The 288,358-nt window shown below is 40.1% G+C and overlaps 4 protein-coding genes and 2 long non-coding RNA genes across 6 annotated transcripts; 2 read left to right on the forward strand and 4 right to left on the reverse strand.

Moving 5' to 3' along the window:
- Positions 1 to 1,949: 1,949 nt before the first annotated feature.
- Positions 1,950 to 44,325, reverse strand: LOC121462692 (ubiquitin carboxyl-terminal hydrolase CYLD-like). The gene is made up of 15 exons (XM_041674511.1): positions 44,264 to 44,325; positions 31,394 to 31,696; positions 29,122 to 29,227; positions 19,005 to 19,121; positions 17,283 to 17,662; positions 16,306 to 16,471; positions 15,344 to 15,485; positions 14,104 to 14,226; positions 12,171 to 12,262; positions 11,247 to 11,313; positions 6,702 to 6,834; positions 5,809 to 5,917; positions 4,943 to 5,061; positions 4,500 to 4,716; positions 1,950 to 3,150 (listed from the first exon to the last, which is right to left on the reverse strand). The coding sequence occupies exons 1-15, from the start codon at positions 44,279 to 44,281 to the stop codon at positions 2,966 to 2,968; spliced, it is 2,277 nt and encodes a 758-aa protein (XP_041530445.1). The 5' UTR covers positions 44,282 to 44,325; the 3' UTR covers positions 1,950 to 2,965.
- Positions 6,854 to 16,472, forward strand: LOC121462698. Its single transcript, XR_005976361.1, has 3 exons — positions 6,854 to 6,964; positions 15,842 to 15,964; positions 16,342 to 16,472. It is a non-coding gene; the product is annotated as an uncharacterized LOC121462698 (long non-coding RNA).
- Positions 44,326 to 46,129: 1,804 nt separating the features above from the next.
- On the reverse strand, positions 46,130 to 167,966 carry LOC121462693 (serine/threonine-protein kinase Nek1-like). Its single transcript, XM_041674512.1, is given in 24 exon segments — positions 46,130 to 46,265; positions 46,598 to 46,994; positions 68,755 to 68,894; positions 84,582 to 84,802; positions 85,644 to 85,732; positions 86,966 to 87,086; positions 90,690 to 90,854; positions 92,860 to 93,012; positions 101,118 to 101,346; positions 101,419 to 101,484; positions 104,167 to 104,295; positions 112,711 to 112,806; positions 113,413 to 113,490; positions 113,888 to 113,971; positions 127,613 to 127,715; positions 135,345 to 135,508; positions 147,133 to 147,207; positions 147,363 to 147,410; positions 147,496 to 147,555; positions 148,028 to 148,087; positions 155,901 to 156,051; positions 157,048 to 157,144; positions 157,548 to 157,695; positions 167,442 to 167,966. Coding segments are annotated over 19 exon segments (2,169 nt in total). The 5' UTR covers positions 148,064 to 148,087; positions 155,901 to 156,051; positions 157,048 to 157,144; positions 157,548 to 157,695; positions 167,442 to 167,966; the 3' UTR covers positions 46,130 to 46,265; positions 46,598 to 46,882.
- A 37,871-nt stretch (positions 167,967 to 205,837) lies between these two features.
- On the reverse strand, positions 205,838 to 252,255 carry LOC121462694 (ubiquitin carboxyl-terminal hydrolase CYLD-like). The gene is made up of 16 exons (XM_041674513.1): positions 251,951 to 252,255; positions 250,248 to 250,550; positions 247,979 to 248,084; positions 238,097 to 238,195; positions 222,099 to 222,215; positions 220,377 to 220,756; positions 219,400 to 219,565; positions 218,436 to 218,577; positions 217,196 to 217,318; positions 215,264 to 215,355; positions 214,357 to 214,423; positions 209,791 to 209,923; positions 208,884 to 208,992; positions 208,020 to 208,138; positions 207,579 to 207,795; positions 205,838 to 206,228 (listed from the first exon to the last, which is right to left on the reverse strand). Exons 2-16 carry the CDS (start codon positions 250,386 to 250,388, stop codon positions 206,044 to 206,046), a joined length of 2,196 nt encoding a protein of 731 aa, XP_041530447.1. The 5' UTR covers positions 250,389 to 250,550; positions 251,951 to 252,255; the 3' UTR covers positions 205,838 to 206,043.
- LOC121462697 lies at positions 209,825 to 219,595 on the forward strand. The gene is made up of 3 exons (XR_005976360.1): positions 209,825 to 210,053; positions 218,936 to 219,058; positions 219,436 to 219,595. It is a non-coding gene; the product is annotated as an uncharacterized LOC121462697 (long non-coding RNA).
- LOC121462695 (phosphoglycerate mutase 1-like) lies at positions 234,125 to 235,759 on the reverse strand. The gene has a single exon (XM_041674514.1). The coding sequence runs from the start codon at positions 235,757 to 235,759 to the stop codon at positions 234,995 to 234,997; it is 765 nt and encodes a 254-aa protein (XP_041530448.1). The 3' UTR covers positions 234,125 to 234,994.
- Positions 252,256 to 288,358: the final 36,103 nt, after the last annotated feature.

Consider the following 288,358-nt stretch of genomic DNA (forward strand, 5'->3'; position numbering starts at 1 on the left):
TACTCTTGTTCCTTGATCTTCTCTTCCCATTTCTCTTCCTATTTACTCTCTCTCTGCCTTCCAGCCCCACGTATCCTTTCTCTTTCCTTGCTATTGGCCCGTTCAGTTCTTTATTAGACAATCAGGTGTTTCAGGCAGGCACAGTAACACAGCTTCACAGAGTGAAACAAACACAGTGTAAAAGAATGCAACATATCTTTGCATCATTAAACAAATGCTCCACAGCACAAACAAATGTAACACATCTTCACCTAATATTCCATAACACCCATCAATATACTTCAGAGCAAAGTCCCAGTCCATGAGGAGTCACTGAATTGCCTGTAGATGTCACATGCCTTCATCTGGGCAGTTAAGTCTCATTCTTGATTTTTTTTAAAGTGTCTAGACCAAGTAATTTTGTAGAAGCTGTGTTGAAAATATTATTTATTATTTCCGCATTTTTGAACAAAGCCAACAAGAGAGAGCCCTCGTCTGGGACAGGGAAGCATGGTCAAGGGACAACAGCAGCCCACTCTCTATGTTTCTCTTGCCTGCCCTGTGGCCCTGCGCCTTCTCCATCACATTATCAGACTCTGGTTCTTTGTGCGGTTTTTGAGCCTTCAGAAACTTGTTGGGTCTTCATCTGTGTGCGGGCATTCTTACATGTCAGCCGACCTGCCCTTCCTGCTTTCCTCCTCACCTCCTATTTGTTAATTTAGATCTTTATTTTCTCTTCCAATATTTTGCTTGTTTAATTTTGGTGGTGTTATAACTCTTTAAATTGAATTTTATTTTTCTCTATATTCTTTTAAAAAATAAAACATTTAAGGCTCTGAGTTCCCAATAGGGATAATTTAAGGCTATGAATTTCCAATAAGGATAAAGCATCGCATATGTTTTGTATGGAGTTTCCTCCATTATTGCTTTCTGTGAGGTTGGTAATTTTAGGTTCATTTACATTTTAGTAAAAGACTGCTTTGTATCATTCCTTGTAATTTCCAAGTAATTAAATGGCTTTGAATGGAGTCTCTTTTTACTGTTTGTTTCTCCCATCCCCCTTCTTCTATCATAAGCTATGATCAGGAAATATGCCCTAGAAAATTTCCACTTTTATAAATTGTCCTAGAATGTCCTTTGAAAACACAGACTGGATTAATTTTTTGTATGTGTTCTACTAAAAAGCAAAAGAAATCTAGAACTTGGGGCAAATGTAATCACAGCACCAGGAAGACTAAAAAGCAGGCAGTTTCTTCAAGTTCAAGGCTAGCCTGGGCTACATAGACCTGTCTCAGGGAAGGGGGGCAGTATAAGATGGACTATTCCATGTATGTTTTAGATCAAATTTGTAAATTTCATGTGTATTTCTTCTCTATTTCTATCTATACATTTTATCTGTTGAGTTTTCTAAGTGTAAGCAATGTGTACATCCTATTATAATTGTATTTTTACTTCATCCTCCTCCTAGATTCTGCTTTGTACAGTTAGGTCCTTCTGAAAATGATGCATACGACCAGTGTGTGTGTTGTACCCACATTTCCCCCTTCTCCTTCTGACATAATAGTTTTCACCCCGTTTTGGGAGCTCACCAAGTCTAGCTGGACTGGGACTGAAAAAGCATGGGATAAAAGCTGACTCTCTGAATATGGCGGACAATGAGGGCTGCTGAGAAGCCAAGGACAATGACACTGGGTTTTGATCCTACTTCATGTTCTGGCTTTGTGGGAGCCTAGCCAGTTTGGATGTTCACCTTCCTAGACCAGGATGGAGGGGGGAGGACTTTGGACTTTCCGCAGGGCAGGGAACCCTGACTGCTCTTTGTACTGGAGAGGGAGGGGGAAAGGAGTGGGGGGAGGGGGAGAGGAGGGGGAGGGAAATGGGAGGCTGGGAGGAGGCGGAAATTTTTTTTCAAAGAGAAAGAACCATAAAACTGCGTTTTACTGATACAGAAATAGTAATGGTACATTTATTTCCATAGCAGCACCTCAATCGTCTCTAACAAAATTAAGGCTACATTGGAGCATTCGGACAGAAAGGGACTGTTTTATACAATGTTATTCATGTTTTCATAAACAAAACAATATTCTTCAGGCAAAAAAATTTTAACAAGATACCAGTAAAGGAAATGGAATACAAAATGTGTTTCTTTGGGTCAGCCTGATAATAGCCACACACCCCCTAGGGAGTATCAGGGGATTTTTTTTAATGAATACTTTGAGTATGAGGGCGACTCTCCAGAGTTAACATCCCACAATACAAGGCTATTTCATAATATAAAAGCAAAGACAGTTGCATCTCCTGCATAATCCCTTTAGAATGAATAATTAGTGAACATAAACAGTATTTAAAAGCACAAGAGAACTGTGCAGAGTCCTACGGTGCCTGGAAGGACCATCTCTACACCAACAGCCCTTCTCCCTCAAATCCGTTGGGAAGAAAAGGAGAACTCAATTCTGATGACATTAAACTGTCAGCACTGCCAGGAGAGTGGCCAGGACCCTGCGGTACTCTTGAGGATAAAGTTATGCCATTTAAGGCCACCCACCAGCAGACTCAGTAAAACCATATTATTTCTTCCTCAAGGCACTCAAAAAAGAAAAACGATTTAATATCCTTGGTCCATAAGAAGAAATATTTACTTACATCCTCAATGGACTAAAAGATTTTAGACGTAACAATTAAAATTGTATCTTTCCAAAAATATTATATTATCAATGCAATAAACTCAATAAACTTAAAAAAAAACAAAACTTAATTTAAACTAAACTTCATTAAAATTTTTAAAAAACCAACAAAACATACTTCCTAGAGTGCAAAATGCTTATTAAATACTTCAAGAACACAAAAATAATTTGTTTAAAAACACAGGAATCCTTTGCTAAAGGACCATCAACAAAAAAGACACCCATTGCCCGCAATGGGTGCCAGCTGGAAGACACATGGTGTTAAGCTTTGTGCTTGGCCTCTGCCCCTTTCAGATGACATGTTATTTGTACAAGCTCATGGTTGGACTCTGGTACATGCACATGTATGCATCACAAAGAAGTCTGCGTGCACAGCCTCGAATCCTTCTGGAATCCAAGGAGTGCAGCTCCTCCAGAGACATCTTCAAGTACTCTCCCACTTCAGGGCAGGGTGTCACTTGTGGAATGTTGAAGCCATTCTGACCCCCTAGGGAGAGAGAGAGAGCTCTCATTAGGGCAGCAAACTTCTAAGTCCTCTTGGCAGCCTGTCCCACCAGAACAATTTTACTATCCTAGAATTTAGTGAAGACTGACTCCCAGAATCAAAAACAAAACAAAACAAAACAAACAACAAAACTTTGTTTGACTTTCAGTTTCTAGAATTACGGTCTCCTTTTATTGGCTTCTGAGAGGGTTCAAGCAGAGAAAAGTGAAAAAAAAAAAAACCTGGAAAAGGACATGCACTTAGGAAAAGCTGCAGTCCCGATTTGCAGGCTGCTGCTCTAGGCCCCTCAGACTTTTCTGTCCTTCCCAGACACTAGCAGCCTGACACTTTTCCACAAGAAGCCAATTGTGAGCGCTACTGTTTCCTTATGTTTTAAGAACATACTTGCATACCTCTAGCACGGCTGTTTTAGATACTAATCATCAGAACGCGCATGTGCTCTGATGATCAGATTTGCTCTAAAAGGTGCGTTCCCAAAAGTTATGCTGCTAATGCTGAGTGAAGCGCACACAGGGGTGGGCTGTGCCCTCAGGCATCAGAGCTATGCAGAAATGAAGAACTGTTGGTCTACAGCTTGGGCCTCTGGTCAAGAAGCCATCACTCGGTGCCTCTGGTTATTAAAGTGTCACACCTGAAGACCTGGGGAACTAGGGCTTGGAAGAAGAGCTGTAGAGTAAAGGGGGTATGGACAGGTACTGTGACAAGTACCTTACTACCAAGACCCCTGTCACTCAAGTGTGTACTAAGTAATGACTAAGCTTCCTAAAAACATCTCAATGAGAAAAGGTTTCTTCCTGAAATAAAACGCATGAGATCAGGAAGACTGAGGTAAATACAAACCATGCAACCTTCACCACCTTTAACGTTAGCTTAGACAATAGAAAAACAGGCATGATTTCCATGACCTAAGTATTCCCACAGAGTTTGGCATTTCTGTCCTCAATAAATGGCTACTCTACTGTATATAAAAATGCAAGGAAGAAGATGGTAAAATCAGCTCTAAATAAATTTTAGGATCTTTGTTTTCTTTTGAGGTTGGACAAATTGAAACAGGTTCTCACTATGCAATACAAACTGACCTCTGATTCACAATCCTCTACTTCCCAAGTCTGGGATTATGGCTAGGATTCTTTAACAAATCCATGTAAGGACCAAGATGGCACAACATTATTGCTCCTTAGTTTGAGGAGCAGAATTAGTAATACCCTTTGAAGATTGAAGTCTGTCCCACTGTGGTATCCTTTCAAGAATCTGCTCACAAAATACCCTATTACCACAAACACGTGCTCTCACTAGGAAGCATCTCCCTCCAAAAGACAAGTTTTAAATACCATCTCGATCAGCCATGCTGTCAAAGAAGAGCCAGGCTGAATCATCCTTCCCATACTTCACAAAAGCAACATAGTGGCTCGTTTCTATGCAGAGAACAGCAAATAACTCCATCTTCTGGCAGGGGATGCAGCCGTGTCTCCAGTCCCAGTCAGGCAAGTTTTTGGGAAGTGATACTGGGTGATAGGTATGATTCATTCTCTTCGGATGGAGGTGAACCTAAAATGGACCATGAAGAAAATACCACAAGTGAGCTAAATGCCATGTTTCAAGGGCAGACTCTAATCACTTTCATTGACCAGCCCAGCCAAGTTCTACACACACACACACACACACACACACACACACACACACACACACCGGCAGAAGAGACATGAGCAATAACATTTACTGTGAATGTTTAAAATGCCCTTTGACTCTGACTGGTGCAGTGAGTGTGGATTACCTGAGTGCAGCAGGTCTTACAGAACTGCTTGATCTTCCCTGCTGTGATGTCGGGGTCTTCATAGCAATCTCTACACTCAAACATCGCAAGTCCTCCACAGATGCGACACTCCCTGGGAGCTAAGCAAAGAGGGAAGGAAGAAGCCTTTTTAAAAACGACATTCTGTCCTTAAAAATAAAAGCTATACTTTGAAAACAAGAATGCTTGGGGGTTGGGGAGAAGAAAGGCCTAGTCCTCTCTGACCCTCTTAAAATTTCATTTGGATTTTTTTTTGTATCTGAAGTATTTTTAAGGACTTTTTTTTCATATAACCATTTTTGTTAACCTATTCTAGAATTGTTTTTCTGGTCATGAAATGTTCAAAGATATAAAGTAAGTATTGAAGACTAATAGCACATATGATCTTATGTCAGTAAGTAACAATCACTGCCATTATGAACTTTCTGTAACAATTTTACGTCTGAATATTTATATAAGTATGTGCACCCAGGTACACGTGTGTCTCAAGCTTCTCTCATCTAGCCTCTCGATGCTTTCCCTTCCACTATAACTACCACACACTGTTTTCACGTAGGTCTATTGTTTAGACATATAATCCAATTAACCACTTCCCCCTTATTAACATTTCTTGTCTCTAATTTCTTGTCAGATAGTAAGTAAATTTGCATTTAAATTATTTATTTTTACCTCTTTTTTTTTTAGAATAAATTGTAGCAGTCAAATTATTAAGTTAGTATGTCTAAGCTCTTCAACTACTGAATTACCTGTCAGAAGTACTATACTCATAACTAATGAAAAGTCCAGGCCAACTATTTCTAAAACAAAACAAAACAAAACAAAAATCAAAGAACGGACTATATACTTACTGTCTTCAAGCAAATCCGTTATATTTAATTCTAGAGAAGGGAAAATTTTTTCGAACATTTTGAAGTCTTTTCCAAACCGAGGCATCTGAATAATCAAGCATGATGGTGCCTAAAAAAAAAGACACATAGTTTTAGAAACCAAAGTCCTAAGGAGCTGGGGACTTAGCTCAATATAGCGCTTACTTAGCATGTCCAAAGCCTTGAGTCCTAACCCCTGTACTAACGAGTTTCCCTATGAAACTGAAATAGTCATAACTGTCAAACCCAGTAGTGGTTTCAGCAGGGCTGTTGGCCCATGAAGCAGAGCCCACTTGTGAATGTGCAGTGTGGATGCAGAGCAGCAATAAGCTACAGATTTTCCAGACTTCCCCGGAGATGAACATGATAAAACAGACCACGGCATGCACTGCAGAGATCACACATTCTGACAGTCAAAGAGAAGATTAGCAAACCCATACACAAGAATTTATTGGTATTTTATCTCTTAGCAGAGGGAGAAAAAATAACATTACCTTTGACATGTTTAGATACTATGCATGGGAAAAATGACAACTGAAAACATAAACATGTATGCACACATATCTTTGCATTAAGCTACTTTAAACTTAAAAATTAGCTTTTGTTCCCTTTGCAACCCAAATCTAAAACATTCCAACTTAAGCTAAGCGCAGCTATCTTTAAAAAAACAAAGTTAGAATAACTTTTTTTTTTTTAAAAAAAAGTGTCTTCTTAACTATTTCTTCAAACTATTCTTGGTTAAAGCACAGTGACAGCTAGGTGTGGTTCAGTGGGGCAGCACTTGGGGCAGTGTGTACAAAAGGCCTGAGTTTAATATCTAGCATTGATAAGAAACAAAATAAAGTAGCAGTACAAGTCCAGTTAGAATCACTAACCTCTGCAAATTTCAGGTTGCTGTTGATAAAAGACCATTCTAGTAACTGTTGAATTGTAGGAACTCCAAATTTCTCATTTTTTTCCACAAAGATCTGATAGAAGTCGCAGTCTTGGACTTTCTGACCTGCTGACCTGGGAGCACACAGGAAGAAATGCATATAAGCCATTTACCAAATGCCTGAATCGAGTATGAAGCATCTGACAGACCTGAGGACACAGCATCATAATGCTCGTGTCCAGCTTTGGATTGTCCACACACCAGGTGAAAGACAATGATTCGGATGAGATAGTTAAGTGTGCTTATGCAGAAGACCTCATAAATTAGTTCTTCTGCCTTCTTTATAAATTATTCAAAAGTTCTCTTGCCATCACAAGAAAAATGTAGAATAATATTCCAGACAAGAAACACTATATGAACAATACTCAGTTCTTCTCCCTCCAAATCTAGAAAGTAGCAGCTACTTTTTTTAAAAAAAATAATTTTTATTTTATGTACACTGGTGTTTTACCACGGATGTCAGGTCACCAGGAACTGATGTTACAGACAGTTGTGAGCACCGCTTTTACTGACTAGAACAAATGCTACAATGCCTCAGTGACGGACTCTTAGACCTTCTAAATCAAACTTCTTTACTTCCTAAAATAAAAGCCCTGGGAGGGAGGAGGGAGGGAGGGAGGGAGGGAGGGAGGGAGGGAGGGAAGATACTTTCCTAGCAAGTCAAAACAGGGCAAGGTGTGACTCCCAGGAACCCTAACAACTATCCTCTAGGCTTTCAGCTACCAGCAGCTCTTTAGATGCTCACCCACCAACTTGACAAACACCAGGTAAATGGTCACGGTGAAACATGAGGGTCCAACATCTCCCTTCCCTTACCAGCTTACTAGTAACCATTAAAACTAACTCTACGGAGAACATTGTTTTTCATCTTTCAGCTTACCGCTTATCTTTTTTAGCCAAGTGTCTGGGTTTAGAATCAGATTATTTAAATGTATGTCTAGATTTCAAGAGTTTTAGAAAAAAAAAAAACTGTCAGCAGTTTTTAATCACAAAACTTCTGTGATTCAGGGAGCAGCCTATTGTGATCTTCAGCTGCCCCAAGCAAATTATGTCCTGAATTTACAAAACATAAAATCTGGTAACTAGCTACAGCACTCTTGAGAACTCAAAGCTAATAAGAACAGATTATAATTCAAGAAACTAGCAGTTATTCTAGAATAATATTTTAATTGGTTGTTGATGACTACAAAAAATCATAGAACTAGTCATAGAAAAAAATCATAGAAAAAAATTCATAGTTAAAAATAGCATAGAAGAGAAAACAAAAATAATGGAGGTAAAAAAAAAATCACACCCAGAAAAATCAAGGATGGCCAGGAGGAGGCATGGCAGCTAGTTAATGGAGGAAGAGATACATAGTGTCCTAACACTGTAGCAGAAAACTGGGAGGAACAACAGCCACTCAAACCTCACTTCCAGGGCCAGGCATGGTGGTGCACACTTTTAATCCCAGCACTCAGGAGACAGAGGCAGGTGGATCTCTGTAAGTTTGAGGCCAGCCTGGTCTACAAAGCAAGTTTCAGGACAGTCAGGGCTATATAGAGAAACCTGTCTCAAAAAATCAAACCAAACCTAAAACGAAAAACAAAACAACAAAAATCACTCCTCAAATCATATGCACAGGGGAGTCCTTTTAACCATAAAGAAACAAAGTCTGTCAGTCATAAAAAATGGATACAACTGGAAATAAACATACTAAACAAATTAAATCAGTCCCATAAAGAGAAACAATGTATGTTTTCTCTCATTTATGGTTCCTTGATCTTCTACAGAGAGACAAAAAGCATTAATTTGTATATGACATGAAAGTAGACGTGATGCTGCCTAAGGAACAAAGGAACTATGAGGAGGGAGACATGGAAAGGGACAGAGGGATGGAGGTACAGGGGAAACATACTCAATATACAATATGGGGATTATGAAAATTTTAGGCAATGATAAAAATAATGAAATAACCCCACGGCTAGTGTTTTAGAAGTTTGGAAACCTACAGAATCATAACCAAGTTGTGAAACTGCACCAAGCCATGCTAGTTGGGTTGTATTTTCCACCATGGACAATCCAAGGGCACAAGAATACAAATTTGGTAAATTTTAAAAAGTGGATATTGACATTTTACAAACATGAATATAAAAACATTCATGGATTGGTGTGGTTTGGACCATAATAGGTGAGTCCTGAGGTCCTATACTCATTCCAAAATCCGGCAGCTCCATGATGAGTGTGTGCAGCTTGTGACGTCACTGCCCAGCCACAAGGAGCCGGGGTCGCCCTGCCTTGATGCTCTGTGACTCTTGCTGTGGTCTGGCCTTTCTTTGCTTGCTCTGCCCCCAACTCCTTCCTTTTGGGATGAGAACCAACCCTGTGCCACTGTAAGCTGGAAGTACAAAACTTGTTTATTGGTTTTTCAGGAACTCATGGTTAAAAAGACTATTTTTGAACAGTGTTGGAACATTAAAAATTATGGAAACTTCTGAAGTTAGAATGAATGTATTCTGCATTAAAGATGACCAAGAACCTATCGGGACAAAGAGTAGAAAGTAATAGCTTGAAAATCATATGTTTAAGTCGGGTGTGGTGAAGCATGCACTTAATCTGAGCACTCAGGAGACAGAGGCAAGCGGATCTCTGTGAGTTTGAAGTCAGTCTGGTCTACAAAGTGAATTCCAGGACAGCTAGTAGCCAAGACTGTTACACAAAGAAATCCTGTCTCAAAAAACTTGGGGCCTAAGAGAGAGAGAGAGTTCAGCCATTAAAAAAAAAAATTAAGGCTCATAACCAAAAGTGGTAGGAAATGTCTCAGCTATCAAGAGGTTAAGACAGCACACTGCCCTTACAGAGGACCAAAGCTCAGTCCCCAGAACCCACAACAGGTAGTTCACAACTGCCTGTAACTCCAGCTTAAGGAAATCTGACATCCTCTTCTGGCTTCTGTTGGCACTGAACTCATACACACAATTAAAAATAAAATTAAATGTATTTTTAAATGATATATTTGGGTATCAAGTTGACAATAAGTGGTCTTGTGATGTTAATATTGTTAACTTGACAGGATCTGGAATCATCTATGCGATAAACCTCTAAACATAACTGTAAAAAAGTTTTCTGATTGGGTTGAGGTGAGAAGATCCACCCTAAATGTGGGCAGCACAATTTCACAAGTTTGGGCCCCAGAATGAGAAGGAGAAAGTGAGCTGAGCACCTGCATTGATCTCCATCTGCTTCCCTTGCAGAAGCAGGGACACCGGCTGAGGTACAGTCCCACTACAACTGTACCAAGATGGACCGCACCTCACACTCTGAGCCTCATGTTTGCTTTATATCCATGTTTGCTTTATATCCATGGGAGGCCTGCCCTCTTCTGAATAGAAATGAAGGAGGAGAGGATGGGGGGAGAGGGAGAAGGTGGGAGGGAAGGACTAGGAAGAGAGGAAGGAGGGGAAACTGTAGTTGGAATGTAAAAATCATTAAAAGAATAAAACAAACCAAAAAATTCACATATTTAATTATTTACTCTTTCTCACTAATTAATCAAATCTGCCTTGTAGCTCAGTGTAAATCTTTTTTTAACACTATCTTTGAAAACAATGATTGCTTATTTTTCTTTCCTAAAACATAAAATATTCCTTTTTCTATATGCTTGAAGGAATAAAAAAATGTTGTTGATTTTCCATGATTAATTTTTACATGGCTAGACTATAATAAATTCTTTTCTTAAATCTTTGTAGATAATTCTCTGGATTTTCTAGGTACATAGAAAGCGATTACCAACTTGGACTTGCTAATAAGTATGTACACCCCATGATTATGCATCATGCCAGTTCACTAGTTAGAGATTTCTGAAGAGAACCAAACTTTAACTGTGATACTTTCCTTGTTCCAAAATCAGTTTAACCCTGGTTCAAACTGCATTGCTTAGACACAAGAGGAAAGAGAACTCATCAGTGTGGGTTCTTAAGAAGGTAGGCAGCACACTCCTAAGATTTTCACCAGAGAAACCAAGACTGAAATCAAGAGGGGCCCACCATTCAAATGACCTGGGAAGAGCAGACATTTCAAACATCCCACTAAGAACTGTATCGCAGTAAACTCAGGTATTCTTTCAACATGGGGGGAAGGAAGATCTAAACTGAGAATGAAAGAGCTAACTTAAGGCTAACTGTAAGTTATGGGAAGCCAAAATCAATGCTCTCACTGTTTTTTTTTTCTTTTTTTAAATTCAATTAGAATAAGATTCCTTTTAAAAGTTCACTAACTGAACTTTCAAAAATATTAACATGCAATTTCATAAGTAATTGAATTGTGGGCACATCTGTCATTAGGGCAAAAGAACAGGTTCACTTGTGCCCTGGAAGTTAAGTGTAGCTCAGAGAGAGGACAGCAGCTAGTGAAACCCACATCTATGCTAGCAACATTTAGCTACTGGGCAATGGCAGTGTAAAAGAAGGTCTGCTTCTGAAATGCTTCTAGACAGCTTGAGACCTACCTTATTTTTAACAATGGCTCAACCCTTAAAATATCATGAAACAGGATATTTAGAAATTCTTCAGGATCTAGGAGAAAATAAAACATCAACAACAAAAAACCTAAGTGAATCACAGAGAAAATTTAAAAACCATTCTATTCTTTAAGAGAGACATATTAATTAAAAGTTTAGTTATTTCAGGTTCTCCTGACAAGGGAAAACTTATAATAAAACATTACTTATAATAAAACATTACTTTTCCATTTGTTGTCATGATGCCCTATTTAACAGAATATACTCATTCACACACAGTGAAATCATTTTTATGTCTTTTGGGAGGTTCAGTAGAATATACCTGGTATATGCCCTATTTTTTCTTCTATTTTAGTAATAGCCATGTGTATAAATGCCACAGCTGGTTATAGTATACTGTTAACAAACTAATTCAGGAGTTGAATCTGAGCAAATTCTTCAGTTGTGAGCAGACAGAAGTGCCGGCCAACTGCTCCACAGCCCCTTTCAACAGGGAGCACAGTGAGAAACTGAGTGCTGGGGACTCTCCCTATCACAGGAAGAGAAGCAGCTCCGAACAGCCCTGCTGGGGACAAGGACAGCTCTTTACTTGGTCATCTTCTGTAGAGCCAGCCGGCTGGCCTCTTAAAGACTTCTTCCACATCACATCACTTCAGAAGAATCACAAAATCAGGAGAAATATGCATGTCACATAGAAAAGAAACTTTTCATATTTTTGCAGTGCTGGGAATCAAACCCAAGGCCTCTTACATACTCCACCACTGAGTATACTCCTAGCCCTCTCAAATGAATCTAACTTAAATTTAATCCTCTAAACTAAATTGGTATATTTCAGGAAATAATTTAGCATATTACTAGATGATAAACTTTCAAGTTATTTTCAATGCATATATTATAAATTAAAAGGGTCACCTTTTTCTTCAGATGTAAATCCTGATGCAGCAGGAACTTTTTCAAGTATTTTCCTCAGTTTCATAGTTTTTGTGGCACACACATATCCATATCTGTTGATAAAAGTGAATTAACTGACACTGGCACAGTGAGTCATATGGCACATCTTAATAATCAAGTACTTTTCATACAATTGTAACATGTTAAAAAAAACAAGAGACAAGGCATTTATTTTTAAGAAACAACTGTAGGCTTCTTACAGAAGTTTGAAAAGTGAAAGTCTGAGAATCAGAATTGTTTCCAGATACTATTAAACACCTTAAAAATAACTACCATGTACTAATACAATTCTGAACTTTTTATGAAGCCTGGGTGAAGCAATTTTTAAATGGCATTTGCTTATTATATTAAAATACTTATTTTATAAAATAGGATATCCAAATTTGAGAGAGCCCTTCTATTACACAGGATAAGAGACATGGAAAAGGGAACTGATGAGATACTAAAAATCTAAAGTCTGAAATCAAACAGTCAACATAATTATGACATTCTCTTTGTTTGACTATAGGAGACCATGGGCTTACAAGAACAAGTCAGAGACAGCTAATCATACTGTGTACCCGCTTTTTAGAGCGACCATCCACCTACTTGGTAGCTCTTTGCAGTCAGCAAACACTAAACACCTACCACTTGTGTAATGCTATATGTAGGGCACCAAAAATACAAAAGGAGATTAAAGAAACCTAACAACAACAAAAAACCAAATAAACAAAACAGGATCTCTACCTGTGGGTGCTTCCATTACATAATGCGAAACCTCTGTCCAAACAACAGATATGACATTTGCAGACACAAGAAATATATCTCAAATTTCTGAACTACTGATCTTGCCTTAGCCTCTTGAGCTATCAAGTGCTGGGATTACAGGTATATCCCACCATGCCTGACAAGACGCACCTTGGTCTCATAGGCCATGCAACAAGTGTTTTCTATAGACTGGTGACAAAATTAGAATAACTATGATTCTGGACTAGTTGGGCAATCGTATGCAAAAAACGTTTACTGATGGATTGACAGTATTTTAAAAAGAAGGAAGGTTGTGATAATATGCCTTGTAGTTAAGATTTGACCTGTGCTGTTCTAGTGTCATTTACATAGGGAAAGAAAAATCTGAGAGTTTAAAATTTGTGTAAGACAAAATAATTAATATTAAAATCAAAGCACATAATTAAAGGATAAGATGATTAGAAAAGTAAGGCAAACAAGTATCTAGAGAAATTTGTTTCACTTTTAATTTACTTTCTTAGCTATGTGACACAGTACGTCGTTTGGAATACTCCTTATAGTTTCATATTTTGTTATTTTTAAATATATTACGTTAATTTTTATTTTCACTGTTAAGAAAAGTGTACCACAAAGTTTAAATTGATCACAGTTGGACTTTAAATTGCATAGTTTGTTCTCTATGTCCCTGAGCTATCTGTTTCCTGATCACTGGATAATCTAACTCTTCATCACATAAACGCCTTGTGAAGTCATCACACATCAGCATCATGTATCAAAGTCTTCTTACATGGTCTTCTGCACATTTACAACTACCTTAGTAAAGGAGTAAAAGAAGACCTAAAGAAATTCTTTTAAATAAACAAAACACCATGTCACTTTAATATACCTCACTTGTTTCTAGTGCAATGTCATGTACTAGACAAAGAGGCAAAGGGATAAATTTGTAGTGCATGACTCCAAATGAGTCCCATCATTTTACAGAATGCACTGCCCAGACTAAAACACACATAAACAGAGGACAAAAAACAAAGGTTTTAAAAAGTCAGTATTTCATGAGAACTAACTTCTTTTTTTTTTACTACATGAGTACAGAGCATAAATTAATTACTATACAAGAAAACAGTAAACAGAACACCAACTAAAGACAAAACACATGTCTTCTACTTACATTCTCAGAGGATTGACTATTGCTGTCCTCAGTAGCTCCTGGGTCTCACTATAATACTCCACATCATTCTTTTCCTTGGGTCTGAGCAACACAGTATCCAGGACAGAACTAAAAGCAAATAAGCTGCAAAATAAAAGAATATTTTCCTCATGTTATAAAAAGAATAAAATTTGAGAAAGATTCTTAAAGGAGTAGGAAGAGGCAAAGGGATAAAGTGTAGGGAACCACTGGCCTAAGAACTCATGGACAGACCACACAGGCCCTGTGCTCAGTACCCGGAGACCCTGCAGATCCGGACCAGAAACACCAAGACTGCACCATACACGTGAAGGTTGAAAACACGCCAGAGAACATTATGAAAGAAGCTTGTTTACATAAACCAAGAGAGGCCTAGAAATCGGTCACACACACACAGACAACATAGGGAGAAAGTCAGAGACTGGTCAAGACCAGATCAGACTAGTCAGGACAACTTCATTTCATTATCATCAGATAGGCATTTCCTTATAATAACTTGTGAGTGATTAGCAATAAAAATTTGCTGGTATCAAAGAAAATAAATTTAGTTAAAATAAATTTTTATCAGCAAATCTAAGGAATATTATAGTAATGCTTGCTTGTTTGTTTAATCAAAAGTATTCCAGCAACGACAAGACCCACCTTTATTGTGCTCTCTCCTTTAAAATTCTAACTTCCACACTAACTTCCTAACTCTTGTGGCACAGCCTACCGAGTGGCAGATCCACTTCACTGGCAGTGCACAACCCTTACGGCTATAGATGCAATCTTCATAGCCTAATGATCCTTGCTGTTCAACTTGATCCACTTTAGGGAAAACTACACAAAGGAGGGCAACAGTGATCCCATGGAAAGTAATTTTTAATATTAAGAATTTTTATGATCATCTCGAGATTCCAGAACCCACGCAGCACGCAATGCCAATAGCTTGCTGCAGGTTACTTGGCACACGTGCCATCATCTACACTGGAGGCAGATGTCCTCAGAGTATCTGTTCACTCATTATTCACTGCAGTATTTTTATATTAGTGCTTTGGATCTAGGAATAGGATATGAAATTCTTTAGTCACTAAGGACCAAATCTCATGATCTTTCCTAACTCTGTCAGTTTCTCTACTCAAAGGCAACTGGCACCTTCTTCCATATACACACACACACATACCTGTCTCCCCTCTCCCCCACACAGCACTATTTACACTTACTGCAGAAAATAGGAACTTACCTGAATAAAGTTGAGTCCAAGTAACAAGAATTGTAATAGCCCTGGATGCCTTTCTTCTTTCCAATCATTATCTCTAAACCTTCTTTTTCCGTCTTTGGTGGAGTATTTTCTTCTACTACTTCACTTAAGTAGCCTCCAAATACTGAAAAGATAAAAAATAAAAATAATCTTTTAAATCATGACAGTATATATTCATATGCATGTATATATATATATCATTTAAAGTATATTTTGGCATCTTCTGCATTTTTTTACTTTAGTTTACTGATATTTATCTGGACTTATAAAAATTCAATTATTCACTTTCAACATCATTCCTGTCATATAGAGTTTAGAAAATTAAGTCAATTAAGCATCTGTCAAAGAATATTTTGTTACTTGTCCAAAATGTTTCATTTTCAAGTATAAAAAGAAACAAGTTTCCAAAATACTCTTCAACATTAAGAAAAATGTTTTTCATAAAGATGTTTTCCCTATTTCCCCCTGCTTGACTCTCAGTATTGTTAAGGGAAAGGCCAGCATCAGCAAGCTAGTGACAATGAGAAGAATTGTCCTCCATCTGTCAAGCCAACTGCATCCCCAGACTGTATCAGATTTCTTCATAAGGACATCCGAAATGAGGTACTTAAAAAGATGCGGATGGGGAAGTTATTGCTAAAGGGACCACATTTTCATTTCTACCACCCACACTGCCAAAAATTTAATGTCTATAATCAATAAAAGAGAAGAAAAAACACCACCTTTCAGTCTTTAGACCCTAAACACTTTTCCTAACTCTTCTTTCAACATATCTCCTCTTAGGACAACTCTCTTATGCACCAAGTAAGAATCTTTACCAACTTCGAAACTTGATGAACACTGGCAAGTAAATAAAACATTTAAACACTGTCACCCTCAGATGCTAAAATGTAGCAAGAAACAGTCATTCCAGATGGGTAAATAAATTAAAAGTATCCAATTACCTAAAGAATTACACCTTTCAATCTGATTATAAACAGGCTCCAGAAACTCAAACCTAGAGTCCGGTCTGCAGCTCTTCAATTTCACAAACAGAGCCTTCTTCACGTCGCAGGTGAAATAGCGCGTGCCCCTGAACGTGCCATCTGTACAGCCCGCACATTCATCCTCCTGAAAAAGAAAGGTTTTGGTATGTGTTACACCGGGAAGAGCTATGGAGTTTTCACTTTTTCTGAATTTCTCTTTCAAATCTTTTCTGAACAGATCAGCAAGAAGGAAAAGGGACTGACTAACTGGTGCTTTGGCCCTCAGCTGGTGGTTTAAGAAAATAATTCTTTAGCCCTCCGGGAAGTATTTGATGCATTTCCTTTCAAAATACATGCTTAGAACTTCCTTGGTTTACTGAGTTTCCCTGAGCCATTTCAAAAGTATTAAAATCAAGGGGCAGGAGTAGATAAATTACCTAGTTCCTCAACAGCAAGAAGACAAGTAAAAAAAAGTTAAAAACTATATTTAGGCAATAGCTAAATTTATTCAAATTCTCCCTCCTGGTTATGAAATATCACACAATATACTTTTTTTAGAGCCAAAAATAAAACCTTCCCCTCTCCCAAAGACTCCAAACATGATTAATTTTAAAGTCAGTCACATCCCTGAACTGACTGCAATGGGAGGAGGCTAAAGAATAAGAAGGAGAACTGGTCACTGAACTGCTTTCTTTGCTGCATTCTGTTTGTATGTGGAGACTACATGTTCTAGCCTAAAAATCAATCTATTCCTTGATCACAAACAAACATGAGGAATAAGTGGGTGAGAAGCCTTAGCGATGGCAAAGGGTGAAGGTAAGCACTACTATATTTCCTCTACTACTGAATTTTTTTTTTGAGAAAAAAATAACTTCCCAAGAAATTATCTAATAGAGGAAAACCTAGTTTTAAAACCCATGAAGAAAAGTTGTAGATTTCAAGCCAAAATAAATTACCAGTTCCAGCCCAGCTAGCACGTGACGGAGCCCAGGCGGCTGGCCAATCCAACGGATAACCCCATAGAATGGGGGATTCTTTTTCACTTCAGCCAGTGAGCCCACCTCTAGGCCGTATGCATTACCAGAAGAGATGGGCAAAGGTGGACTCTCCTGGACAGGCGTGCTGTTCAGCTCGCCCGTCACAGACTGCACTGACAGTGACAGTGGGCTGTGAGCAATGCGGCCCTTAGTATTGGGCATCTTGGTCAGGCTGAACGGTAGAGAGTGCAATCTGTTCTCGCTGGATAAGGAGTTCATGGAAGGAGGTTGTGGTGGAGGTGATGAATGTCCAAAGTCTGGAGACAGCTCTGTTAGTGATTTTGCAGGGTCTTCTGCAACTATGAAAAATTGTCCTTAATTAGAAAAGGCTGTTCAAGAACATTAAATATGAATGCATCTTCTAAAAACAATACAAAGTTCTAGTCTAACTGATCACATGATCCCTTTGCAAGCCTGCTTGAAAGCACTGTAAACTCATTGGCTCTGAATAATGTTCTTGCTCCTCTTCTCGACCTCCACAGTTTCCTGTCTCAGTAATCTGGCATTGGTCATCTAAGTCTAGTCAGTATCACATGGATTATATTCTTTCCCATAATATGATTAAGTTAGAAATTAGTATGAAGAGATATAAAAATTAAATAATAATTCTAAATAACCTCTGGAAGAACAGTCAGTGCTCTTAATCTCTAGCCATCTCTCCGGCCCAGGATGAATTCTTGAGAGAGGCAGGTCATTTTGCCTATGCTCACAAAACCCCACTCAGTGCGAGAATCAGATGTGGCAAATACCCACTCAGGTCACTTTCTGTGTGAGTATATATGTAACCTATAGTATGCAACTGTAGATTGTACTGTGTGTTTTAGCTTATAACTGAATCCATGTCATAAGCAGTCATCCTAGAGACTTAGAACACTATATTTTCATTTAGTTTACTGAATCTACTGAATACAAAGCACTGTAGAAGCACTAGGAACTTATAGAAAATACAGGCAAAAAACCAAAACCACTTCAGGGACACTTAACCTAACCTAAGAGAGTGAGTGAGTACAGCGGGAGGAAAGGTTTCAGTTTAAGAGGTGAAGAGCAGTCAGCCAGACCATTGAACTGGAGGAACTAGAAGGATTTCCAGGTAATTAACCTACACAGATGAAGGAAATAAATCCATGAAAGGAGAATGATATCTAGGAAACAAGGAAGGTAGTGTGTTTTAAAGAAAATAAGATAGGCAAGTCTTTAAATGAGTCACTTCATTTCTAAAAACAGTTGATCCTAAGCAGATGTATTAAGAGATAAGAACAAACTGCTGGGCATAGTGGTGTACACTTTTAATCTCAACACTCAGGAACCAGAAGCAGGTGAGTCTCTGTGAGTTCGAGGCCGGTCTGGTCAACAGAGCAAGTTCTAGGACAGCAAGGACTTTTTATACAGAGAAACCCTGTCTCGGGTAAAAAAAAAACAAAGCAAAACAAAACCCAGACTACTAACATATTTCAAATGTATCCTCAACCCTAATAACAGTGTAGTTCAAACTATGTTTAATATTTTAGTTCAGCAATATTGTCATATTAGCTATGATCTATTCACTGTTTCCAAAATTAACAAATATTGATGAAAAAGTCATTTCCCCTTACATATTAAACAGAGGGTACCATTATAAAGAGGACTAAAATTATAGATTACCTTCATCAATATCGCATGAATTTTTGGATTTGGTTTGTGGTTGTGAGTCAACAGATGACCCATTTAAGGTATAAAATAATTCAGATCTGCTTTTACTTCCAGGGTCTGAGGTAGATCCTATGGAACAAGAAAAGTTCCTTTTTAAAAAAGCCAATATGTTACAAAAAGAAGTTTTATAATTAAATTAACATATGCACGGTATAACAACTGCTCACACAACTAATATACATATACATAGTATTGTATTGTCTTCGGCTTTAAAAGTTTGGTAATTAGTCAACACAGAAGAGAGTAGGAGTTATAAAATTAATATAAAAGTTAGTCATTTATATTAAAGTTCTAAGAAACCATTCTGGTGGTCAGTGGTGACACGAGCCTTTAATCCCAGCACTTAGTAGAGGCAGGCATATCTGAGTTTGAGGCCATCCTTTTCTATTGAGCAAGTTCCAGGACACTACAGACTATCTAAAGAAATCTGGACAAAAAAAAAATCATTCCATGTAGTCTATTTTTCAATGTCACCTCTACTTTGATGAAATTACTGGCTCACGAATTTCACCTCTATCATTCATACCATATAACAGTGGTTTTCCACCTTCCTAATTCTGCCACCCTTTAATACAATACCTCAAACTGTGGCAAACCCCAACCAGAAAATTGTTTTCGTTGTTACTTTATAACTGCAATTTTGCCACTGTTATGAATTGTAATATAAATATCTTTGTTTTCCAATGGTCTTAAACGACCCCAATAAAAGGGTCATTCAAACCCCGAAGGGGCCACAATCCACAGGATGAAACCCCATTGCAGTCAACAAAAGAACATCCAGCAGTGTTATAGAGCCTAGACATACACAAAGTTCTTTTACCAAGGTTTGTGAAGTGCATTCTATGATGGTCACATGATGTGGGATTCTCCTCCACATGCTGTGAATACCATTGATTAATAAAGAAATTGGCTTGGCCTGATAGAGTAGAACAGAGCTAGGTGGGAAAAACTGAATGCTGGGAGAAAGAAGGGCAGAGTCAGAGAGAAGCCATACAGCCCCACAGGAGATGCCGGAACTTTACCTGGTAAGCCACAGCCTTGTGGCAATACACAGATTAATGGAGATGGGTTAATTTAAGATGAGTTAGCCAGAAATATGCTTAAGCTATTGGCCAAACAGTATTGCAAATAATATGGTTTCTGTGTGATTATTTTTTGGCTGAGCAGCTGGGAACAAACAAGATTTCTCATCAAAAAGTCACACAAAAAAACAAACTGCCAAATGATGCACTTCTCAGAACTTATCCCATTAATAAGTGGCTCATGATTATAATTTCCCTTCATAAACTTCAAATGTGATAATACAAGCTGATGAACAAATTAAGTTAAAAAACATTCAGGTTTTGGGTGGGTATATGGCTCAGGAGTAGAGTCCTATATTAGTTTGTGTAAGATGCCAGATTTGATGCAAGCACCAAAAAAATCAAAAAGTAATATCAGTGTCTGGAACAATACCTGAGTAAAAAAGTACTTACCTAGCTTATAAGGTTCTGCTGACTTTGATCCCCAACATTACAAAAGAAATAATTTATTTTTTTAGATTTACAATATAAACATCTTAGAATTTTATTAACACAATTTCTTGTTCTTTGTAGTTTAGGAGGATGGACCTCCGAGGCTCTGTGCTCTCGTTAGCGATGTGGTGGAATATTCGGTCTGTGCCTGTCAATGACCTGAAAATGCAGCCCACGACCCATATGACCAGTGGTACTTTCCTCCTTTCAGGAGAAGGCCATGATCAGCTCAAGCACCAAGACTAGGAAGCCTGATGACCACAAGAAGACAGATGACTTGGAGTCTAGCATCTCTCATGCACTGCTTGAGCTGGAGATGAACTCAAGATCTCAAGGCACAGCTTGGAAACTCAGTATCACCCACCACAGGCAAGGAAACTGAAGCTGGTGATGGTCAGAAAGCAATCCTTATTTTAGCACCAGTTTCTCAGCAGAAATCTTTCCAGAAAATCCAAGTCTGGCTGGTTCATGAATTAGAGAAAAAGTTTAGTGGCAAGCATGCAGTCTTTACTGCTCAAAGAAGATTCTGCCCAAGCCAACTCAGAAAAGCTGTACAAAAAAATAAGCAAAAGCACCAAAAGCTGCACCCTGGCAGCTGTACATGACACCATCCTTGGGGACTTTTCTTCCCAAGTGAAACTGTGGATACTCCATGTGAATGCATGGCAGTCAGCTCCTAAAGGTTCATTTAGACAAAGCTCAGCAGAACAAGCAGAGCACAGGTCGAAACTTTTTCTGGTGTGTATTAGAAGCTCCCTCCCTCTCTCCCTCCCTCTCTCTCTCTCCCTCTCTCTCTCTCTCTCTCCCCTCTAGGGTTTTTTGCTGGAACTTGCTCTGTCAACCAGGCTGGCCTCGAACACAGAGATCCACCTGCCTTTGCCTCCTGAGAGCTGGGATTGAAGGCGTGTAACACCTTTCCGGTGTCATGCTCTCTGAAATAGTAAACATACTTTTTAAATATATATGGAAGAAACATAGTTTAGCATAAAAAACAAAGAAATCCTTTCCAACAAAAAAGCACAATCTTTATAGTCTTACAGATTCTCTTTAAAGACTCCACAGTACTGAAAAGTAATTTCTCAGGTGAAAAAAAATCAACACTGTACTTAAAAATATAATTTCTGTAAGAAAATATAATCATCAGTTATCAAAATGCTTTAATTTTTTAAAAGTTAGTCAGATGCAGCCAATTTTATTTGAAGTTTTAAAAAGCTTTAAAGAAAATCTTATTCATAATTTTTGTTACATTTTCCAGGTCAGCATGCCCAGCACAACCCTACACATTACAGTGTTTTACACTCAAGCGTTTATGGAGGGTGCCAAGATAAACATGGACAATTTGTTTACTCTAAAAACCGGAGCCTTTACATGCCCACGTGCCTGGATAACCTCTAACCAATGTGATGTACTAAACTGACTTGATAAAACATTCTCAGCCACCCAAGTATGCTGGATTACTGTATTTCACAGAACACAGCTTGATAAAAACCTGGGTCGGAGACAAATCAGAGTTAGGAATACACACACACACGCACACACACACACACACACACACACACACACACGCACAAACACGCACAAACACTTCTCTTGCTGTTTGTCTGCATCTCTGCACTCCTGTCTCTCATCCCTGGCATGTGATCTGGTCATGCTGGGATTCTCCCTGCCACGGATCCATTTCCCCTGCCCTACTACTCTGATTTGCATAGGTGTTCTGTCCTATGTTGGGTTTCTGTTCTCCCTTACAGCATCTGCTGATCTAGCCCTCGATGGGACCACCTGTGTGCTCGCCTGGCTCCCGCAGCCTACTCCAGATTTTTAAGTTGGTCAGCTGACACAGTTTCCTGGAAAAATTTTGTTCATCTATTAATAAATACATGTAAATAATGTGGTCACAGTATGCTTGCTTTATGCCTGTGTGTGTTTGTGTGCATGTTTTAAAATCTGTAAAACTTGTAACTCCAGATTACAACTGCTCTGAAAAAGTACAAGCGCATAGATAACCACCATTTTGGTTAAGTTCAAAACCTCAGTCCCATCCTTATTAAGGCTACCCACATGCGCTGGTCCCACCAAGGAAATATTCCCCTCCCATATGCTTTGACTTACAATGTATTTCTGTATAATTCCTGTCCTGTTCATAAAAAAACAAGGTTTATAACAACACAGATTTACTGAGATATTAAGGCTGCACCTCTACATTCATGTACAAGAACACATGTTGCTAGCAGTCAGATTTTTTATTTTTATTTTTTTAAAGATTTATTTATTTATTTATTATGTATAGTGCTCTATCTGTCTGTATGTTTGCTGGGCAGAAGAGGGCACCAGATATTACAAATGGTTGTGAGCCACCATGTGGATGCTGGGAATTGAACTCAGGACATCTGGAAGAGCAGTCAGTGCTCTTAACCTCTGAGCCATCTCTCCAGCCACCGGCAGTGAGATTTTTTTAACTTAAGAGTAAACCCCTTGATATTGATTTAAAACACTAAATTGTTTACAATGTTAAAACTTGGTTCTGCCTTCTACAGATCAGGATTATACTCTCTGTCTGAGAACCACAGCTAAAAAAAAAACTAGATATTCCTTCTAATCTTCTTGCCTCTACTAACATTGGTAAGCTGTAACTGTTTGGGTAAACTATATGTCCAAATTTGACTTATATATGTCTAATTTAGATATCCCTGACAGGTAAAGGTACCCTGATCCTCAGGTGCCTTTACAGATCTGAGAATATGCTGCTTAGGATGTGGATAAACTGGGTCATTCATATATTTCCAGTGGTTATATGACACCATACAATCATGCTGTAAAACAGTGTAGCTATTTCTCTAAAATCTTACTGTAAATAGTGGTACCCTGTGTGGGTAGATCAAGTTGCTTTCAGAAGCCACAGTCTCAGCTGGTGGTGGGGTTTCATACCTACTCGCCACTCCCTACAGGCTGGGATTTTCTCTGGACTGAAGCTGCACAGCTTGTGAACACATCATCACAATTCCTGTAAGATTATATATACAACTGCCCTGCTGCATCCAGAAAATTCTGTTTTCTTGAAGTTGGCCTCTACCTCTGGCTCTTAAGAACTTTCTGCCCTCTCTTCTGCAAAGTCCCTGACCCTTGGTGGGAGGAGTGCAAATGTACGTGCCCACTTAAGGCTGCAGACTCCACAGTCTCTTATTCTTTGCACCTGAACCAGTTGAAGGTCTCTGTGTTGACATCTTCTGCAGGAAGAAGCTTTTCTTAGGGTTGAGATGTACTGGTCTATGGCTATATTATCAATTATATCAATTATATTGCTACAAAACTGTTACCTTTTTTAAAGGTTATAAACTATGAAGACATGCAACACAAAGAAAAAAGTGATCGGGACGGATGCAAAAAGAAATTATGCGTTTGGGATCAGCCTCAGGAGGAAAGGGTCCCACTAAGTGACTTCCTTTTCGAATTTCTGTGAATGTGCACATACTGTGTAGTCTGAGTTGTTGTTGATAGTTGCATTATACTCTTAAGCTTCACAATGACAGACACAGCTCAATGCATTACTTTAAATGCATGACTCAAAGAAATGCATGCTTTGGGAGTGTCACAAATTGGCATACTTCATCACAACTTTACAAACCTAGATGTGCTGTCTCAGCAGCTTTAATGCTTTGGACTATCAGAAACAGCAGTGCAAAGAGGGACACTTTAACAGCGGGGTGAAGCAAACGTTTCCAGATACCAACAGGAAGAAATATTTCACTGGGGAGAATTCTTCCCAAATCTCACCAACTGTTCAGCTGCTCCAAAAACAATCTTTCCTACGTGCTAGAAATGTTAATATTGTCCCACAAATGGATGTAATTGGGCAAGAAAAAAATAAATAAACTAAGGAACTAAAGGAGACACTGTCACGCTTTTTCCCCTCAAGAAAAGAATGTTAATGATACAAAATATAGATGAAGGCTTATTCAAATGTACCAAATTAATTTTCATTTAAATAATTTTACTTTTTAAAAGTCTATTTGCAAGCTTAATTTTGTTGGCAAATACGTGTAATTTATGTGTATAAAAGCAGTATCGTTCTCAATTATCTACTATTCAAGGTTTATGAATATCAATAGCTATGAATGAGAAAAAGCATTCTCTTCCTTTCTTACCACTGCTCTAAACCAGCAATAACATCAAGGACAAGCAGGAATCTTGAAGATCTTGACAAGGGACTCCCAAGTCATGAAACTCATGTTTTGTTTTGTTTTTTGTTATTTTAATTCTATACCAGTGTTGAAATTATTAAGATATTTATAAGGTGGGTACTGCTAAAAAAAGTTTCCTTAAAAGATTACAGTCCAATTCCAAAACAGTTTTACTTTTCTTTTTTCTATTTATTATGTGCTACTGCAGAATCTAAGACAATTTAAAGTTCAAACAAATTTAGAGTTGGAATATAAATATATATTAGTCACATAAATACATATATAAAGAAAGAAAGCTGGGAACACATCAATCTTTAATTTACAGAAGACTGAAAACACACAACCAAATCTGCATCCCTGAGCTTCACAGCTCAGGAATCTTCTTCCTTCTTATTAAATATTTTATTTATTTATTATGTATACAATATTCTGTCTGTGTGTTTGCCTGCAGGCCAGAAGAGAGCATCAGATCTCAGTTTTGATGGTTGTGAGCCACCATGTGGTTGTTGGGAATTGAAATCAGGACCTTTAGAAGAGTAGGCAGTGCTCTTAACCACTGAGCCATCTCTCCAGCCCCTCTTCTTCCTTCTTGCATGGTTATACTAACAATGATTTTCCCAATCCCACAACATACTTCATTCAGCTATAAAATGCAATACCCAAAACAATGCAATTAAGATATCTAAAAATTGACAATTACATTCACACAAAAATGTCGCACGTTTTAAGGTTTCAAAAGCACCATTGGACAGTTCCCTGAAAAGAAATCCTTTAAAAAAATCCAAATATACTTGTTTGCTAACTAAAGTGGAATTTGTGGGATATTGTGAAATCAGTGAGATATTACTATAGAAAAGCAGTATTACCCTGAATTGGCTCCTGTGAAAAAAACTCATAAATAAAAGAAAGAATTTCCAGAGCTTCTTCCCAGCCATTCAGCAAGTTAGTATTATAAAATCAGCATAACTCTCCAACTTTTTGAAAAGGCCTTCTTAATTCAGCTCCCAAATAATTTCTTGTGTGTGCTGCTCAAATGTCTCCTGCAGAGGTCTGTGGGAGCACATGAATGTGACAGGGCAGCCCCCCATCTTCTTTACCCCTTGTTTGACCATTCTCCGGCTTCATCACCATCTTACTGGCCACAGATTCTGTTCATTTAATATATATCTCAACTAATTAAATGAAAGTTCTACATAGGAATTACTTTACTTTAAAAATTTTTAGTTAATTTATCACTCTGTGTGTGTGTGTGTCCGCACACGCACCCATGTGCCATAGCATGCATGCATAGATCAGATGATAATCTGCAGGAGTCATTCTCTCCTCCTACCACCTGAGTTCCAGGAATCAGTCTTGAGGGCAAGTGCCCTTACCCACTGAGCCATCTTGCTAGCCCTAATCATCACTTTTGTTCAGTGCTGAGACTGGAACTTACAGCTTCACTCAAGTACTCTAACCATGGAGCTACCGTCTCAACCCCAAGAATGCTTATGTGCTTTGCCTCCTAAATATCCACATCTAAAGAAGTCTACGTGAGAACTTTCTACTATCTGAATGAATGGTGCTTTTACACTGCTGTATTTTAAACAATAAGCACTATTGTAACATTAAAAAAAAGCATTTTAATTCACAAACATCCCAAACTGTGCTGTCTATAAAGCATGGATGAAAAGTAAACACAACTAATTAAAATAAGGACACATATGTTTTCCCTGAATATAAACAATTTATTTCCAAAAAGTAAGAAAGGGAATTAGAAGTGGGAGACCCAGGAGGAGTTGGGGGGTAATATAATCAAAATACAATATATGCATGTATGAAAATTCTCAATAACAAATATATCTTAAAAGAAATCAAAAGTAAAGTGTGTCAGACTTTCTCAGAGCAGAACTGAAGTAAAGCTGACATATGAACCTCATGCCTCCTGCTACAAAACTAAAAGCTGCATGGGAAGCATGTTCAAACTGTAGAACAGTTTATGATTTGACACCAACAGGCAGACAGGAAGGGTAGAATGCAGTTAGGAGCCTTCAGTTCCTGTTTTTATGAAATAAGGAATTCAGAGCCTAAAATAAGCTATAGAAATAAATTCAAAAGCATTCTGTTGTCAACCTTACCAATAATGGGAAAACACTAGAAGAGAAAATACAGTGTGTTGCTCACTTATAATTCTTGTTACGGTAAAATCATCTTTTATAGAACCAGAAACGAAATACATCTCCATCTCCATGGAAATAATATTCCCCAGTATGTGACACTAAGAAATAGAGGATTATGCAGATGTTCACAATGCAAGAGTACTCGTAGGATATGGGATTTGTTGGGGACTAAAGAGAACACAGGGTCATAATCAGATGAGTTTTGGACTTTGGTTCTGCCACTCACTTTCATCATAGATAATTTAAGCCCCAGGATTTTTATTTTGTTTTGCTTTTGTTGCTTTTGTTGTTTATTCTGCTTTATATGTTCTTAATATTTATTTATTTATTTTATGTATATGACTGTTCTATCTGCATGTATGACTTTATGCCAAAAGAGGGCATCAGATCCCACTACAGATGGCTGTAAGTTACCATGAGAATTGGACTTAGGACCTCTGGAAAAGCAATCAGTGTCATAACTACTGAGCAATCTCTCCAACATCCCTGTTTTGTATTTTTAATCAGCAATATATATATTAAGACCTATCTTATAAATCTGTTCAGGACATAGAGATAGCATAAACCATCTAATTCCAGGCCCGGCACATCCCTGGTTATGGCTTGTGGACAGCCCTATTTCTGAATGCCTCCATTGACTTCAATGCACTAGCCTATCACTGGGAATTCTAACAGCAGTGGTTGGTGTTACTACCATTGTCAATCACCTCTTAGCAGCCAAAGAAAATATTATTTGAGGCAAAACAAAAGGTTCTTAAGGTTTTTTTTTGGGGGGGGGGGGGTGTTTTTTGTTTTTCATTTTTGGGTGGTGTTTTCATTTCATTTGTTTTTTAAGTTCAGGGGCTGTGCTGTAGCTCAATGGTAAAGTGTTTTACCACTGTACCAATTATACCAATGGAAAACACTCTGTGTTACATACCCAGCAGTGTGTGTGTGTGTGTGTGTGTGTGTGCAAGTGCCTTTACCCACTGAGCCATCTTGTTTGCCCTAATTATTATTTTGTAATAAATAATATATGTAGTAAAATACTAAGAATAACAGATATAATAAAACTATGTAATAGTTTCTGACTACAGTTATGAAGCATGATCTACCATAATACCATCTTAAAACAAAAAGAACTTGGAGGGGGAGAATGATGAAAGAGTTGTCTCGATGAGGGTGCACTTCGGGGTCAGGAAGAAACCTCATGTCAGCTAAATTCAAGGAATTCACTAGGATGATCCCAGAGAAGACTCCTAGCAACAGTAGAGAGGGTCCCTGAACTGGACATTTCTTATATTCAGATTGATGACTACCTTAATTGTCATTAGAGCGTCTTCATCCAGTAACTGATGGAAACAGATGCAGAGAACCATACCAAAGCACTGGGTCAAACTCCAAGTATCCTGTTGAAGAAAGGGAGGAACCCACAGAAACAACTAACCTGGGCTCATAGGAGCTCACAGACTCTGGACCAATAGTGAAGGATCCTGCATGGACTGACCTAAGCCCTCTTCATATGTGTGACAGTTGTGTAGCTTGATCTACTTGTGGGACTCCTAACACTGGGATCCTTAACTCTTAAGCTAAGTTTTGGGAACCTATTCATCATATTGGATTGCCTTGCCCAGTCTTAATAGAAAGGGAGGAGCTTAGTCCTACCTCAACTTGATATGCCATACTCTAACACCCATGGGAGGCCTGCCCCTCTCTGAACAGAAACAAAGGGGAGGCAACCAGGGCCAGGGGCGGGGGGGAACAAGAGGAGAGGAGGGAGGGGAAACTGAGATCAGGATGTAAAATAAATGAAAAAAATAATTAAAAACAACAAAAAAGGAACTTCAGCCATTATTTAATACGAATCCTGAATCCTCTGTGGAGTTTAAATGAGATAATAAATTTTTTTAAAAGCTTCTAGCTTCATCTCTTACTCCAAGAAACAGCATTTATTTTTTTTGTATTTTTGAACCTTCCAATTACAAGACAGGATTTCTTTCTCTATTAGAATGTCTAGGAGAAGACAATGTAAGAGATACTGTATAAACTTCACTATACTTACATACTTTTAGAAATAACCTTTATTGCCTTGTTTCGGGAGAAAAGAAAGGTTAGTCTATATAACGACAATTCTACAATATAAAGCCAACTTCAAAAGATCCATCTTTAGTATATATTTGCATTCTCATGACAAAATACATGTTAAAAACTATCTTCTGAATACATAAAGGAGACATACCTGGAATGATATCATTGATGTGCAGAAGAATTGTACTTTCAACACTTGCAAAGCTACAAAGTTGTACTCCATCAAACCTTCCATCCCAGTTACCAATAGGGTTATCCTTGAAATGCCAAAAAAGTAAACCTTTATATACCTTTGTCAATAAATATAAATGTGAACACCAACATTTCTTTCAAAAGTATTATCTAAGATATCTTTCATAGAAAAATGTTAACTTTTGCACAAAAGAAAGGCTGTATTAGAAATATCTGCTAAAGTAACAACGTTTTACAATAAAAATAATAACAATCAACTTACAGCAAACACACAAAATAATGAATCAAAAGCCTTTTTCATACTTTAGTCTGCAGTAATAACACCAGCTGAGGTTTAAAGAGACATTGTCTGCAAAAGAAAATTTACTAGGATTGCATTATTTTACCCAGAAACCTACCCTTAAAGTTAATCACACATCTGCATCCCCTGGGCACTTTGCTCACTGTATTACTGTGTGTCTTTTTATAAACAGAAGAGCAGTTAACTTCAGAATTCTCTTGTTATCTGTGGGTATACAAGACTTTCCTCAAAAAATGGGGAAAGTCTTGATTTTCTAAGTTATTCTCTACTGTGTCACCAGCACAGGAGTTATTCGTGAGGCACAAGCAGATGGTCATGAAACAACTGCCCTGAGAACCAGTGAGGAATGTTAGCTTGTCCCTGGAAGCAGACAGCCATGAGTAAAGTTAGGATCGACGAACTTTCTTATCAAGAAGTCTAACGGGACTGTTTGGAACTGATGCTCGCATAAATCAAACAATGGACAGAACTTGTGTGGAGCTGGCAGGCAAGTCTCAAGACAGCCTGCCTGGGCTAAATAAGATGACCTCCTAGGTCACCATTAAGAAGGGAGAGGACCCAAACAGTTCCTGTAACATCTAAAGCCTGGCCCAAGAAACCTATAGCAAGGAAAGACTAAGTCCAAAAACTAATGGCCTTCTTTCTCCAACATTCTCTCTACCCAGTCTACAACTCCTCTGAAACACTAAACTCTCATTTAGAGAATTCTTGTTCTTAATTAATAACGATTCTGAGAGACCAACGGGTCTTACTCTGGCTCTAATTTCACATAGCGAGAGTCTGGCAAATTCTTATTTTGTACCTAACTAATGAGCCATCTTACACAATTTCTAAGTACAAGGCAACAGAAACACACTGGAACATTCATACCCAACCATCTCTGTAGAGCATTTATGAATAAATAAAAATGATTATTAAAAATATTCACTGTGTGAGTCTGCTGCTCATAATCCTCTCCCAACACACCCTGGTAAGAACAATTATGAAGGCATCTCCTTTATCCATAATGAACTTTTGACTATACTTTCAGTCTATGATAAAAATGTTCTCAACTTCTTTCTCCTCATTCTCTTAGGGCCACGTTAATTCACTATGTGCACTGGAATGCATCCATTGGTATCAAGTATGGTTATTCAGTAATAAAATGAGTGACACAAACAAAAGGAGTCAAATTATACCATATGACCTCACTTCTCAGGTACCTACAGCAGGCAAACACCCAGTCTGTAGTTACCAGGCATGGGCAAACTGGGCAGAATTTATTTAATAGAAACAGAGCACACAGCACAGGATGATGAAAAAGTTCTGTAGACAGACAGTGGAGAGGCCATGATGAGAATATGCCAAATGATTTGAACTGTTAGTGTAACCATGGTTACACTGGAACCTTTCTTATACACAGTTTGCCGCAATAAGAAACCAGTTTTTAGACAGTGAAAATCCTGTGGGAATACTCTGTCAACTCAAAAAGCAGTATGGTTCTTTTCCGGAGTATTTTCTATTAATAACTTTCTATATTCATTATTATGAGAAAATTAATTAAACTTTAGCAAATATACAAAAAAGTATCAAAAGTATTTTTAAATTAAAGAAAAATACAGTATCATACAATATATTTGGACTTAGAGAAATGTCAGTTTGTTTTATTGTTTTGGTTTGATTTTTGGTTTTGTCTACTGGTCAGTTAAAATAAGGAGAATTTAAAGACTGAGAGTATTAGCCCAGTTTATTAAAACACGAAAAAAATGTGGGAAACATTGTTTCTGCTCACATTCCTAATGTAATGTTCCTGTACCAAAGACAAACTGGAATAAGTTCTTTAAAATACTGTAAATTAGTCCATTTTAAGAATACAAAGTGTTCAATTTATTCCTAAATTGATAATAAAATTAACATATATTTACAATAATAAAACTCAAAAAATCCTTACCATGTCCACACCAACAAAATATCCTAGACTCTCTTTTTCTGGCAAAACATCACAGAATATTATTGTTCCAGATTCTACACTTTCTCCGACCTTCAGCGATACTCTGGAGTTTATTTCCAAAGGGGGAGGTTCAGCCTGCATTGTATCCATCGGGACTACAAAATCACTTTCCAATCCATTGTCATCGTCGTCTATGGGCTCCAGCTTGTCCAATGCCACACACACGCCACAATCTTCATCACACTGAAAAATCTGTTTCCCTTGATATACCCCATCAGTGAAACCTTGGCCACAAGGTTCTTCCTAGTTTTCAAAGTTTTTTTAAAAAAGAGATATGAAAAGATTATCCATTAAAGGGATTTCAGGAAATTACTTTGGAAAAACTCTAAATTCTATCCATAATATGAAATATGACTAGAGCTGCTGTTGGGTTTAGGGTGTTTAAAGAATAAAGAAGCTGTATCTGATGATGAAACTAACTCATAATTTCAGATCATAATTCTTTTGAGAAAGAGTGAGGATTAAATTTACAACATAGTTCTACCACGACTTTTGTCATGAACAGGCATTCAACTTTAACCAAACAGCAGCATCAGCTCCATTTACTGAGAACAAACTGTAACCATCTACAGCTATCCACCATACAACTACTATAAGTCATGTGTGCTCTAAGCACTTCACAGATGAGGAACAGGTCAGGAGAACTTGATGTAGGTTAAGTAGCTGGCAACCCTGCTAGTACATACCATAGCTGGCAGTCACAGCCTAATTATTTCACTACTTGAAAAGCCAAATCAAGAAGCAAGTAAAGCACGACCTCTCTCTACTCCTGAGAGTGTCCAAATGTGAACCAATAGTCAGTTTGGAATATAGAATTCTTAGATCTGTTGCCAAGGCACATAAGTTCCAAGGCAGTTTATACATTCCGGGGATAAGCATGAGCAAACTGAAATTGCTGCAACACACTTCAAAAATTTTACCTCTAAACTGTTATACTTAGTAGCATACACTAAGAACTGGGAATCTGGTGGGCACTATCACAAGAGAGTTCACAATTTTTTAAGTGTTTATAATTACAATTGGCAGTGTTAACTTTTAATATAGGTAACTTAAAAGCTTCTAAAATATGAAGTCCAGAATAATGACTTGTAAGTTTCTACCGTAAGAGATAATTTTTTAAAGTTTTCAAGAATTGTCTTTATATCCTCTCAATTTATCATTAAATAAATTTGGGGGCTGAACTATAGCTCAGAGGCAGAGGGTCCTGAGGTCCATTCTGAGAACTGTACTAAAAACAAACAAACAGAAAACACGAATCTTATAAAGGGGAAAATATGTGCTCGTGGTCTCTTGCTCACGTGCACACTCTTTCTCATACGCTCTCTGTCTCTCCTTCTCTCTCAAATGTCCTATCAAACTAACCAGCAATTCTACTCTAAAGAAAATCCCCGAAACTGTCCTATCCGCTAATAATGGTCCTCTGAAGTGCACAACTCCTGGAAATTTCTCTTCCCCAGATCGCAGCTGTACTTTCACCGGGCTGCCCACATCTACCTGGAGACCTTTAGTTAGTTAAATTCTGTTTCTAAATAGGCTGAGCCTCTCCTCACAGTTGGTAATTGCCAACAGTAACTCTGTAAATTTCTCAGTAATGTGATTAGAGAAGGAAGGGAGTAAAACAAAAGAGACTTTGGAGCCTAAGAATGATTGTGTGTGGTTCCTGAGTTTTGGCTGTTTACCTGGCCCCTGGAGGAGTCCGGCCAAGCTGGAGTACCCGTGTAGAGGTGCAGGATCAAGTGTTACAGGGATTGAATGCCATGTTCAGGAAAACGGATGGTTTGGGAATATGGTAAAAGACAGGCAACCTGAGCCCTTTAGGCCAGCTTCCATTTAAGATGTAATTAGATTGTCCATGGCTGCTCACATCAGGCTCGCTCATTCATAATGTACCCTCCATGTTCAGATCCAAAGTGTCTGGGTCAAGTGGAAATCAAACTAGTCTCTGAAAATTGAGATAGGACCTGTGTAATAGGCCAATCAATGCAATAAATTCTGCTCAAATCCAGACATCTTGGGTTTCAGAAGAACTCCTTCAAAGCTTGAGATTTCCCATTTGTCCTGTCTTTACTCATCTTATCTAAAGCAAACCAAACCAAACAAAACGAAGATACAGTCTAGTGCATAGAGGTGTTGGCATTGCCATTCTACCCTAAGCAACAAGCTTAGAGATGTGGAGTCACAGGCAAACCAGCACCCCAAGTTAGAGAAAGTGAGGAGAATGCCCAAGCTCTTATCTCTGCCGGAACCAGGACAGGGAAACCTGAGCTATAACTGGTAAATTGCCAGGAGTTCTATGTGAACAAATCAGAGAGTGAAAACTTAGGTCAGCACCTCACAGGCCAGAGAAAAAGCCCCTCTGCTTCTGCAGGGCAAGGGAAAGAATATTCAAAAATAATCCCAAGTGCCGCACTCTTCTTAGCAAGGCCTGCCTTGGGAGGAATGTCTGGTGAGAGCTCGGCCAGCTGGGGTTTTCTTACAGCCTGATTAGACTGGAAAAGGGAAACGCTAGCCATCTTGTTCTGCCCAAGGGTGAGGAGAGCTCAGAAGTAAACTCTGTGATGTGTTCACTGTGAAGTCCTCTGTCACAAGACTGGGTCACATCACAGAACTGTAGAACCCTTCCCATCTGCTCACCACACTACCTCATGACCAGTGACTGACAGTAGTTGCTTTTACCCATACAGTGATTAAAAAAACTTCCAAGAGCCGGGCGGTGGTGGCACATGCCTTTAATCCCAGCACTTGGGAGGCAGAGGCAGGTGGATCTCTGTGAGTTCGAGACCAGCCTGGTCTACAAGAGCTAGTTCCAGGACAGGCTCCAAAACCACAGAGAAACCCTGTCTCGAAAAACCAAAAAAAAAAAAAAAAAAAAAAAAAAAAAGAAAACAACTCTGTTCAAGAGGACAAAACAACAGCCTACAGAATGGGAAAAGATCTTTACCAACCCCATATCAGACAGAGGTCTGATCTCCAAAATATATAAAGAACTCCAGAAATTAGACATCAAAATTCTAAATAACCCAATTAAAAAATGGGTTACGAAACTAAATGGAGAATTCTCAACAGAAGAATCTAAAATGGCTGAAAGACACTTAAGGAAATGATCAACATCCTCAGTCATCAGAGAAATGTAAATCAAAACAACTCTGAGATTCCATCTTACACCTGTAAGAATGGCCAAGATCAAAAACACTGAAGACAACTTATGCTGGAGAGGTTGTGGGGAAAAGGGAATACTTCTGCATTGCTGGAGGGAATGCAAGCTGGTACAACCCCTTTGGATATCTGTATGGCGATTTCTCAGAAAATTAGGAAACAACCTTCTCCAAGACCCAGCAATAAGACTTTGGAGTATATATATACAAAGGATGCTCAACCATGTCACAAGGACATGTGCTCAACTATGTTCATAGCAGCATTGTTTGTCATAGCCAGAACCTGAAAACAGCCTAAATGCCCCTCGACTGAAGAATGGATAAGGAAAATGTGGTACATTTACACAATGAAGTACTACACAGCAGAAAAAATAAAGACATCTTGAAATTTGCAGGCAAATGGATGGAGCTAGAAAACATTATATTGAGTCATGTAACCCAGACCCAGAAAGACAATTATCATATGTACTTACTCATAAGTGGTTTTTAAACATAAAGCAAAGAAAATCAGCCCACAAATCACAATCCCAGAGAACCTAGACAACAATGAGGACACTAAGAGAGACATACATAGATCTAATCTACATGGAAAGTAGAAAAAGACAAGATTGCCTGAGTAAATTGGGAGCATGGGGACCTTGGGAGAGGGTTGAAGGGGAGGGGAGAGGATGGAAGGGAAGCAGAGAAAAATGTAGAGCTCTATAAAATCAATTAAAAAATTCTAAGAAATATGAAACGGCAAAAGCACATTACGACCAAGCAAAGCAAGCATGAGTGAGAATCAGCTTCAAATAAGCATGAACAATAAAGTTATCAGACTGAGAATTTAAAACAAACACAAATAAACTGCCTGTGATGGCCCCTAGCTTTAAGGCCAGAACTTGGCCGGCTGAGGCAGGGAAAGCACAGTGAGCTGGGCTAGCTTGGGCTACATAGTGCCTTCAAGGCCAGCCTGGACTATAGAGTAAGACTCAGTCTCAAGAGAAAAGACAATAGTTACATAAATAAGCCGTTTAACAATAGGCTAAGGAACATAATAGACAAAGTAGACTCTGTGGAAATCAATGGGCAATTTAGGCAGAGGTGAGACTCCTAAGAACCAAATAAGTACTAGAAATCAAAAACATTGTAACGTGCTAAGAATGCCTTTGATGGGTTCATTAGTAGACTGAACATAGAAGGGAGAATCTCCATGCTGAAGGGCATCTCAGTTGAAAGATCCCAAGCTGAAGAGCGAATGAGGGAAGGGGAGTACGCCAGAGAAACCCAGAGCAGAACATCCAAGTGCAGATGGGACACTTCAAAGGCTGGGGTGCACATGCGCCAAGAACACAGGGAGACTCATGAAAGGATCTGAGGGTGTAGCTGAGCAGTTAGGACCGAGGAATTCCCCCAAATTAGCATCACACAGAAAACTACAGGTCTGGAAAGCTTACAAAGCAGGAAGTGGCTAAACCAGGATAAGCAGAAAAATGACACCTGGGCATAGCGTTTAGAGTTTAGAATCAATGAAATTATTACTCTTTAATTCTTCAAAATGCGGCAAAGTGAAAGCAACGTTCTATTTACAGAGGAGAAAAGACTAGAATTATACCTATGTCTCCTCAGAAATCATGAAATCAAGAAAAGAGTTGGGCAATAAAATGTTGAAGGTGTTGGTTGAAACAGTCTGGGGTACAATTCTCTATGTGGTGAGCCACTCCAAAAGTAAAAGTGAAAGCTAGGCATGGTGGTGCTCACTTTTAATCCCACGAGCTCAGGAGGTAGAGGTATGTAACATGAGGGCTTGCTTGTTGGGGTTTCCACAGCCAGTAAGCCCCCAAAGAAAATCACTCAGAGAGTCTACATTAGGTTATAAACTGATCAGCCCCTTGGCTCGGGCTTCTTATCTTATTAGCTCTTGTAGCTTATATTAACCCATTATTCTTATCTATGTTAGCCACATGGCTCAGTAGCTTTTTTAGTAGGGTATGTCACATTCTGCTTCTTCAGGGGTCTGGGCAGGACTGGTAGGAATGGGCTTCCTTATTCCTAGAATTCTCCTGTTCTCAGTAGAGGTAGGCAGAACTCTGTGAGTTTAAGGCAAGCCTGGTCTACATGGTGAGTTCCAGGACAGCTAGAACCACACAGTAAGATTTTGTCTCAGAAATTCAAAAATAAAATAAATAAATTAAATTAAAAAAATAAAATCCATGAAATAAAAATAAAAAATTAGAGAGATAGCTGGTGTGGAGATGCATGCCTGTGATCACAGGGCTTGGAGGATAAGCTCATTCTTGACTACACAGTGAGCTGAAGGCCAACCTGGGCTACATAATGAATGTCAGGACAGTCAAGCTATAAAGGGAGACTCTCTAAAAAACTCAAAAATGAATAAAATTAGAAAAACCAAGGAGAAAGTTGGTGGTGTGATGTGTGCCTGTGACCATAGCGCTTGAACAATAAGGTGAGGTTAAGGCCAGCATGGGCTATGTGAGATCTAGCTTCAAATCTTTTGAAGAAATTCATTCATGGGCAGCACTGTTACTTTATAAGACGTGTCAAAGAAGTTCTACACACACACACACACACACACACACACACCTATACAGTGAAAGAAAGGGGTTAGAGAGAAGGCCCAGTGATTAAAAACACTTGCTGCTCTTTCAGAGATGCAGAGGACCTGGGTTCGATTCCTAGCACCCACAAACATGGCTCACAACCATCTGTAACTCCAGTTCTAGGGGTTCCTGACCCCTCTTCTGGCCTCTGTGGGAACCAGACCTACACATGGCGCATGCACATTCACGCAGGTAAAATTCTCTCTCTCTCTCTCTCTCTCTCTCTCTCTCTCTCTCATATGCATGCATTCACACACATACACACATGCACACACACACACATGCACGAAAGAATAGAAGAGTGCTAAAATGGAAAAATAAATAAAGATCAAATCAAAGTTCTTTACTGTTCTACTTACTTGATATCACAGACAGCTGTGGAAATTTTAATGGTGAAGTTTTATTTCATTTATAGATGTGTAGTTGTACTTAGAGGGAAGTGAAATGAAGAACCAGGAGGAGGGTTTATGACCACCTTGCACTCCTCATGAGTTAGAATTATTTAAGAATGGGCGTGGATTCATTTTAAGTGCATATTGCAAACTCAAGGGTAGCCAAATGTAAAACAAAACCACATTTTTTTTTAAAAAAAGCATAATATATGTTAAGGAAAAGGATAAAATGAAATGATACTAAATGATCAATTAGGACCACAAAAGGCAGAAGAGGAAGACAAAATGGGGATAATGAGCAAGGACACCAATGAAAACCCAGTAAATGTGGGGAGGCACACTAAGTCCAACACATCAACTAAACAATTAACACTAATGACCTAATTATGACAGTTCAAAACAGAGATCAACAAAGAATCAAAAAAGATGCAAATACGTGTTTTCTATAAGCAAGCAATTAAAGGCAGAGGCTGAGCGGCGCGGCGGCTAGACGCGCAGAGGCGGAGCGGCGTGGCGGCCAGACGCGCAGAGGCGGAGCGGCGCGGCGGCCAGACACGGCAGAGCAACACCACATACAGGAAGAGGCTTTCGGGGACCAGCACAGCAGCAGACCCAAGCGGCAGGGACAGGCGTGCAATAAGGAGAGCAGTTCGCCCTACTACAATTGAATCAAAGAGGTAGGCTTTTGGTTGGCCAGGTCACTGGCACAAGGGGAGCCTGGTCCTGTCCTGAAGATCCTTCGGAGGGGTGAGAGGGTTCTTGGCCTGCAGCAGGAACCACGAAAGAGAGTGAGGGCATTTTGTAAGCGGAGCCCTTGGCCAGCAGGGAAACCTGATCCGGTTTTTAAAGGACCCATTGGATAGGATCAATAGGAGGAAATGGGCAGGCGCCAAGGCAAGAATTCACCCAATAATCCGAAAAACAACATGAAAACATCAGAACCCAATGATCTTACAACAGAAGTATTTGAACAACCTAACACAGAAGAAGTGGAAAAAATCGACTTTATGAAGATAATAGAGTCCCTTAAACAACATGTAAAAAATGCCCTTATAGAAATGGATGAGAAGTATAACAAAAAGTTTGAAGAAATGAGTAAATACGTACATGATACCCTGGGAAACCAAGAAAAAACCATCAAGCAGGTAATGGAAACAGTTCAAGAATTGAAAACTGAAATGAAGGCAAAGAAGAAAATACAAACTGAGGACCAGCTGGATATGGAAAATCTAGGCCAACGAGCAGAGTCTACAGAAACAAGCATAATCAATAGAATACAAGAGCTAGAAGACTCTCAGATGCTGAGGACACCATAGAGAAAATAAATGAACAGATCAAAGAAAACAGCAAAGCCAACAAATTCTCAACACAAAACATTCAGGAACTATGGGACACAATAAAAAAACCAAACCTAAGAATAATAGGAATAGAAGAAGGAGAAGAGTCACAGCTCAAAGGCCCAGAAAATATTTTCAACAAAATTATGGAAGAAAACTTTCCCAACTTAAAGAAAGATATTCATTTAAATATTCAAGAAGCATACAGAACACCAAACAGACTGGATCAAAGAAAAACATCTCCTCGCCATATAATAATCAAAACACAAAATATACAGGTTAAAGAAAGAATATTAAGAGCTGCAAAAGAAAAAGGGCAAGTAACTTATAAAGGTAAACCGATCAGACTTACACCTGACTTCTCGATGGAAACTATGAAAGCCAGAAGGTCCTGGATAGAGGTTCTGCAGAAGCTAAGAGACCATGGATGCAAACCCAAACTACTATACCCAGCCAAGCTATCGTTCATTATCAATGGAGAAAACAAGACATTCCAGGATAAGAACAAATTTAAACAATATGTAGCCACAAATCCAGCACTACAGAAAGTAATAGAAGGAAAATCGCAACCCAAGGAATCCAACACTGCCAACACTGCCTACAATAACCCAGGCATCTAATGACCCTTCACGAGCACATCTCAAAGAAGGGAGACACACAATCTCTACTACCAAAAGCAATAAGAATAACCGGAGTAAACAACCACTGGTCATTAATATCACTTAATATTAATGGGCTCAATTCACCTATAAAAAGGCACAGGCTAAAAGATTGGATACGAAAACAGGATCCAACATTCTGCTGTTTGCAAGAAACACATCTCAACCACAAAGACAGGCACCTACTCAGAGTAAAGGGTTGGGAAAAGGTCTTTCAAGCAAATGGTCCTAAGAAAAAAGCAGGTGTGGCCATACTAATTTCTAACAAAACTGACTTCAAACTAAAATCAATCAGAAGAGACCGAGACGGTCACTTTATACTCATAACAGGAACAATTCATCAGGAGGACGTCTCAATCCTGAATATATACGCCCCCAATATAAAAGCACCTACTTATGTAAAAGAAATATTACTAGAACTCAAGGCAGACATAAACCACACACACTAGTAGTAGGAGACTTCAACACACCTCTCTCTCCAAGGGACAGGTCAATCAGACAGAAACCTAATAGAGAATTAAGAGAATTATTGGAGGTAATGAAGCAAATGGACTTAACAGACATCTATAGAACATTCCACCCAAATAGGAAAGAATATACCTTCTTCTCTGCAGCTCATGGAACCTTCTCAAAAATTGACCACATACTCGGAAACAAAGGAAACCTCCACAGATACAAAAAAATATCAGTGTCCACCTGTGTCTTATCAGATCATCACGGATTAAAGTTAGAAGGCAACAACCACGCTGCCCCCAAAAAACCGACAAACTCATGGAAACTGAACAGTCAACTACTGAACCACACCTGGGTCAAGGAAGAAATCAAGAAAGAAATTAAAGTCTTCCTTGAATTTAATGAAAATAAAGGGACAACATACTCAAACCTATGGGACACAATGAAAGCAGTGCTAAGAGGAAAGTTCATAGCACTAAGTGCCCACTTAAAGAAAACGGAGAATGCATACATTGGGGACTTAAAAACACACCTGAAAGCTCTAGAAAAAAAAGAAGCAGACGCGCCCAGGAGAAGTAGAAGACTGGAAATAATAAAACTGAGGGCTGAAATCAACAAAATAGAAACACAGAAAACAGTCCAAAGAATCAATGAAACAAAAAGCTGGTTCTTGGAGAAAATCAACAAGATCGACAAACCCCTATCCAAACTAATTAAACGACAGAGAGAGAACACGCAAATAAATAAGATCAGAAATGAAAAGGGGGACATAACCACAGACACAGAGGAAATTCAGAGAATCATTAGATCTTACTACAAAAGCCTGTATGCCACAAAACTGGAAAATACAAAAGAAATGGACATTTTTTTAAATAAGTATCATATACCAAAGCTAAACCAAGACCAGGTGAATGATCTAAATAGACCGGTTTCTCGCGAAGAATTAGAAATGGTTATCAAAAATCTCCCTTCGAAAAAAAGCCCAGGACCAGATGGTTTCAATGCAGAATTCTACCAGAACTTCCAAGAAGAACTAATACCTATACTCCTTAATGTATTTCACAATATAGAATCAGAAGAGTCATTGCCAAATTCCTTTTATGAAGCTACAGTTACCCTGATACCAAAACCACAAAAAGACCCAACCAAGAAAGAGAATTACAGACCGATCTCACTCATGAACATCGACGCAAAAATTTTCAATAAAATACTGGCAAACCGAATCCAAGAACACATAAGAAAAATTATCCATTATGATCAAGTAGCCTTCATCCCAGAGATGCAGGGCTGGTTCAACATACGCAAATCTATCAATGTAATCCACCATATAAATAAACTGAAAGAAAAAAACCATATGATCATTTCACTAGATGCTGAAAAAGCATTCGACAAAATTCAACACCCCTTTATGATAAAGGTCTTGGAGAGAATAGGGATACAAGGGTCCTACCTAAATATAATAAAAGCTATTTACAGCAAGCCAACAGCTAACATTAAATTAAACGGAGAAAAACTCAAAGCCATCCCACTAAAATCAGGAACACGACAAGGATGTCCACTCTCTCCATACCTCTTCAATATAGTGCTTGAAATTCTAGCAATAGCAATAAGACAACATAAGGAGATCAAGGGGATTCGTATTGGAAAGGAAGAAGTTAAGCTTTCATTATTTGCAGATGATATGATAGTGTACATAAGCGACCGCAAAAATTCTACCAAAGAACTCCTACAGCTGATAAACAGCTTTAGTAATGTGGCAGGATACAAGATCAACTCCAAAAAATCAGTTGCGTTCCTATACACTAAGGATAAGGAAGCAGAGAGGGAAATCAGAGAAGCATCACCTTTCACGATAGCCACAAATAGCATAAAATACCTTGGGGTAACCCTGACCAAGGAAGTGAAAGATCTACTTGACAAGAACTATAAGTCTTTGAAGAAAGAAATTGAAGAAGACACCAGAAAATGGAAAGACCTCCCTTGCTCTTGGATTGGGAGGATCAACATAGTAAAAATGGCAATTCTACCAAAAGCAATCTATAGATTCAATGCAATCCCCATCAAAATCCCATCAAAATTCTTCACAGATCTGGAGAAGACAATAATTAACTTTATATGGAAAAACAAAAAACCCAGGATAGCCAAAACAATCTTATACAATAAAGGATTGTCTGGAGGCATTACCATCCCTGACTTCAAACTCTATTACAGAGCTACAGTATTGAAAACAGCTTGGTATTGGCATAAAAACAGAGAAGTCGACCAATGGAATCGAATAGAAGACCCTGACATTAACCCACAAACCTATGAAAACCTGATCTTCGATAAAGGAGCTAAAAGTATACAATGGAAAAAAGAGAGCATCTTCAACAAATGGTGCAGGCAAAACTGGATGTCAATCTGTAGAAGAATGAAAATAGATCCATATCTATCACCATGCACAAAACTCAAATCCAAATGGATTAAAGACCTCAATATCAGTCCGAACACACTGAACCTGATAGAAGAGAAAGTGGGAAGTACTCTACAGCAAATGGGCACAGGAGACCACTTCCTATGTATAACCCCAGCAGCACAGACACTAAGGGCATCATTGAATAAATGGGACTTCCTGAGGCTGAGAAGCTTCTGTAAAGCAAAGGACACTGTCACTAAGACAAAAAGACAACCCACTGACTGGGAGAAGATCTTCACCAACCCTGCAACTGACAAAAGGTTTGATCTCCAAAATATATAAAGAACTCAAGAAACTAGACCGTAAAAGGCTAATCAACCCAATTATAAAATGGGGCACTGAGCTGAACAGAGAATTCTCAACAGAAGAAGTTCAAATGGCCAAAAGATACTTAAGGTCATGCTCAACTTCCTTAGCGATCAGGGAAATGCAAATCAAGACAACTTTAAGATACCACCTTACACCTGTCAGAATGGCTAAAATAAAAAACACCAATGATAGCCTTTGCTGGAGAGGTTGTGGAGAAAGGGGTACAATCACCCATTGCTGGTGGGAATGCAAACTTGTGCAACCACTCTGGAAAGCAGTGTTTCGGTTTCTCAGGAAATTCGGGATCAACCTACCCCAGGATCCAGCAATACCACTCTTGGGAATATACCCAAGAGAGGCCCTATCATACAACAAAAGTATATGCTCAACTATGTTCATGGCAGCATTGTTTGTAATAGCCAGAACCTGGAAACAACCTAGATGCCCTTCAACGGAAGAATGGATGAAGAAAGTATGGAATATATACATATTAGAGTATTACTCAGCAGTAAAAAACAAGGACTTCTTGAATTTTGCATACAAATGGATGGAAATAGAAAACACTATCCTGAGTGAGGTAAGCCAGACCCAAAAAGAGGAACATGGGATGTACTCACTCATATTTGGTTTCTAGCCATAAATAAAGGACATTGAGCTTATAATTCATGTTCCTAGAGAAGCTAAATAAGGCGAATCCAAAGACAAACACATAGGCATCCTCAGGAATATTAACCTTCATCAGGCGATGAAAGGAGACAGAGACAGAGACCCACACGGGAGCACCGGACAGAAATCTCAAGGTCCAAATCAGGAGCAGAAGGAGACGGAGCACGAGCAAGGAACTCAGGACCACAAGGGGTGCACCCACACACTAAGACAATGGGGATGTTCTATTGGGATCTCACCAAGGCCAGCTGGCCTAGGTCTGAAAAAGCATGGGATAAATCCGGACTAGCTGAACATAGCGGACAATGAGGAATACTGAGAATTCAAGAACAATTGCAGTGGGTTTTTGATCCTACTGCACGTACTGGCTTTGTGGGAGCCTAGGCAGTTTGAATGCTCACCTTACGAGACCTGGATAGAGGTGGGCAGTCCTTGGGCTTCCCACAGGTCAGGGAACCCTGATTGCTCTTCGAGCAGATGAGGGAGGGGGACTTGATCGGGGGGAGGGGGAGGGAAATGGGAAGCGGTTGTGGGGACAAGGCAGAAATCCTTAATAAATAAATTTAAAAAAGAAAAAAAAAAGTTTATACCTCAGAGAATTGTTAAAGATTATATGAAATAATTTTGTGATTCACATAGTACCTGACATATCATAAACACTTATTAAATGCTAGCTATTCTTCTAATAATGCATAAATAAAAGAAACATTTACTTAAAAAAAAAAAAGAAAGCAATTAAAATATAAAACACATGTAGAGGTAACGTGGGCATAATGGCACATACCTGTAATTCGGGATTCATGAAGATGAGGTGGGAAGATCTTAATGTCTACATATTGAGACCCTCTTTCAAAAGGAGGAGGTTGGGAAGAAGGAAAGAAGAGAGGATATGAGGGAAAAGGGTAGAAAAGGGCATGGCTTGAACACTAGCCGAATGAAAACAGGAAGAACTATATTAATTCAGATAACGCAGACTTCAAAACCAGGAAGGTTAGCGTGGCATTTTTCTCTCTTGGTAACAAGCTTCCTAACACAGGGTGGGAGTTATTCCAGCTCAGGATTTCAGTGCATTTCTTTTAGGTCTGTGACATGGCAAAGACAACACAGTAGAAGAGGAGGCCAGGAGATGGCATCAGATCCCCTGGTGCTGGAGTTAACAGGCAGCTCTGAGTGCCTGGTGTGGGAGCTGGGAACCAAACGCAGGTGCTCTGAAAGAGCAGTATGTAGTTGATGCTAGGATTAGACCCTTCTTTATTAGAAATAAAAGGGGAAATGTTGTGGGAGCTTGATCCACTTAGCTGAAGACATTTGGGGTGAGTTTGTTTTTCCACTGTACCCCTTAATAAGTTATTAAATAGACTTTTGTGGGCTTTCACTTTAATGCACACTAGGTGCTGGCTAGTTTCATGTCAAGTTGACACAAGCTAGAGCCACCTGAGAGGAGGGAGCCTTAACTGAGAAAATGCCGCTATAACGTTGAACTGTAGATTCGCACACAGGGATTCTCATGCACTGCTGGAGGAAATACAACATGGTACAGCCAAGATAGTCGGGCAATCTCTTACAAAGCTAAAGATGTTCTTACTATACAACCCAGCAGCTGAGCTCCTGGAAATTTACCTAAAGGAGAAAAGAGTCTATTTCCGCACAAAACCTTGCACCTAATAGCCAGCCTTATTCCTGATTGCTATAGCTTATAAGAAATCAAGATGTCTTTCAGCAGCTGAATAGATAAATGAACTCATGCCCATTGTCTGGAAACACCATTTAGCTACTAAAAGAAATGAGCTACCAAATACCCAGAGAATACACATAGGACTCCCCAGAGACTGACTGGAGAGACGGCTCCAAGCCTGAGAGCCTTGACTGCTCTATGGAAGGACCAGAATTGGAATTGCCAGCACCAGCATCAAGTGACTCCAAACCTGTGACACCCACTTCAGGTGCTCCATGGCCACCTTCTCATGTCTGTGGACACCCATAAACACACATGTGTGCCTAAAAACACATACATGAGTATAAGATAACCAAATCTTTAAAATAGATATGCAGAGAAGCCTTAAAAATGCATACCACTAACTGAAGGAGTCAGTCTGAAAAATCCACACCCTGTGTCACTTGAAGTGTGTGACAGTCTGAAAACTGCAAAACTACCAACATTAAGACAGTAAGAAAATTGGCAGTGACCGAGGGCTAGGAGGGTAGAGGGAGAAAGGTGGAGAACGGAGGATAGTTGAAGCAACAAAGCCTCTCGGAGCAATACTATTGCCATGGATAAATGTCATTACAAAATTTCCACAGCCGTTAAACATACCAGCTCTAAGAGAAGTCTGCTGTGAGCTGTGAGTCCTGTGTGGCAATATGTCAATGCAGGCTCTGATTTCCAACAAATATCCCAGTGTGGGGAGAGATGCTAGGAATGGGGAGGAATGCATGAACGAGGGCAGGGACACATGGGAAATCTCTGCGCTTTTCATTCAGTTTTTGTGCGAACCGAAACGTGGCCTAAAAATAAGTCTACTAAAAACAATTTTGGCTAATGAGGGAAACCCCAATTTGAACATATCCACATCTCTCAGCATAAATGCAAATTAGCATTTGAAACTGTTACTTGCCTCGTTTCTTTCATCTGCTAAATGAAGCTAACGGCTCGTGGGGAGCGTTAAATGAGAAGAGGGTGGAGGATAGTCTCTTCGACGTGCTCAACGCCATTCCAGTGCCAGCCACGCGAGTTCGTGGAGGCTAGCAGTGCTCTGCACATTGGGAAAGTGATGTGAAGCACCACACTGGAAAAAGGAAGCAATGTGAAGTCAGCATAATCACAGAAAATGATACCACTACACAACCAACCTCAAAGAAAAAGAAAATCCCACGACTACTGTATTGTGGTAGCAGTTACAAAACAGCCAAACACCAAGGTTTGCTGTGTACTTGGAATCCTCTGAAGAATGTCAAATTAAAGAGGAAAATAATTGATTTAGGAACAATTTGCTGTAAATGAGGTAATGATTTCCAATAAAGCATTGTATTTCACTGTAAAAGTATTTAGAAAAATGACAGTACACACTTACACAAAACACAAGCTAAGATACAAACGTGCACACACACTTTTGCTGACCTTGATGCCACCTGCTTGAGAGGACACGGGCCCTGAAATCCTGAGTCTGAGGTTTGTGAGATTGTCTCTGTGACTTCATCTTGGTTCAAAGCCGCTTGTTTATTTCTGGTTTTAAGACATGCCTTTGGCATAACTCAAATGCTTGAGAATATTTATCATCCTTGTTCATGTTTCCAGAGAGGACAGGATTTGCTGTTCCCTGGAGTCAGAGAAGAAAACAGGCTGGGGGCATCTGTTGCCTGTCCATGCCAGTGACCGCCCATCTGGCGTTCGGAGAGCCATCCCTTAGGGATGATGAGTCTTGGCCACAGAAGGTCCAGCCTGTGGCTCTGTCCGGCAGCCTGGGACTTCCTTGTCATATGACTCCCCCATGTAACGTAATCTTTCTCCTTCATTTCTGGCAGTTGAGAGAGTACAATGTACATGAACTGAATAGGTCCCAGAATCTAAATCGGGAGAACCCATGAGGGAGCGAGCTCCCCAACAGATTCAGTTTTAAGCTTTATTGTAAAATACAGCTTCCTAGAAATCCTCCTTGTTATGTAGAGAGTTTGTGCCCTGTCCCACGGCTGAGCAGTGGGTCTTGGACTGCTTTTCTGTCTCTGAAAGGTCTGGAGGGAAAGAAGAGTAATCCAGGCCTAAACTCGGTCATTTGCCCAATTCATGTGCCTCCAGCTCTACACAGACGATTCAGAAGGGGAGGAGAAAGGTGGAGTTAATATCTAACGGGGGTGGATTTTACTCTGGGAAGGTGGAGAATGCTAATGGTTGCCAACAGTGTGAATGACTGATGGGGTGGTGTTGTGTCTTCTATGTGGCTGCAGTAGTAAATGTTATGCTGTCTACACCAACACCGTGACAGAAAGAGCAAGCCATAGGCAGCAATGTATCTACAGCCAGGTAGAGGAACACAAATAAACCAACACATCAAACCATCCAATCAACAACAAGAAAAACAAGCACACCTAGGAAAAAAAGAACAGGTTTCTAAGAGATAATAATGAGCCAGGTGGTGGTGGCACACGCCTTTAAACCCATTGCTCTGGAGGCAGAAGCAGGAGGATCTCTGTGAATAGTAGAGATAGAGTGTGGATTTAGATAGACCATAGGCACTAGTCTATGAGAATAGTACAATGTCATTAGGAATCATGATAGCACTATTTTTTAAGACCATTGTATTTGGTTTTACTCTAGGTCTCTGGGTTCTTGGTCACCCAACAATGTTGGGTATAGATTCCATCTGTGGAATGGCCCTTAAATCAAAACGGTTATGAGTTGGTTGTTTCCATGAGCTTTGTGTCCCCATTGCTGTAGCACGTCCTGCAGGCAGGACACAAGGAGTTGAGTCTGGCCTGGAGTTACATTTCTCTTTTGGTGGCATGTCCAGGCTCATCTTAAAAAATTATTATTTGAAATTTTATACAAGCACACAAGGTATCTTGATCTCACCCATCCCCTATTCTCTGTTTCAACATCCCTACACCCCAGCATATCTCCTTCCCAATTTCATTCATTTTTCTTCCCATATGTGCATGGGGATGTCCAGTGAGGCACAGGCAATGCACAAGTGAACACAAACCCATAGAAAAGTGCCTCTCCTTCCCTCGCAAAGTAACTAATAGCTCCTCGGCTGGGAGCGGGGCCATGGGCATCGCTCCCTCGCTCATTCTGAAGTTCTTTCATTGTTGTTGTTGATGATGATGCTTTGTTCATTGCTGTTTGAGGTAAGGTCTCACTATGTAGCTCTGACTGGCCTAGAACTCATTCTGTAAACTAAGTTGCCTTCAAACTCAGAGATCTGCCTGTCACTGCCTGGAATGCTGGGATTAAAAATGTGCACCACCACCCCTGCAGAGTTTGAACTGGCTTGATCCCGTGGAGGTCTTGCACATATGACCACAACTGCCGTGAGCTGTGCCACAGCCAAGTCATGTACTGAAGACAGGGATTCCCAACACTTTTCCTGCCCTTAGATTCATCCCAGCCTTCCTCCAAGATGTTCCCTAGGTCTTAGGGGTGGAGGGCTTTAACACTGCCATCTATGGCTAAGCATGCACCACTTAAACTCAGCCCTTTGATCTGACTCCTTCTCATCTGCTAGTTTCTAATTTGTTATTTTTATAGTTATGTATATGTGGGAAGGTGTGTACCTGCGAATACAGGTAGCCCGGGAGGCTGTTGTGCCCCCTGGAGCTAGAATTACAAGCAAGAATGGTGTTCTCCAAACCACTGAGCCATCTAGTGCAGTTTCGCGCACTGTATTTATAAAAGCATCTATAGTCTTCTGGGAAGAAAATGGAATTTAGATGAATGGTACAATGTAAGAACATATTTCCAAACATCAAATGAGGATGGCCTCCAAGTAATGTTATCAGCATCATTAGGATAATTAATGTATTGCCTTCATTTCTTTTTTGTTTAATTGGTTGGCGTTTTTTTATGTTGCTGTTGTTGTTGTTTTATTTCTGTTTTGTTTTCTTTTTTTTTTTTGAGACAAGTTTTCTCTTTGTAGCCCAGGCTGTCCTGGAGCTCACTCTGTAGACCAGGCTGGCCTCGAACTCACAGAGGTCCACTTGCCTCTGCCTCCCGAGTGCCGGCATTAAAGGTGTGTGCCACCACTACCCATTGCATTCGTTTCTTACTTGATTTTATACCAAACACGTGAAAACAGTTTTCTGTTAGGATGCGTGTTCCCAGTGTTCACAGGTGCCTCCTGCCTTTACAGTAAGTAGGTATGATAAACCAAGAGATGAGATTTTGGGTGTTAGAAGTAAGCTGTAATATATACAGACATTATTCATTGAAGGTTGCCATGCCAGGAATTATGCACCATCGGGGAGATACCATCTGTGAGGATGACAACCAAATCCTGCACTCAGGTTGCTTGAGGTCTAGATGACATAAATAAGACACTTTGGATCTGCCCACAGCAACCAGAAGAAGCCTGCAGGAATGGTCTCCAGTCACAGGAGACATCTTACTATTAGCAGCAGTGAGGATAGAGACTGATGAGAGCAGAGCCACCCTCTGGGGACGTCATCGTTTGTGTTCGAAGCCAGCGAGCCTCCAGAGAGTCCATAGTACTCAGCCGGCTCAGTTCTTTTCTCGAAATTGCAGCAACGCTCTTAGATTTTGGCTTCTACAAAGTGATTCCTGATTGTTCCTCAAAGATGGGCTGCTGAGAGTATCCCTGTCTTGCCGATTCTCTCCGCACAAGCACCTAGAGCAGTGGTTCTCAACCTTCCTAACACTGCGACCCTTTAATACAGTTCCTCACGTTGCAGCGACCGTAAACCACTGAAATTATTTTCGTTGCTACTTCACAAGTGTAATTTTGCTACTGTTATGAATTGTAATGTAAATATCTGATATGCGATCACCATGAAAGGGTAGTTCGACCCCAAAGAGGTCACAACCCATAGGTAGAGAACCAGTAAATTAAAAGCTTGACCAGCTGGTCTTGTCAGGATTACTGAGTTCACAAGAAGTCTTCGTGAACAAAGACCCACTCCATGCTGGCCCGGAGCTGGTACCCCACCCAGCAAGCAAGTCACTCCACCACCACTGGTTGCAACTAGAATGCAGCGGGCAGCAGGGCATGCCCCAGGTGCAGCAATGAGCAGCTGGAGTCTAGATCAGTGTCAAGACAAAGGAAGCTTAGAGTCCTGGGGACAAGAGGAACACTAGACACGGAGAGAATTTCCAGCCATTCCAAATCCCCAGAAAGCTCAATGAATCTCACTTGTGGTTCAGGGTTTCATTTAAATCCCACCTTGCCTGTATCCCTCTGTTCTCTCTCATCCTCGTCCTTCCTCCCCAAACACCGACAGCACCTGCTAACAGTTCCCGCGATTGGGCATTTTCTTCTTTTTGCCTGTGGGCGTTTACGCATGTGCACGCCATGGGGCATGTGTGGAGGTCAGAGAATATGTGTGAGAGCTGGTTCTCTCCCACCACGCCAGTCGCAGGGATCGAACGCAAGTCATCAAGCCTGGCAGCGAGCACCTTCGCCAGCTGCGCCATCTCTTCAGCCTGACACTCACTCCTTGCTCAGTTTCCTGACATCAGGACTTGTTTACTTATCTGACAGAAGCAAGCCGATGCCCTCGAATGGAGAATTAACCATAGAGAGCAAGGATGGTATTTTCACCGCTTCACTTGAGATACAATTCATAGCTCGGTTAGCCACTCTTCAGAAATATCCAGCTCTGGTCTAGAGAAAGGGCGCAGGGGTTAAGAACAGCACTGCTGGAAGCTGGAGAGACATGGCCCAGCAGTTAAGAGCATCTGCTGATCTCACAGAGGGCTCAAGTTTGGTCCCCAGCATCCACAAAGGTATCTCACAAAAACCTGTAACCCTTGCTCTAGAGGGTCTCACACCCTTTTCTGGCCCCCACAGACACCTGCACACACAGGGTGCACATACACACATGCATAAAATAAAAGTTAATCTTTGGGGGAGGGGAAGAATTTTTACTGCACTTGCAGGGAAATCAAGTTTGGTTTCCAGCACCGCTCAGGCAGTTCACAAACATCTGTAGCCCTGAGCTCTAGGGGACACTACAACCTTGTCTGGCCTCTGCAGGTGCCAAGCATGCCATGCATGAAGTGTTCTTCCATGTATGCAGGCAAACATGCAGACACATGAAATAAAAAGAAGTAGAATTTTTAAAATGTTTCCAAGAAGAAAGCTTACGAGCCCATGGCATTTAGCAGAGTCTTAGAATTAGAAAACCACTCTCACAATCGTAGACCGTTTTGATGACCCACCCCCAAACTTCACATTCATTCGCAATCATTCCCTATTTGTTCACAGTCTATGCTGAAATGGCACTTCCTCAAACAACATACCAAGAACCTATTACTGACCCGATACTGAAATATGGTCTTTGAAAAATTGGTCAGGTTAAACTATGTTCTATATTGTCAGTCAGATACATGAATTCTGAGAGAAGGCGAAGTGGGGAGATAGTCTTGAACTCATTGACAAAGGAGACAACTTCTTGAACAGAAAGCTGACAGCACAGGAACTGACCACAATCAATAAACGGGACCTCGTGAACCCGAAAAGTGTCTGTAAGGCAAATGACAACATTAGTTGGTCAAAGCAGCAGCCCACAGAAGGGGAAAAGATTTTCCCGAAATACACATCCAATAGATACCTAATATCTAAAATATATACAAAAAACCCCACAAATAACCCATATAGAAACAGAGTACAGATCTAAATAGAATTTTCAAAAGACGAAACACAAATGTCTGAGAAACATTAAAGAAGTGTTCAACATTTTTTGCCATCAGGAAAATGTAAATCAAAACTACTTTGAGACTCCATCGTACACCGGTCAGCAATACTAATATCAATCAAACAAGTGACAGCTCAAGCTGGCGAGGATGTATGGTAAGGGGAAAACGCTTCCATTGCTGGAGGGAATCACAGTGGCATTTCCTCGGGAATCTGGGAATAGATTTACTTCACGATCCACCTGTACCACTCTGGGGAAAATGTCAAAAGATTCGACATCCTTCTATAGAGACACTTGCGTCACTATGCTCATCGCTGCTCTATTCAGAACCTGGAAACAGCTTAGATCTCCATCCGCAAATAACTGGAAAAAGAAAATGTTTATACAACAGAATGCTGCTCACTCTTTAAAAAAAACCCACAAAATTCACAAGTAAATGAATGGAGTTAGAAAAAAAATCATCCTGAGTGAGGTGACTCAGACCCAATAAGATAATTTTGATTGTATTCGCCTATATGTGGATGTTAGTTCTTAAGTCATTGATGGGAAGGCTACAGTGCACATAACCACAGAGATTAGGTATAGAGTAAGTGGTTAGTGGGGACGGAAGGATCTCCTGAGAAAGGGAAAACAGTTATGAGTGGACAGGGATGTGGGAGGGGAAATGAAAGGGGAAGAAGAGAATATATGGGTAAGCGAGGGGATACCAGGAAGGGCAGCGGCAAATGAAGGGTTGTGTGGAAACCTACTACACAAGATATTTCTTAAAACATAAACATATATGAAAGAAATATAAATGGGATCACCAAATAGTAGGGGAAACAAAACCCCAATTAGATATCTCTCTTTACCAAATGAAAACTCCAGAGCCAGGAATTTAGTTAAATATAATTGAGTTTTTGGCCAAAGGTTCCATGGGAACCCCAACAACCCAAGCTATTGACAATGCTTTTGATTAGGCTCCACAAACTGTTGGAAAGATCCAATTGCTGAAGACAATACCTACAAACTCCCTGAACACAGAGAAGTTGATCTTGTGCCTACCCAGAACCTTCATGGCTTCAGACTAGTGTTTACAGTATCTGAAGGTATTTTGCATACTACCAGAGGAAAAAGGTAAACACCAGCCCAGTTATAGCTCTGAGATTTGCAAGTGTGATATGCTTGCAAGATGCGCTGGTGCAATCGTGGCACAAAGCTTTTGGGAGCAACCAATGATTCTGATTTGCCTGAAGACCCATTTCATGAGACGGGACCCATACATAATGCTGCTTAGGTAGCCAAGAACTTGAGACTAGATAGCCCTGGGACTATCTAGGGGAAAACCAAATACTACTGTTCTGATGAAGAAAAATTGAAATAGAATTGACTCATAACAACAGTTTGCTGTACTCATAGACTGATGCCTTCTTCAGTCACCATCAGAGAAGCTTCCTCCTTTAATTGATGGGAACAGATACAGAGACCCACAGCCGGACAATATGCAGAGAGGAGAGACCTTGGAACGCTCAGTTCTAAAAGAGTTACCTTCTTCAAATCATTCCCCTCAGAACTCAGGGAACCCTGTGGAAGATGAGTTAAAAAGATGCTAAGAGCCCGTGCAGATGGGCAACATTAAGGAAACAGAGCCTTCTAGACTCAGCAAAGCTAATGCACATAAGAAACTCAGAGACTGTGGCAGCACACACAGTGCCTACAAAGGGCAAAGCCAGATGGGTCCCAGCGCTGAGAGGGAGCAGTGAACGGAAGCCCCGATTCCCCATCCAGAAGCTGTCACTAACTGACAGCCACACGCGAAGGAAAAGCTAGTTTTCTCCAGTGGGGTCTCTTCTGCTCAGATATCATGTGGGATAGCTATTAGCTGTTCACTTAACTACATCTGGAACTAATTAAAACCCCCAAAACCCCCAAACACAGGGCACACCTGTGAGGGACCTCTGTGCTGAATGTGAAGTGGGAGGTTCCACTTCTAATCTGGATCTTTGAGGTAGGAAGACACACCTTTAATCCAGATCTAATCAGGGCCATGCCTTCTGCTGGGAGCCTAGGTAAGGACCTGGAAAAAGGAAGTGGCTCTTGGCCTGCTCTCTCTCACCTTGCTAGCAAGTCTATTCCTCCGCTGGCATTGGAATCTACTCCTTCAGGATTCCAGCATCTGCTGAAGACCAGCCGAGACATCAGCCTTCTGGACTGAGCAACTTCTGGATTCTTGGACTTTTCATTCATGGGCACCCATTGTTGGATTGTTGGATTAACTGGGCCAAAGTCTGTAAGTCATTCTAATAAACCCCCTTTCTAGACATAGAGAGAGTCATTCTATAGATTCGGTTACCATAGAGAACCCTAACTAATATAATCGTGGTTTCTGTTTGTTTGTTTTTTTAAATATGATTTCTGTGTAAGAGAATATGTATATATCTTGTGCGCTCTCTCTCTCTCTCTCTCTCTCTCTCTCTCTCTCTCTCTCTCCTGTTTTCTAATTAGAGAGAGAAAGAAAAGGTGTGCATTTTGGTGGGTGGGGAGAACCTGGGAGGAGTTGGTGGAAGGGAAACCATGAGCAAGCCCCAGCAGGATCTTTCCTAGACAGTTAAGAGGGAACAAGGTCCTACCTGATTTGGGTTTCAGGTTTCTAACCTCTAAAATGCAGAATTAATTTCCCGTTTTCTGAGATGTCCGGTTTGTGGATCTTTGTTCTGGGAACCCGGGGACATAATGGAAACACCAACAACCCTGCTTTCAACCTAACCCTAGTATTTAACCCTAGTAAACCATTAAATCATTGTTTTTGGCTTTGTAGATAGTGTTTATATGCATATAATTATAGAGTTATAGGTGTTTTGTTACTGGCTTCTTTCACTTTCCATGTTTCTTTTAAGAAAAGGTTTGTTTTATTTTAATTGTGGGGGGGGGGGGGGGCGTGTGCACAGGATGTGCACATGAATGCAGGTACCCATGGAGGCTAAAGGCTTCAGATCTGCCTTGATTTGGATGTAGGCACTAACTGAACTTGGGTCCTTTACAAGAGAAGAGCTAACTAGGAGCCCTCGCTTGTTTTATTTTGAAAGGCAGAACATGTTTGCTGCAGTGCGTGTGAGTGTTTCAGGATTTTTACTGCTGACTAGTATTCCGTGGTATGGGCACACCATATGTAGTTTATGTGCCCATCAGTTGGGAAGCACTTAAACTATTTCTCCTTTGTGTCCTAATGTGGGAATTCTGCTCTGAAGAGTTGTATGTGAGCTTGTGTGAGTGTGCAGTGTGTCTCCAAGCATTTCCATTCCTTTGTGTGCTCCCTAGCAGCTTGAGAAGGTACAAAGTGGCCACCAACACCTCTTATCTTCCCCACTTCTGAGCTAGGGCCCCATTCAGGCTACACAAACACTATTCCAACATTACAGCACTATTTCAAAATAGTTATTTCTTTTACGTCTTAGTTAGGGCTTTATTGCTGTGAAGAGACACCATGACCACAGAAATTCTTTTAAAGGAAAACATTGAATTGCCTGGCTTACAGGTCAGAAATTTAGTCCATGATTGTCAGGTGTGCACGGTAGCATGCAGGCAGACATGGTGCTGGAGAGGTAGCTGAGAGTTCTACATCTGGATCCACAGACAGCAGGAAGAGTGTCTACTAGGCCTGACTTGAGGTTCCGAAACCTCAAAGCCCATCACCCAGTGATACACGTCCTCCAGCAAGGCCACACCTACTCCAACAAGGCCACACCTACACACACACACACACACACACACACACACACACACACACACTCCTATTCTCTTCAAAGCATATAGTCTGTTGCCCAACAGCTCAGTGCTGTTTCTCTCTGTGATGTTTTGATTAGATAAGTGCATATTTCCAATAAATGTTTGTTCCAAATTGCTGCATTTATAACTCAAGCCTTCGTTCCAAGCTTTCTTGTTTATTTTAAAGACTATATTGTGTTTTGTCATGGCCTTTGACTAAAATAATGAGTTCACTGATTCATTTTTGAATTTTAAGTCTCTAAAATCAGCTCTGCACTGGGAAATGATTCCCAGCTAGGAAACAGAGACGATGACATAAGGCATGTGCCCTAAACATTCATGTTGCGTTTGGGGGCCCTTCCACCCCTACCCCAGCTGTGTGTTTGCACCAGGGCATGAAATCTACTGACTTGCTACAGACTTGCTCTCTTGGAGAAACGTTAGGACAACTTAAGAAAGGCTGATCCTTGACAGATTTACCTACATGCAGATGGCATACCAAATTTATTGGGTGATCTTCATAAGTAACGAACCCAGCCTGAGGGCCGCAGCCGAGGCTGAGCGCTGGGGTGTTTCTTTACTGTGAGAGTCTCTGGAATTGAGTCTCCAGCAACAACCCCCTCCCTCTCCTCAGAATAATAATAATAATAATAATAATAATAATAATGATAATGAAAGTTAAGAAAGGAAACCGAATATACAAGGCCCCTTGTAGTTGTGAGTGGCACCCTGTTTGGGGGCAGATTAACGGCTGGGCTGTGACTATTCAGAAAACACTTTGGAGATGTGAAACCAGGGGCCTGGAAGCCAAGCTCGACTTCTGTGTGATGAAGTGATAAGCATTAAGTCTAAGAAGGGCAGCCGTCTTGTGGGGAAGTCCGAGGCAAAGAAGTAGCTTAACTCCAAGGAAGTATTCCAAGTCCATTCTAGCAAAAACTGGACGGCTGCCCCCATCTGTTTTCCTATTTGCAGGTCACTTTTAATTTAAATTGTTTCACGACAACTGTCCCAAGTTTTACTGTTCTAGGAAGCACTTTTGTGCTCTCAAGAAAAAAAATTAAAAAAGGAATAGTACAATTCCCTAGTAAAAAGTCTTTGTGACTTCCCGGGGCCCGGACGCAATCATGGTGACCCGCGGATGCCTCTTTCGGAGACGACCTCTTTCGGAGTGACGTCAGGAAGTTATGCAGGGCATCACCGGAGTCACGGATGGATAACTGCGTTTGGCAGTGCCAGGAGCCGTGACTGCCATAGGGTGCAGTCTGCTGAAGCTTGAGCTGAAACCACGGAAGATAAAGGGAGCTGGGTTTTTTTGAAAATAGTATTGCTTTTCACTCACGAGTTCCTTTTAATCAAGCACTCTCAATAAAGAAAGCCGTTTCCAACTGAAGCTTTAAGTTTCCCTTTCTGGGCGAGAAACATTCTGTGCCAAATGGAAAAGTTATCTGATGAGGCTCAATAACTTTTATTGGCGAGTTTGGAGGAATGTATCATTTTGATTGCTTTTGCCTAATTATTAAAAGACACAAACCTTATACTGAAGATATTTTCTTTTCCAGAATTTCCAAGGCTATAAAGGATTTCTTTATTCATCTAGTTAATGAGCCTTGATCAAATACTTACTATCACCCAGGCACTAGGCCAGATGCTAGAAACGCGAAGTTGAGTAAGACCGTCTATGGGCTAGCTTCACTAAGCCATTAGAGAAGAAATGTCAAATCCAAACTTTCTCAGGGGCTGGAGGGAGTGCTCGCTGCTCTTACACCCACCCATATGTATGCAGCATTACAACAGCCCGCAACTCTAGTTCCAGGGGATGGCATGACCTCTCTCAGCATCTGCAAGCACCTGCATCCATGTGGTGCTCATACATACCTCCGACTCCTGCCACCCAAAGTATATAGAAATAAGTAAAATAAAAAACTAAAACTATCAATAAAAACTTCATGAAATGTAAGAATGGCAAAGTTTACAGTATAGATAAACCATTGAGGGGCCCATAGGAAAAGGGAGCGCCCTCCTGGGTCGTAGAACTTTGAAAACAGAGAGTGTCAAAGCCCAAGTGGCCACATGGTAAGGTGCGGTGTAAAATACGGGAACTTGTAGCTGTTTGTTTGTTTGTTACTCTGGTCCCACGTTGAAACACCAAAATTTTGGTTGTTTTCTACTCTTTACTCTTTGGGGGGGGGGAGCCCCCCCCCAAAAAAAACACATGGAAGCTTATTATTACTTATAAATGCCTGTCCTTAGCTTCTTTTGTTTCTACAGCCAACTTTTCTTAACTTAAATTGTGCCATCTACCTTTGCCTCTGGATTTTTGTCTTTTTATACTCCCACATCTTACTTTCACTCTTGCTCCGTGGCTGACTGGATGAGTGTGTGGTTGGTCCCTGGCACCCTCCTCTCCTTGTTCTCTCCTTCCTCCCTATTCCAGGTTTCTCCTCCTATTTAATCTCTTTGCCTGCCAGCCCCGCCTATCCTTGCTCTCCTGCCTCACTACTGGCCGTTCAGCACTTTATTAGACCATCAGGTGTTTTAGGCAGGCAAAGAATCGCAGCTTCACAGAGTTAAACAAATGCAGCATAAACAAAAACAATATATCTTTACATCATTAAGCAAATGTTCCACAGCATAGACAAAAGTAACATACCTTAAAATAATATTCTACAATAGAAACCATAATGTACCAACCATCAGCCATCTTTACAGTACATCAATAATTTTTTTATTTAGTTGTACATTTATTTATTTTACATCTTGAACACAGACAGTTTCTCCTCCCTCCTCCACTCCCTTCTGCTGTCCCTCTCACACCATTACTTTATACCCTACCTACACATATCATTTATATCACTATTCACTTGAAATTCTTCTTCTTTGTTCGTTGTTGCTTTTGAGACATCTTACCATGTATCCCTGGTGGACCTTAAACTCACAGAGATCCTCCTGCCTCTGCCTCCTGACCAAAGGATTGCACTACCAGCTGTGGCTGACATTATTCTTTAACACAACTAACTCCAAAAGATCAAGTTCAGTTTTCAGTATGCTAATCGTGCTTTTCTAATGACATTTATTCTCTGTGAGAAGTATTCCCTTTCAGAAGACCTTTCTGAGGCTGAGGAGATGGTTCAGTTGACAATGTGTGCTTACTCACAAGCGTGGGCACCTGGGGTTGGCTCCCCAGCACCCATGTAAAACAGCCAAGCATGGCGCTGTGCCTTTGTATCCCTGGTGTTAGGGGCGGGGAGGGGACAGGGACAGGCAGTCAATGAGCCCCTTGTTTATCCCTGCTGCCCGGCTAACTTACACCTGAAATAACCACACAGAAACTGTATTCATTAAAACACTGCTTGGCCCATTAGCTCTAGTTTCTTATTGGCTAATTCTTACATCTTAATTTAACCCATTTCTATTAATCTGGGTATCACCATGTGACTGGGGCTCACCGGCAAGATTATAACCAGCGTCCATCTCAGGCAGGAGATCCATGATGTCTCTCACTCTGTCCTTCTTCCCAGCATTCAGTTCTGTCTTCTCTGCCTACCTAAGTTCTGACCTACCAGGCCCAAAGCAGTTTCTTTATTCATTAACCAATGAAAGCAACACATGAAGAAGAATCTCCTACACCAGTGAGAGACCATGTCTCAAAGTGTAACTTGGAGAGAGACAAAGATGCCTGTAATCCAACTTTGGCCTCCAAATACCTGAGTGTACACCCCTACATACATGTTCACAAACATATACCACACACGTGGAAAACATACTTCTATATGTTGTACATGTGTCCTAGGCTTCTGTCTCCTTTCCCTTTCAACTTTCAACACTGTGACTTCTTTGACCAACTAGCTGCCCTTGAATTAATGGAAATTTATGTTCTGAAGCTGGCGACTAACCAGTCCCTGATAAATATTGGGGTATGGATGCCACCGTCCTTTGCCATGAGTGCGAATAATTTGACAGAGCTTCCCTGGAGATCAGGTTAAAAGGCTACTCCTTCCCAAAACTTACTCTTAGCCTGTCTCTGTCATCCTAAGCCATATTCCTCAACCGGGCACTTTCTTCATAGTCTCTTTCAGAGAAATCCAGAACTGCTGAGGAATTCAATTGGGCAGGCACCAGCACCCTCCACCACACTCCCCAATCATCTGTTTACCACCACCCAAAGGAGAAACTACCCACCCTGTCTTCACAAGGTACCCTGTGCGCCTGCCTCCCTAGCAGCTCTTGGAACATTAATCTGACACCTATATATTTCATTCCATGGAAAAGGAAATTCCTAGGGTTCCAGGCAGACAATTGGTATTCCTTCCAAGGTGAAACATTTAATCCACAGACAGACTCTCCCACTAGGTGCCTTACTTTCTAGCTATTACCAAAGAAATACCTCTCTTGCTTTGTTATCATAATTTTGTTTCTTTGGAGCTTAAATATTTGATTAGGATATGCTCTTCGAAGTGAGGAGCTTTGCATAGAGAGATTCTGGTCATATTTATTCCACTCTCTGCTCTTTCCTATCCCTCTTCTCCTTCCGCAGACCTAGAGGCCTCTGTGACCTTCTGTCCTTCCTCCTCCTGACTCCACGTGTGAGGACACATGTGATATTTGTCTTGGATACATTTTGCTTCACATTATGACCTCCAGTCCCACTCACATTTTTCAAACAATATAATTTCACTTTTCTTTGTGGTTAGCCATTGTCTCTCTGTGCATTTTTCAGTACCTGCTCATCTACTGACCGGCACCTGGGCTGTTCCACAACCAGACCACAGGAAAAGGTGAAGGGACAAATACAGTGTGGAGGTTTCCCTAGGGCGTGGTGACATGGGCTCTTCTGTGTATCAACTCAGGAATAACACAGCTGAACCAGGGAAGTTCTATTTTTAATAGAAGTTCATACTGATGTCCCCATTAGTGGGTCTAATTTATATTACTGCCAAAAGTTTATAAGGGTTTGTTTCCTCCATATCCTTGCTAACATCTGCTGGGGGTTGTTTTGTTTTGTTGTGTTGATAATGATTCTAAATGCAGTAAGATAGGATCTCAGTGTAGTTTGATTTATTTGTATTTTCCTGACAGCTACAGATATTGAATATGTTTCCATTGGCCATTTGTACTTCATTACACAAGTGTTCATTTGTCATCCCATTTATTGATTGTATTGTTTTCTCCCTTGTCAGTTAAGCCTTTGAGGTTTTTGTTATATATTCTGCAGATGAATCCTCTGTTGCATGGATATCTGGGGAAGACTTTCTCCCATTCTGTAGGCTGTCTTTTTACTCCTGTAATTGTTTCTTTGACTGTATAGAAGCTTTTGAATATAACTTAATTCTGTGTTTAATTCTTGCTGATTTTTTTTTTTACTGAGATACTGAGATGCTTTGCTCAAGAACAGTGTTGTGATCTAGTTTTAGAATTCCACAGGTGAGCTGGGCGGTGGGGGCACATGCCTTTAATCCCAGCACTCAGGAGGCAGAGGCAGGCGGATCTCTGTGAGTTCAAGACCAGCCTGGTCTACAAGACCTAGTTCCAGGACAGGCTCCAAAACCACAGAGAAACCCTGTCTCGAAAAAACCAAAAATAAATAAATAAAATAAAATAAAATAAAAAGAATTGCACCCGTGGATAGCCAGCTTACCCAGCATGAAAAAGCTGTTTCCCCGATGTATAGTTTTGAAGCCTTTGTCAAGAATCACACAGCTACATGGGCTTACTTCTAGATATTCTGTTTTATTTTCTTCTGTGCTAATAACATGTTGTATGTGTCAGGATAACTTTGTAGTATTATTTGAAGTCATATATTACCATATCGCCAGCACTATTCTTTTTCTCAAGAGTACTTTGGTTTCTGTGAGTTTGAGGCCAGCCTGGACTATAAGGCTAGTTCCAGGACAGGCTCCAAAGCTACAGCAAAACCCTGTCTTGAAAAACAAAAACAAAAATAAAACTAAAACAAAACAAAATAAAAACGAGTGCTTTGGGTACACAGAATTGTATTTTCCCCCTTTAAAACTTGTTCCATTGCTTTTGATTTATTTTAGTGTGTGTGTGTGTGTGTGTGTGTGTGTGTGTGTGTGTGCAGGTGCCTGCAAAGACCAGAAGAGGAATCCCTTGAAATTGGAGCTTCAGGTGGTTTCAACTGCCTGACATGGGTGCTGAAAACTGAACTTGGATCCTATGCAAAAGCAGCAAGCACTCTTTACAGCTGAGCCATCCTCCAGCCTCAGTCCTGACTTTGATTTTCCTCAATTCTCTCACAAATCTCTTGCCTTCTTTCTCCTTTCCATTAATTTCCTTTTTCTCCTTACTGCTTCATAATATATTATTTGTAAAACCACTGTGGAGAATACAGATTGTAAGAGTAAGAGAATGCACATCTCTTAGAACTGCTGAGTTGGCTCAGTGTGTACGGGCACTTGCCTCCAAACCTGATGACCTGAGTTCTATCCCTAGATAGCCACATCGTGAAAGAAGAAATCCAAGTCTTGGAAATTGTCCTCTGGCCTCCTGACCTCCACAGGAACTCTGATGTATCTGACCCCTGTAACTCTAAATAAAATATAACAAATTTTTTTTCAAAGAAGATACGATTTGAAAAATATGAAAATATGTCACTAATTATCATTTGAATTTCACTAATGCATAATTATATGGAATTTTACTCTTTAGTCCACGGTCTCTTATTTTACTTATTTATGGTCAACCAAGGACTGAAAAATATTAAAAAGAAAATTCCCAAAGTAAATAATTCCTAAGTTTCAAATGTCACATCATTCTGAGTAGCATGATCAAACCTAGTATACCTGTCTCTGTCCTTCCTGGGCCGGGCGTGACTCAGCCTCTGCGCTGTGTCCACCCTATATAAGCTACGGTCACTAGTCACTGCACACTGCGTCCACCCTGTATATGACTGTCACTAGTCACTGCACACTGTGTCCACCCTATATAAGCGACTGTCACTTGTCACTGCACACTGCGTCCACCCTGTATAGGACTGTCACTAGTCACTGCACACTGCGTCCACCCTGTATAGGACTGTCACTAGTCACTGCACACTGCGACCACCCTGTATATGACTGTCACTAGTCACTGCACACTGTGTCCACGCTATAGATGCTACTGTCACTAGTCACTGCACACTGTGTCCACCCTGTATATGACTGTCACTAGTCACTGCACACTGCGTCCACCCTGTATATGACTGTCACTAGTCACTGCACACTGTGTCCACGCTATAGATGCTACTGTCACTAGTCACTTGGGATTGTCTTGGTTACCAAACCATCTTTCAATGTATTGAAATGCTTCTTTAAGTAATAATTACTTTCATAATTATTCCAAGGCACAAGAGTGGGAGGTTTGAATATGCCAAAGAGAAGCCGTGAAGAGCTTCTTCCTTTAATTATTTCTTACAGTAGTGATTATTGAACTTAGGGCATGCTAGACAAGTTGTTTCCCTCTGAGCCATTTCCCTAGCTCAAGTGTTTGCTTGAAATGAAATAGTACAATTTCTTGACTTAATAAAAAGAAAGAAAAAGCTCTCCACTGCAGTTGCTAAGATCTGTGGTCAGAATGAATCTTCTGTCTGTGAAACTGTGAACAAGAAAAACAAATCCATGCTACTTTTGCTATTGTGTCTCAAACTCCAATACTATGCCCACGGAGCTTTCTAAGTGGTTCAGATGAAAAAAAAAAAAAGCATTAAATTTTTGAGTGAGAAACATGAACAGAAAGCATGATTTTATGGACGGCAGTGCTTTGCTCCAGAAAGCACAAAGACTTGCTAAAACAAGGAGTGCCTCGAAATGAGAGGCGTAACTACCTCACTGCAAGGGCCAGTTGTACAAAATTAGGCATACGTTTGGGCTGCAAACCATGAAAACTATTGGAGACACTGCTACAGTGTGGGAAGGCAAGTGGGAAGTGAGATGGAGAGGCTGGTTAACAGACACAAAATTACAGTTGAATAGGAGAAATAAATCTCCGTGTTCTTCAGCACAATGAGGCGACTATAGCTAAAAATAGTATTCCTTATTTCTAAGCAGCTACCTGAGATTCCAAAAGGCCTTAACACGGAACCCCAGATAGAGGTGCAACTGTGAGTGGATTCAATGAGAACTAGAAAGGCCCTCTATTCTTGTAGGGAAAACATAGTTCTACACTTTGTATTAGTTACCTGTCTCATTGCTGTGACCGAATGACAAAGCGTCGTGAAAAGGGAGGGCTCATTTTGGCTCACACCTTAGGGTACAGCCTATCACGGCAGCAGAGGCATGGCAGACAAAAGCTGTGACCCCTGCTTACATTGCACTCACAGTCAGGATGCAGAGGACGGATGTGGCTGTTCAGCTTGCTCTTTTCTTCCTTCGGTCTTTTGGCTCCTTTTCTAGCCCCTGGCAGCTAGAAAGAGTGTATTGACTTTACAGTTTCAGAGGGTGAGTCCATGACCATCCTGGTAGGAGCCATGAAGCCAGTAGGCAGCCATGGCAGGAGCTGAGAGCATACATGTTACGACCACCAGGGGGCAGAGAGAGAGTGTAGCGGTAATGGCATAGGGTCTTGAAACCTCCAAGCCCCAACTGACATACCTCTTCTGACCAGGCCCTGTGTCCTAATTCTTCCCAAACAGTTCTATCAACTGGGCTTGGAGCATTCAGATGGGGTCTGTGGGGGCTGTTCTCATTCAAACCACCATATTTTGTCTAGTACTTTCGGCATCGCTGAATCTAGAAAAGTCTTCGGGTAATGTCCCGAGGTGATTCTAGACCCGGGGGAGGCAGGCAACACTAACCATCACTCCTGGCACAAACAGTAGCCGGAGGGGCTGTATCTTCTGACAAATAAGCTACCACTACATTTCAGCAGAAGAAAAGGAAAGAACACGACCTCACGTAGGTGTTTAATTGTGAGAAAACTGATTTGGGAAGATGTTGGCTATTAAAATCTACGTGCGCATAAACGCAGAGGCAGTGTTGGTCCCATAGTTGTGGGAGAGCAAATTAACTCCCATCCTGTTTGGTGATGCTGCAGAGCATGTGACAGAGCCATGCTCAGTCTATAAATAAAATGGAAAGTTCTAGAAAGGCTTGGTGACAGCCATCTTGCTTATGGAATGGCTCTAATATTTTCTCCAGAAGCTGGGAGAGGAAGGGTTGGAATTACATGTCTGTTAGTGATGGACAATAAACCTACCAACCTGAGTATATTTGTTATGTATACAGTGAGGTGATATTTTTGATGTTTTATTAGCATATATCAATTATAGATCTTTTCTTACATGTGTGCGTTTTGATCATAGTCATTCCCCATTATCCTTTCTTGTGTCTCCCCCACTGCTGTTGATCCTTTTCCTTACTATGCTTCTACTTGTGTGTGTGTGTGTGTGTGTGTGTGCTTGCGTGTGTGCCCCATATGAGTTTAAATAGGTTGTTTACAGGAGCATGTGTAAAGAGTTATTTACAGGTAACTCATCAGTGGCTACAGAGCTGAAGAAAATGTCTTTCCCCAGCAGTCATTATCTGCCGATAGAGCCTCAAGGAGAGTAGGGGTTCATGGGCCCCTCCCAGCTCCTCAAGGAACACTGATAGGCTGTCTTGTGCAGGCTATCACAACTGCTAAGGGTTTAGAGTGCAACGGTCATGTCATGCCAGGAAGACAGTATTCTACAGCACTACAGTCCTTACTCCAGGTCCTGCATCCTTTTCACCCCCTTTCTGGATGTTTCCTCAGTCTTGGAAGAAGTGATACAGACATCCTTTCTATGCTGAGTATTCAGCTGTGACGTATTCTTAGTTCTCTGATAGATTATGTGTCTCCAGATTGACGGCTTGTTATTGTTTGAACGTGCAATGTCCCTCTTAGGCTCGAGTGTTTGAGTACTTGGTCCCCAGCTGGTGGTACTGTTCGGAAAGGTTATGTCTAGAACATTTGGAGTTGGAACCTTTCTGGAGGGCGCATGTCACTGGGAGTGGTATTTCAGGATGTATAGCCTGCCTCTACTTACTGTTCTGTGGTTCCAGACTGCTAATGCACTGTGATTGGGCTGACTGCAAGCTCCCGTCATGCCTTTCTGCCCTTATGGACAGTATCTTCACCTCTGGAACTATGAGCCAAACAAACCCTTTTGCCTTTAAGTTGCTTTTGTTAGGTATTTTAATACAGCAATTAAAACTAAAGACAATTGCCCACTAGGAAAAAAAAAAGCAAAAGCAAGCAGCTTTTCTTAATCAACCTGCCAACAGAACTAATTAATCTCTTGGAGTGAGTTCTGGCACACCCGCATGGTGCTGAGCTGTGTAGTTCTCGGTTCCCTCTTGGTGCTCTCTTATCTTGGTTCAGGTTGGCTGGACTGGGTTCAGTGTGTAGGAGGGAGCAAGTGGAAGTTTTGTATTTTTACTTCCAAATGCCACCCCATTGCTTCAGAACCTTGATCAAGACCACATACAGCCAGCTGGACTATGACTGAAAAAGCATGGGATAAAACCGGACTCTCTGAACATGGCGAACAATGAGGGCTGATGAGAAGCCAAGAACAATGGCAAGGGGTTTTGATCCTACTTCATGTTCTGGCTTTGTGGGAGCCTAGCCAGTTTGGATGTTCACCTTCCTAGGCATGGACGGAGGCGGGAGGACCTTGGACTTTCCACAGGGCAGGGAACACTGACTGCTCTTTGGACTGGAGAGGGAGGGGGAGAGGAGTGGGGGGAGGAGGAGAAAAGTGGGAGGAGGGGTAGGGAAATGGGAGGCTGGGAGGAGGGGGAAACTTTTCTTTTCCTTTTCTCAATAAAAAAATAAAAATAAAAATAATAAATAATAATAAATAAAAAAAGGAAAACAAAAAGACCACATACAGCTACCTGGTATCTGGTCACAGATCAGCATCTGCTGCAGCCTGCAGACAGAATGTCGTGTTGACTACCGCTGGTGCATAACATGCACCGATGCTGTAAAGGAAGGACAGATGCCGGAAACTGCACGTCTGCTAGAAAGACTTAGGGAATGGTTTTAAATGATTTCCTGCGAAGCAATGGAAGCTAGAAAAAGCATCCCTATAGGATACGTTGGTGGAGGATTTGCTCACATTATGGATGAAGAGGAAGGGAGGGCACGGTGAAGGCATTTGCACTTGTAGCAATAAGAGTCAAGGTCTTGTATAGTGTCTGTATAAAGTGAACATAATAGCCAACAGAAACTTCTGTGCATATTCTTGAAAACATTTCTAAACATGTAAGTAGATTTTCCCAAGAATAAATCAACTACCATAATCCTAACAGGAGAATTTTGTCTTCAAAGCAAAAAATTCCTATCTTTATGAGATTTAAAATGTAGAAAAAAAAATTAATTCATATAGTAAGACCTTATATTTATATAGCACATTAGTTTACTAAGCAGTTTCAACCAATTTTTAAATTTTATCCAAATGAAGCTCATGGTAGAGACATGAAAAGTGTAAATCAAAGTATGCCATGGCTCAAAGCCTCAGCAATGCGCAGCAGACAAACCTTGAGCTCTTGTACAGTAACTCAGAAGCATACTCAAGGCTGCTCTCTGAGGACAGAGTTCTGTCAGAGTCTGGATGTGTGAAGGCGTCTGCTGAGGGATCCTAAACACCGGTCTCATCTACTAGAAATGCAATTTAAGTTAGGGATGCTCATGATGACCTCCCCAAAAGTTTACACTCAACTCCCAATACAAACACTAGGTAAGGACCTGAAGACATTTTACATTACTGGAAAGAGAAAACAACCATTTTCACAGAAGTACCTTTATTTGGTACTTAGTACACTGACTAGCCATTGGACTTTGTGGACCTGACTATTGACTAGCAACCCCACCTGTGAGCATGAGTAAATACTGGCCAAGGCATGTTGGAGTCAGTGAGTGAGATTGGCCTGACTGCCACCCTAAGGAAAACCTGAGAAGATTGTATATTTTATGAAATCAGCATTCAAAAACCTGTGTCAGATAATCTGAAATCTGGTCCCAAATTTAGTTTTTAGTTTGCTTTCCCATTATAAAATCTTGATAAATACATGAACCAAAATCAGTTTTCAATGACAAACAACTAGTAAATCTGGAATAGTACTTTAGGAAGAATTCGTTTACAGCTGGCTCAGTTAAAAACTGTTCATTTTAGTTCTATTTGGGAAAAACCCTCCACAAAATCCATTACCTAGCAATTTGCAACCACCCAGGTGCTAAACATTGTGTCCACCAGTGAGCACAATGAAGCATGACGAAAGGGTCCCTCCCAACCATTCACAGGTCTCTATGAGGACTGATGAGAACGGACAGCTTGTTAGGAACTTGCAAAGTACCAATGCCAGGTGCAGAGATCCTGCCTCAAACTGGGCCTCGCCCAAGCTAAGCTCCTCTACCCCAGAGCTACAGCCCTGCATCCCCAGCACTAGACCCTACACGACACTTTTCCTAGCACTTCATGACAGGATACTTAGCTTTTAGCTCCCCCACGTTAGTGATACTTGCCTGACGTGCTTGGAAGGCTAAAACTGAAGAGGTCAAGAATGATTTTTATCAGAGGCTTGGCCAACATTTCCCTTAACTTTCAGAAATATCGTTACACTTCCTTCCTGAGTTCTATAATTCACATGAATCACAAGATAGGAATTTTGTGAAAACAATGAAGTTACACACAACATACACTCTCTCTCTCATGGTTACCCTGCCCCCCACTCCCACATATATCATACAAATAAAATAACTACTCTACCTTACCACTGACACAGCCTAAAATGAAACATGTCCAAGGCAGATATGAAACTTTCAGGCATTTTCCTGAGAAAATGTGGAGCATTTAATACTTCCCAACTTCCCACTTCATTCCTAGTATAATGGAGACTGTAGTCAATTACCCTGTGAAAATTAATTTAATCACTACTTAGTAATCTCTTACTCTAGTCGCATCAGTGTACTAGATGGACGTCAATGGGGAAAAAAGACAGTGAACACAAATATAAATGTTTCATATGCATCAGATGAGGTAGTAATCATTTAGAAGCAGATATCCAGAATCAAGAGGCCGACTGTATTTGACCAAGTTGTAAGAACTTGAAGGGTGATGAGAAGCCAGCTGTAGGCCATGCTCTCTGGACTCTTTAAAGGCTCAGACATCACAGCGGCAATCTCATTTGTTAATGGCTTTGTACTCACGTGTCTTCGGAATCTTTACTGTGCTCATCTTCAAGCTCCTCTATCTCCAGACTGTCCTGTTGAACATCTCCTACAGTGGGAACGTCCATCAGGGTTCTGAACAGCTTGGAAAGATCTGGGAGTGAGCACGTCCTCAGCATCTACAAAGAGGGTGACAGATTGCTTATTAGGAGGAAGAGAATTAAAAACAGAAGGACAAAAATCAGAGATAATATTTAAATTATGTATTTAGATTTAAAGGATTCAAAGGTGACTTGCCTGAGGTTAGAAACTAATTTTCTTAAAATATGGCTCATATAAATAACACTAAATGAACTCAAATACACATATGTATCTGTGTGTGCCAATAATAATAATAAAGAGATCATGAGTTTGGGAAGATGTGGGAGTACACGGGAGGAGCTGGAGAGGGATGGAGGGATGGCAATGATGCAAATTCATAATAAATTGTCAAAAAATTTTAGATTAAAAATTCAGCTTTAGATTATTTTTACAAAGAAAACTAAACTTGTAAGTAATGACTGGGCTTTAGCGCAGAAATCGTGCCGGTCACCTTTTAGAGTGGGAGTGGTTTCTGCGGGACACACATGGCCTGGAAAAGTAAGTCTGCTGGGAATCAGGCGGTGTGAGACATGCCCACTTGTTCTCTCTCACCCATCCTGTAGTTCGCCCACCTTACCGGGTCAACTCTCCCTGTGCAGACTTGCTGAAAGCAGAAGAGAATTTTCTGGACTGTGCTGAGCCACTATCATGTACAATCGGAAACCTGCGCACCACTTGCTCTTAGGAGCTGCTGCTAGCTATGTGGTTTGTTAAACCAGGGACCTTCCATCAGTGTAAAGACAACCCTGACTGCATCCCCCAGAACAGGGCTGAGTAGGGTCAAAGAGACGGCTGTAAGGACAAGCTCTGAGTCATTTATAACAACACTGAGAAGGAACTCAGCCAACTGTGCTAAGAAAAATCACATACAGTGTAGGTGTTGACATTTCGATCAGTGTTGGGCAAGAGCAGGAATACCAGGAAGAGTCTCTACTAGCCAGCCTTTCAACAATGAGAATGTGACAGTCAGGACACGAGACAAGTAACTGTAAACACAAGTCCCTAGAGGAATCTGACAGTGGAATCTGAGTACCAGGCCCTGAAAATAACGAGGTGTTAGAGGGAAGGCTTTGAAGAAAACGCAGTGCTTAACATATTAATGGAAATTTGCATATCTGGTCAATCTTATTAGTGCAACCTTTTCAGAATAACAAAGGATATGTTCCTATTATTTGGACATAGTTCATATATTACAGCAATTAAGGAAAATGGTTATCAGTTACAAACCGGTAAAACTGGCAAAAATGGTTAATAACAACAAAAACAACAAAACAAACCCCACTTGCTAGAGCATGGAGTGACAGCAGCGGTGCTGCTGAGGCACCTCTCCCAGTGCTGAGGCTGGCTGCATCTCACCCACACGCAGCTTCCGACTTCCTGAGATTTGGGATATATAAATAGATATACGTATTATATATACACACACACACACACACACACACACACATATATATATATATAATAAGCCAGAAGATATAAAGTAGGCATCTTGCAAATGATTGCTAATCAACACAAATGAACAGAATAAATTAATTATATGCTTATACTTGAGAATGCCATACATATATTTAGGCTAAGAAAACTTTAGCTTATCCAAAGAAATACATCTCAATTTTAGTTTATACCTTTCAGTAGTTAAAATACCTCCCCAATACTTAGCCCAGGATGTAATCCTTCTGCTTCTGTTGGCCAAATTCTACAGTTCCATGTATGTGCCACTATGCATATTAATATAACTTTATATCCTATCATGAAATAATTCCATCAGGACAGTATTTCAAGGGGCCATGTAATTTGACACCTTAGCTCTTCTCAAGGATAATACTCATTTCCTAGTGTATTTGTAGGACACACCTTTGTGTCGACAGAACTCCTTGTAGGCCTCCTTCACAGACTGCATGCATCTGTGTAGATGCTGTCTGGGCTGGGCTGAAGTTAACAGTCTTCCTGCCTTGCCCTCTGCAGCACGTGGGATTGCAGTTACGTGCTGCCACTGCAGTCTGGGCTTTTAAGTTTTAAATGGATCTTCATCTTTCTCCGCAGGAAAAACATTATATCAGAACATTTCTGTTCTCATCTGCTGGTGCTAAGGCCGTGAGCACGTTAAACCCAGATTAAACCCCTGAAGTATAGTCCTAGATCCCTTCATTTTTCTGTTTTGATTCTCTTGGCTTTTTTATGTTGCTTACAGTATATTCTATTGTCTTAGCTCCAATGGAAAGAAATCCTAAACAGACAGGTGATTCAAAGCACTGCTTGAGCGCTTACTTCAGGTATGGATTTCCCCTCAACTGCTCATACCAGAGTGCATTTGGCACTGTTATAAATTTAAACAAGAGCAACGCTTTAGGGAAGCTTACATTTCAAACGCTATGTTTTATTCACTTTTAGTATTAATTAGCTTTTTCCCCCTAAAAATAAGGGAATCACATAAAGCAGTGAATGAATTAAGTGTCAGTGTTACTACTGACTGCACATCAAATTCTACATCAAAGAATTCTTTTAATCCTTTTAAGTTTTAATATAAACTATGAGTTAGTAATCCTCTAGCTATACTATATAGTAGTTTGCTTCATAAATACTCAACATTGTTCCCTCAGGAACCTTTATTTTTTATAAATAACTGCTGACTTTATTAAAAGAGATGTTTATTATTTAAAAATGGATTTCAAAGTAAAAGATTGACATGTACTCAGGAAAAAGCAGGTCTAACTTAGAGTGTCTTGAAGCTGGAGCTCAAACGGATGAAGCTCATGCTGCATAACCTACGGCTGATTCGAGGGCTGCTCACTGCGGTAGAACCAGGCACTTCTGGCTGTACCAGAAAGAGAACCGATGCTGTGGATGTCATCTGGCTGACTCTTGTGCCTTCTCTCTCTCCCCCAGTCTCTCTCTTGCAATCTTAAGGCTGAGAATTTGAAAAGGAGTTAAGACATAGTTGCCTACTGCACTCCTTTTGTTCTCATGGAATGAATTAACCCTGAAAACATTAGTAATTTAGGGAGGAAATACACCAATAATTTTCCTTAACAGTCATTACAAATACAAAGTTTAGTTTTTTCTCTCTACAAGTTCTTGTAGGCATTGCTGCAATATGAAAGCAGGATTCTTGGGTGAAAACCTCTGGGGAATAGCTCTGGTACCTAATGGCTACAGGAGTTCACTATATGACTGTGGACAAATTGCTCTTGTGTATGTGTGACAACAGGATTGTGAGCATGAGATTGTTATGCTACCGTTGCTAAAACAACACGGAGGAGACTGCACACATGGTTGGCAAAGTTGATTATCTTATATGGATAATTAGTATTATACATTTATTAGCCATCTTCGTAAAATCAAAGTAGGCTGAATTACTCAAGAGATAATGGAAACGGGCTGTTTTCTAATCCTAAATATGCATTTGCTTGAATTTTAGTGAGTTAGACTGTTCTAGTAACAACAGAAAATTAAGAATACTCCATATTACTCCAAAAATATGATCTTTCCCCCCACAAACTAGGCATGGACAAGATCGTAACTGGTACTTCATTCTGTCAGAGAGTAAAGAACAAAACTGTACTAGCTGCCCCGTCACAGTCTAACTGGATGCTGCCCACTGAAGCTCTTTAGTTGTCTCTCTGTTTGCAATTGTGTGTGACAAAGCATTCATAATAACAGTTTATCATAAAGGCATCGAGACTCACACCTGACGCTCTCTGGAAGCACTGCTACTATTTCGAATAGCAAAGGAGGAGACATAAAGTGATTCAAACAGCCCAGGAAACGGCCAGGCCAACTGTGCATGCCAAAAGTATATCTTTCTCAACTCTGTCCAGACACATGGCTACTCTGTGCCTCAAATACTCCATATTGAAGAATTTTTTAGAATGAATGCTCTACAGGTAGAACACAAAATGCTATAAAGAAGTTTGACTAGAAATTCCTCCACCTTCAACAAAGTGACTAGTTACTTGTCCAGGCTAGAGCCTTGGTGAAATTAGTTCATCTCTATCAAAGTATTAACCTTATCATCTCCTTACTTGCTATCTGAGTCAACCACCCACATATCTATGCCCTTGCAGGACACCACAAGCGTAACCACTGTTGTGAGCCACACTGTACAATGGGCCTGTTAGAAAAGCAAGGGCTTTGTTCCTCTGATAATCCAGCAAGATCCTGAGGAAAGTGTAACTTTATTTAGACTTTCTGAAATTTACTGTTGAGACTATCCATTTACTGTTATACCCACATTTTTAAAAACAATCCACTGAACTTAATTACCTTAGGAAATGTGCTTCTCTGTTTGCAGAAGAAACAGACGTGAAGCCATTACTTACTCCTAAATCTAAAGGAGGCAGCAGCTGTGCTGACGCACACCTGTCCTCCGCAAGCACAGACAGACAAGTGGAAAGCTTGCAGCCAGCCTGGGTGGAAAATGAGTCCCGTACAAAGAAGAGAAATCTTTCCAGAGCCAAAACCAGGAAAAGCTTCCCCTAAACAACTCATATTTCCTAGCCTCAGAAATGCAGCACAGTTTATAACTCTCATTTCACTTTGACTATGACATAGATAAATCTTTTACTTAATGTTAGCGACTACTGTAGCAGTTGCTAATGGCTCGCTGATGGATAATACACAGTCTTAACTACAATGTATGCACTTGGGTATAGTCTTCAACTTGTCTGGACCACTGTATAAGGAAATAGTGTGAAAGGCAGAATAGACTTGTGCTTGCTTCAGCCATCACTTACATCCTCACTGATGGACAACGGCCATCAAAGTATTACTCTCCTTACCTGACCTGTCTTACAGTGATCAACTAAATCACTAATTACTATCCGTGTGTGTGCATAACTGTACAATTCAGTTAACTAATACTACATTTGGGCTTTGCAAAACAACCTATTTAAAGTACATTCGATGTATGCCTTAGTATTTCCTGACTCTTAGGCTTCTGAAGATATGTCTATTAAACTGTGCGGCAGAGATAGGAGACGAGCAAGGAGACAGGAATAATCTGAGCCAAAAAACACTTTGATCTCTTCAGAAAGTGTGTTTCTTATTGGAAAAAATACATATACAATCTCCCCCCACCCGTCCCCCCCACAAAGCTCTGACTAAGCCACACATTTGAAAACTATTGATTAGGAACAAAAATGACTGGTAAACTACTTTATTCACACTTTGAGATTTTAACAAAGTTTTGGTTTTTGCTTTTTTAAATGTGTGTGAGTGCTTGCCTGCATGTCAGTCTGTGTAACACATGTGTACAGTAACTGCAAGGCCAGAGGAGACCCCTCGATTCCCTGGGACTGCGGTTACACAGAGTGAGCCACCATGTATGTGGAGACCCCTCGATTCCCTGGGACTGCGGTTACACAGAGTGAGCCACCATGTATGTAGCGACCCCTCGATTCCCTGGGACTGCGGTTACACAGAGTGAGCCACCATGTATGTGGAGACCCCTCGATTCCCTGGGACTGCGGTTATACAGAGTGAGCCACCATGTATGTGGGTTCTGGAAATCAAGCTGAGAAGAGCAGCTAGAGTTCTTAACTGGCAAGTCTCTGCTCCAGCCTCAGCTCCTTCACAGGCCCCAGTACCTCAAGCACACTGTGCTGCTCCATGCCAAGTTGGTTTGCTTTAAATGCTCTTGAAGGTCCAGACCTTTCAAACTTCTGCACCAAACCTTCCTTTCTTAACCCTAATGCAGACGTAAGCATTTCTTCTTTGCTGGCACACTATCCATTTTCATTTCTCCACTGTAGGAACTGTCACAACTGTTTTCCACTTATTCACTCCCTCTCTTGGTTACAAACATCACATCATTATTATAAACATCGCACCTAGCGTACAGTACAGCTTGATGTGCATCTACTGAATGGATGCTAATGATTTACTTAACTCAGTTTACAAACATCGTATCATTACTATAAACAGAGCACCTAGCATACACTACCACTTGATAAGCATCGACTGAATTGATGCTAATGATTCACTTAACCCAGTTTAGGACCATGAAAGACACAGATGTGCCAAACAACATTTGCAATGACATTCTTAAGACGAATACATAAAGTTTTCTGGAGAGTTTCTCACGCTGTGCACAAAGCAAGGCGAGGCCACAAAGGAACATTAGCATAAACTGAAGACAAATCTTTTTGTGCAAATAGATCTTGCATTTAGCAACTATCATAGGTGAATAAATTCCTGATGTGAATATTTCTAGTATACACAATGCCTTTTAGGAACTAACTTTTTTTATATGTACTGGATATTGAAAGATGAAGCACAATCAAGAATGTACTTCAGTTTCTTTTTTTCAGTTTATTTGTTAACTAGTTTTATTTTCTTAAATTGATTTTACTGATACATGAAAACATAAAAATTGTACATATTAACAGGGTACCATGTAATTTTGACTGTACATCCTGTGTAATGTTTAATCATGTTAAATACAACCTGCTTACCCCTCATTACAGTAGAAATGCCAAATGCCTTCCTCAGAGCTTTGAAAAAAATGTATATTATTATCTATAGGAATGTACTTTGAGGTCAATGAAATAAACAAAGCTTACAGTGCACAATTACTGTCTTAGAAACTCCTGCAACTGCTAAGAGTTCCTGTAATTCTCATCCTCCTTGGTGACGGCATCTAACACTTACTGAGTACACAGCTAGAAAAACAAGCAGAACATAAGTGCTTCACTTACTTGGTCTCACTCTTTTAGTATTCTATGGGCAACAAACCATTATTACCCCTACTTTACATATGAGAAACCAAGTAAGGCACTTAAACAACTAAAAGACTTTAGCTAGAATATGAACCAGCAGTCTCACTCATCACTATTTTAATTATGTTCATGTATGTATATACTTAAATTTTTTAATTATATGTTTGTATGTGGGTAGGTACACATTTGTGTGCCATGGTGCACTACTGGAAGTAACAGGATAACTTGCAGGAGTTGTTGGTTTTTTTATTTTTTTAACCATGTGGGTCCTGGGTACTGAACTTGGGTTGTCTGGCTTGGAGGTAATTACATATACTCATTGAATCATTTCATTGGCTCATATGTACATTTTTTAAAGGGAGGGATTATTTATCTTGATGCATAGTTTCAGTCTGCTATGGCAGGGAGGGCCATATGTCTGCTATTCATCCATTTAGTTACCAAATATTTATCTATCATTCATGGCATGGGCTATAACTATGAATATGGGTGTGTATGTGTGTGTGTGTTGGTGTGTGTAAAATTTGTAAGTAAGGTTCTTAGCCTGAAGGAGATAATATTCTAGCGGAAGATAAACAAAAATAAGATGAATTCTATGAATTATAAAATAAATAAAAAGGTAACTTTGGATGGAAATTACTGTGCTCAAGGCTTCTGAAGATAACATTTGAGAAATGATACCTGAAAGTAAAAAATGAGTTAGAATTCATTGGGCTTTGGTGGTACATGCCTTTAATCCCAGCACTCAGGAGGCAAAGACAAAGGCAGGCAGATCTCTGTGAGTTCGAGGCCAGCCTGGTCTACAAGAGCTGGTTCCAGGACAGGCTCCAAAGCTACAGAGAAACACTGGAAAAATGCGTTAGAATTGAAAAGAACAAAGAGAAGCTCAATCTGGGTCAAGGCAAAGTCTCTAACATAGGAAGGGTTTGACTACCAAGGGGAAAGAGGATGAGAGCAACTGGGAGGTGAGTCAGAGAGGTGGTTAATGTCTTGTCAAATTTTACAGACCATGGTGAAGAAGGAATGCAATTTAACAGCAGCAGAAAATGTCAGGTCTTAAGCATAGTACTGGTGTGATATAATAGCTAACATTAAAAATGCTTCAGGTTTGAATTGGGGCAAAGAAAGAGAATGAGGAAGATGAGTTAAAACAACTGGATGACATGGCTAGTGGGTGGACTAAAGACGCAAGTGACAGCAGAAAGATTTGATTCATAAAATGTGTCCCCACTTTAATTAAGGTCAGAGAGTATTTGTGGGCAGTGCCAGCAGAAAGGCTCAAGATATGGCCTTGACAAACTAACATTTATCTACTGAGGACTCCTGTTCTTGCTGTGAAAGACTATCAAGGGCTAGACTTAGCCTCCCACAAAACAACTAGAAAACAGGATAAAACAGATAAAACAACGTAGATACTAAACAACATGCAACTAAGATAGTGATTCTGGGGTGACAGAAACAAATGAGGTGTATCCAGCCATTAAACTGGTCTTCTGTCTGAAAAGGACATACCTGAAGTCTGTGTGAACTTCCTAGACTAACAAAATGAAGATTGAGTTCCACTAGGCAAAAAGGATACAAAACCCTGCAAGGTCTTACATGTACATGTAGAGTGAAACTCTCCACTTGATATGATACCTAACATTAAAAACGGCTCTGGTTTGAATTGGGGCAAAAGGTTACAGATGGAAATGGAGTGAGGAAGACTGGTTAAGAAGGCTGAAGAATTCTCAAGGCTCATGCAGGTAGAGGAGACGACTGCACTTTGACCAGATGTGAGGAGTGTCTTCAATGAGAATCTGGGCATGCTGTGGAGGCCGCAGAAGGTCAGAGGTAACAACTTGAACTAGCTCTATGGTAAATAATTTTATATCTGCTGCAATAAAGCTGAAAAAGCTTGAAAATATAAAATGGACTGAGAGGTAAATGAACTATCTGAAAAAGCCCAACACATGTTAAAAGTATGACAACAGACCCCAGATACTCGCCACGTGATATTTATGATGTCCAGCTTTAAACAATTACAGAACATATGAGGAGCAAGATGAAAAGACCCTAAACTAGTAGGAAAACCAGTAGATAAAAACAGCAACTTGAATGCTAAAGCAATACTTAAATGACTTTTTTTATTGAATGAGAATAGCTTATTACTATAGAAAGGAAGACAGGCAAATTTGAACACATGACAAAATCTACTCCATGGAAAACCAAAATGAATGAAGGTTCAGTAACTTATGACATTGTATCAAGTAGTCTAATATGTATGTAATTGGACTCAGGAAGACAGTAGAAAAGGCACAAAACTAATAGCTAAAGGTTTAAAGACTTGATGACAACTATACCATCAAAAGACTCTGATGGGGGATTCCCCTCTGTATGCTATGAATATACTTTATTATCATTGGCTAATAAAGAAGCTACTTTGGCCTATGGCAGGGCAGAATAGGCAAGGTGGGAATTCCAAGTAGAAATAGAGGAGGAAAGAAGACAAAGGCATGTAGTTGCCAAAGGAGAGAGATGCTGAAACTTTATCAGTAAGTCACAGCCTTGCGGAAATACACAAATTAATAGAAAAAGGTAATTTAAGATGTAAGAGCTAGCTAGGAATATGCCTAAGCTATTGGACAAACAGTGCTGTAATTAATATAGTTTCTGTGTGATTATTTGGGTCAGAGAAGTCAGGAAATGAATAAGCAGTTTCCAAGAAGGATATACATACACCTGTACTCTAAAGTAGTTGAATACTAAAAGGAACACTAAATACAAGGGAATGAGGGTTACTCCCTGACAAACTTGTCAAAAACAAGTGTAACCTTGAAGACCATAACCCTATATCTAGTAGATATATTCTTTAAAACTGAGTATGGAAAAAAGAAAAAAGCTATCAACAGCCTAGACAAGAAATGTTGATTCTCAAAGTTAATGTTGATTCTCAAAGTGGAAGAAAAAAAGTACACAGAGGTAGGCAGAAAGATGGAAGCAGCAGTAACACTGTGAGGTTCTCAATTACACACAGGGTTGTACAATATTACTGGAAGAGAATTTATGAGAAGCTAAAGATTTATTTTGAAAGCAGAATGATCATTTAAGTTTTGAAAAGAAGTATATGAGGAAGCTACTAGTAGAAAGAGTAGATGAAATCCTAAAAACATTGAATCCCAAATAAAGGAAAAAAAATAAAAGCTTTGCTATTTTGTTTCTGTTTTGAACAAAACAAGTAGTCAAGTAGAATCACAGGTGCAAATACAGTCACATTGATGACATCATATGGATGCTTATGTTAAAGAGACTTCATACTGGTTACAAAGTGAGACTTTGGCAGGGTAGATGGCTCAGTTGGTCCAGTGCTTGCTGTTCAAGTGTAAAAAATCTTAGTTTGGATTTCCAGAACCCAGGTTAGGCCAATATGGTTGTACTATTTACAGCCCCTGTGGGAGGGAATAGGAGACTTCCTGGGAGCTTCTGGGCCAGCCAGCTTGGCCTACTATAGTAGCCAACAAGACACTTGTCTCAAGGCCTGAATGACAATGAGCAGAGGAAGTAGTTTCTGGAGAACAGCAACCACCATAGTCAGAGAGAAGTTCAACTCTATATGCTCATATGGGAAAAGAAGAAAGGCTTAAGATTAGCCACCCAAGATTCCACCTTAAGAAGACAGAAAAGGAGCGTGTCCCAAATGACAAATAAATGTTACCAGAGATTGAAAAAAAAATAATACTGCTGAGAAGTAGCAGCATCAAGAAAGGAGAGAACGGGTTCAGGAATGGCAGTGTACTACCAACTGCCGACCTCGACAAGAGCAGGTTAGTCGAAAGCCGTGCAGAATGTACTTGGGAGTGAATGCATGTGTAGAGACTACAGCATATTTAAGATGTGTAGACATGAATAGCAGAGAAACAGATGGTGGGTGAGTAAACAAGACATGTGGTCAAGCCAGGCTTGCATTTTACGATGAGATTTCTTAGGACACTGAAGAAATGATCCACTATAGAAAAGATGGGCCGGAGCAGAAAAGCAATGGAGCAAAGCCCCTGAGAAGGCAAGTGGGTGAGAGAAGACTTTGTTAGAAACAGGACACAAGTAATTTAACTTAATACAAAAAGACCTGATTGAGCAGTGAAAATCGTTGTAAGAAGTTAGGTCACACTATTTTAGTTTAATGGATTACTTATAATTTTTACTTTAATGGTTCAGTTATGAAGTTTTGACTACCATTATCAATCTTACTGTTTACTACACTGGCCCAGTGACGGCTTTCCTGATCTCAGAATGGATGTGAAAACTTTTGTTCTAGTCTGAAACGGCCATGGATTGCTAGGTTTCTTCTGTTTTCCTTCTTGCCTCTTCTCTCACAGAAATCTACATGATATCTGCATTGTGGCTAAAATCTTCCAGAGTAAGCACTTCAAATAGAAGTTTTTAAAGCTCAATTAAAGTTTAAGAGGACACCAATATTCAAAAGCATCACACAATGTGAGTATTAGCCTAGTAAATAGCAATAAATTCAAAAGCTCGGGCTAATGACAGCTACACAGATAGCACATGGGGAGCTGGCGAATGGTTCCGATTAAAGTGCTTGCCAAGCAAACATGAGGACTTGAGTTTGATTCCAGCACCCATGTAAAACGCTTACCATGTGATGTGTGCTTGTAATCCCAGTGCTGAGAGGCAGAGACAGGGATTCCTGGGCATGGTGGTGAGCTAGCCTAGCCTAACTGGGAAGCTCCAGGCCAATGAGAGGCGCTATCTCAAAAACCAAAGTGCACAATGTCTAAGGAACAATGCCTTGAGTTTGACTACTGGTGCCTACAGACACACGTGCACAATAACACATAGAAAGAAAGTACATAAGTAATAATGATAGCGCTTATGTCTGATAACGCCTTTGGGTTTAATGCTGAAGACTATAAAACTATTCTGGTAGTTTATATCTTCTAATGTCTGCTATTTAGAGTAAGCAACAGAATTTAACATTTCTAAGTTTAAGAGAAACATAATTAAATACTTTACCAATAAAAAGGACACTCAACTAGATTGAAAAACAAAATGATGTTATTTTGAAACACAGTTAAAGATTAAAGAATTCTGGCAATTTAATTATATATAGGGGCAAATAGACAAAACAGTCAATTTCAGATATAAAAATATGAATTTAAGCAAACAATTAATTTTTCATTAAAGAGATACTTTTATGTAAATTATAATGGTGCTTTTTAGCACATGGAGAAATGGATATACTTCATTCATTTTTGATGAATTTTAATAGCACAAAACCTATTCTGTGTGTGTGTATGTGTTCATTTGCATGTGCACGTGTGTGTAAACAGGAGGCCTACATTTCTCTCTACCTTATTTTTTGAGTCATGATCTCACCAAACATGGAGCTCACCAATTTGATTAGGTTGGCTCAACAGCAACGCCAGCGATCTTCCTGCACTATGATTTCAGCTGGGTACTACCCTGCCCGGCTCTACGTGGGTGCTGGACGTTCAAACTCAGGTGTTGAAGCTTACACTTTACTAACTGAGCAATTTCTCTAGCCACAAAACTATTTCTTAAATAGAAATAATTCAGCCATTATAAATTTTGGATTTTACTTGCAAAAATTTATTTTATGAAAATAATTATAGGATTAATAGAGGCAGAGGTCCAATAATAGAAATGTACTGCTAAGAATGTGTTACAAGTAATCTAACAGAATTCCCAACACCAGGTCAGGATTCTCCAAGAGACTGACTCCTAAAACATTTTAGCCCTTGACTGTCCTCCCAGTCCCAAGGTGGAGTGTGCCTATTGCTAAAGCACGGCCCAGATGCCTCTCAGCTGGAACTGACCTGAAGAACTGCTCTGATGACTAGCTTTCATAGAACCAGAACGTTTCATGCAAGCTTCCAAAAATAGGGGAAAACCCAACAGTTATACCCAGCTATGATGCCTATGAACAACAATGACCAGCACGGCACGGTAACTTTAAGGGTGCAGTAGTGGCACCACCTTGACGATAACCAGCAACTTGCTAATCAGACTTAAGACCCACTCAACAAGAGGAAAATCTCAGAAGAGATGCCATGCCCCGCTCCCGGGCAGACACACACAATTCAGCTCCGACCCAGAATGGACTTAGGCTAGAATCTTCCCGGTAAGACCGGTGCTCACAGATTATTAGAGATGGGTTGATCGGGATATCAGAATTAGCCAGTAACGGCTAGAGCTAAAGGGCCAAGCAGTGTTTACATGAATACAATTTGTGTGTTGTTATTTCGGGTAAAGCTAGCCGTGGGCCTGCCACTCTTATTACTACATATTATACCTTTCAGTTTTGTGTTTTTTTTTTTGTTTTTGTTTTTTATTGAGAGAAGGAGAAAAAAAAAACAAGTTTCCACCTCCTCCCAGCCTCCCATTTCCCTCCCCCTCCTCCCACCTTTCTCCCCCTCCCCCCACTCCTTTCCCCCTCCCTCTCCAGTCCAAAGAGCAGTCAGGGTTTTCTGCCCTGTGGTAAGACCTAGGACCTCCCACCTCCGTCCATATCTAGGAAGGTGAACATTGAAACTGGCTAGGCTCCCACAAAGCCATCACATTACGTAGGATCAAACCCCTGTGCCATTGTCCTTTGTGTCTCATCAGCCCTCATTGTTCGCCATGTTCAGAGAGTCCAGTTTTATCCCATGCTTTTTCAGTCACAGTCCAGCTGGTCTTGGTGAGCTCTCAATAGATCAGCTCCACTGTCTCAGTGGGTCTGAGCTCACTTCCTCTTCCTCCCAGCATTCTGTTCTGTTTTCTCCACCCACCTGTGTTCTAACCTATGAGGGCCAGCCAAGCAGTTTCTTTATTTTTTTAACCAATGACCTTCCTCCATCAATAATATATACACAAAGAGCATGTATGATAAAAATCAGGGGGGAAAAATAAATAAAAATTAAAGATGTGAAATAGAAACACTTTAAAAAATGAAAAAGTAAAAGTAAAAGAAAGATAAAATCTCTCATGAGACATTAAGAGGCAAATAACCTCCAAAGATGCTATTGTGTTATATGGGATAATCTTCTTGTATACTATAAAGCTATGTCTTTGTCAAGGAACCTTTTGATTGCTTTAATAAAGACTGAATTGCCAACAGCTAGACAGGAGATAGTAGATGGGACTTCCAGGGAGAGAAAGGTATGGTGGAAGAATTTAGGTGCCAGTGAGACCTGGAACATGTTGGACATACAGAATGGAAGATACATAAAAGCCACATGGCACAACATAGATTAATAGAAACAGATTAATTTAAGATGTAAGTATCTAGATCAAAACAAACCTCGGACAAATGCCAAGGTTACATATTTAACAGTAAGTCTCTGTTGTTATTTGGGTACTGGCAGTTCAAGAAATTCTGATGAGAAAGCATAACTATAATTGAGTTTATACCTGCAGTTTCTGATGTCACAGAAATTATGTATCCCCTTGTATACAGAGTTAAATTATTTTATAAATTGAAATATTTTAACCAATATGCAGTAAATTTTAGCAACTAGTCTGTTCTATGGAAAAAAAAAAACAAGAGGAAAATCACACCTGGCACTGGAAACCTAGCCAATTAACCATGGCTAGGGAAGTCATGGATCTTGGAGAAGAACCTACATTCTCCACTTTACTAAACCAGGATAATCCTTAAGTATATTCTAAATGTTTATCTTTATACTCTAAGAGTGTAAGTGCAGTCCTTACTTTTTACCAAGAAAGCTTCTCTTTGCAATAGAATGAGACCAACACAGAAAACAACAAGCAAAAGTGCAGAGTTATGGAGTCCTGCCCCAATGGATACACCTACCAAACAACCCTCAGCTAATGCTCAGAGAACATTGCAGAAGAAGGAACAGGAAGGTGTACGAGCCAGAGGATCAGGGAGTTTGCTATAAGATAGCATCTCTTAGTAATAATGTCAGGAGTTACACCCATGTCTTAGCAGTAAGACTGCTAAAGCATGAGCTGAATAAGAACAACAATAACAGAGATGCCAAAGCAGAAGGAAAGGCCTATTAGGCCTCAGTCTTACACAAAAAAACTACAGGCAACTAAGGAATACTGAGAGTGAGACAAGCAGTCTTCACCAGGGAGCAGCACATCAACTGGTGATTCAATACCATGAGGTTAGCCCTGAAACATACATACAAGTAGCAGACAAGACTGGGCAGGCTATGTTAAGGAATATATATATATATATATATATATATATATATATATATATATATGCATGCTAACAACAATTAATGGGAAAAGAGACTTTAAGTTATACTTATTGTTAATAATATCAAAACAATCAAAACAATATCTGTAATATTGCAATATACACAATAAAAAGAGCTACACAAACAATATACATGACATATTTTGGTAGGTATACATATGTAAAATTACATATAAGTAAAGTAGGCAAATGAATTTACAAATCCAGAGGAGAGCTCTGCAGGGAAGCAGGCGGAGGAGCTAAGAGAATCCAGATGGAAGCTGTATCCACTCTGCACCACACAGTCCTACTTGTAGAATGAAGCTGCCCATAAAAGAGTGAAAACCACAAGAGCCAGAGTGGTGTGCAGGAGTCCAAGGAACTATCAGGAAAGGACTTACACCTCTCCTCTGGCCCGTCTCAACAGAATCACAGGAACATCAAGGTTGCCGAAACAGCCACATCCTTTGGCTGGAGGTATTGGCATTTGCTGTGGGACCTGATGTGTGGTAACATTGAATGGTAGCTGAGAAAACAATTCCTCAGACGAGCAACTCGGAGTGCCTGCTATAAACTCTGTCTTATTCCCCAAGTAGGATATTTACTGAGAGAGAACCAGAGCTCCAAAGCTATTTGTTAGCACCACTAAAAAGAGCCTTAGCCAATATCCAGTAAAGTCGGGACATTCTGTTGCTTTTGTTTGTACTTGTTTGGGTTTTGAATCAATTAAAAGCCAGTACTGGCCATCGGGCAATGCTATCAGTGGAGAGACAGCATCATCCAAATGAGACCACACTTACCTTTGGGTTGTTTGCATCAAATAGACCAGTTGAAAGCCCAATCAGTAAGGAGTTCTTGGTTTTAGTTTTTGGTGGTGAATCAGAGCGAGATCGGAGTGAAACTGGTTCTGACTGAACTACGCTCAAGTACTCAGACTGAGCCACTTTCTGGAAGAATGGTTCTGGCGGTACTGACTTCTCTATGTCACATCTGGACTGCTGAGAATCATCTACTGCAGGCTCTGTGGAATAAAAAGAGATTATATCATAAATTTATAGAATAGCACTTAAAATTCTAAAAATATCAGCAAGTATCATATAATATTTAACACGCATCCCATCCTAAGATCTGCAGAGATGGCTTGGTGCTAAAACACTTGCTGTTCTTGCAGGAGCCCTGGGTGTGGCTCCTAGGACCTCCCATAGCAGCTCGCAACCATCTTTAACTTCAGTTCCAGAGAATCTGACCTGCTATACTCTTCTGGCTTCTGTGGGTACCATGACCAAATGTGGAACAAATACTACTTATATGCAGACAAAACACTCAGCCATATAAAATATTTTTTAATTAAAAATGAATTAAAAAAAACTCATACCAGGAAAACAAAATCAAAGTATACATATAAGTATACTGTATACTATCTTAAAAATAACCATTAAGGAGACATAACATTTTAATTTCATATATATCTTTATTATATTAGAAGTTTTAAAATAAAGAAATCTAAAGAAATGTAAAAATACAGTTTAGAAAATCAATTTTTCTGTTCGTTTTCATAGAGGAGAAAAATTGTTTATATTGTGTTATATTTTGAACAACAGTATTTTAAAAAGATACCAGTTTACTCAGTGTCTTTGGTATATTGCTTTGTTTTAGCAGCAAATTCTTTTCATTTTCAACAATACAACTTACCAAAAAGTTAACTGCTTATATTACCACAATCCCGGGCCAGCTAGTACAGGTTCCTAGTTTCAAGGCCTATTTTAAAATAGAATAATGACGACTTATAATGGTGCCCAAATGAGACAGGCTGGTGTTAAGAAGCCGTCCAGAAAGAGTTAGACTCCTACAGTGGCACTTACCTATATGATTCTCACGAGACTGCTCCACATTCCCTGGAATGCTGCCTTCACAAACCTCACTCTGCTGCTCAACAACCTTATCTTCCAACCTGCCACAGACAGACAAACCAAACAAAATAAATACCACGCAGTTTTATTAGAAATAAAAGCCCTTTTATATAAAGAAAATGAAATCCACATCTACTAGCATCCTGAACTCCCCTGTCCAAATGATTTTCTAATCTTAATATAATACTTCCTCTTTAAGTACAGTGTTTTCTACTTTGAGCAAAGTGAAACTCTTACCAATCACTAATCATTAGTTAATATTCATTCATTCTGAAAGTTTACATTGGTCAAAACTCTAAAGAATGACTAAATTACAAATGCAATTCATCTAAATATCACATCTCTGCTTCAAAAAACCACCTGATTTTGCAAAAATATTTTATGTAAAACATTATTCATTGCAGCATCACAATACATAGCATGAATATTCATCAAGTAGTAAGTTATTGAGTTTTCTTATATCCATATAATAGAATATAAAATAGAGAACTTTCAATTAATGTGAGAAAATTTCCCAGACTACAAACTTTTTAAAAAAGTATTTGTTCTATATGTATGTGTATGTGTGTGTACATCACATGTGCACAGGAATCCTTGAAGGAGGGAAGAGGAATCAGATACCCTGAAACTAGAGTTACAGGGTCTATGAGTTGGCATGTATGTGCTGGGAGCCAATCCCAGGTCCGCAAGAGCAGTAAGCCCTTTTTAACTGCTGACTACCGACTTTATAAACAAAGTGAGCATGGAGTTTGCTCAGTGGTTAAGAGGGAGCACTGACTGTTCTTTCATAAGGACCAGCGTTTGGATCCCAGCACACACACGGATCAGCTCATAAAAACTACAGGTCCAGCGCCAAGGGATTCAGTGTGGCTTCCTGCCTCCATATTTTATCTGTGCACACACATGTGAGCATACACTTTCAAAGACACACAAACACATATTAAAAAACTGAAAAGGTTTTAATAAGCATTGTATATATTAGCAACTGTATTTGAAAAGACTATGTATTTTGTTTATATATAATAAAAATTATCTGCAGAGAAAAATCAGAAATTGGTTGAATGGGAATAAAGGCTGGCAAGACATTTACTGCTTATCTTCATATAGTTTTTTATTTCTGTCCCATGCTAATATCTATTAAGAAATCAAATTACTTTATAGGGGGTACTACAATATGAAGTTATTAAACTACAACATTAGTTAATACAGCATTACTTATTAAAGAGCTTACCAAAGGGACCTGGCTTTGAAAAGTAAAGAAAAAGACAACATACTCAGTTTCCTTAGCTTCTTCTTCCTCACTAATCCACACATCATTAACAGCACGTGGCAAACTCCCATCTGTGTCTGTGCTACTTGGCTCTTGGAGAACTTCTGTCTCCAAATCATCAGGTTCTGCAAAGCAAGATCAGGAGATGTCAGAGTAAAGTTTGCTGAGAATGGGCTGACTAACTTTCTGTAAGTTATTATTTCAGTTAGTTTAACTCAAGAAAATCAACTGTTTAAAGCTTTCTGGGCTAGTTCTGTAGCACAGTCATTCCTAAAATGAAAGACTAGGCCTTTCATTTTTTTTGGTATAACAAAAATACTTGAGTACTGTGCACAATATTCATTATTATGTAAGGTATATGCCGGGCGGTGGTGGTGCACGTCTTTAATCCCAGCACTCGGGAGGCAGAGGCAGGCGGATCTCTATGAGTTCGAGGCCAGCCTGGTCTACAAGAGCTAGTTCCAGGACAGGCTCCAAAGCTACAGAGACACCCTGCCTCAAAAAAAAAAAAAAAAGAAAAAAGAAAAAGAAAAAAGATATAAGCCTTATTAAAACTACAGCAATATGTAAATCAGCATAAAGGAATCAAAACTAAAGACTAAAGATACCTGTTGTTACAAGTATGAGAAAATAGACTGTATTATTAATATTTAGTAAAGAAACTTTAATCTTGGAAATCTTCCAACAACCACAAAAGAAAACCAATATGATTACCTGGACTTTTACAATGGCCTTGAGAAAACTGAAGTATGCTAAATCAATTTTCTTATACCCTCAAATAATTAATAGCTAGGAAACTATTTTTCTGGCCGTCTTTAAAGAGAGTCTATTTGTCCATTTATATGTGCATGTATATGTCTGCATGAATGTATGCACATATGCAAGGTATGTGTAAATATATGTAGAGGCTAGAAAAGAGCCCGATCCCTTCGAGCTGAAGTTATGAGTGCTTGCAGAATGGCAGACATGGGGTGCTGGGATTCACACTCCGGTCTGCATAACTGTGCAGCAAGTGCTTTGCTGCTGAGTCCTCTCTTCAGTCCCACTGAGACTTCTATTTTTCCTGTCTGAGATCATATACTTTCTTCCTTAATTCAACACCATGCACATTTTTTCATGGACTTCAGATATGCTTTTCTTATCTATTTTCAAATTTCTAATGATTTGCCCTATTGTGAAAGACAAGAGACATGCAAATACTAATTTTGATCTGTTGCTCACATGAATGTTTGGGTCATCCATACAAGGTATGTACTAAGATAGAAGAACCTTTTTATTTTGTCTTTTAATGTGTAATTCTGTTCTTGTTAAATGGAGGGAGAAAAGGAGGTGGCAATGGGTTGGTTGTTTCTAGAAAGAAGCTGACACAAGTTTTCCTTTGGGAGAGTTTTATCGGCCTTAAGATAACAGAGACGCAGTCACTCTGAGGCAGGACAGTGCCCTCTAACAGACAACAGGAAGGAGAAGGCCTGATGGAGGAGAGCTTTCCCTTAGAACCCACAAAGGAGTTTTAGTAAGAGGCACAGCTTAAAGAACCAGAGAGACAGCTGTCATGGACAGAATGATGGGAGGGGATCAATTTTAGAGAAATTCTACAAACACAGGAAAATATATGACCTTTATATCCTTCCAGGGGCTGGTATGAAGCTCCATATCACATGATTTTGTTCAACACAGCCCACTGACAGGGAGCACGAAGGAGCCAGCTACAGTGTAGCACTATAAATCAGGGGTGGTAGATCCACAGCACAGATAGCTTCTTAACTCTATGTCCCAGAGAAAGAGCTGAGGGGAGCAAGGCCTGGTTTTTCCAGGCTGTGGGATGGACTTCTTAGAGAGATCAGCTTCTTAAAGGGGTAGGTTCACTATTTAACAATTCCCTAGTGATCTTCAGCTCTATCAAAACTAACATTCTATCCTCTAAACTCAATTTGTGACCATGGTTTCCATAAAGCCTAAAATATTTACTCCACAACTCTGTAGGAAAAGTGAAGCTTGCCAACCTCAAAACTAGGCTATAAACTCTCTACTATATGCACACTCATCCTGCTGGTTAATTTTATCTTTTAAATATTTTATTATTAATTTTTAAGAAGGGTACAACATACTACCTTGTTTGGGATACTATGATAAAGTATCAGACTGGTGACTTGAAGAGAAATTTATTTCTCTTCATTTCAGCAGTCAAGAGAATCTAGCATCAGGATCCCAGCACAGTCAGTTCTGGAGAAAGGTTTTCCTCCAGGTACACTGACAGCCTTTTTCTTCATGTATTTTCAGCATGATATAGAACAAAGGCTGACTTTCCGGCCTTTTCTTAGAAGGAAATTAATGCCATTCATGAGGCCAACATACACATCTTTTGAGGAAGAGACATCATTCTGTACCACATGACTAACTATGCTCTGTGAACGCAATGGGTTACTGTGGTGAACATGCTGCATGGGACACAGTCTCTGACAGTCTCCTTATCTAATGAGCACAATGGAAGTGATGCTATTCCTATTCACGACTGAATGTTTAGGAAACTGGCAGCCTCTGGTTGGTATCTGGAAGTCAAAGCATCATAAAGAAGTTTATTTAGCTCAGAAAAAACCCATGGCAATTTTTTGACACTAAAATATCAATATTATTGTGGAAAGAATGTAGTATTTTTAGTTAATGAGCAGGCTGGTAGGTTAAAGATGGTTGCAGATTCTTTAATGCTCTTCCCTTTGAGAGGCAGGCCTAGCTCCCTACCTTGGGCACACTCTGGGTTTGTGACAGCTCTGACCAATAGAAGTGCTAATGGTCCCAGTTCAGTTCTCTGGTTAACTTTAAAGAACACACACAGCAAAAAAAAAAAAAAAAAAAAAAATCAATCAAACTAACAAAAAACCATACACACCATACACAGCTTTTAATGTAGCACCTGAGATGGCTGTAGGTTCTTTAAGACCTTCTCCTCTCAGAGGTGAATCCTATTTCCCCCACATCGGAACCTCCAGGTCATCAGAGAATAAAATCATATAAGCTATGAAAAACAGGTGCTGGAGAGACTGCTCGACTGTGAAGAGCACTGGGTGTTTTCCCAAGGACCCAAGTGCAATTCCCAGCACCCACGTGGTGACTCACGATCATCTCAGACTTCAGCTGCATCATCATCTTCTGGCTTAGGCAGGCACCAGACATACAAACAGGTAAACCCCCATGTTCATAAAATAATAAAAGCTTTATTTTGAAAGGTAGGAAGAATACAGAATGTGACTGAGGTTCCTCAAAACACAGAGAGGGGCCTGTCACACTCGGCTTCTGAGGTTTACCTTCCAAGACGGCAGAAAAATGATCACGTCGTCTCACTGACAGCTGAGTATCACATCGCTTGGCCTCTTAGGCAAAGACAATGTACTAGGAAAATCACAATCCCAGTCTTGACTCAACCCTGATCCATAAAATAATGGGATAGAATGGTCAGTAACTAGGACGCATGGTCCTATATGCCCGTAGCTCTCACCAGCAGCGAGAGCGGGACTCTGCACTCTAGGAGACCAGCCCGACCCTCCTAACGCAACCCTTGAAAACTCTTGGTCTTCAAAACCAAAAACGGGGGGGGGGGGGGGGAGATAGTTACTAAAATTAGTGAGCCTAATTTGAGATGAATTACTCAAACATACACACAAATTTTGACAATTTCTTCAATGATTCAATACTAATTAAAATTTAGCTCATTTAAATGCATTACAACATACCTTCCACATTTCCTTCTGACGTTGGTGGAGGCACCTCACTAAACTTTGGGCTTTCTGTTTCAACAGAATCAACAGTACCTGATGGATTTATTTCTTTTGAAGTACATTCTGGTTTCTCTTCTCCAACAATTAAGGGCTTGTAGTTTTCGCCTTCAGGATAAATCTCTGTAGAAGCAAAACAACGAAAAGTCTACTGCTCTCAAGAGGTTTTGAAGTTACTTGCAATGATATTTAGAGCCAAAAAAACCAAAAACAAACCCTAGATTGTTGCATCAGGTGAAGCTCTTTTACACACTAGAAACTAATGAGTTAAGAAAATGTGGCAGCCAAATTTCATTTCATAATGACCTTCAAGGTGGATAACACAATTTGAATTCTTCCTTTTGGGGAAAAATTAATACACCTGTATCAGAATTGAATTTTAAAATTACTAACCAACTTTTAAAAGCTATTTGTTTTCATATAGCTTCGTTTTTCACATGTAGTTTTTCATATGATATTTACTTCTAGTTTGCTACAAACTCTGCACACTGTGGCTGTTTCCAGGAAAAGATTGATCATAAAACAACTGACTGTAGTCATTGACTCTCCTCATTCCTGTGTGACTGTTTACAAGCCAGTGCCCCAACTCCCCCAAATCAATGTTGTCATAGGTGGATGATTTTATATATACAATAAATAATCCTGCTAATATGTAAATCTCACAGTTCACTGAACTACCTCACTAACTCAGCTTTTTAATAAATCATATATTAGAAACATTATAAATTATGGCTCCTTAAAAGTTCCAATTTTAGGAATTCCCATATCTAATTTTTAGTGGTGTTTTTTATTCATCTCCCTCTAATATAGCTTTTTTGAATCAGGGTCTCACCATGTAGCCCTTGCTGGCTTGGATTCCCTATGTAGATCATGCTGGCTTTGAACTCAGAGATCTGCCTGCCTCTGCTTCCCAAGTGCTGGGATTAAAGGCATGGACCATCATGCCTGGCACTATTCTAGCTCAGTAAAAATTTCGTTTTTCATGGATTTGAAGCAGAGAGAGGAGGGTATATCGAGAGGGTTAGAAAAAAGGGAGCATGAAATATTATAATCTCAAAAAAGTTTGATTTTGCAAGTACGTTTAATGACTGGTTCTAACATTCCCCATTGTCCATCCCCATTGACATCCTTATAAATGTCATCATTAGAATTATTCCTTTGCATACACTCTCAGCTTGTTGAACACACTTCACTGTACTCAACTGGAAAACCCTGAATTCATTCAATTTCTACACATGCCTGCTTGACATGATTGGAGAACAATAGACATTGTTGTGAAGTGACCTCAATTTTAATGATCTCTTTTGATGGTTTGGATCCCGATAGTCAAGTGTCCCTGCAGGTACTTGTGTCTGCGTGTGGTGATGTTAAAGTGGTAAGACTTTTCAATGGCAAGTCAGTGAGGACACTGTTCATGACCTACGACAAGGAGATTCACCTTTCGTAAGAGCTAACTTTAGCCTGTTAGGAATGTACACAGGCTCTTTCCACAGTCTATTTCTCAGATTCTAGCTGACTCCTACAGAACATGTCAGGATCCTATGTCCTAAGTCAACTTTTCATATGCTTCAGCTATGAGTTCATGCTCAATCTCGAGGAGCAACAGAAAAAAATGCAAAAGGTAACGTGCATGCCTAGGCACTGTTCATGTCTGGACACTGTTCATCCACTCTCTGTCTTGTGAACAAGCTGTCCACTGGGAAGGCTTCTGTATACACAGTTGCTTTTCCTCAGGTGATACTCTAACACCCAAACACCTAAGACTCAGGAATCCAGAATGTCTTCCCTCCTGTCTGTGTCAGCACTCCATCTCAGTTCCAGAATGATGTCACACATACTTACAGACATTTTTTTCTACTCAATTTAACTCCCGAATCTCTTCACAAATACACCATGAATCTTAATAAACTGTTTCAACATTTTCCCTAATGGAAAACATGCTTGGACTTTTCCACCTCCCTCATCCAGATTTCCTATTCTTTAGATTTCATCCAGGTCTGACAAGGGCAGAAACCATTACTATTTAGAACAACCAACCCCCTGAAGGTGGACAGGTAGACTAATTCCACACAAGAAAATGGAAACACCTTAACACATTAATTTTAATAATACTACTTCTTGTGCTTACCACTTTTAAAAGCTGTGTTTTCTAGTAGTTCTGTCTGGGGTTAGAGTTCAGCTTCTCCTAGTATCTTCAGGACAGAATCTGTAGGGCTTTTCCCCCAGACTTTTCTTGGAGAGCCATTAGAATCTAACTTAATTACCTCTCCTACGGTATGTTCTGTGAGAAAAGAAATATAGAGAAACAATTCTCAAAGGTAGAATAATTCATTGTTTGGCAGCTTTAATTTCTACTATCCAACCAACCGTTTCATGCTAAAAGCTAATATAAAAATAAATCACAAGATAAATAAAAATATGGGCTAAAAGGTAAAAAACAGTCTAAGAAAACTTTGCCTTTGAGTTTATATCATAAGCAGACAACTAATACTTCTTTTCTACAAATAATCCTGGATAAAATAATTTAAATAAAATTTAGAAAGGCAAAAAATAATAGTCTCGAGTCATCAGAATATCTGGTAATAAAACATGAGCACAGGGACTAGGGAAATGGCTCAACAATTAAGAGCACTAGTTACCCACCCAAAGAACTTAGGTTCATTCCCCAGCACCTATACAGCGATTCACAAGCATCTGTAACTCTAGCTTCAGATCTCCAGTGAATGTGATGTTTTCTTCTAACCTCTGCAGACACCAGCTACCAAAAGATTCTCAGACATACAGTACATTCAGGCAAAACACCCACACACATAAAATAAAAATAAGATTTATACACTTAAGAGTAATACATATGATATACTACATGGTATATGTTAATATGGCCGTATAACTGTAGCCTACACAAGGTGACTTTAGAAAAACTATGATGTTTAATCTCGGTTGTCAACTGGACCTGGAATCAGCTGAAAGGCAGCTCACAGGGCACAGGTGTGAGATGGCCATCTTTGGAAGACTCTAAGTGTGTCGTGTAAACCAATCTAATAAACCCTCTTGTAATAAAGATTCTCTCTAGAGGTCTGTCCGTCTATAGAACCCTGACCAAGACACCAGCTGAAAGATGCTTTAGGACTCAGGATGCAGCATAAAGGGGAACAGCAAAAGGAGTCCAAGGTATAAAGGCTCATGCAAATCAGCAAGTAATACTCAGTTTTGTACCACCAACACAATTAGCATGACGGACCTAAGGTTCAAAAGCATAGCTAAGGTAAAAGATTCAAGAATCATGAACGAGGATCTAAATCTGTTTTCCTAGTTTTATATTTGTAATGAATTTTTTTTCTAGTGGATAAGTATAAACAAACATAGCTGATAAGTGGAGCGTAAGATCCAATGTGAAGTTCCCCAATTTTAGAATGGCTGTTCTAAAGAAGTTAGTTGAGATGTATAGAGTTTGGGCCTGGCTAATTTTTCTATGTGATGTTTTTTATTTACAAGTTCGTTATAATAAATTTTTAATTTGAAAAGGTTGTTATAAGCTTTAAATCTGGAAACAATATTTCTGCAAAAACACCAAGCCCAGTGCTTAGGGTTTCAAGCACTAATGCTGAAAAACCTTTGTTACAGAGCTACCAAAATCTAGAATCGCTGGCAAAAAAAAAAAAAAAAAAAAAAAAAAAAGTGGTTAAAACAGTATAGATTAAAAGAAACAACAGGAAAAAGACTTGGAACTTAAGGTTACTTGGTATCTGATAAGAAGGGTCAAGAAATACAACAGAAAAGAAAATTTCTGGAACAATGGAAATGGAATGCCCACTTAAAAAAACCATGGGGAGAAAAACTGGCAGGATTTGTAGCCAGTCTGAGCTGAAGAGATGGAACCTGAGTCTGCGGGAAGAAAATGGCTCGCATCTGACGTACAGAGAGAAGTCAGGTCTCACAAAGCTGCGCACGTCACTACTTGAGCACCAGTCTGCACAGCACATGCAAGGAAACGACTGCAGTCTCGAGAGGAGAGCACCCAACAGAAGTGAAGGAGGAAGACCTGGAGTTTACAAAGACCAGAACCAGTTCCTATCTCCACCAGCCTGTAGTTCACAAGCCATTAGGCAGATTGTTCAGAAAGGTTGTGGACTCAGTAAAAGGGGAAGATTAACCATAAACTAAACACTGCTTGATTCCACTTCACAGAACTTAAGAAGAAGGCCTAAAAGGATCAAGATACTCATAACTAACCAAAGTGTATCCCAGAACAAAGGTCAAGAGTAGTTATAGAAATATAAAAACTACATAAACTTCCACAAATTATAATTCAGTGTTTTGTCCCTAAGCAAAAATAATCAAGTATAATATGGTCTACCAACCAAAACCAATGTCCAAATGACAGAGATGATGAGATTACTCACTGGGGAAGGACATTTGTAGTGATTATTATAGCTGGGCTCCCTTGGGTTCAACTAAAGAAGACTGACCATGGGAGGGACAAAATAAGGGAAGCTGGGCTGGTGTGCAGCTCAGTTGCAGAGTACTTGCCCAGCATGAAGAGACTCTGGACTAGAACCTCCTCTACCAAAAGGAGGAGGGGAAAAAAGATTGGTGCTGGACTTGTAGGAGAGAAGTCCAAAAGAACACAGGAAAAATAATGGCAAAGAATTTTCCAATACAAGTGACAGTTATGACTCACAAGTCCAAGAACACTAGCAAAAGGATGTGATAACAAGGAATGTCACCACCAAGCTCACTGAAACCAGGGCTTTGAGAAAAAGCCAGAGCAGCAGCCAGAGGACAATGACATCCAGAGGAACCGCTGAGACTGACTGTTACAGAAGACTTCCCGCTGCAAGCAGTGGAGAAATATTGTTAAAGTAGAATAGAAAAAAGTATCAGCTAATTCCATAGCTCTTAACAAATATTTGTGAAGGCAGGCATAGTAAACTTTTGCAGACATATACAAGTTGAAGGAACCGATCATTAGTGATATTAAAGCATAGCAATTCTTAAAGGGAAGCCAACACGCAGAGGAAACAGAGCCAGACGGTAGAGAGCACTAAAAATGTAAACACAAAGCAGACACATAGGACCATTTCACTTACTGCTTACGTGTCCCTAAGAACTAATAACTAGATTATGAATTTTATAGCAAAAATATAAGCAAAGCAATTACCTCACCCATCCCAATCCTAGCACAAAGGTAGGAAGGAAGAAAGTGCAAGACTGTTATAATGCTGCTTGCTATATATAGGTTAAGCACTGAAGTCATTTGAAAATAGAGTTCATAAAAGTATATACTGTGGACTCTAAATCAAATAGTGAGTTATCAGAGTAATGAACTCTAAGAAAGCAAGAGGAAATAGAGAAAAAATCACAGATAAAGCAAGGTGGTACAGTTAAATTGTGTAGAATGCAAATAGTATAAAAGTATTAGGTGTTAGGAGTGGACTGAAAAAGCAAACACACACTAAATGTAAATGTATAAACAGTTTGAATGCGGGAAAGGGATAGATATCTCAATCTAACATTGAGCAAAAGAATATAAAAATGACTATACCAATAAAACATTCTTTAAAAGAGTTGGTTGGCACACACCTTTAATCCCAGCACTCAGTAGGCAGGCACAGGTGGATCTCTGTAAGTTCAAGGCCAGCCTAGTCTATAAGAGCTAGGTCCAGAACAAGCCCCAAAGCTACAGAGAAACCCTGACTCAAAAAACTAAAAACCAAAACCAAATCAAAATGAAAAAAATCTTTAAAAGAAAAAATTAAAGCTCACAATACAGATGCCTCTCAAAAAGCATATGTCAAAGAAGCCAGAAACAAAAGAACACAAAACTTACATGGCTGGCTTCATGGCATTCTAGAAACAGAATAACTAATATAAGGTGGGGAAATTTCAGACAAAGAGTCTCTGGGAGACAAAAGTCAAAGTCTGATTGAGGAAGGGCTGTGACACTTCCTGGGGTGATGGTAATGCGCTATCTATTATTAGTAATTAATGTTAAATACGTCCACGCATTTGCTGGAACTCAGCAAATGTACAAATCATTATCCTTAAAATAACATAAAAGGAGAAAACCTAAATAAATACTGAATTCTGACGGTGACTCTATGCTGTGAAGTACAGGAAAGTATACCAATGTCTGCGGTTGACTCTGAGTTATGTCAGAAATAAGACTGATGAGTACAGGATAGATACAATGGACAGCACTAATGGTAGAAGGTAAATGGATGATTATAACACCTACTGCAAAATTATTAAATTCTTCTACATGTTTGAAATTTCTCATAATGAAATTCTAGGAATTTAGATATAACACAATGAGATATACAAACATAAAGAGAATTTTAATGTAGTAGTAGTAAAGGTCCATAAAATACACTTAAAAATAAAATCTAGAACAATGCAAATAAAACTGCATATAATCAATAAGGCAATATAAAGGGAGAATTATATATGAACACGCCCCTTCACACATACATGGATATATGTGCATATATGTGTATAGACATACACGTGTATACATTAAATAAATATATCTTTATTTAATCTATATATACACACAAACATGGATAAGCACATATATCTGAATGTACTCAGAAAGATAAACAAGCTAATGTCAGCAAGTACCTGGTAACAGGAAGGATTGCCCTTCATGTTTTAGGAAAGTACTGTTCCAGGCCTAAAGAAGAAGCAGAACTGATCACCCAGTTCTTGTGTTTTTGGTTTATTTGTGATCAGTCTTCCCAGATTCTTAAGAAATAAGAGAAGCTGAGCATGGTGATATATACACCTGGAACCCTAGGACTTAGAAGTTCTGAAGCAGGAACTCAATGAGTTCCATGCCAGACAGGTCTATATAACCCTTTCCAGGAAGCTTATGTATTTCTCACCCTGGCCCGCTACTGACCTTACACAGTGGCAGTGGTCTATTATTACTCCAGAGCAGTGCTTCTCAACCTTCCTAATGCTGCGTGGAGCCTTTTCATACAGTACCTCATGGTGTGGTGACCCCAAATCATAAAATTATTTTTGTTGCTAATTCATAAATGTAATTTTGAATCATAATGTAAGTATCTGTGTTTTCTCAAGGCCACAAAGGGGCCTCGAACCACAGATTGAGAACCTCTGCTCCAGAACCACAGGTTGAGAACTTCTGCTTCAGAACCACAGGCTGAGAACCACAGGTTGAGAACCTCTGCTCCAGAAGCCAAGTCGGCTATAGTCTCCCACCTCAGACGTTTCACAACAGGAGTTGTGTGTCCTTTTATTTATTTATTAACTATTTTCCTGTATAAAATTTGAGTGACACACACACAGAAAGCCCAGAACATGTGGTACATGTCAGACAAGCTTAGCTAAAAAGCTTATATGTTAAAAGGAAACAACATACTTAAGGGAAAAAAAAAACATCTGATTATCAATGAAAATAAATTATGAAACTCCCACAAAAAACTCATTACTTTAAATTCTAAATAAAAACTTAAATGAATGAGGTTTATTATTCATTAAGGGAAGAAAAAGACATATGTATCTGATTATACAGAGAACTATAAAATCAGGCTGTTGAATTTACCAATATGAAGGTCTTCCGTGACTGAGTAGTTGTGTTCACTGATAAGAAAAAGTAAGGTAAGCAAGGACAGGAGAAGAATTAGAATAAAAAACGAACATGTCTTTAAAAGTATGTTATGAAGAGAGCTCTCAGAATCAGACAGCAGGGAGTAAGTATCATCTAAAAATCCTGAGGAGTTGTGGAGACAAAGAGTGCGGCACATCGATAGGTGAGCCATTCACAGTGAGGGCAAAGGAAACGGACAGAGTGCCATGAAGAACTAAGAGGGTGAGCCGAGTCCCCGATCATGAAGGGCTGTGGGCTGTATTCTAGCTGTAATGGAAATCAACAGCTTGAAGACAGCATAGTGACATGATAGATTTTTTCCTCATAATTGGTGAAAATTAATTTCAAGGCAGGTGATGATGACATAGCCTTTAATCCCAGTACTCGGGAGGCAGAGGCAGGTGGATTTCTGTGAGTTCGAGGCCAGCCTAGCCTGGTCTAAAAGAGCTAGTTCCAGGACATATAGGGCTGTTATACAGAGAAACCCTGTCTCGAGAAACAAAACAAAACTAAAATTTAATTTCAAATCTCTTTAGGTTACAATGTCTTTACATCCCTATCTAGTAACACCATCCACCCGTTCCATTTCACTTCCTATAAAACAGATATACTTTTTGTACTTCCTTGCCTTCCATTTACCTTTAAAATGGATTTTATTCCTTTGGTATAGTTATGACACTAATTTCCTCAAGCTCACAATGCCTCTCCTAGGATAAACATTGATAAAATATAGTCCTCAATTTTTCATCTATCTTTCAGAAATATTCTGCTTATCCTTTTGAGCTAAACCATATTCTTCTTCTGTTCTATATATCCCTAACCCTTCTGCATGTGCATGTTAGTGTGCGTGTGTGCACTGCATGTGAAACCCAAGGACAGCCTTGGCTACTGCTTCTCACGTACTGCTATCCAATTTGGTGTGTTGTTGCTGTTGTTTAGAAACAGGGTCTCTTTATTAGCCTGAAACTGGAAAGGAGAAAGAATATTTAAAAAATGTTTGGACACTTAAGAAAGAGTTAGCCCCACCCACGAGGAAGAACTGGGCCTGATGGCCTGGGCATAGGGGAGCTGGCTCTGCCCCCTCACCTGACGGGAGAGGCCCTAGTAGACTGACCCACCCTAACATCTACTCCATCTGGGACCTGCCGGCACTCATGAAAGGACTGGTCCTGTGGGATATCTACAGGATCCCAGAGGAGCTTCAGTGAGAATCCAGTGGATCAGACCAATGACTCTTGCAATGCACATCGGCTAGGAAAGCTGACTGGACAAAAGGGTAACCGGGTGACACCTGCAGATCCTAATGCCACCAGAATGAATAAAGGGGTGCTAGAGAGGTGGGAATGATGGGGGAGTGAAGAGGGTTTTTTGTTTTGTTTTATTTTGTTTACGTTTGCATGTTTTATTTTGATTTTTAAAAATGTTTTTCTTTGGGGGGGTACTGCAGGGGTGAGGGGAAGATATGGGGGGACTGGGAGGTGAGTAGAATTAAGTTTCATGACTTGAAACTTCCAAAGAATCAATAAAGAAATTATGTCAAATAAAAACTAATGTTTGGTGAAGTTTTCCAAATTTGACAAAAGATTTAAGTCTATATATTGAAGAATTTCCTAAGTCCAAGGAGAGGAAACAGGAAGAAAAGTACACTAAGATACTTCACAATCATACTATTCAAAACTAAACATAACGAGGAATAATAATCGATAGGCTGGAGAGGTAGTTCAGCAGAAGAGCACACACATGGCAGTTCACAATGGAACCCTGTTCTAGGGGATTTGACATCTTCGGGTTTCTGTGGCACAAAGCATGCACATGGTGCACAGACACACATGTGGGCAAAACACCCATACACATAAAATCATACCAAATTTCTGAAAAATAAAGAGATAAAATGTCATAGCAATCACACCAAAAAAGTCATGCATGTACAGGGGAACAAAATGAAGGCCATGTTTCCTGTGGGAAGATGGTAAGGAGACAATGAAGGCCGTGATTCCTGTGGGAAGACAGTAAGGAGACAATGAAGGCCGTGATTCCTGTGACAAGATGGTAAGGAGACAATGAAGGCCAAGATTCCTGTGGGAAGATGGTAAGGAGACAATGAAGGCCGTGATTCCTGTGAGAACACAGTGGGTGCTTAGGAATTCTTTCTAGTTAAACCTCCTGAACTCCTCCTAAGGTCTAAGGGGCTCTTCTGAGCTTTCACTGCTCTTGTTTTCATTAGAAACTACTGGTAGAGTTGGGCATGTACTCAGCATTCAGAGGGCAGAGGCAAGAGGATTATGAATTCAAGACCAGCTTGGTATTTATACAATGAGTGATTATCTCATAAAACCAAAAGTGGGGAAGCTGGGAAACACATATCTGTAACTTAAGCACTGAGAAGACAGAGAAAAGAAGACCATGAGTTCAAGGACAGTGCTGGATACATACTGAGACACTGTGTCACCCACCAGGAACCCCTTTCACTACAACAAGAACAAAGAATGTAACAGGTTGACATGGTGTAAAGGGTTCAAACAGTACAATTTAAATACATATCTTTAGTTCTACTCTCACTACACTCTTACAGAAAAATTTTTGCTACTGTAAAAACCAAACCATTTTTCATGTCTTTATATTGTACTGAAAGATACTTCATATGCCCATGAGGGAGTTGCACAGACTTCTTCTACCTCTCTTAACCCATCCACATGCTGGTTCCTTAGGATGGCCAGGACACAAGTTTACGTGAGTGCTAACCCAAGACAGGACATGGACATGTTCATACATACTTTCAGAGGCAGAGAAGGATGTATGCAGTGTCACTTCATCCAGAGGAATCACAAGCTGACCTCCGACCTCCCACTTCTTGCGATCAGAGGAAATGGCATTTTCTTTCTCATACTCCTTGGCATCCTTGTGGCCAGCGACCTCACAAGAATCTGAGTGATGGTGATTCTCCTTTTCATCTTCCTGAGCTTTAAGATTCTCATTTAGCCTACGCAGTATTTCTCGCTTGCTCTGAAATAGTTACACTTTAGTGAACATATCATTAAATAAGAGCCTGACAGAGTCTCTGAAAACTGTACTTACTGAAACAGCATTGCTGCTCTTTTGCATTTCTTCTGAAGTTTCTTGGGTTTCAGTTAAATTTCCATCCTTTAAACACAAGACGGTTGAAGAGTAAGAGAAAACCATTTTAGGACTCTGAAACAGTTGATATTTTTGTTACTTTCAGTTTTTCATTTAACTGAAATTTAACCCCTGTGAACTTTTCTCATTGCTGTGAAATGTTAACACGGCTTCTGTCATTATAAATAATGATGAACATTTAAACATTATCAATCAGTTAATAAGTTAAATGTGTGTTTGTGTGTGTGTGTGTGTGTGTGTGAATTCTCAGTTATTTGTCATGTTTGTGGGTGACTGCTAACAATTATCTCTGTCTTCTTTGGTATCTAACTTTTGATAATTTAAAGTCAATGACAGGCATGAAAAGAAATTCATATACTTTGTTTATTAGAGTTAGGAAAAGGGTTGTCATGTTTTGCTTTTAAAAAAATATGGTTCTTCAGACTAGAGATATGGATCAGTGGTTAAGAGTATTTGCTACTCCTGCAGAGGACCTGGGTATGATTCCCAGAACCCACAAGGTGGCTCACAACCAACTGTTACTCCAATTCTAAAGAACTTAACACCCTCTTCAGGCCTCTTGGGGCACCAGGCATACACACTGTGCACAGAGATATCTGCAGGCAAAACACCCAAATGCATAAAATAATTACGTCTTAAAATGAGCTAGTTCCAGGACAGGCTCCAAAACCACAGAGAAACCCTGTCTAGAAAAACCAAAAAAAAAAAAAAAAGGATCCTGGGGACTGAATGCCTCATGCAAGTGTTTTAGCACCTGAGCTAAAGTCTTAGTCCCAGGGATTGTGTTGGTAGATAAAGGAATTCAGGAGAAGCTGTGTTATTTTGAAAACAAATTTGTTACATACACATTAAGACAAAGCATTAAACACAATTAACAAGTAGCTTTTTTATCTATGGAAAGAAGTAAAAACAGATTCTTAACTTTTCTTCTGATTAGTATAAAGATATTCTTAAAAACTTAATATTTAAGAATATATTAAAAGAAAAAGATTAGTTATTATGAAGGCTATAACAGTGTGACTAAATAATCTTCAAAGTTTTAAATGAGCAGTTTCTATAAACACAACAATAAGAAAAACGATTTAGTCACATGATTACCACAGATTTCTAAGACTTGAAAAACATAAGAGCATAGTGATCAGAATTACAGTAACACATGTAAATGAGACAAGGAGGATTTTACCCAGGAAAGCAGTCAGAGATGACAGGTACTGGAGATGTGAAACTGGGTACCAGGAAGGAAACCACACAAGGAATCTAAAGTTGTAAACAATGCGGCACATGCAAAGTCATTATCAGAAAGAGATAAAAACTACTGGGAGAACAGATTCTTACACGAAGCTCTGAACAGGGACATAGAGCGTTATACTCTGCCTTATTTTCAAGATAAGCACAAAGGCTGCAGAAAATCTCTGTAGTAACCAATAATCTCTGCAGTATGAAAAACATCTAAAGAATTTCAACAAATACAAGTCACAGACAGTAGCTACTGGGAAAGGAAAACAGAGGTTCCTAGGTTGTAGGACTCAGCAGACTGTGTTCAGAGCAGTTTAACCCAGGGAGTCACTCCACATTCGGAGCCATTCCTTTCATCCAGAACGGTCTTTTTAGACAGGTAACCTGGTGCACACTTACAAGTTTAAACTTTTGCTTGTTCGCATATTTTTGTTTGTTTTATTATCTATATAGCTAGCATACAGAGACAGAAGTAGAAGGTAAAAAAAAAATGAATTACATTGAACATCACTTCCCATGTTACAAAATTTCAAATAGGTGTAGAGTTCATTTCTATAGTTATTTACTTTAAGGACTATAAGAGATATTATTCTTTAAAAATTTGCCAATCATGAGGGTTAGGGTACAAAACTGTTTGCCACATTATTTTCAGTATATTGCTTTCAAATGTTTTTACTACATTTAATTAGTGTGTGTGTGTATGTTTGCTGCTGCTGCTACAATTACATGCACATGGAAGTCAGAAGAAAACTTGTAGGAGTTGTTCACTCCTTCTACCATGTGGGTCAGTCTCAGGGATCAAACTCTGATCGCCAGACATCGTGGCAAGCTCCTTTCCCCACAGAGCCATCTTACTAGTTTATCAGAGAGTCATTTCAACACAATGCCCTTTCTATACGCATGCATCTGTGAGACACTGGTTCTAAGATCTCTCTGCTCCCTTGCCAAAATCCACAGGTGCTCAATTCTCATATTTAAAATGGTTAAGTGCATATAGCATATGATATCCTGCACATACCACGAACTGTCTCTAAATTAGTTACAAAACCTAACAGACAGATATGCTATGAAAACAGTTGTGATACGGTTTAACAGCATGAACATCAGCACTACAGAGGCCATCAGTACTGGCCTGGGTAAGCACATCAGCAAAAAACATGACTTTATTTCTCAAACACTTTGGATCTGAAATTGATTAGCTCTGTATATAGGGAATCTTCAAAAGCAGAGTGTTCAAGGCATATTTATCTATAACTGAGTCCTAGATAAAAATCTATGGGCAGAAAAGTTCCAAAATTCAGAGGAAGCCAAAAAAAAAAAAAAATCCAGAAGACAATCTTTTTACTCTAGGAAACAACAAGGAGGCATTAGAAACCAATGTAATCCATTAAATTCATTTTCGCTTAAATTGATCTGTAGTCTTTGAGGAACTCTAAATTTTATGAAATTTACCAGGCCCACTTCTTTCAAAGCCGAAGTCACAGAAATAACAGGTCTCATTTGCTGCTTTGATGGAGAACCCCCCGTTTCTTGATGCTCCAAAGGTAGAGAAATATCTGAGCTCCTTACCTTCACCAGCAACTGCAAGAAACAGAATACACAGCTAAAAACACTGGATTTCATATCCTCATAGAGAAATAAAAGGCCCCAAGATATCTCTAATGCATAGTACAAATAGCTTCCAATTCCTTCATTCCTCACTGGGCTGGACACTATGATACATGCTGGTAGAATGTGAACACAGAAATCCCCAGCTGCATGTGTAAATACAGCCACGTGTCTGACAAGCAGTCCTAAATAAAACTGGCTACCACTGCTCGAGCAATGTCTCATAAAATGATTCCGCCAAAAGTCTTCAAGGGTCATGAGGAATGCTCAGTAGTTAATAGCACTTACTTCTCTTGCAGAGAACCTGTGTTGAATTCCCAGCACCAATACAGTAGCTCACAACCATTGTCAACTCCAGTTCCAGGAGATCCAATGCCCTCTTGGCCTCCATGGGCTCCTGCACACACTTGGTGCGCATAATCTCACAGAAGCATACACACATACCCATAAAAATAATAAACACACACATAAACAATGTGTAAGAGTCATATAAAATATTCATTTATAATACCATTATGTTATTTTAATCTAATACAATGTTTAATGTAAAAGTAGTTTATTAATTTTATATTTCAGAAAGAAATGCTTCATTTTAATCTAATACAATGTTTAATGTAAAAGTAGTTTATTAATTTTATATTTCAGAAAGAAATGCTTCTAAAATTTCTCCCAAATTTTGTAGTTTCCTTAAAGCCTGAAACCCATACTTCGACACAAGTGCACTTTTATCAGGTGCTAGTCATTGGGACTCTAATCAGCATAAATATTGTGAGCTGAAAATTTTACTATTATAGTTTGTATTTGTGCATTTGAGGTGACCCCAGAGGTTCCCCTGAGCTAGCGTTTCAGGAAGTTGAGAGCTGCTTGAAGCAGGTCCTGTGATCTGTACTTGGGTGCTCTGCAAGAACACTCTTGACCCATCTTTCCAGCTCTCAGACAGTAAACTTCTGAAATAAATAGAGGCAGTGGAATTAGCTGTACTGCTGTAGCACAGAGTGAGTTGCTCCCAACTACAAATCTTTCTTGACTACTAAGACTTTCAGTAAGTATATATTTCAGGTAGTTGTTACAGAGTGTAGTGGTCTTAATAATAAAAACCCAGAGTCAATATCGGGGCAAATGCTGGAAGATCAGAGAAGTATTAGGGAGCCAGCCAACAGAGTGACTTGACTGAAGTGAGCAAGTTCCTGTCCCCAAGAATCCTCAGACTGAATGGGCTGAGCTCCTGTTTCTTCCTGCCTTATATTCCTCTCTCCTCCCAGCCATATCCTTTCCTGTCCCCACCTCCCTAGCACTGGCACTAAAGGCATTTGACTCTCAAGTACTGGGATTAAAGGGGAGAGCCATCACCTCCTGGTTCTGTTTCTCTTTTACACTGAATCAATCTCACGGTGGCCTCGAACTCACAGAGATCCATCTGCCTCTGTCTCCCAAGTGCTGGGATTAAAGATGGTGCCACCACTGCTTAGCCTTTATGGCTAATTAGTGGCTAGCTACGCACTCTGATTTTCAGACAAGCTTTATTTCTTAGAATCACAAACAAAATGGCACCACAACTGAGCTATGAATAAAGTGGTAATTCTAATATTTAGACTTCCAATTTTTATTATACCAGTATCTATGTATTTAAACAGTTGCACAACTGATATGGCCAACATTATTAATTATACTGATTTCAAGATGTGAAATAAATTTTTAAAGTATCTAGAACTCATAACAACCAAGTACTCTCACTGTGAAGGAATATGCTAATAATTTGAAACTGTTTTGTTAACATAAGAATGTATATTAAAGGCCTCTCAAATTCTATGGGAATCAGAATAAATTCTAAAATTGTCCTACATAACATCAAAATTTTTAGAATATATTAAAAGTTTTAAGTGATTTCTATAAAAACTGGGGCAGATACCAATAAACCAAAATTAAGAACTGCTGAGAAACACCGTGGTTGTAAATAGTGACATTTCTAGAATCTTGTGCCAATTTTCTTGAAGAAATATTTCCTAGAATTTCAATACATGACTCTAATGTGATTCTTTCTGAGTCAACAAATTCATAGGTCTTGATATCTACTAACAAACTGAGAGTTCCTATCTGTACAAACAATCTAGGTGACGAAGACCATAATGAGTGAGGCAGGGTTCTCTTGAAAAGGCTGCAAACTGCAATGGAAAGGGAAGTAACTGACTGTACTCCTGAGAAACACTACCTGATCTGAACTAGAAGGAAACAGCAGACAAAAACCAAGAACTGAGTGTGTAAGTCAGATGAGGTGCTGAAGACAGCAGCCTCCAAGGCACCCTGAGCCTCAGCAGCCCTTCAGGGTCAAAGTCGGACACTCCTACACCCAAGGTCTCAAACTCACACTTAATACTCTTGTGATTTTTCATTGGACTCTGAGATTCAGTTTCTTCCTCTAACAAAAGAGTGATGTCCTCATTTTCTCTTTTCTGAAGAGATCAAATGAAATAAGTTGTGTGAAGCACACAGCAATTATTGCTTTAACCTTTAACAAATAAATAAGATCATTTGGCATAAGCACCAAAAGCTTAGACTGAATTACTGATGAATTAACTTGCAGAAGCCAAGTTTCTGATCTTAAGAATGCAGAACAAAAACAAAAAGTCATATGTGTATAATCGGAGTTTGAAGTTTAGGCAGTGCACTGGAGGTTTAGAACAGAATTCACAAGAAACAGGGATCCACAAGTCGAATACCTTACCTTATGAAATTCAAAGAAAACTATGATTTAAAAGGATCAAAAAGTAATATAGTTGTATGAATAATTAAGTAGAAGTTACAATAAGTATTGAAACAATTTCACTAAGGAAAATAGCATCAAATGCCCTTCTCAACTTATTCATGAATTTCAAGAATAGCTTTTTCTGTTATTATTGTTTTTATTGAGCTATATTTTTTTCTGCTCCCCTCCCTTTCATTCTCTTCCCCTTCTACCTTCTCCATGGTCCCAGGCTCCCAATTTACTCAGGAGATCTTGTCTTTTCCTACTTCCCATATAGATTAGATCCAGTTATGTCTCTCTAAGGGTCCTCATTGTTGTCTAGGTTCTCTAGGATTGTAAATTGTGTGTGTGTGGGGGGGGGGGTTCTTTGATTTATGTCTAAAATCCACTTATGAGTGAATACATATTATATTTGTCTTTCTGGGTCTGCGTTACCTCAGTTGAGATGATGTTTTCTAGATCCATCCATTTGCCTGCAAAATTCAAGATGTCATTTTTTTCTGCTGTGTAGTACTCCATTGTGTAAAGGTACCACAATATTCTTATCCATTCTTCGATCAAGGAGCATTTAGGTATTTCAAGGTTTTGGCTATGACAAACAATGCTGCTAGGAACATAGTTGAGCATATATCTTTGTGGAACGATTGAGCATCCATTAGATATATACCCAAAAGTGGTATTGCTGGGTCTTGTTAAGGTTGGTTCCTAATTTTTCTAAGAAATCCCCATACTGCTATCCAAAGGGGGTTGTACCAGCTTGCACTCCCACCAGCAAAGCAGGAGTGTTCCCTTTACACCACAACCTCTCCAGCATAAGTTGTCATCAGTGTTTTTTATCTTGGCCATTCTTACAGGTATAAGATGGAATCTCAGAGTTGTTCTGATTTGTATTTCTCTGATGGTTAAGGATGTTAAGCATTTCCTTATATGTCTTAAAGAATATCTTATGGGGCTGGAGGGATGGCTCAGCAGTTAAGAGTACTGCCTGTTCTTCCAAAGGTCCTGAGTTCAATTCCCAGCAACCACATGTTGGCTCACAGCCATCTATAATGAGATCTGATGCCCTCTTCTGGCCTCTCAGGTGTACATGTAGACAGAATACTGTATACATAATAAATAATAAAGAAAACATTAAAAAAAGAATATCTTAAAAGCTATTTTTGAAATTATTGGGCAGTCACCTATTAATAGGAGCATAAAGGAAATTCTTGAAAGAAAGACCAATACTCTCACTGCCTCAACAAATTATACTTAATTTGGTCATAATGATTTTTGTGTATGTATGAAGGCAAAAGATTGATGTCACGTGCCTTCCTCGATCATTCTGCAACTTATTTTGGTAGGTAGGCTCTCTCACTGCGCCGCCTGCAGATTTGTTCTAGATTGGTTGCTCAGTGAATCCAAAGGATCTTTCTGCCTCAGCCTCCCCAGTACTGGAATAATAGGTGTGCACAGCCTTGCCCAGCTTTTATGTCAGTACTGTGGATCTGAATTTAGTCCCTTAGGCTTCCCTAGCAGGAACTTTGCCACTTAAGTTATCCCCCTATCCACATTTACCCATACTTGTTAAAAAGTTCTTTCAAGCTAGGATGTAATTCAATGGTAGACTAGCTGTCTACTATGAGGAAGGACTTGATACTCAGAACTATACAAATTAAGTTTTTCTTATCTACATAATTCCTATATACATAAACATATCCACTGCTGGGAAGTGTGGCCTTGTTGAAGCAGGTGTGGCCTTGTTGGAGGAAGTGTGTCACTGGGGGTGGGCTTTGGGATTTCAGATGATCAAGCCAGGTCCAGTGTCACCCTCTCTCCCTGTTGTCTTGCTGCTCTGAATATGGAACTCTCAACTACTCTCCAGTACCATGTCTCTCTGTGTGCCGCCATGCTTCCCACCATGATGACCATGGACTATAAACCAGTACCAATTAAAAGTTCATCTTTAAAAAAAAAAAAAAAGAACAACAAAACAAACAAACCAAAAATAAAATTTTATATAAGATGAAACCCATGAATGAAGTCTCAAAAATCAAAAAGTCACTTTTTAAAATGAAATTGATCACATGGCCAATGAAACTGATCACAGGGCTAAGTCTAGAATATTTACTTCCTTCTCAGTATAGTTTTAGAAAACTCATTCAATTTTAAATAGAAAACCTTTCAACAGGACTAAAGCATTTACTTGAAAGTTTCACAAGTCAGATTTTTGTATGTGTTTGTATATGTGTGTATATATATATATATGTATATATATATATATATATATATACATACATATATATGTGGATTTGAGAGTGACACGCTGCCTACTGTGTGTATATATGAGTGTGTGTGTGTGTGTGTGTGTGTGTGCATGCGCATGCATGTGCCCAGGCTGGCACATAGACCAGCACAGCCTTCAAAGTGTGTCTCAGGCTCCTAAATGCTGGGAATACAGGCACAAAGTACCATAATGAAGATAAGAAGCTTTTTTTCTTATGGTACTAGGAATCGAACCCAGAGCTTAGGCAGGCTAGGCAAGCCTTGACTGTTGAGCCACATCCCTGACTCTTGGAAGACAGGCTTTAAAATAAATCTATAGAAGCGCACATCCCTGCCATGCCCACACAAGCTTGACAAATTTGAAACATTTTCACATTACTTACACCTCCACAGACTTTCAGTTACCATTACAAGATTTTCTATTTTCTATTTCAATTTCACTATGTGCTGAAAACTTAAATCAGTGGTAGCACCAAAAGACAAAAGTAAAGCTGTAATCAAAAAAAAAAAAAAAAAAAAAAATGGAGGAGCTTTTCAAATGTAAATCACTACGGATTTCTCAAGTCTTAAGTCACAGAAGGGTAGCCATCACTCCACTTCTATATGTGGATTAGGGAGGATGAGTAGGTATGCCAGGACCAGGCCAAAGGGGCCCGACTTCATATCCTGAATATGGAATAATTTTGCATGTACTTCTGTAGCACCTAAGGATACATCACAGCTAAACTTCTGTTGGAAGAACAAATCCAAACTATCAGCTGGCAGAACTGAGACCAAAAGTCAGATGTCTCATTCCAGACACATTTTTCCTCCTATACTAGGCTATAATCAATAAACAAATGTTTCTTGAACAATCCTCTATACAGATTTGAAATAAGCTGAGTCATAAAATTCACAACAAATATATCCGCTTGTTCCTTATCTTCCTTATCATTATCATCATCATCATGACAAAGCTAATCTGACGCTGTGTTTTCTGAGTTACATGAACTTGGGCTGATGAAGGCACAAAATTCTGAGTGAGTAGGGCCTATAGGTCTAGGAAAAACAATATTTGATAATGAGCTATGCCAGTCACAGGATGAACTGAGACACAGACATTCACCCTACCTTGGGGGAACACAGGTAATGAAACAAGCAAGCAGAGGCCTGCTGCTAAAGAGGGCCTGTGTGTGCATATTGATGGGAGCAGTTAAGTAGCTGACCCAGTAGCCAAGACTGTGGGGGAAACAAAAAGTGAAGCTCATGTCAACTATTATCAAACAATTTGATGTTCCATGAGACTTTTGTCTGAACTCAGCATTTTAAAAAAATAAGGCTGAATTGGACCACATATAAGTTCATTATATTTGATGGATACAATACTATTCCACCCACCGTCATGGTTTATGAAAAATGTTAGAATGGATTACTAAGCATTAATTTAAAAAGGAAAAACAATGACCTTAATACTTGCAATTGTGATACTGCACCTGGACACAATGGTAATAAGTTCACCAAGACAAAAACTTAAAACACACACACACACACACATACACACACAGTTTTACACCAACTTGTCCTGATATAATACGAAAGGCAGCATGTACTAGTTGGGCTTTTGCCTCCTGTGCTGAAGACATAATCCTAGAAGACATAATGTAGACTCTGGTTTCCCATCACTGGGTACGTATGCACCAGAAGTAGGCTCACAACTATTTCTGAGGGCAAGGTAAGTTTGGAAGAGATTTGGGCAACACACGAAATGAATGGTTCTATTAAAAGGATGGGATATACTTTTGAAAAATTCTCTTGTTCTTGGGGTAAAAATGTTAACTTATCAGTTATTGCTTCATACCCATTCTATACTAATACTATATCTGAGAGGAAAAACAAGGAACATTATGTTAAGAACATGAGTCGAATACGAAATCTAAACAAAGGCCAGAGGAGCAGGAAATAATTCCTAGGTGTCTGAAAAGATGGGAGTGTATGTACAATAAGTCAAGTCTTATTTGTGCTAAGGCTGAAATCTAGGCCAGAAAAGGGACAAGGTGAAGGTGAGTTCTCCACTGTTTAGTTTTGAAGTTAAAGAGAAAAACATAAATAGCAAAGATTGAAGAACTTAGAAAAGTTATAACCAAAATTATATTGGATATAAATAAAAGAGAATTTATTGAGAAGTTCTTAGTCTTATTTCTGAGCTCTGGAGTTCTGACTCTTCCATTCATAATCTTTGAAAAAAATTGACTGAGTGAGACATAAAACCATTATTTCTTGTTATCACAGCATGCAGTGCTATACTGGACCATTTCTGTTAAGAACAAGAACAAGTCATCCCTATTATTACTTATCATTGTCCAAGGGAGTCTAGCTAATACAACAAGTGACACAATAATAACAAAAGTTGACATTATAGAAAGCAGAGAAAAAATGTGTAAAAATTAAGACTATGGCACCTGGGAACCCAGAGCCAAACCAGTTCTCACTGAAACTGTAAATGTGACTTCATATAAGCATTTTCTCTGCTTTGTAGTCAAAATTAAAGAAAAACAACACATGCACAGTAGTTACAAATGCCTGCATTTGTATAATAAACTGGAGGAGCTGTGGCAGCATATCATGACAAGACTGCATTCTAAGATCCCACGAAGTTAAATGAAAATTACAGACCAGGAAACTTACTATGACCTAAAAATAGGCAAAAATCTACAATTTCTCCAAATACAAGCAATATTCTGTTAGAGATGGAAAACAAAATATATGAAGGATCTTCAAGTCACTTATATAATAAAAATTATGATATAAAATAATGAATAGACACCTAAAATTAACATGTTCCTGGATGAAACTTTATAAACACATCATTTCTTAAATTTAACTTATAGGTTTAATAATGTTATATCTATACAAATTCCAACAGGATTAAAGCAACAAAAATCACCCTAACAAAGAAAAAACAAGCACATGAAGAAAGGAAAAGAACCAGAACTGTGAAAAGGATGGTAAAGCCAAAGGAAGGAAGAGTCCTATGAAGAAACTAAAGTTTATTCTACCCTACAATCACCCATGTGTGAGGTATCAGCAGAACAGGCAGAAGAGCCCAGCAGAGGACACACCCACAGGAAGACAGTTTTTCTGCACATATGCTAGAAGGTCATTTATAAGAATTTAAAAGATTTTGAGGTAGCAGTATAAATCAGTGGCAGATTATCGTTAAATTTGAAAGACAAAGGGTGCTGGGGTGGGGTGGGGCTAAAGGGAAAGGGAAAGGAAAGCTGAGGAGGAGGAAAAGAGAAAGGAAAGTGAGTAAAAATCAGAAAAAAGGGTTGCTATGGCTTGATCATGGCACACTTGACGATCCTCAAAAGAGCCCAAGGACATGAACCAAGGAGCCTTACCTGCTCTTCCCACACCCGCTTTTCTCTCTCATAGGCTTCCTTTCTTTTTCGCTCCAGCTGTTCTTTTAGGACAGCAGCACGGGCATTTGTCTGGGCCTGAAAATGAAAACCATTAACACAATTAGTTATGAGAAGGAAAGCCATGGTATCATCCTCCAACCTGGGTCTAAGCAAAGAAGTATGTGTGTGGTTCCAGAATAAAAACGGACACTCACTCTGTACCCCTCAAACCTTGGACAACAGGGGATCAATGATATTGGCCATAAGTCCAATACACTGGAATGGAAATTAAAATGTAAACACTTAAGACAACTGTTACAAATATCTACAAAAACTTGTAGATTTCATTTGAGACAGTGTCTTGCAATTTATATGTATATATCCCAGCCTGGCCTCGAACTTATGGCTATCCTCCTGCCTCGGCCCACTGAATGCTCACACTATAGGAGTAACCCACTTTAAAGAATTACATGTGTCACAGTTCTATGTATTCACATCATAATCTCACCTACTTGTTCTTCATAAATGTTGTACAAATTTAAAAAGTGCTATTTCGCAGAAATTGTAAGATGACAGATAAATGGGAAATCAAAAGTTAAAGTAAGATAATGATCCATCTATATAAAAAAAAAACTTAATAACAAACTTTTCTCTCTCAGCTTTCAATTTCCTAAAATACTTACTAAGGTATCTAGTGCATACCTTAAGTGACTCCATCTTTTTGAGCCTCAAGTCAGCCTCTTCAATTGCTTCTGGCCCTTTGGTACCATTAGCTTCGCTCTAGAACAATTGTCAACATACCACTTAGCAAACAGCAGCCAGGCTCAGTGCCACCTCTGCCTGGACCAACAACATGTGCAATGAAACCACTGACTGCTGTCAGTTTTCTCCCAGAGCTGCAACTGAACCCCCCAGAGCAAAAAACAAGGAAAGAATGATGCAAGTGGCCTTTAATTCCGTCAGGCACATCAGGTATGTTCTATATTAAAATTCCTATGGAACAAACGATTTACCAATTTGAAATCATGTATTTAAGATTTACTTCATTCCTACATATAGTTTTCTGGTCTTTGACCTTCATTTTCTTTTAACAATTTTAGCTTTTAATATTATGGAAATGGTATGTTTAAAGTTAATCTATTACTGAATTATTTTTGAAAAATTGATTTTTACCTACATTCTCACCACGAAGTTTGGCTTTAATCTGTTGGCGCTCATTGAAATTTTGTAGTCTTATTTGCCTCAGTCTTGCTAGATAAACCTAAAAGAGGAACAACAACAACAAAAATTCACTTAAAAGGAAATCTATGAATATTTTTACTGCTAAAAAAATCTTAATATATAGAAAAGTGTTAATCTGAATACAAAAAACAAAAGTTCTGAAATTTGGTTAATGAAATGAAATATTAGCCTTCAAGTATTTAATTTAAAGCTTTTTTCTGCAAAGAAAGAAATATGTTATAATTAACAAATTTTTAAATTATATCAAAAGAAAAGAAATTGAAACTCAGAAGGCTGAGTTATAACAGTTATGAGGCAAAATTATGACATAGCATGTCAGTCAAAACATATTAACAGGTTCCTATAGACTTACAAAATCTTAAAATAATTGTTAAGCATTTAAACCATGCAAGAAAAGAAGGCGATGAACTAAAAAATGGCTGCATGGCGGAGGCATGAGCATGCGGGAAGCAGACCTCCTCCTCCTTGTTCCTTGGCTTCCCTCCTCTGGAAGAGCTGGGCCTGCCTCCATACAGAGATGCCAGGTTCTGCAGGATTCCCTGTTTGTCATTTAATGTACTAAGTTTAAGGAATGAGTGGGGCTACATTGCCCTTCCACCTAGGCATCCACATGCCATTTCTTTCTTTTGGATAATACTGGCCACTTCTAGGTACTACACTGACAAGCCCTGGCACTTTCTACGACCACGATGGCATGTAAACTCAGTGAGAACTGACGTCTAATTAAGTCCAACTATAATTATTTAAAAACAGAGACTGCAGACAGATTGTTTGAGTCTAGGAACTCTCAAAGTCAGTCTTTGCAATACAGCAAGACCCTGCCTCCAAGAGCAACAACAGATACTCCATTACCTATTCTTTTTCTTTCGAACTACAAAAGTTAGAATTTATTGGAGTAACATTTGAGTAACTACTTAATGTGGAACAAAACTACCTCAAATGCTTCCTGAACTTGACTTTCCCATTCTTTTTACAACATGACCTTATTCTTAGTCCAGTTGATTATGATCAATCACTAGAGTCAACAAACTAGAGTTTATTTTTGCCTACTATCAGCCAAATGCAGATGTTTCCAGTTCTCTTTCCTAGTTATTATTGAGCCCTTCAATTTCTGCCTTATATTAGGTATTTCTTTTGAATTCTGAATCTCCAAAGCAATTTGCTAATTTATACTCCCTGTAGTATTGCATGTATCCCTCGGTTATTTATGTTAGTTATGCTGGCCTTTATGAAGTGGCAAACAAATGTTCTATCAGGAGCTACCTCACCCACCTCCACAAATCTGTTCTTGTGTGTTAGTGAATATGAGAAGGAGCTGAAACTATAACTGTAAGTGAAAACATGAGAATTGTAGAAATGTTCATTTCTATAAAAACATGCTTACAAATAAAAGGCTATTTAGGAGATAATTCCTTTAAAATGTAAGGTTCTCAAAGGTTAGCTTCATAAATGTTTAATGCTTTTCTTTTAATTTTCCATAGTAAACCTCCTACATTTATTAGAGAAATACACATATATATGTAAATGAAGTAGGTTTATTTAGAAGTAATTTTTAAAATGTTAAAAGATTGCACAAAAGGCTCCATTTGTATAATTTCTGACACTGCTGGTGTCTAGAAAAAATTAGATTATACTGGATTTAGAAGCCAGATTTATAGAAGGTTAAAAAATGATTGACAGTCAGGAAAATGGAGATAATGAGTATAAAAGTACATTTACCATACACTGATACAAGATAATAGATGGGGAAAGTGGATTAAGAACTCTTTCAAGTTTGAAGAAACTTTAAACATAATTGTATGTTGAAGGAAGAGAAAGTACATAATTGGATAACTGGTAGTGTTGCTGAAGCGTGTGGATAATTTCTAGTACGATAATCCCACTTTCTCCATCAGCTGTATTTGGGAATGAGTCAGTTTGTGCCCGGGGCTAGTCATTTGTAGGCTTCTTCCAGGGCACACCTGAGAGCAGAGTATGATCTAGGTCGGATAACTAATGTACATCAGAGTCTTTGAAATCAGCAGAGAATATAAAAGTGTGTGTGTGTGAATGTGTAGTATGCACACAGATACCTAGAAATGAATTGGATCTTTTTAAGGGCAAAAAAATTATTATAGTGCTTTGAGTTTTAACTCCATGAATGACTTAAAACTTCTTTAATGACTCAGTTTCTACAGTCGTAAGGCATGAAGTTGGTACCTCCTCTAACCTACTATATACCGTAGTTTATATGTGAGCTAATTTTTTTAAAAAAATACAATTATCCACAGAGTTTAAGGAGAGTCGATGGCTATATAAATGCAGTCCAATACAAAATTACGAAATTATGGGATTTTTTCTGCAATGTTTTGTAAAACAGATTGCATAGCTTTTAAGTATTAGCTTTATATAACAATGTGGTCCAGATAAGTTAAAAGATTAGACATTTACTCTTGCAGTATTTTCTAACACACATGGCCAATACTTAATTCAAAATCTCAGCCACAATCACATGATGCAACCTCTGGAAGCACAAGAGCACTGTGCACTGTGCATGCTGTTACTGTTACTCACTCAACACCCATGATTCCTGAAACTTGGGCTCCAAATTCAGGACTATGAAATGCAGTGCTTTTACTGGATACAACACTTTTCTGCTCTTGTAGACATTTAATGTTTAATTATAGAAAACAAAAAGAGAGGCTCTGCCTTATTAACACAGCAGGTGAGAACCAACTACTCCAAGTTGTCCTCTGATCTGAGTATAGACCTACATTCATACACATACACAAAAATAAAATAAAAAGCCAGTGGAAATATTATTTACATTTTCAAATTATCATAGGTATTAGCATTAATGGAAAGTACTTACTAGGTACAATTTGAAATCGCTGTTGTTAATATATTTTCCTAAAGAATAAAGGTTAACCTTAAACAGTACCAATTATTGTACAGTAGTATATGTAAGCGCAACTGTTAAATAGAGACCTCAGCAGTTGTAATGTTGAACTGAGAGGCGAAAACTGTCACACCAATAAAACATAAATGAAAAACACTATAAACATGCATTAGTGACTACTGTGAAATTAGTCTCCAGAGAGCCCTCTGTCCTTAATGCTCCATCTCTTTACAATCGCATCCAGGTCTCTACTGGACATCCCTCAGAAGTTCAGTGTTCTAAACACCTGATGACACAACGCGAACGTATTTCAAATCCACTGCCAGGGCTGAGGATAGAGTGTGATGGCAGAATACTTGCATTGCATGTGCAAAATCCTAGATTTGGTCTCGAGTACTGCCCTCCACCAGCCAAAAAAACAAACCAACCAAACCCAAAATCTACCCCCCTGAAACAAACCAAAACACTAGCAAACAAAACTAAAGATCTTGCTAAAGATTAAAGTACTTTTTTTATGAAACAATGGCAGTAATATTGGAAAACCATCCAAATCTCATGCAAAATCCTCTACAAATATGATAAATAATGCTAATTTACAGTTAGAAGAATTGATCTGAAGGAACTGCTGGTTATACAGTGGTCCATGTATGAGATTCAAGCTCCCTGGGAAGCCTCCCTCAGGACCAGCCCCCTGTCTACAGAACAAGGCCATTTCACTAAAATGCTACTAATTTACAAACCATTGCTAAACTTATTGCTATTCTTATGGCTATTCTTTTGTGTCTGACAGACTTCTAGTATGGCCAATTTTACTAAGGGATTTTTTAAATATACAAGTTCATAATAACAGTTATAATAATAGTAAAAACTTTCTTTAGGGTTGAGGATGTAGTTGAGCAATATAGCCCTTGGCCTGCATGTGGATAACGCCAAGTTTGAAACCTAGCACTGCAAAACAAACAAAAAAGGACATGTGATTTAAGCCAAAAGGCTGAGAAGAAGCAATTTAAATAAAAAGAAAGAAAAAAGAAACAAGTCAATATAAGTGAATAAATAAATAAATAGGAATTATTTGGACAGAAGGAAAATAAGAAGCTCGTCAAATGCTGGGAAAGTATAGTTCAGTGATAGTGTTGGTTCAGCACATCCAAATTCTTGGGTTCAATACCCAGCCACACACACACACTCCTGGTTGCAAGGGAAAGGGAAAGGAACCACTATTCCCACTTGTCTATTTGCATTTCTGTCACTGTAATAAATACCCTAATGAAAAGGAATGCAATGAGAAAGCTTATTCTAGCTTATAAATTCCAGGGAACAGTCCAGCACTGCACAGAGGTCAGAATGGCAGAAGCCTGAAGAGGCAAGTCACATCACAGCCACAGTCAAGAGCAGAGAGAGAACACTCATGCCCACTTGCTTGTGGCTCATTAAGTGCTAGACTCATAGAGGTCATCATTCCTGACTGGGGAATGATGCTGTCCACAAGGGGTCTTTGCACATCAATTACATAAATTAATCTCCCAGAGACTGCCCACAGGCCAACCCAATACAGACAACATCTCATTGAGAGTCTCTTCCCAGGTGACTCTAAATGTGTCAAGTTGACAACTAAAGTTAACCATCACGCTACTGAATTAACACATAAAACATAATTTATAAATGCACTGTGAAAAATGAAAGTATACATTCTTAGTCACTGAGGCACTCACTACTGAAAGGTTACACAAAGATACAATCAAAATGATATCATTGATTAAAATGGAATATTGCAAGAGAAGCTGAAGAAAAATAGACGAAGCAAACGTAAAATGGTAGAACATAACTAATCCAAACATAAAAATTATACTGCCATTGAATGTTATTAAATAATTATGTAAATAGACCATTAAAAGATAGAGGAGGAGGTGGAGGAGGAGAAGAGGAAGAGGATGAGAAAGAGGAAGAGGAGGAGGAGGAGGAGGAGGAGGAGGAGGAGGAGGAAGAGGAGAGGGAAGGAGGGAAGGAGGGAAGGAAGGAAGGAAGGAAGGAAGGAAGGAAGGAAACAGTTCCAAAAGCCCCAAAGTATTAACATGTAAAGACCAACAATTACATAAAAGGACATGCTAAGAAATTGTAGGCAGAGGAACTCAGGGTAAACCACAGAAAACGCGGAAGAAAGTTCATGTCCAGATGCTGTAAAAAGGCCGGTCAAGTCAGATGACCATCTCAAATGGTTTGTTTGGGCTGGTAATGTCACTCAATGGTCCATCACCTATTTAGCTCATGAGACGTCCTAGGTTCAACCTCCCACACCACAAAGGCAAACAAACGAAATCAATAAGAAAAAAAACATATATAACAGGATAGACGCTAGTGACTTCCTTCAATATAATGATGTAGTGACAAACTGTTTACAGAACTAAAATGAAAGATAAGGAACTAGAAACAAATGGAGCGTCGTACATTTGAAGAGTCTATGACATGCAGACTTAATGATGGGAGAAACAAATATAATTAGAGGTTATAGGAAGGTATGATTAAAGAAGAATTGTTAAAAAGAGACAGGACATAATTAGTATGATAAGGCCCCCAAATAATAACAGTAGGGCACAAAAGATAACAAAATGCTGAAAATACAAATCGTAACAGGTTCAAACACAATCTTCACTGCTTTGATATTCTCCAGTGCTGTCTACAGGTATAATCATAGATATCAACTCAGCTACACATGAGACATGCCAACTCAGAAAGGAAGACAGGTGAGTCAATTACCTGGGCATATTATAACTGAGTAAACTGGATGACCATATTATATTACTAGAAACAACTCAAATGCCACTCTACAGAGGAATGGATACTCAAACTGTGGTATACCCATAGCACAGAATGTAACTCAGGAGTAAAAAAACTAATAAGGATAGATATGGTGGCACACCTTGAACCTCAGCACTTGCGAATACTATATGATTCAGAATTTTAAGTAAATGTCCAAAAAAAAAAAAAGAGTTCCAGAACTATAATGAATGAAAAAAGATCAGCGGTAGGGAAGTGATAAACTAAAGGGACAGAAGGAAACTTGGGAAAAGGTAGAATGTTTGGTGACATGATAAAGCAATATACACATGACTATATGCATGTCAATTACTCATCAGGACATACTTAGTAACTTTTATTATGATTAAATTATATCATATGTCAATCCAAAAAAACTCTTCCATGGAAACCTAGGTAGTATGTTCTTAGATGAAATCCTTGAGAAAGTCAGTACTCACAGGCACCTTCTCTGAAGGCAGTGAAAGTGTTCTGTGTCAATACAAGGTGGTCGCCTGCCATTTTACATCTGTGCAGACCTAACCAAATATTCAACACCAAGGTGAACCCTAACACAAACCACAGACTTCGATGGTTATAATGTATCCATGTAGGTTTCTCAGTTCTAACAAATGTACCACCAGGAACAGAATGTTGGTAATAAGGAAGGCTGTGCACATTTGGAGGCAGAATAAATATGATTGAAAATCTCCATAAAGGTCTATTTTCCTGGGAGCCTAATGCTTCAATAAAAAAAAATAATCAGGCTGGTGAAATGACTCAGTGAGTAAAGACGCTTGTTATGCAACCTTGACAACCTGAGTTCAATTTCTGAAATCTAAGTAAAGGTGGATAGAGCTGACCCTACAAAGTTGTCCTCCAATTTCTATGTGCGCATACATGCGCACACGTGCACACACACACACACACACACACACACAAAATTTAAAATAAAATTTTAAAAAATTAAAAAATAAAGTGTAGCTGGGCAGTGGTGGTGCACACCCTTTAGTCCCAGGGAAGCAGAGTCAGGTGAATTTCTGTGAATTCAGGGACAGACTGGTCTACAGAGTGAGTTCCAGGACAGCCAGGGCTACACAGTGAAATCCTGTCTTGAAATACAAGCAAACAAAAACAACAAAGAATAAAGTCCATACAATTGTTCCTTTACCTCATCCCATTTATCATCCCCAAATATAGTCTAAAATTATGAGCAAAGGGGGAATTCTAAAAAGACTGCCAAGAAAGAAAGGGGAACCACTCAATCTAGTTCTCTGCTCTTACTTCTAAAGCAGGCATGCTTTGCTTTGCTTTGCCTTGGACTTCAAGAGTCCAGGTTCCTCGGTCTTTGCACTTGAACTAGTTAATTTACCAGGGGACTTTCAGGTCTCTTCCAGAGACTGGGGACTACCATAATAACATCTTATGTCTGGATGTTTCTGGCTGCCTAGTCTGTGTCATTGCCAGCATCCCTGGCCCACAAACTCCCATACAGGAAATTTTCTACTTTTGTGACTGTAAGTCAATCTATCAAATTCTCTCTTACTATACTCTAGTGTTTCTATATGCTTTGCTGGGTAATTCTGCCTAATACACTAGTGAACATATTCTCCTCTAACACTTGGTTACAAATAATTACACAGATAGATTATCCTGGACTAGGGAAAGATGCCCCCAGCCCCTTGCTACCTGTGGCAGGTGGGAAAACTATCCCTGAAGTCATCCTGAGGTCATGAGAGCAGGGAGAGCTAGCCCTGACCCCATCAAGGACTTCAGCACTTAGGAGAGCAGTTCCTGCCATTTGCTTGGCTTCACAGTAGAGCTGGCCCTGGTGGTATGGGCCAGCCCCAGAGCTGGGAAAGTGGTTCCACCCCTTGCTGCTTGCTCCAATGAGAGAGCTAGCCAGGGAAGTTCTGGAGAGTTCACCCTGGTGGTGAGAATGAGGGGAGCTGGTGGGCTGACCCATCCAGCTACTACCCAGGCCTGGGGCTATGAGTTGGCCCAGTGCAAATCCACCCCATCTATGAACTGCAGGAGCATGTGAAGGGCCAGTCCTGCAGATCCAAAGCTGCAGATTCTCCATGACACAGGATAACAACAGGGTATCCAAGAGGAGCCCCAACGAGGGCTCACTATTAGAAGTGAAGGCCAACCAGCCAGACCAAGGACTCACTGCAATGAACACTTAGAAGTAAAGATGGTTTTTCGAGACAGGGTTTCTCTGTGGTTTTGGAGCCTATCCTGGAACTAGCTCTGGTAGACCAGGCTGGTCTCGAACTCACAAAGATCCGCCTGCCTCTGCCTCCCAAGTGCTGGGATTAAAGGCGTGCGCCACCACCGCCCGGCTTAGAAGTAAAGATGAATGGACTAAAAGGTTTACTGTGTAACTCACTGTGTCACACCATAGCTTCCATGATGAGATTTTTTTTTTTTAAAGATTTTGTTTTACTTTGGGGGAAGGTTGTAAGGACAGAGAAGGGATATGGAGGGATGGGGAGATAAATGGGATTGAGATGCACGTAAAATCCACAAAGGAGCCATAAAAAGTTTAAAAATAATTATACTTGCTCAAATTTTATATTTCTACTAATCCCGAACTGCTTAAAAATAAAAATAGCATTGTCAAATTAGTCAATCATTAAAATAATATGACACATCTATCCAAACATGAAGAAAAATAAAAATTTTTCACACAATCACATCTTTGTAAGACGGTTTTATACATATACAGACCTAGGTTCTAAAAAAGTGATGCATCCTGCACTAACAGAAAAACTAATACTCCTAAAAGTCACTGATGGGCTCATTCTCTGCTTCCTGGCTGCTGAAAATGCAAGCAGCTATCACTTGCCTCTCTCACCAGCGTGAGTCAGAATACATTGCTCCTCCTGGAAGTGGATTCTAGTCAGGCATTTGGTCATAATGGAGAGAAAAACAAAACAGAAAACTAGTTCCAGAAATGAGATGGTTGCACCAATAACCTTGGCCATGCAGTTTGTAGGCTTTCATAACTGGTTTGTGGAAAGAATGTGAAAGGGTTTGTAGCTGTGGCTAAAGAAGCCTCAGAAAGCTGTGAGTAGAGATTTCTGAACATTTCTGGCAGGAGTATGAAAGCAGGAGGCTGGGAGGAACTCAAGAGAGTACAGGCAGTGGTCTTCAGTTCTGATGCTTTTCAAAAGTCTGACCTGAGACTCAAAGCAAACTTACATAAGTCCAGTGTGCAATGCACATTCCAGCAGACAGCAAGGGAGCTGACTTTCCTTTCTGTTGTAGTGTGGGACACTCTGATGAAAAGCAGCTTAGTGGAGGGAAGGGTCTATCTGGATTCCATGTGCCAGTGCATCACTGAAGGACGTCGTGCTTAAGAACTCATCCAAGGATTTGAAGCAAAAAACACGGAGGAATGCTGCTTGCCGGCTCACCCACTGGCTGGTTCCAGCCTCAAACCTAGCTAACTTTCTTAGATAACCCATTGCCAACCCATTACTTCTTGCCTAGAAAGGTATCACCCACAACTAACTGGGTCCTCCTAAATCAGTTAATAATCAGGGCAGTCACCTCAGAGGCATGCCTTTGGAGCAGCCCGATAAAGACAATTATTCGATTTAAACGTTTTCATGTAATTTTAGGCTGTGTCAAGGTTAACGCTACATGAGATAAAGTGATAGCAAGGAAAGATCCAACTAAAGTAAGACTGAAACACAGCTCCATGTTCTGTCCCTACAGCTTCTGATCATCAGACTTTAACAGGGTAGCTTCCCCCAAGTAAAGATACTTCTGCAACAGCATGTAGGGCTTCATTCTTGAATCGATTCCTTCAGTAACACAAGTTCGACATGATAAACATATCAGGTTTATGGCATCTCCCACATCATCTGGTCTCCTTTGTAACTTGGGGCTTTACAAACCACTGAAGAGCTTACTGCAGCGAACCTGACCCTTTTGCACACTGCCTAGCCTCAGTGGCTTTCTGGAACCTTTGTGCAAGGCTGTGTGTCTGCTGTACTCAGCTTTGTATCGTGCATGCCTGTAAAACCTGGAATCGATTAGGCAATTACAGGTTTTGTTGTCAGCCTGAGATGTGGTCTGACCTCAATGGCCTGTAGCTGAAGCACCCTCAGAGTGCTTGTGTAACTCAAAGTGTGAAAACATTAATTAGAAATATCTGGAACATTTCCCTGTTAAGGGACTATCTTTTCAAAGGAAAGTTTTTGAAATTGGTTCACATTATTATACCCTGGTCCTGTTGATTAGTAGGGTCTTGCTCTAAAGACATCTCTCTTGTTGTTTTAATAAGGACTTCAGAGGTTGCTCTTTAACCTTCGCAGCAATGACAGCCCTTGCTGTACAACTTTAACCCAATTAACCTCCTTTCCTCAACAAACTATTTTGACATCTCTCTTTTCTATTACAGTAAGCCTAGAGAAGTGAACAGGAAGCTTGCCACAGAACTGTATGTTCCACTGTCTTGAGTTTTCCTTTGCCAACGAAGCAATGCATGAAGTACTTATGTCCAGGCCTACCCACAGTGAGGATCTACTGGGAGTGTAGAATCACTCTTTGCTGAGGACATATGGCTGCTGATAGGTTTCCCATGTTCCACTAGAGGGCCCCACACTCACTCGCATATGGACACACTAGCTGGATTTAGTGGGTTATTATTTTTTTTAAAAAAAAAAAGACAAAGTTGAGAGGATGTTAGGGAGATATATGGTAATGGTGAATAGATACAACCATATTTTATCATATTTTGCTATATCACTTATGATATATTATATTTTATTGTATATATATATATGAAATTATGAGATATAAAACTTTTTTAAGTCAAAGAATTGCTTTTAGCCATAACAGAACAATGGGTTAGATATACACTAAAAAAATTTTTAAAGTTTTGTTAAGATAAAAGAAAACATGGTTTCCAATATTGGATAACAGGCAGCATGGGGTAGATCCTTCTGAGATGGAAAGCAAGGGAGATAAGTCCGAGCCCCATGACTGCCCCACTTGCCTGGTCAGAGCTTCTAGGCAGCAGCACAAGAGAGGAAATCTGACCACAGGTGGAGGTCCCTCCTAGTTGAGAAGACCTTGTCTGGAGATGGGCAAGCTAGGCTAATGGGATTTGAGGTCAGAGAGCAGAAAGCTGCACAGAGGGAGGCTGAGAAGATGGAGAGGGTCTTCACAGTCTCTCCCTGAGTGACCAACAGCTAATAAAGCCAGCGGTTTAATCAGACTGTGAGATGGAAAGTCCTCGGAAGCAGTACAGCACTGTACCCAGCAGAGGTACCCACAGGCTCTGCCAGAGCAGAGGGCCATGTTAGCACAATCAATATTATCAGATGTGAGCTGAGGTAGAGTTCAGTAGGACAGCAATAGCCTATCCATAAAGCCCTGGGCTTATCTCCAGTACTGCAACAACAAAACAACAGGAGATGAGAAGCAGCAGGTCTGGATGAACGCAGCAGTATAACACACAGCAGAAGATAACGTCCTTAAGGACATGACAACGGAAACCACCCAGAACGAAGCTTAGAGAAAAAGAAGAGCATCAACGAGTCGTGGAGAGTCACAGCATTCTGGTATGTATACAAAGGTTAGAAAAGAAGAAAATGAGAAATTTTTTTGAAGAAAACAGTGGCTGAAAAATCTGAACCCATGAAACTAATGACCAGGAAGAAAACTCGGGAGCTATCTAATAATCAAGTAGTTCCAGGAACAAAGAAAAAACTTTCCTGAGTCAGAGAGGAAAGGGCATATAATATACACAGGAAAAGATAAGGAGGGGTAGCTTCTTGTCAGAAGATAAACAGTCCCCAACCTATAGAATACCCCCAGCAAAGGCAAACTCCAGGCTGTGGAGATGGCTCAACTGTCAAACTGGAGAATCCCTGAAGCAGGCTGGCTGGCTGCCAAGATCAGACATATTGGTAAACTCTGGGCTTGATTAAAATCCTCCTTCAAAAACTGAGGCAGAAGAGTTACCACAGAAGATTCCTGATAACACAGCCAGATGCACATGTGTTCCCATACCTATGGTAATGCATGCATAACACATACATGTGCACAAAAAGACAAAAAAGGTAGGCAAAATGTTTCTTTTCAGACCTACAAATGCAGGTTAAATTCACCACAAAGTATTATTAAAGTATAAGGAAAAAAGTAAAGACATTTTTCTCTACAAATTCTGCAAAGTACCTTTTTAAACAAAATACAAGAGGAAAATCTCTAACATTAAGCAAAATAAACTGAAGATAGAATTACAGGATTAAGGTCAAACAGTAAGAGGAAAAGTCATTAAATCTTGATAGTTCTAGTAACTATTACTTTTTAAAAGATTCGTTAACTTTTATTTTAAATTATGAGTATGTGTATCTGTCTGTCTATCTGTGGGTATTTACAAGTGAGTGCAGGTACTGACGAAGCCAGCCAGAGAAGGTGTCAGATCCCCCGGAGGTGTAGTTACAGGTGGTTGTAAGCCCCTTGATGTGGGTGCTGAGAACCTAACTCAGAGCCTCTGCAAGAGCAGCAAGCACTCTAAACTGCTAAGCCATCTCCAGTTCCCCGTAACTGTTGTAAATAATAACCTACAACAAGAGTTGGGAAAGGTGGTGCATGCCTATAATCCCAACACTCAGGCATGAGGATCCTGCTACAGAGCAGTTTAAAAGCTCTTTAAAAAATATAAGCGATCAAAATTATTTCAAATGCTATTAACAGGGAGAAGACAAGAAATCATCTTGTCCCATCTAGAGAAGGGTCACAAATACAAATTCATTCCAGATATTAGGAAAGTAAATTGGAGAATATATGTTAAAAACATATAAAGAGTGGCCAATTGATAGAGGAAGGTCATTGGTTAATCAACAAACTGCCTTGGCCCATTTGATAGGCCATCCCTTAGGTGGGTGGAGTAGGCAGAACAGAATGCTGGGAGGAAGTGAGACAGACATGATGCCGCTCTTCTCCAGGGCAGACGCGATGGAGCAAGCTGCCAGGTGAGACATGCTGAATCTTTCCCAGTAAGACTGGTGCTACACAGATTACTAAATATGGGTTAGGCAAGATAAGTCAGCACTTCATGGTGCTACACACATTAATAGAAATGGGCCAAGCAGTGTTTATATGAATACAGTTTGTGTGTCATTATTTGGGGGCATAAGCTAGCCAGGCAGCCGGGAGCTGGGTGGCGGGAACGCAGCCCGCAGCTCCTTCAATAGCCAATCAATACTATTTTTCTATAATATAATCTCAAAGAGAAAAAAAATCTTATATTGAATAACTTAATAAACTTACAAAGTTACCAATTAGGAGTCTTTAATACATGTGTGGTAAGTCCAACAAAAATATCTTGAGCATATTCTACATGAACAGGAGGCTCCACAGGGAGATGAAGTGACAGAAGCAATTCTCAGTTGCTTTATGAACAAAAGATCAAAAGACATTTGCGGCACACTGCAACTATAACTACTGAGAATTTTAACTGCTTAGATGATTCCCTCAGACTTAATATGTTCTCAAATAAATGACTTAATTTTGTAATGGGCTTAACTGGATATTTTAAAGTAGTTTTATTTCTGATATGCTTTTCAACAAATACAGTTTCATATATCTGCACTCAAACATTTATCCCCCCTTTTTCTTCTAAAATTCTTTGCTACTTAAAAGTATTTTACAAAAAGCATTTGAAGGGGAAAAAAAATCTAGCAACTTAGGAACTTATTTCTCTACTAATAAATATCTGGATTATTATACACATTTCTACCCTTTTTAAAGAACAAAACGTAGAATAATAATGTAATTTCACCTTTGGCATGGAAGATACCAATTAACCCATAACAAAACAGGTTAGTAAGCAAAACATATGAAAATATAATCTGTACATTACTTTTGAACACCTTCAATATCTTTTATTAGACATAGACTGCTACATCATAATTCTTTTTACTTACAACACTGATATGTTCAACATCTGAAGAAAAGCTACCATACCACATGTCTTTCGGCCCGGGCTTTGTTCTGCATGGCTTCTCGTTTACGCTGCAGGAACTCTTCCACTCGCTTAGCTCTTTCTAAGCCTAGCTGCCCTTTATGCCTGTTTTGGACAAAGCACAGAGTCAACCATTTTGAGCGTTCATTTCCAAATTAAAATTATACTTATTATTTGCTTTTTTCCTTGTAGAACATGAAAGCAGAAACAAACACTTTCTTTGTAAAGAAAAGTGTGTATGTGTGTGTGTTGGTCTATTGTCTTAATTGCATCATTTACTACTTTTAAAAAGTAACAGCAGTTACTGGCTTTAATTTTTTCACATTTTAATATTTGGCATCTTTTGCTGACAATTAAGAAAAATGTAAACACATTGTGTAAAGACTGCAAATTAAAAAGTGATAAATATTTACTGAATACCTACTATGTGCTGTTCAGTTATCGTGATAAACATGGCAGGTAGAAACAAACACGCAAGCACACAATCCAGTGCCAGTAATTGCGAAATTCATAGCGACATCAAGGGTGGTTAAATGTGGAGAAGAGTTAGAAAGACAAACGAGCTATTGTCTAGGTTCTACTTAGACTGTGGCTAATACGGCATAAAAACCTTCCTGTAGCTTTTTTGTTAGGGAAAATGTTATGCTCTGAAAAAATAAAGTCCGGAAATAATGTCCTGTCTGCTAGTGTTCCCAGTAACATTTTAAAACGTCTAATTTTCATTCTACAAATAATCATTTCTTCAACTTTTTTTTTAAATCAACAACTTTTTACAAAATACCACATAAAAATATTTTAAATAAGAAATTTAGCTGTAAAAACTTAAAATCTGTGGCTGCTACTTTTACAGAAAACCTAAATTCCATTCCCAGCCTCTATGTGAGATGGCTTATAATCACCAGTAATTCCATCTCCAGGGGGTCTAATACTTATGGCTTCCACAGGCACCTACATTTAAAAATAAATCTTTGAAAAAAAACCTCTAAAATGTACTGTATTACATCCCCATGAGTGATGGCAGTCTAAAGTCCTTTACCTATTATTTAAAAGAAATTCTCTAAACTTCCATCACAGGAATTTTGTAGGTTAGGTAACATCTATAACTGCTTTAAGAGCCAGTTACTATGATGTTCAGCTATTCCTTCCAGATGGTTACTGTAGTTCCACATGACATTTCTGAAATCCAAAGCTATGTGAGCTTGAGTAGGTTTGTAATAACAAGAGATTAGTTCATGCCTCTGAAGGACACATATGCTATCCTCTCTCAGACATATATAATGCACTATAAAACTGAGATCAATTAGGGGCATCTGGTCTGAATTCAGCATGTCTCTGCATGTATCCAGGTAAGCTGGCATCCTGCTCTGCTACTTCCCTGTTTACACAAGGCTGAGCTCAAAGAGGGTAGATGGAGTATCATGCGGGGACACATCATCTGTGGGTCTTGGAAGCATAGTCCACCACCTGCAATTAGATAAAGCCTCCAATCTCTCTGCTTTGCATCACGATGGCCTTGACTTCAACATTCACAGAAGTAAAGCGTGTTTCTCATTCCAAGACATGGTCTGTGTAGCGTTTGACAGTATAACACGCCAACTAGCATACCCTACTAGAATTACTGCACAGTACGTCAGAACATGATCATATGGACAGCAGCCTTGATTTATAGATTTGCACACTGCTTATGTATACATGACACTTTATATTTAAAAGTGTAGCTTCACTCAACTGCTATTTCCTCAGTTGGTTTAAATAAGCTGGTTTATATGACTGTCTATTTTCAAACACACACTTAAAATCTTTAATGATTATTTAAACATAATTTCTCTTCTCTTCTGATTTATTAAACAAAGAATTGCTAAGTGTCAACTATTTGTCATATCAACCTCTGAAGATGTAACGATGACCGTGCTGGCTGCTTCTATAGCAACTTGACACAGGCTAGAACCATCACAGAGGGAGCTTCAGTTGAGAAAATGCCTCTATAGGATCAGGCTGCAAGGCATTTTCCTAATTAGTGATTGACGGGGGAGGGCCCAACCCCTTGTGAGTGGTGCCATCCCTGGGCAGGCAGTCCTGGGTTCTATAAAAAAGCAGGTTGAGCAAGCTGGTAAGCAGCACCCCTCTATGGCCTCTGCACCAGCTCCTGCCCCAGGTTCCTGCCCTGATTGAGCTCCTCTCCTGACTTCCTTTGATGAAGAGCAGTGATGTGGAAGTGTTAAGATGAACAAGCGCTCTCCTCCCCAAGCTGCTTTGGTCATAGTGTTTATTACGGTGACAGTCGCCCTGACTACCACAATGTCTAAAACAGAGTTCCAGAAAACAAAGTTTCCTGATGAAAATCACAGTTTGAGTAATTCTGTAACTTATGTTAATAATAATCTATGTTAATTAATAATCTAAATAATCTATAACACACATTCTTATGTATTAACGCTCAGAATCTTTATTCTTTAAAGAAGTAAAAGTGTTAAACTGTGGGCACAAACTATCTATTGCAGAAGGCTCATGGGGATAAGGAGAAAAGAATTTACTTATTCATTCTCTTCACTAAACTCTAGTAAGAATTCAGATGAAGTGGCCAGGCGCAGTGGCACATGCCTTTAAAACCAGCACTCAGGAAGCAGAGGCAGGCCGATCTCTGTTGAGTTCCCAGACAGTCAGGACTATGCAGAGGCCCTGCGTGGTGATGTGAATGAAAACGGCCCCCACAGTTTCAAAGAGAGTGAGTAGGACTATTTGACAGGATTAAGACCGGGGCCTTGTTGGAGGAAGTGTGTCACTTGGGTGGGCTGTGGGGTTTCAGAAGTCCAAGTCAGGACAGTGTCTCCCTCTCTTCCTGCTGCCTGTGGATCCATATGTAGACCGCTCAGCTTCCTTCTCTAGCACCATGTCTGCCTGCACGCCACCATGCTTCCCATCATGATGATAATGGACTAAACCTCTGAAACTGTAAACCAGCCCCAATAAAATGTTTTCCTTTATAAGAGCTGGTGTGGTCATAGTGTCTCTTCATAGCAATAGAACAGTGACAAAGACACCCTGTATCAAAACAAAAACTAAACAAACACCAAAAAAAAATAGAAAGAAAGGAATTCAGATGCAAAGATATTGTATAGCACTTAGTATCAGGAATTGTCCTATATTACCAACAGTAGAACTGTATGTAACGACTGAGAGATATATAGGAGGAAACTAGAGACTAGATAACAACATACAAAGATGTTAAAATGAGCTAAGAATTGTGGCAGAAAGGGATAAGGACATCAACACAGCTATGGTGTTGAAAGAGAAAAACTGTGGTGTTCTTCATTGGGAAAGTTATTCTAAGACAAGCCTTTCATTTCCTGTAGCAAAAAAGAAAGGGGGTGGGTAATTTTCTTTCCTTTTCTTCTTATAAATACAAGAAGTAGCAGCAGCAAGATAGTGGTGGGAACACCATACATTATAATCATGACTCAAATTTATTACTACAAGAGGAATTTAAAATTTTTGAAGGATTACAAATACTTCAAGAGGTGAAAAAGCATAAAGTAGGCAATAGTCTAGGTAACAAATGATTCACTGCTTTCAGACACAATAGTCCAGTGACAGAAAGATAACAGGGAACAGAAAACAAGAGTATTCACTAAGCTTCCTTTCTACTTAAAGGTACCTAGTGGACTGGAATCAGGAGAGGGGGTAGAAAAGTAAAGCAGTTTAAAAACACAAATGTAAAGAGGCACCAAATCACTTCTTAAAAGGCAGTTGTACTCTACTTGAGGTCCCAATAGTCAAGAGGCTAATAGGTATGTCATTAAGACATAGATGTAAGAACAGTCATACTAGCCTAGTCATACTAGGAAGGCAGAGAAAAATAACACCATAAAGTGCAAGCAAACATGAAGAATTCAGTTTCAACTCCTTTGTTTTTACTAATAGATAAGTTATGGGACTTTCAAAAACTGAATTATATATTGCCTCAATTTTTTAATCTGTAAAGTAGCAAGAATACTACTATCTGTTTCACAGTGTTGGTAATAACTAAATTACTAATATGGTCAATCATCATGATTGATAGTTTATGTTCTACAAGGTCACTACTAAAACTGAATTAATGAATACTGAGCCACTGATGCTAAGGAAAATACAATTAAATTCCTGCAAGTCTGTCACATTTGTCAGCAGAATAATTTATAACCTTGTTTTCTGTGTTCCTGTTTAAAGAAAATTTACTATATAAAGTTAATTCTTTATAATTTAACTCAGGAGCAGATATCACTATAACAAACATATGAATGAAGTTTACCTAAAATGTATTTATCGGCTGAGAGCTAGCTCTCTAGCCCTCAAAAGTATAATCTATAGTCTAATGCAGTGGTTCTCAACCTCTGAGTTGAGACCCCTATGATAGTGGGGGGGTTGACAGGTCCTTTAACAGGGGGTACACATCAGATATCCTGCATATCAGATGTTTACTTTATGATTCATAACAGTAGCAATATTACAATTATGAAGTAGCAATGAAAATAGTTTTATAAGATTGGGGATCACCACAACATGAGAAACTGTATTAAATAAAGGGTCACAGCATTAGGAAGGTTGAGAACCACTGCTCTAAGATGATAAGGTCCAACTTTTTCCACAGTTTAATATTCAAAATATATAGGCTAATATATTTTTTAAAGTCAGCTTCTATGCCAAAATTATCCTCAATTAAATTTCACGTTTAATTTTTATTTCCTAGTTTACAGAACTAGTTACCTAACCTACACAAAGGCCATAATAATAACTAGGTTCTAAGTATTCAAAGTTAACAGAAGCAAGGTATTCTAGGCAAAAGAAGACAGAAACAGTTAACAAACATAAGAAAAGCTTGTCTTCTCCTAAAAGCATATTTTAATAGAAAAAGTACATAACATGCAACAACAGATGACAATGTAAACAGAAGCATAAACTTTCAAGAAAAAAATGCAAATAGAAGGGCCAAACCCAAATACACTCTAGTGGAAATGCAGACTGCCTCGCTGGGCTCATTACTGGATTGGACAAGGCTAAACAAAGAGTCTCTCTAATCTTGAGGGTATAGTAAAAAAGCATTTATAAACTGAGAAAAGAAAAGGGATACAAACACAGAGAGAACACAAGAACAGTGGAAAATTACAAAAGGTGCAACATGCATGCTGTGGAACATTAGACAGACATTGCTTAAAACAATAACGCCTCTGAAGACCCTGGATTCATGTCAAACATCACACCAAAGATCCGGGGAACTGAGAACAAGCTGCAGCAAATTCCCACATAAACAATCAGGAAAATCCTGCCATAGCCAAGCTTTGGGAAATCAAAGATAAAGTCTTAAAAGAGGAAAACACAAACATACAGAAGAGCATCTAAGAATTACATTCAACTATTCCCCCAAAGAAGGCAAAGAATAAAGTGAGGAAAATATTCAACTGCGGAAAGAAAAAAAATACCCACTTAACATCTAAACTCTAAATATTATTGTAACAAGAAGTGAGCTAAAGACTTTCTCGGACAAAACCTGAAGAAAGCTGTTGTCATTACAGCTGCTTTACAAGAAATGTTAAACCAAGTTCTTCTGAGAGAAGTAAAGAAGCAGCATGCAGGAAGGAAGAAGTGAAGATGAGAAGTTGTTGTACTTCTTCCTACCAGATACCAGCTTGTCTATAGTAACAGCAATGAAGCGGTAGCTTATTACATGTCTATGCATATCCATGCACACTGAGATGTAAGTGGCATAAATGACAGTAATAATATAACAGACAGCAGGGAGGAATTAGAAGCATTCTGAGGTTATAATGTATAAACCTAATGTAAAAGAGAACTTGGGTTTGTCTTACTTGTGTATTGCAAAATCTAAGACAACCTCTAAGGAAAAGTTTACAAAGGAAGCCTGTAATTGAAATACTAAGAATGGAATGGAATCACAAAAATATGCCCAGTTTAAACCATAAAAAATCAGACAAAGTATAGAACTCAAAAATAAGGAAGAAAGGAACATGGCACGAATGAAAAAACATGATGTGACACACACTAACCAGCATACATCAGCAATCCCCTTAGATACCAGTGACACACACTAACCAGAATACATCAACAATCCCCTTAAATACCAGTGACACACACTAACCAGCATACATCAGCAATCCCTTTAAATACCAGTGACACACACTAACCAGCATACATCAACAATCCCCTTAAATACCAGTGACACACACTAACCAGAATACATCAGCAATCCCCTTAGATACCAGTGACACACACTAACCAGAATACATCAAAAATCCCTTTAAATACCAGTGACACACACTAACCAGCATACATCAACAATCCCTTTAAATATCAGTGACACACACTAAACAGAATACATCAACAATCCCTTTAAATACCAGTGACACACACTAAACAGAATACATCAACAATCCCTTTAAATACCAGTGACAGAGACTGTCGTCAGGAGTGGAGGTGTCAAAAGAAAGCCCAATTACTTACTGTAAAAAATCCACCTTAAATATGAGGTTATAACCAAGAAACAAATCAAAGACTTTGTCTTTAACACTTTAAAATCACAAGAAAAGGACAGGGTTTCTCTGTGGCTTTGGAGCCTGTCCTGGAACTAGCTCTTGTAGACCAAGTTGGCCTCAAACTCATCGAGATCTGCCTGCCTCTGCCTCCCGAGTGCTGGGATTAAAGGCGTGCGCCACCACCGCCATGCTCAAAAGGATAACTAAAAATTCATCATGTGACCTGCTCTTCTGTAACTCATCAGAAAGTTTTATAGAATGGGAATTTCTAAGCAAACACATATGCATACTTGAAGAAAAAAAATTACACAAAGTATAGCCATTCCCAATTATCATCAAGTTAATTCAATGGAAAAAATCTGATGAAAAGGATCATGAAGAGATATAAATGGAGATGAATGTGAAGAGGAAATGTCTTAAGACAATAAAGAGAAGGTAGGAATGAGGAAAAGACAAAAAATAGATATGCTTTGGAATTTTTTTTTTTTTTTTTTTTGGATTTTCGAGACAGGGTTTCTTCGTAGCTTTTTGGTTCCTGTCCTGGAACTAGCTGACATCAACCAGGCTGACCTCGAACTCACAGAGATCCGCCTGCCTCTGCCTCCCGAGTGCTGGGATTTAAAGGCATGCGCCACCACCGCCCAGCTATGCTTTGGAGTTTTATGAAAAGTGTAATTCTATTTAAATTTATGCTGTAATTTATTCAAAGCAAGTGGATGAAATTATTATAACCATATGCTGGCAGAAAGTTATCACATGCTCCTTTGAACAGTATGTCCTATCTAAACATTAAAATAAGCCACAATAATCAGGCCAACGTGAACACATTTGTCATAATGTAATCAAGGGTCAAATTTGCACCTGAAGATTTATAATATCTAGGGAATAAAAAATGTTCTGTGTAAACACTGGAGAAAACACCAAGTGTAGATATGATAAAAGACAGAATTACACACAGGATGAATGCATGGATCATCACAATCCGATCTGTTTGCACTGGCTTGTTTAGGCATGGCCTTCAATTTTTTCAAAGCTTCTCTATGACATCAGCATCGGGGAAATGGTGATGACCTGCAGCCCCATTGGGAAACCCTGGATGAAGTTCAAGTGGAACTCCTCTGGCGATAAATACTCACAACAACTTTCACTACTTGCTCTGAAGCACAGCACCGCAGCTTCATGAGAGCACCTTTCAGCAGAGCCGTACCTTTCTGGAAGCCGGCGCCCGTATATGTCTCCTTTCCATCGCGCTTCATTATCTTCCGCTCTCAGTCGCTGCATTTGATCAAAAATGGCATGGTAATGTTCATACTGCCCTCGAGAAGAACAAGGTGATGGAGAGACAGCCCCTCCACTGCCAAAAGAGGGAGTCTGGGGATTAAACAAAGAATTCTTACGTGCCATGTTTATCTCGTAGGGCCTGAGAGGCCTGAGCCATCCTTAAAAGAGAAAGTCAATTTCTATGCTTAGCTTTAAAAATAGTAATTAACTAGTTTTAACATATTAATAAAAACACAGCCAAAAGTAAAATATTTTCCTACATAAGCAATCAGTATTCTAGAAGTCTTGCTACTAACAGTAAAGAATAACAATGTGGCAAATAAAAACATTAAGATGTCAGTAAATTCATAGAAATATGGAAAAATCTAAATTATGAAGCTTTGAACTGTTTACATCCTACATTTTACAATTCAGTTCTATGAAGCTTGATATGCGGTTTAGAAGTCAAGAAGAATTTGATTGTCACAGTTAAAAATCTTATTTAACAAACTGTGACTTTTGATATACTCCAAATCTATTCTTCTATTCAAGTAGATACGAAGCTGAATACATGACTTAAATATATTTTATATGCATACAGAACAGGAAAAATATATCTACTCTTAGTACTTTTCAAACAAGTTGAAAAAAAAAACCACAAAGTAAAGCAGCATTCCAGTCTTATGGTGAATGAACAAAGGAGTGACGTAGTTACACCCTGAAGTAAGGAGATTCACAAACTAGAAAGAAAATGGTCACAGGTAAAAATCTATTTTAAAAGTCTTGGAGAAAGATTATTTAACCTAGTTTTGATAATAAGGTTAAAAAAAACCCAGAAGAGTCAAGGTGACTAAAATAAAGTATGCATGTGTTTGTGTGCATGCTGCACTGGGGAGAGGAAGGAAGTAGATCACAACACAGCACGGAAGATAAGCAGAGCATTAGACACTGAAAAAGGCAGGCACCATTTCTAAACTTTCCAGTGAACGGAGCATTTTAATATCATTAAGTCAATCCTACACACATAAGCAGAAATGAGAGACAAAAGCAGAAAAACTGGTTAGCGGGCTGCTGTTCAACAGTAAGGCAAGAAAACAAGAAAAGATGTCAATGAAAAGATAAATGCTGAGCCGGGCGGTGGTGGCGCACGCCTTTAATCCCAGCACTCGGGAGGCAGAGGCAGGCGGATCTCTGGGAGTTCGAGGCCAGCCTGGTCTACAAGAGCTAGTTCCAGGACAGGCACCAAAGCTACAGAGAAACCCTGTCTCAAAAAACCAAAAAAAAAAAAAAAAAAAAAAAAAAGAAAGAAAGAAAAGATAAATGCTGAACAGACTTGTCCATTTTTACAGAAATGAACAATGATAAAGGTAAAAATCTAAGGACTCAAGACAGAAGAACCCCTAGTAAAGAAAGCTGCTAGACACGGTTAAGAGATGAATGCAAATGAAGAGTGCAATACTATAGAAATTATTATTATTATTAGTAGTAGTAGTTTGTTTGTTTTTTGAGACAGGGTTTCTCTGTGTAGTTTTGGAGCCTGTCCTGGAACCTGCTCTGTAGACCAGGCTGGCCTCAAACTCACAGAGAACCGCCTGCCTCTGCCTCCTGAGTGCTGGAATTAAAGGCGTGCGTGACTGGCCAGTTACTAAAGAAATTTGGTGGAAGAAAAGAGAAAAATCAATGATCTCACATGTAGAGGTTAACAGTACTTAAGTCTAGAGAGAAAAGTTGAAGGGTTACCTTTCAAAAATATTCATCCCAGCACTCTCAAGGCTGAGGCAGGAGGTTCTCTGTGAGTTTGAGGCCAGTCTGGTCTACAAAGTAAGTTTTCAGATAGCCAGGGCTACACAGAAAAACCCTGCTTCAACCACGCCCTGCCAGCAAAAAAAAAAAAAGAGAACTAATATTAGAATCTAATAAAATAAGCTTCTGGGAAGTCCAATGAGAGGAGATTTGTCTTAACATCTTGATATTGTACATAAAAATTTATGAGAAAGTATATTTTAAAAACCAGTTCAAGAGAAGTTAATGAAAGACATTAAAATAACAAAATAAAAGTTGGTAGAAATCAGAAAGATAATTAAATGCAAAGTTCCATCACAAGTTCTTCTCATACATCCTCAAAATCTGTGCTCTAAGAGACTAGAGACATAGCTCAGGGAGTACGACGGCATGCTACTCTTCCAGAGGACCAGAGTTTGCATCTCATCACCGTATAAGGGGCTCAGAACCACATGTAACCCCAGCTCCAAAACATCTAACACCCTCTTTAGGTCTCCAGCCACAAACTCACCTCCTATATGCACATACACAGGTATGAAATTTTTTTAAAAAATGTTCACTGTAAGAGTCAGAATTCAGGCTGGAGAGATGGCTCAGAGGTTAAGAGCACTGACTGCTCTTCCAGAGTGTAATTCCCAGAAACCACGAGGTGGCTCACGAACATCTATAATGACATCTGGTGCCCTCTTCTAGTGTGCAGGCATACACGCAGACAGAACACTGTACTGTATACATACTAAATAAATCTTTTTATAAAAAGTCAGAATTCTGTTAAAAGGTGGTCACAGCTTCTACAAAACTTCTACAAAACACTCAGTTCAATGGTAAGATCTTGAGTAAAATCTTGACTTTCAATGAAACTAATGCATCTTTCTAATGAAGTGAAAGTAGGGAAACCTCTGCAGATGTCTACGAAATGTCAAAATACTGTGTTTAGATACTGGAGCAACACAATCTAAAAATCACCTTTACTGAGGCGCAGCTCATAAACAATAAATTTACCTATTACAAGCACAGGTTGATGAATGTCTTAAATATTTTAGTTTATGTTTGTACATTTGTGTGTCTATGTGCTATGGAGCATGTGCAGAGGTCAGAGGACAACACACGAGTCAGTTCTCTCCTTCCACTGTGTGGATCCTATGGCCCCAACTCACGTCACTGGGACGGGTGGTGAGCACCTTCACACACAGTTGGCTAAATCGATGAATGTGCTTACCATTACTGCAGGACAGAGCCCTCATGCTCCTGTAGTCACTGATCCAGTCTACTGCTATGGTGTAGATTTGCATGCAGATTCAACCTTAAATCTTCTTAAAGGCAACAATAATTCATTTTACTTTTCTAGTGCTAATTTTTTAAAAAGGTGTTTTAATTGAAATAGAACTACATCACTTCCCTCCTCTCCAGCCACGATTCCGCTCCAAAGTTGATGGCTTCTTTTTCTTTATTGTTGTGTGTGTGTGTGTGTACACGTGTGTGCGTACAGCTTCTGCTGTTTGTGTGCATATTGTTTCTGGGCTGACCTCTCTACATTGGACAATCAATAAGGGGGCTCATCTCTGGGAGGAACTAATTCTCTTTCTTCCAGCAGTCAATAGCTGCCTGTAATTCTATGTCTTGGGGTGAGACCCCGCAAAACTTCTCTCCTTCCACATTAATAAGTACATTGATATTGCCATTGTTCTGGCCTTATTTATACAGCCATTTCTAGGAGAGACAGTCTATCAAGAATCTTAATCCTCCTGCTTCTAATGATGTTCTCTAGTTGTGAGTTTAAGAACAAGACAAAACAAAACCAAGCAAACAAAACTACTCCCAGACCAAACAAACAAAAAAGCCAGAAGCAGCCAAGAAGTACTGGATTTTGCAATGTCCAATAAAGATAGTTATTTATACTATCAAGTATCACTGTCTGTACATAATAAAATTACTAATTTTGCATTATCTTAATTTTCAGTTTTAATTCATCTCTCCTTTGTGAATTTCCTTAGTTTGACTCACTTTACACTTTAACTCCAGGTCCTTAGCAACTATGCAGAAAGCAAACAGCCAGATAGAGTAAATATTTTAAACTTAGGAATAGGTACAGACAAGAACAGAGCTGACTTGTATTGTGGAAGAATTACAGAATTCTACAAAGTGAAATAAACATTATCAAAGACATAGTACCTAACTATTCACAAATGTTGCTACATTACCAAACAAGACATAAAATTCATCATCTTGCCAGGTGGTGGTGGTGTACTCCTTTAATCTCAGTACTCGGGAGTCAGAAGCAGGCAGATCTCAGTTCGAGGTCAGCCTGGTCTACAAAGTGAGTTGCAGGACAGCCAAAGATACACAGAGAAACCCTGTCTTGAGAAAACAAAAAGCAAACAAAAATTTATCATCTTATAAGAGCCACAGTGACGGGGCTGGAGAGATGACTCAGTGATTAAGAGCACTGACTGCTATTCCAGGGGACCCGGGTTCAATTCCCAGCACCCATATGACAGCTCATAACTGTCTGTAATTCCAGTTCCAGGGAACCTGACACCCATGGCAAAACATCAATGCATACAAAATAAAAATAAATAAAATTTAAAAAAAGGCACAATACCACATTATGAGAATGTTGCAGGCATTATTGGAACAGGGGCTCAGCTGGCTGAGGTGGAGGGGGAAATACTTCACTATGGTTTTGTTAATGCGTATGAAAAATGGGGCTGGAGAGTTCACTCAGCAATTAGAAAAACTTATTGCTCTTGCAAAAGTCCTGGGTTCGATGAAGTTCCCACATGGTGGCTCAAAACCAACTGTAACTCCAGTTCCAGAGGATGTGACACCTGCTTCAGATTTCAGTGGTCAACAGAATGCATGAGGTGCACATACGTAGTACATGCAGGCAAAACACTCTCACACATAAAAACAAAATACATCTAAAAAAATTGTACTTAAAGGAATAAGTAAGCAACCATCAAAATCTCAACACTGATGTTAAATTTGGTACAAAAAATATTGAATAAGAGTCCTGGACCTACAGTTAAATAAAAGTTAAGCTAATTTTTAACCAAGGACAAAATTCTGAATTATTTCTTATTGACCAGGAAGTAGTAAGGGCTACTCAGATAAAACTGAATTACTTAAAACACTATGTAATGTCTACTATAGCAGACATTGGGAAAAAAGATTTTTGAACTATTGATATGTGATGTGAAAACATCTCAAAAGAGAGAAAAACACAAGTTGGAAACAGTAACATATTCCTAGGTGAAACAAAAATAAAAACAAACAAAAAATGCATCTTTGTCCACATTATATCTTTGAGAAGAAACATCAATGGTAAGCAAGCCATTATGATAGCCACCAATTGCCTGTTTCAACACTGAGAGGCTAATGGGAGCACAGAGGTGAATAAACAATTTAATTGCAAGCTGAGCAACAGCTGGCTCACTGTCATAGCAAAAATGATAATACAAAGGAAAACCAAAAAAAATCACAAACTAAGCAACTTAAAACAATATCTATTTAATAGGTCCTAAGTTCACTAATTTGGATAGGTACATGGTTTAAGATATGTATATTTAGCTGTCCGCCAAGGCTACATTTGTATCTGAGGCTCAAGACCTCAGACTTCGCTGGTTCTAGGGAGTTCATTTCTTGTGGTTTCATAATTAAGGATACGTTCCCCTTAGTTAGATTACTGTTATTGAAATTACAGGCTTGGAGCCTCTGGAAGGGCTTATAATGGGGTAGTGGAAGGGCTTGTGTGGAGAGCTGAAAGCAGCCTCTTACAAGGGGTGGGCAAGGAGAGAAAAAGAGGAAAGCCAGGAATGCAGGAAGCCAGCTATTCCCAGGAATGGTAACATCTCTTTTGTAGAAGGGACTACGAGGGACTGGATTAGTTTTTTTTCTATCTAGGGTAATAACTTTCGGTGGGGATAATGGTTAATCCCAAGTAAATGACCTGAGAGGCAGACAGTTGGACCTAGAAGGTGAGAGTCTATCTATAGCCCTTTTTGGACAAGAAAATTAAAAGAGCAGTCAGTGCGGCTGCTGTTTAAAGACGGACTACAAAGTAAAATATCATCTCCATACTGTATGGTTTAGATTGTGGAGAGGTAAAATATCATCTCCATACTGTATGGTTTAGATTGCGGAGAGATAAAAGAAGATCAGAAGCTAAAGCCTGACCGAATACGTGTGGGCTGTCCCAGAGTCCCTGGGAAGGAAGGCCTAGGTGAACGGTGTGGAGTGTCAGGGTCAGTCCAGGTGAGAGCTGAGAGGAATAGAGAAAAAAAGCATTCTTGAGATCTAGAACTGAGAAGTAGGAGGTTCCTGGAGGAGTAATGAAAAGAAGTGTGTAAGGCACTGAAGGATCAAGAGGGACCACTGCAGAATTAGTGAGCCGGGGTCTTGAACCAGGCAATAGGTTCATTAGGTTGTTTTTGTTTTTAAAGCAAGTATAGAGGTGTTAAAAGGAGAAGAGGAGGGGCGAAGTAGAAGTAGCTTTTTCCTTAGAAGTTCAGAGATGATAGGCTTCAGTCTCCTAAGGCTCTGGAATGAGAGAGGGTACTGAGCTTGGGTAATGTACCTGGTAGAATCCTGTAAATTGGATGACAATGGGAAAATGGTGTTTAGCAACAGAGGGGTTTTGGGTGTCCCAGACTTGGGATCCACCTGAGAGGCGGGCAAAGGAAATGAGACATTGGAGCTGGGAGCTTGGGAGGCTAGGAGGAGGAGGGGAGCTGTTGGCGAATCTGGGGTGAGGTGAGTGGAAGGAGCCAAAGAAATGGAAGCTCTTACTTTAGCTAAAATATCTTTTCCCACAGAGGTACCAGGCAGTTTGGCAAGACTAAAATGAATGAGTGATGCACAAAACTCAAGTCCAAATGGATTAAAGACCTCAATATCAGTCCAAACACGCTGAACCTGATAGAAGAGAAAGTGGGAAGTACTCTACAACACATGGGCACAGGAGATCACTTCCTACGTATAACCCCAGCAGCACAAACATTAAGGGCCTCATTGAATAAATGGGACCTCCTGAGACTGAGAAGCTTCCGTAAAGCAAAGGACACTGTCACTAAGACAAAAAGGCAACCCACTGACTAGGAGAAGATCTTCACCAACCCCGCAACTGACAAAGGTCTGATCTCCAAAATATGTAAAGAACTCAAGAAACTAGACCGTAAAAAGTTAATCAACCCAATTATACAATGGGGCACTGAGCTGAACAGAGAATTCTCAACAGAAGAAGTTCAAATGGCCAAAAGACACTTAAGGTCATGCTCAACCTCCTTAGCGATCAGGGATGTGCAAATCAAGACAACTTTAAGATACCATCTTACACCTGTCAGAATGACTAAAATCAAAAACACCAATGATAGCCGTTGCTGGAGAGGTTGTGGAGAAAGGGGTACACTCATCCATTGCTGGTGGGAATGCAAACTTGTGCAACCACTTTGGAAAGCAGTGTGGCGGTTTCTCAGGAAATTCGGGATCAACCTACCCCTGGACCCAGCAATGCCACTCTTGGGAATATACCCAAGAGATGCCCTATCATACAACAAAAGTATATGCTCAATTATGTTCATAGCAGCATTGTTTGTAATAGCCAGAACCTGGAAACAACCTAGATGCCCTTCAATGGAAGAATGGATGAAGAAAGTATGGAATATATACATATTGGAGTACTACTCAGCAGTAAAAAACAAGGACTTCTTGAATTTTGCATGCAAATGGATAGAAATAGAAAACACTCTCTGAGTGTGGTAAGCCATACCCAAAAAGAGGAACATGGGATGGGATGTACTCACTCATATTTTGTTTCTAGCCATAAATAAAGGACATTGAGCCTATAATTAGTGATCCTAGAGAAGCTAAATAAGAAGGAGAACCCAAAGAAAAACATATAGGCATCCTCCTGAATATTAACCTTCATCAGGCGATGAAAGGAGAAAGAGACAGAGACCCACAGTGGAGCACCGGACAGAATCTCAAGGTCCAAATCAGGAGCAGAAGGAGAGAGAACATGAGCAAGGAACTCAGGACCACGAGGGGTGCACCCACACACTGAGACAATGGGATGTTCTATCGGGAACTCACCAAGGCCAACTGGCCTGGGTCTGAAAAAGCCTGGGAAAAAACTGTACATAGCAGACAATGAGGACTACTGAGAACTCAAGAACAATGGCAATGGGTTTTTGATCCTACTGCACGTACTGGCTTTGTGGGAGCCTAGGCAGTTTGGATGCTCACCTTACTAGACCTGGATGGAGGTGGGTGGTCCTTGGACTTCCCACAGGGCAGGGAACCCTGATTGCTCTTTGGGCTGACGAGGGAGGGGGACTTGACTGGGGGAAGGGGAGGGAAATGGGAGGCGGTGGTGGGGAAGAGACAGAAATCTTTAATTAATAAATAAATAAATAAATAAATAAATAAAATAAATGAAGGCTGAGAATGAAAAAAAAATAAAATGAATGAGTGAGATAAATACCCCCAAAGATACAATTAAATAGTGGGGTCTGATGAGGTAATAAGGCTGTCCCCCTACCCTGACAATAGAGAAACTAGGAGACATAGTTCCCCAAAAATCCCTCAGTACCGAGTATGTGGCTCCAGTATCCAAGGGAAAGGAGATGGGAGGGTCAGATACTGTGGTATTTACCCATTGCTCCCTATTACAGATGACAGTTGTGGTCGGGTCAAAGGGAATTGTCTGTGTTTGATGACTCCATGCCACAATGCGCACGAGGACAACTGACTGACCTATGGCACCTTGGACACGGTCTCGTAAGGCCAATATGAGGATTAGGACACGCCTGGGCCCAATGCCCAGTTTTACCACATTTGAAACATGGGCCTGGCGACTCTTGAGCCCCAGGGGCAAGGGAGCGGCAGGGACAGGACGGTCAGTCTCCTGGACGATCATCTGACATTAGTGTTTATGGGCTTTATCACTCCTTGCATGTTACACTTTAAAAGCCAACTTTAAGACTACTTACTGTCAGCCGGGCGGTGGTTGTGCATGCCTTTAATCCCAGTACTCGGGAGGCAGAGGCAGGTGGATCTCTGTGAGGCCAGCCTGGTCTACAAGAGCTAGTTCCAGGACAGGAACCAAAAAAAAAAAAAAAGAGGACTACTTACTGCCTGTGGGGTCAAAGGGCCTGTCTCCAAATGCCTAAGTTTAACCCTAATGTCAGGGAAGCTCTGAATAAAACAAAACAAAACAAAACAGTGGGTCATAAGGAACTGCCGGCCCTCTGGGGTCTCTGGATCTAGCTTAGTATATAGTAACAGAGCTTTAGGGAGGCGTTCTGAAAATGCAGACCCATTTCCTTCATATCCTGAATAACCTCTAAGAGTTTATCAGTTTACTGGCTTGAGGGCAGCCTTAAGGAGACCTTTATCTAAAATACTGCCTAGGGTGTTACAATCCCCATGTGGATCCTACTGGGGACTGCCTGGCAAGGGGTGCTGCTGTATTAGTATGGCGCCCTCATCTGCATGCACTCTGGCCTGCCCCCAAACTCACCTATGCTCCTCACGAAGTAGGATCATAAAAATATCATGAAAGGTGAGCCTATGTAAGATTGGATAATGTATTGAAATTACCTTATGAAAGACATAGAATTAGACAAATAAAAACCCAGTTTTTGTTCTATGTGAGAGAGTTCTGAGAGCGAGAAAGAAATACGTACTTTTAGTAGCCCATCCACAGGGTCTGCTGAGGTTGGAAAAGTGAAGTTCATTAGCAGGGTCCAGAGCTGAATCGGGTGTTCCTCCAGCTTAGACGGCATAGCTGGGAACATGTGAGCAGGTGAAGAGCTTGTAAGGACAGGGGCTTAGAACTTAGATAGAAAAGGCTTGGATATAAGGAAACTCCTTCCACCTGCTTGTGCACTGCCAATTAGAAAGTTCCCGCAGAGCATGGGGATCAAAGGTGGCATTAGGTGGCCACTTTAGGTTATTATCTAAAGGGTACTTAGGCCTTTTATTAGAACAAAGATGGACACGCGTGGGAATCTATAAGTACGGCATTAAGCATTACGGTTTTAGGGTCTCTAAAAGACATCCCAGGGGGGAGGGTGAACTGATCGCTTTTGAGGGTTTGTTTCCCATGGCTAAAAATGTGAGAATGGCAAAATAACAAAGGTAATTAATCAGACATCTCAGGAATAGCACGTGGGTTGAGAATCAGGCCAGGATGAATCGGGGGTCAGATGGCCCGAATGGTGGCAGCCCAAGAAAAAATATCCAACAGTGGTGACAGGACCACTTTCAAGTGCTCTGAACAGCAGGGTGCCAAATCTCAGTTTTTAGCTGCGAGGAGCAACCAGAGATGAATGTCAGAGAAGGGTTCAATTGTAGCCATGAAGGCTGTGGTTGGGGGCATTCCCCCCATTTCTAGGAACAGCAGAGGGTTGCTGGGAGCTCACCGGTCAAGTCCTCAGTTGGAGAAAAGGTTAAGATGACCAGAAGGAAAACTCACTGATTGAAGCAGCTGGTGTGCCTAAAAGTTGGCAACCAGTAGATCGTAAAAGTAAATGTGGATTGTTGTGGAGAAAGCCGGTCCAGGGTCCCAGCCCCAGGAGAGGGGGCTGGAGAGTCTATGGAGTCTACGCACCCATGAAATTACCGGGAGAGAGAACGGATCACAAAACCCACTTTAAGAGTTTAAGAAAGAGAAAGATATGTGCATAGGCTTAAAGAAGTTGGTGCAGGGAGAGTGTGGAGTGGGCATATCCAGCTTTTAAAGTCTGCCTAGCGCATGCGCACAGGGGCTTACGTGGCTGCTTCATGCGTGGTTGCGTCATGTGTAGGAGACATGACCATGCTGCATGTAGGTCACTTAGGGCTTGAGGACCCTGGTTGGCTATATAAACTGCCTGAGCACTTGTTGGCACAGGCGCGGCCCTGGAACCTGGAAGTTCCAGCCGGAGTGCTGGGTGATGGAAGCCATAACAGTCATAATCCAGAAGTCGTCCATGCTTTCTTGCCGTGTCTGTGCTTGCTGCCCTTCAGGTCAGTAGTGGTAGACTTCCCTACACTTCTTTTCCCATTCCTGTCTACTCCGACAAAGTAATTGTGGGAGTGCTCATTTATCACATAACATAATCTAATCAAAGGAGCCATTAAGTACAACTGTATTTACAGCTCAAGAGGAGAGAATACAAAGGAGGGGAATCCCATAGATTGTTTCAGGATTCAGCTTACCAGTATAAGTTAAGTGGTATTTTTGAAAACGATGGAGAAGTACAAGTCTCTGACAGAACAAAGATGGGTAAAGACATTTCTATCTGAGCCCCAGTAGAAAAGCTCTAAGCAGTGAAAATAAACTCAGAAAAGTTAATTTGCCTAAGGATACAAAGTCAGATTTGCCCAAAGGGAATGTGTGAATTAAAGAATCTAGGTAAATGGCTATTTAGGCAATTGGTTATCTAGGTGAATGAATGGAGGCGGAGGTGCAGGTGGAAAAGAAAAGCAGGGGTGCTAGACAGTAGAGAGGAGCCGGAGTGCAAAGACATGAGAACCAGCAGGCTCCATACGCTTACGAAATTAGTTCTGCTGTGTAGCACAAGTAGGGCGGAAGAGCATCGTAGTGGGTCGCTATTATTATCTTGGAGAGTCTGACAGTGGCCAATTAAGAAAACCTGAGAACTTAATTTTCAAGATTACATGAAAACTTCTAACAAGCATTATCTGATTTTGTATTTGATTTGAGAGTTCTCTAAAAGGAACTGCAGTACAGCCTTAACACAAAAGTTTTAACTTTAATAAATGTCACATGTTAATTATTATTTATCCCATACACACAGGTAAGGAATAAATCATAATGCACATTGCAGAATTCTATATAACATTATCCATACAGCAAGAAAACAACAGTAGCCAGCGATAGAGATTTAAAGAACAAGGAGACACTGGAGACAAGCAACAGCTTAGCTCCACCAGTAGCAAATGCCTACCTTTACTTCACCGCTTCCACCAGCCCTCAATACATTCCTCCATCCTTGTTCCCTGGCCCTATTTATTCTCTCCAACTTTTGGAGAAAGAGAAATAAACAAAATACCATTTCAACTACTTAATACAAAACATACAGAATACATTTAACAATAAAATTAAAATCAGTGCACTTCCTTTAAAACTACATGTGTGGGGAGGGCAGAGCTACACTGTGGAGATGGAGTCTCTTACCCGCTGCTTCTCTTGCCTCTTCACCTGCTCCGCCTTCAGGAAACTAATCTGTAACATTTTAGACATATTCTCAGAACCCAAGTTTTACCATCTACATGTAGGCAAAGGGAGATAAACAAGAGCAAAAAGCTACCTGATCCTTCTGCTTCTTCTCTTTCTCAATAAATTCCAACTTTCTTTTCTTTGCTGCTTCCTTAAACAAAAGAACACTTCTATCAATAATTTCTACCTTTTTATATTTGCATCCAGAAAGTATATCAACAGGAAAGGTATACCCAAAGAGATGAGGAAAACCAAAGGATGAACAAAATAAAGTATCTGTTTGAAAGACACAAAGCAGAAAGGTTTGGAGGCTCTGTAACACTGGTTCTCAACTAGTGGGTTGTGATCCCTGGGGATCAACTGACGTTTCCATGGGGGTCACCTAAGACCATCAGAAAACACAGATATTTATATTAAAATTCATAACAGTAGCAAAATTACAGTTACAAAGTAACAAGGAAACTAATCTGATGGTTGGGGATTACCACAAGATGAGGAACTGTATTTAAGGGTCACGGGATTAGGAAAGTTGAGAACCAGGGATCAATAACGTTAGTGGATTTTGCTGTTGTCTAAGAACTGTTTTGTGAGGCTTTGAAATAAGCAGATATATGTCTTTATACCTCAAACATTTTCTTCTTTTCTTCTCCAGAACACATTTTCTTCGCTGGAATTTGATAGGGCTGGATAAAAAACAAAGCTACAAATTAGATAAATATTTAAGACACTCTTGGAAATCACAAACTTCAGGAAGTTTAAGTTAAGAAAAGGTAAAGAAAGCCAATACTGTTATAACTTTTAAAATGCATTGACTTTAGACAGACACTACTCGTTGATATGCCTTATATTAAACAACCTGGAAGACAACACTCAAACCATCACCTAGTTTTCTCTGCATACACATATTTTTAAAGATTTTATTTAAGGAGAATTTCATATATTATGTAGTATATTATGATCATGTACACTCCCCAGTTCTCACCTCCAACACACCCCCAACTGTAGCACAATAATAAAAATCCAGAGACAGATATTGGGGTTCAACCTGAAGATCAGAAAAGCAAAACAGCCAGCCACTGCTCTCGCCTCTACCCAAGTGGCGATTCTGCCTCCAGGAATCCTCAGAATGAGACTGCACTGCACCCGAGAGCTGTCTCCTGAGCCATCTTATATTCCTCTCTAGTGCTGGGATTAAGGGCATGCACCACTACTGCCTGTTTTCTATGGCAAACTAGTATGGCTACGGCAGTTAAAGGTGTGTGTCACCACTGCCTGGTCTGTAAGGCTGACCAGAGTGGCTGCTTTACTCTCTGATCTTCAGATAAGCGTTGTTTATTAAAATACAAATGAAGGGCTGGAGAGATGGCTCAGCAGTTAAGAGCACTGATTGTTCTACCAGAGGTCCTGAGTTCAATTCCCAGCAACCACATGGTGGCTTACAACCATCTCTAATAAGATCTGGTGCCAACTTCTGGCCTGCAGGGACACATGCAGGCAGAATATTGTATACATAATAAATAAATAAATCTTTAAAAAAAATAAATAAAATACAAATGAAATATCACTACACCCAAGCATGATTTTGATCAGGCACACTCCTTCCCAACTTTCTCCACTAACTCCTCCTAGATCCCTCAACACTTATACCTCCCAATTACCTGTCCTTTTTGTTTTTATAACTGAGTCCAATTGTCCATATATGCATAGGTGTGGGGCTATCCAATGAAGCATCAGCAATATATTAGGGGCACACACCCTAAGAAAAGTGACTCCTTCCTCCAGAAGCCATTAACTTTCTAGTATTTCCTCATGGGTCCTCATGAGCTACTCCCCCAATGGATATTAATTTTACCAATCTAATACTATAATGAAACATCACTTCAAAAGTTAAATAATAAATTTTTCTTAAAAAATAAATTGTATAATATATGTTCATTACATAAAACTCAACAATAAAAATTTATAGTTGTTTCATATTGGAGGTAACCCATATCAATATTTTTATGAGTATCATTCTAGACATTTTTATAAACTTACATACATACATACATAAATATATAAAGCCATAATTTTACCTTTTCTGTTTTTTATAAAATGTTTTATTTGATAGCAAAGTATTTTTAATAATGTCTTGACAATTCCACATGATGGCAATAATTTACTATTATTGGTAATAAATTAACAAGGAAATAATCCAGAATTAATTTATTTAGCCATTATTCTGAGATAGATTTTGGGTTGATTTTAAGTTTTCCTATTCTATATTCTGTAAGAAACTTTCTTACATATACCATTTTGGCTCATACTCAAATATCCCAGAAGACCAATTTAAAAAAAAAAAGTGGAATTAAAGAGCAACATCATAATTTATATTTTGAGAACTCCACCTCCCCAAAGGCTGAACCAATTTATTTTCCACCAAAGAATATAGAAAACACAGATTTTCATGTGGATTGTTCATCTCTGTTAATTTCTGCTCCTTAAAAATGCTAGAATATTTCCTTTTACATACTTACTGTTCACAAAATCTCAGATACATTCTTGGTTTATCTTGTTTACTATAGCTATTTTCTTATGTTTAGCTTTTACTTATTCTTTTACGGCACTAAAGTTTATAATTATAAATCAGCTACACCTCTATTTTCCTTTATGGTATATGTTAATACTATAGGGCTAAAAAAGACATTTTATTTTTACTAAGCATTTTGACACCTGTCACAGTTAAAACTCTATGAGGCTGTTAGACTCTTTTCCAAATCTGTACCCCATAGAAATCAAATGAGTATGTAGTATCAACGTTAATGAACTAGTGGTGGCACACATCTATAGTCTTAACTGTCAGGAAAATAAATTCAAGGACGACCTGAGAGACTGAAGAAAAAAAAGGGGAAGAAAAACTAATGTAATAAGAGCTTTGGGGCCTAAATGACTAGCTTTTAAATTTCCCCTATTATTGTATGTGTACAGTGTATTCAGGCTTCTGCGTAGCAAGGGAGGACAACACTAGAGTTGGTGTTCTTCCCCCCCCCCCCCACTTTATGTGGGCTGCAGTGATCAAGTCAGGATGGCAGGCTTTTGTTGTAAGCACCCTCCTTCACTTGCTGAATGAGTCTCAGCCCTAGGAAATATCCTTAGCCCAAGAGGTAGAGGTTTAAGAGGTAAGTTATATGGAAGCAAAGATTAGGTTCCTCTTTGATCTTCTCTATCACCTTACATAGAGACTATTCAAGTATTTATGGAATAAAATTCCAAGCTATTCCTCTGAGAGTAACTGGGTGTTTTCAGAATGTTATCTCTATACTAAAGAGATAAAAAGAAACACTGTACTAAGGAAATGGTTTTGTTTTCTGTCACTCAAAAAACAAAAGCAAAAATGAACCTAAACACAGAATTGTGTTCATGGAGCTCCCTCTGGTGGCTTCAAGAAAACAACAAAACCCCTAACAACAAGAACAACAAAACTACATGTACTAGCTTAAATTTATATAAATAAAGATATTACTATATTAAGATATTTAAGCAAGTCTGAATATAAAAATATTTTATATTTGTTGAGAGAATATTCTTTAATTTAAAAAGGAATCATTCAAAAAAACAACAGGAATTTATTTAAAATCTCAGCCAGTACACTAGCTAACACTATCTCAGCTTTTTAGGAGCACAGGAAGAGCAAGCATTCAAGTTGATTTGAGGAGACAGCAAAACCCTGCTTCAAAAAACTAAAACACTTCAGAAACTGTGGGGTTTTTTTTCATTCCATTCCCTTGTTATGACCTTGATAGTTTTCTTATCTATTTGATTGCAATGCTCTTACTTTTTTCTATCTACCTATTGGTGTGGGAGGTCCTTCTGTCTGTGTTGCTTTTCTTGGTTAATGAATAAAGAAACTGCCTTGGCCTGTAGATAGGGCAGAAATTAGGTAGGCGGGGAAGATGGAACTGAATGCTGGGAGAAAGAGAGGCGGAGGGAGGGCATCAATCCGCTGCCAGAGTCAGATGCAAAACCTTGCTGGTAAGCCACAAACATGTGGCAATACAGATTAGTAGAAATGGGTTAAATTAAGATGTAAGAGTTAGCCAATAAGAAGGTAGAGCTAATGGGCCAAGCCGTGATTTAATTAATACGGTTTCTGTGTGGTTATTTCAGAGCAAAGCTAGCTGGGCAGCCAGTTCTGGGCAGCCGGGACAAACAAGAGGCCTTCCTGTTACATTAAGTTTTCATAAATTTTATTTTTATACTTTTATTGTTGCAAAATATACATTATAAAGTCATGTTTTTCGATTTTAAGTCTGTTCTGTCATTATGCAAGCTTGCTCTCCTAGACATTGAGTTTGTGCAACGTTAAATGTTTTAAAATAAGTCATGGCACAATCTAAGTACTGACTACTATCTAATTTTCAGTGGATTGGCTTAAAAATCATTTAAAAATGATTAAAAAAATTGAAAAGGAATAACCTTGCCTAAAACCCTTCTGGTTTTAGGCAGCTATCATCTGAGTCACTTTTCCATCTTAGAATATGAGAGATGGAGCCTATCATTTTGAATATTAAGAGCAAAAATCCAAAACTCCCATTTACACTGACAATTAACTGGAAATAAAAGAACAATTAAGAAAGCACATTACACCGGGCGGTGGTAGCACACGCCTTTAATCCTAGCACTCGGGAGGCAGAGGATCTCTGTTAGTTCGAGGCCAGCCTGGTCTACAAGAGTTAGTTCTAGGACAGGAACCAAAAAGCTACGGAGAAACCCTGTCTCGAAAATCCGAAAAAAAAAAAAAAAAGAAAGAAAGAAAGAAAGCACATTACTTGATTCCATCAGCTATGAGATGGCTCTGATTTTACACTTGGTTTCTTTTCTGTCCTGGTCAAAGGTGAGGTTTCTACCATGTCATGGATTCAATTCACCATTTCCTTCATTCTCAGAATAGTGGGTGGCCAAGGGACAAAAACAACTCTCATTTTACAAGTTCGCCCAAGTGTGTATTCCTTTTTGTGATTATTCTATGTGGTATCTACCTAATCACATAAACACAAGTATGTCGCTGGGCGGTGGTGGTAAAGGTTTTAATCCCAGGGAGGCAGAGGCAGGTGGATTCTGTGAGTTTGTAGCCTGGTCTACAGAACGAGTTCCAGGGAAAGCTCTAAAGCTACACAGAAAAACCCTGTCTCCAAAGAAAAAAAAAAGATAATGTGTCTGTCCTCTCTTACTCCATGGCCAACATTAGTTTTAGCTCCAAGAATCAGAGACGTTATGCATGTCTATATTACAATTGTTAAACATGTGTTGCAAATGTAAACACTATTTGGAAGAAACATGTATCTTGAAAATTATCTATGAATTAATATTTTAAAAACCTATTTAGAAGACATGAAAAAAAATGTAATGAAATTTTGGTATGGAACATAAAATTTTTAAAGCACATTTGTAGCAATGAAGCCAACTGATTTCATGTCAAAATGTGATACAATCATAATGATAATAAATAAAAATGTATAGAATTCAGTTAAAGAAACGCAGTGTATACCAAAGTGTGTTTCATAGTTGTTAAAAGCACACTAAGTCAATTTCAAACTTTCAAAATACTTGATGGAAAAAAGGACATCATGATTACACTAAGATACCAACCTGCTTCACTAGAAACCAAATATGGTATGTATGCAAAAGAAATCTATTTCAAAAGCAGTGTTTTATTTATTGCACCATAGTAAAATAGTTGCTGTAAAGCATTAACAATAAACCTCTGGATGGGGAAATGACTCAGAAGGTAAGGTGCCTACCTAGCTAAGACCTAAGTTTGGTCTTAGTAAGTCCACAGTACTCACATAAGAGCCAGACTTGCTGGTGCTCATCCGTAACCACAGGAGCTATTGGCTAGTGAACCTAGTCAAAGTAGTGAGCTCCTGGGTTTCTGAGAGACCACATCTCAAAAAATAAAGCGAAGAGTGACAGAAAGCACCCGAGGTTGACGGCTGGCCACTTGTACACATATACCTGAAAAAGTATCTCAAAGAACACTTGTTTACTTGAGCCTGAAAGGGTTTTTATCTGTCCTTTCACCCTATTTAGTATGGTTAGGAAATAAAGGGCATTGCTTTCCTCATAGAAATTCAATCTATTCAATCGTTTATTCATTAAAAAAAACAATTTTGTGCAAACATGTATATCAAGGCCCTTCACTTCAAAGAGATCACACTCCAATAAGCATAACAATAAAAGGATACACACAAGGTACTGAAGTTCTGCTAAGGAAGCAGGTCCTATTTCTCTTTGGGAGGGCAGGAGATACAATCAGGAGAAAGATAAAAAAAAAAAAGGTGGCATTTCTTATCTCCCATTGGTCAGTGGAAACTTTAAATACAAATGCCACTGCTGCCAATGTGATAATGTCTCTGGCCATGATGCCAGTATTCTATTTGTTAATCTAGAAGCTAAAGTTAGAGCACTCATCACAGACAAGTGGCTCCTTTATTTACCGCCCCTCCTTGCCCTGCTTTTGTTTCCACAGTAGAACTGTAGGAGGTGAGGGTGTTAGCATGTGATCTCATTTTACCTAGCAAGGGTTTCCAACAAAACAGTGCAGTATTGATGTGAGTTGTGCCTACAAAGGGCAAGGAAAAAAAAAAAACTCAAGAGGAGGAGAGAGAACAGATCAAACAAACAAACAAAGGACAAAGTGCATAGGAGGGAGAATCAGGTCCAATTTAGCTGATCTGCAGAGAACCTTGGAGCATCACAGCAGATGAGAGCAATAGAAAAGGGGGGATCTTGAGAGGTTTTATCACCTAAGCTTGAGCATGGAACTTAGGTGGCAAGACAAGACGTTGCCACTGAATGTTCTTTTCATGGACACAGTATATAAGTTTTTAATTCAATGAGCCTGTTTCTAATGATCCTCTAATGATTTTAATTCCTTGGTTATAATACGAAGCTAAGGAAATTAAGTTTCAGGGTCTCGAAGGCTGGTATTGAATGATCTTAGCAAGCTATGGGTCTTTTTTACGTGAAAAAAATATTTAATGAAAATTTTTTTTTTATAACTGACTTTACAAAGATATTCTCTGGGGCAATTAATAAAGTTTACAATTAGCTGGGTGGTGGTGGCACAAGCCTTTAATCGCAGCACTTGTGAGGCAGAGACAGGCAGATCTCTATGAGTCTAGACAGCCTAGTCTACAGAGAAAGTTTCAACTCACAGCCGAGGCTACACTGAGAAACCCTGTCTCAAACAAACAAACAAACAAACAAACATCAGAAATATTGAGGTGGAAGATTAGGGGATGATCAGAATCTTAGAGGATTTAAAGTAATAAGTCTTCGGTCCTAGGTTTCCTTTCATGACCAAAGAGAGAGAAAAGGATATGATGGTGTGTTTGATAGCTGAATAAACAGAATCAACAAATGATAAAGCCAGCGTGCCAGTTACACCCCCTGTACAAAGCCTGCACTATCACAGAGGCTGCTGGAGACACACTACAGAAGGAAAGTGTCCCTTTCTGCTATTGCAGCACGTGGGGACCTGTGACACTCACTCCTGCAGGTTACCTTGCAAAAGTTGTGCCTATGTCCTGCCCGTTTCCAACTGAATCTCAACAGTACCACAAAGACAGTTTCCTACAGAGTTCTGCTGGTGTCCAGTCAGCTCAGCAGCACTGCCATATTCTGCTTGCCTCCAGAAGGCTCCTCAGAGTTTGTCAGCTCCCTAGGTGCTTTCTTGGTACAACTTCCCAGTGGACTTCAGTTCTGTGGTAGATAGCTTTCTCTTGGCCAGCGCCAGGCTGTGGGAACTCAGTGGACATCACCACAAATAGTCTTAACAGCTATTCCCCGTCCATAAGATCTGAATTAACTTCACAGATGGAGTTGAGGAGTTTTCACATTTTTGTTCTTTGAGTGTACTAGGAGTAGCAGCTGATTTCTGTCTTTGCCACTCCTATACTATATTCCTCTTACCTATTTAATGGCTAAATCCTAAAATAAGCTAATAATGATTTACACTAAAATTTCCATATTCAAATTCCAAATCAAAAGTGCCAATGTTGTGCAATTGATACCATGATCCCAGTCATGTAACTCAACAGCTTTAGGCCATTTTTTTACTCTGAAGTGGGAAACTATCACAATATGAATCATATTCAGAATTATAGAGTTCCAAGATTTTGATTTATTTGACTATGAATTCTGAAATACCCAATATCTGGTGTTTTAGCAATAATATCACAGGTAGTTACTTCTCTGCATACAATCAAGAGGTCCAAGGAGGACTTCATTTACAATGCTATCTTTTTGTATTATACCAGCTGTGTACTCAATGTATCTACCTAATGCTGTCCACCGCGTTAGTAAGGCTCCTCCATTTTAGCACGGATGCAGAGGCATAGCAATACTCCTCAGTAAGGAGATGAAGACTACCCCGAGTACCAGATAACCAATGGGGCTGTTACTACACAGGGTCAAACTGACCTTGACATTAATCAGTTTGAAAAATGATCTTACCTGTTTATGTTTTGGGGGTGATTTTTTTCAAGTAACATTTTATCTTCATACTTCTTATATGTTAAAGGCACTCCATATTTAGCAGCAGGCTTTGTGATTTTCTGAGAAGGGACAAGAGAACTGGCACTTTGCCCTGATCCTGGTCTTTTACCTGCATGAAAAGACAAGTAATTCTTTTTCAGTAGTTCTTTACAGTGAATCTTTAATGCCAAGAAAACTTCAGGAATGCTACTTTTTTATTTTCACAATCATATGTTTGCTATCCACTGTCAACCACGCTAATTTCTAGGGAGTTCGAATGAAGGTGAACTTAGAAGAACCTGAGAACATGTAGTCATGCCTGTCTATGCCTTCTGAACATATATGGTGACAGGTAATGCTTAAAATGAAGTACATTTGAATCATTCAGATGACTCCTAAGTGTAGTTGGGCCTGTTCACCACGTTCTAGGATGGACTGGGAGGGCCCATGAGGACCCACTCCTAGAAGAGGATATATGGTAGTTAAAGGCTACTGGGCAAGGACGAGTCATTTTTCCTCAGGGCTCTCATCACTGGTAAACTGCCCAAGAAATAACCCCATTATGGAAGTCTTTGACACGAACACATTATGGGAACTCCTTCAGCCAGCACCCCATACCTGTCCACATGCAAGCAACCCTAGTTAAAGTCTGTGGGTTATTAAAAAGAGAAGACATGAAAGTAGGATGGGAGTTGGGAGTGCTTGGAAGAGGAACGCAATGGGCTGCAGGTGGAATATGATTAAGTTATATGCATATATGAAATCATCAAAAATAAGGTAATGGTTTTTACAAAAATCAAGATCAGAACATTTTCTCAGTGTCAGTAGAAATACTTATAGGGAAATTTAAGGTTAAAATGTTGCTATTAATTTTGCCCACTCAAAATTTTTGTACTATACTGCTTCTTCTTAAGTAATTGTTAATAACAGTAAGTCAATATTAAGCTATGAGGATATCACTACTATCCTAAAATCAAACTAATACTAACATGTATATTTATGAAACAACAAAAACAAAAAGTATTTTTACCGAAAATACATTCACAAAAAAAATCCTTAAAGGAAAATACCCAAAAGTTGTAAGTATCTTAGAGCTTATTTTAAATGTTTGCAAAATATATCTGACCTTCAAAGGATTCTTTATATTGGACAATATTTGGATGCTTCATGTTTGCCAACACTGCAACTTCTCTCCTTGATTCCTGCCGTTCTTTGCCGGACATCTTAAATGGAAGAAAATAGTAAAGCCACTAATAAAGGTAAAAGTCCACCTATAAGAGAGTGGTTAAAAATGCTACTAACACAGCATGATAACAATAACAAACATTAAAAACTATAGCAGTATGTTACAAAGGAATGAACTGAATCCGTAAGTGAAGCCCATTAAGCGTGCCCAATCTACAGTAAGTCACAGGACTGTAAGTATATGTTTCTACATACCGTACAGGAACAAAAAGGAAAAAATCTGAAAGGACACACAGACTCCAGTGACGTAGTGGTCCTGATGGGATCATAGCACTCTTCCTCACTAGGTTATGTGTTTCTCTGATAAATAATAAATATTTAATATTTGATCCTAGGCTGACCAAATTACTACTTCTGCAAACAAAGTAAAAATGTACTTACCCTTGAAATGTTAATTTCCTTGATAACATAATGCCTGCCATCCTCCCTGGACTTAACAAGAACAGCTTTTCCAAATGAGCCTTCTCCAATCTTCTGTAGTCTAACATACTTCTCCATGGCTCTTTCTTAAGGCATTTTTATAGGGTAGCTACATGCAAAAGAATTAGCAGAGATTAGGCAAGTCTTAATACAAAGATATTTAATATCTTGACTGAAACTTACACTTTACACTTAGAACAAAACAAGAAATATTGATGTTTCAGTTTTATTAGAATGCTTTGAAGTATCCAGCAGTAAACATATTTACAACACAGGCACATAAAGGCAATCTTTTTCCTACATGAACAAGTAGCATTATTTTATTATTTTAATAAGAATAAAGCTTAGTAAGACAATTTTTCAAAGTTGTTTCAACAATTGAAGGTAAAATTTCTGTACGTATATTTTGTTATTTATTGTAAGGATTTTCTTAGGATAAAATCTGAAATCAAAGACAATGCAGGTGTTAATTAAAGCTTGCAAACATATTACTTAAGCATCTTGCAGAAATCTGTCAGAACATGGTCCAAGAACGAAGGCATGTGAGAATTGTGAGAATTCCTGAGTGCTTGTGAGAAAACTCCAAGAAAACACAGTCTTGTGACCTCGATTTTATCAAAACACAGAACTGTTCTTTTTTTTTTTTATTGAGAAAAAAAAAAGTTTCCCCCTCCTCCCAGCCTCCCATTTCTCTCCCCCTCCTATCACCCTTCTCCCCCTCCCCCCACTCTTCTCCTGCTCCCTCTCCAGTCCAAAGAGCAGTCAGGGTTCCCTGCCCTGTGGAAAGTCCAAGGTCCTCCCCCCTCCATCCATGTCTAGGAAGGTGAACATCCAAACTGGCTAGGCTCCCACAGAGCCAATACATTAAGTAGGATCAAAACCCCGTGGCATTGTCCTTGGCTTCTCAGCAGCCCTCATTGTTCGCCATGTTCAGAGAGTCCAGTTTTATCCCATGCTTTTTCAGTCATAGTCCAGCTGGCCTTGGTGAACTCACAATAGATCAGCCCCACTGTCTCAGTGGGTGGGTGCACCCCTCGTGGTCCTGACTTCCTTGCTCATCTTCTCCCTCTTTCTGCTCCTCATTGGGACCTTGAGATTTCTGTCCGGTGCTCCAATGTGGGTCTCTGTCTCTATCTCCATCCATCACCAGATGAAGGTTCTATAGTGATATGCAAGATATTCGTCAGTATTGCTATAGGATAGGGTTGTTTCAGGTTCCCTATCCTCATCTGCCCAAGGAACTAACTGGGGACATCGCCTTGGGCTCCTGGGAGCCACTCTAGGTTCAAGTCTCTTGCCAGCCCTAAGGTGGCTCCCTTAACTAAGAATTGTGCTTCCGTGCTCCCCTATCCAGCCTTCCTTTATCCCAATCATCCTGTTTCCCCAAGTTCCCCCCATTCTCCCCTTATCACTTTTCTCTCCCCATCTCCCCTTACCCCCAACCCACCACACCCCCAAGATCCCACTTTTCTCCCCGGCAATTTTGTCTACTTCCCATAGGCAAGAGGATAACTATGTGTTTTTCCTTGGGTTCACCTTCTTATTTAGCTTCTTTAGGTTCACTAATTGTAGACTCCGTGTCCCTTATTTATGGCTAGAAACCAATTATGAGTGAGTACATCCCATGTTCATCTTTTTGGGTCTCGGTTACCTCACTCAGGATAGAGTTTTCTATTTCCATCCATTTGCATGCAAAATTCGAGAAGTCATTGTTTTTTACCGCAGCGTAGTACTCTACTGTGTATATATTCCACACTTTCTTCATCCATTCTTCCATTGAAGGACATCTAGGTTGTTTCCAGGATCTGGCTAATACAAATAATACTGCTATGAACATAGTTGAACAAATGCTTTTGTCATATGATAGGGCATCTCTTGGGTATATTCCCAAGAGTGGTATGGCTAGGTCCAGGGGTAGGTTGATCACGAATTTCCTGAGAAACCGCCATGCTGCTTTCCACAGTGGTTGCACAAGATTGCATTCCCACCAGCAATGGATGAGGGTACCCGTTCCTCCACAGCCTCTCCAGCAAAGGTTATCGTTGGTGTTTTTGACTTTAGCCATTCTCACAGGTGTAAGATGATATCTCAAAGTTGTTTTGATTTGCATTTCCCTGATTGCTAAGGAGGTTGAGCATGACCTTAAGTGTCTTTTAGCCATTTGAACTTCTTCTGTTGAGAATTCTCTGTTCAGTTCAGTGCCCATTTTTTAATTGGGTTAATTAGCATTTTAAAGTCTAGTTTCTTGAGTTCTCTATATATTTTGGAGATCAGACCTTTGTCTATTGCAGGGTTGGTAAAGATCTTCTCCCAGTCAGTAGGTTACCTTTTTGTCTTAGTGACAGTGTCCTTTGCTTTACAGAAGCTTCTCAGTTTTAGTAGGTCCCATTTATTCAATGTTGCCCTTAATGTCTGTGCTGCTGGGGTTATACCTAGGAAGCGATCTCCTGTGCCCATCTGTTGTAGGGTACTTCCCACTTTCTCTTCTATCAGGTTCAGTGTGTTCAGACTGATATTGAGGTTTTTAATCCATTTGGACTTGAGTTTTGTGCATGGTGATAGATATGGGTCTATTTTCATTCTTCTACAGGTTGACATCCAGTTGTGCCAGCATGTGTTGTCATGCTTAATCCAGGTGTAGTGTTTATTTCAGCTGCTGTCATTCATCTGTTCTGTGGAAAAAATGTTTTCCCGTGATTGTACTCTTTACTCATGTGACTCAGCCCTCAGAGTATAAACTTCTGCTGCTCTGAATAAAGGTGGCTATCGCATGAGACTTCGACCCACCTCCTCTTTAGGCCCCACTCTCTCCGGTTCACAGACCCACTAGAGTGGTAAACATCTACTACGGTAACCAATACTGTATAAAATGCTAACTCTTAAACACTCTTACCAACAGTGGCTATTCTTTATAAAGATATCAAAGAAGCAACAAAAGGCAGTAGTTAAAGAGCTGGCCTGCAAGATGGCTCAGTGGGTTAAAGGCACTTGCTAAGCAAGTTTGGAGAGCAGAGTTGGATCCCTGGAAGGAGAAAGCTCCACAAAGTTGCTGCTTGGCTTCCACACATGCGCATGGCACACATGCCCCCACTGACATCTGCACTTGCAGTTATAACAAACTTCAGTGTCTAAAAAGAGCACTGGACCCTAGAGCTTGTGGTGGTTTGAGTAAGAACAGCCCCACAGGCTCATATACTTGCATTTTTAGTCCCCAGGTGAAGAACTCTTTAGAAGGCTAGAAGGCGTGGCCTTGTTGGAGGAGGTTTATCACTGGGAGTAGGATTTGAGATTTCACATGACCATACCAGGCTCAGTGCCCCACTTTCCTCTGCAGACCTGCCTGTGGATCAGGATGTAAAGGTATCAGCTACCACTCCAGCACTGTGCCATGCCTTCCTGCCTGCCGCCATGCTCCCTTCACAATAAACTAACCCTATGAAACCATAAGCAAGTCCCTAGTTAAATTCTTTCCTTTGTAAGAGTTGTCTTGGTCACTGTGTCTCCACACAACACTAAGACAGAGCTATGTCCTGGTTATATTACTTGTCACATGACCTTAGACCAGTGGTACTCAACCTGTGGGTTGCGACCTCTTGGGCAGTTGAATAGGGGTTGCATATCAGATAGCTACATATGAGATATTTACAATATAATTCATTACAGTGGCAAAACTACAGCTGTGAAGTAGTAACAAAATAATTTTATGATTGGGGGTCACCACAGCATGAGGAACTGCACTAAAAGGTGCAGTATCAGAGCTGTTGAGAACCACTGCCTTACACTAATGCCTTCTGTATCTCAATTTATTCACCTATAAATGTGATAAACACAGTATGCCCTTAAAGAATCACTGTGAGGGTAATTAAAGCAATACACCAAGAACGACCTAAGGCATGTGTCACTGTGTTCCTGTTTCTGATGGACAGTGCTACATTTCAATTCTTCTGCTTCCTGATAAATCTGAAAATTTCTTCCATATTTATTCAACATTTGTACTTCCTGTAAACTGTTTGCCCAGTTCTACTTGCATAGTCTTTTATTAGTATGCAAAACCTTACTATTTAATGAAATATTCATCTGTCATAAAAGTAAAAACTTTATTTTTGAGACAGGTTTTTAATGTAATCCAGGCTGGTCTCAAACTAACTGTCCTCCTTTTCAGTCCTAAATGCTAGGGTACAAGTGTGTACCTCCACTCCCAGCTTAATATGAACTGGCTTGATTAGTATACCTCAAAGATTTTCCAACCAAGATAAAGTTGTTAGTAGCTTGGCTAATCCTAGTTGTCAACTTGACTATACCTGGAATCAACTAAAACCCAAGCAGCTGGGCACGCCTGTAAGGGATTTTCTTGGCTGGATCATTTGAGGTGGGAAGACCCACTCCAAATCTGCATCACTTGAGATCAGAAGACCCATCCTAAAATCTGGGCTACATCTTTGGTGACAGTCCACATAAAAGGATATAAAGGTATCAACTACCACTCCAGTACTACGCCATGCCTTCCTGCCTACCGCCACGCCATGGAGGACAGACGCTTTGGCTCTTTACCTGCTTGCCTGCACTCCTGAGGGCAAGCTCATCTAGCCCACTGCTGAAGCACCCCTTCACTGGCATTAAAAACTTCATCTTCAGGATTGAAGACTAACCTTGTGGACAAGATTCTTTGCTTTTCCATCTGGTCACAGCCATTGTTGGGCTAGCTAGACGACAGCCTGTAAGCCATTCTAATAAACCCCCATCTATTCTGTTTCTCTAGAGAATCATGACTAATACAATAGCTTTAACACTTATAATTTTAGGATAAGTCAGAAAAAATACACTAGTTAATGAGAGCTTAAGAAAGGAAGCATGTGAAAGTCATAAAAGCAGTAATCAACACAGCCAGGGGAAAGAGTTCTCTTCTGCAGAATACATAAATTCACTATTTTAGTCTGAAACTAATACTTTATTCACCCAAGATGCTCTGTTTCCATTCACAGCAAGCACATTCCAATGTATAATTCCCTTCTAGGAGGAAATGGGCTTTCAGGAAACTTAAAGTTTCTGCCACAGTTCACCACCTCATCCACCAATACTAAATTTTTAAATTTCCCTTAAAAAGGTTCGATTTTGTTAAGTTACAGAATTCATAATATAGTCCTGAAAACTAAAAGTTAAAATCCAGCCTGTAGTAAAATTGATAATTATCTTGTTAAATTTTGTGAAAAAAGAACCTTCCTCAACATTAATAAACATTATAATCAGATCTCATTTCAATTTCTATAATAAAAATTCTTTTAGCAACTTTAAGAGAACTAAGAATTAAAATATTATCATAAAAATCCAGCCATCAACAGTAGGATAGAGAGGAAAAGTCATTCCAAACATGGCCTACATTGAATCAACTGGCATAGTATAATGGGTATCTGGGAATCAGCCAAAACTTAATGCTATTCCCAGAACATGGAAGCTCAATGTATCATAATACTACACTACTTAGAGATGATAAACTTATCTTAGAAGACTCAATTCCATGAAATAAAATTACATTAAATAATAGCCACATCATGAGGTTATTTCATAACCATCATTGTTTTGTGACGTTTTTCGAAGAGAGGAGAAAACAAAATTTGTCAATTTGGCTCTTTTTCCAAATTTAATTGTCAATTCCTTTCTAGATACTATACCAAAAAGGCAGAACCTATTAGTGTTCCTATTCTGTAATTCTATTGCCATCCACATACTGAGCTTTGTGGTTCTAATTCAGTAAAGCCAAATTTATTGCTCTTGGTAAAAAGAAAATAATTCTAATTGCCATCAAACAATGATAAACACATTGTTTATCAATGGTGTGGGAAGTCCTGTCTATGTGTTGTTTTTCTTGGTTAATAAATAAAGCTGTTTCAGACAGTGGCTTAGCAGATAGAGGAGGAGAGAGAGGCAGAGTCAAGGAGTGTAGTAATAAGAGCGGCGGGGCTGCATCCCCGGCACCCGGCCGCCCCCACGGCTAGCTTTACCCAAAATAATTACACGGAAACTGTATTCTTTTAAGCACTGCTTGGCCCTTTAGCTCTAGCCCTTATTGGCTAATTCTGATATCCCGATCATCCCATCTCTAATAATCTGTGAGAACCGGTCTTACCGGGAAGATTCTAGCCTAGTCCATCATGGGTCTGAGCTTCATGGCATGTGTCTGCCTGGGAGCAGGGCATGGCGTCTCTCTCTCTGAGGCGTCTGCTCCCGATAGGAGAGCTGTGGAGTCTGAGCTCACTTCCTCTTCCTCCCAGCGTTCTGTTCTGTTTACTCCTCCTACCTATTCTCTAACCAATAAAATGGGCCAAGGCAGTTCCTTTATTAGCCAATGAGCTTCCTCCCTCATTTCCCCTTTTTCGGTTTAAACCAAAAAAAAAAAAAAAAAAGCTTTAACTTTAACATAGCAAAATTACATATAACAAAACAGTTATCAAGTAAAAGTTACAATAATCTTTATCATAACTAAGGAAAACTATAACTATAACTAACTATTCTTAACTCCATCAAAGACTCCAGAAAGATATAATATTACCTAAGTAAACAAGAACCAAGAAACTTCAAACTCTAGAAATGACAAAGACATCGCGCTGCCTGGACAGTCACCCAAAGTTCCTCTGTACCGTTGGGGCATCCATCTTCAGCCTTCAGGCCCATGCTATCCAGCAGACATTTCCATAAAGCAGGAAAATTCAAAGTCAGTTCAGTCACTATCTGTTGTGTCCTGCAGAATGTCTCGCAGACTCTTTCAAAATGAATCAGGAACCCCGAAAGATCATCTCACCTTAGGCAAGTTCAGTAGTCCTCTCTCTGTGGGTTCTCTGTGTCCAGTTTATGCAATAGTCCAGGCAAGAGCAGTTTCTTGCCCAAATGGCTACCAAACTCAATAACGAGCCTCTTCGATGCCCATCTTCCTCTTGAAGTACATTGGTGCTGCCAGGAGCAGAGTGTCTCATTGTCATGAAAAGTCCTCAGTTATTAAAACATTAAATGTCCTATTCTGTAATCTTTGAAAGACATGAAGAATGTCTATCTAAAATAAATCTCTATATATCTAGAAAATCTAACTAACATGACTACAAGCTTTACTATTATCGATGATTATCCATTAACAACCTATATTTCTTAATTATACAGTACATATTTAAATGAACTACACAATCACAATACCTTAATCAAAATCAGAAACACTTATATATATATATATATATATATATAACAAAATTGACCTTAAATCTCTATCAATAAAGCAAAATCTATACTAATGCAAATTATTCATACCTATATCAAAGGAGAAGCCATACAGCTACAGCAGGAGATGCCAGAAGAAACCTTACTGGTAGGCCACAACCACATGGTGATACAAAGATTAATAGAAATGGGTTAATTTAAGATATAAGAGCTAGCTAGCAATACAACTAAGCTATTAGCCCAACAGCATTGCAAATAATATAGTTTCTGTGTGATTATTTCGTGTCTGGGCGACCAGGAACAAACAAGCAGCCTCTACCAACAGGTACCTTTCTGAGCAATCAGATTCATGTTAATGAGTTTTGGAACACATGACAAGTTCTCCTTTTCTGCAGTCAATGTAAATCAGAAGGAAAACAAGATACCTATTTCATAGTTGTTAGACTTTACAACTAATTTATTATACTAGAAAACAGTTTCAAATGAAGTGAAAGAAAAGATAATAACATATACCACCTGCATCAACTGGCTTTCTTATACAACCAGGACCATGCGCCTAATGGTGGCCCCACCTACAGTAGACTGAGCTCTCCCACACCAATCGTTAATCAAGAAAATGCTCACAGACATGTACAGGACAATCTGACTGAGGCAAGCCTTCAAGTGAGACTCCCTTTTCCAAGATATGTCTAGATTTGTATCAAGTTGGCAACAAACACATTTATAGAAGAAATAGTTCTGTAAGGACACAAAAACTAGTAATATTGCTTTTAAAAAGGGAAGTGAACAGTTGAGAATTCTTTGATCTTTTGTATTGTCTGAATTTTGAACTATAAGAATTGATTAGCTAGTCAAAATAATAAAGTTAAACTTTTAATAAGCCATGTATACTGATACAAGTAGGAAGAACACTGAGCAAATCAATTTTTTCACTTTAATTTTTAAATGTTTTAAAATGTATGTATTTAGAAAGACAGACAGACTGTGTGTGCGGGGGGGGGGGGCAACTTGTGGGAGTCAGTTCTTTTCTTCCACCATGTAGGTAGGTCATGGAGACTGATCGGGCTTGGTGACAATCTTGCTGGCCCTACTTAAATATCTGAACAGGAAAGGGGATACAGCTTGGCAGCAGAAGCACCTGCCTAGAGCGCACCAGACCCTGGGACTAATCCTTAACATTGAAGGAGAAAAACCTCAAACAATGTCCAAACTTTTTTACCTTAACATTTAAAGTTTTGCCACAATATCATGTTGCTTTTTAATCCCGTAGCTCTAGACAAATTAGGTATCTTCCTTTTTAAGAACTATTAAAAATAAGCAATGTTTGACACAATATTATGAACCACATGTGAAAACTGTCAGATTACATGAATTTAAAACTGCATCTCCATCAATCAGGAAAACACATACTGACTGGCAGTAAGCAAAGCTGTTTCAGATATTTGATGGACAGGTTATTCCAAAGGGAAACATTAGGAATAGATGAAAACAGATGCCAAGAAATTTCCTGGTACTGCCTACAGGCAGTCTAAACACACAGTTCTTCCAAAACAATAGAAACAGCCTGAACTGTAGAAAGGGTCAATGTATCTTCTCAGAGAGGAAAATCCTTCTCTATTTTTCATAACTGAGAAAAAATTAGAAAACAAAATAGAGGATTGCTACTATTTATTTTTTACAGTATGTGTTTTCTCCTTGGTAAATATGTTCAGGCAACATTCAAGGAGTTTGAGGTAGAAACTACCAACATACAAAGACAAACTTAATATGCATGAAAAGCTATTATGTCCATAATTTAGAAAAGAAAGCAGACTAGAGAGTAAAATCTGCTTGGGATACAATGCTAATGTATTATTAATATGACCTCAAAAGAACTTCTGTGATGAAATTCCACAGCTTTTATCAGATTTCTAACAGACTTTTTTCTGTGTAAAAACCAGTTTCCCCACAAAATAGGTTACTCGGGTTTCCCTAGAAGAGACAATTTTAACTGCAGACATCCAGATTCTCAAAATTAGAAACAAAGAACTACTCTTTGTGTTTGGCTGCAGCCCTTCATCTCTACTTACTGCATCTTAAGAAAAGCCCATCATTAGCGCTTAGACGGACTAGGGCTTTTAAGCCTTCACAAACATTTCTGATGTGATTTATGTAGGCAATAAAAATATTTCTGCTTCTCGGAGGTCTTACAGGAGAGAAAAAAAATTGATCGGGCAGATAACCTGCCTAGAAAAAATGAAGTCCTGTATCCAATCCCCAGGAACCCTCCCCAAAGTTCCACTAAATTATTTAAAGTAGTAAAAATTTGAATACTTTACACATGGAAATTGTGTCAAATCATGAAGAGAAGTGATACATTAGCTTTTAGGTTAATTAGTTAACTGTTATTCATTTTCTCATTAAAATACACAGATAACATCAAAGGCATCTAATCCATTTAAATGACTGCTTATCATCCACTAAGATTGCATTGTCATTTTATATCAAAGAACTGCTTGGAGAGACGAGTTTACATTTTAATGAGCTGAAGGTGCTTCACATGCAAACACTTGGGAGGGCATCCATGCACTTTACAGAGCGTCCACACAAGTCTCCCGGCTCCCAGTGACTTCACCATCCTGCCTACCACTGCTTCCCCCATGAGAAACTCACCTCAATGACAAGGTACTTGATTCAGAATAACAGTGGCGACCATAAGCACCGGTGCAGAGGCAGTAGGGTCTTCCCCTAGGGCTTAAGGCAGCGGCACCACGGAGCACTTTGAAAAAGGCATGCTGAAAGAGAAAGCGAGTCTGTCTCCCCAGCAGCCGCTCACAGCCCTGGCACGGGTCTCCGGCTGATGCGTCACGCTCGCCTCCGGCCGGCCAGGCACAACGCCCGCACCACGGAGCCCGGCTCTGCGGACGACACAAACACAGCGGTTTCTGACCCCTTGGAAACGGCGGCGGCACAGGGGGAGTGACGGGGTACCGCCCCCAACTTCACAGGGCCAGGAGGCAGGGCCGGGCACGGAGCCGCAGCACGTGCGACTGGGGGGGCTAGATGCCGCCCGCGTCCTCCCGCCTCGCCACAGTGACCATGGATTCCGGGCTGCGGGCAACTGCACCGGCTCAAGGTAGGGACGCCCCACGTAGCCGCCCCAAAACCCTGGGGCTGAGGATGGGGGAGAAGAGAAGAACGGCCCGCGTCCCTGTCGCCGGCGTGTGACGTCAGAGCGCAGGGGCCTACTTGCAAAGGTGCTGCAGGGGAGGAGCCGGAAGGCGCGGCTTGGCCGGGCTAGCCGAACGGTGCGAACGGGGCGGTACCTGCAGCGCGGGGCGAGACTAGCGGGGATGATAGGGGCGAGGCTTTGGGGAAGGGCGGGTCACGGGACTGCGGAAGCGAGGGGCTCCGGGCCCCACGCAAGTGGAGGAACTGGAGCGAAGCATCGGGGTCAGAGGGGCGGGACTAGAGGAGAGAGGAGGCGAGGCGGAGGGCGGAGCGAGAGGTAGGCGGATCGCCTGGGGGCGGGGCGAAGCGAGTTGGGCGGGATCGGGGAGGAGCAAAGGGACTGGGGCGGGGCATCGGAAAGGGGCGGGGCCGTCGAAGAGTGTTAGGGCCACTGGGGTGAGGCTTGTGAAGACTGAAAAGAAATGGTACTAGCTGAAGGTGCGGATAGGGGGCGGGGCGAGCGAGGAGGGGCGGAGCTTCAGGAGTTGCTAAGAACCAGAGGGAGAGTGTGATACAAAAAGGGTGGGAGAGGTCTGGAAAGATGGCTCAGTAGTTAAGAGCATTGCCTGCTCTTCCAGAGGTCCTGAGTTCAATTCCCGGCAACCACAGGGTGGCTCACAACCATCTGTAATGAGGTCTGGTGCCCTTTTCTGGCCTGCAGACATATACACAGACAGAATATTGTGTGCATAATAAATAAATATTTAAAAAAAAAGGGGTGGGAGAGATCCTAGTGGGAAGAAGAATGTAAAATTGGAAAGAATTAGGCTGAGTGAAGGCAGGAAGTTCACTCAGGAATCTCGGACTGAATAAAGCATATTAATAACTTTCCCACACAAAGTACACAGATACGGTACTTATATAATTTAAGCCCTCATTGCTTAACTGAGGATGCCATAAGTTGACAAATAATTTTCCTTTAACTACAAAACCTTTAAAAAGTTATTTTGAGAGACTAGAGAAACGGTTCAGTTGTAAGGACTAGGACGAGTTCGGATTCCCAGGACCCATGCTGGTTAGCTCACAACCATCTGTAATTTAACTTTAAGGGGATCCTGAAGCCTCTGGCCTCTGCAGGCACTTATGCACATATGTACACATATCTATGTGATTATAAATCAGGTATGCTTAAGTGATCTTGGGCAGTTAATTAAAGGAATCATTTAATCTTTATTTTTTTAAGATATAAAGCTATAATTAGGTTTTCTACACCTTTACATCTACTGTGTATAACTTTTTTTTTCTGTGTATAACTTTTATACTGAAGTGGTGAACAATAGACTATTCAAATTTAGTGCAGAATTTGAAACAGGTGCGGGGAGGGGGAGGTGGCACACGCCTCTAATCCCAGCACTTGGGAGGCAGAGTCAGGTGGATCTCTGTGAATTCGAGGCCAGCCTGGTCTACAAGAGCTAGTTCCAGGACAGGCTCTAAAATTACAGCGAAAGGTGCTGGAGAGATGGCTCAGAGGTTGAGAGCATTGCCTGTTCTTCCAAAGGTCCTGAGTTCTATTCCCAGCAACCGCATGGTGGCTCACAACCATCCGTAATGGGGTCTACTGCCCTCCTCTGGCCTGCAGGCATACACACACACAGACAGAATATTGTATACATAATAAATAAGTAAATAAATAAATATTTTAAAAATTACAGCGAAACCCTATCTCACAAAAATAAAATAAAATAAAAAACAAGAAAGAATTTGAAACAGGTGAGAATACACCTAGCTAGAGTCATCTCGAGTAGCTTTACTCAATAGCCTAGTACCTTCTAGGATAACCTGGAACTGTGGAAAGTCCACACTTAAAGCAGGAAGAAGATGGCGTCTTTGTGTGCTGCCACAGTGGCTGTATGTTGTGCTTGTTTGTGTGTTGTGGGCAGACAGAGTGGAGAGAATGAACAGAGTTCGCCAGAGATCTGAGGTCAGATGATTTAGATCAAAGAAACCTGCCTCCTCTTTCTGTTATCCCATCCATTCCCCACCCTATGCTTTCCTAGGTCCAGGAGTTTGTAATCATTTCTAACGTGGAGATAGACGTGGGATTTCTTTGCCGGGTGGTGACACAGCAAATCACTCAAGCTCTTCGGTCTCCATGAAGCTACAAAAGACTTACTTTATTGTTGTTGTTGTTGTTTTTCTTCTCATCTTTAGCCCCAGCCAGCTCCAGCCAGCAGGAATTTTGTCTATAATACAACTCTAGTTCGACAGCCATGACATTATCTAACAAAGTGACGGAAACACTGCCAACTGCTAATCTGAGCAAACGGATTTTTTTTTTGTTTTTTTTTTTTTTTTTGGTTTTTCGAGACAGGGTTTCTCTGTAGCTTTGGAGCCTGTCCTGGAACTCCCTTTGTAGACCAGGCTGGCCTCGAACTCACAGAGATCCTCCTGCCTCTGCCTCCCAAGTGCTGGGATTAAAGGCCTGTGCCAACACCACCCGGTGAGCAAACTGATTTTTAATGCTTGCCTGAAGAAAGACTTGTCAGATGTGTCTGAAGATAATTCTTTAGAACAATGGTTCTCAGCATGTGGGTCATGACCCCTGGGGGAGTCAAACAACCCTTTCATAGGGGTTGCCTAAGACTGTCAGAAAACACAGATATTTACATAATGATCCACAACAGTGGCAAAATTACTGTTAGGAAGTAGCAATGAAAGTAATTTTATGGTTGTGGTCACAACATGAACTGTATTAAAGGGTCACAACATTATGAAGGTTGAGAGTCACTGCTTTAGACTCCTGGCAAGCTGAGAATATAAATTGTTAGTCTTTCTAAAAGCATGGGGCCAATATGTATATGCTTTTCTTCTACAATTTCACTTCTAGAACCATGGAGCTTCCCCCTTCCCCCAAAAAAGAGATAACTTAGAAACCATAGAATTGTCTACAAAAAATTGAGTAGATTACAATGTGCTTAAACAGTGAAAAACTCAAAAGCTATTATAAAAGGTAAGCAGGATCTATTCTTACTGACATAGTACATTGGTGTACATTGGTGTATTTTTGAGAAAATATAGTGCATTACCTGGTGGTCTCCCTTTCTGGTTTATATCCCCCTGTATGTTTTATTTTTACAGCACTGCTATTTCCTATTCTTAAGGATTCCACTGGATGTTCCTTTTAATCAAAAGTACTTTTGCTCCTTGAAACAATCTAGTACTAGTCTTAAGTGTACAAAAATAAAGCTTTCAATCTCCATCCTTGGTGCTCACTTCTGTGCACAAACTAATGTAAATGGTTTCTGAACTTCACTTACATTTCTGCTCTTAAAGAATACTCATGTATTCTTGCACGGTAGTCCTGATCTTTTTTATTGATTTTTATTGAACTCTACATTTTTCTCTGCTCCCCTCCCTGTTTCTCCCCTTCCCCCTTCAATCCTTCCCCAAGGTCCCCATACTCCCAATTTACTCAGGAGATCTTGTGGTTTTCTACTTTCTACTTCCCATATAGATTAGATCTTAGATTTATGTAAGTCCCATGCTCCCAATTTACTAAAGATATCTTGTCTTTTTCTACTTCCCATGTAGATTAGATCTATGTAAGTCTCTCAGTGTCAACATTGTTGTCTAAGTTCTCTGGAATTGTGGTTTGTAGGCTGGCTTTCTTTGCTTTATGTTTAAAAACCACCTATGAGTGAGTACATGTGATAATTGTTTTTCTGTGTCTGAATTACCTCACTCAAAATAATGTTTTCTAGCTCCATCTATTTTCCTGCAAAATTCAAGCAGTCATTATTTTTTTCTGCTGTGTAGTACTCCATTGTGTAAATGTACCACATTTTCCTTATCCATTCTTCAATCGAGGGGCATTTAGGTTGTTTCCAGGTTCTGGATATAACAAACAAAACTGCTATGAAGATAATTGAGCACAAGTCCATGTGGCACAGTTGAGCATCCTTTGGATATATACCCAAAAGTGTTATTACTGGGTCTTGAGGAAGGTCGTTTCCTAATTTTCTGAGAAATCACCACACTGACATACAAAGGGGTTTTACCAGCTTGCACTCCCTCCAGCAATGTAGAAGTGTTCCAGTCCTAATCTTTTAAATTGAGGTGATAGAACACACATTGTATGGTATATGATACACACATTATATACAACTTGGATAAATAATTTGATTTCTGTCAATATAAGAATCCCATGACCATCAGGCTAAGGAGGTGGCTAAGCAAATAAAGTATGTGCTGTGAACATGAGGATTGGAGTTCAGATCTCTAGAACCTATGTAAAAAGACTAGATAGGCTTGTTGGTTGCCTGTACCGCAGTCATTCAGGAGACACAGACAGCAGATTCATGGGGCATGCCAGCTAGCTAACCTAGTCAGAACTAGTAATGTCCATAATCAGTGAGAGACCCTGCCTTGGTAGAGCAGAGAGCAACTGAGGAAGATAATGTCAACTTCGTGCCATCACACACACACACACACACAAACATGTACACCCCTTCTATGTGTGCCCACAGATTCAAACACACATGCCACCTGTTATGATCTGCTAGACTGGGTACCCTGTACCTTTAAGAGACAAGCCCATGCACTCCCCCCTTACACCTAGACAAGGGGATCTTCTGCCTCCTCCAGCCTATGCTCTCTCCCTTCCCATCCCTCTTCTGAAGAAGTGGATGCTGCCTCTCTCTCCTCTCCCTTCCCCCCTCACTTGCCCCCCTTTTCTTCTTTCCCTTCCCTTCCATAATCCACTAAATAAACTCAATACCCAAACTCTCTCTGCATGGCATACCTGTCTGTCTCTCACCCACAATGGTTTCCCACTCGCCTGGAAAGCGCTGAGGCCTCAAGTGATGTGACCAGCTGACCCTCATGGTCTGTTGCTGCCCCTCGGGGGACTGCTACCCCCTTGGGTCACCTGCCAATGGCCAAGGCCTCTGGGGACTCGCTGAGTGACCAGCCGCTGCCCCTTGTGAGACCACCATCACTGGCCTCCCCTCCCACCATATCTTTAAAAAGAATAACACAATTCACAAAAACACTTGATATAGATATACTGACATCCACTTTGGTATACAGTATTTAGAGATTGCTTTTCACGGTACTCTTTTAAAAATGTTTTTAATTGAAATAGAATTGTATCACTTCCTCCACCCTTTCCTCCCTAAAACCCCTCCTATGTCTTGTTGATTGCCTCTTTACTTATATTTGTTACATATGTGTATATGTACATGTATAAGCACAAAAATATGTAAATAGAGCCTGCTGGGTCCATTGCTTGTTGTGTGTATTTGGCTTCAAGGCTGATCACTCTACGCTGAACAACCAATAAAGGGACTCATCCCTGGAAGAAGATAATTTTACCAGAAGTCAGTTGTCTGGAGTTTGTTGTCCAGGATTAAGACCCTGCTAAAATTTCAAACCATTCTAGTGTGTCCATTGATAATGCCATTGTTCCAGTCATTTATATAGCCGTTTCTAGGAAAGACTGCTTCATAGCCAAGTTCCTGGTATTCTGGTCCTTACAGTCTTTCCCTCCCCTTCCGAGACATTTTTTGTCATGGACTTAAATAATGTAGATGTGTTCATAGGAGTTGGGCTCCCCCACTCAGTTGACTATTGGAAGTCAGGCTACCTAGAGCAGCAATAGGACAGCTCTGGAGGCTGGAGTAGCAATGGGACAGCTCAGCCCTGGAGCAAAGGTGTCCTTTCAGGAAGCCAGGCTACCTGAAGCTGGGGTGCGGTGGGAGATGGTCTCCCCGCAGTATATAGGGATCTTGCTCCTCTCCTGGAGAGCCATTACAGCTGAGTTCTGCTCTGTTCCCTTACCAGAGCGTCCTAGCAGAGCTTTGTGCTTCTCTGGCTGAAGATGTTTCTTCTGCTAATACCCTGCTAAAGGGAAGCCGGGTGCAGAAATATAGCAATCTCCTCTGGCTCCAGCAAAATGTTGTTACTTTTCCTCCACTGGCCTTGTTAATGCCCCCCTAAGGAGCATCCTAGCAATGCTGTTCTTTTCTGCTCCTCCTTGCTGAGGCCCCCTAGGGAGCATCTCAGCAAGGTTTTTCAGCTCAGTCCCCTAAACCTTTGAATGAAGGTCATCACCCAAGACTTTTTTGAGAAAGAAATTTATTTGCGAAGGAGGAGTCCCAGAGAGGCTGCCTATGCCAGGGCGGGATTAATGGCAGCTCTCAACTGAAGGGTGAAAAGGCTTATATAGGTCTTCTTAGGGGCAGAGTTTTCCCAGGGAGACAGGGGATTGGCTATTTGTCCCTGCTCAGGGGCTGGTTAGTTTAGCTGGCCAGGGGCAGAGATGGCTCTCACTTCATGGCCAAACTGTGTTTCTTTCACTAGTCCTTTTTAGCTTTTTGACTCTTTTCTTAGGAACAGGCATATTTCTTTCACTGGATCTGATTCTAGGGACAAAGTGTGTTTCTTTGACACTAGTTTCAGAGCCAGGGCACATCCATGTCTTTAGTTCTGAGATCAGGGATAAAAATGTTTCTTTCCTGGCTCAGGTCTTAATACAGGGTGTGTTTCTTTCTCTGGCTCTGGGTGCTCAGCTGTTGTCAGTTTCCTGCTTCAGGTGTCCCTTTTACCCTACAGAAGCTGCATTAGAACAAGGAGGCAACATTGTCTAAGAACTCTTGAGTCTTGGTTGAGTTTGGGAACTTTGATTCTTTTGTGTTCTGTGCGCACTTAATTACTGTGACTTTCTAGTCAGTCTTGTTTTATAAGCTCTACTAGTTTGACTCCCTCTATGGTTGATGAGGCCCACACATGTCAACAGACTTGTAAATTTTCATATTGATAGTGAGCCTGGAATAGACATATTAAATGAGCTGGATGCTGGTGGCTCATGCCTTGGGATGCAGAGGCAGGCAGATCTCTGAGTTTGAGGTCAGCCTGGTCTATAGAGTGAGTTCCAGACCAGCCAGGGCTACACAAAGAAACCCTGTCTCGAAAAAAAAGATGTAGGAGTACTATTTTGGTATATAAAGAATGAAAATAAAATTTGGTTTTACCTGTGCTGAAAAAAAATGAAAAAAATTAACTATTTTCAGTTTTTTCTGGTTAATGTTTGACCCTGAGCTCCCAATACTTAAATATTTCAAGTTAATTTAAAAGATTTTTAACTTACAATGTTAACTTTAAAAATTAGGTAGCACTTGCCTGAAGTAAAGTCCCAAGGACTTGGAATTTCAGCCATTTGCTGTCTTTCCTGCGGGCCTTTCCCTTGCAAAGACCTGTGCTGTCCGTGCACACGTAAGCGATTGCATACTCTGATTCTTCCCTGTCCTGTGCAGCAAGCTGCACACGGTAAGTGCACCTCTGCACTCGATAGATTTACACTTAGAGGATCTTAAGATTGTTACAGTGCTGCTTGAAGGAGTTCTTCTACACCTGCATAGTGAGAAGAAAGAATTGAACCATCCCTCAGCACTTAGCATAATAGAGGGAGGGATCCCTTGTATAGTGGCTGGACTTAGTATTTTTACTGCAAAGACATTTGTGATGTTAGAATACATGATTTTTGTCATATGTTGGGAAAATGTTGAAGCCATTTTCCCCTTTTTTCCAGATAACCAGACAGCTAAATGGAGTCTGAGCAGCTGTTCCATAGAGGCTACTATAGAAACAGCTACAACAGCATAACAAGCGCCAGTAGCGATGAGGAGCTCTTAGATGGAGCAGGTGCTATTATGGACTTTCAGACTTCTGAAGATGACAATTTGTTAGACGGTGACACAGCAGTTGGTAAGTGCAGCATGTCAACTGAGAATTGTAGTCATGAATATCTACTAGTACATATGCTCTGAGGCTTTTGTTTTGTTTTTTTTTTTTTTGAGACTAACATTTGGGGTAACTTTTTAAAGCCAAGGTAGACTCACAGAACTTAAAATTAACCATTTAAAAGTATCGGTCTCAGTGACCTTATACATAGTATTATCCTAAAATATTTTTACTACCTCCAGAATCTCCAATATTGAAGTAAATATTCAAATTTAAGTGTAATTCAGAGAGGTATGCAACCATTACATTGATCTCATGAAAACAGAGAAATAAACAAGTTCTGCAATTTCCCTTTAGTTAAGAAACAGCATTACCTAGATTCCTCTCTTCTTTCCCTGCCAGCAACTATTATTTGATTTCCATTTAGACTGATTTAGCGGGTATTTACACTTTCTGTAAGTGGGGTCACAATGTGAACTCTTATCTTGTGTTTTTAATTGTGTTTTGGGATTATTTGGGTTGTTGCACACGGTAGTGGTTATTTCCATTGCCGTGTAGTTTTTCCTTGTGTAAATATACTGCAGTGAGTTATTCTGTATATTCCATTGTAGACTTTAGCGTTTGCTGATAGTACTGCTAAAATATGTAAGTGCATGTGTTTTAGTGAAGTAATCTAACGCATCTTGAGTTATACTTAGTGTGCAATGCCTAAATCTAGAGTATGCGTGTGTCAGCATCATCACATAATGTCAGAGATACCCAACATTGTGGTGTGCTTATTTCTGTCTGTAGTGTGTGAAAGGTTAGTTGAGCATCTTTACCAAGTACCAAAGTATTACCGGTTTTAAACATTTTCACTGTTCTCTCATTTTGAGCTTATATTTCAGATTTGGGAGTTGAAATGCACTTATATATGTTAACTTGGCTTTTTAGGTTGCCTCCAGAAGGGCTATGTCAGTCAGCCTGTATTATAGAGGCCCATTATATATTCTGATTTCTCAGATACATTTATTGGAAATGTCTTCTCTTACTCTTGAAGTGTGTCCTTTCATTTTCTTAGTAAGATGTTTTGGGGGAAGCCACTGATTCTAATGAACTCTAGTTAGTATTTTTCTTTGTTCTTACTGTCTGTGTTCTTGTTAATGAGTCTTCTAAATTGGGTATGACGGCACACACACGCACTTCCAGGTGTTGAGACTAGGATAGAGAATCTAAGGCCAGCCTGGTTTACATAGCCAAAGGTCTGTTATCTAAAAATAAAGATTTCAGGTACACCAGGGGATCAAAGATAGATAGTATTCTGTTTTCTTCTTGTGCCATTCATATTTAGATCTAGAATCTTCTTGCATTTAATTGTGTGTAATGTGAATAAAAATTTAGATTTATTTTTTCTCATAGGCATAACTGGTCCAGTACCAAGGCAGGCAACTTTAACTGTTGTTAATCAACACTCTGGAAGACACTTTGGAAGATACCTTGACAGTTTTGTGTACTATTAGCTATAAGATTCAGCAATAATGTACCGAAGTATTTATTCCAGTTAGATGAAATAGTCACATGAAAATGTTTTAAAAAAAAAACAACCAAGTAAAGGAAAAAAAATAGAAAAAAAGCCTAAACAAGCATCCTAGTGAGAAGCTGTGCTGTGCTAGGTAGGGTACTACCCACAGTGTTACTCTGTATTTCTGTACATGCATGCTGGGCTTGTGCCCTTACAGTTCTGAAATGCATGCCTTTTTTTCAGTGAACCTCAGCATATGTCTATGTTTTGTGGTTAAATTTACTTGAGCAGGATATGCTTCAGTGTTCTTTTCTATATACTAACCCTAGTGGAGGGAGAAACTTAAATATGACTTGATTTCTTTTCATCCTCAGACTGTTTTTATAGTGCATCCCTGTTCTACTTTGCTTTCTGTTGCTTTGGTAAAATGCTGATGAAAAACAAGTTGGTGGGGGAAAGAGTTTATTCCATCTCAATGCTCACAGTCCATCATGTAGGGCAGCCAGGGCAGGAGCAGAAGCAGGAACAGCAGCAGAGCCCATGGAGGAGTGTTGCAGATCGTCTTACTCTCACGGATGCTCATTCAGCCACTTTCCTTATACCACCCATCCTGTGTAAGTTAGTAATCAAGAAAGTGGCCCCACAGACATGCCCACAGGCCAATCTGATGGGGGCAGTTCTGCAATTGAGGGTCCCTCTTCCCAGCTGTGTCAAGTTGATAACCAAGATGAGCCATCACAAACGTTTCTACAGCTTTCTTTCCCCATTCTCTTCGGATTTCAGTTACTTGTGGTTGAGTTTCTCACTGTGATGCTTAGGTTCTTCTGTATTTTCTATCTTTTTATGTATTTTTTCATTTTCATGTGACTATTTCACCTAACTAGAGTAAATATTTGGAACATTATAGCTAAATCTTATGGCAAAGGTACAGTTAATAACGGAAATTTCCAAACTGTATTCTAAAGTATCTGTGGAATGTAGCCATTTCGTAATATACATGCTATAATACACAATATTGTATTACAGTAATATATTGTTATTTCATGTTCTGAGAAAGTCTTCATATTACTGTGCCTTTTTGAGCATATTTCTTGACATTTGTGTCTAAGAATTTCAGTGCCCAAATCATCTTTGGTTCCATTTCTGTTGCCTAATTTTTTTCTTCTCTTTTTGGTTCTTTTTTGACTTTGGCTCCTGTAATTGTTAACTGACTGGATACTATGTACAAATAGTAGTGGAATTACTGGTAGCAATATCTGCACCAGAGTACTTTCTTTTATGCAGGGGACAGGCAATCTAGGATCTGGCAAGAGAATTTGCAACATAGTTTTAACTTTCTGTTAATTGGTCTCTTAGAATTATTTTATTCTTAGGACATTGCTTCTGAGAATTTTTTTGGTAGGAAACTGCTGCCTTTACCGGAGTTATTCATGATTCATTTATTTACTATGTTTACATTGTTGTGTCTGCATGTATGCCTGCAAGTCAAAGAGGGCACCAGATCTCATTATAGATGGTTGTTAGCTGGGAATTGAACTCAGGCCCTCTGGAAGAGTAGACAGAGTGCTCTTAACCTCTGAGCCATTGCTCCAGCACCCCCCTCTCTTTTGCTTCTTTTAGCACCTTAAGATTGCCAACAGCTCTGCTGTTATTATAATGACTGCTTCTTTGTCTTTGCTTATTTGTTTGGGAATCGTAAGTACTTCAGGGATAGAGTGGCACAGAACGAAGCTCTTTGTCTCTTTCTCCAGGATCAGTCCATGTAAATTCACATTGCTATGGTGGCTTTGTACTTCAGACTTTGAGCCTTTAAACCTTTCAAACTGTCAACTTTTAATCTTCACCTTCTGGGCCTCTCAGTTACTCTTGTTTATGAGCTTAGAAATGGCACAAAGCAAAAATGGTTGAGACTGTTGTGTTTGCCTCTGCTTCATTGCTTTTCAGAATAGTAACACCTCCAGGCTACTTCCCTGGGATGTTCTTTGATTTAAAAAGACAGCACTTGCATTATTAACCATTTGCTTTTTTATAATCATTATTTTTTTCTACCTAATTTAAGTGACATTTATTGGCAGTTATAAACTAGAATATATGCATTCATAACTTGAAAAATCAAGTGAAATGAACAACGTTCTCTCTTTTCCTCTCTTTCACTCTTTGGGTTTTTTATGTGGTGTATAAAATTAATCAGGAAAATAGAAGGGACAGGAGGAAGGGTCCAGCACTTTCCGTCTTCCCACTGTCATCAAGTGCTGGTGATGCTCTTATCCCAACTTTTAAGAAAGAGAACTAAGTAGAAAGGGAAGACAAGGGTACACAAATATGACCTACTAATTTTCCTCCAACCAAACCCACCAGTATACTTCTCTGTGTGTGTTAGCATCCAGGCACACCTTGGCCCTACCCTGTGGAAACCTGGCACAGGGCATCACGTCCTGTGCTCTGCCTCATGCCTCCTTCAGCAAATCCTACCTGCCTGCAAGTCAAGACACTAATGGTATGCTGGCATGAGGTGGGACTGGGAGTGTTGATCCCATGGTAAGGGACAGATACACCATCATACAGAATTTACTGAGAAGGAAGTTTACTGGGGAAGGGAAAGGAGGGGGGAGAGAGAGAGAGAAAAGGAGGGAGGGAAGAAGACAGTGACCTGCCTCCTCAGAGAGAGCATGAGTAGGTGGGGCTTGTATTTTAAAGGGACAGGGTACTGTCTGCCATGCCAGCGGGCATGGCACAAGGCATGACACACTGTGCCAAGTTCCCAAGGGGTGGGGCCAAGGTGTGCCTGGATGCTAACAGTTTGTCACTTACTAGAACTTGACAATATACCTAGCCAACACTAGCTGCTGGCAATGGGAATAACATCACTAGGTAGAATATTCATGAATCCTTTACTGAGATATCTTACCAACCAAATGAAATTAAGGCTGTATTAGCAAGGAAGAAGTTGGAATGGCCTTAGGGGAAGCAGACATTGGTGTTTTCTATATAAATTTTGTCCTTAAATATAATTATATATTTTTACGTTTGATAGATATCCTAAATACTATGTCTCAAAAATGAATTTGTTGGGGGCTGGAGAGATGGCTCAGAGGTTAGGAGCATTGCCTGCTCTTCCAAAGGTCCTGAGTTCAATTCCCAGCAACCACATGGTGGCTCACAACCATCTGTAATGGGATCTGGTGCCCTCTTCTGGCCTGCAGCATACACACAGACAGAATATTGTATACATAATAAATAAATATTTAAAAAAATGAATTTGTTTTCTTTTAAATGCTTTTTATTGCATGTGTTTATTGTGTGTGTGTTTATGCATGGCATGTTGTGTATGAGGAAGTCAGGATAACTTGGTGGAGTCAGTTCTTTTCCGTGTAGGTTAGAGGGAATCTAAACTCAGGTCATCAGGCTTGTTGACAAGTGCCTTTACTCACAGATCCATCTCACCAGTTCCAGAGAATTTTATTTTAATACACCTTTTGAATTGGGAAGAATATTGTACAAGGGGAAGTAAATGTAGTTGGGTATTTTTTTTCCCACTTTTTGGAGGCCCACCACCCAGCTCCCAAATAAATACACTAAGACTTATTCTTACTTATGAATGCTCAGCCTTAGCTTGGCTTGTTTCTAGCCAGCTTTTCTGATTTAAATTATCCCTTTTCTCTTTAACTACATTTTGCCTCTGGGCTTTTTATCTTTCTTCATTCTATAAGTCTTTCCTTCTTACTCCATGATTGCTGTGTAGCCATCCTCCTCTCTTTTTACTCTTCTTGTTCCTCCCTCCTCTTTCATCTCTTGAGTCTAGATTTTTCTTCTTATTTATTCTCTCTGCCTGGCAACCCCACCTGTCCCTCTCCTGCCTTGGTATTGGTTGTTCAGCTCTTTGTTAGACCAATCCAGTGTTTTAGACAGGCAAAGTAACACAGCTTTTATGGAGTTAAACAGATCAACATAAAAGAATGCAGTACATCTTTGCATCACTAAACAAATACTCCACAGCATACACGAATGTTAAACATCCTAAACTAATATTCCACAATAAAATAATGTATGAAGGTCCGGCAATAGGAATTATCTCTGAAGCAGCAAGTATCCTTGTGAGATACACTGTGTTCTTGTAGACAATGAGATATTACCAACAGCAGCAGAAAGGAGGGTGTTTAGAAGAGGTAGGGACCTTTACCGTCATGAACTCAGACAAATGTAAGAAAAGGCCTTACTTTAGTGAGAGCTCTAAAGAGTTATCACAGCCAATGGTAGAACACACAATTGGGAATAAGTATTTTTTCATAATTTAGTATTTGGTTTTTAGTTTTCCAAGACAAAGCCCCACAAAACAAATAAGCAACAGCAAGAAGTCACTGGAAAGTACCCAACAATGTTTTGCAGTGTGGTGAGTAGCCTTCAAATTGGAAACCTGAACTACATCTTGATTCAGCTAATTCTGTAACCTTTGGCAAGTCAGCCTTTGCATGCCCCATGTTTTCCTAATTAAAAGTAGTAGTCACTGAATGAGTGCTCTGAGAATTAAGTGCATTAGGGATCTTTACCCAGATGATATAAATTGATCATTAAAAGAGTAGTTTATTAATGATAGAGAATCAGTTAAGAGTGGCTGTTTCTGTTTTCTCCTGTATTCTTTCCACTTGGATGTGCTAAACTCTTTCATCCTAATATAAACAAATTCTTCTTTGAGAACATTCAAGCAAGGTATCATTTACATTTCCAGTATTTCTGATGAAAAGGATGTAGGCCTAGATATGGAATAGCTTGAAGTAATAAGAGAGAACTTGCTTTGGGACTCTCTACGAGATAGCTGTTTTTGTATAGCTTATAGTTTATAAATCCTTTAAAAATATACTTACTAATCTCAAAAATAAAGTCTACTAAAAGTAAATAGTAGGTGCTTTAAAACAGATAGTTATCAAAAATAGAAGTATTGTTAGGAATGATGACTGCTAGTAATACATGTGGATGGATGGCAAAAAGATGTGGCAGTATTTATATTAAGTACAGCTAATTTGAAAGAATATTTTAGTCAATTAAAACTTTTTGGAAATTGAAAACATTTTCATTGCAAATAACAGGAAGAAGGGCCAAGCTTTTGTTGCACGGGGAACCATATGGTTCTGCCATTGCCAGTGAAGCACATGGTTATACATCAGTAGAACTTAGAATGATTCTTAGCTAGTGCAGTCTTCAGGTGAAGTAAATTAATGATTCTCAGTGTAGGCAACCACAGACTTTAGCAGGTTTAAGCAGTTGCTTTGTGTTGTTAATGTAGTTATACTGTTTAAAAAATGAGCCTGTGTATATTTTTGTCTTGTCTGAAATGTTTAGCTGGCAGTTGTCAAGAGATCTTTAAAGTTTTTAGATTGTCTAAAACTGAATGTTAGAGTTGAGAAGGCTTACTCCTAATTGTCTTAATCTTTTTTTTGTTATAGTTGTTGTTGTTGTTTAGAAAACCCTTAAAATAGTTCAGAAATGTAAGATGCTTTAATTGTTGAAACTTTTGGGACGTATGATAGCTGGGATCGGAATACAGTTATTATCTTACTCATTTCTCAAATATAGGTTGAATGTTCTTTATTTGAAATGCTTAGAACCACGTTTCAGATTTTTTTTATAATGTTGAGGGAGCAGTATTTGCACCTATATAAAATGAAATTTCTGGGCAGGAGACTCATTTAAGCACAGAATTTATTTTTACACACAACCTGAAGATAATTTGTATGGTATTTGCAGTATGCCTGTTCCTTGTCTGTGACTGACTGTGACTAGCATGAAGTCAGGTGGAGAATTCCTGGTTTGTTTCTGTTTCATGTTGGTTCAGAAAGCTTCAGGTTTTATAGCACATTAGATTTTGGATTTTGGAATTAGGGATGCTGTATCTGTATATCAGTACATGAACTTTAGAACTCAAATGATCTGTGACATTAGACTCGGAGGTTCTGAGCGATTAAAAGAGGTTAGCATTCAGATATCAACCATTAGGTTCAGCTTCAGTAAAGATGTTCATGCTTTCATTTATATTGTATTCATTGTGTGTGTGTTAGACAGGGTTTCTCTCTGTAGCCCTGGCTGTCCTGGAACTCGCTCTGTAGACCAGGTTGGCCTCGAACTCATAGAAATTTGCCTTCCAAATGCTGGGATTAAGGGCATGTACCACCACGTGTATTCTTTTTGGGTTGAATATTCTTAAATCTTCCTCCATAAGAACTATAGGAAGGAGTGCTAGGTAAAGCACATGCAGAGTGGCCATTCAGGATGACAACACATATGCAGCAAGTCCTGCAGATAGAGCCTGGCATCAACATCATGAAACTGGCATCTAAGAAGGAGGCTCATGTTATCCAGGCCTTTAGCTCTTTCTGGGTAAAATCGTTGTGCAAATTTCTTTTGTATAGTGAGAAATAAAATAGTCTACTTTATTCCAGCCAAAGAAACAAGGCAGCTCATTAAAAGATACATAGAATTCAGCAATTAAGTGTTTATAAGAATGAAGCAAAAGGAAAGCCACCTGAAGTGACAAAATGTAGAAAAGAGACCAAGAAATAAATGTCACCAACATACTTAACACTTTAAAAATTATCTTATTCTATTGTGTGTATTAGTGTTTTGCCTGCATGTATGTCTGTGTACCCCATGGTGTCCAAGCTGGCCAGAATAGGGAGTCAGATCCCCTGGGACTGGAGTTCTGGACAGACCAATGTGAGCTGCCGTGTGGGGGCTGGGAATCAAACCTGGGCCCTTTGGAAGAGCAGACATTGATTTTACCTATTGAGCCATCTCTCCAGCCCACCAATACACTTGAAAAATATATTACTTAAAATTGTCAAGCATGTATATAATTTTAGTCATTTTCCTCTTACTCCCCCTCACCCCCTCATGAAGCCCTTCTTTTCCAAATAGTGTTCCTCCAACTTTTCATTTCTGCTTCTTGTGTGGCTAATTTAGTTAGGGTTACTTGAGTGGCAGATTATTAGGGCATCATGGACATCGTATCAGTGGCTACACCACTAGACAAGATGGTATCTTCTCCCAGCAACCACTGTCATTAGTTCCTCAGAGAGGAGGAGCACCTGGTAGGCTCCTCCTCTATCCGTAATGAAATGTTAATGGCCCCAAAGTATAAATGAGTTTGTGTTTAGGCTCAGATGTCAGCAATCTCACATCAGGGACATCTGTCTAATGAAAATCTATTCTCATGTATCTTGTATAATGACTCTAAGAATAATCTGTACTACATGAAAAAAACAATACATGCTGTTAAGCAATCTTTTCTATATAAAGGATGAGCCTCATGCCTAGTAAAGACACATTCAGATGTTATTCCTTTGAGTCTTGTGTCTGCTTGTCATTTTCTGACTCCTTACCCACCTATTCCTGAGACCCTGTCCTATCAGTCCCAGTGCCCCGGCTAAACTGGTCCATCGCAGGCTGAGGCATTCAAGCACGTTGGTGTGTCCCTCTGAATTTGGTTTCTTTATTGAGAATATAGCATGCACTCTATACTATTAGCTACAGTTCCATAGAAAATGACTATGGCAAAGCGAAAGACCAAAGAGAGCACTCTATTCCTAACTCTGACAAAGTGATGCTTGGACGAGTTCTCCCAATGAGAGAGAGCTTTTACAATTCCCTCATCATATACTAAAAATCTAAAGATATACATGGTTACACATACATTACTCATATTAGAATAGTATTCTCAACGTTATTAAAAGAGTGTGACAGAAAGATTTAAATCAAACATATGTGTTGAGTGTCATTCTAGATACCTTTTATTATTGTAAGGCTTGTTTTTGCAGATTTCAGGAGACAGGTAATATGGAGTCCCTATGCAAGTTCGAGCCAGTTCTACAGTACTAGAACAATAAAATTGTTAAAGAAGAGAGAAATATTATAAGTTATTGCATATATACTACAGCAGATTCAATTTGACTGAGGACATTATATCAAAACAATACTTAATGGTGTTATGTTACCTATTAAGAACTCAAGCAATTCCAAAGTCTCCAAGCTGCACTGTCCCATCTTTGGTTAGAAATATGCTCTATGATTGAGAGAGAGAGGCAGAGAGACAGAGAGAGAGAACAAAAAAAGCATCATTTCAGTCCAGTTATTTGTATGAGATATTGTTTTTTGGAAAAATTAATCCAATTAAACATTACTCTAGAATAACTAGATATTCCCATGAATACACAAAAACTAACTCAAATTGGATTACAGACTATAAGAACTACAACTATAAACAGGAATAAACCGTCATGCTTTTGTAATAACTTCAAACAAAAACTGAAAGGAAAGAAAAATTGGCTTTTGTTAAAGCTAAAAATTTGCACACCGTACGACACTGCCAATGAAACAAAGATGGGGCCAGTGAGATGGTTCAACTGGTTAAGGTGCCTGCTGCCAAGCCTGACATCTGAGTCTGACCATGATGAAAGGAGAACCAATTCCTGACAGCTGTCTGCTACCCTCTGCCTGCCTGCCTTAGCAGATGTGCATACCACACACACACACACACACACACACACACACACACACAATGCAAACAGACTTTTTAGTAAAAGAAAATGGATACCCACAGAATGAAAGAAAATTATCTGTATTTGAAACAGATTTTATAAAAACTTATTTTATGAAAAAAGTTTATGCATCAACTGTACCAAAAAAAACCCCAGAAAATCAAGGCTGCTATGGTAGAACATGTCTCCCTAATCCTGGTACCAGAGAGGCATTGGAAAGAGATCTAAAACTCAAGATCACCCTTGGCTCAAAAGTCATGGTGGCCTACGGGAGACACTGCCTCAATACCCACCTCCCAAAATGACAATAGTGCACTTTGTTGTTGCTTTTAGACAGAGTCTCACTATGGAGCCTTAGCTGGCTTGGGATTCATTATGTAGACCAGGATGGCCTAGAACTCACAGAAATTTACCCACTTTTGCCTCTTGAGTGCTGGGAATAATGTGTGGACTACCACACCAGGCAAATAATCCAGTTTTAATACCAAAAAGCACATGTTATCAGAGTTTCATTTAAATGTCCTGAATACAGATATACAGACAGAAAGACCATCAGTGGTTGCAATGGTCTCCATGGATAAGGAATAAGTGTGACTGGGAACGGGCACACGGTACTCCTTTGGAGAGAAAAAAATTCAGTATATATACTAAAGTCAGTAAACTACATACAGATGGACAGACGGACAGATGAGGAGAGGGAGAGAGGGAGGGAGAGGGAGGGAGGGGAGAGAGAGAGAGAGAGAGAGAGAGAGAATGAGAATGTCTGTATTTGTTGTAGCATCTGCCTGAAGGTCACAGGACAATTTGTGGGTGTCAGTCCTGTTCCTGTACCATGTGGGTTCCAAGAACTGAACTCAATCAAGCTTAGCAACAAATATCTTTACCCAATGAGCTCTCTTGCCATTCTATGTATATTTTAAACAGATAAATTTTATAATAGGTAAATGCATTACAATAAAATTTTTAAAAGATAAATTTGGAATAACCCTGCCCCCTCCCAAAAAAAATCTGCCTAAAATTCTAATTGGCTTAAATATAACAAATTAACCTTAAACATTTCCAACAAGAGTCATGAAACACCCTATTTTTAACAATTTGCTCAATTATATTTTATTTATAAATACAGTGTTTCAATGCTTCTGGGATCTATAACACTTGGTAAGAAAAAAATTAGAAATATTTTTTTACAGATTCCTAAACTATGAAAGAGTACAAAAGCAAGTTAATTCAATTCTCCCAGCAGCCCTTTATGTCAGCCTGCCTCCACTTTGTTCTAGAGAGATTAATGTGCCGAGAATTATACTGTATGAATGCCAAAAATAATTGCCCACTTCCTTTTCGGCTAGAAGGGAAGACATATGTGTGCGGAGTGAGCTGAGAAAGACAAGGGAGGGGGAATGGATGAATAGAACAAGGGGCAATACAATCACCTACAAACACAGCACCCTGAAAATGACTGTTTGGCCCAGTGAGCCCTGCATTTGAAGCTAAGAAGATGAAGACCAAGCAGACTGGAAAAATCATAGACAGAAAACACCCATTTCGTAGTTATTAAAACTGAAGATCAGGTTTTGTGACTTCCCTACATCCCACAGGAAAACTCAACTCGGTTCTCCTGACTCTGAGACCTGTGGGCTCTCAGCTTTGTCCTCACCATTATCTCACCCACCACAGGCCAACTAGAGGCCAAGTCAGTGTTTCTTCCGAGCGAAAAGGAAAGCTTCATCATATAATTAATCTGCTGCCCTATTTACTTTTATATAGTGGTGGCCAAATACCAGACAGAAACCATCTAAATGGAGAGAAGCTATTTTAGCTCACTGTTTCAGAGGGTTCCACCATGATTATTGTCCCCGAGCACTGGCACAAGACATCACTGTGGAAGAGAGTTGTTCACCTTTTCACCCACAAGAAGCTGAGAGAGAACCCAAAAAAGCGACCAGGCCAAGATACAGCCCCCCACAAACAAACGCCCAGTGACTGCAGCTTGGCTCTGCTTCCTTCTTGGCACCTCCTCCCATGAAGGGATTCATACACTGATGGGAATCTGTCACCTTCCCAAAATACAAGAGTTAACAACCGAGACCTCAACATAGGAGCCTATGGAGAGATCTTATATTCGAGCCGTAATGTCTCAAAATCTAAAGGAAGTTTATTTCTTATTTCCACCTATTTGGGTTTTTAAGTTTGTTTTGTTTGTTGTTGTTTATACAAAGTCTCACTATGTAGCCCTGGCAGGCCTAGAATTCATGAAGACTCACCTGTTGGCCAGGTGTGGCCAAGTGAAGACAACGTTTCCCAAAACTGACATGATAAAGAAAGAAGTACATGCCTTCCAGGAATATTACCTGAGATGTAGCTATGTTCCTTGAACGCCCTGGTAGATTCTAGCTATGGCTTCTGAAGCAGACATCTGCTAGTGTTGCTCTGTCAAAGGACATCTTTGACACGTGGCTTTAATTTCTTGAGCTATTTTCTGTCAAATAGGAAAAAGTGTATTAGGCTGATATGACATCTGACGTTGGTGAGAAGATTGCAGGTTCATTGTAATCCGTATGAAGGGATCTTTATCATTAACATCTAACGTTGCAGCTATACCCGTGACTCTCTCTCTTCCCACATTTAAAAATGTCACGGCCTGGATGTCCTGAGGGGGGAAATGAGAGGGGAAGGGACAGCGAGGCCAGAGAAGCATGCTCATCTTGTTTCTGGGAAGGGAGCATGGAGAAAGAATGTCTGCTATGCTGGCGTCCTGAGAGGCTTTGAGCAGATACATGAAAAATATAAGCACACTTGGTGACATAATAATGACAGCTTCTTATCCTCCAAAGACTTCAAAGTCTTCTCGTGTATATTATCTCATTTATCTTCTCAGCATCCCGCCAAAGCAGCAAGACATATAATTATCCCCGGGTTTCAGATGGGAACGGGGAAGGGGGAGGACTAGAGAATCTTTTGCCTCTAGTGTTAACTCAAACCAGACCTGTAAATTCCCAGTCTCAAGTGCTCTGATAAACCTTACTGTAGTGTTTACATCTTTTTACATGTACATACATGTGTCTAATCATTTTTCTTCAAATTTAGCTCTTCCTCCAGTTGTCATGATACTGGTAAAGGATTGCAGCGTGTATCCAGTTGTTCCAACTAGAAATATAGAGGCCACCCTTGATCCCCCCCTTTTTCTGTGTACCTCTTTCCTTAAACATGCCTACTATCACCTGCCCAAACACATTTCAAGTCTACCTACTGCCCTGTGCCATCTGCTATGGCTCGGATGTGGTTTGTTCTCTCCAAAACTCACGAGGTCTGGTCTTTGATATAACAGCCCTGAAGGACCTTTAACAGACCTTTGAGTCATGACTGAATTAATGGCACTCTAAGGGGACCAAGATAATGCTGCAGGATTAGCTACCCCATGAGAGTGGATGCTATAAGTCAGCCTTGTCCCTTTGCATCCCGTGCTCAGATGCAGCACACGCCTTACCAGAATCCATGAAGATAGCGGGTCTCTGCTCCTCCCATCATACAGAAACATGTGTCCAAATAAATCTCTCCTTTATAAGTCCTACCGGAGCTAGAGAGAGTTCAGTCGGTAAATCGCTCACTGTAAGCGTGAAGACTTGGGTTCAACTCCCGGGACCCATGTTTAAAAATAAGTAAATAAATAAAATCCATATGTAATGGTGCATGATACTAAACCCAGCACCAGGGAGGAGGAGATAGGTAGACGCCTGGAGTTCGGTGGTCAGCCGACCTCCTTGGTGAGTTCAAGGCCAGTGAGCAACTCCATCCCAAAAGAAGGGGACCTGGAGGTTTTCTCTGGCCTCCACACACAGAACGTGTGTACACGTACCCACACACTCACATGTGAGCTCATGCACATGCTAGTAAAACCAAGCAAAGCACCCAGACTCCACTGTTCTGTTAGAGCAACAGAACACAGACTAGGACTCCGTCACACCTTCGTTTAAGCCGCTGTCACCTTTTATCTCTGCCCTTCTAACCAGCTCGCTCCTTCCATTTTCCCTGCCTTAGCTTGCCCTGACTGTAGTGGTATCTCAGAGCAGGCTACAGAAGATGGACAGCGGGACGTCACTCCCTTGCTGAGACTCATTTATTTCTTCCCTTCAAAATAGAGTGAAAAGTGAGCATCTTCCCTTCTCTCAGACCTTATGCCACCATATTCCACCACAGCGCTCCATTCCTCTTCTTCATGGCACTTGGCTAATTCCCCTCTTCTCTGTTTATTGCCTGCCTTTGTCTGAACATATGAAAGCTTCCCAGAGCACAGGCTGGGGCTGTCTCTGTTACCGTTAGACCTTTGACAGCCAACTCATAATGGCGATCAGTAATTCTTAGCTGAGGAATCAATCCACTAGGGTTCTATTTACAGCTATCCTGAGGCGATGTATGCATATGTATGTGTGAATACATATGGATGGATGGATATATGTGTAGTTTTTCACTGTCCTATAGATGGGAAACCAGACAGGCAATATCCCTAGTTTCATTAAGCATCTTTATCATACTCTTTCCATCAATAAACAAATGACACTTCCTCTTCTATTTCATAGTGAAACTGAGGGAACGGCTAAATGAATACCAGCTCTTTAATACAGACTATAAATTTAATGTCAGTTTATCTTCATGTGAGGCCTTAGTTAGCAATGTATTCATCTTAGTACCTTAGTTCCTCAAACAGGCAAGAGAGTGCTGTTACCTCAATGTTTCTTTCTCTGATCCCTCTTCTTCATCCTTTTATCCAGAGAGATGATTCTTATCTGGGATGCTTAAAAAATCTTCATTGATTCTTTGTGGATTTCATATTGTGCATCTTGTCCACCCATCTTCCTGTCACCCCAAAACCTCCCCTCCAAAACAAAAGAAAACTTAATAGAAAAACCAAAAACAAAACCAAACAAACAAAGCAAAAAAAAAAAAAAGAAAAAAGAAAGGAGAGAGAAGAATGTCACCATGGAAGCTGTAGTGTGGCCCAGGGGGTTACACAGGTCATCCTTTGGCCCTTTCATCTCCCCTCGAAAGCGTTCCAGGCCTCTGGCCTCCACTACATCATCAATAAAGGCTCTCTCTGGGGCTCCTCTTAGGTTTCCTGTTGTTGTCCTGTGTCATGGAGAGCCTGCTGTTTTGGGTCTGCAGGCCTGGTCCCTTTGCCTGCTCCAACCGTACATAGATGAGGTGGATGATAGGGTGGGTCAACCCACAGTCCTGATTTTGGGCCTGCGTGGTAGCTGGGTTGGTTAGTCTACCAGCTTTCTATAGTGAGATGTTATTTGTGTTTTAATAAATAAAGCTTACCTGAAGATCAGAGGGCAAAACAGCTGCACTAGTCAGCCATACAGGCCAGGGAGTAGTGGCACACAACTTTAATCCCAGGACTCAGGAGACAGAGTCAGACAGATCTCTGTGAGTTCAAGGCTACCTTGGGCTACACAAGATTGATCCAGAAACAGATCCAGGTGGTGGTGGTTCACACCTTTAATCCTGGCACGAGGGAGGTGGAGACAGGAGCTCTATGGCTGGGCAGAGAAAGGAATATGAAGGGAAAGAGACAGGAAATCACTGGAGTGTGGAGTCTGAGGAATCATGGAAATAGGATCTTTCCCTCTCGGTCTAAAGATTTGCTAGAGGTAAAGGGTATCTCTAGTGGCTGGATGCTTTATTTTCTGAGCCTCAGGTTGAACCCCAATGTCTGTCTCTGGGTTTTTATTATTTGTGCAACAGCTTTCCCTGGGGGAACGGAGGGTTCCTTAACTTCGCCAACCTTCCAATCCTAATTCCTGCCCTGCTCGTAGATCTGCTTAGATAGTAACAACTTGCCCAGGCCCATCGCTTCAAGTTGCTTGATCTTTTAAAAGATTCTTTAAAGGAAAATTTGTTTATTTTCATTTCATGTATACACTGTTTGCCTGCTTATATGCATATACACCATGTTGTATGTAGTACTCATAGCGACCAGAAGAGGGCATCAGATTTCCCCAGAACTAGAGCTGTTTTAATCCACCATGTGAGTACTGGGAAAGAAAACCTAAGTCTTCTGGGAGAGCAGCAAGTGCTCTTAACTGCCGAGCCAGTTCCCAGAGACCTGCTTCATAGAGATTAAATCTAGCACCACCCACTAACTAGGTGACCTTGGGAAAGTTTCTAAGTCTTCTGTGTCAAAATGTCCTCTGTAAAAGGGGCATGAGACTACCTCAAGTGATTGTGGCAACTGTATGTAATTTTTTTAAGGTTCAGAATTACATCCAGCATAAGTGTTAATAAGTGTGGTGGTTTTAATAAGAATGCCCCTATAGATTTGAAGGCTTGGTCACCAGGGAGAGGGAGTATTAGAAGGTGAGACTTTGTGTCACTGGGTGTAGGCTTCGAGGTTTCAAACACTCAAGCCAGACTCAGTGTCTCTCTCTCTTCCTGCTGCCTGTGGATCCAGACATAGAATTCTCAGCTATTCCTCCAGCGCCATGTCTGCCTGCCCGCTACTATGCTTCCCACCAAGACAGCAATGGACTAAACCTCAGAAACTGTGAGGCAGCCCCAATGAAATGCTTTCTTTGATAAGAGTTGCCATGGTCATGGCGTCTCTCCACAGCAACAGACTGACCAAGACAATGAATAATAGGTTTACGGGATTATTTTCCCCTTTTTGTTTGTGTTTTTGAAAAGAGACCTTGTTATGTAGCTAGCCGTTCAAGGCTAGTTCGATTGGTTCCTCTGTCTCCCAAATGCTAGGATTAGAGGAGCCCACAAAAAAACCTCCAAATAGCTTCCATTTTTATTGAAGCCGTAAGTCTAATCTCTGTTGACTAAATGGCTACAGATCGATTTTCTGAGTTTAAACTTCCTTATTTATACCAATGGATATATTACCTACTGTAAATTCATGATCTATTGGATGATATATAAACATTCTGCCCAACATTAAGAGTTTATTTCCAACATTAATTGTATCAGGGGCAAAGCAGTCCCTCTTGTGAGAACCCACGTGGCCATGAGGTGCGGCAATTATTAGGTAACAGGGCTCCCAAAGTCCCAATGAGGAACAGAAGGAGGGAGAAGATGAGCAAGGAAGTCAGGACCAAGAGGGGTACACCCACCCACGGAGACAGTGGGGCTGATCTATTGGGAGCTCACCAAGGCCAGCTGGACTGTGACTGAAAAAGCAGGGGATAAAAGCTGACTCTCTGAATATGGCGGACAATGAGGGCTGCTGAGAAGCCAAGGACAATGGCACTGGGTTTTGATCCTACTTCATGTTCTGGCTGTGTGGGAGCCAAGCCAGTTTGGATGTTCACCTTCCTAGACCAGGATGGGGGGAGAAGACTTTGGACTTTCCACAGGGCAGGGAACCCTGACTGCTCTTCAGACTGGAGAGAGAGGGGGAGAGGAGTGGGGGGGAGGGGGAGAGGAGTGGGGGGAGGGGGAGAGGAGTGGGGGGAAGGAGTGGGAGGCTGGGAGGAGGCGGAAATTGTTTTTTTCTCAATAAAACAAAACAAAACGAAAAAAGAGTTAGGCCCAGGAAGGCTATTTTGGTCTGCAGAGGTGGGAAGATGGCGCCAACTTCACTGTCTGGCGAAAACTCTGAGCAGATGGAGTTTTTATAATCACCTCTTCCCATGGATTTCAGTTCAGTCAGAAAGGAAGTTTGGGGGGGGGCGCTAGGAGAGAGTCAAGTGAGAGAGTAGGAGGCAGCCGAACTGCTTCTTCTGCCAGCCAGCCTTTCTGAAACAGGTCTGAACATTTGGGGAGCTGTGTTTGACAGCAGCATACCTGGGGAGAGTCGGAGTTCTCGAAACTGACTAAGTCTAACCCAGCGAGCCTCCGGGGAGGGTTCCTAGGGTTGAGCTCAGTCAGAATCACTTGATGGGCTCATTAAACGTTTGTTCTGATGCCCAGGCTTCATTGCTGGAGTAGCTCCAGCCTGGCTTCAAGAGTCAGGTGATTTTTAACATAGGTGACGCTGGGAACGCCAAGTGGAGGAACACGAACGCAGAGTCCCCCCAGGAACATCACTGGAGAAGTAAGTCAAGTGTTGAGCAGCGGAGCTAGACCAGAAAGGACTATACTGTACTTGGGCTTTGTTGAGAAGGCGTTGGTGTCTTGGAACGAGGGGTTTGCCAAGAAAAATAAGAGTAATTGAGTGCTATTACCTCCTTTGATTCCAGCCTGCATCTGCGCCCTGCTCATCTCTAGCCGGTGCTCTTGTCTTAGTAAACGTTGAACACACTTGTGAAGGAATCTTTTCAGGGGAAGCTAGAATACTGGCCTGCCCAGACAGACACACATTGCTGGACACAAGCTCCCGCCAGGGCTCTGAAAGTGCGTGGGAGCCACATACAGCAAGCCTCAGAAAATAATTTTGCTTAGTAATATTAAATTACAAGGAAAACATTTCCCTAATATATTTTCAGTTCCAAGTTCACTTGAAAATAACGTTAACCTATGTGAGAGAAAAATAATAGGATTTCTTCATTTCTATTAGAAATACTTTATCTTGTCAAATTCCATTATTACTTGAAAAGTTAAATCTTTGAAGGAGACTTTTTGCTTCCAAGAAAATGTCACCTAATCCGAGCTGTTAGGGAGAAAGTCGATAAATATCCATCGCTTTATCATCTTTGGGAAATGAAATTTCATAATCTTCCCCGGTAAACTGTCTTTTTATATTAAGAATTATTTATCAGCCTTCTTTCTTCCTGATAAAATTTAAAGATAAATGTAGACCTTCCTAAGGCCAGCGAGTAGGTCGCTTTAAAATGCACACATAGAGAAAATACAGGAATGCACTAGAGAGGAAACAGTTAGGAGCCAGGGCTTCTTGATGTTTAGATCCTTTTTTGTTTGTTTAAATTAGGCAGGGGAGGGTGTGTGCAGGTGCCAGCAGGTGCCCGATGTGGTCCCAGATCCCCTGGAGCTGGATTTGCTCTTACAGGTAGCTAGAAACAATATGACATTGGTGGTAGACACAGCTCAAGTCTCCAGCAGGAGCACTACACTCTTAACAATGAGAGAGAGAGAGAGAAAGAGAGAGAGAGAGAGAGAGAGAGAGAGAGAGAGATTTCACTGTGTAGTCCTGGCTGGCCTGAACTCAACGTGTAGGGTCTGCTGGCCTGGACTGCTTGGAAATGCCCCTGCCTCTGCCTTCCAGGTACTAAGATTAAAGGTGGACCACCACACTGGCCCTCTCTTCTTTTTGCTTTCCATCCTTCCTCCTTTCCTTGCTTTTTAAAGATATTATGGGAAAGTTGTGGACGTGATCAGATTACCCACCCTAAGTTTTGGGTAAAATAAAGCAGAAACCTATATTCTGTCTTGTCACAGGGGAAAAGGTCTCATCGGAACCTTTTGCTTTGTTATAACTAACTCTTCACCTCAGCTTTTTCCTGATCCTAAATAAAGCACGTGACTATCCACACGAGCTAGCCCACTAATGACACTTCACTTCAGCCACATCTTCCTGAAAACTAGCCTGAGGTCATTATTTTTCTTCATCCCTTAAAATAAATTTTCTTATTCTTTTTCTGTTCCTTGTTCCCCTCAAACAATATTACAAAAAAATTTACCACCAGCATTTACCTTATTCCTCAGAATTTCAGGTCTTACAAGGTAGTGGTTCTCAACCTGTGGGTCGCGACCCTGTGGTTCGGGTGATCTTTTCACAGAGGTTGTTAAGACCATCAGAAAACACACATATTTACATGATGAATCTTCACAGCTGCAAAAATCACAGTTATGAAGTAGCAATGAAAATAATCTCATAGTCGGGGGGCTCCAAAGCATGAGGAACCACATTCAAAGGCCACAGTGTGAGGAAGACTGAAAACTACATGTACATGACTCCTTTACACATCTCTTGAAATTTCATGGAATATATGAATTAGGTGAGCAGATAAAGTTTAAGAGGGAAATTTGAAAATCATTTCTTAAAGCAATCAGCATAATTTAAAAAATAAAATTTTCATCATGATTTAATGGCACATAAACTAATCCAATAGGCTAGCCGATACGTTTATTATGAAGCACTTCCTATGTGTAGTATATGTAATAGAAATACCGAAGACCTCATCAAAGAATTCAGTAATGGTTATGGTGCTGAGTGAAACTTAAACAGAGCAATATTGAAAATAACATTTGGTTATTTCACTCAAAATAATCTCTTTTCCTTGCGATTCAAATGAGCGGCGATAGAATTTTGTTTTGTTTCCTTTAATCAGAATTCAGGATGTTAACAGTCCAGTTGACAATCTTTCTTTGACAGGACTGTGGAAGACTAAAGACCAAGACAGTTTCCTTCTTTTCCATGATGCTTTTGTGCAAAAATGATGATTTGCATAATTTCCTTTCAGTCTCAATTGAATTTCTGAAGCTATTTTTTCAAGTAAGCGTTCACACGTCTCCAGCATACATCATCTGTCTCGCTTCTCTTTCTCTTTCCTCTTCTCTGTTTTTTTTTTAATATTACAATTATCTTATAACAGGGGCTGTCAAATCTTTTCCCCCCAAGGATTCCTTTCTTTTGGAAAATGAAAAAGAGCTGCGCATATTGTTATGTGTAGTTGTGTGGATGTGGTGGAGGGTTAGGGAAAGGTTAGATGTTCAAAGCAATTATGGCTGACTTGACAGACATATTGGAAGAAATGTGATCGGGGAAGAGTTTTAAAATTATATTCTTGACTCTAGGAAAATAAAAGAATGTTTAGTCAAAACACTGGGACAAATAGCTTCTGGAGACCAACTATGAAATACCAGGGAAGTAGGGCAGGGCTCAGGGAAGGCCTTATTCAGACCGCACGTATCCATAAAGTCCACCGACACTCACAGGCAGTTGTTGCTCTGACTAGGGGAGTCAAGTTTTATGTTTATGTAGTAAATGTATACTCGGCAGGAGCCTCTAGGAAATCATATGAATTGCCAAGAAAAAGTCCACAGTGAAATATTATTTTGAAAAAAATTTCTGCTTAGAAACACCAAAGATGCATGCTTTGTTGTTAAATTGAGGTTTTTTTTTAAAAAAAAAGTGCAATAAATTTAATCTACGTGGCACTCAGAATGTATAACTGATACGTTTTATAACAATTCATAAAAATTTTACTTGCAATGTAACTAATTTTGTAGAGCTTCAGTTATTGAAATCTCATAAGGATTTACAAAACACAGTTACAGCTTCATCTATCCAGAATCTCCAAATAGTGGGTCACTCTGGCTTCTGTTTTGGATAAAGCAAACCAAGGGTAGCACGTGTCCCTCGGCTCTGGAGCAGAAGACACTGAAAACGACAGTGTTTCCAGCTTCCTCTGGGCCATGATCACAAACACCAGCCATGGCAGGAGTGGAGTAGGGAACTATGGACTGGTGGTTTAAGTCTTGGGTGGGAAGTTTTACCTTTGTAACTTTGAGATTATTACTGTGACCTCTGTAAACTTCAGTTCCATTGCATAGAAAGTGTGGATAACGTCTTCTACCACGTAGGCTTCAGGGAAGCTTAAAGGAAATGATACATTGAAATCCTTAGTGTATTTTAACACGGCCATGTTAGAGCTCAGGAAAACTTAATTAGTCCTAGTGTTAGTGCTGATAGGATTATTATTCCATGGGAACATCTCTTACTAATATCATATTTTTATTGCTTTGTCTGTTGTTTTGGTTTGGTTTGTTTTTGAGTCAAGATCTCACTATGGAGCTCTGGCGACTTGAAGCTCTCTACGTAAACTAAGCTAGCTGACCTCACACAGAGCCGCCTGCCTCTGCCTCCACACCCTGGGACTGAATGCATGCATCATCACACCAGGCTCTAGAATTCTATGTTTATAAATATTTGTACTTACTATCTTTTTTTTTCTCTTTCCTTTTTCTTTTTGTACCATTTGCGCAGGAACCAGAAGCTTCTAACAGAGTGAATTTACAAGCGTTATCTAGGAGGAGTCCCTCAGGGTCCCTCTCAGCAACGCCATACTGTCCATATTCTCCACTATAATTGCACCAACACTGCACACCCATCTCCCACGTGTATAAACTAGTGCACAAGGTGAGAGGATGCAAGAAACCAGGAGGCAGGAATAAAGGTTAACCAAAACAAAGGTGCCTGAAAAAGACAAAAAAAAAAAAAACCCACTACTTTGGCAAGCCAATTAAAAAAATATAAGTATTTTAAGAGTGGTGGTGCATGCCTTTAGTCCCAGCACTTGGGAGGCAGAGGCAGGGAGATTTCAGAGATTTTGAGGTCTACAAAAGTGAGTTCCAGACCAGCCAGGGTACCCTGTCTTGAAAAACCAAGTGTGTGTGTGTGTGTGTGTGTGTGTGTGTGTGCTGTGTGCATGCATGTTAAAAGGGGAAAGGAGGGGGCTGGTGAGATGACTTGAAGGGTAAAGGCACTTGCATCAATCCCGATAACATGAGTTAAATCCCTGGGATACACATGGTGAAAACAGAACCGACTCCCACAAAAATGTTTCCTTGTCCTGTATGTGTGAGCACATGCACACAAAATAAATCAATATAATGTTTTAAAAAGAAGATCTAGAGGAGAGATAGCCTGCATTGCTGAATAACACTGATCCTAGAAGCCATCAAACAAAAATCCCAGCCAGTGCCAGTCATGAGACACCTCCTTATGAATTGTTGGCCAGGGAGGTACCAGAAGCCCACAAAAATAATATAGACTCTTGTCAATTCTCTTGGTTTCCCATCAAAACTAGGTAATAATACCCTATTACTGGAACAGGAGAGATGGTTCAGAAATTAAGAACATTGACTGCTCTTCAAGAGGTCCTGAGTTCCAGCAACCACATGGTGGCTCACAACCATCTATAATGAGATCTGACACCCCCTTTGGGCATGCAGGCAAACATACAGACAGAACACTGTATATATAATAAATAAAATAATCTTTTTTAAAAACCCTATTACTGAAGACATCATACACTTTAGATGCAAGATATTGAGATATCTATATCTGAGCTAGAAGCTCCCTGCCATTGGCTAGCTTTCATAGTGCCAGGAGATATATGCAGGCTTCTGAGGCAGTTGTGGTGAGGACAACTCAACAGTCTTATGCCACTATGAACTCTACGAACTACAATGCCGACCTGTCGGGAAAGATGAACCCATTGGTACAATAGTGGTATAGCTGTAATGATAGCCACCAATTACTCTCTGATTAGATTTAACATCCATAGATCCTAGGAAAGAATGTACTACTGTGCTTTAGCTAGATGACGTAGACCAAGCAGCTTTCCAAATATTTATGTTTATACACATAGGAAAATACTTTTCATCATTAACCAAGGGAATTTATCTTAGCAACCAATGGTGGTAAATTCAGAGACTAAGTAGCTACACAAGGTACTGAGAATAAGTGAGGGATGAGTGTTCTTAATCAACCCTCTACAGCTCAAAGAACATTGTGGAAGAAGGAGCTAAAAGAATGTAAGAGCTGTAAAATGTTATCTTCAGGGCTGTGGAGGTCTGCCCCAAAAATGTGAGTCTGTTCCACCTTGTCTGAAGGTCAGGGAACTGACCTTGCTCAAAGTTGTTGACCCCAAGTGTAGCTACCCACCCTCACCTAGGGTGTGGTTACTTGGTGTTTTGGACATTAAGATGGGCCTTGCAGGTAGATCGTCTACACCCTGACAGGAGGTCAGAGAATTCAAGCATACTTCTGCTCCTTCTTTTGAATTAGGAGGTTTGACCTATGGAGTGGCTGCCTACAGGATACTTGGTCTAGAGGTGGGCTCTCTGCCTAAACAGAATGACTTCCTCTTGGTGCCTTGATTAATGGCTTGATGTCTCAAAGTATTGAAGCAAATAACTGTTCGAGTTGTCCCTTGCATCTTGTTAAAGCATCTTTTGCCTTCTCCCCTCTGTTGTATTGGGGTATAAAAGTGTATGGAAAATCAACCACAGGCAATTTCAGTAGTCACTGGAACTCCCTCTCGATACTATACTGTGCTTCTGTTTTATTATTTTTACTTGTGCTCTTCGTTCTCTTTCCTTAAGTTTCTAATCCCCATGCCCCTACTCTGGTAACTGGTATCATTGTCAAAGCTGATCCCTGGCACAGGACATGATACAGCCATTGCAAACATGAGCTCATTGGAGCTGCAGGTGTCTGCACTGGGCCCACACAAAATTGGGCTTTTTAAGAGTCAATCATGGATCAAAGAGTTCTCGGAGCCCTACCTCCTCCCTACTGAACTACTGGGTAATGAAGGGTTCTGAGAGAGGCGACGTCATCATTTTTCCATTTTATACCCACTGCAGAGCCCACCAGGCTCCAATGGATAGCTCCAAAACCACAATCACACAGATAACCCTGGTTAAATCAGTAAGTCACAAAGACAAAACAAATAAGAATGGGGGAAAGCAATTTGTAAGGAGGAAGGGTGGGGATAGACAAAGGTTAGCACGAGAAAAAATAGGGTAGAGATTGAGAATTCTCAGAATGCCTTATATACATGCATGAGGTTGCCCAATGGTAAATGTAATAAACCAGTAACAATACAGTGTAAACAAGCTAGAAAAACTAGGTAAATAAAACAATCAACTCCTGAGTCATACACACACTTTTTAATTCTAGCAGTCAGGAAGTTGAGGCAGGAAGATCACAATTTCAAGGCTCCTCCAGAGTATATAGTAAGTTCTAGAACAATCTGGACTACTGGAGCAGGACCCGGACTTGCACACAACAAGCAAGCCCTGCTCTAAGTCCTTATCCATTCTTAGCCAGTGTGATGGTTTGAGAGAAAATGTCCCTCCAAAGGGAGTGGCACTGTTAGGAAATGTGGTTTTGTTGGAGTAGGCATGGCCTCGTTAGAGGAAGTCTGTCAGTGTGGGAGTGGGCTTTGAGGTCTCCTTTGCTCACGCTTCACTCAGTGTGACGCTCAGACCATTTTCTTCTGCCTGCTTGTCAAGATGTATGAACTCTCAGCTCCTTCTCCAGCACTTCCTTCTCCAGCACCATGTCTGCCTGCATGCCCTTGTCCCACCATGATGATAATGGACTGAACCTCTAAAACTGGAAGCTGCCCAATTAAATGTTTTCCTCTGTAAGAGATGTGGCCATGGTGTTCTTCACAATACTAGAAACCCTAGCTAAGACAGCCATCTCTCTTGATTTTGGCACGCTGGTCTTCACCCGTGCATTTGATCTCCATCCTCACATGTTTTTCTCTGAGCTTGTTAGTTACTTGTCCTGCTTCCAACTGCTGGTTTTCTCAGATTTCATCTTCTTTTTTTTTTTTTTTTTTTTTTTTTTTTTTTTTTTTTTTTGGTTTTTCGAGACAGGGTTTCTCTGTGGCTTTGGAGCCTGTCCTGGAACTAGCTCTCTAGACCAGGCTGGTCTCGAACTCACAGAGATCCGCCTACCTCTGCCTCCCGAGTGCTGGGATTAAAGACGTGCGCCACCATCGCCCGGCTCAGATTTCATCTTCTACGTTGGAGCTTGGCAGTTGATCTACAGATGATACTTCCCACTGTTTTCACAGTAGTGTTCTTCCTTAATTAGTTTAACCAAATGGGCAGAGTTTCCGCGATCCAGGTATAAGTTGTCACATAGAGTGATAGAAATTAGTCAAGATGGTACAATACCATCCAAATGATTTCTCTTCTTCTGTCTTTGTATAAACTTTTCACCCTAATCGATGGAACAGCCTATGTGGATTCCTTTTAAATTTTTCTATGCATTTATGTAAGCATATATAAATATATATACACACATATATACTATTTTTAAGCAAGAGGATTCTATTGTATCTATTTCTCTGCATATTTTTCTTCCCCTTTGGAGGGGAACACATGCACAAACCTGTACATATAGACCCACATACAAATATATGGAATTCTTGTTAGTCAGCTGGTATAGCCTTCCAGTAATAGTTACATTCTTATCTATGGCATAGTTAGAGTTCATTCATTATCGTAATAGTTAGCTGTCATTCTAAATGTTGGTTTTATGCTACTAAAAACAAAGATGGAATAAATATTCTTGTTTCTATTTCCTTCTCTAATAAATAGATCCTACAGAGTAGAATGTCTGGGTCAAGATGAATGGTTATTTTTTTATGGATTTGCCAAGTTCACACCAGAAAATCAGAGGGCTTAGCCATATTCCATCAAAGTGCGAGAACACTCGGCCAACATGCCCCAAATAACCCATATTGGCTTTGAAAAATTCATAATTCTGGTAGGTCCTTTATGATATTTGATTAACATTTTAATTTAATGTTGCATTAAATTGCATTATCTTGACTACTGCTAAAGTACCTTTTTTGGCCTATTTGTCATTGCAGTTCCTTGTTTGAATTTGTTAGCTTTTTATTCTTAGTAACAAAATAGTCTATGCATTAAAACATTAACTATTTATCTGATACTAGCATTGCTAAAGTAAATTGGCAGGAAGTCTTTTCACTTCTCTGTAATTTCTTAATTAAAAAGAATTGAAACTGTCAAACTTACAGAAAAGCTGAAGTTACAATATGAAGAATTTTGATCTTTCTAAACTAATTGAAAGTAATTTGCTAACATGATCTGTCACGGATGCACATTCATTTATATAGCCATAGAATTCCCATCAAAATTGGGAGATGAGGGGAAAAGAAAAGCTCAAGGCCGGGCAGGGGGTGGCACATACCTCTAATCTCAGCACTTGGGAGGGAGAAGCAGGCAGATCTCTGTAAGTTTGAGGCCAGCCTGGTCTACAGAGCTAGTTCCAGGACAGCCAGGGCTGTTACACAGAGAAACCCTGTCTCGAGAAACCAAACAACATAAATTGGGATATGAGGGATGGACAGATGGCTCAGTGGTTAAGTGAGTTTACTGTTACCACGAAGGACCTGGGTTTGGCTCCCAGCACCCACATGTCACTCTCAGCTGCTTGTAACTCCAGTTCTGGGGGACCCTATGCCCTCTTCTGACCTCCAATAACACCTAAACACAAGTGGAACAGATAAACTCATGCCGGCACACCAGCATTCAGGTAAATTTTTAAAATTTGGAATATTAGTATTCCCTTATTGACACAAGTAGATTTTGCTAATAATAATTTCCCTCTGTAGCTGTTTTTTTCTCTTTGTTCTTTGGGGGCCCACGACCCAGCCCCCAAATAAATGCTCAGAAGCTTATTCTTTCTTACACATGCCTGGTCTAGGCTTGGCTTATTTCTAGTCAACTTTTCTTAACTTGAATTATCCCATCTACCTTTTGCTCCTGGACTTTTATCTTTCTCTATTCTATATGCCTTTCTTTACCTCTTACTCTGTGGCTTGCTGTGTAGCTAGGTGACTGGCCCCCAATGTCTTCTCTCCTACTCTTGTTCCTTGATCTTCTCTTCCCATTTCTCTTCCTATTTACTCTCTCTCTGCCTTCCAGCCCCACGTATCCTTTCTCTTTCCTTGCTATTGGCCCGTTCAGTTCTTTATTAGACAATCAGGTGTTTCAGGCAGGCACAGTAACACAGCTTCACAGAGTGAAACAAACACAGTGTAAGAGAATGCAACATATCTTTGCATCATTAAACAAATGCTCCACAGCACAAACAAATGTAACACATCTTCACCTAATATTCCATAACACCCATCAATATACTTCAGAGCAAAGTCCCAGTCCATGAGGAGTCACTGAATTGCCTGTAGATGTCACATGCCTTCATCTGGGCAGTTAAGTCTCATTCTTGATTTTTTTTAAAGTGTCTAGACCAAGTAATTTTGTATAATCTGTGTTGAAAATATTATTTATTATTTCCGCATTTTTGAACAAAGCCAACAAGAGAGAGCCCTCTTCTGGGACAGGGAAGCGTGGACAAGGGACAACCACAGCCCACTCTATGTTTCTCTTGCCTGCCCTGTGGCCCTGCGCCTTCTCCATCACATTATCAGATTCTGGTTCTTTCTTTGTGCGGTTTTTGAGCCTTCAGAAACTTGCTGGGTCTTCACCTGTGTGCGGGCATTCTTACATGTCAGCCGACCTGCCCTTCCTGCTTTCCTCCTCACCTCCTATTTGTTAATTTAGATCTTTATTTTCTCTTCCAATATTTTGCTTGTTTAATTTTGGTGGTGTTATAACTCTTTAAATTGAATTTTATTTTTCTCTATATTCTTTTAAAAAATAAAACATTTAAGGCTCTGAGTTCCCAATAGGGATAATTTAAGGCTATGAATTTCCAATAAGGATAAAGCATCGCGTATGTTTTGTATGGAGTTTCCTCCATTATTGCTTTCTGTGAGGTTGGTAATTTTAGGTTCATTTACATTTTAGTAAAAGACTGCTTTGTATCATTCCTTGTAATTTCCAAGTAATTAAATGGCTTTGAATGGAGTCTCTTTTTACTGTTTGTTTCTCCCATCCCCCTTCTTCTATCATAAACTATGATCAGGAAATATGCCCTAGAAAATTTCCACTTTTATAAATTGTCCTAGAATGTCCTTTGAAAACACAGACTGGATTAATTTTTTGTATGTGTTCTACTAAAAAGCAAAAGAAATCTAGAACTTGGGGCAAATGTAATCACAGCACCAGGAAGACTAAAAAGCAGGCAGTTTCTTCAAGTTCAAGGCTAGCCTGGGCTACATAGACCTGTCTCAGGGAAGGAAAGGGGGGCAGTATAAGATGGACTATTCCATGTATGTTTTAGATCAAATTTGTAAATTTCTTGTGTATTTCTTCTCTATTTCTATCTATACATTTTATCTGTTGGGTTTTCTAAGTGTAAGCAATGTGTACATCCTATTATAACTGTATTTTTACTTCATCCTCCTCCTAGATTCTGCTTTGTACAGTTACGTCCTTCTGAAAACGATGCACACGACCAGTGACTGTTGTACCCACATTTCCCCCTTCTCCTTCTGACATAATAGTTTTCACCCCGTTTTGGGAGCTCACCAAGTCTAGCTGGACTGGGACTGAAAAAGCATGGGATAAAACCTGACTCTCTGAATATGGCGGACAATGAGGGCTGCTGAGAAGCCAAAAACAATGGCACTGGGTTTTGATCCTACTTCATGTTCTGGCTTTGTGGGAGCCTAGCCAGTTTGGATGCTCACCTTCCTAGACCTGGATGGAGGGGGGAGGACTTTGGACTTTCCACAGGGCAGGGAACCCTGACTGCTCTTTGTACTGGAGAGGGAGGGGGAGAGGAGTGGGAGGAGGGGGAGAGGAGTGGGAGGAGGGGGAGAGGAGTGGGGGGGAGGAGTGGGGGGAGGGGGAGAGGAGGGGGAGGGAAATGGGAGGCTGGGGGAAGGCAGAAATTTTTTTTCAAAGAGAAAGAACCATAAAACTGCGTTTTACTGATACAGAAATAGTAATGGTACATTTATTTCCATAACAGCACTTCAATCGTCTCTAACAAAATTAAGGCTACATTGGAGCATTCGGACAGAAAGGGACTGTTTTATACAATGTTATTCATGTTTTCACAAACAAAACAATATTCTTCAGGCAAAAAATTTTTAACAAGATACCAGTAAAGGAAATGGAATACAAAATGTGTTCCTTTGGGTCAGCCTGATAATAGCCACACACCCCCTAGGGAGTATCAGGGGATTGTTTTTAATGAATACTTTGAGTATGAGGGCGACTCTCCAGAGTTAACATCCCACAATACAAGGCTATTTCATAATATAAAACCAAAGACAGTTGCATCTCCTGCATAATCCCTTTAGAATGAATAATTAGTGAACATAAGCAGTATTTAAAAGCACAAGAGAACTGTGCAGAGGCCTACGGTGCCTGGAAGGACAATCCCTACATCAAAGCCCTTCTCCCTCAAATCCATTGGGAAGAAAATGAGAACTCAAATCGGATGATACTAAACTGTCAGCACTCCCAGGAGAGTGGCCAGGACCCTGCGGTACTCTTGAGGATAAAGTAATGCCATTTAAGGCCACCCACCAGCAGACTCAGTAAAACCATATTATTTCTTCCTCAAGGCACTCAAAAAAGAAAAACGATTTAATATCCTTGGTCCATAAGAAGAAATATTTACTTACATCCTCAATGGACTAAAAGATTTTAGACGTAACAATTAAAATTGTATCTTTCCAAAAATATTATATTATCAATGCAATTAACTCAATAAACTTAAAAAAACAAAACTTAATTTAAACTAAACTTCATTAAAACTTTTAAAAAACCAACAAAACATACTTCCTAGAGTGCAAAATGCTTATTAAATACTTCAAGAACACAAAAATAATTTGTTTAAAAACACAGGAATCCTTTGCTAAAGGGCCATCAACAAAAAAGACACCCATTGCCCATAATGGGTGCCAGCTGGAAGACACATGGTGTTAAGCTTTGTGCTTGGCCTCTGCCCCTTTCAGATGACATGTTATTTGTACAAGCTCATGGTTGGACTCTGGTACATGCACATGTACGCATCACAAAGAAGTCTGCGTGCACAGCCTCGAATCCTTCTGGAATCCAAGGAGTGCAGCTCCTCCAGAGACATCTTCAAGTACTCTCCCACTTCAGGGCAGGGTGTCACTTGTGGAATGTTGAAGCCATTCTGACCCCCTAGGGAGAGAGAGAGCTCTCATTAGGGCAGCAAACTTCTAAGTCCTCCTGGCAGCCTGTCCAACCAGAACAATTTTACTATCCTAGAATTTAGTGAAGACTGACTCCCAGAATCAAAAACAAAACAAAACAAAACAAACAACAAAACTTTGTTTGACTTTCAGTTTCTAGAATTACGGTCTCCTTTTATTGGCTTCTGAGAGGGCTCAAGCAGAGAAAAGTGAAAAAAAAAAAAAAACCTGGTAAAAGGACATGCACTTAGGAAAAGCTGCAGTCCCGATTTGCAGGCTGCTGCTCTAGGCCCCTCAGACTTTTCTGTCCTTCCCAGACACTAACAGTCTGACACTTTTCCACAAGAAGCCAATTGTGAGCGCTACTGTTTCCCTATGTTTTAAGAACATACTTGCATACCTCTAGCACGGCTGTTTTAGATACTAATCATCAGAACGCGCACGTGCTCTGATGATCAGATTTGCTCTCCCAGATGCGTTCCCAAAAGTTATGCTGCTAATGCTGAGTGAAGCACACACAGGGGTGGGCTGTGCCATCAGGCATCAGAGCTATGCAGAAATGAAGAACTGTTGGTCTACAGCTTGGGCCTCTGGTCAAGAAGCCGTCACTCGGTGCCTCTGGTTATTAAAGTGTCACACCTGAAGACCTGGGGAACTAGGGCTTGGAAGAAGAGCTGTAGTGTAAATGGGGTATGGACAGGTACTGTGACAAGTACCTTACTACCAAGACCCCTGTCACTCAAGTGTGTACTAAGTAATGACTAAGCTTCCTAAAAACATCTCAATGAGAAAAGGTTTCTTCCTGAAATAAAACGCATGAGATCAGGAAGACTGAGGTAAATTCATACCATGCAACCTTCACCACCTTTAACGTTAGCTTAGACAATAGAAAAACAGGCATGATTTCCATGACCTAAGTATTCCCACAGAGTTTGGCATTTATGTCCTCAATAAATGGCTACTCTACTGTACATAAAAATGCAAGGAAGAAGATGGTAAAATCAGCTCTAAATAAATTTTAGGATCTTTGTTTTCTTTTGAGGTTGGACAAATTGAATCAGGTTCTCACTATGCAATACAAACTGACCTCTGATTCACAATCCTCTACTTCCCAAGTCTGGGATTATGGCTAGGATTCTTTAACAAATCCACGTAAGGACCAAGATGGCACAACATTATTGCTCCTTAGTTTGAGGAGCAGAATTAGTAATACCCTTTGAAGATTGAAGTCCGTCCCACTGTGGTATCCTTTCAAGAATCTGCTCACAAAATACCCTATTACCACAAACACGTGCTCTCACTAGGAAGCATCTCCCTCCAAAAGACGAGTTTTAAATACCATCTCGATCAGCCATGCTGTCAAAGAAGAGCCAGGCTGAATCATCCTTCCCATACTTCACAAAAGCAACATAGTGGCTCGTTTCTATGCAGAGAACAGCAAATAACTCCATCTTCTGGCAGGGGATGCAGCCGTGTCTCCAGTCCCAGTCAGGCAAGTCTTTGGGAAGTGATACTGGGTGATAGGTATGATTCATTCTCTTAGGATGGCGGTGAACCTAAAATGGACCATGAAGAAAATACCACAAGTGAGCTAAATGCCATGTTTCAAGGGCAGACTCTAATCACTTTCATTGACCAGCCCAGCCAAGTTCTACACACACACACACACACACACACACACACATACACACACACCGGCAGAAGAGACATGAGCAATAACATTTACTGTGAATGTTTAAAATGCCCTTTGACTCTGACTGGTGCAGTGAGTGTGGATTACCTGAGTGCAGCAGGTCTTACAGAACTGCTTGATCTTCCCTGCTGTGATGTCGGGGTCTTCATAGCAATCTCTACACTCAAACATCGCAAGTCCTCCACAGATGCGACACTCCCTGGGAGCTACGCAGAGGGAAGGAAGAAGCCTTTTTAAAAAGACATTCTGTCATTAAAAATAAAAGCTATACTTTGAAAACAAGAATGCTTGGGGGTTGGGGAGAAGAAAGGCCTAGTCCTCTCTGACCCTCTTAAAATTTCATTTGGATTTTTTTTTGTATCTGAAGTATTTTTAAGGACTTTTTTTTCATATAACCATTTTTGTTAACCTATTCTAGAATTGTTTTTCTGGTCATGAAATGTTCAAAGATATAAAGTAAGTATTGAAGACTAATAGCACATATGATCTTATGTCAGTAAGTAACAATCACTGCCATTATGAACTTTCTGTAACAATTTTACGTCTGAATATTTATATAAGTATGTGCACCTAGGTACACGTGTGTCTCAAGCTTCTCTCATCTAGCCTCTCGATGCTTTCCCTTCCACTATAACTACCACACACTGTTTTCACGTAGGTCTATTGTTTAGACATATAATCCAATTAACCACTTCCCTCTTATTAACATTTCTTGTCTCTAATTTCTTGTCAGATAGTAAGTAAATTTGCATTTAAATTATTTATTTTTACCTCTTTTTTTTTTTAGAATAAATTGTAGCAGTCAAATTATTAAGTTAGTATGTCTAAGCTCTTCAACTACTGAATTACCTGTCAGAAGTACTATACTCATAACTAATGAAAAGTCCAGGCCAACTATTTCTAAAACAAAACAAAACAAAACAAAAATCAAAGAACGGACTATATACTTACTGTCTTCAAGCAAATCCGTTATATTTAATTCTAGAGAAGGGAAAATTTTTTCGAACATTTTGAAGTCTTTTCCAAACCGAGGCATCTGAATAATCAAGCATGATGGTGCCTAAAAAAAAAGACACATAGTTTTAGAAACCAAAGTCCTAAGGAGCTGGGGACTTAGCTCAATATAGCGCTTACTTAGCATGTCCAAAGCCTTGAGTCCTAACCCCTGTACTAACGAGTTTCCCTATGAAACTGAAATAGTCATAACTGTCAAACCCAGTAGTGGTTTCAGCAGGGCTGTTGGCCCATGAAGCAGAGCCCACTTGTGAATGTGCAGTGTGGATGCAGAGCAGCAATAAGCTACAGATTTTCCAGACTTCCCCAGAGATGAACATGATAAAACAGACCACGGCATGCACTGCAGAGATAACACATTCTGACAGTCAAAGAGAAGTTTCTATTGCATTCATTAGCAAACCCATACACAAGAATTTATTGGTATTTTATCTCTTAGCAGAGGGAGAAAAAATAACATTACCTTTGACATGTTTAGATACTATGCATGGGAAAAATGACAACTGAAAACATAAACATGTATGCACACATATCTTTGCATTAAGCTACTTTAAACTTAAAAATTAGCTTTTGTTCCCTTTGCAACCCAAATCTAAAACATTCCAACTTAAGCTAAGCGCAGCTATCTTTAAAAAAACAAAGTTAGAATAACTTTTTTTTTTTTAAAAAAAAGTGTCTTCTTAACTATTTCTTCAAACTATTCTTGGTTAAAGCACAGTGACAGCTAGGTGTGGTTCAGTGGGGCAGCACTTGGGGCAGTGTGTACAAAAGGCCTGAGTTTAATATCTAGCATTGATAAGAAACAAAATAAAGTAGCAGTACAAGTCCAGTTAGAATCACTAACCTCTGCAAATTTCAGGTTGCTGTTGATAAAAGACCATTCTAGTAACTGTTGAATTGTAGGAACTCCAAATTTCTCATTTTTTTCCACAAAGATCTGATAGAAGTCGCAGTCTTGGACTTTCTGACCTGCTGATCTGGGAGCACACAGGAAGAAATGCATATAAGCCATTTACCAAATGCCTGAATCGAGTATGAAGCATCTGACAGACCTGAGGACACAGCATCATAATGCTCGTGTCCAGCTTTGGATTGTCCACACACCAGGTGAAAGACAATGATTCGGATGAGATAGTTAAATGTGCTTATGCAGAAGACCTCATAAATTAGTTCTTCTGCCTTCTTTATAAATTATTCAAAAGTTCTCTTGCCATCACAAGAAAAATGTAGAATAATATTCCAGACAAGAAACACTATATGAACAATACTCAGTTCTTCTCCCTCCAAATCTAGAAAGTAGCAGCTACTTTTTTTAAAAAAAATAATTTTTATTTTATGTACACTGGTGTTTTACCACGGATGTCAGGTCACCAGGAACTGATGTTACAGACAGTTGTGAGCACCGCTTTTACTGACTAGAACAAATGCTACAATGCCTCAGTGACGGACTCTTAGACCTTCTAAATCAAACTTCTTTACTTCCTAAAATAAAAGCCCTGGGAGGGAGGAGGGAGGGAGGGAGGGAGGGAGGGAGGGAGGGAGGGAGGGAAGATACTTTCCTAGCAAGTCAAAACAGGGCAAGGTGTGACTCCCAGGAACCCTAACAACTATCCTCTAGGCTTTCAGCTACCAGCAGCTCTTTAGATGCTCACCCACCAACTTGACAAACACCAGGTAAATGGTCACGGTGAAACATGAGGGTCCAACATCTCCCTTCCCTTACCAGCTTACTAGTAACCATTAAAACTAACTCTACGGAGAACATTGTTTTTCATCTTTCAGCTTACCGCTTATCTTTTTTAGCCAAGTGTCTGGGTTTAGAATCAGATTATTTAAATGTATGTCTAGATTTCAAGAGTTTTAGAAAAAAAAAACTGTCAGCAGTTTTTAATCACAAAACTTCTGTGATTCAGGGAGCAGCCTATTGTGATCTTCAGCTGCCCCAAGCAAATTATGTCCTGAATTTACAAAACATAAAATCTGGTAACTAGCTACAGCACTCTTGAGAACTCAAAGCTAATAAGAACAGATTATAATTCAAGAAACTAGCAGTTATTCTAGAATAACATTTTAATTGGTTGTTGATGACTACAAAAAATCATAGAAAAAGTCATAGAAAAAAATCATAGAAAAAATTCATAGTTAAAAATAGCATAGAAGAGAAAACAAAAATAATGGAGGTAAAAAAAAATCACACCCAGAAAAATCAAGGATGGCCAGGAGGAGGCATGGCAGCTAGTTAATGGAGGAAGAGATACATAGTGTCCTAACACTGTAGCAGAAAACTGGGAGGAACAACAGCCACTCAAACCTCACTTCCAGGGTCAGGCATGGTGGTGCACACTTTTAATCCCAGCACTCAGGAGACAGAGGCAGGTGGATCTCTGTAAGTTCGAGGCCAGCCTGATCTACAAAGCAAGTTTCAGGACAGTCAGGACTATATAGAGAAACCTGTCTCAAAAAATCAAACCAAACCTAAAACGAAAAACAAAACAACAAAAATCACTCCTCAAATCATATGCACAGGGGAGTCCTTTTAACTATAAAGAACAAATATGTCAGTAATAAAAAATGGATACAACTGGAAATAAACATACTAAACAAATTAAACCAGTCCCATAAAGAGAAACAATGTATGTTTTCTCTCATTTATGGTTCCTCGATCGTCTACAGAGAGACAAAAAGCATTAATTTGATATGACATGAAAGTAGACGTGATGCTGCCTAAGGAACAAAGGAACTATGAGGAGGAAGACATGGAAAGGGACAGAGGGATGGAGGTACAGGGGAAACATACTCAATATACAATATGGGGTTTATGAAAATTTTAGAAAATGATAAAAATAATTAAATAACCCCATGGCTAGTGTTTTAGAAGTTTGGAAACCTACAGAATCATAACCAAGTTGTGAAACTGCACCAAGCCATGCTAGTTGGGTTGTATTTTCCACCAGGGACAATCCAAGGGCACAAGAATACAAATTTGGTAAATTGTAAAAAGTGGATATTGACATTTTACAAACATGAATATAAAAACATTCATGGATTGGTATGGTTTGGACCATAATAGGTGAGTCCTGAGGTCCTATACTCATTCCAAAATCCTGCAGCTCCATGATGAGTGTGTGAAGCTTGTGACGTCACTGCCCAGCCACAAGGAGCCGGGGTCGCCCTGCCTTGATGCTCTGTGGCTCTTGCTTTGCTCTGGCCTTTCTTTGCTTGCTCTGCCCCCAACTCCTTCCTTTTGGGATGAGAACCAACCCTGTGCCACTGTAAGCTGGAAGTACAAAACTTGTTTATTGGTTTTTCAGGAACTCATGGTTAAAAAGACTATTTTTGAACAGTGTTGGAACATTAAAAATTATGGAAACTTCTGAAGTTAGAATGAATGTATTCTGCATTAAAGATGACCAAGAACCTATCGGGACAAAGAGTAGAAAGTAATAGCTTTAAAATCATATGTTTAAGTCGGGTGTGGTGAAGCATGCACTTAATTTGAGCACTCAGGAGACAGAGGCAAGCAGATCTCTGTGAGTTTGAAGTCAGTCTGGTCTACAAAGTGAATTCCAGGACAGCTAGTAGCCAAGACTGTTACACAAAGAAATCCTGTCTCAAAAAACTTGGGGCCTGAGAGAGAGAGAGAGAGAGAGAGAGAGAGAGAGAGAGAGAGTTCAGCCATTAAAAAAAAACAACTAAGGCTCATAACCAAAAGTGGTAGGAAATGTCTCAGCTATCAAGAGGTTAAGACAGCACACTGCCCTTACAGAGGACCAAAGCTCAGTCCCCAGAACCCACAACAGGTAGTTCACAACTGCCTGTAACTCCAGCTTAAGGAAATCTGACATCCTCTTCTGGCTTCTGTTGGCACTGAACTCATACACACAATTAAAAATAAAATTAAATGTATTTTTAAATGATATATTTGGGTATCAAGTTGACAATAAGTGGTCTTGTGATGTTAATATTGTTAACTTGACAGGATCTGGAATCATCTATGAGATAAACCTCTAAACATAACTGTAAAAAAGTTTTCTGATTGGGTTGAGGTGAGAAGATCCACCCTAAATGTGGGCAGCACAATTTCACAAGTTTGGGCCCCAGAATGAGAAGGAGAAAGTGAGCTGAGCACCTGCATTGATCTCCATCTGCTTCCCTTGCAGAAGCAGGGACACCGGCTGAGGTACAGTCCCACTACAACTGTACCAAGATGGACCGCACCTCACACTCTGAGCCTCATGTTTGCTTTATATCCATGTTTGCTTTATATCCATGGGAGGCCTGCCCTCTTCTGAATCGAAATGAAGGAGGAGAGGATGGGGGGAGAGGGAGAAGGTGGGAGGGAAGGACTAGGAAGAGAGGAAGGAGGGGAAACTGTAGTTGGAATGTAAAAATCATTAAAAGAATAAAACAAACCAAAAAATTCACATATTTAATTATTTACTCTTTCTCACTAATTAATCAAATCTGCCTTGTAGCTCAGTGTAAATCTTTTTTTAACACTATCTTTGAAAACAATGATTGCTTATTTTTCTTTCCTAAAACATAAAATATTCCTTTTTCTATATGCTTGAAGGAATAAAAAAATGTTGTTGATTTTCCATGATTAATTTTTACATGGCTAGACTATAATAAATTCTTTTCTTAAATCTTTGTAGATAATTCTCTGGATTTTCTAGGTACATAGAAAGCGATTACCAACTTGGACTTGCTAATAAGTATGTACACCCAGCTTATGCATCATGCCAGTTCACTAGTTAGAGATTTCTGAAGAGAACCAAATTTAACTGTGATACTTTCCTTGTTCCAAAATCAGTTTAACCCTGGTTCAAACTGCATTGCTTAGACACAAGAGGAAAGAGAACTCATCAGTGTGGGTTCTTAAGAAGGTAGGCAGCACACTCCTAAGATTTTCACCAGAGAAACCAAGACTGAAATCAAGAGGGGCCCACCATTCAAATGACCTGGGAAGAGCAGACATTTCAAACATCCCACTAAGAACTGTATCGCAGTAAACTCAGGTATTCTTTCAACATGGGGGGAAGGAAGATCTAAACTGAGAATGAAAGAGCTAACTTAAGGCTAACTGTAAGTTATGGGAAGCCAAAATCAATGCTCTCACTGTTTTTTTTTTCTTTTTTTAAATTCAATTAGAATAAGATTCCTTTTAAAAGTTCACTAACTGAACTTTCAAAAATATTAACATGCAATTTCATAAGTAATTGAATTGTGGGCACATCTGTCATTAGGGCAAAAGAACAGGTTCACTTGTGCCCTGGAAGTTAAGTGTAGCTCAGAGAGAGGACAGCAGCTAGTGAAACCCACATCTATGCTAGCAACATTTAGCTACTGGGCAATGGCAGTGTAAAAGAAGGTCTGCTTCTGAAATGCTTCTAGACAGCTTGAGACCTACCTTATTTTTAACAATGGCTCAACCCTTAAAATATCATGAAACAGGATATTTAGAAATTCTTCAGGATCTAGGAGAAAATAAAACAACAACAACAAAAAACCTAAGTGAATCACAGAGAAAATTTAAAAACCATTCTATTCTTTAAGAGAGACATATTAATTAAAAGTTTAGTTATTTCAGGTTCTCCTGACAAGGGAAAACTTATAATAAAACATTACTTTTCCATTTGTTGTCATGATGCCCTATTTAACAGAATATACTCATTCACACACAGTGAAATCATTTTTATGTCTTTTGGGAGGTTCAGTAGAATATACCTGGTATATGCCCTATTTTTTCTTCTATTTTAGTAATAGCCATGTGTATAAATGCCACAGCTGGTTATAGTATACTGTTAACAAACTAATTCAGGAGTTGAATCTGAGCAAATTCTTCAGTTGTGAGCAGACAGAAGTGCCGGCCAACTGCTCCACAGCCCCTTTCAACAGGGAGCACAGTGAGAAACTGAGTGCTGGGGACTCTCCCTATCACAGGAAGAGAAGCAGCTCCGAACAGCCCTGCTGGGGACAAGGACAGCTCTTTACTTGGTCATCTTCTGTAGAGCCAGCCGGCTGGCCTCTTAAAGACTTCTTCCACATCACATCACTTCAGAAGAATCACAAAATCAGGAGAAATATGCATGTCACATAGAAAAGAAACTTTTCATATTTTTGCAGTGCTGGGAATCAAACCCAAGGCCTCTTACATACTCCACCACTGAGTATACTCCTAGCCCTCTCAAATGAATCTAACTTAAATTTAATCCTCTAAACTAAATTGGTATATTTCAGGAAATAATTTAGCATATTACTAGATGATAAACTTTCAAGTTATTTTCAATGCATATATTATAAATTAAAAGGGTCACCTTTTTCTTCAGATGTAAATCCTGATGCAGCAGGAACTTTTTCAAGTATTTTCCTCAGTTTCATAGTTTTTGTGGCACACACATATCCATATCTGTTGATAAAAGTGAATTAACTGACACTGGCACAGTGAGTCATATGGCACATCTTAATAATCAAGTACTTTTCATACAATTGTAACATGTTAAAAAAAACAAGAGACAAGGCATTTATTTTTAAGAAACAACTGTAGGCTTCTTACAGAAGTTTGAAAAGTGAAAGTCTGAGAATCAGAATTGTTTCCAGATACTATTAAACACCTTAAAAATAACTACCATGTACTAATACAATTCTGAACTTTTTATGAAGCCTGGGTGAAGCAATTTTTAAATGGCATTTGCTTATTATATTAAAATATTTATTTTATAAAATAGGATATCCAAATTTGAGAGAGCCCTTCTATTACACAGGATAAGAGACATGGAAAAGGGAACTGATGAGATACTAAAAATCTAAAGTCTGAAATCAAACAGTCAACATAATTATGACATTCTCTTTGTTTGACTATAGGAGACCATGGGCTTACAAGAACAAGTCAGAGACAGCTAATCATACTGTGTACCCGCTTTTTAGAGCGACCATCCACCTACTTGGTAGCTCTTTGCAGTCAGCAAACACTAAACACCTACCACTTGTGTAATGCTATATGTAGGGCACCAAAAATACAAAAGGAGATTAAAGAAACCTAACAACAACAAAAAACCAAATAAACAAAACAGGATCTCTACCTGTGGGTGCTTCCATTACATAATGCGAAACCTCTGTCCAAACAACAGATATGACATTTGCAGACACAAGAAATATATCTCAAATTTCTGAACTACTGATCTTGCCTTAGCCTCTTGAGCTATCAAGTGCTGGGATTACAGGTATATCCCACCATGCCTGACAAGACGCACCTTGGTCTCATAGGCCATGCAACAAGTGTTTTCTATAGACTGGTGACAAAATTAGAATAACTATGATTCTGGACTAGTTGGGCAATCGTATGCAAAAAACGTTTACTGATGGATTGACAGTATTTTAAAAAGAAGGAAGGTTGTGATAATATGCCTTGTAGTTAAGATTTGACCTGTGCTGTTCTAGTGTCATTTACATAGGGAAAGAAAAATCTGAGAGTTTAAAATTTGTGTAAGACAAAATAATTAATATTAAAATCAAAGCACATAATTAAAGGATAAGATGATTAGAAAAGTAAGGCAAACAAGTATCTAGAGAAATTTGTTTCACTTTTAATTTACTTTCTTAGCTATGTGACACAGTACGTCGTTTGGAATACTCCTTATAGTTTCATATTTTGTTATTTTTAAATATATTACGTTAATTTTTATTTTCACTGTTAAGAAAAGTGTACCACAAAGTTTAAATTGATCACAGTTGGACTTTAAATTGCATAGTTTGTTCTCTATGTCCCTGAGCTATCTGTTTCCTGATCACTGGATAATCTAACTCTTCATCACATAAACGCCTTGTGAAGTCATCACACATCAGCATCATGTATCAAAGTCTTCCTACATGGTCTTCTGCACATTTACAACTACCTTAGTAAAGGAGTAAAAGAAGACCTAAAGAAATTCTTTTAAATAAACAAAACACCATGTCACTTTAATATACCTCACTTGTTTCTAGTGCAATGTCATGTACTAGACAAAGAGGCAAAGGGATAAATTTGTAGTGCATGACTCCAAATGAGTCCCATCATTTTACAGAATGCACTGCCCAGACTAAAACACACATAAACAGAGGACAAAAAACAAAGGTTTTAAAAAGTCAGTATTTCATGAGAACTAACTTCTTTTTTTTTACTACATGAGTACAGAGCATAAATTAATTACTATACAAGAAAACAGTAAACAGAACACCAACTAAAGACAAAACACATGTCTTCTACTTACATTCTCAGAGGATTGACTATTGCTGTCCTCAGTAGCTCCTGGGTCTCACTATAATACTCCACATCATTCTTTTCCTTGGGTCTGAGCAACACAGTATCCAGGACAGAACTAAAAGCAAATAAGCTGCAAAATAAAAGAATATTTTCCTCATGTTATAAAAAGAATAAAATTTGAGAAAGATTCTTAAAGGAGTAGGAAGAGGCAAAGGGATAAAGTGTAGGGAACCACTGGCCTAAGAACTCATGGACAGACCACACAGGCCCTGTGCTCAGTACCCGGAGACCCTGCAGATCCGGACCAGAAACACCAAGACTGCACCATACACGTGAAGGTTGAAAACACGCCAGAGAACATTATGAAAGAAGCTTGTTTACATAAACCAAGAGAGGCCTAGAAATCGGTCACACACACACAGACAACATAGGGAGAAAGTCAGAGACTGGTCAAGACCAGATCAGACTAGTCAGGACAACTTCATTTCATTATCATCAGATAGGCATTTCCTTATAATAACTTGTGAGTGATTAGCAATAAAAATTTGCTGGTATCAAAGAAAATAAATTTAGTTAAAATAAATTTTTATCAGCAAATCTAAGGAATATTATAGTAATGCTTGCTTGTTTGTTTAATCAAAAGTATTCCAGCAACGACAAGACCCACCTTTATTGTGCTCTCTCCTTTAAAATTCTAACTTCCACACTAACTTCCTAACTCTTGTGGCACAGCCTACCGAGTGGCAGATCCACTTCACTGGCAGTGCACAACCCTTACGGCTATAGATGCAATCTTCATAGCCTAATGATCCTTGCTGTTCAACTTGATCCACTTTAGGGAAAACTACACAAAGGAGGGCAACAGTGATCCCATGGAAAGTAATTTTTAATATTAAGAATTTTTATGATCATCTCGAGATTCCAGAACCCACGCAGCACGCAATGCCAATAGCTTGCTGCAGGTTACTTGGCACACGTGCCATCATCTACACTGGAGGCAGATGTCCTCAGAGTATCTGTTCACTCATTATTCACTGCAGTATTTTTATATTAGTGCTTTGGATCTAGGAATAGGATATGAAATTCTTTAGTCACTAAGGACCAAATCTCATGATCTTTCCTAACTCTGTCAGTTTCTCTACTCAAAGGCAACTGGCACCTTCTTCCATATACACACACACACATACCTGTCTCCCCTCTCCCCCACACAGCACTATTTACACTTACTGCAGAAAATAGGAACTTACCTGAATAAAGTTGAGTCCAAGTAACAAGAATTGTAATAGCCCTGGATGCCTTTCTTCTTTCCAATCATTATCTCTAAACCTTCTTTTTCCGTCTTTGGTGGAGTATTTTCTTCTACTACTTCACTTAAGTAGCCTCCAAATACTGAAAAGATAAAAAATAAAAATAATCTTTTAAATCATGACAGTATATATTCATATGCATGTATATATATATATATCATTTAAAGTATATTTTGGCATCTTCTGCATTTTTTTACTTTAGTTTACTGATATTTATCTGGACTTATAAAAATTCAATTATTCACTTTCAACATCATTCCTGTCATATAGAGTTTAGAAAATTAAGTCAATTAAGCATCTGTCAAAGAATATTTTGTTACTTGTCCAAAATGTTTCATTTTCAAGTATAAAAAGAAACAAGTTTCCAAAATACTCTTCAACATTAAGAAAAATGTTTTTCATAAAGATGTTTTCCCTATTTCCCCCTGCTTGACTCTCAGTATTGTTAAGGGAAAGGCCAGCATCAGCAAGCTAGTGACAATGAGAAGAATTGTCCTCCATCTGTCAAGCCAACTGCATCCCCAGACTGTATCAGATTTCTTCATAAGGACATCCGAAATGAGGTACTTAAAAAGATGCGGATGGGGAAGTTATTGCTAAAGGGACCACATTTTCATTTCTACCACCCACACTGCCAAAAATTTAATGTCTATAATCAATAAAAGAGAAGAAAAAACACCACCTTTCAGTCTTTAGACCCTAAACACTTTTCCTAACTCTTCTTTCAACATATCTCCTCTTAGGACAACTCTCTTATGCACCAAGTAAGAATCTTTACCAACTTCGAAACTTGATGAACACTGGCAAGTAAATAAAACATTTAAACACTGTCACCCTCAGATGCTAAAATGTAGCAAGAAACAGTCATTCCAGATGGGTAAATAAATTAAAAGTATCCAATTACCTAAAGAATTACACCTTTCAATCTGATTATAAACAGGCTCCAGAAACTCAAACCTAGAGTCCGGTCTGCAGCTCTTCAATTTCACAAACAGAGCCTTCTTCACGTCGCAGGTGAAATAGCGCGTGCCCCTGAACGTGCCATCTGTACAGCCCGCACATTCATCCTCCTGAAAAAGAAAGGTTTTGGTATGTGTTACACCGGGAAGAGCTATGGAGTTTTCACTTTTTCTGAATTTCTCTTTCAAATCTTTTCTGAACAGATCAGCAAGAAGGAAAAGGGACTGACTAACTGGTGCTTTGGCCCTCAGCTGGTGGTTTAAGAAAATAATTCTTTAGCCCTCCGGGAAGTATTTGATGCATTTCCTTTCAAAATACATGCTTAGAACTTCCTTGGTTTACTGAGTTTCCCTGAGCCATTTCAAAAGTATTAAAATCAAGGGGCAGGAGTAGATAAATTACCTAGTTCCTCAACAGCAAGAAGACAAGTGAAAAAAAGTTAAAAACTATATTTAGGCAATAGCTAAATTTATTCAAGTTCTCCCTCCTGGTTATGAAATATCACACAATATACTTTTTTTAGAGCCAAAAATAAAACCTTCCCCTCTCCCAAAGACTCCAAACATGATTAATTTTAAAGTCAGTCACATCCCTGAACTGACTGCAATGGGAGGAGGCTAAAGAATAAGAAGGAGAACTGGTCACTGAACTGCTTTCTTTGCTGCATTCTGTTTGTATGTGGAGACTACATGTTCTAGCCTAAAAATCAATCTATTCCTTGATCACAAACAAACATGAGGAATAAGTGGGTGAGAAGCCTTAGCGATGGCAAAGGGTGAAGGTAAGCACTACTATATTTCCTCTACTACTGAATTTTTTTTTTGAGAAAAAAATAACTTCCCAAGAAATTATCTAATAGAGGAAAACCTAGTTTTAAAACCCATGAAGAAAAGTTGTAGATTTCAAGCCAAAATAAATTACCAGTTCCAGCCCAGCTAGCACGTGACGGAGCCCAGGCGGCTGGCCAATCCAACGGATAACCCCATAGAATGGGGGATTCTTTTTCACTTCAGCCAGTGAGCCCACCTCTAGGCCGTATGCATTACCAGAAGAGATGGGCAAAGGTGGACTCTCCTGGACAGGCGTGCTGTTCAGCTCGCCCGTCACAGACTGCACTGACAGTGACAGTGGGCTGTGAGCAATGCTGCCCTTAGTATTGGGCATCTTGGTCAGGCTGAACGGTAGAGAGTGCAATCTGTTCTCGCTGGATAAGGAGTTCATGGAAGGAGGTTGTGGTGGAGGTGATGAATGTCCAAAGTCTGGAGACAGCTCTGTTAGTGATTTTGCAGGGTCTTCTGCAACTATGAAAAATTGTCCTTAATTAGAAAAGGCTGTTCAAGAACATTAAATATGAATGCATCTTCTAAAAACAATACAAAGTTCTAGTCTAACTGATCACATGATCCCATTGCAAGCCTGCTTGAAAGCACTGTAAACTCATTGGCTCTGAATAATGTTCTTGCTCCTCTTCTCGACCTCCACAGTTTCCTGTCTCAGTAATCTGGCATTGGTCATCTAAGTCTAGTCAGTATCACATGGATTATATTCTTTCCCATAATATGATTAAGTTAGAAATTAGTATGAAGAGATATAAAAATTAAATAATAATTCTAAATAACCTCTGGAAGAACAGTCAGTGCTCTTAATCTCTAGCCATCTCTCCGGCCCAGGATGAATTCTTGAGAGAGGCAGGTCATTTTGCCTATGCTCACAAAACCCCACTCAGTGCGAGAATCAGATGTGGCAAATACCCACTCAGGTCACTTTCTGTGTGAGTATATATGTAACCTATAGTATGCAACTGTAGATTGTACTGTGTGTTTTAGCTTATAACTGAATCCATGTCATAAGCAGTCATCCTAGAGACTTAGAACACTATATTTTCATTTAGTTTACTGAATCTACTGAATACAAAGCACTGTAGAAGCACTAGGAACTTATAGAAAATACAGGCAAAAAACCAAAACCACTTCAGGGACACTTAACCTAACCTAAGAGAGTGAGTGAGTACAGCGGGAGGAAAGGTTTCAGTTTAAGAGGTGAAGAGCAGTCAGCCAGACCATTGAACTGGAGGAACTAGAAGGATTTCCAGGTAATTAACCTACACAGATGAAGGAAATAAATCCATGAAAGGAGAATGATATCTAGGAAACAAGGAAGGTAGTGTGTTTTAAAGAAAATAAGATAGGCAAGTCTTTAAATGAGTCACTTCATTTCTAAAAACAGTTGATCCTAAGCAGATGTATTAAGAGATAAGAACAAACTGCTGGGCATAGTGGTGTACACTTTTAATCTCAACACTCAGGAACCAGAAGCAGGTGAGTCTCTGTGAGTTCGAGGCCGGTCTGGTCAACAGAGCAAGTTCTAGGACAGCAAGGACTTTTTATACAGAGAAACCCTGTCTCGGGTAAAAAAAAAACAAAGCAAAACAAAACCCAGACTACTAACATATTTCAAATGTATCCTCAACCCTAATAACAGTGTAGTTCAAACTATGTTTAATATTTTAGTTCAGCAATATTGTCATATTAGCTATGATCTATTCACTGTTTCCAAAATTAACAAATATTGATGAAAAAGTCATTTCCCCTTACATATTAAACAGAGGGTACCATTATAAAGAGGACTAAAATTATAGATTACCTTCATCAATATCGCATGAATTTTTGGATTTGGTTTGTGGTTGTGAGTCAACAGATGACCCATTTAAGGTATAAAATAATTCAGATCTGCTTTTACTTCCAGGGTCTGAGGTAGATCCTATGGAACAAGAAAAGTTCCTTTTTAAAAAAGCCAATATGTTACAAAAAGAAGTTTTATAATTAAATTAACATATGCATGGTATAACAACTGCTCACACAACTAATATACATATACATAGTATTGTATTGTCTTCGGCTTTAAAAGTTTGGTAATTAGTCAACACAGAAGAGAGTAGGAGTTATAAAATTAATATAAAAGTTAGTCATTTATATTAAAGTTCTAAGAAACCATTCTGGTGGTCAGTGGTGACACGAGCCTTTAATCCCAGCACTTAGTAGAGGCAGGCATATCTGAGTTTGAGGCCATCCTTTTCTATTGAGCAAGTTCCAGGACACTACAGACTATCTAAAGAAATCTGGACAAAAAAAAAATCATTCCATGTAGTCTATTTTTCAATGTCACCTCTACTTTGATGAAATTACTGGCTCACGAATTTCACCTCTATCATTCATACCATATAACAGTGGTTTTCCACCTTCCTAATTCTGCCACCCTTTAATACAATACCTCAAACTGTGGCAAACCCCAACCAGAAAATTGTTTTCGTTGTTACTTTATAACTGCAATTTTGCCACTGTTATGAATTGTAATATAAATATCTTTGTTTTCCAATGGTCTTAAACGACCCAAATAAAAGGGTCATTCAAACCCCGAAGGGGCCACAATCCACAGGATGAAACCCCATTGCAGTCAACAAAAGAACATCCAGCAGTGTTATAGAGCCTAGACATACACAAAGTTCTTTTACCAAGGTTTGTGAAGTGCATTCTATGATGGTCACATGATGTGGGATTCTCCTCCACATGCTGTGAATACCATTGATTAATAAAGAAATTGGCTTGGCCTGATAGAGTAGAACAGAGCTAGGTGGGAAAAACTGAATGCTGGGAGAAAGAAGGGCAGCGTCAGAGAGAAGCCATACAGCCCCACAGGAGATGCCGGAACTTTACCTGGTAAGCCACAGCCTCGTGGCAATACACAGATTAATGGAGATGGGTTAATTTAAGATGAGTTAGCCAGAAATATGCTTAAGCTATTGGCCAAACAGTATTGCAAATAATATGGTTTCTGTGTGATTATTTTTTGGCTGAGCAGCTGGGAACAAACAAGATTTCTCATCAAAAAGTCACACAAAAAAACAAACTGCCAAATGATGCACTTCTCAGAACTTATCCCATTAATAAGTGGCTCATGATTATAATTTCCCTTCATAAACTTCAAATGTGATCATACAAGCTGATGAACAAATTAAGTTAAAAAACATTCAGGTTTTGGGTGGGTATATGGATCAGGAGTAGAGTCCTATTTTAGTTTGTGTAAGATGCAAGATTTGAAGCAAGCACCAAAAAATAAAAATAAAAAAGTAATCTCAGTGTCTGGAACAATACCTGAGTAAAAAAGTACTTACCTAGCTTATAAGGTTCTGTTGACTTTGATCCCCAACATTACAAAAGAAATAATATATTTTTTTAGATTTACAATATAAACATCTTAGAATTTTATTAACACAATTTCTTGTTCTTTGTAGTTTAGGAGGATGGACCTCCGAGGCTCTGTGCCCTCATTAGGGATGTGGTGGAATATTCGGCCTGTGCCTGTCAATGGCCTGACAATGCAGCCCACGACCCATATGACCAGGGGTACTTTCCTCCTTTCAGGAGAAGGCCAGGATCACCTCAAGCACCAAGACTAGGAAGCCTGATGACGACAAGAAGACATGATTTCGAGTCTAGCATCTCTCATGCACTGCTTGAGCTGGAGATGAACTCAGATCTCAAGGCACAGCTTGGAAACTCAGTATCACCCACCACAGCCAAGGAAACTGAAGCTGGTGATGGTCAGAAAGCAATCCTTATTTTAGCACCAGTTTCTCAGAAGAAATCTTTCCAGAAAATCCAAGTCCGGATGGTTCATGAATTAGAGAAAAAGTTTAGTGGCAAGCATGCAGTCTTCACTGCTCAAAGAAGATTCTGCCCAAGCCAACTCAGAAAAGCTGTACAAAAAAATAAGCAAAAGCACCAAAAGCTGCACCCTGGCAGCTGTACATGACATCATCCTTGGGGACTTGTTCTTCCCATGTGAAACTGTGGATTCTCCGTGTGAATGCATGGCAGTCAGCTCCTAAAGGTTCATTTAGACAAAGCTCAGCAGAACAAGCAGAACACAGGCCGAAACTTTTTCTGGTGTGTATTAGAAGCTCCCTCCCTCTCTCTCTCTCTCTCTCTCTCTCTCTCTCTCTCTCTCTCTCTCTCTCTCTCTCTCTAGTGTTTTTCACTGGAACTTGCTCTGTCAACCAGGCTGGCCTCAAACACAGAGATCCACGTGCCTTTGCCTCCTGAGAGCTGGGATTGAAGGCGTGTAACACCTCCAGCTGTTCTCTCTTATCCAAATAAAAAGCTCCCTCCACAGCTCATAGGCTGGCCATTTCAGTGGATTCTTTACTACATCCTCACTTAAAATCATGTACATAAAATTTTAGTTGACATAAAGTGTAGGAACAAACTATATGTATACATATATATATATACATATACACACACACAAACAATAACATAAAGCTTATTTAACATCTTGGAGAATCATATTATCTTATTGTAAATTACCAAGAATGGGCTCCATACCTGTAACCTTTGGTTCATTAATACTAGATGAACCTTTGTCACCATCATCTCTTGACATAAAGGCAAGTTTGGGAGGCCTCCTTTCCGGTGTCATGCTCTCTGAAATAGTAAACATACTTTTTAACTATATATGGAAGAAACATAGTTTAGCATAAAAAACAAAGAAATCCTTTCCAACAAAAAAGGCACAATCTTTATAGTCTTACAGATTCTCTTTAAAGACTCCACAGTACTGAAAGGTAATTTCTCAGGTGAAAAAAAATCAACACTGTACTTAAAAATATAATTTCTGTAAGAAAATATAATCATCAGTTATCAAAAGGCTTTAATTTTTGAAAAGTTAGTCAGAAGCAGTCAATTTTATTTGAAGTTTTAAAAAGCTTTAAAGAAAACCTTATTCATACTTTTCGTCACATTTTCTAGATCAGCATGACCAAAACAACCCTACACATTACAGTGTTTTATATTCAAGCGTTTATGGAGGGTTTCAAGATAAACATGGACAATCTTGTTTACTGTAAAAACCGGAGCCTTTACATGCCCACGTGCCTGGATAACCTCTAACCAATGTGCTGCACTAAACTGACTTGATGAAACTTTCTCAGCCACCCAAGTATGCTGGATCAGTGTATTTCACAGAACACAGCTTGATAAAATCTTGGGTAGGAGACAAATCAGAGTTAGGAATGGACTCAGTACTAGTATGTTTCCACTTTTAAGCATAACATGCATTAAGAATAACAGATATGTATACAAACAAATGCAAAAGGAAAAGCAGAGAATTACACACAAATCAATAATGCAAGTTCTAGGACAGCAAGGACTTTCTATACAGAGAAACTCTGTCTCGGGTAAAAAAAACAAAGCAAAACAAAACCCAGACTGCTAACATATTTCAAATGTATCCTCAACCCTAATAACAGTGTAGTTGAAACTGTGTTTAATATTTTAGTTCAGCAATATTGTCATATTAGCTATGATCTATTCACTGTTTCCAAAATTAACAAATATTGATGAAAAAGCCATTTCCCCTTACATATTAAACAGAGGGTACCATTATAAAGAGGACTAAAATTATAGATTACCTTCATCAATATACAATGAATTTTTGGATTTGGATTGTTGTTGTGAGTCAACAGATGACCCACTTAAGGTATAAAATAATTCAGAACTGGTTCTACTTCCAGGGTCTGAGGTAGATCCTATGGAACAAGAAAAGTTCCTTTTTTAAAAAGCCAATATGTTATAAAAAGAAATTTTATAAATAAATTAACATGCGTATGGTAGAACAACTGCTCACACAACTAATATACATATACATAGTATTGTATTGTCTTCGGCTTTAAAAGTTTGGTAATTAGTCAACACAGAAGAGAGTAGGAGTAATAAAATTAATATAAAAGTTATCCGTTTATATTAAAGCTCTAAGAAACCATTCTGGTGGTCAGTGGTGACACGAGCCTTTAATCCCAGCACTTAGTAGAGGCAGGCATATCTGAGTTTGAGGCCATCCTGGTCTATTGAGCAAGTTCCAGGACACTACAGACTATCTAAAGAAATCTGGACAAAAAAAAAATCATTCCATGTAGTCTATTTTTCAATGTCAACTCTACTTTGATGAAATTACTGGCTCACGAATTTCACCTCTATCATTCATACCATATAACAGTGGTTTTCCACCTTCCTAAATCTGACACCCTTTAATACAATACCTCAAACTGTGGCAAACCCCAACCAGAAAATTATTTTCGTTGTTACTTTATTACTGCAATTTTGCCACTGTTATGAATTGTAATATAAATATCTTTCTTTTCCAAAGGTCTTAAACGATCCCAATAAAGGGTCATTCAAACCCCAAAGGGGTCACGATCCACAGAATGAAACCCCGTTGCAGTCAACAAAAGAACATCCAGCAGTGTTATAGAGCCTAGACATACACAAAGTTCTTTCACCAAGGTTTGTGAAGTGCATTCTATGATGGTCACATGATGTGGGATTCTCCTCCGCATGCTGTGAATACCATTGGTTAATAAAGAAATAGGCTTGGCCTGATAGAGTAGAACAGAGCTAGGTGGGGAAAACTGAATGCTGGGAGGAAGAAGGGCAGAGTCAGTGAGAAGCCAAATAGCCCCACAGGAGATGCCGGAACTTTACCCGGTAGACCACAGCCTCGTGGCAATACATAGATTAATGGAGATGGGTTAATTTAAGATGAGTTAGCCAGAAATATGCTTAAGCTATTGGCCAAACAGTATTGCAAATAATATGGTTTCTGTGTGATTATTTTGGTGCTGAGCAGCTGGGAACAAACAAGAGGTCTCATTAAAAAGTCACAGACACACACACACACACAAAAAAAAAAACTGCCGAATGATGCACTTCTCAGAACTCATCCCATTAATAAGTGGCTCATCATTATAATTTCCCTTCATAAACTTCAAATGTGATCATACAAGCTGATGAACAAATTAAGTTAAAAAACATTCAGGTTTTGGGTGGATATATGGATCAGGAGTAGAGTCCTATTTTAGTTTGTGTAAGATGCAAGATTTGAAGCAAGCACCAAAAAATAAAAATAAAAAAGTAATCTCAGTGTCTGGAACAATACCTGAGTAAAAAAGTACTTACCTAGCTTATAAGGTTCTGTTGACTTTGATCCCCAACATTACAAAAGAAATAATATATTTTTTTAGATTTACAATATAAACATCTTAGAATTTTATTAACACAATTTCTTGTTCTTTGTAGTTTAGGAGGATGGACCTCCGAGGCTCTGTGCCCTCATTAGGGATGTGGTGGAATATTCGGCCTGTGCCTGTCAATGGCCTGACAATGCAGCCCACGACCCATATGACCAGGGGTACTTTCCTCCTTTCAGGAGAAGGCCAGGATCACCTCAAGCACCAAGACTAGGAAGCCTGATGACGACAAGAAGACATGATTTCGAGTCTAGCATCTCTCATGCACTGCTTGAGCTGGAGATGAACTCAGATCTCAAGGCACAGCTTGGAAACTCAGTATCACCCACCACAGCCAAGGAAACTGAAGCTGGTGATGGTCAGAAAGCAATCCTTATTTTAGCACCAGTTTCTCAGAAGAAATCTTTCCAGAAAATCCAAGTCCGGATGGTTCATGAATTAGAGAAAAAGTTTAGTGGCAAGCATGCAGTCTTCACTGCTCAAAGAAGATTCTGCCCAAGCCAACTCAGAAAAGCTGTACAAAAAAATAAGCAAAAGCACCAAAAGCTGCACCCTGGCAGCTGTACATGACATCATCCTTGGGGACTTGTTCTTCCCATGTGAAACTGTGGATTCTCCGTGTGAATGCATGGCAGTCAGCTCCTAAAGGTTCATTTAGACAAAGCTCAGCAGAACAAGCAGAACACAGGCCGAAACTTTTTCTGGTGTGTATTAGAAGCTCCCTCTCTCTCTCTCTCTCTCTCTCTCTCTCTCTCTCTCTCTCCCTCTCTAGTGTTTTTCACTGGAACTTGCTCTGTCAACCAGGCTGGCCTCAAACACAGAGATCCACCTGCATTTGCCTCCTGAGAGCTGGGATTGAAGGCGTGTAACACCGCCAGCTGTTCTCTCTTATCCAAATAAAAAGCTCCCTCCACAGCTCATAGGCTGGCCATTTCAGTGGATTCTTTACTACATCCTCACTTAAAATCATGTACATAAAATTTTAGTTGACATAAAGTGTAGGAACAAACTATATGTATACATATATATATACATATACACACACACACAAACAATAACATAAAGCTTATTTAACATCTTGGAGAATCATATTATCTTATTGTAAATTACCAAGAATGGGCTCCATACCTGTAACCTTTGGTTCATTAATACTAGATGAACCTTTGTCACCATCATCTCTTGACATAAAGGCAAGTTTGGGAGGCCTCCTTTCCGGTGTCATGCTCTCTGAAATAGTAAACATACTTTTTAACTATATATGGAAGAAACATAGTTTAGCATAAAAAACAAAGAAATCCTTTCCAACAAAAAAGGCACAATCTTTATAGTCTTACAGATTCTCTTTAAAGACTCCACAGTACTGAAAGGTAATTTCTCAGGTGAAAAAAAATCAACACTGTACTTAAAAATATAATTTCTGTAAGAAAATATAATCATCAGTTATCAAAAGGCTTTAATTTTTGAAAAGTTAGTCAGAAGCAGTCAATTTTATTTGAAGTTTTAAAAAGCTTTAAAGAAAACCTTATTCATACTTTTCGTCACATTTTCCAGATCAGCATGACCAAAACAACCCTACACATTACAGTGTTTTATATTCAAGCGTTTATGGAGGGTTTCAAGATAAACATGGACAATCTTGTTTACTGTAAAAACCGGAGCCTTTACATGCCCACGTGCCTGGATAACCTCTAACCAATGTGCTGCACTAAACTGACTTGATGAAACTTTCTCAGCCACCCAAGTATGCTGGATCAGTGTATTTCACAGAACACAGCTTGATAAAATCTTGGGTAGGAGACAAATCAGAGTTAGGAATGGACTCAGTACTAGTATGTTTCCACTTTTAAGCATAACATGCATTAAGAATAACAGATATGTATACAAACAAATGCAAAAGGAAAAGCAGAGAATTACACACAAATCAATAATGCAAGTTCTAGGACAGCAAGGACTTTCTATACAGAGAAACTCTGTCTCGGGTAAAAAAAACAAAGCAAAACAAAACCCAGACTGCTAACATATTTCAAATGTATCCTCAACCCTAATAACAGTGTAGTTGAAACTGTGTTTAATATTTTAGTTCAGCAATATTGTCATATTAGCTATGATCTATTCACTGTTTCCAAAATTAACAAATATTGATGAAAAAGCCATTTCCCCTTACATATTAAACAGAGGGTACCATTATAAAGAGGACTAAAATTATAGATTACCTTCATCAATATACAATGAATTTTTGGATTTGGATTGTTGTTGTGAGTCAACAGATGACCCACTTAAGGTATAAAATAATTCAGAACTGGTTCTACTTCCAGGGTCTGAGGTAGATCCTATGGAACAAGAAAAGTTCCTTTTTTAAAAAGCCAATATGTTATAAAAAGAAATTTTATAAATAAATTAACATGCGTATGGTAGAACAACTGCTCACACAACTAATATACATATACATAGTATTGTATTGTCTTCGGCTTTAAAAGTTTGGTAATTAGTCAACACAGAAGAGAGTAGGAGTAATAAAATTAATATAAAAGTTAGCCGTTTATATTAAAGCTCTAAGAAACCATTCTGGTGGTCAGTGGTGACACGAGCCTTTAATCCCAGCACTTAGTAGAGGCAGGCATATCTGAGTTTGAGGCCATCCTGGTCTATTGAGCAAGTTCCAGGACACTACAGACTATCTAAAGAAATCTGGACAAAAAAAATCATTCCATGTAGTCTATTTTTCAATGTCACCTCTACTTTGATGAAATTACTGGCTCACGAATTTCACCTCTATCATTCATACCATATAACAGTGGTTTTCCACCTTCCTAAATCTGACACCCTTTAATACAATACCTCAAACTGTGGCAAACCCCAACCAGAAAATTGTTTTCGTTGTTACTTTATTACTGCAATTTTGCCACTGTTATGAATTGTAATATAAATATCTTTCTTTTCCAAAGGTTTTAAACGATCCCAATAAAAGGGTCATTCAAACCCCAAAGGGGTCACGATCCACAGAATGAAACCCCGTTGCAGTCAACAAAAGAACATCCAGCAGTGTTATAGAGCCTAGACATACACAAAGTTCTTTCACCAAGGTTTGTGAAGTGCATTCTATGATGGTCACATGATGTGGGAATCTCCTCCGCATGCTGTGAATACCATTGGTTAATAAAGAAATAGGCTTGGCCTGATAGAGTAGAACAGAGCTAGGTGGGGAAAACTGAATGCTGGGAGGAAGAAGGGCAGAGTCAGTGAGAAGCCATATAGCCCCACAGGAGATGCCAGAACTATACCTGGTCAGCCACAGCCTAGTAGCAATACACAGATTAATGGAGATGGATTAATTTTAGATGAGTTAGCCAGAAATATGCTTAAGCTATTGGCCAAAGAGTATTGCAAATAATATGGTTTCTGTGTGATTATTTTGGGGCTGAGCAGCTGGGAACAAACAAGAGGTCTCGTAAAAAAAGTCACACAAGAAAACAAACTGCCGAATGATGCACTTATCAGAACTCATCCCATTAATAAGTGGCTCATCATTATAATTTCCCTTCATGAACTTCAAATGTGATCATACAAGCTGATGAACAAATTAAGTTAAAAAACATTCAGGTTTTGGGTGGATATATCGATCAGGAGTAGAGTCCTATTTTAGTTTGTGTAAGATGCCAGATTTGATGCAAGCACCAAAAAATAAAAATAAAAAAGTAATCTCAGTGTCTGGAACAATACCTGAGTAAAAAAGTACTTACCTAACTTATAAGGTTCTGTTGACTTTGATCCCCAACATTACAAAAGAAATAATATATTTTTTTAGATTTACAATATAAACATCTTAGAATTTTATTAACACAATTTCTTGTTCTTTGTAGTTTAGGAGGATGGACCTCCGAGGCTCTGTGCCCTCATTAGGGATGTGGTGGAATATTCGGCCTGTGCCTGTCAATGGCCTGACAATGCAGCCCACGACCCATATGACCAGGGGTACTTTCCTCCTTTCAGGAGAAGGCCAGGATCACCTCAAGCACCAAGACTAGGAAGCCTGATGACGACAAGAAGACATGATTTCGAGTCTAGCATCTCTCATGCACTGCTTGAGCTGGAGATGAACTCAGATCTCAAGGCACAGCTTGGAAACTCAGTATCACCCACCACAGCCAAGGAAACTGAAGCTGGTGATGGTCAGAAAGCAATCCTTATTTTAGCACCAGTTTCTCAGAAGAAATCTTTCCAGAAAATCCAAGTCCGGATGGTTCATGAATTAGAGAAAAAGTTTAGTGGCAAGCATGCAGTCTTCACTGCTCAAAGAAGATTCTGCCCAAGCCAACTCAGAAAAGCTGTACAAAAAAATAAGCAAAAGCACCAAAAGCTGCACCCTGGCAGCTGTACATGACATCATCCTTGGGGACTTGTTCTTCCCATGTGAAACTGTGGATTCTCCGTGTGAATGCATGGCAGTCAGCTCCTAAAGGTTCATTTAGACAAAGCTCAGCAGAACAAGCAGAACACAGGCCGAAACTTTTTCTGGTGTGTATTAGAAGCTCCCTCCCTCTCTCTCTCTCTCTCTCTCTCTCTCTCTCTCTCTCTCCCTCTCTAGTGTTTTTCACTGGAACTTGCTCTGTCAACCAGGCTGGCCTCAAACACAGAGATCCACCTGCATTTGCCTCCTGAGAGCTGGGATTGAAGGCGTGTAACACCGCCAGCTGTTCTCTCTTATCCAAATAAAAAGCTCCCTCCACAGCTCATAGGCTGGCCATTTCAGTGGATTCTTTACTACATCCTCACTTAAAATCATGTACATAAAATTTTAGTTGACATAAAGTGTAGGAACAAACTATATGTATACATATATATATATACACACACACACAAACAATAACATAAAGCTTATTTAACATCTTGGAGAATCATATTATCTTATTGTAAATTACCAAGAATGGGCTCCATACCTGTAACCTTTGGTTCATTAATACTAGATGAACCTTTGTCACCATCATCTCTTGACATAAAGGCAAGTTTGGGAGGCCTCCTTTCCGGTGTCATGCTCTCTGAAATAGTAAACATACTTTTTAACTATATATGGAAGAAACATAGTTTAGCATAAAAAACAAAGAAATCCTTTCCAACAAAAAAGGCACAATCTTTATAGTCTTACAGATTCTCTTTAAAGACTCCACAGTACTGAAAGGTAATTTCTCAGGTGAAAAAAAATCAACACTGTACTTAAAAATATAATTTCTGTAAGAAAATATAATCATCAGTTATCAAAAGGCTTTAATTTTTGAAAAGTTAGTCAGAAGCAGTCAATTTTATTTGAAGTTTTAAAAAGCTTTAAAGAAAACCTTATTCATACTTTTCGTCACATTTTCCAGATCAGCATGACCAAAACAACCCTACACATTACAGTGTTTTATATTCAAGCGTTTATGGAGGGTTTCAAGATAAACATGGACAATCTTGTTTACTGTAAAAACCGGAGCCTTTACATGCCCACGTGCCTGGATAACCTCTAACCAATGTGCTGCACTAAACTGACTTGATGAAACTTTCTCAGCCACCCAAGTATGCTGGATCAGTGTATTTCACAGAACACAGCTTGATAAAATCTTGGGTAGGAGACAAATCAGAGTTAGGAATGGACTCAGTACTAGTATGTTTCCACTTTTAAGCATAACATGCATTAAGAATAACAGATATGTATACAAACAAATGCAAACAGGAAAAGCAGAGAATTACACACAAATCAATAATGCAGGTTCTAGGACAGCAAGGACTTTCTATACAGAGAAACTCTGTCTCGGGTAAAAAAAACAAAGCAAAACAAAACCCAGACTGCTAACATATTTCAAATGTATCCTCAACCCTAATAACAGTGTAGTTGAAACTGTGTTTAATATTTTAGTTCAGCAATATTGTCATATTAGCTATGATCTATTCACTGTTTCCAAAATTAACAAATATTGATGAAAAAGCCATTTCCCCTTACATATTAAACAGAGGGTACCATTATAAAGAGGACTAAAATTATAGATTACCTTCATCAATATACAATGAATTTTTGGATTTGGATTGTTGTTGTGAGTCAACAGATGACCCACTTAAGGTATAAAATAATTCAGAACTGGTTCTACTTCCAGGGTCTGAGGTAGATCCTATGGAACAAGAAAAGTTCCTTTTTTAAAAAGCCAATATGTTATAAAAAGAAATTTTATAAATAAATTAACATGCGTATGGTAGAACAACTGCTCACACAACTAATATACATATACATAGTATTGTATTGTCTTCGGCTTTAAAAGTTTGGTAATTAGTCAACACAGAAGAGAGTAGGAGTAATAAAATTAATATAAAAGTTAGCCGTTTATATTAAAGCTCTAAGAAACCATTCTGGTGGTCAGTGGTGACACGAGCCTTTAATCCCAGCACTTAGTAGAGGCAGGCACATCTGAGTTTGAGGCCATCCTGGTCTATTGAGCAAGTTCCAGGACACTACAGACTATCTAAAGAAATCTGGACCAAAAAAAAAAAAATCATTCCATGTAGTCTATTTTTCAATGTCACCTCTACTTTTTTTTTCTTTTTTTTTATTTTTTTTTTATTGCACATCACTCCTTTATTATACTGATCTGGAAAAGAAGATTTAGTATGCCCAAAACAATTTCTGGACCCACATGGTAGGGTCAAGCAGCTGGAACATGATTCAGACAGCGAAAGACAAAACCTTGGACATGATCAAGGGGCACTTCACCTCTACAAGACAAGGCAGAGGGGTCCTAACACACAGTAAGAGACACTCCTGTCCCTTGAGGACAAGGAGTTTATCCCACTTGATATGAGGAATGGCTTATTTTCTGGTGACCACATAGACTATTTCAATCACCACTAGAAACCTCAGAGGGATTTTTGTGTACTGATAAATATGTATGTACTTCTGTTTTTGTAAAAGTAAATGTAACACATAGACTTGACAGGACTGATCCCAACCTTCGGGGGCCAGCAGCTCCTTTAGGGTCAGAGAGGAAGGTAGTTCATCTTTTAAATGCAGGCTACTTTCACCTTCCACTGGAATGACTAAAGCCCCCAGTTACCTAACTGCAGAAGAGTGCAGGACAGGCTTCTCACTGGTCAGGCCACGGCATGGTTCCTCCCTGACCTCCTAAAGCAGACCCTTGTAAACAAAGGACTAAGAAAACTGTAATTACTACCTCTCAATTCTCCTGGGAGGGAGCCGTCCCTGGATGTGGACCAAGTACCTGCACCCTAGAGGTGTTACTCTGACTAGATTCTATGAAGGGAGTGGGTGCAGGGGATAAAATACTAAAACAAAATGGGAGCCACTGGTCCCCATCTGCAGCTACAACTTAAACTTAAGATCCTAAACATGGAGTCAGTGACGGGTGCTAGGAAGGGCGCAGGAGGCAGACAGGCAGGAAGGAGGGTCTCGGGGCAGAAGTCTGTCTGTGCGCCTTCACTTCTTGGCCTTGCCCTGCGCGGCCACAGCTTCCATGGCTTTCCGCACGATCTCTTCATCTCCCAGGAACTGCATGGGTTTAACGGGCTTCAAGTTCTTGTCCAATTCATAGACAATGGGAATGCCAGTTGGCAGGTTCAGCTCCATGATGGCCTCTTCTGAGAGACCCTCCAGATGCTTGACGATCCCCCGAAGGCTGTTGCCATGGGCTGCAATCAGGACTCTCTTCCCCTCTTTGATCTGGGGGACAATCTCTTCATTCCAGAAGGGCAGTGCTCTGGCAATAGTGTCCTTCAGGCTCTCACAGGACGGTAGCTGGTCCTCAGTAAGGTCTGCGTACCTGCGATCCTTACTGATGTTGCTGTAGAAGGGATGGTCAGGCTCCATTGGCGGTGGTGGGACATCGTAAGATCGCCTCCAGATCTTTACCTGTGCCTCACCATGCTTAGCAGCAGTTTCTGCTTTATTGAGACCAGTCAGCCCCCCATAGTGTCGCTCATTGAGGCGCCAGGTCCTGACCACTGGCAGCCACATCTGGTCAATAGCATCTAGGACTGTCCAGAGGGTCCGGATTGCTCTCTTCTGCACAGAGGTGAAGCAGATGTCGAATTCATAGCCAGCATCTCGCAACGCCTGTACGCCGCGCTTCGCCTCCTCGTGGCCCGCCGGGCTCAGGTCGGCATCGAACCAGCCTCTGAAGCGGTTCTCCAGGTTCCAGGCGCTCTCGCCATGCCGGATGAGGACCGGCTTGTAGGCAGCCATGGCGGTAGGCAAGGGGATGCAGCAGAGACTGAGGCTCGCTGAGATTCCGCTCACAGCCTGCCCCACACTCGCGCCTGTGCACTTGCACACGTCCGCCCCTCTCCCGTGCACTTTCTTCCCCGAAATCTTTCCACTCGCTCTTCCGACCTCCTGTCACCTCTACTTTGATGAAATTACTGGCTCACGAATTTCACCTCTACCATTCATACCATATAACAGTGGTTTTCCACCTTCCTAATTCTGCCATCCTTTATATATACCTCAAACAGTGGCAAACCCCAACCAGAAAATTATTTTCGTTGTTACTTTATAACTGCAATTTTACCACTGTTATGAATTGCAATATAAATATCTTTCTTTTCCAATGGTCTTAAACGATCCCAATAAAAGGGTCATTCAAACCCCAAAGGGGTCACGATCCACAGGATGAAACCCCTTTGCAGTCAACAAAAGAACATCCAGCAGTGTTAAAGAGCCTAGACATACACAAAGTTCTTTCACCAAGGTTTGTGAAGTGCATTCTATAATGGTCACATGATGTGGGATTCCCCTCTGCATGCTGTGAATACCATTGGTTAATAAAGAAATAGGCTTGGCCTGATAGAGTAGAACAGAGCTAGGTGGGGAAAACTGAATGCTGGGAGGAAGAAGGGCAGAGTCAGTGAGAAGCCATATAGCCCCACAGGAGATGCCAGAACTTTACCTGGTCAGCCACAGCCTAGTAGCAATACACAGATTAATGGAGATGGATTAATTTTAGATGAGTTAGCCAGAAATATGCTTAAGCTATTGGCCAAACAGTATTGCAAATAATATGGTTTCTGTGTGATTATTTTGGTGCTGAGCAGCTGGGAAAAAACAAGAGGTCACGTAAAAAAAGTCACACAAGAAAAAAACTGCCGAATGATGCACTTCTCAGAACTCATCCCATTAATAAGTGGCTCATCATTATAATTTCCCTTCATAAACTTCAAATGTGATCATACAAGCTGATGAACAAATTAAGTTAAAAAACATTCAGGTTTTGGGTGGATATATGGCTCAGGATTAGAGTCCTATATTAGTTTGTGTAAGATGCCAGATTTGATGCAAACACCAAAATATAAAAATAAAAAAGTAATCTCAGTGTCTGGAACAATACCTGAGTAAAAAAGTACTTACCTAGCTTATAAGGTTCTGTTGACTTTGATCCCCAACATTACAAAAGAAATAATATATTTTTTTAGATTTACAATATAAACATCTTAGAATTTTATTAACACAATTTCTTGTTCTTTGTAGTTTAGGAGGATGGACCTCCGAGGCTCTGTGCCCTCATTAGGGATGTGGTGGAATATTCGGCCTGTGCCTGTCAATGGCCTGACAATGCAGCCCACGACCCATATGACCAGGGGTACTTTCCTCCTTTCAGGAGAAGGTCAGGATCACCTCAAGCACCAAGACTAGGAAGCGTGATGACGACAAGAAGACATGACTTCGAGTCTAGCATCTCTCATGCACTGCTTGAGCTGGAGATGAACTCAGATCTCAAGGCACAGCTTGGAAACTCAGTATCACCCACCACAGCCAAGGAAACTGAAGCTGGTGATGGTCAGAAAGCAATCCTTATTTTAGCACCAGTTTCTCAGAAGAAATCTTTCCAGAAAATCCAAGTCCGGATGGTTCATGAATTAGAGAAAAAGTTTAGTGGCAAGCATGCAGTCTTCACTGCTCAAAGAAGATTCTGCCCAAGCCAACTCAGAAAAGCTGTACAAAAAAATAAGCAAAAGCACCAAAAGCTGCACCCTGGCAGCTGTACATGACACCATCCTTGGGGACTTGTTCTTCCCAAGTGAAACTGTGGATACTCCGTGTGAATGCATGGCAGTCAGCTCCTAAAGGTTCATTTAGACAAAGCTCAGCAGAACAAGCAGAACACAGGCCGAAACTTTTTCTGGTGTGTATTTGAAGCTCCCTTCCTACTTCTCTCTCCCTTCCCCTCTAGTGTTTTTCACTGGAACTTGCTCTGTCAACCAGGCTGGCCTCAAACACAGAGATCACCTGCCTTTGCCTCCTGAGAGCTGGGATTGAAGGCGTGTAACCCCGCCAGCTGTTCTCTCTCTTATCCAAATAAAAAGCTCCCTCCACAGCTCATAGGCTGGCCATTTTGTTGGTTTCTTTATTACATCCTCACTTAAAATCATGTACATAAAATTTTAGTTTACATAAAGTGTAGGAACAAATTATATGTATACATATATATACATATACACACACACAAACAATAACATATAGCTTATTTAACATCTTGGAGAATCATATTATCATATTGTAAACTACCAAGAATGGGCTCCATACCTGTAACCTTTGGTTTATTATGACTAGTTGAACCTTTGTCACCAACACCTCTTGACATAAAGGCAAGTTTGGGAGGCCTCCTTTCCGGTGTCATGCTCTCTGAAATAGTAAACATACTTTTTAACTATATATGGAAGAAACATAGTTTAGCATAAAAAACAAAGAAATCCTTTCCAACAAAAAAAGCACAATCTTTATAGTCTTACAGATTCTCTTTAAAGACTCCACAGTACTGAAAGGTACTTTCTCAGGTGAAAAAAAATCAACACTCTACTTAAAAATATAATTTCTGTAAGAAAATATAATCATCAGTTATCAAAATGCTTTAATTTTTGAAAAGTTAGTCAGATGCAGTCAATTTTATTTGAAGTTTTAAAAAGCTTTTAAGAAAACCTTATTCATAATTTTCGTTACATTTTCCAGATCAGCATGCCCAGCACAACCCTACACATTACAGCGTTTTACACTCAAGCGTTTATGGAGGGTGCCAAGATAAACATGGACAATCTGTTTACTGTAAAAACCGGAGCCTTTACATGCCCACGTGTCTGGATAACCTCTAACCAATGTGCTGCACTAAACTGACTTGATAAAACTTTCTCAGCCACCCAAGTATGCTGGATCAGTGTATTTCACAGAACACAGCTTGATAAAAACCTGGGTAGGAGACAAATCAGAGTTAGGAATGGACTCAGTACTAAGTATGTTTCCACCTTTAAACATAACATGCATGAAGAATAACTGATATGTATACAAACAAATGCAAACAGGAAAAGCAGAGAATTACACACAAATCAATAATGCAGAAAGCCAGAGATACAGAACTAAATTTTTTGATGGAAGCATTCCAAGTTTCACTTCAAAACACAGGTAAAAAAAATTTTGACAAACTTCTTTTACATTCAAAGATCTTTCTAACTATTAAAACCTGATAACACTCATCGGACACTCATAACACTGATCTAATAAAAACAGAGGAGTCAAGATGAAAGGCTTCCCCTCAGGAAGTTTAACAGCACATCCATGAAGTGCAATACAATTGCTGAGCCCATACCTGATAAAGGTGTTATCAGCCAAAACAGTATCACACACAGTGGAATTTCGAGGACAAAAAGAAAAAATAAGAAAATTTTTATGTGTTAAATATAAAAGGTAACAAAATAAAAGTCATACTGAATTAACTGTATGTAAATAATGCTTGATATCTTTTTATCATGACTGGAGGAGGAGGAAAATATATATTAAACTATATATCTTAAACACTTCAAAATATGATCAAATAGAATACTGAGATACCATTTCAATTAAAAATATACTGACTAACCATAATTTCAAAAATGATACAATGAAAGAAATACTATAAATGTTTTATGACATTACCATTCAGATATTTACAAATGTTATCTATGACAGTTTTTGTAGAAAAATAACCATCACTGGAGGAAGGTTCCTAATTAGAGCATATAAGCTGACTAAAGATTACTAATGCCCACTGTCAATTGTAACTGAGAGTTTGTAACTCCATTTGAAAAGAGAGCACAACCATATGGATACCACAATATATGTATATTACACAGGTTGGGTCTTATAACAAATGCAGCCAGGGGTCCTCCCTTTGTACTCTGTCAAGATGGCTAAGCAAATTATCCCCAAAAGGATGAGGCATGATGCCAGCTCTGCTAGTGATGCTGGAGGTGATGCTCCAAGTTCTAGGAGTGTGAAAACTGTAATTACCCTCCAAAAAGCCTTTAGGCATAGGGTCTGTTTGGATGGAAGCTTCATCCCAGCCCCTAGCATCCATATATCCAAAGAGTCTGGAATGTTCAGATGGAAGCTCTACCCCGAGCCTCCCCCTCCAATTGCCTCAGACCAGGCTCCACCCAAGAAAGCCCATCAAATGATGACCCCTCCCAAAAGATGACCATTCTCACAGGGTTTTTAAACTGCTCCCCACAGAACAAACATGTGGTTTTCTAGTCTTTCTTTCCCTTCTCCTCTCTGGAGGACTAGAAAGCCATCCGGGAGCATGCTATCTATTAAACCTGGGCTTTTTCTAATTCGTTTTGATTTGGTCTGATTTGGATTATTGTGTCAGTGGAAAGGGTTATGGGGTGCAGAAACTTTGCATCTGGAGGTTCCACCAAAGGGCTGTTTTTCTCACTGCCCGGGGCCTCGTGGTGGGAAACACCCTTCTCCCCTGCTCCTGCTCTCAGCCAGCTAAGATCAGCTTTCAACTGGGTAAGCTGTCGTTTCCAAGTCACTACCTTAGAGGCCCAGGGCCTCTTGCGATTCTCAGGGTATCCTGCCGAAGACATGGCCGTGCCAGGCTCCCAACCTGTTACCGGGACAAGAACCTGCTTTGCCCTGTGGGACCCCTTTTTCAGAAGATGTTCTGTTCAAGGGAATTTCCTACACCCCCTATTTTTGATCCAACGCTTACCAGAGTGGATGCACTGCACTCGGCTTTGGGTCCCGGCATAGACTTGCGAAATGGGCACCTGCAATTCAAAGCCTGATCCCCAAACACCATTGGACTGCCTTTTACAAGTCTTTTTAAATTGGGGCTGGCTGACACCAATGTCCTAAATGCCTAAAAATTTTTGCCGGCATGAGGACCAGTGGACAGAACTCCCATATGCCCATGGTTTCTGGTTACTGCAATCCCACCCTTCCTTCCCTCAGTGGTCAGTGTCTCACCGCACTTGTCTTAGTTACCAGGGGCATGGCACCTGCAGATTCTCGCCTATCTGGGAATCGGAATCCTGAAAGTTCTGCCCTGACCATGCTGCTGGAGACACTGGCCACTGCATATGCACGCACGCACGCACACACGCGCGCGCGCGCACACACACACACACACACACACACACACACACACACACTTCTCTTGCTGTTTGTCTGCATCTCTGCACTCCTGTCTCTCATTCCTGGCATGTGATCTGGTCATGCTGGTATTCTCCCTGCCACGGATCTGTTCCCCCTGCCCTACTACTCTGACTTGCATAGGTGTTCTGTCCTATGTTGGGTTTCTGTTCTCCCTTATAGCATCTGCTGATCTAGCCCTCAACGGGACCACCTGTGTGCTTGCCTGGCTCCTGCAACCTACTCCAGGATTTTAAAGTTGGTCAGCTGACACAGTTTCCTGGAAAAATTTTGTTCATCTCTTAATAAATACATGTAAATAATGTGGTCACAGTATGCTTGCTTTGTGCCTGTGTGCGTTTGTGCGCATGTTTTAAAATCTGTAAAACTTGTAACTCCAGATTACAACTGCTCTGAAAAAGTACAAACGCATAGATAACCACCATTTTGGTTAAGTTCAAAACCTCAGTCCCATCCTTATTAAGGCTACCCACATGCGCTGGTCCCACCAAGGAAATATTCCTCTCCCATATGCTTTGACTTACAATGTATTTCTGTATAATTCCTGTCCTGTTCATAAAAAACAAGGTTTATAACTATGCAAATTTACTGAGATATTAAGGCTTCACCTCTACATTCATGTACAAGAACACATGTTGCTAGCAGTCAGATTTTTTATTTTTATTTTTTTAAAAGATTTAATTATTTATTATGTATAGTGCTCTATCTTTCTGTATGTTTGCTGGCCAGAAGAGGGCACCAGATATTACAGATGGTTGTGAGCCACTATGTGGATGCTGGGAATTGAACTCAGGACCTCTGGAAAAGCAGTCAGTGCTCTTAACCTCTGAGCCATCTCTCCAGCCCCCAGCAGTCAGATTTTTTAACTTAAGAGTAAACCCCTTGATATTGATGTAAAACACTAAATTGTTTACAATGTTAAAACTTGGTTCTGCCTTCTACAGATTAGGATTATATTCTCTGTCTTAGAACCACAGCTAAAAAACTACATATTCCTTCTAATCTTCTTGCCTCTACTAACATTGGTAAGCTGTAACTGTTTGGGTAAACTATATGTCCAAATTTAACTTATATATGTCTAATTTAGATATCCCTGACAGGTAAAGGTACCCTGATCCTCAGGTGCCTTTACAGATCTGAGAATATGCTGCTGAGGATGTGGAAAACTGGGTCATTCATATATTTCCAGTGGTCATGTGACACCATACAATCATGCTGTAAAACAGTGTAGCTGTTTCTCTAAAATCTTACTGTAAATAGTGGTACCCTGTGTGGGTAGATCAAGTTCCTTTCAGAAGCCACAGTCTCAGCTGGTGGTGGGGTTTCATACCTACTCCCCACTCCCTACAGGCTGGGATTTTGTCTGGACTGAAGCTGCACAGGTCGTGAACACATCATCACAAATCCTGTAAGATTATATATACAACTGCCCTGCTGCATCCAGAAAATTCTGTTTTCTTGAAGTTGACCTCTACCTCTGGCTCTTAAGAACTTTCTGCTCTCTCTTCTGCAAAGTCCCTGAGCCTTGGTGGGAGGAATGCAAATGTACGTGCCCACTTAAGGCTGCAGACTCCACAGTCTCTTATTCTTGCACCTGAACCAGTTGAAGGTCTCTGTGTTGACATCTTCTGCAGGAAGAAGCTTTTCTTAAGGTTGAGATGTACTGGTCTATGGCTATATTATCAATTATATCAATTATATTGCTACAAAATTGTTACCATTTTTAAAGGTTATAAACCATGAAGACATGCAACACAAAGAAAAAACTGATCGGGAAGGATACAAAAAGAAATTATGAGTTTGGGATCAGCCTCAGGAGGAAAGGGTCCCACTAAATGACTTCCTTTTCAAATTTCTGTGAATGTGCACATACTGTGTAGTCTGAGTTGTTGTTGATAGTTGCATTATACTCTTAAGCTTCACAACGACAGACACAGCTCAATGCATTACTTTGATACTCAAAGAAATGCATGCTTTGGGAGTGTCACAAATTGGCATACTTCATCGCAACTTTACAAACCTGGATGTGCTGTCTCAGCAGCTTTAATGCTTTGAACCATCAGAAACAGCAGTGCAAAGAGGGACACTTTAACAGCGGGGTGAAGCAAACGTTTCCAGATACCAACAGGAAGAAATATTTCACTGGGGAGAATTCTTCCCAAATCTCACCAACTGTTCAGCTGCTCCAAAAACAATCTTTCCTACGTGCTAGAAATGTTAATTCTGTCCCACAAATGGATGTAATTGGGCAAGAAAAAATAAATAAACTAAGGAACTAAAGGAGACACTGTCACGCTTTTTCCCCTCAAGAAAAGAATGTTAATGATACAAAATATAGATGAAGGCTTATTCAAATATACCAAATTAATTTTCATTTAAATAATTTTACTTTTTAAAAGTCTATTTGCAAGCTTAATTTTGTTGGCAAATACGTGTAATTTATGTGTATAAAAGCAGTATCGTTCTCAATTATCTACTATTCAAGGTTTATGAATATCAATAGCTATGAAAGAGAAAAAAGCATTCTCTTCCTTTCTTACCACTGCTCTAAACCAGCAATAACATCAAGGACAAGCAGGAATCTTGAAGATCTTGACAAGGGACTCCCAAGTCATGAAACTCATGTTTTGTTTTGTTTTTTGTTATTTTAATTCTATACCAGTGTTGAAATAGAAAATAATTAAGATATTTATAAGGTGGGTACTGCTAAAAAAATTTTCCTTAAAAGATTACAGTCCAATTCCAAAACAGTTTTACTTTTCTTTTTTCTGTTTATTATGTGCTACTGCAGAATCTAAGACAATTTAAAGTTCAAACAAATTTAGAGTTGGAATATAAATATATATTAGTCACATAAATACATATATAAAGAAAGAAAGCTGGGAACACATCAATCTTTAATTTACAGAAGACTGAAAACACACAACCAACTCTGCATCCCTGAGCTTCACAGCTCAGGAATCTTCTTCCTTCTTTTATTAAATATTTTATTTATTTATTATGTATACAATATTCTGTCTGTGTGTTTGCCTGCAGGCCAGAAGAGAGCATCAGATCTCATTTTTGATGGTTGTGAGCCACCATGTGGTTGTTGGGAATTGAAATCAGGACCTTTAGAAGAGTAGGCAGTGCTCTTAACCACTGAGCCATCTCTCCAGCCCCTCTTCTTCCTTCTTGCATGGTTATACTAACAATGATTTTCCCAATCCCACAACATACTTCATTCAGCTATAAAATGCAATACCCAAAACAATGCAATTAAGATATCTAAAAATTGACAATTACATTCACACAAAAATGTCGCAGGTTTTAAGGTTTCAAAAGCACCATTGGACAGTTCCCTGAAAAGAAATCCTTTAAAAAAAACCAAATATACTTGTTTGCTAACTAAAGTGGAATTTGTGGGATATTGTGAAATCAGTGAGATATGACTATAGAGAAGCAGTATTACCCTGAATTGGCTCTTGTGAAAAAAACTCATAAATAAGAAAGAATTTCAAGAGCTTCTTCCCAGCCATTCAGCAAGTTAGCATTATAAAATCAGCATAACTCTCCAACTTTTTGAAAAGGCCTTCTTAATTCAGCTCCCAAATAATTTCTTGTGTGTGCTGCTCAAATGTCTCCTGCAGAGGTCTGTGGAAGCACATGAATGTGACAGGGCAGCCCCCCATCTTCTTTACCCCTTGTTTGACCATTCTCCGGCTTCATCACCATCTTACTGGCCACAGATTCTGTTCATTTAATATATATCTCAACTTATTAAATGAAAGTTCTACATAGGAATTACTTTACTTTAAAAATTTTTAGTTAATTTATCACTCTGTGTGTGTGTGTGTCCGCACATGCACCCATGTGCCATAGCATGCATGCATAGATCAGATGATAATCTGCAGGAGTCATTCTCTCCTCCTACCACCTGAGTTCCAGGAATCAGTCTTGAGGGCAAGTGCCCTTACCCACTGAGCCATCTTGCTAGCGCTAATCATCACTTTTGTTCAGTGCTGAGGCTGGAACTTACAGCTTCACTCAAGTACTCTAACCATGGAGCTACCGTCTCAACCCCAAGAATGCTTATGTGCTTTGCCTCCTAAATATCCACATCTAGAGAAGTCTACGTGAGGGCTTTCTACTATCTGAATTAATGGTGCTTTTACACTGCTGTATTTTAAACAATAAGCACTATTGTAACATTAAAAAAAAAAGCATTTTAATTCACAAACATCCCAAACTGTGCTGTCTATAAAGCATGGATGAAAAGTAAACACAACTAATTAAAATAAGGACACATATGTTTTTATGAAAACATATGAATATAAACAATTTATTTCCAAAAAGTAAGAAAGGGAATTAGGAGTGGGAGACCCAGGAGGAGTTGGGGGGTAATATAATCAAAATACAATATATGCATGTATGAAAATTCTCAATAACAAATATATCTTAAAAGAAATCAAAAGTAAAGTGTGTCAGACTTTTTCAGAGAAGAACTGAAGTAAAGCTGACATATGAACCTCATGCCTCCTGCTACAAAACTAAAAGCTGCATGGGAAGCATGTTCAAACTGTAGAACAGTTTATGATTTGACACCAACAGGCAGACAGGAAGGGTAGAATGCAGTTAGGAGCCTTCAGTTTCCGTTTTTATAAAATAAAGAATTCAGGGCCTAAAATAAGCTATAGAAATAAATTCAAAAGCATTTTGTTGTCAACCTTACCAATAATGGGAAAACACTAGAAGAGAAAATACAGTGTGTTGCTCACTTATAATTCTTGTTACGGTAAAATCATCTTTTATAGAACCAGAAACGACAACATTTCCATCTCCATGGAAATAATATTCCCCAGAATGTGACACTAAGAAATAGAGGATTATGCAGATGTTCACAATACAAGAGTACTCGTAGGATATGGGATTTGTTGGGGACTAAAGAGAACACAGGTTCATAATCAGATGAGTTTTGGACTTTGGTTCTGCCATTCACTTTCATCATAGATAATTTAAGCCCCAGGATTTTAATTTTGTTTTGCTTTTGTTGCTTTTGTTGTTTATTCTGCTTTATATGTTCTTAATATTTATTTATTTATTTTATGTATATGACTGTTCTATCTGCATGTATGACTTTATGCCAAAAGAGGGCATCAGATCCCACTATAGATGGCTGTAAGTTACCATGAGAATTGGACTTAGGACCTCTGGAAAAGCAGTCAGTGTCATAACTACTGAGCAATCTCTCCAACCTCCCTGTTTTGTATTTTTAATATATATATATATATATATATATATATATATAGAGAGAGAGAGAGAGAGAGAGAGAGAGAGACCTATCTTATAAATCTGTTCAGGACATAGAGATAGCATAAACCATCTAATTCTAGGCCTGGCACATCCCTGGTTATGGCTTGTGGACATCCCTATTTCTGAATGCCTCTATTGACTTCAATGCACTAGCCTATCACTGGGAATTCTAACAGCACTGGTTGGTGTTACTACCATTGTCAATCACCTCATAGCAGCCAAAGAAAATACTTATTTGAGGCAAAACAAAAGGTTCTTGAGGTTTTTTTTGGGGGGGGGTGTTTTTTGTTTTTCATTTTTGGGTGGTGTTTTTAGTTTCATTTGTTTTTTAAGTTCAGGGGCTGTGCTGTAGCTCAATGGTAAAGTGTTTGGTTACCACTGTACCAATTATACCAATGTAAAACACTCTGTGTTACATACCCAGCAGTGTGTGCGCGCGCGTGCAAGTGCCTTTACCCACTGAGCCATCTTGTTGGCCCTAATTATTATTTTGTAATAAACAATATATGTAGTAAAATACTAAGAATAACATATATAATAAAACTATGTCATAGTTTCTGACTACAGTTATGAAGCATGATATACCATAATAGCATCTTAAAACAAAAAGAACTTGGAGGGGGAGAATGATGAAAGAGTTGTCCCAATGAGGGTGCACTTCGGGGTCAGGAAGAAACCTCATGTCAGGGAAATTCAAGGAATTCACAAGGATGGTCCCAGCGAGGACTCCTAGCCATAGTAGAGAGGGTCCCTGAACTGGACATTTCTTATATTCAGATTGATGACTACCTTAATTGTCATTAGAGCGTCTTCATCCAGTAACTGATGGAAACAGATGCAGAGAACCATACCAAAGCACTGGGCCAAACTCCAAGTATCCTGTTGAAGAAAGGAAGGAACCCACGGAAACAACTAATCTGGGCTCATAGGAGCTCAAAGACTCTGGACCAATAGTGAAGGATCCTGCATGGACTGACCTAAGCCCTCTTCATATATGTGACAGTTGTGTAGCTTGATCTACTTGTGGGACTCCTAACACTGGGATCCTTAACTCTTAAGCTAAGTTTTGGGAACCTATTCATCATATTGGGTTGCCTTGCCCAGTCTTAATAGAAGGGGAAAAGCTTAGTCCTACCTCAACTTGATATGCCATACATAACACCCACGGGAGGCCTGCCCTTCTCTGAACAGAAACAAAGGGGAGGCAAGCAGGGCCAGGGGCGGGAAGGAACAAGAGGAGAGGAGGGAGGGGAAACTGAGATCAGGATGTAAAATAAATGAAAAAATAATTAAAAACAACAAAAAAGGAATTTCAGCCATCATTTAATAAGAATCCTGAATCCTCTGTGGAGTTTAGATGACATAAACAATTTTTTTAAAAGCTTCTAGCTTCATCTCTTACTCCAAGAGACAGCATTTATTTTTTTTGTATTTTTGAACCTTCCAATTACAAGACAGGATTTCTTTCTCTATTAGAATGTCTAGGAGAAGACAATGTAAGAGATAATGTATAAACTTCACTATACTTATATACTTTTAGAAATAACCTTTATTGCCTTGGTTCGGGAGAAAAGAAAGGTTAGTCTATATAATGACAATTCTACAATATAAAGCCAACTTCAAAAGATCCATCTTTAGTATATATTTGCATTCTCATAACAAAATACATGTTCGAAACTATCTTCTGAATACATAAAGGAGACATACCTGGAATGATATCATTGACGTGCAGAAGAATTGTACTTTCAACACTTGCAAAGCTACAAAGTTGTACTCCATCAAACATTCCATCCCAGTTGCCAATAGGGTTATCCTTGAAATGCCAAAAAAGTAAACCTTTATATACCTTTGTCAATAAATATAAATGTGAACGCCAACATTTCTTTCAAAAGTATTACCTAAGATATCTTTCATAGAAAAATGTTAACTATTTTGCCCAAAAGAAAGGCTGTATTAGAAATATCTGCTAAAGTAACAACATTTTACAATAAAAATAATAACAATCAACTTACAGCAAACACACAAAATAATGAATCAAAAGCATTTTTCATACTTTAATCTGCAGTAATAACACCAGCTGAGGTTTAAAGAGACATTGTCTGCAAAAGAAAACTTACTAGGATTGCATTATTTTACCCAGAAACCTACCCTTAAAGTTAATCACACATCTGCATCCCCTGGGCATTTTGCTCACTGTATTACTGTGTGTCTTTTTATAAACAGAAGAGCAGTTACTTCAGAATTCTCTTGTTATCTGTGGGTATACAAGACTTTCCTCAAAAAATGGGGAAAGTCTTGATTTTCTAAGTTATTCTCTACTGTGTCACCAGCACAGGAGTTATTCGTGAGGCACAAGCAGATGGTCATGAAACAACTGCCCTGAGAACCAGTGAGGAATGTTAGCGTGTCCCTGGAAGCAGACAGCCATGAGTAAAGTTGGGATCGACCAACTTTCTTATCAAGAAGTCTAACGGGACTGTTTGGAGCTGATGCTCGCATAAATCAAACAATGGACAGAACTTGTGTGGAGTTGGCAGGCAAGTCTCAAGACAGCCTGCCTGGGCTAAATAAGATGACCTCCTAGGTCACCATTAAGAAGGGAGAGGACCCAAACAGTTCCTGTAACATCTAAAGCCTGGCCCAAGAAACCTATAGCAAGGGGAGACTAAGTCCAAAAACTAATGGCCTTCTTTCTCCAACATTCTCTCTACCCAGTCTACAACTCCTCTGAAACACTAAACTCTCATTTAGAGAATTCTTGTTCTTAATTATTAACGATTCTGAGAGACCCACGGGTCTTACTCTGGCTCTAATTTCACATAGCGAGAGTCTGGCAAATTCTTATTTTGTACCTAACTAATGAGCCATCTTACACAATTTCTAAGTACAAGGCAACAGAAACACATTGGAACATTCATACCCAACCATCTCTGTAGAGCATTTATGAATAAATAAAAATGATTATTAAAAATATTCACTGTGTGAGTCTGCTGCTCATAATCCTCTCCCAACACACCCTGGTAAGAACAATTATGAAGGAATCTCCTTTATCCATAATGAACTTTTGCCTATACTTTCAGTCTAAGATAAAAATGTTCTCAACTTCTTTCTCCTCATTCTCTTAGGGCCACGTTAACTCACTATGTGCACTGGAATGCATCCATTGTTAGCGAGTATGGTTATTCAGTAATAAAATGAGTGACACAAACAAAAGGAGTCATATTATACCATATGACCTCACTTCTGAGGTACCTACAGCAGGCAAACACCCAGTCTGTAGTTACCAGGCATGGGCAAACTGGGCAGAATTTATTTAATAGAAACAGAGCACAGCACAGGATGATGAAAAAGTTCTGTAGACAGACAGTGGAGAGGCCATGATGAGAATATGCCAAATGATTTGAACTGTTAGTGTAACCATGGTTACACTGGAGCCTTTCTTATACACAGTTTGCCGCAATAAGAAAACAGTTTTTAGACAGTGAAAATCCTGTGGGAATACTCTGTCAACTCAAAAAGCAGTATGATTCTTTTCCTGAGTATTTTCTATTAATAACTTTCTACATTCATTATTATGAGAAAATTAATTAAATGTTAGCAAATATACAAAAAGTATCAAAAGTATTTTTAAATTAAAGGAAAACACAGTATCATACAATATATTTGGACTTAGTCAGAGAAATGTCAGTTTGTTTTATTGTTTTGGTTTGGTTTTTGTTTTTGTCTACTGGTCAGTTAAAATAAGGATAATTAAAAGACTGAGATTATTATCCCAGTTTCTTAAAACACGAAAAAATTTGGGAAATGTATTGTTTCTGCTCACATTCCTACTGTAATGTTTCTGTACGAAAGACAAACTGGAATATCTTCTTTAAAATACTGTAAATTTGAGGAATACAAAGTGTTCAATTTATTCCTAAATTAATAATAAAATTAATATATATATTCACAATAATAAAACTCAAAAAATCCTTACCATGTCCACACCAACAAAATATCCTAGACTCTCTATTTCTGGCAAAACATCACAGAATATTACTTTTCCAGATTCAACACTTTCTCCGACCTTCAAAGATACTCTGGAGTTTTTTTCCAAAGGGGGAGGTTCAGCCTGCATGGTATCCCCTAGGGCTGCAAAATCACTTTCCAATCCATTGTCATCATCGTCTATGGGCTCCAGCTTGTCCAATGCCACAAACACGCCACAATCTTCATCACACTGAAAAAGCTGTTTCTCTTGATATACCCCATCAGTGAAACCTTGGCCACGATGTTCTTCCTAGTTTTCAAAGTTTTTTTTAAAAAGAGATATAAAAAGATTATCCATTAAAGGGATTTCAGGAAATTACTTTGGAAAAACTCTAAATAATATCCATAATATGAAATATGACTAGAGCTGCTGTTGGGTTTAGGGTATTTAAAGAATAAAGAAGCTGTATCTGATCATGAAACTAACTCATAATTTCAGATCATAATTCTTTTGAGAAAGAGTGAGGATTAAATTTACAACATAGTACTACCACAACTTTTGTCATGAACAGGCATTCAACTTTAACCAAACAGCAGCATCAGCTCCATTTACTGAGAACAAACTCTAACCATCTACAGCCATCCACCGTACAACTACTATAAGTCATGTGTGCTCTAAGCACTTCACAGATGAGGAACAGGTTAGGAGAACTTGATGTAGGTTAAGTAGCTGGCAATCCTGCTAGTACATACCATAGCTGGCAGTCACAGCCTAATTATTTCACTGCTCGAAAAGCCAAATCAAGAAGCAAGTAAAGCGTGACCTCTCTCTACTCCTGAGAGTGTCCAAATGTGAACCAATAGTCAGTTTGGAATATAGAATTCTTAGATATGTTGCCACGGCACATAAGTTCCAAGGCAGTTTATACATTCCGGGAATAAGCATGAGCAAACTGAAATTGCTGCAACACACTTCAAAAATTTTACCTCTAAACAGTTATACTTAGTAGCATACACTAAGAACTGGGAATCTTGTGGGTACTATCACAAGATAGTTCACAATTTTTTTTTTTGTGATTTTATGTATTTCTTTTTTTTTTTAATAATTTTTTTTATTAAGAAAAGAAGAAAAAAAACATAAACAAAAAACAAGTTTCCACCTCCTCCCAGCCTCCCATTTCCCTCCCCCTCCTCCCCCCCTTCTCCCACCCTTCTACCCCTCCCCCCACTCCTCTCCCCCTCCCTCTCCAGTCCACAGAGCAGTCCAGGTTCCCTGCCCTGTGGTAAGTCCTAGGTCCTCCCCCCTCCGTCCATATCTAGGAAGGTGTAGTTCACAATTTTTTAAGTGTTTATAATTACAATTGGCAGTGTTAACTTTTAATATAGGAAACTTAAAATCTTCTTAGATATGAAGTCCAGAATAAAGACTTGTAAGTTTCTACCGTAAGAGATAACTTTTTAAAGTTTTCAAGAATTGTCTTTATATCCTCTCAATTTATCATTAAATAAATTTGGGGGCTGGACTATAGCTCAGAGGCAGAGGGTCCTGAGGTCCATCCTGAGAACTATACTAAAAACAAACAAACATAAAACACAAATCTTATAAAGGGGAAAATATGTGCTCGTGGTCTCTCGCTCACGCGCACACTCGCTTTCTCATACGCGCTCTCTCTCTCTCCTTCTCTCTCTCAAATGTCCTAGCAAACTTACCAGCAATTCTACTCCAAAGAAAATCCCCGACACTGTCCTGTCCGCTAATAACGGTCCTCTGAAGCGCACAACTCCTGGAAATTTCTCTTCCCCAGATCGCAGCTGTACTTTCACAGGGCTGCCCACATCTACCTGGAGGCCTTTAGTTAGTCGAATTCTGTTTCTAAATAGGCTGAGCCTCTCCTCACAGTTGGTAATTGCCAACAGTAACTCTGTAAATTTCTCAGTAATGTGATTAGAGAAGGTAGGGAGTAAAACAAAAGAGACTTTGGAGCCTAAGAATGATTGTGTGTGGTTCCTGAGTCTTGGCTGTTTACCTGGCCCCGGGAGGAGTCCGGCCAAGCTGGAGTACCCGTGTAGAGGTGCAGGAGCAAGTGTTCCAGGGATTGAATGCCATGTTCAGGAAAACGGATGGTTTGGGAATATGGTAAAAGACAGGCAACCTGAGCCCTTTAGGCCAGCTTCCATTTAAGATGTAATTAGATTGTCCATGGCTGCTCACATCAGGCTCGCTCATTCATAATGTACCCTCCATGTTCAGATCCAAAGTGTCTGGGTCAAGTGGAAATCAAACTAGTCTCTGAAAATTGAGATAGGACCTGTGTAATAGGCCAATCAATGCAATAAATTCTGCTCAAATCCAGACATCTTGGGTTTCAGAAGAACTCCTTCAAAGCTTGAGATTTCCCATTTGTCCTGTCTTTACTCATCTTATCTAAAGCAAACCAAACCAAACAAAACGAAGATACAGTCTAGTGCATAGAAGTGTTGGCATTGCCATTCTACCCTAAGCAACAAGCTTAGAGATGTGGAGTCACAGGCAAACCAGCACCCCAAGTTAGAGAAAGTGAGGAGAATGCCCAAGCTCTTATCTCTGCCGGAACCAGGACAGGGAAACCTGAGCTATAACTGGTAAACTGCCAGGAGTTCTATGTGAACAAATCAGAGAGTGAAAACTTAGGTCAGCACCTCACAGGCCAGAGAAAAAGCCCCTCTGCTTCTGCAGGGCAAGGGAAAGAATATTCAAAAATTATCCCAAGTGCCGCACTCTTCTTAGCAAGGCCTGCCTTGGGAGGAATGTCTGGTGAGAGCTCGGCCAGCTGGGGTTTTCTACAGCCTGATTAGGCTGGAAAAGGGAAACGCGAGCCATCTTGTTCTGTCCAAGGGTGAGGAGAGCTCAGAAGTAAACTCTGTGATGTGTTCACTGTGAAGTCCTCTGTCACAAGACTGGGTCACATCACAGAACTGTAGAACCCTTCCCATCTGCACACCACACTACCTCATGACCAGTGACTGACAGTAGTTGCTTTTACCCATACAGTGATTAAAAAAACTTCCAAGAGCTGGGCGGTGGTGGCACATGCCTTTAATCCCAGCACTTGGGAGGCAGAGGCAGGTGGATCTCTGTGAGTTCGAGACCAGCCTGGTCCACAAGAGCTAGTTCCAGGACAGGCTCCAAAACCACAGAGAAACCCAGTCTCGAAAAACCAAAAAAAAAAAAAAAAGAAAAAGAAAAAAAAAAAAGAAAACAACTCTGTTCAAGAGGACAAAACAACAGCCTACAGAATGGGAAAAGATCTTTACCAACCCCGTATCAGACAGAGGTCTGATCTCCAAAATATATAAAGAACTCCAGAAATTAGACATCAAAATTCTAAATAACCCAATTAAAAAATGGGTTACGAAACTAAATGGAGAATTCTCAACAGAAGAATCTAAAATGGCTGAAAGACACTTAAGGAAATGATCAACATCCTCAGTCATCAGAGAAATGTAAATCAAAACAACTCTGAGATTCCATCTTACACCTGTAAGAATGGCCAAGGTCAAAAACACTGAAGACAACTTATGCTGGAGAGGTTGTGGGGAAAAGGGAATACTTCTGCATTGCTGGAGGGAATGCAAGCTGGTACAACCCCTTTGGATATCTGTATGGCGATTTCTCAGAAAATTAGGAAACAACCTTCTCCAAGACCCAGCAATAAGACTTTGGAGTATATATATCCAAAGGATGCTCAACCATGCCACAAGGACATGTGCTCAACTATGTTCATAGCAGCATTGTTTGCCATAGCCAGAACCTGAAAACAGCCTAAATGCCCCTCGACTGAAGAATGGATAAGGAAAATGTGGTACATTTACACAATGGAGTACTACACAGCAGAAAAAATAAAGACATCTTGAAATTTGCAGGCAAATGGATGGAGCTAGAAAACATTATATTGAGTCATGTAACCCAGACCCAGAAAGACAATTATCATATGTACTTACTCATAAGTGGTTTTTAAACATAAAGCAAAGAAAATCAGCCCACAAATCACAATCCCAGAGAACCTAGACAACAATGAGGACACTAAGAGAGACATACATAGATATAATCTACATGGAAAGTAGAAAAAGACAAGATTGCCTGAGTAAATTGGGAGGATGGGGACCTTGGGAGAGGGTTGAAGGGGAGGGGAGAGGATGGAAGGGAAGCAGAGAAAAATGTAGAGCTCTATAAAATCAATTAAAAAATTCTAAGAAATATGAAACGGCAAAAGCACATTACGACCAAGCAAAGCAAGCATGAGTGAGAATCAGCTTCAAATAAGCATGAACAATAAAGTTATCAGACTGAGAATTTAAAACAAACACAAATAAACTGCTTGTGATGGCCCCTAGCTTTACGGCCAGAACTTGGCCGGCTGAGGCAGGGAAAGCACAGTGAGCTGGGCTAGCTTGGGCTACATAGTGCCTTCAAGGCCAGCCTGGACTACAGAGTAAGACTCAGTCTCAAGAGAAAAGACAATAGTTACATAAATAAGCCATTTAACAATAGGCTAAGGAACATAATAGACAAAGTAGACTCTGTGGAAATCAATGGGCAATTTAGGCAGAGGTGAGACTCCTAAGAACCAAATAAGTACTAGAAATCAAAAACATTGTAACATGCTAAGAATGCCTTTGATGGGTTCATTAGTAGACTGAACATAGAAGGGAGAATCTCCGTGCTGAAGGGTATCTCAGTTGAAAGATCCCAAGCTGAAGAGCGAATGAGGGAAGGGGAGTACACCAGAGAAACCCAGAGCAGAACATCCAAGCGCAGATGGGACACTTCAAAGGCTGGGGTGCACATGCGCCAAGAACACAGGGAGACTCATGAAAGGATTGGAGGGTGTAGCTGAGCAGTTACGACCGAGGAATTCCCCCAAATTAGCATCACACACAAAACTACAGGTCTGGAAAGCTTAGAAAACAGGAAGTGGCTAAACCAGGATAAGCAGAAAAACGACACCTGGGCATAGCGTTTAGAGTTTAGAATCAATGAAATTATTACTCTTTAATTCTTCAAAATGCGGCAGAGGGAAAGCAACGTTCTATTTACAGAGGAGAAAAGACTAGAATTATACCTATGTCTCCTCAGAAATCATGAAATCAAGAAAAGAGTTGGGCAATAAAATGTTGAAGGTGTTGGTTGAAACAGTCTGGGGTACAATTCTCTATGTGGTGAGCCACTCCAAAAGTAAAAGCGAAAGCTAGGCATGGTGGTGCTCACTTTTAATCCCACGAGCTCAGGAGGTAGAGGTATGTAACATGAGGGCTTGCTTGTTGGGGTTTCCACAGCCAGTAAGCCCCCAAAGAAAATCACTCAGAGAGTCTACATTAGGTTATAAACTGATCAGCCCCTTAGCCCAGGCTTCTTATCTTATTAGCTCTTGTACCTCATATTAACCCATTATTCTTATCTATGTTAGCCACATGGCTCAGTAGCTTTTTTAGCAGGGTATGTCACATTCTGCTTCTTCGGGGGTCTGGGCAGGACTGGTAGGAATGGGCTTCCTTCTTCCTAGAATTCTCCTGTTCTCAGTAGAGGTAGGCAGAACTCTGTGAGTTTAAGTCAAGCCTGGTCTACATGGTGAGTTCCAGGACAGCTAGAACCACACAGTAAGATTTTGTCTCAGAAATTCAAAAATAAAATAAATAAATTAAATTAAAAAAATAAAATACATGAAATAAAAATAAAAAATTAGAGAGATAGCTGGTGTGGAGATGCATGCCTGTGATCACAGGGCTTAGAGGATAAGCTCATTCTTGACTACACAGTGAGCTGAAGGCCAACCTGGGCTACATAATGAATGTCAGGACAGTCAAGCTATAAAGGGAGACTCTCTAAAAAACTCAAAAATGAATAAAATTAGAAAAATCAAAGAGAAAGTTGGTGTTGTGATGTGTGCCTGTGACCGTAGCGCTTCAACAATAAGGTGAGGTTAAGGCCAGCATGGGCTATGTGAGATCTAGCTTCAAATCTTTTGAAGAAATTCATTCATGGGCAGCACTGTTACTTTATAAGACGTGTCAAAGAAGTTCTACACACACACACACACACACACACACACACACACACACACACCTATACAGTGAAAGAAAGGGGTTAGAGAGAAGGCCCAGTGATTAAAAACACTTGCTGCTCTTTCAGAGATGCAGAGGACCTGGGTTCGATTCCTAGCACCCACAAACATGGCTCACAACCATCTGTAACTCCAGTTCTAGGGGTTCCCGAACCCTCTTCTGGCCTCTGTGGGAACCAGACCTACACATGGCGCATGCACATTCATGCAGGTCAAATTCTCTCTCTCTCTCTCTCTCTCTCTCTCTCTCTCTCTCTCTCTCTCTCTCATATGCATGCATTCACACACATACACACATGCACACACACACATGCACGACAGAATAGAAGAGTGCGAAAATGGAAGAATAAATAAAGACCAAATCAAAATTCTTTACTGTTCTACTTACTTGATATCACAGACAGCTGTGGAAATTTTAATGGTGACGTTTTATTTCATTTATAGATGTCTAGTTGTACTTAGAGGGAAGTGAAATGAAGAACCAGGAGGAGGGTTTATGACCACCTTGCACTCCTCATGAGTTAGAATTATTTAAGAATGGGCGTGGATTCATTTTAAGTGCATATTGCAAACTCAAGGGTAGCCAAATGTAAAACAAAACCACATTTATTTTTTAAAAAAAGCATAATATATGTTAAGGAAAAGGATAAAATGAAATGATACTAAATGATCAATTAGGACCACAAAAGGCAGAAGAGGAAGACAAAATGGGGATAATGAGCAAGGACACCAATGAAAACCCAGTAAATGTGGGGAGGCACACTAAGTCCAACACATCAACTAAACAATTAACACTAATGACCTAATTATGACAGTTCAACACAGAGATCAACAAAGAATCAAAAAAGATGCAAATACGTGTTTTCTATAAGAAAGCAATTAAAATATAAAACACATGTAGAGGTAACGTGGGCATAATGGCACATACCTGTAATTCGGGATTCATGAAGATGAGGTGGGAAGATCTTAATGTCTACATATTGAGACCCTCTTTCAAAAGGAGGAGGTTGGGAAGAAGGAAAGAAGAGAGGACATGAGGGAAAAGGGTAGAAAAGGGCATGGCTTGAACACTAGCCGAATGAAAACAGGAAGAACTATATTAATTCAGATAACGCAGACTTCAAAACCAGGAAGGTTAGCGTGGCATTTTTCTCTCTTGGTAACAAGCTTCCTAACACAGGGTGGGAGTTATTCCAGCTCAGGATTTCAGTGCATTTCTTTTAGGTCTGTGACATGGCAAAGACAACACAGTAGAAGAGGAGGCCAGGAGACGGCATCAGATCCCCTGGTGCTGGAGTTAACAGGCAGCTCTGAGTGCCTGGTGTGGGAGCTGGGAACCAAACGCAGGTGCTCTGAAAGAGCAGTATGTAGTTGATGCTAGGATTAGACCCTTCTTTATTAGAAATAAAAGGGGAAATGTTGTGGGAGCTCGATCCACTTAGCTGAAGACATTTGGGGTGAGTTTGTTTTTCCATTGTACCCCTTAATAAGTTATTAAATAGACTTTTGTGGGCTTTCACTTTAATGCACACTAGGTGCTAGCTAGTTTCATGTCAAGTTGACACAAGCTAGAGCCACCTGAGAGGAGGGAGCCTTAACTGAGAAAATGCCGCTATAACGTTGAACTGTAGATTCGCACACAGGGATTCTCATCCACTGCTGGAGGAAATACAACATGGTACAGCCAAGATAGTCGGGCAATCTCTTACAAAGCTAAAGATGTTCTTACTATACAACCCAGCAGCTGAGCTCCTGGAAATTTACCTAAAGGAGAAAAGAGTCTATTTCCACACAAAACCTTGCACCTAATAGCCAGCCTTATTCCTGATTGCTATAGCTTATAAGAAATCAAGATGTCTTTCAGCAGCTGAATAGATAAATGAACTCATGCCCATTGTCTGGAAACACCATTTAGCTACTAAAAGAAATGAGCTACCAAATACCCAGAGAATACACATAGGACTCCCCAGAGACTGACTGGAGAGACGGCTCCAAGCCTGAGAGCCTTGACTGCTCTATGGAAGGACCAGAATTGGAATTGCCAGCACCAGCATCAAGTGACTCCAAACCTGTGACACCCACTTCAGGTGCTCCATGGCCACCTTCTCATGTCTGTGGACACCCATAAACACACATGTGTGCCTAAAAACACATACATGAGTATAAGATAACCAAATCTTTAAAATAGATATGCAGAGAAGCCTTAAAAATGCATACCACTAACTGAAGGAGTCAGTCTTAAAAACCCACACCCTGTGTCACTTGAAGTGTGTGACAGTCTGAAAACTGCAAAACTACCAACATTAAGACAGTAAGAAAATTGGCAGTGACCGAGGGCTAGGAGGGTAGAGGGAGAAAGGTGGAGAACGGAGGATAGTTGAAGCAACAAAGCCTCTCGGAGCAATACTATTGCCATGGATAAATGTCATTACAAAATTTCCACAGCCGTTAAACATACCAGCTCTAAGAGAAGTCTGCTGTGAGCTGTGAGTCCTGTGTGGCAATATGTCAATGCAGGCTCTGATTTCCAACAAATATCCCAGTGTGGGGAGAGATGCTAGGAATGGGGAGGAATGCATGAACGAGGGCAGGGACACATGGGAAATCTCTGCGCTTTTCATTCAGTTTTTGTGCGAACCGAAACGTGGCCTAAAAATAAGTCTACTAAAAACAATTTTGGCTAATGAGGGAAACCCCAATTTGAACATATCCACATCTCTCGGCATAAATGCAAATTAGCATTTGAAACTGTTACTTGCCTCGTTTCTTTCATCTGCTAAATGAAGCTAACGGCTCGTGGGGAGCGTTAAATGAGAAGAGGGTGGAGGATAGTCTCTTCGACGTGCTCAACGCCATTCCAGTGCCAGCCACGCGAGTTCGTGGAGGCTAACAGTGCTCTGCACATTGGGAAAGTGATGTGAAGCACCACACTGGAAAAAGGAAGCAATGTGAAGTCAGCATAATCACAGAAAATGATACCACTACACAACCAACCTCAAAGAAAAAGAAAATCCCACGACTACTGTATTGTGGTAGCAGTTACAAAACAGCCAAACACCAAGGTTTGCTGTGTACTTGGAATCCTCTGAAGAATGTCAAATTAAAGAGGAAAATAATTGATTTAGGAACAATTTGCTGTAAATGAGGTAATGATTTCCAATAAAGCATTGTATTTCACTGTAAAAGTATTTAGAAAAATGACAGTATACACTTACACAAAACACAAGCTAAGATACAAACGTGCACACACACTTTTGCTGACAGACCTTGATGCCACCTGCTTGAGAGGACACGGGCCCTGAAATCCTGAGTCTGATGTTTGTGAGATTGTCTCTGTGACTTCATCTTGGTTCAAAGCCGCTTATTTATTTCTGGTTTTAAGACATGCCTTTGGCATAACTCAAATGCTTGAGAATATTTATCATCCTTGTTCATGTTTCCAGAGAGGACAGGATTTGCTGTTCCCTGGAGTCAGAGAAGAAAACAGGCTGGGGGCACCTGTTGCCTGTCCATGCCAGTGACCGCCCATCTGGCGTTCGGAGAGCCATCCCTTAGGGATGATGAGTCTTGGCCACAGAGGGTCCAGCCTGTGGCTCTGTCCGGCAGCCTGGGACTTCCTTGTCATATGACCCCCCCATGTAACGTAATCTTTCTCCTTCGTTTCTGGCAGTTGAGAGAGTACAATGTACGTGAACTGAATAGGTCCCAGAATCTAAATCGGGAGAACCCATGAGGGAGCGAGCTCCCCAACAGGCTTCAGTTTTAAGCTTTATTGTAAAATACAGCTTCCTAGAAATCCTCCTTGTTATGTAGAGAGTTTGTGCCCTGTCCCACGGCTGAGCAGTGGGTCTTGGACGGCTTTTCTATCTCTGAAAGGTCTGGAGGGAAAGAAGAGTAATCCAGGCCTAAACTCGGTCATTTGCCCAATTCATGTGTGCCTCCAGCTCTACACAGACTATTCAGAAGGGGAGGAGAGAGGTGGAGCTAATATCTAACGGGGCTGGATTTTACTTTGGGAAGGTGGAGAATGCTAATGGTTGCCAACAGTGTGAATGACTGATGGGGTGGTGTTGTGTCTTCTATGTGGCTGCAGTAGTAAATGTTATGCTGTCTACACCAACACCATGACAGAAAGAGCAAGCCATAGGCAGCAGTGTATCTACAGCCAGGTAGAGGAACACAAATAAACCAACACACCAAACCATCCAGTCAACAACAAGAAAAACAAGCACACCTAGGAAAAAAAGAACAGGTTTCTAAGAGATAATAATGAGCCAGGTGGTGGTGGCACACGCCTTTAAACCCATTGCTCTGGAGGCAGAAGCAGGAGGATCTCTGTGAATAGTAGAGATAGAGTGTGGATTTAGATAGACCATAGGCACTAGTCTATGAGAATAGTACAATGTCATTAGGAATCATGATAGCACTATTTGTTAAAACCATTGTATTTGGTTTTACTCTAGGTCTCTGGGTTGTTGGTCACCCAACAATATTGGGTATAGATTCCATCTGTGGAATGGCCCTTAAATCAAAACGGTTATGAGTTGGTTGTTTCCATGAGCTTTGTGTCCCCATTGCTGTAGCACGTCCTGCAGGCAGGACACAAGGAGTTGAGTCTGGCCTGGAGTTACATTTCTCTTTTGGTGGCATGTCCAGGCTCATCTTAAAAAATTATTATTTGAAAATTTTATACAAGTACACAAGGTATCTTGATCTCACCCATCCCCTATTCTCTGTTTCAACATCCCTACACCCCAGCATATCTCCTTCCCAATTTCATTCATTTTTCTTCCCATATGTGCATGAGGATGTCCAGTGAGGCACAGGCAATGCACAAGTGAACACAAACCCATAGAAAAGTGCCTCTCCTTCCCTCGCAAAGTAACTAATAGCTCCTCGGCTGGGAGCGGGGCCATGGGCATCGCTCCCTCGCTCATTCTGAAGTTCTTTCATTGTTGTTGTTGATGATGATGCTTTGTTTCATTGCTGTTTGAGGTAAGGTCTCACTATGTAGCTCTGACTGGCCTAGAACTCATTCTGTAAACCAAGCTGCCTTCAAACTCACAGAGATCTGCCTGTCACTGCCTGGAATGCTGGGATTAAAAATGTGCACCACCACCCCTGCAGAGTTTGAACTGGCTTGATCCCGTGGAGGTCTTGCACATATGACCACAACTGCCGTGAGCTGTGCCACAGCCAAGTCATGTACTGAAGACAGGGATTCCCAACACTTTTCCTGCCCTTAGATTCATCCCAGCCTTCCTCCAAGATGTTCCCTAGGTCTTAGGGGTGGAGGGCTTTAACACTGCCATCTATGGCTAAGCATGCACCACTTAAACTCAGCCCTTTGATCTGACTCCTTCTCATCTGCTAGTTTCTAATTTGTTATTTTTATAGTTATGTATATGTGGGAAGGTGTGTACCTGCGAATACAGGTAGCCCGGGAGGCTGTTGTGCCCCCTGGAGCTAGAATTACAAGCAAGAATGGTGTTCTCCAAACCACTGAGCCATCTAGTGCAGTTTCGCGCACTGTATTTATAAAAGCATCTATAGTCTTCTGGGAAGAAAATGGAATTTAGATGAATGGTACAATGTAAGAACATATTTCCAAACATCAAATGAGGATGGCCTCCAAGTAATGTTATCAGCATCATTAAGATAATTAATGTATTGCCTTCATTTCTTTTTTGTTTAATTGGTTGGCGTTTTTTTATGTTGCTGTTGTTGTTGTTTTATTTCTGTTTTGTTTTCGTTTTTTTTTTTAAGACAAGTTTTCTCTTTGTAGCCCAGGCTGTCCTGGAGCTCACTCTGTAGACCAGGCTGGCCTCGAACTCACAGAGGTCCACTTGCCTCTGCCTCCCGAGTGCCGGCATTAAAGGTGTGTGCCACCACTACCCATTGCATTCGTTTCTTACTTGATTTTATACAAAACACGTGAAAACAGTTTTCGGTCAGGATGCGTGTTCCCAGTGTTCACAGGTGCCTCCTGCCTTTACAGTAAGTAGGTATGATAAACCAAGAGATGAGATTTTGGGAGTTAGAAGTAAGCTGTAATATATACAGACATTATTCATTGAAGGTTGCCATGCCAGGAACTATGCACCATCGGGGAGATACCATCTGTGAGGATGACAACCAAATCCTGCACTCAGGTTGCTTGAGGTCTAGATGACATAAATAAGACACTTTGGATCTGCCCACAGCAACCAGAAGAAGCCTGCAGGAATGGTCTCCAATCACAGGAGACATCTTACTATTAGCAGCAGTGAGGATAGAGACTGATGAGAGCAGAGCCACCCTCTGGGGACGTCATCGTTTGTGTTCGAAGCCAGCGAGCCTCCAGAGAGTCCATAGTGCTCAGCCGGCTCAGCTCTTTTCTCGAAATTGCAGCAACGCTCTTAGATTTTGGCTTCTACAAAGTGATTCCTGATTGTTCCTCAAAGATGGCTGCTGAGAGTATCCCTGTCTTGCCGATTCTCTCCGCACAAGCACCTAGAGCAGTGGTTCTCAACCTTCCTAACACTGCGACCCTTTAATACAGTTCCTCACGTTGCAGCGACCGTAAACCACTGAAATTATTTTCGTTGCTACTTCACAAGTGTAATTTTGCTACTGTTATGAATTGTAATGTAAATATCTGATATGCGATCACCATGAAAGGGTAGTTCGACCCCAAAGAGGTCACAACCCATAGGTAGAGAACCAGTAAATTAAAAGCTTGACCAGCTGGTCTTGTCAGGATTACTGAGTTCACAAGAATTCTTCGTGAACAAAGACCCACTCCATGCTGGCCCGGAGCTGGTACCCCACCCAGCAAGCAAGTCACTCCACCACCACTGGTTGCAACTAGAATGCAGCGGGCAGCAGGGCATGCCCCAGGTGCAGCAATGAGCAGCTGGAGTCTAGATCAGTGTCAAGACAAAGGAAGCTTAGAGTCCTGGGGACAAGAGGAACACTAGACACGGAGTGAATTTCCAGCCATTCCAAATCCCCAGAAAGCTCAATGAATCTCACTTGTGGTTCAGGGTTTCATTTAAATCCCACCTTGCCTGTATCCCTCTGTTCTCTCTCATCCTCGTCCTTCCTCCCCAAACACCGACAGCACCTGCTAACAGTTCCCGCGATTGGGCATTTTCTTCTTTTTGCCTGTGGGCGTTTACGCATGTGCACGCCATGGGGCATGTGTGGAGGTCAGAGAATATGTGTGAGAGCTGGTTCTCTCCCACCACGCCAGTCGCAGGGATCGAACGCAAGTCATCAAGCCTGGCAGCGAGCACCTTCGCCAGCTGCGCCATCTCTTCAGCCTGACACTCACTCCTTGCTCAGTTTCCTGACATCAGGACTTGTTTACTTATCTGACAGAAGCAAGCCGATGCCCTCAAATGGAGAATTAACCATAGAGAGCAAGGATGGTATTTTCACCGCTTCACTTGAGATACAATTCATAGCTCGGTTAGCCACTCTTCAGAAATATCCAGCTCTGGTCTAGAGAAAGGGCGCAGGGGTTAAGAACAGCACTGCTGGAAGCTGGAGAGACATGGCCCAGCAGTTAAGAGCATCTGCTGATCTCACAGAGGGCTCAAGTTTGGTCCCCAGCATCCACAAAGGTATCTCACAAAAACCTGTAACCCTTGCTCTAGAGGGTCTCACACCCTTTTCTGGCCCCCACAGACACCTGCACACACAGGGTGCACATACACACATGCATAAAATAAAAGTTAATCTTTGGGGGAGGGGAAGAATTTTTACTGCACTTGCAGGGAAATCAAGTTTGGTTTCCAGCACCGCTCAGGCAGTTCACAAACATCTGTAGCCCTGAGCTCTAGGGGACACTACAACCTTGTCTGGCCTCTGCAGGTGCCAAGCATGCCATGCATGAAGTGTTCTTCCATGTATGCAGGCAAACATGCAGACACATGAAATAAAAAGAAGTAGAATTTTTAAAATGTTTCCAAGAAGAAAGCTTACGAGCCCATGGCATTTAGCAGAGTCTTAGAATTAGATAACCACTCTCACAATCGTAGACCGTTTTGATGACCCACCCCCAAACTTCACATTCATTAGCAATCATTCCCTATTTGTTCACAGTCTATGCTGAAATGGCACTTCCTCAAACAACATACCAAGAACCTATTACTGACCCGATACTGAAATACGGTCTTTGAAAAATTGGTCAGGTTAAACTATGTTCTATATTGTCAGTCAGATACATGAATTCTGAGAGAAGGGGAAGTGGGGAGATAGTCTTGAACTCATTGACACAGAGACAACTTCTTGAACAGAACGCTGACAGCACAGGAACTGACCACAATCAATAAACGGGACCTCGTGAACCCGAAAAGTGTCTGGAAGGCAAATGACAACATTAGTTGGTCAAAGCAGCAGCCCACAGAAGGGGAAAAGATTTTCCCGAAATACACATCCAATAGATACCTAATATCTAAAATATATACAAAAAACCCCACAAATAACCCGTATAGAAATGGAGTACAGATCTAAATAGAATTTTCAAAAGATGAAACACAAATGTCTGAGAAACATTAAAGAAGTGTTCAACATTTTTTGCCATCAGGAAAATGTAAATCAAAACTACTTTAAGACTCCATCGTACACCTGTCAGCAATACTAATATCAATCAAACAAGTGACAGCTCAAGCTGGCGAGGATGTATGGTAAGGGGAAAACACTTCCATTGCTGGAGGGAATCACAGTGGCATTTCCTCGGGAATCTGGGAATAGATTTACTTCACGATCCACCTGTACCACTCTGGGGAAAATGTCAAAAGATTCGACATCCTTCTATAGAGACACTTGCGTCACTATGCTCATCGCTGCTCTATTCAGAACCTGGAAACAGCTTAGATCTCCATCCGCAAATAACTGGAAAAAGAAAATGTTTATACAACAGAATGCTGCTCACTCTTAAAAAAAAACCCACAAAATTCACAAGTAAATGAATGGAGTTAGAAAAAAAATCATCCTGAGTGAGGTGACTCAGACCCAATAAGATAATTTTGATTGTATTCGCCTATATGTGGATGTTAGTTCTTAAGTCATTGATGGGAAGGCTACAGTGCACATAACCACAGAGATTAGGTATAGAGTAAGTGGTTAGTGGAGACAGAAGGATCTCCTGAGAAAGGGAAAACAGTCATGAGTGGACAGGGATGTGGGAGGGGAAATGAAAGGGGAAGAAGAGAATATATGGGTAAGCGAGGGGATACCAGGAAGGGCAGCTAAGGGCAATTGAGGGGTTGTGTGGAAACCTACTACACAAGACATTTCTTAAAACATAAACATATATGAAAGAAATATAAATGGGATCACCAAATAGTAGGGGAAACAAAGCCCCAAATAGATATCTCTCTTTACCAAATGAAAACTCCAGAGCCAGGAATTAGTTAAATATAATTGAGTTTTTGGCCAAAGGTTCCATGGGAACCCCAACAACCCAAGATATTGACAATGCTTTTGATTAGGCTCCACAAACTGTTGGAAAGATCCAATTGCTGAAGACAATACCTACATACTCCCTGAACACAGAGAAGTTGATCTTGTGCCTACCCAGAACCTTCATGGCTTCAGACTAGTGTTTACAGTATCTGAAGGTATTTTGCATACTACCAGAGGAGAAAGGTAAACACCAGCCCAGTTATAGCTCTGAGATTTGCAAGTGTGATATGCTTGAAAGATGCGCTGGTGCAATAGTGGCACAAAGCTTTTGGGAGCAACCAATGATTCTGATTTGCCTGAAGACCCATTCCATGAGACGGGACCCATACATAATGCTGCTTGGGTAGCCAAGAACTTGAGACTAGATAGCCCTGGGACTATCTAGGGGAAAACCAAATACTACTGTTCTGATGAAGAAAAATTGAAATAGAATTGACTCATAACAACAGTTTGCTGTACTCATAGACTGATGCCTTCTTCAGTCACCATCAGAGAAGCTCCCTCCTTCGATCGATGGGAAAAGATACAGAGACCCACAGCCGGACAATGTGCAGAGAGGAGAGACCTAGGAACGCTCAGTTCTAAAAGAGTTACCTTCTTCAAATCATTCCCCTCAGAACTCAGGGAACCCTGTGGAAGATGAGTTAAAAAGATGCTAGGAGCCTGTGGGGATGGGCAACGTTAAGGAAACAGAGCCTTCTAGACTCAGCAAAGCTAATGCACATAAGAAACTCAGAGACTGTGGCAGCACACACAGTGCCTACAAAGGGCAAAGCCAGATGGGTCCCAGCGCTGAGAGGGAGCAGTGAACGGAAGCCCCGATTCCCCATCCAGAAGCTGTCACTAACTGACAGCCACTCGCGAAGGAAAAGCTAGTTTTCTCCAGTGGGGTCTCTTCTGCTCAGATATCATGTGGGATAGCTATTAGCTGTTCACTTAACTACATCTGGAACTAATTAAAACCCCCAAAACCCCCAAACACAGGGCACACCTGTGAGGGACCTCTGTGCTGAATGTGAAGTGGGAGGTTCCACTTCTAATCTGGATCTTTGAGGTAGGAAGACACACCTTTAATCCAGATCTAATCAGGGCCATGCCTTCTGCTGGGATCCTAGGTAAGGACCTGGAAAAAGGAAGTGGCTCTTGGCCTGCTCTCTCTCACCTTGCTAGCAAGTCTATTCCTCCGCTGGCATTGGAATCTACTCCTTCAGGATTCCAGCATCTGCTGAAGACCAGCTGAGACATCAGCCTTCTGGACTGAGCAACTTCTGGATTCTTGGACTTTCCATTCATGGGCACCCATTGTTGGATTGTTGGATTAACTGGGCCAAAGTCTGTAAGTCATTCTAATAAACCCCTTTTCTAGACATATATAGAGAGAGTCATTCTATAGATTTGGTTACCATAGAGAACCCTAACTAATCGTGGTTTCTGTTTGTTTGTTTTTTTAAATATGATTTCTGTGTAAGAGAATATGTATATATCTTGTGTGCTCTCTCTTGCGCTCTCTCTCTCTCTCTCTCTCTCTCTCTCTCTCTCTCCTGTTTTCTAATTAGAGAGAGAAAGAAAAGGTGTGGATTTTGGTGGGTGGGGAGAACCTGGGAGGAGTTGGTGGAAGGGAAACCATGGGCAAGCCCCAGCAGGATCTTTCCTAGACAGTTAAGAGGGAACAAGGTCCTACCTGCATTCGGGTTTCAGGTTTCTAACCTCTAGAATGCAGAATTAATTTCCCGTTTTCTGAGGTGTCCGGTTTGTGAATCTTTGTTCTGGGAACCCGGGGACATAATGGAAACACCAACAACCTCTGCTTTCAACCTAACCCTAGTATTTAACCCTAGTAAACCATTAAATTATTGTTTTTGGCTTTGTAGATAGTGTTTATATGCATATAATTATAGAGTTATAGGTGTTTTGTTACTGGCTTCTTTCACTTTCCATGTTTCTTTTAAGAAAAGGTTTGTTTTATTTTAATTGTGGGGGGGGGGGGGCGTGTGCACAGGATGTGCACATGAATGCAGGTACCCATGGAGGCTAAAGGCTTCAGATCTGCCTTGATTTGGATGTAGGCACTAACTGAACTTGGGTCCTTTACAAGAGAAGAGCTAACTAGGAGCCCTCGCTTGTTTTATTTTGAAAGGCAGAACATGTTTGCTGCAGTGCGTGTGAGTGTTTCAGGATTTTTACTGCTGACTAGTATTCCGTGGTATGGGCACACCATATGTAGTTTATGTGCCCATCAGTTGGGAAGCACTTAAACTATTTCTCCTTTGTGTCCTAATGTGGGAATTCTGCTCTGAAGAGTTGTATGTGAGCTTGTGTGAGTGTGCAGTGTGTCTCCAAGCATTTCCATTCCTTTGTGTGCTCCCTAGCAGCTTGAGAAGGTACAAAGTGGCCACCAACACCTCTTATCTTCCCCACTTCTGAGCTAGGGCCCCATTCAGGCTACACAAACACTATTCCAACATTACAGCACTGTTTCAAAATAGTTATTTCTTTTACGTCTTAGTTAGGGCTTTATTGCTGTGAAGAGACACCATGACCACAGAAATTCTTTTAAAGGAAAACATTGAATTGCCTGGCTTACAGGTCAGAAATTTAGTCCATGATTGTCAGGTGTGCACGGTAGCATGCAGGCAGACATGGTGCTGGAGAGGTAGCTGAGAGTTCTACATCTGGATCCACAGACAGCAGGAAGAGTGTCACTAGGCCTGACTTGAGTTTCCGAAACCTCAAAGCCCATCACCCAGTGATACACGTCCTCCAGCAAGGCCACACCTACTCCAACAAGGCCACACCTACATATATATATGCCTGAGTGTATGTATGTGTGCTATGTCAGGTCCCTGGGACTAGAATTGCTGATGATTTTAAACTACCATGTAAATGCTGGGACTGGAACCTGGGGCCTCTGCAATAGTAAGTGTTCTTCATCGCTGAGTCATCTTAATCCCCAGTGCCAGTCTTAAAAATTACATTCATTCTAGTAGGTAGAAAATGACAGTTTATTATAATCTGGTTTTCATTTCCTTGATGACCCTTGGTGCTCAGTACATTGTGTGTGTGTGTGTTTTGTGGTAGTGGCATTAAACCTGAGACCTTGCACATGCGCAGAATGCTGAAACTGAACTGTACCTCCCGCCCTTTCAAACTCTTTAAAAAGTTAATTTATGTTATATATTGTTAGAGGAAAGTGCATACCTACCGTGATGCCTGTGTGAAGGTGAGAGGACAGCTTTGTGGGACTTTTTCTCCTTCCATCTTTATGGGCATTCCAGGGATTGAGTTCAAGGTGTCAGTCTGAGCCTCTCAGCAGCCAGTCATTTTCTTTTTCGGAGATTCTCACTAAATTGCCTAGGTAACCATGAACTCAATTTGTAGTCTAGGTGGGTTTTGAACTTGGGGTCTTTCCGCCTAAGCCTCTTGAGTAGCTAGGACCTGCCCTATTACGAATGTATTTCTGTCTATCTTCTTTCAAACATTTTAATGAATTGTTGCTTTCATTGGTTAATTAATAAAAAAAAACTGCTTGGCCTGACAGGGCAGAACATAGGTAGGCGGGTTAAACAGAACTGAATTCTGGGAGAAAGAAAGCAGGGTCAGAGATTGCTGCCATGGAGCCAGTCACCAGGTCAGACAGGCTGAATCTTTCCCGGTGAGCCATGACCTTGTGGTGACATATAGATTATTAGAAATGGGTTGATCAAGATGTGAGAGTTAGCCAATAAGAGGCTAGAACTAATTGGCCAAGCAGTAATTTAATTAATACAATTTCTGTGTGGTTATTTCAGGGGTTAAGCTGAATGGGCGGCGGAATGCAGTCCGCCCTTTTTACTACAAACATGTGCATGTGTCTGTGTGTATGTCACACTTGTGTAGGTACTGGAGAAGGCTGGAAGACAGTGTTGGATTTTCTGGAGATACAGCCTATTGCTCGGAACTGAACTCAGGTCCTCTCCAGGAGGAGCTAATACTCTTAGTTCCCAAGCCATCTCCCTAGACCCTAGTCATCTTCTTTGTAGGAATTTTATTCCTATCTTTTGGCCAGGTTTTAATGTGGTTGTTGGTATTTTTGTTGTTAGCTTGTAGGAGTTCATTCTATATTCTGAACAATCTGACTTTTTAAATAGCAGGTTAAAATTTCATGGTTTTAAAAATATTCCCTATTGTAGCAAGTGCTGAATGCATGACAGATAGATGTTCGTAACTATTTCTAGTATTCTCAAAGACAACGTGGATTGGGTTTTTAACTTTTTATTTACTCGTTTTTATGTGTGTGGGCATTTTGCCTGCATGTATGTCTCTGCTTAGTGTGCACACAGAAGCCAGAATCAGATGCCGTGGAAGCAGAGTTAAAGACTGTTGTTAGCCACCACGTAGGTGCTAGGAATTGAACCTGGGTCCCGTGGAAAAGCAGCCAGAAAACTGTATTTTTAATTTTTTAATTTCTCATTTATTTTACATACCAGGCACAGTTTCCCCTCCTTCCTCTCCTCCTGTTTCCTCCACCCATCTTTCATCTACCACCCTCTACATCCACCCTCCCCCACTCCATTCAGAAAGGGGCAGGCCTCCCATGGAAGTCAACAAAGTATGGCATATCAAGTTGAGGCAGGACCAAGCTCCTCCCCCTGCATCAAGGCTGGGCTAGGCAACCCAGCATGGAGAATAGGTTCCCAAAAGCCAGCCAGCTAAAGAGCCAGGGACAGGTCCTGATTCCACTGCTAGGAGCCCCACAAACAGGCCAAATTTTGCATGCATTTGTCACATACATGCAGCAGGCTTAGGTTGGGCCCATGCAGGCTACAGACCCCCTTAGCTGTAGATACAGAGTTCACGAGCTCCCAGGAGTTCAGGTCAGCTGTCTCTGTGGGTTCCCCTATCATGAACTTGATCCCCTGCACCTGCCTTACAGTCAGAGAGTTTAATCACTGAGCCATCTCTCCAGCCCATGGTTCTTTTCTCACGCTTAATGAATGTGTTGCAGAAACATATTCCAGAATCATTGGGTCAAATTTGGGGTTGCCAAAAGAACCTACTATATCCTGGCTTCCTACCAGGTACTGTTACCTGAAGGGTCATTATCCTCAACACTGATCAACGCAACAAAAGCAAGCAGCTTCTCAGACATCCCAGCGCAGGTAAGCAACGATTTGCTTCTGCTGCCGAAGGCATCAAATGTCCTGCCCCTTCATGACTGAAGAACAAAAGGTCCTCCATTTTGTCCTCCGCCTCCATCTTGTGTCTTGTGTAAGCTATTTCCCATAAAACATTCTAGTCCTCAGAAATGGCTAGGGGCAAGAGTACCAGGGTAGCCAAGTGGAAAGTACAAGTAACCACAGAACGCCCCCACCCGAAGGTCAATGGATAACTAAACTTGACAAGCAACAGGCGAGGACACAAGCCAATCAGGATTAAACCTGTCACCTCACACCCTGCTAATGTGACTTTTCTGAGTTTTGCCTTTAAAGTAACTTGCTGTGCTGCACCAGTTACTTTGACGAGGTCCCTGCCAGCTTGTATTGTGCACACAATAAACCTTGCTTTTGCATTTTGGTGAGTTGGTCTCCCTGGTGGTCTTTTGGGGTCACCACAGACTGGGCATAACAATGGCATGGTGAAACAGAAAGATTTGCACATCACGCTTCTAATGCATGCGAAGTGCTATTTATCCCTGTACTTCACATCTCATTCAGGGAGCTATGAAGCAGGGCCCGGGGGTTTTCAGCTCATAAATTAATACAATCCATCAGATACTACCTGTAAGTGAAGTATGAGAAGATAGACATTGTCCCGGGTTTCTGTTGAAAACTAGACTATGGAAATGGGACTATGCCTATGTTTACCAACTAGAGAAGGAATGGAGTATAGAGATCAGCTAGGAGTTACGTGATTCTATGGGAGTATGAGCATGCTCCAGGAACAACTGGGCCTTTCCAGGCAGCCCAAAGTGCGCTTCTGCAGCCCCCAATTCTGGCTCTAGGCCAGCATCATGCTCTCTTGAATTTGCAGCCAAGTGGCCTAGACTCCTGACATGAACATGTGACAGGTGGGTGGGTACATGTTTGTACTGTGTTCTATGCTTGCCTAATGACTCGATGACACTGAGCATGTGACAGGTGGGGCAAGTGTTTGTCCTGCATCCTGTGTTCACCCCAAGCCCTGTTGTAGGAGGAGCCGGCTGCATCCTCCACCCGGCTAGCTTAACCCCCCCCCCAAATAACCACACAGAAATTGTATTAATTAAATTACTCCCTGGCCCACTCTCACATCTTGATCTAACCCATTTCTATTAATCTGTGCTCACCACGATGTCGTGGCTTCCCGGGAAAGATTCAGCGTGTCTGACTGTGGTGACTTCATGGCGGCTCTCCCTGCCTGCCTTCTTTCTCCCAGCATTCAGTTCTCTTTTTCCCACCTATCTAAGTTTTGCCCTATCAAAAGGCCAAGGCAATTTCATTATTTAACCACTGAAAAGAAGAACCTCCTACACCAAAGACCCACTGACATCCGATTCTCAAGAATCTCATTTCATTTCTTTACACTTGAGCGTCCAAGTGTCTTCACCCTTCTGTCTCTACAAATAGATGTGAGAGGAAGTCACTCTTTGGAGGGTCTTGAAAGTTCCATAAGAAGTCTTCCAAACATTGAAACTCCATTCATCACTGGAAAATAACACGTCCATTATTTTAGTTTACATCCCATCCTGGAAGACTTTCCCTCTAGGAAAAGCGCTACTTTCAAGTCACTCCCATGCATAAATAAATGGTTTCTTAAACATTTAAGGAACACATCAGAGAGTATGCAAAGGAAGCTGAGTGTGGTGGTACAGGTTTAGAATCTCAGTGCTGAGGAGGCTGGGATCAGACAGTCTTCACTTAGGGGCAGTTCAGGCTACACGGGAGTGTAAGACCTCATGTGATAAAAGGGTAAGATGGGTATAGTGATGCCAACAATTGATGTTTTTCTCTTTGACCTGTTTTCACAGGGCTGTCCAAACAATGATAAAGGAAGGAATTGTTCTGCCGAAAGATAAAGCTCTACCATCTCAGAGGGGGGAATTCACAGGGCTATTTTAACTTTGGCCAGAACAATTGTGTCCAGCCTGGGTTCCTTGGTTGGGTTTCTCTCATATCACAATGGCCTGCAAAGTCCTTTTCCTCTTGATCTGGTACCCACAGAACAGGCTCCACAGAGGTTCACAGCAAACAGAGAGAATTCCTCGGGACAGTGGAATTTCACTTCCCTGGGCTTGGATAAGGCCAACAGGATACTTTCTTCCTCCAAGGGTTGGTTGAAAAGTGTCCTATTGCCCCAAAAGTCCAGCCTTCAACCTTCTGCTGTGAGAGGCAGTCACAGGTCTTCTGATGACAGGCTGCTAGAGTCTGGGACACCACTGGGCCTTATCTCAGCCCAGCTCTTTGAAGCCAGAGGTTGTCGCCATTGCTACGACTTACTTATCCCAAGGAAGGAAGCTGCTTCTGCAGGCTCGGAGTCCCTCTTCACAGTCTGGATGTTTGAAAGAGTGAACGGCAATTGTATTCCGACTTTTCAATTTGTGCGCACTTGGCCTTTTTATTCCCTACTTTCCAGGGGGCGTAGTCATTGAAATTGTTCGTCATCCTGCGGCAGGAAGGGATGAAGGCTGGGGAGGGGGTGTTGACGTTGCTCTGATTGTTTACCTTCTGAAACCTCACCTTTCCTCACCAAGCTTCGAAGCTTTGTCTGGCCACGGCTGAGAAATCTACTTTGAACTTCAGAAAATGGTTTAAGAGGAGGAAGTGATATGAGGAGTTGCAGTTGTTTCTGAGATAATTTATTCTCTAGATGCCAAAGATCTGGGGCGTTGCTCACGCTGCCTGAATGGCTGCACTTTAGAGTTTCAATATTCCCATTCTTGTAAGAATTAGACAGCTCATCTGGAGAGAAACGCGGACGCAAAGTGGATTTTCAGCATGGGCCTGGATGTCTGCATCATTGGAAAGTTGGTTATGTGAATGAAAATACTGTATTTTTAGTCAAGCCTATGGGCACAGACTTGTCATTCCAGATACTTGGGAGGCTGAGGCAGGAGGAACAACTCGAGAGTTTGGGATGTAAGCACATAAATCAGAGTTGGAGTGCTCACCTAACGTGTATGGGGGCCTAGATTGAATACCTAGTACTGAAAACAACAAAACAAAATAAAGTTCATGTTTTGTTTGTTTTCTTAAGAATAAAAAAATGACCAAATTAATAGAAAACAGCCCCCAATGGGATGATTTGTGCAAGATCTGAGCCCTGTGGGACCCAAAATTCATTGAGCTTTATCAAATCCAGTAGGCCTGGGATTCCTGAAGGTGAATATAACACAGGTCACAGTTATCCCGGATGAGAGTACAATTCAGGCGAAGTAGGCTCATCAGGCATCTTCTAAAGGCATCTTGGAAATTTGTCCAGACGCTCTCTCTTCCTTTGCAGATAGTCAAGGGTACAGCTTGTTGAGAAAGACAACTGTGTTTTTTTTCTTATTGCTGTAATCAAATACCTGAGTAGAAACACCTTACAGGTTAGAAGGTTTATTGGGGTCGCATTTTAGGAACAGAAGTACGGCAGGGGAGGGAGGGGCAGCTTGTTCGTGTCTAGTGTCTAGAGAGACGACTAAGTAGAAAAGTGGAAATGCTGATGCTCAGCTGGCTCTCTGGGGCTTCCCTTTGCATTCAGGGGTGGTGTTTGTGTTTCAGGGGAGTTTGGCCCTCTCAGTTAATCCTGTTTGGAAACTTCCTCATGGACACATGAGAGGGTAAGCCGGACTCATGCCCTAGACCCAGAACAAATCCAATCAGGGTGAGATTTGAAATTAAACATCACCAGAGTGTCTGAGCAGGTTGCCTTGAAAAAATACTTTATTTTTACTTTTGCATACACGTGTGCCTCTGTGTAGACAGAACAGGTGGCTGCAGAGGCCAGAGGGTGTCAACAGCCCTGCATTTGCAGATACAGGCACTTCTGCGCAGCCTGAGCTGGGCGTCAGGAACAGAACTTGGATCTTTTCAAGAGCATCAAGTGCTCTTAAGGACTGAGCCATCTCTCCAAGCCCTGACTGGAGTGTTTAAAAGAACAACGATATGTGGAAAAGACAGCTATGGAGGGTTGATTTAGAGTAGACCTTGAGGTTCACAAATGCCAGGAAAGGCTTTTCTGTCTTCGCCCGCTGGTAGCACCACGTGACCGCTGACATCAGCATGGGTTTGAGGAGCTTTATTCCACTTGGCACTGAGAGACTGATAGTATTTCTAAAGAGATTAAGAGGCTTTTCATGCCTGCTAAGTGTTAGCAATCAAGGTCCCTGCTTCTGCAAAGCCTGAGCTTTCCCTGCCTTTTCATGTGATTTGTCAGCTTCTCAAACACCAAGACCCTAGAGGATTGCACGTTGCCATCCAAAGCCACCAGTGAAGAGCACAACATTTTCCCTAAGAGAATATGCTGTTAGCATGGGCTGTAATAAGCTGTTCTCACTGAGAGCCAAGCTCTGGAGAATAATGTTAGGAGAAATAAAACAGTAATTTATTTCCTGGTACTGAAAGCACTCTACTTAATAGAAAACTTAAAAAAAAAAAAAAAAGATGAGGAAACAAAAGCAGGCATAATTTTACAGCTAAGAGAGGATTTCAACAGCCCGGCCCATTTCCTCCCAGTCTTTGGTGTCATGTACAGAGCGGCTACCATTGCTCTCTCGCGCATCCCACTTATGCTGTCCTAGCCCACCTCCCTCCCTCTGTATCACAAGCTCTCTTGCTTCCTCCCAGCCTTCTGTTGGCCATCCTCATCTCTCCACAGATTTCCCTACTCTCCAACCTGGCTGCTGCTCTCCACACTCACACCTACACTGCAGACAAGGCTGTTTTTCTAATGTTTAAGCTGCTTCACCGCCTCGGAGGGCTTGCAGGTCCTTGGGAGAGCACTCGAACTACTTAGCTAGGCTTTCAAGGCCCTTCCTTTCCTGCCTCCCACCTCTTCCTCTCCTGTCAAGCCTTCAAGCTCCCCTGCCTCTCACACCCCAAGGGGCACTCATTCAGCCAGAGTCTTCTTTGGGATCTCGGCATGACCACTCTTCAGCCTTCAACCCTCAATGGTGTCCCAGGTCCTTTGGGAAGCTTTGGAGAACCTTCTTTCTGTATCTTCCCAAGATCAGAGACTTCTGGAGCTGCTGCCAGTCCCCCTGTAGTGACACTAATCTCACTGTGATATCATTTTAACTGCCTATCTCCTCCACCAGATTGTGAACTTTGAAGGCAGGATCCTTATCTCTTCTTACCAAGTTGTACTCTACAAATTGACCGAAGTCTGGAATGCCTTCAGTAGTCTTTTTCTTTTTTTTTTTAAATTTTGAGACAGGGTTTCTAAGTAGCTTTTGGTTCCTGTCCTGGAACTAGCTCTTGTAGACCAAGGTGCCCTCGAACTCACAGAGATTCCCCTGCCTCTGCCTCCTGAGTGCTGGGATTAAAGGCGTGCGCCACCACTGCCCGGCTTCAGTAGTCTTTAAACGCCTGTGAATTGTGTATTCCACAATACAACAATCTATGCCATACAAAATGTTTAATAAATTATAAATGTCTCTTAGGTTGTCTTATATGTGAGAATCAGTATTATCTGTGAGAAGTAAGCCTTTAATTTTCGCTTGTTTTAGATGGGGCTATGTAGCCCTGGCTGAATGATACTTGCTTTGTAGCTCAGGTTGGTCTCAAACTTTTGGTAATCCTCCTGCCTCAGTCTTCTAAGAACTAGGATTAAGGGTATGTGTCACTGTGCCTAGCTCCTTTCTTTATCTTTAGTCATACCCCTTTGATCTTTAACGTGTCTCCCTGTGTAGCTGTGATTTTAGACCAACACTGAATTCACATATTCATACCCCTTTGTACTGATTACAAATCAGGTTTATAATATTTATTCTCAGGTTTTTGTTTTTGTTTTCTTGTTTGTTTATTTTTGGGGCAAATTCCATGTAGCCTAGGCTAACTTTCTCCTGAGTTCTAGGATCACAGGAGTATACCACCATGTGAAGCCTTGGACCTGATTTTTAAAAAAAATAGCATTTTAGCATTGAGTATCATGTGTGATGAGGTTTTTTGACTGTTACTCTTCATCGATTTAAAGAAATTACCCTCCAATCTCAGATTACCAAAATTCCTTTTTTATGACTTGAGCAAATGGTGTTTTCTTCCATCTATGTGATTTATGTTTGTTGAATATTAAAATATTAAAATATCCTTGCTTCCTTGAAATTCATTGTGTTGTATTATTAGCACAATGACAATTTGGTCTACTCACTCCAGTTAGTATAACTAAGTCTGTCTATAAGTAAAACTGACCCATACATAGTTTTCTATTGCTTCCTTGCCTGGCTCAGATAGGGAGAGCACTTACAGTTTCCTCTGATGAGTGGAGAGCGTTCTCTCTCACATCTTCTCTAGGACAGGGTGAACAGCGGTAACAACAGTCTGCTCCCTAAGCATCGGAAGAACTAACGCACACAACAATATGGGCCTGCGCAGGTACTGGCTTCCATTACTAAAGACTCGTCATTGACTGGCTCCATGTGCCCGTGCCTTTCCTGCCACCTCTGTGGTTCTTCAGGGACTCTTAATTTGCCTTTTGCTTTTCAGATTCAGTTCACTACATTGTCTGGTTTCTGTAGCGCCCCGTTCCTGCTGTTTTTGGAGACAGGGCCTCATTTCAAGGTTCATGCTGACCTGGAACTTGTTACATAGACCAAGCCGGCCTCCAGCTCTTGGCAGTCTGCTTGCCTTAGCCTTTAGGTACTGAAACTACAGGAATGAGGCACCACACTTATCTACGTGATTTCTTTTTAAAAATGAGAACTGTGTTGCTGTGCTGCCCAGATTGACCTTGAACTAACAGCCCCACCTCCACGTCAGCATCCCTGGTAGCTAGGACGACAAATTTGCACCACCACCCCAAGCTCCCTATTACCATAGCTTTTTCCAAAGGTGATTTCCATATTTATCTTGTAAAACAGCTTAAGTGTGCATTTGTTTTAGATCTTTGGAGCTATACTTTCCCTTTTTTCCCCTTCTCTTCAATGTTCCTGATGACCACACTGCTATTCAGTTTCTTTATTCTTCAACAAGGAAAGTTAGAAGGGTTACTTGGCAGATATCTGGATGTCTATTACTCGTAAGCAATAGAAAATGTGCCTATGCATGTTAGCCAGTTTTCTGTCACTGTAATGAGATGCCAGAGAGAAGCAAGACAATAAGAAGAAAGGTTAATCTGGGTTCATGGTTTCAGGCCTCTTGTGAGGCCGAACTTTGGTTCTCACCTTCTGGTAGCAATGAAGTAAAATAGAGAGAAAAAGAGACTGGCATCTCACAGCTTCGTTGAGAAGCAAGCACCTGACATAAAATGTCTCACGCAGTGTGGCAATTTAAAGGAGAAATGTCCCCTATAGACTCTGGTATTTGAATATTTAGTGTCCCCAGTTCCGAGGTCTAAGCTGCATGGCCTTGACAGAAGAAGAATGTCACTGGTGGGTGAGATTTAGGGTCTATAGTCTGATCCCACTTCCTGTTTGCTCTTTCTGCTTTGTGCTTGCAGTAAGGGATGCGAGCTCTCAGCTTCCTGCTCAGCTGCATGCCTGGGGCTTGCTGCTCTGCCTCCCTGCCATGATGCATTATATGAATTACTTTGGTCATCGGATTTTACCACAAGAGAAAAATTACTACTATGCTAAGCCTGGCCCTCTGAAGACTCCTTTTGTTGTTGTTGTTGCTGGTGTTTTGAGACAGAGTTTCTCCATGTAGCCTTGACTGTCCTGGAACTCACTATGTAGACCAGGCTGCCCTTGAACTCACAGAGATCCACCTGCCTCTGCCTTCCAAGTGCTGGACTGAAGGAGTGTGCCACCATACCCAGCTATCACTTTCTCGTAGTACCAAGCAGAGGATCAAGTCTTTAAATCAGGGGCCTCTGGGGGTAAATTCCAGCTCCGAATGATAGCAGTAACCTTTCAGTACCCCGAGAATCTTACACAAGTCCTCCTTGTTCTGCAATATCCTTCTAGTACCATAACAATTTTCCACAGGTCATCCTTGTGTTCGTTGGCCACCAAGGAAGGGAGGACAAGAGGGAAGGGGAGCGAGAGAGAATTAACAGGTGTATGACCGTATAATTGAGATAACAGGCCTCATTTCACACACCTACTCCAACTTTGCTTGGCTGGGGTTGTTGCGTGCCTGAACAAGTTTATTGACTCTGCTGCCTTTTCTTCTCAGTGAGCAGGACCACACGCTGACTAATTAGTTACATCCCCTCGGAGGATATGAACGGAGAGATGCAGAATGCACAGGGCATATTTGCTGCCCCTGTACTAACGACTGTCACTAGCTAGGAAACACAACGTGAAAATCAATAGTAATCAGCATAGAAAGGGTGTTGGCACATCTGAGGGACTCACTTCTACCTCCCAGGAGCACCTCTAACCGGAGGCCAAGTCTTCATCACATAGGAGAAATGGTGTGCTTCCTAGTCAAATGACAACACTAGTGATCCGAAGCAGGCTGAGAGTGCTGGCTGATTGGCAGCCTGAATCCAGGCCCAGAAAGTGATGAAGTGGCCATTTGCCTAAGTGTAGCTCTGAGCAGGTGTGTACACAGTGAAAGATTTATGGCACAGTGATCCCGGCAGGTCCTCCTGCTGCGGTGGGTAAGGGACAGACAGATGCTCCACGCAGAGAGAATGTGGGTATGGAGAGCTTATTTCGTGGGTATTGGGAGGGTATAGAGTAGGGTGGTATGGGGAAAAGAGAGAAAGAGAGGGAAAAGGAGGCAGGAGGAGGGAGGCAGAGAGAGCAAGTGGAGAATGGAGACCAGCTTGCCTTGGCAGGAAGGGGAAGATTGGGAATGGGCAGACCTTGTCTCTTAAAGGGACAGGGCACCCAGGGAACAGGGCAGGCCAGCATAACTATAATTACAATCATAACACACACCTAGCACTTAACCTGCTGTGGTTTCGGTGCCAAAGGTCCTACACAGGGTCATATGTTTGACTATTTGTGTCCAGATGGTGGCAATGTTTTGGATAGTTGTGGAACATTTAAGAGGTGGAGTCTCAGTAGAGGAAGTGAGTCCCTGAGGTGGGCCTTGGGGTTTTATATCTAGACTGTGCATTCATACCTGTGTAACTGAGGAACAACCCTATGAGACCTGTGCCAGTACAAGCCCTCAGTGGGGCCCCTAATTGGCAGGCTAGGGCCTCTGTTCCCCACGCTCCATCTCTCCTTACTGTGGGGAAGCTTAGCCTTCCTCACGCTGTGGAGAAGCGCTGAGGGTCTCACTGCACAGGTTTTGATACTTGACCCAAGTCTGCCTGCTTTCATTCGGAAAGTGATCCCTTAAAAGTTCACGTGTCCCAAGATGGACCTGAGCGTTCTCTCTGTGAGCTCTTGGAGGGAGTCCCTTTTCTCATTAGAGTTAGAAAGCCAGGCAGCAGAAGCCAAAACCACTCTAATGCCGTTCAAAGAAAACATGCTCATAAGCAGTGAGAAAGGAGGCTGAAGGAGGACAGCAGAGGCGGGAGAGTCAGAGGCTGGAGAGTCAGAGGCTGGGGGGGGGGGGACACACCTGCTGGCGTTGCTGCAGTGTTCTGGGTCTCTGATGTGTACTCCAGGCACCTCTGGACTTTGGCTGACTGAGTCAGTAAATCTATTTTTAGTAATGCTATTTTGGTTGGGGTTTGTTCCATCATAACCGAAGGAGTCTTGATAAGAACAACAGTTACTCCTTTCATTAACGGTTGGTAAATTTATCTGTTTTAGGAGGGACAGACAGACAAAGATTGCATTCACGAGTCCAGACGCCATTGCCTTTAAGGCTTTCCGGATGCCAGAAGCACCCTCTCCCCTGCAACCACGTGCCCATAGAAAGCGAAGTCATGGGATGAGTATAGTGAGAAGAGTCCTTCAGGAAGGTGATGCTTTCTGTGGCTAAGAGGAGTTCTAGAGTGTGGAGTGGCCATCTAGTTCTCTGTCTGGTTAACACCCCCTCATACCCAAACCAAGGAAGAAGAGATCTAGAGTGTAGAGTGGCTATCTTGTCCTCTGGTTAATACCCTTCCATACCCAAACCAAGGAAGACTTCTGTTGGTCCCCTTCTGTGGCTGTAAAAAGACATTGTGAACTAGAGCAGTTTAGGGGAGGAGGGGTTCTACATGGCTTCCGTTTTAGGTCCCAGTCCATCACTGAGGAAAGCCAGAGCCGGAACTCCAATAGCAGATGGAAACAGAACCCATCAAGGCACGCTTATCTATGTTAGCCACATGGCTCAGTACCTTTTTCAGAGGGGCAGGTCATATCCTGCTTCTTTGGTGATCTGGGCAGGAATCGGGAGGAATGGGCTTCCTCCTTCCTAAAATTCTCCTGTTCTCATCACCCCGCCTCTACTTCCTGTCTGGTTGACCTGCCTATACTTCCTGCCTGGCCAATCAGTGTTTATTTAAAACATGATTAACAGAATTCAGACAATTCTCCTGCACCATGTATCTACTGCCTGAAGAAAAGTTATCAGCAAGTGGTCTCTACGTCTAATTCAAGCTGGCGGGCTGGGGTGAAACATTCTAAGCATGGCGTTCCTGATCCCACATAACTGCCTAAGGATAGCAAATGCTGTCTGTGTTGTTACGTTTATCAACGTCTTTGCTCTTGAACAGAAATGATACATTCTAAGAGCGGCATTCCTGACTTCATATACCTTTCTGAGGATATTAAAGGCTGTCCATGTTGTTATGTTCATCAAGGTCTTTGCTCTTATTTGGATGCTTTTCCTTTTCAGATGTAAAATTCCTCTCTTCCTCCTTCTTTTCCCTCGTGTTGAACATGTAAAGCAGCGTGACAGGTCAATCTCTTTACAATATGCCTCTTCTGCCAATAACGCTGAGATAATCTTAGAGGATTGTAGGGAAGGCATAAAATTAAATTAGGCATTTCCAAGAAGAGAGGGGCGAGCTAAGTGACACTTAACAGCCTTGTTATAGAAGATTTAGGGATAATATCTGCAATTAACTGTGGCGAGTCGGAGGCTTAACATACAGTCGCCATTCTAAAGGACCCTCTCCACAGTTCTATGGACAGAGGACAATAGAGTCCCAGGTTTCAAGACGAAGGTGCTTTATTGCCCACCTGCCCGGGGACTGAACCCCTGTTGCACTAGGCAGGCATTCCTCAACTTGGCTATATCCATAACTCCCCAGTATCAACAAATTTATGTCCGTTCCCAAAGCCCTAGTCCCCACAAGGTGTTATGATGTGGATGACAAACACATTTATGGGGAAAGAATCTGCGCTTAGAGGAATATTTATATTAAATGATTTGAGGATTTTATACATGTATACAATGTGTTTTGATCGAATGTATCCCCATTTCATCCCCTCCAAATCCTCCCATTTTTCCCATCACTTCATCCTTTAAACTCCTTGTGTTCTTAGTTTACTGAGTCCACACTGTGCAGCCCACATGTGTATGAGTGTTAAGTCACCTACTAGGGTTGCATCCCTGAAGAAAAGTGACTTTTCTACCCCAAGTAGTCATAAACTGCCACTAGCTCCTCCATTAGGTGTGGTGTTCCACGAGCCCTTCTCCATCTACACTGGGACTCTGGATGACTACGTCTTGTCCAGGTCTTTGGGAGGAAACCCTGTGTCTTTTAAAGAGCCAATAGCCTTACACGCCCTTTGCTCTGCAGAGAAACACTGCATCTTCCAAGCCCATTCACAAAAAAATTGTCCTCAAAAAGATAATCCAGAGTGGAGAGCAGTTCCCAGGTTGTTGCTTGAAAGCTGTTCAGGAGCATGAGATATCTTGGAGGAAGTTTCTCCAAGCACTAGCCAGTACTCCTTTCATTTGCTTCCTGAGCATGACAAAATACTACTAGTGTGTTTGTGTGGAGGAAGAACCCTAGCTATTTGCTTGCAGTTTTTCAGGGCTTGGTTAGGTTCCCTGCTCCCTGTTCCCTGCTCCTTCCATACCCTGGTGGTCCAGGCATCTTCTGGTTTGTAGCTGCATCATTTAAACTTCTCCCTCCATCTTCAATGACCACCTCATCTTCTTTCTTATGCCTCTCCTCCATGTGTCTCTCAGGAAAACATCTTGTTGGATTTAGGGGCTCTCTAGATAATTCATGGTGATCTCTCTTGAGATAAAGAATCTGAAGAAGGACCTCCCTCCCCCCATTTCTAATTAGGGTCACATTCCAGGGTCGGAGCATTAACACAGAGAAATATCTGTTGTGGGAAATTTGTACATGGTATGAAGATACATTGCTGTGATTGGTGTAATCAAAAACTGAATGGTTAAGCCAGGCAGGGGTAGCACATGCCTTTAATCTCAGCACTCAAGAGGCAGAGGCAGGTGGATCTCTGTGAGTTCAAGGCCAGCCTGGTCTATAAGAGCTAGTTCCAGGACAGGCTCCCAAACTATAGAGAACCCCTATGTAGAAAAACCAAAAAGAAAAAAAAAGGAAAAAAAAAAAAAGAATGGTATAGACTTGATTTCCAGGGAGAGAAAGGAGGAGGATGAATCTAGAATCTAGGCATGCAGGAGATGGCAACGAGATATGAACGGAGTTAAACATAAAAAATGAAAGGTAAAAAGCCACGTGGTCAAATGTAGATTAATAGAAATGGGTTACATTAGTCACCTGTCATGTGGAGCATGAGAGCAGATCTGCTCCTGTCCACCGACCGCAACACTTGGGAGAGGAGACCTTGCACTTCATGTGGGCAGCAGAATAGGGCCAACCCCACTGGCAGAGGTATGGGTGAGCCAGCCCCGATATTGTGAGCATGGGATGACTACCTGTGCCAACAGGACTCATCTGTTAGGTGTCAGCATGGGCAGGAGAGAGATGCCACACATACACACCCCAGCCCATCAATGCCTGAGGCAGGTGGAAAAGCTAGCCCTGAGGTCAGGAGAGTGGGAGTGGTACCCCTGCTCCTCCTCAGCAGGAGCACTCAGGAAGGTGGCCCCTACACCAGGCCTGGACAACACAGTAGAGCTGGCCCTGAAGATGTATGTGTGGGAGATCCAAACCTGAGGACACAAAAGCAGGAGAACCAGCCCCGACCGGTGCCCATCACTGCAAGGGGTGAACTGGCCAGGACAGTGCAGCAGAGATCACTCTGGTGGTAAGGACAAGGGACAGCTGGTGGGCTGACCAACCTGCAACTACCCAGGCCCAGAACCAGGGTTGAGTTGGCCCAGCCATCTGTGATCTGCTGGAGCACATGAAGGGACCAGTCCTGCAGATCCAAAGCTTCAGGATCTCCACAACACAGGGCAACAGCAGGATAGCCAAGAGGAGGTCCAGTGAAGGACCAGCATCAATAGTAGAGCAGAGCCTATAATTAGTGATCCTAGAGAAGCTAAAGAAGAAGGAGAACCCAAAGAAAAACATATAGGCATCCTCCTGAATATTAACCTTCATCAGGCAATGAAAGGACACAGAGACAGAGACCCACATTGAAGCACAGGACAGAAATCTCAAGGTCCAAATCAGGAGCAGAAGGAGAGAGAGCACGAGCAAGGAACTCAGGGCCGCGAGGGGTGCACCCACACACTGAGACAATGGGGATGTTCTATCGGGAACTCACCAAGGCCAGCTGGCCTGGGTCTGAAAAAGCCTGGGATAAAACCGGACTTGCTGAACATAGCGGACAATGAGGACTACTGAGAACTCAAGAACAATGGCAATGGGTTTTTGATCCTACTGCACGTACTGGCTTTGTGGGAGCCTAGGCAGTTTGGATGCTCACCTTACTAGACCTGGATGGAGGTGGGTGGTCCTTGGACTTCCCACAGGGCAGGGAACCCTGATTGCTCTTTGGGCTGACGAGGGAGGGGGACTTGATTGGGGGAGGGGAGGGAAATGGGAGGCGGTGGCGGGGAAGAGACAGAAACCTTTAATAAATAAAAAAAAAAAATAGTGGAGCAGAAACCAGAGGCCTCAAACCAGAGCAATGACCCTGTAATAAACACTTGTAAGTAAAGATACATGGACAAAACCGTTCACTGTGTCATACCACAGCTTCCATGACAAGATTGATTTTTCCTTCTCTTTTTTTTTCTCTTAAATTTTATTTTAGTTTATGTTGGGGGAAGGTTGCAAGGGCAGAGGGTTGATACAAAGGGACAGGGAAACACATGGGATGGAGATTCATGATGTAAAAAATACAAAGAATAAATAAAAGGAAAGAAAATTAAAAAATAAAAGTGGGTTAATTTAAGTTATAAGAGCTAGTTAGAGACAAGCCTAAGCTATAGGCTGAGCTTCCAGAATTACTAATAAGTCTTTGTATTTATTTGTATTTGGGAGCTGGTTGGTGGGACAGAGAAAGGCTCATCATAGATATCTCTTTTGAAGGTCACTGGTCAACCCAATTACCTGAGCTTCTAGTACATTTCCAATGAATACTTCATTAATCATTCTTATTATTTAAGAGGGGCTAAGACCAAATCTATTCAACCTGTCTGATATAGGTTTAATTAAATCTACTATTCACAGGACTCTAAGGACAGAACAAAATTATAACGTTGGACTCAATCAATCATAACCTCCCTCTACTCTTCCTAGATCAAGTTGAAACCAATCCTATACCCTCTCAGGGTCCACTCTAGAAATCCATCAGGTTGCTTTCCTGTTTTGGTTTTTGACTAGTGGTTATTGCTGCAGGTACAGCAAACAATACAAGCAACTGCCCCAGAGGAAATCTTCATGGATGCTGTCATCCATTAGAATCCTGGCCAGTGAGCTGAAATCATCTGAACGCCTTCAAAACCTGAAGCTTTGCTTTCTTAAGCACAAGAGACATTTTTCGTGACTTTAAATAACGTGCATGTCACAATTTCCAGAAGGAGGTAGTCAAGACCCAGCTTCCACATTAGTATGATCCCTGATACAAAGGTGCCCTGCTGGGAAAAGTTGTTTAAAATTGTTGGTGTTCTCCAAGCGGCACCAAAATTAGCTGTGGACCACAGGTTGGCACTGCCTCAGACAGAATCACCTGCCAACTTATAAGGTATAATTAGGAGTTCAAGGGAAGTGGAACTGCTGACTTTAATGACTTTTGTGTGTAGGGTGTGTATGTGTGTATATGTGTCTGTGTGTGTGCACACGTGTTCATGTGTGCTCCACGTTCAATGCGAGATCCTATCTCAAGGGAATAAGGCAGAGTGTGATAAATCAAGACATGTGAAGTTCTTTTGTTTATGTTCATGCATAAACATGTTTAACCCTAACATGTGTATATACACCACACATATACACTACTCAAAGACACATACACAGAGTTGTTTAAAAAACAGATATTAAAGTTGAAGAGGAAAAGTTGGGAAGAGGAAGGGGTTCGGTGGGAGTGGGACAATCTGACTATAGCAAATGAATAAGACAAAAATACACTACAATACATCTCATAACAAATCATTATTATATGTAATTAATATGTATCCTAATGAAAACATGAAAGTAACTAAGAAAGACATTAAAGACTTTCTATAATTGAATGAAAATTAGTACACAACATATTCAAACTTATGGAACACAATGAAGGTGTCTCTAAGAGGCAAGTTCAAAGCACTAAAACCTACATAAAGATGGACAAATCTCAAACAGCACACCTGAAAGCTCTAGAACAAAATGATATCAAACTCAAAAGGAGTAGAAGGCAGGAAATAAACTGAGGGCTGAAATCAATGAAATAGAAAACAAAAAAAAATACAAAGAATCAATGAAACAAAGAGTTGGTTCTTTGAAAAAATCAATAAACAAGTTCTTATCCAAATAAACTAAGAGGCAGGAAGAAAACATCCAAATTAACAAAATTTAGAGAAGAAGAGATTATATAACAACACTACCAATAAATCAACTTGACTCCAAATGGATCAAAGACATCAACATAAAATCAGTTACACTGAACCTGGTAGAAGAGAAAGTAGAGAATTGCCTTGAACATATTGGCACAGAATTAGACTTTCTGGAAAGCATGCCTTTAGCACAGACACTAAGATGAAATGATTAATAAATGAGACCTCATAAAACTGAAACACTTCTGCATGGCAAAGGACACTGACTTTCAGACAAAGTGGAGGGCTATAAAATGGGGAAAGAATTTTTAGCAAATACACATCCACCCAATAGAGTGCTAATATTCAAAACATATAAAGAATTTTTAAAAACTAGACATGAAGAAAACAAACCAATTGAAAACAGAGTAGAGAAATCTAAATAAATCTCAAAAGAGGAAACTCAAATGGCTGAGAAACACTTGAAAAAATATTTAACATAGGGGCTGGAGAGATGGCTCAGTCGTTAAGAGCACTGACTGCTCTTCCAGAGGTCCTCAGTTCAATTCCCAGCATCCACATGGTGGCTTACAACCATCTATAATGAGATCTGGTGCTCTCTTCTGGTGTGCAGGCATACAGGCCTGCAGAACACTGTATACATAACAAATAAATGTTCTTTATTTTTTAAAAAATGTTTAACATCCTTAGTCGTCAGGGAAATACAAATTAAAACTACTATGAAATTTCAAGTTATACCCACCAGAATGACTAAGATCAATTAACAAGTGATAGCTCACGCCGGGGAGCAAGTAGAGTAAGGGTAATGGTCATCCATCGAAATTGGGAGTGAAAACAGGTACAGTCACTCTGGAAATTAGTGTGGTGGCTCCACGGAAAGATGAGAATCAATCTACCTCAAGATCCAGTTATACCACTCTTGGGCAAATAGCCAAAGGACACTCTATTCTACCACAGAGTTACTTGCTTGACCATGTTCACTGATTTTCTGTACATAGTAGCCAGAAATTGGAAGCAGCATAAATGTCCCTCAACAAAAGCAGGGATAAAGAAAATGTGGTACATTATGGGATCCTACTTAGCAGTTAAAAAAATGAAATCATGAAATTTGTAGAAAAATGGATGGAACTGGAAAAAGTCATCCTGAGTGAGGTAACCCAGACCCAGAAAGACAAGTGTGGTATGTATTTTCTTCTATTGGGCTTTTGCTGTTAAGTCAATGATAATCACCCTATAATCCATAGAACCACAGAGACTGGCTATAGAGTGATGGGCTGGTGGTGAGGTGGGGCAGATAGATCTCCCTAGGAAAGGGAAATAGAATAGTTCTGAATAGACAGGGTGGTGAATGGAACCAGGGTAGGACAGAAGAGTATGATGAGGGACAGAATATGGGGAGAGACGGCTAAAATTAAGGGACTTTTGAGTAGTAGTATGGGAACCTTACACAATAGAAGTTTTCTGAAATATATACATATATGAAGGTGATCTAAATGAAATCACCAAATGACAGGAGAGACAGAGCTCATGGGAATCCCCAAATAACCCAGGCTCTTGCCAAGACTATAGGTTGTTCTCCACAAATGAAAGGCATGGCCCCATTGCTTCAAACAACACCCACACAACTCAGTCAACATGGAGAAATCAAGCTAGGGCCCACATAGGGTCCTCACCCCTATGTCCTAGCATCTTAGCTACGGAAAAGTACTCTA

This window comes from Microtus oregoni, unplaced genomic scaffold (genome assembly GCF_018167655.1).
Source record: "Microtus oregoni isolate MIOR12 unplaced genomic scaffold, Mior012 000025F_ref0000491, whole genome shotgun sequence".
Lineage (NCBI taxonomy): Eukaryota > Metazoa > Chordata > Mammalia > Rodentia > Cricetidae > Microtus > Microtus oregoni.

Excerpts from the sequence above, each read along its gene's own strand:
- LOC121462695 (XM_041674514.1), bottom strand. The coding sequence starts at position 235,759 with ATGGCTGCCTACAAGCCGGTCCTCATCCGGCATGGCGAGAGCGCCTGG.
- LOC121462694 (XM_041674513.1), bottom strand. The coding sequence starts at position 250,388 with ATGCAGGCTGAACCTCCCCCTTTGGAAAAAAACTCCAGAGTATCTTTG. Across the intron at positions 219,566-220,376 it reads TGCTAGCTGGGCTGGAACTG|GAGGATGAATGTGCGGGCTG; the intron begins GTAATTTATTTT and ends TTTCTTTTTCAG. Across the intron at positions 209,924-214,356 it reads GAGCCATTGTTAAAAATAAG|ATCAGCAGGTCAGAAAGTCC; the intron begins GTAGGTCTCAAG and ends GTGTGCTCCCAG.
- LOC121462692 (XM_041674511.1), bottom strand. Across the intron at positions 15,486-16,305 it reads TGAAAGGTGTAATTCTTTAG|TATTTGGAGGCTACTTAAGT; the intron begins GTAATTGGATAC and ends TTATCTTTTCAG. Across the intron at positions 11,314-12,170 it reads ATTTACATCTGAAGAAAAAG|ATCCTGAAGAATTTCTAAAT; the intron begins GTGACCCTTTTA and ends ATTTTCTCCTAG.